General features: G+C 40.1%; 6 protein-coding genes and 2 pseudogenes across 14 annotated transcripts; 2 read left to right on the top strand and 6 right to left on the bottom strand.

Annotated features, from left to right (window-relative positions):
* Nucleotides 1-5,674: 5,674 nt before the first annotated feature.
* TMEM68 (transmembrane protein 68) lies at nucleotides 5,675-38,155 on the bottom strand. Of its 4 annotated transcripts, none has more exons than XM_080646878.1 (8): nucleotides 37,968-38,155; nucleotides 30,569-30,613; nucleotides 29,597-29,987; nucleotides 21,013-21,177; nucleotides 17,970-18,163; nucleotides 13,060-13,120; nucleotides 10,915-11,054; nucleotides 5,675-7,199 (listed from the first exon to the last, which is right to left on the bottom strand). In XM_080646878.1, exons 3-8 carry the CDS (start codon nucleotides 29,916-29,918, stop codon nucleotides 7,095-7,097), a joined length of 987 nt encoding a protein of 328 aa, XP_080503004.1. In that variant the 5' UTR covers nucleotides 29,919-29,987; nucleotides 30,569-30,613; nucleotides 37,968-38,155; the 3' UTR covers nucleotides 5,675-7,094. The 4 variants fall into 4 exon arrangements, with proteins under 4 accessions (XP_080503004.1, XP_080503005.1, XP_080503007.1 ...); XM_080646879.1 differs by having other exon boundaries at nucleotides 17,970-18,076; nucleotides 37,968-38,137; XM_080646880.1 differs by lacking the exon at nucleotides 10,915-11,054 and having other exon boundaries at nucleotides 7,026-7,199; nucleotides 37,968-38,137.
* On the top strand, nucleotides 38,117-72,050 carry TGS1 (trimethylguanosine synthase 1). Of its 3 annotated transcripts, XM_080646877.1 has the most exons (14): nucleotides 38,117-38,450; nucleotides 41,932-41,996; nucleotides 42,958-43,130; nucleotides 43,498-43,975; nucleotides 44,066-44,314; nucleotides 47,136-47,253; nucleotides 49,292-49,378; nucleotides 50,738-50,912; nucleotides 52,674-52,980; nucleotides 55,202-55,354; nucleotides 56,937-57,080; nucleotides 59,663-59,879; nucleotides 62,856-62,934; nucleotides 70,318-72,050. In XM_080646877.1, exons 1-14 carry the CDS (start codon nucleotides 38,347-38,349, stop codon nucleotides 70,438-70,440), a joined length of 2,472 nt encoding a protein of 823 aa, XP_080503003.1. In that variant the 5' UTR covers nucleotides 38,117-38,346; the 3' UTR covers nucleotides 70,441-72,050. The 3 variants fall into 3 exon arrangements, with proteins under 3 accessions (XP_080503003.1, XP_080503001.1, XP_080503002.1); XM_080646875.1 differs by having other exon boundaries at nucleotides 43,498-44,314; nucleotides 47,136-47,265; XM_080646876.1 differs by having other exon boundaries at nucleotides 43,498-44,314.
* Nucleotides 72,051-101,167: 29,117 nt separating this feature from the next.
* Nucleotides 101,168-203,754, top strand: LYN (LYN proto-oncogene, Src family tyrosine kinase). 2 transcript variants are annotated; one of them, XM_080646242.1, is made up of 13 exons: nucleotides 101,168-101,560; nucleotides 153,143-153,279; nucleotides 156,566-156,611; nucleotides 157,457-157,562; nucleotides 159,015-159,113; nucleotides 159,231-159,334; nucleotides 160,132-160,281; nucleotides 161,356-161,508; nucleotides 173,739-173,921; nucleotides 175,235-175,311; nucleotides 195,469-195,622; nucleotides 198,422-198,553; nucleotides 202,069-203,754. In XM_080646242.1, the coding sequence occupies exons 1-13, from the start codon at nucleotides 101,215-101,217 to the stop codon at nucleotides 202,269-202,271; spliced, it is 1,890 nt and encodes a 629-aa protein (XP_080502368.1). In that variant the 5' UTR covers nucleotides 101,168-101,214; the 3' UTR covers nucleotides 202,272-203,754. The 2 variants fall into 2 exon arrangements, with proteins under 2 accessions (XP_080502368.1, XP_080502369.1); XM_080646243.1 differs by having other exon boundaries at nucleotides 153,143-153,216.
* Nucleotides 203,755-219,911: 16,157 nt separating this feature from the next.
* RPS20 (ribosomal protein S20) lies at nucleotides 219,912-221,360 on the bottom strand. The gene is made up of 4 exons (XM_080646653.1): nucleotides 221,167-221,360; nucleotides 220,835-220,934; nucleotides 220,470-220,543; nucleotides 219,912-220,128 (listed from the first exon to the last, which is right to left on the bottom strand). Exons 1-4 carry the CDS (start codon nucleotides 221,167-221,169, stop codon nucleotides 219,946-219,948), a joined length of 360 nt encoding a protein of 119 aa, XP_080502779.1. The 5' UTR covers nucleotides 221,170-221,360; the 3' UTR covers nucleotides 219,912-219,945.
* Nucleotides 221,361-227,439: 6,079 nt separating this feature from the next.
* LOC308236658 (small ribosomal subunit protein uS2-like) lies at nucleotides 227,440-228,542 on the bottom strand (annotated as a pseudogene). The gene is made up of 2 exons: nucleotides 228,364-228,542; nucleotides 227,440-228,152 (listed from the first exon to the last, which is right to left on the bottom strand). The product of its transcript is annotated as a small ribosomal subunit protein uS2-like (transcript).
* Nucleotides 228,543-231,041: 2,499 nt separating this feature from the next.
* On the bottom strand, nucleotides 231,042-231,786 carry LOC308236516 (DNA-directed RNA polymerase II subunit RPB3-like; annotated as a pseudogene). Its single transcript has one exon. The product of its transcript is annotated as a DNA-directed RNA polymerase II subunit RPB3-like (transcript).
* A 6,748-nt stretch (nucleotides 231,787-238,534) lies between these two features.
* Nucleotides 238,535-239,617, bottom strand: MOS (MOS proto-oncogene, serine/threonine kinase; the record flags this gene model as incomplete). Its single annotated transcript, XM_080646543.1, has 1 exon — nucleotides 238,535-239,617. The coding sequence occupies one exon, from the start codon at nucleotides 239,615-239,617 to the stop codon at nucleotides 238,535-238,537; it is 1,083 nt and encodes a 360-aa protein (XP_080502669.1).
* A 40,950-nt stretch (nucleotides 239,618-280,567) lies between these two features.
* On the bottom strand, nucleotides 280,568-282,589 carry PLAG1 (PLAG1 zinc finger; the record flags this gene model as incomplete). The annotated part of the gene is made up of 2 exons (XM_080646677.1): nucleotides 280,568-281,825; nucleotides 282,348-282,589. The coding sequence occupies 2 exons, from the start codon at nucleotides 282,587-282,589 to the stop codon at nucleotides 280,568-280,570; spliced, it is 1,500 nt and encodes a 499-aa protein (XP_080502803.1).
* Nucleotides 282,590-288,358: the final 5,769 nt, after the last annotated feature.

Below are 288,358 nucleotides of genomic sequence, written 5' to 3' on the forward strand. Positions count from 1 at the left end.
TCTCACATTCAGGGCCATGAACCACCTGCCTTAATCACCAGACCCGGGTACTAGGCACTATGAATATCCCCTATGCCCCAGAGACCACCAAAGCTATTCAAACCTGCTTACCCTGCCTTATCTGTTCCTTCTCGAAGAAACCACAGTCAAACAAACAAACAAACAAAAACAACAACAAAAGAAAAACTCAAAAGACTCTTGCCCAAATTTCCTTACCCCCAACCCTTGACTGATCCTGGTGCTTCCCCTGGTGGCCCTGCCTGGTGTGGTGTCCTCTTCCCCTTGAGATCTGTGAGTCACAACCTATCTTTTCTATGGCAATTGTCTTCTGATCTCTTCTGGTTGGCCTCACCATACCTGAATAATAATAAAGCTACAAGCTAATAAAGTTAACCTAATTGACATACAAATAACACTTCATTCAAGGCTGAGTTAAAATTCTTTACAAGTGCTCATAGAATGTTTACTAGCCAATATTGACCATATTCTGGACCATAAAACAAATTTCAAATGATTGAAATTATTCAAGTATGTTCACTGACCATGGTGAAATTAAGCTTAGAAATCAACTAGAAAGAATAAAAAAGAGAAAACCCTTAAACGTTGGAAAATTAAGCAATATATTTTTAAGCTACCAAGCAATATATGTCTAAGTTATCCTAGTATTAAAGAAGAAAATAAAAAAAGACAAGAAAGCATATACAATTAAATATATTTTAATTTAATGATAAAAGAATGACATTAAAATATATGAGATGCTACTTAGAAAGTAGCACTTAGTAAGAAATTTATGACTTTTTATTGAGGTATAATTGACAGGTGACATTTTATTAGTTTCAGGTGTACAATATAATGATTTGATATTTGTATACAACTCAAAATGATTACCACAAAAAGTCTAGTTACTATTCATCACTATACATAATCACATTTTTTTCTTGTGATAAGAACTTTATTTTTTGTGAGGAGAACTTTTAAGATTTATTCTTAGCAACATTCATAAGCTAGAAAATAAAGGCCAAAAAATCAACAACTTAGGTATCCAGTTCAAGAAGTTATAAAAACAATAAGTAAAACCTTAGAAAGTAGAAAAAAGGAAATAACATTTGAGCAGAAAATGTTGGAAAAGAAGGTAAACATAAAAGAAGAAAATCAACAACAAAAAGAAGCCTGCAGGTGTTGGCAAACTACAGCTCTCTGGCCCAATCCAGCCAACACCTCTTTTAATGTGGGCCATGAACTAAAAATTATTTTCACATTTTTAAATATTTGCAGGGGAAAAAATCAAAAGGAAAATAATATTTTGTGACATGTAAAATTCAAATTGCAGTGTCCATAAATATAGTTTTACTTGAACATAGCAATGCTCATATATTTACATGTCGCTTATGGCTGCTTTCAGAATACAGTGGTAGAGTTGAGTAGCAGCAGCAGAGACTGTATAGCCTGCAAAGCCTAATATATTTTCTGAATATTTTCTATCTGGCTTTGTACAGAAAAAGTTTTCTGACCCCTGGCATATAACAATGCATGGACATGTAATAGGTACTTAAAATATACCTGCTGATTAAAAAGTTGTCAAATGAGTGAACAAGCAACCGATCAATTTGCAGACTTTGAAACCTCATTGTATTAGGGCAGTCTGTAGTCTACAACATCAAAAATATTTATAGTAAAAGGGCTACCTTTACACAAGAAGCTTGATAATCTGTTCTGTAATACCAAGGCAAAAAGAGAGAAACAAAGAAACAGAAAGATTAGGGAGACAAAGAGATTTAGAGACACAAAAAGAGAGTGAAAAAGTACTAACTATCAATAGCAAGTATGAAAAGGATGATAATCCTACAAATCCTGCAAGATATTATGAACAACTTCATGACAATAATTTGAAATTTTAGAGAAATGGAAAATTTTCTATAAAAACATAACATCAAAATTTTCCAAGAAGTAATAGAAAATCTCACCAAGAAGAGAAACCATATCTCTTACAGTAAATAAATTTATAAGTAAAAATCTTTCACAAAGAAAACTCTAAGACCAGATGGCCTAATTGGTAAGTTCTTCCATTTGCTTCAGAACTAGCAATAATATAGAAATTCTTGCAGAGTCTAAAAAAGCTCATTTTTATAAGTTTTATGAGCCAGTACTTATAAGCCCTTGATATGAACATCTGAATAAAACATTACAAGAAAGAAAAATAATTACAGAAAAATTTATATATACATTTTAATTACTTTTGGATAAATGACATATTTTACAATTAAAATTTAAAATACCTGAAAACAAAAACAGAAAAATAATTTCTTTTGTTGTTGTTGTTGTTGTTAATCCTCACTGGAGAACATCTTTCCATTGATTTTTAGAGAGAGTGGAAGGGAGGGGATAAAGAGAGAAACATCAGTGTGAGAGAGACACATTGATTGGTTGTCTGCTGCACATACCCCAACCAGGACCAGAGATCAAACCTGCAACCTAGATTCGTGCCCTTGACCAGAATGGAACCTGGGACCCTTCAGTCCGCCGATGTGAACCAAACTGGCTAGGGCAGGAAAATAATTTCTTAAAAATAAAATACATAAAATTTCAAATTAAAATAAACCATTAAATACCTAGCTCAAAGAATAAAAAACTAAACAAGTATCAAAAATATTGCAAGAGATGAGTAAAATGACACTACCAAAGAGAAAAACAGATGCATGTAAAGCAATCAGAACCAAAATGGCATCAAATATAAGAGAAAAAATAAGTTCTAGAAGATAATATAAGATGATTTAAAAATTCTGAGAATGATTTTCATTATAGAACTAGAGGCCTGGTGCATGAAATTCGTGCACGGTGGTGGTGGTGGGGGCGGGGAATCCCCTCAGCCCAGCTTGCACCCTCTCCAATCCGGACCCCTCAGGGGATCTCCAACTGCTGGTTTAGGCCCCATCCCCGGGATTGGGCCTAAACCAGCAGTCAGACATCCCTCTCACAATCCAGTACTGCTGGCTCCTAACTGCTCACCTGCTTGCCTGCCTGATCACCCCTAACTGCCTCTGCCTGCTGGCCTGATTGCCCCTAACTTCCCCCCCTGCCAGCCTGGCTGCCCCCAACTGCCCCCCTGCCAGCCTGGTCACTCCATGCAGCCTGCTGTTTGGTTGTTTGGTCGTCCCTCACTAACCCCCCCCTGCTGGCCTGGTCACCCCATGCAGCCTGCTGTTCTGTTGTTACTGTGAGGGCATCCTGACCAATTTGCATATTACTCTTTTATTAGTATAGATTCTATGCCCAGGTAATTTACTAAACAAGTATGACATTGCTCAAAAGCTTAAACATGTACCTCTCATGCAACCTTTCCCAGGAAACTACTAGAGGACCTGTCTCACCAAAAGTGGGCATAAGCCAAGAAAAAGGAAGAATGGGACCCCGGAAGCAGAGATCCAAAGGAGAAAAGTAAAAGGAATTCCTAAGAGACACAGCAGGGTTAGAGAAACTGTGCCAGACTGCAACAGATGTACAGAAGGCTCCAGCAGAGTTAACACAAGGATAAGAGTGGAGCAAATAAAAACTGGCTGATGTGCTCAATTATAAACGCTGTCCTGGCTGGTTTTACAGCTTTGCAGAAAATTTTGGTGAAGAATTATTAGGACCCAAATAAAAGTAACCAAATAAAAAATTACTAATTGGGCAGGGGAATGGAGAAGTCTGTTCAGGAAAGGAAATGTAATCATAGTACACTAAATGGATCAGCTGCAAGCATATTTGCATAGTTGTAATAATACTGAGTACTAATTTAACCCCAAATGGTGATGAATCAGTGGGAAGAATAGGGATAGAGAGGTATGGGGCATAGTGGATGTAAATGAACTAAATGGCTAGCTTTCTTATTAGGAAATCAGTAGATAAATCTGGAAGTAGTGGTATATAAGCATGTTATTTAGAGGTAAATGCCAGGAGCAGCTAGAACGGAAAGTTTGTCTGGAGTGGGTGGTGGGGCGGGGGGGAAGGGGAGGACAGAGGACTGCTACTTTTTATTATAAGCTTTATTCAGCACAGGTTCTACTTTGATTTTTATGAAAATTAGATTTAAAAAAGAATGAGAGTGTACTTGTACTTCCACAAATTAATAGATACCCAATTTCAAAGGCAAAGAGTATGGAGCTTATACTAGTATATATACTAGAGGCCCGAAGCATGAAATTCATGCAAGAGTAGGCCTTCCTTCCCCCGGCTGCCGGCACTGGCTTTCCTCTGTCACCCGGGACCTGGACTTCCCTCGCAGCCCCAGCTTCATCCAGGTCATCCGGAAGGATGTCTGGTCTAATTAGCATATTATGCTTTTATTATTATAGATATTGTTGAGAATTCTCTTCCTTTATTGAACAAGAAGCCAAAAACAGCTTTGTGTTGGAGAATTTTTTTGAGAGACAGAGTAACATGTAGCTTTTTGAAATGGTGAGATTAGGGTAAGTAAATAGTTGCTGTCAGGTAAATTAAATGAGATGACCAAACAGAAAAATATTTCACAAATACTGATTTATGATTTAAAACAGTACCACAAAGCCACCCATAACGCCAAATAACCCTAACACCACAAACCCAATGTGTAGAAGTCAACATGTGCAACATGGAAGAGATATGTAAATTCACATCTATTCTCTTGGTTACATTCACATAAACAGGCAACATCTCTGAACATGAAAAATAATATAAAGACAACAATGGACACTTGCCACGTCCATTCAACATAATGTCAGATCTACCCACGGATCAAGAATAGAAATTGATATACAGGACATTATTGAGACAACTGAAATTTAAATCCAGTCTTTGGATCAGGGGATACTATTATATGAAAGATAAATTTCCTGATTTTGGTCATTGTTCTATTAATGAATGGCCTATAGTTTAGGGGCACGTTGTCTGCAATTTACTAATAGATGATTCAGAAGAAAGATATTATAGAAATATATGTGGAGAGAGATAGGACAAGAGAAATGCAGAGAATAAAACAAATGTACGGTAACAATTGCTGAAACTGGGTGCAGAATATATGGGAGTACTATGCAACTTTTCTGTAAATCTGAAATTGTTTCAAAATGAAATAGTCTTAAAAAGAGTATGAAAGATTTCCCATAAAAATGTGCCACGTTCATGCTTCTGGAGAGTCATAGGTTCCATCAGATTCTAACTTGTAAACACTCCCTTCAAAAAGGGTCAAGAACACCCCTTTCCCATTATTATTTATATTTCTATATTTAGTCATATTCTCTCATCCTTCTAACTAGGGTTTAAATTCAAATAGCCATGAAAAAGATCTTATATTAGTCTGAGTACCAAAGAACAAAGTAAGGTTTTAAATAAGCAATAAAACTTAGTGTAAAAACAAAAACTTTTGCTGCGTTATCAATGAATGCTGTTCTTTCTTGTTAAAACCCAATAGTTACTCAAAAACAGTATCTCATTCATTTTGTAATAATTTATTCTGGAAATGTGTACCAATTTTAAACAAACACTGCTCACTGCTACAAGAAAAAAACTTCAAAGAATCATTGACTCTTTTCATTAAAAATGAAATTAAAATATATTTTTACATTAAAAGTAAGGTTTATTCATTCTGGCTGAGATACATCAATTTGACTGTGAGTGAGAAATAAATCAGTTTAAAATAAGAAAATGTCACATAAATTTTCATAAGAAAATGAACTGCAATTCAGCTTTATATTTATTTTTATGTTGCTTAATTTTATATATATTACACATATCATACATACATACTTGTTATACAAAAATACACAAAAATTCAAGTACATAGTTTAATATCTAAAAAAGGGAAAGGGAGATATTGCATTGGATTTCTGGTACTATTTTGTTTAAATACTTTTATAATTCAGATTTCAAGGAAACAACAAATCAAAAGCCACCAATTTTTCAGAAAGCTTTGTGTTCACATAAATTCATCATTCAAGTATATTTTTATTGAAACAATAAACTATTTGACTGGTTGCAAAGTCAAATGAATAAGTCATGATATTAAGCAAAAGCAGAGCTTTCTCTAACTCTGCTTTCATCAGCCTAGCATCCCTCTGACATATAAAATGCAGAGTATGACAGTGACTTTTAACCTGCAAGCGGCTTTAAGCTGGACACTATTAATGCCATATTATAGGGCTGACAATGTTACAGATTCTTATTAAAAGCAATTAGAAATTTTACTTTTACTTTTTTATTCAATTTGAAAAACAGTACATCTTTTTCACTGTGGTTGGCAACTTGACGTTATACCTGAAGGAATAATTTAAACATCCTATGACAAAACATATACATAAACTTCTGAAAGATCTTGGTCTTAAATTCAATTACAATTTCAATTCTAGTTACCAAGCAAATACAAAGAATTTTCTATTAACCATAGTATTAACATGTTTTTTAAAAAGTAAATTGTTTTTTGTGTTTTTTAATTAAATTTTTTTAATGTTGACACTATTGCAGATGTCCCCCATTTTGCCCCCCTTTGCCCACCTCCACTCATTCCCGCCTCCCCCTCCCTTTTCACCACACTATTGTCTGTGTCCATAGGGTATGCATGTATGTTCTTTAGCTAACACCTTCACCTTCTTCATCCAGTCATCCTCCCCGCTGGCATTGTTGAGGCACAAAAACATTATGTGACTTGCCCAAGGTCATGGAAGGAATGAAAGGCAGATAAAAGCATTCTTTTTCTAGCTTAAGTATCTGCACTAACCCTAGGTTATACCATCTTGCAAAATTAGCTCAGTACAACAGATACAGAAAGTAGATACATTATTTAGTAATGGTTGTTTAACCTAAATTGCTATTAAACCTAACTCTAATAATCTATATGTTTATCATACATTATTAGGAATTTATAAGACGAAACATGATCATTTTCTGAATTGTTAGGCATGTAATGAGTTATTGTTTAAATATGATATAACTGCATAAAACAAAATGTATAATACAATTTTAAACAAGTTCAACAAAAGATGCTTTTAACATGATTTTTACAAAAATACTAATTATGAAACCTACAAAATTTAAGACAGTACCACAGACACAAACATAATAATATAAATATATTAAATCGTCTTCTAGTGGCTGTTTTGACTTTTATGAAAACGTTCTAACAAAGCACTCATAATGTTTCCTGGTATTCTTTGGTGCTTATCAATCAAAGCTTGAACAGCATTCTTCGTCTATTAAGAAAACAAAAGAAAAGCCATTATTCTTTTAGTTCTCAAAACAGATCTTCTATTTTGTAAAGATTTTAATGTACTACTACTTTCAAGAAGTCCTCCCTAATTTAGCACCCATCTCTCTTCAGAATTAATGGTTTCCGTCTTAGTACACCCATAGTATATTTCTTATACTTATTTTATTATGCTTGAATTACAGTATTGTCCAAATGAATATTTTCTACACCAGAGATACATCTCAGCATTTCTCCAGCATTGAGCACAGCAATGCCTTGCACTCAAGAAACACTTTTTTAAATAACTAAGGAAAAAAATCAGAAAAAAAAATTTTCTAATAGCCAAATGAAGTTTCACTCGTTTCCACCCATTAATAAACTGTTGTACATTTTTCCTTTGTTATCATACACACCAAAAAATTATATCAGGCAATGAAAAATGAAAAAGTGAGGAAAACTTTGAATGAATGAGCTGATATACTTTGGTTCATTACCTAAATTTCTAGACAGTTTAACAGGAATTTAAATTAAGTCTTAACAATTAGGATATAAGAAGAAATCTAAAACTATTTGTTTCCCATTCATGACAAATTTCAACAATTTTCACTTTGAAATTAGTTGTGGCTATCTAAAAAAATGTTTTATGCACATGCATACATGCTTCCTTTTAGATGCTAACCTTCCAATGAGCCTTGTTTACACAAATCTGAAACTTCCTCTCTGATTAAATATAATACACCCTTATCCCAAAGACGTATTTTAAAAACATGCCTCTCTAAACCACAAATTTTCATAACTCAGTAAAATGAGAACTATTTCATATAATTATTATAAGGATGAAATGAAATTGAAACCATGTCTTCAAGTATTTGGCACAGTGACTAACACACAGCTTATGTTCTGTGAAGTATATTTTAAATTTTTATACACTTATTCAAAAAATATCAGGTGCTTTGGAAGCTATAACATCAATGAAACGAGTCTCGAGTCTCAAATCTCAAGGAGCTTATACATTAACAAGCATAATCAAATACAAAGTAATTAAAATCTTAAGACCATTTGTGATGTGTCATCTGAAATGTGAAAAAGTATTTGTTTGTTTGTTTTTAAATGTTCTTATTGATTTTAGAGAGAGAGGAAGGGAGAGGGAAACATCGTTTGGCTGCCTCCTGCATGCCCCCTACTGGGGATGGAGCATACAACCTGAGTGGGAACGGAACCAGCAACCTCTCAGTGCAAGGGATGACACCCAACCAACTGAGCCACACCGGCCAGGGCGAAGGAAAATATATGGAAGTTCAGACTTGTGAGCCCATTTGGTGGGCAACAACCAGAAAAAGTAATGAGGTACTGTTTGGTCTGAGTTTCCACAGACCAGTAAGATTTCAATAACAGTGAAGGAAAAAGCATGAGGAAAAGGACCACAGGAAAGCAGCTGTTGAAGGAAGGGCGAGTTAGTGGGTTTGGCTAGAGTTTTGCAAGAGGAAAAGGTTCTAGAGATCAGTTGCACAACAATGTAAGTATATTTAACCCTACTGAACCATACACTTAAATTCAAAATGGTTAAGTTGATAAATTTTATGTTATATATTTATCACAAATTTAAAAACTTTAAAAAAATCAAGCTATGTATACAATAGGCTGATATAAAAGTCATAACACATTCATCCCGTTTTCTAGATGATTCAATATGACATTTATTGCTTTTTATGTTATTTCATACCCTCTGAAAAGTATAATAGCAAACTGAGTGGTCTTATCTCATCTTCCTTGATCTTTTTGCAGGAATGGATGTTACTGATCTTTCCCATTTTTTTAAAAACCTCGCCTGCTGACTTCTCTCACACAAATTTACTTGTTCTACGTCTCTGCTATTTCTCTTTGAGCCAGCTTTGGTTGTTTTCCACGGCCTGTTCCTTAAATGTTACATCCTCTACAGTCTGTCCTCAGTCCTCTTCTTTCTCTCTCTAAACTGTTCTGTAAAGCTCATGGCTTCAGTAATTATCTCAATGCAAATAACTTCTAAATCTTCATCACCAATTCTGACTTGCCCAAACTTCAGTAAAACCTAAGTATATAAAAATATGCATAGATATCCTGCAAGTAACTACAGAATTAGCTTTCGGGCCTGATGCGTTCTATCTCTGTAAAATCCCTCAAATCTGTATCTTACTCTACCTTTCAAATAGGTAAGATCATTATCTAACTCATTCATTCATCAAACTTTTAGTGAGATCTAATTACATACCTAACACTGTACTAGGAACTAGAGACACAAAAATTCATAGCATAACCTCTGCTCTTTAAAAGAGCCCTTTAATTTTTATGCATCTAAGTCATCACAATTGCTAGTATCATCATAAACCACTGTAGAGGAAGAGATTACCTATCTGCTTGCTTTGGCCAAAAACAATTGAAGTGCAAGTGATATGAGCCACTTCCAAGCAGAGGCCTATTCCAAATTGATATGTGTTTAATAAACAAATCCCCTCGTCTGTATTTAAGGGCCTAAAAATGTAGCTCCTACTTGCTTTTCCAGTTTTATTGATCAAAATGTATCCACTAAGCTAGTCTATTCCACAGATGTTATTAAGTGTTATTCAAGGAAAAACAGGGACAGGGTTTTGGTAGAATGAGAGTTGAAAATGCTCTTTGAAACAAAGCTAAATAGACCACTTATTGCAAGCCTTCTTAGAATCTTTAATATGTTAATGTGCTTTGCAAAATTCCTAACGGGGAATTAGGCAGTCACTCCCCACCTTGCTGTTCTAACCACATGGGACTGCTGCACACTGTTGGTACATGCAGTCAGCTTGCTCCTACCACTGCTGCTTTGTTCATACTCTGCCTCCTGCCCCAAGTCTGCATGTCTAGGACATGCCCACTTTCAAGACCCACTTCAAATGCCCTCATTCTAGAAAGCGTTCCCATTTTTTCCCTCACAAAGCAATCCCTTTCCCCTTTGACCTTCATACTAGTATCACTGAAATTTAGCCTCCATATTGCTTCTAGTAATCTTTCTAAATGCAAACCTATTACATCACTCATCTTCCTTAAATAGCTCTCCTGCTTTCTGTGAACAAATCAAGGATAAGCCATCATAGTCCAGGACCTTCCTAAATTTCTAGCCTCATCTCCTAAAATATTCCTTCTAGCTATACCAGACCACCTTCAACTCCCCAAAGTTCGGGCTATTTTATGTTGTCATCCCTTTATACATTCCATTTCCTCTACCTCATTATTCCTTGTCCAGTTAATCCCTTCATGTCTTTCCAAATAGAATTCAAGCATCACCTCCCTTGAAGTGTTCCTGATCTCATTCAGATACCTTTCCTTTGTGCTTCCATAATACCTGAGCACAGTAGTTCTCAACCAGGGTTGACTTTATGCCCCAGGTGACATATGGCAATGTCTATAGACATTTTCTTAATTGTCACATTTTAGAATAGAAGCTCTTTGTAGTGAGGGACTGTCCTGGGAAGTGCAGGATGGTTATCACCATCCTCGACCTCTACTCACTAGATGCCAGTAGCACCACCACTTCCCAAGCCTGGTCCATTGTGACAATGAAAAATGTCTCCAGATTGGCAAATGCGCCCTGGGGAGGAAATCACCACTGATCTAGAGCATACTTGTAAAATAAATTTAAAAATAATTAATTAATTTTAATATAATAATTGAAAGTCAAAAAATCTATACAAGGACTAAGAAAGAATTACCTTTTCGGCTAATTCTTCTGCTGTTAACTTTGGATCATATGGAATGGGATCACCTAAGTAGGTACGAAACTTCACTGGAAAACCTCCATATATTGGAGCAAATGGATAGCGGAATTTTTCATAAAGCCACCTAAATAACCCTGTTTTAAACAAAATCATTTTAATTGGTTACAAATTCTGAACATGTAATTGTAAACTCTCAATTATGTAAGATTTAGAGGAAAATGGCAAATAATATCATCTCTTGGAAATTAAAATTTTTTTAAAGATGAGCTTTTCATCAGTTGTAACAAATGTGCAAGATGTTAATAGAAAAATCTGGAGGGTGATGAGGGGGTTTATGGGTACACTCTGTACTTTCTGTTCGATTTTCCTGTAAACTTAAAAATTCTCGAAAAAACAAGGTCTATTAATATTTTAAAATGAGCTTTTAAAAATATGAGGATTTTAAAGGCAAACCAAGTACTATTATTACAAAATAAAAGATAAAGACTGAACCCAAAACCAGGAGCTAAAAAGTCTAGAGACTCAAAAATATGTGATTTACATGAAAAAAGAAAAAATGTAAGCATAAAATAAATTCTCATAAACATGAGACTAAAATGCATCAATAAACAAGGTAAAGACTAAAACATTATTGTAAATTAGGAAAAATGTAACAAAGCAAAGAATTACTATTGGTAATGATCAATATAAAATTTAGCAAGATAAAAGTGGCAATAATGCAAAATAAACTGACAAAATTTAAGGCTAAGTTTAAAAAAAAATAAATCCAAGAAAGTCAAGCGACATGTAACACATAATGATGAGTTGTACTGGAATTTGAAAACACTGTTTATATATATAAAAAAACAGAACACACCATAAGACGCAAAGTAATACTAAGATCACTAGGCACTAATTTTTGAGATATTCAACTATTAAAGTAAAAAACGATAAAAAGTAATAAGAAAGAATTTTAAAACCACTTTGCATTTAAAGAAGTAAAATTAGGGAAACTTCTGGTATGCAACTTAAATTCTGAAGAAATGATCTGAGAGAAAATTAGAAGAAATAATTCCACAACAAAAATTAAACATCTCATCAACCTGCCTTTCCACTTTAAATTTGAGGGGGGAAAAAAAGACCTATAAAATGTAATGGAATACCAACAATACGTCAATGTTGGACATAAAAGAAACAACCGAAGTTTAAAGTTCTTCAGGAGGGGATTTGTATGTGGATATAAACACTAACAATATAGTGCTAGGGATTTAAAATAACAATCAACCAAATGCAATACATAAAGCATAGGGTATAAAAACAAACTGAAATTTTCAAAAGAAAAAGAAAACGAGACACTGCAGGAAAAAGCATATCTAATTATCACTCCTATAACTAGATTCAGAGCTTATTTTGCTACCAATAAGTTGAAGGTCGGCAAAAAGAAGTAAATGTATCATGGTTCAAAATACTTTAAAAACAAATTTAAAAAGTAAAAGAAAAGTAACAGCTGATGTGGCTTAGTGATTGAGTGTCGACCCATGAACCAAGAGGTCACTGGTTCAATCCCCGGTCAGGGAACATGCCTGGGTTGTGGGCTCGATCCCCAGAGGGGAAGGCAGCCAATAGATCTCTCACATCGATGCTTCTATCTCTCTATCCCTCTCCCTTTCTCTCTCTCTAAAAATCAATAAAAACATATTTTTTAAAAAGTAACAGAAATAAACCAAGGCAAATTATATCTTCTTTGGTTGTTCATCTTACTTCAATATTATTGTCATTCATTTTTAAAGCTGCAACTTCTTCAGGGGTGAGGTAAGAAGATAGTCTAAGTTATATGTAAATTTCTCCTAACCTTAAACAACATGTTTCAACAAAAGTAAGTAAGTGATTTTCTTGGTAATTTTAAAAAGTCAGTGACAAATAAGCTTTAGTATGTACATAAGACAAAAACCTAACATCTAAGAGCTGCCATTACTTAAAACATTATCATTTAGTCTTTAAGTAGAAAAACATCTAAATGGAAAAAAATCTAAATTTTGAAACTACAGAGTTCAAAGCCCAAATATTTAAAATATTATATTATAGAAGTAAAAAACAAAAATAAAATATTGTTATAAATATTACACTATCATTAGAAAAACCAAATGAACCAGAACTTACTTGTTCCTCCAAGTGATCTAAATCCTTCACGAATATTTTGTGTAAACATAGGAATAATGGGCTAAAGAGAAAATTTGGATTAAAAAGTAAATATATTAATCTATTCAATGTCTCCATTGAGTAACTAATGAAAACTTTTGAGGATCTGTTTAAGATTAAAATAAGGTTCTTTTAAAATAAAGGTATACTTTTATCACTAGTGTGATTTATCAGACTAAACTTGGTCATTTGTAGAAATATAAATTAGAAACACTACCCTCTAGTGGTAATATATAATATTTACTTTACCAACTTTCCTATTCATTCCACATAAATCCTTAATACTCAAAGATTATAATAATCATTAATTTAATTAAATAAAATAAATGTGGGAAATCAAACTGGTTCCAGGTGGCTACTGAATAGTATGTTCGCTGAGGAAAGTTACAAGACAGAGATTGTCTCTACCGGAAAATTTATATAAATTTAAATGACAGAAATTAGTAAAACACCATTTATTTTTGTGAGTGTATTAAATATAAAAATGTTCAACATCAATGAAAAGTATAACACCACAAAAAAGGAAAAGCATATATATGAAAGAATTCTTCACATCATTAATTTTAGAGAATTTCTTCTTACAAGTTCAAGGTTTTCATTTTTCTATGAATATCAATAATTAAGTATAATTTTTAAAATGAAGACCTTAACTAGATGTCATAAAACAATGGGTGAAGTAGCAAAGGAGCATATGAGAAGGGTACGCCACCATAGAGCTAAAGCAGATAAAAAATTGAACACCTGCCTTGCTGAGCAGGACCTGAGATATTTAAATAAGCTGACATTTAAAAAGCCATTCCTATTCAGCTTTGGGAAGTGGTAAAATATGGTGGACTGCAGGAAAGAGAGTAGGTATAGCTTTCTTCATAGAACTTACTACCTCACATTTAACTAACTGATCTTTTATTTACTATATCTCTCCCCTCTCCCAGAACTCCTAATAGCACACACATTGTTTTGTTCACTTCTGTATCCCTAGCACCTAGAACATAAATGTCAGATATAGGCAGCAGGAATATTAAAAACAGTTAGGAAAGAGAGAAGTCAGGTAAAGAAAAGCAGTCAGGTGAAGGCCTTAAAATTCAATGGAGTTAATTCACAAAGCAAGCACATAAGACAAAGTACATTGACGCTTTTGTAAAACATTCAGATTTCAATGTAGATGACCATCACTAGTGTAAAATAAAATGAAAGCTAAAATCTTAATGTTGTAAATAGTTATGACTTTAGAAATAAGAACTTAAAATGCCTAAGGAACAGAAAACTTTCAGCCCATATATTCACCACTGTGCCTTGTCTGCTGGATTCATGTCTACTGACTGACATGAACCCCAAAGTTTGTATTGAAGTATGCATTATTTAAACACACTTCAGGGGACACATCATCCTTTAAATACCTAACTCTCCAGAAGCTGAACATTTCCAGAACCTACTGAACAGAGAAAGACTGCCTGGAAGGCTCAGTATTCCAGGCTATATTTTGGGCATGTTGTTCCCAAATTTGCCTGCAAGCTAAAGCCTTTAAGCTACAAACATCGCTTTATTAGAACCTGATATTGTAGTACAATCATTCATTCCTTTCCTTGTGCACACTTTATATACAACGTAGTCGCAAAAGTAACCTACCATTACATTCTGTTTACATGTATACATGTGTCTCTGTATGTATGTGTATGCATACATGTGCAAGAGAAAGAAAATGTGTATTTTGTTAAAATTATTCTTGAAGAATCAGCTTCACATTGTCTTGGAGTCCTAACTTTGCCACTAAAAAAGTGGGAACCACTAAACAAGTTACTTACCATGTCAAAGTCTGTTTTTTTCGTGTTAAAAATGGGGCTAACTAGCATTTGTTCTAATAAAATTACTTTTATGTATTATTTCAACCTATTAAAAAATCTTTATTATCCTATCTCAAAGATTTTTTTAATAGGTTGAAATAATACATAAAAATAATTTTATTAGAACAAATGTTATTTTCTTTTATATCTGTTATTTGTTTTCCAACTAAAGTAAATGGGCTAATTTTCCCCAACTTATTTAGATACTAGAGGCCTGGTGCATGAAATTCATGCACTGGGGGGTGGGGAGGGTCCCTCAGCCGGGCCTGCACCCTCTCGCAGTCCAGGAGCCCTTGGAGGATGTCCCACTGCCACGGAGGGGGGAGAGGCTCCTGCCACCGCCACTGCCTTCACCAGCCATGAGCCCAGCTCAGGGCTTCTGGCTGAGCCGTGCTCCCCCTGTGGGAGTGCACTGACCACCAGGGGGCAGCTCCTGCATTGTCTTCCCCCTGGTGGTCAGTGGGTGTCACAGTGACCAGTTGTTCTGCTGTTCAGTCAGTTTGCATATTAGCCTTTTATTATATAGGATGAAGTTACCTAAAAATTCTTACCCGTCATAATTCTCAGGAATTCACAAAATAAGAGTGATTTATATTATATAAAAAAGCTGCAACTTTCAGATGAACCTTAAATATTTTCTAACAAATATTTTGTGAGCTTGCATTGATGATCTAGACTTTTTAACTTTAATTTCTGTTACTATGTCACAATTGAAATGTATTTAATCCTGCAACAACAGTCTTAAATCTTTGGTCACAGTTTATGATAATTCTGTGAGACTATGAAGAGGTTTTCCAGAAGGGATACTTGTGAATTTACAATGATATCACTAAAAGATTTTCCTCAGGTATGGGCAAGTGCCCTCTAATCTCAAGGTAAGAAGGCTCACTGTGAAATGCCATCAGTGATGGCAACAGCACCAGCTGCCTGCAGTCCTGAACTGTGTGCTCTGCTCTGCTTCTGCCCTGCTGTATGACCGGGTCCCTCCATCCCTTCATCTCTCTGTGCCTGAGTTTCCTCAGCTGCAACACTGGAGTAATCACATATGTCACCTACTTACTATAGAGGAGTACCACCATAAAGCCTTTGAAAGCACTATAAAAGGTTGGGGTGGTATACAAGATTAATCAAATTTACAATGCTCTTTTGTAAATCAGCAATGTTAAAGATTTTTGTTTATTTATAAACTTGTAAAAGGCTGTTTATTAAATTTTCTCAAATTTCATATAAAATCCTTAACTAAATTATCTAGACTATCTTAATTAATTTTTTAGAAACTCTTTCAAGGATTGGAATCTGAGTCCCTTTCTCTATATTATTTCTTTCTTTTGGGCCTTCTTCCATGCAATGTCCTTTAAAACTAAACTTAAGGATGAGAAATTAGAATCCCATGATCAATGTCATTTTTATCTTAAACCTTAGAAGAAATAATTCTTTTAAAATATAAACTTAAAAAGTAAACTATGTTTGATTAGATTTTAGCTTTTATTATTGCTTAAAAATACATTACATATCCTTAAATTTTGTACAAGTGTGCATATATCCTTTTGTATTCTATATTATTCAGGTAGTCTAAGGTTTTGTTTTCTACATCAGTACTTACGACTTTTTGGAAAATAAAATTGCTATAAATTAATTTTCTATATCACTAATACTATTAATATAAAATAAAATTCAAAAGGCTCCTTTTAGTGTTGATTAACAATGTTTTAAAAATAAATTTAACAAATACAAGTAGCCTACTAAATGCCTGTCAGTGTACTAGGAACTCAGAATATAAAAAGATGGCCTTGTCCTCAGAGAGTTTATAATCTACTGTAGGACAACAGTATTTAAATTTGTATGTTGTGTATTATTAAACACTTGGGCAAGTACATTAACTGTTATACTGGGACCACATTACTAAAGTACTATACAGCAATAACTTACTTCTAGAAGTTACATATACATACGTACAAGAGAGAATAGAGCTCAATGCATTTATTTATTACAATCCTAAAATTAAAAACTATCGAGAAAATTTCCACTCTTTTCAAATACTAGTCTTGGGTTAGAATGAATTATCCATTAGCTTTTTCTTTTTATTCAGTAGTCTGTATTTGCAAGATGAATAGGCAAGCTAAAGGTGTACGCTGGTCTCTTTATGTGGCAGAATGGGTATATTAAAAAACTAAAATGTGAAAGTACTGGCAGCTGTCTCTAGCTAATCGGTTGGCCTAGAAAAAGAACACACCTTGTCCAAGATACTATTACTTGTTTTTCTCACTGACAATCTAAAATTAAAACAAACAGAAAACAAAGAAGAAACCATTCCATGAATAATAAATGTTTCATAAGACAAAGTACAATATGGAGACCAAAAGGCTGAGAAATACTTTCTAAAGCAAAAGAAAAAAATAAAATAGTATTCACATTCTTCAGCCTATTAAGTAGAATAATTACAGCGAATCCCAGAACATCTAACTTTACTGACAAATTCATTTTTAAAGTCTTTTAAAAAGATCTAAATATCACCAACACCTATTTGTCATTTTTTATTCATACTACTAGATAGCTGATCACATTTCTTGATAAGAAATGATTAGTCATTTATTATTTGAGTCCTTTTGTAATATAAATTGATCACAGATAAAAGAATTGCAATGAAACCAACCAACAACCATCACTGACATATGCCAACTCAATCGTACAAAAGTATTAAAATACATAGAAGTGGACTGATTATTACTTATGAAAACAAGTATAACTAAAGAAATACAAAGAATTTTACAAATCTGATTAAAAGATGCTGGATTTTGAAATGTAAAATAAAATTTTGCTGAATATTTGCCAAATTTCCAGATTGAATTTTTCAGATGGTTTCCCATCTACAGGAACAGTTCTCTACTGTTACACTTTAAGAGTTATATACACTAACTTAAAGTACTGCAATGACAGTATCTAAATTCTTATATACTTTGGCTCACTATTTAAGCATTTATTATAAATACAACCTAGCTTTACTTTAATAATTAGCTTTATACAACTCACCACTTCTGCATCAATTGCAACCTGAGCGAAGCCTTTACGATTACCCCATATGATGTTGTAGGTTTCATCACTAATTAGGGCTTCTCGAACTCCACCTGGTGAAATAGCTAACAAGTGACCACTCCTCAGAATTTCAACACATTTTTCTCTTGGTCCATGTAGAGCACAAAATACATCAAGTAATAAACTAAACCCTGTAAGAAACATTAGCATGAATATATATCTTAAGTATTTCTTGTCCAATTCTTCAAGAGCAAATATCTTCACAACCTATAAAATGTGCTATCTATACTTAAATCAGTAAATTCTTTTTAACTTTTTAAAAATCAACAAGAACTCTCAAAGTTAACATAAGATTAATATTGCTGGTAAAATAATAGCTTCATCTTATACATCACCTACTATTGATGACCTCTTAGTGATCACCTACTACTCTGGCTACTTTACATATTCAAATTTTTAATTAAAACTCACAAAAACCTTGGAAAACAGTGATTCTTGTCCTTATTTTACAGAAGAGGAAAAGTTGGCTCAGAGTGTAAGTAACTTGCTCAAATTCACACACCAAGCAAATGGCAGGGCAGAGATTCCGGTCCAGGTATATCTAACCCAAGTTCCTTCCACTAGCATCTCAGGGCTAAAAACTATCTACAGCATTTATTAAAGCAATCAGAAATAATATCCTATCAGCAGTCACAAATCTAATCTTCCATTAAACCTATAAGAAAGACTCACTCAAGAGCATGTGAATCTGACTATGCTTAGCCCTACCAAAATTGGCAAGCCATAATAAAATCTACTGAAATTAAAAGTTAGATGATGCTAATCCCAAGAAAATTTTATGTCAATAATAATAGCAAAATCATTAAGAGTTTTTACTAAAGTGAGTGTTTGACTTAGGAACAGCTAATTGCAGGTCCTAATATTATACAATTTAAAAAATTACAACTATTTATAGATGAAAATATAATCCTGTTAAGTAATTAAATATTTTAAGCAAATCCTAAACTGAAACTTTAGAGGACTGATGATAGTATACATTATTCCTTGAAAATGGAAAATGAAATGAGTAGTAAAAACTATGCATACTAATCAACCTTCTCATAGGTTTAAGGATCTGATACAAGATTATAAATATTATTAAAATTGAAACAATTTTCATGCTACATTACATTAAAAGCCCACTGATTTAATTAGAAGCAATATCATAATAAATGAATGAACAAGGGAGGTTTCCTGAATGATAAGATTATAAAGGGGGAAAGTATTTTAAAAGCCAAATGCTAAATAAAAATATTCACTTTCTATTACAGATAAGAAGAAAAAAATGGAAGTACCCTAATGTTTCATAAGAGAAAACTAAGTAATTAAATATTTTAGTCATCCATTAAAACTATTCTTTACTTAAAAAATTATTCTTTTTTAAACTGTTTTTTATAAATGGTAAAATGTTAATGCTAACATTAAAATATTTTTTTAAAAGAACGAAGTTGTTTGCATAATACGTGAATATGTGAATTAAGAATGAAACAAAATAAATTGAAAGACTAACTGGTTATATTAGAGTAGCAAGATTACTAGTATAATGATGTTTTTTTCTCTAATTTTCAAATTTTACTATAAAGTGATATTATTTTCTAAATAAAAACCTTTGATAGTCTATTTAGTTTATACACAAAATACAAATGAAAATGACTGCCCTAGCTGGTTTGGATCAGTGGATAAAGCATCGGCCTGCAGATTGAACCATCCCAGGTTGGATTCCGGTCAAAGGCACATGCCCAAGGTTACAGGTTCAATCCCCTAGGGCCGTGGTCGGCAAACTGCGGCTCGCAAGCCACATGCGGCTCTTTGGCCCCTTGAGTGTGGCTCTTCCACAAAATACCATGGCCTGGGCGAGTCTATTTTGAAGAAGTGGCGTTAGAAGAAATTTAAGTTTAAAAAATTTGGCTCTCAAAAGAAATTTCAATCGTTGTGCTGTTGATATTTGGCTCTGTTGACTAATGAGTTTGCCGACCACTGCCCTAGGGGGCATGCAGAAGGCAGCCAATCAATGATTCTCTCTCATCATTGATGTTTCTATCTCTCTCTCCCTCTCCCTTCCTCTCTGAAATCAATAAAAATATATATTTAAAAAAATACAAATGTCTTTTTAGTGACATAAGGATACCCAAAACATTAACCATGTCTATGAAAGGCATTGAGTAGACTGTTATTTAATTCACTGTTTGGTGTTTGTCTGTCTGGTTGATAGATCACTTTTTTTTTTTTTAATTATTTCAGAGAATAAACTATAAACTTTTTGGCTTGTTTCTGGTGATTTAATAACAGACGAAAATAAGATTAAATCTCAATGAATTTTACAGAGATTTTTAAAAGAGAATTCTATTGTGTTTGAGAACATTTGGTTAATTAATTTTTTTAAAAGGTACAAAGCCTTTATGAACAGATTAAAAAGAATATGGTCCTCAATGCTAAGTTATAAGTCTACCAAATATAAAGTCAAGAAGTATGATAAAAAAACATAATAGCCCTGACTGGTTTGGCTCAGTGGATAGAGCGTCAGCCTGTGGACTGAAGGGTCCCTGGTTCGATTCTGGTCAAGGACATGTACCTTGGTTGTGGGCACATCCCCAGTAGGGGGTGTGTAAGAGGCAGCTGATCGATGTTTCTCTCTCATCGATGTTTCTAACTCTCTATCCCTCTCCCTTCCTCTCTGTAAAAAAATCAATAAAATATATTTTAAAAAAAACATAATAGACTCTCTGGACCAAATTATACATTATTTAGCAAAAGTTATAATTTAATTTTTAAAAGTAAAAATTCAGGATTTAACTTTGAAAAATTAGGACTAAACACCTGATAATAAAGAAAGAGATCAGATAAGCTTTTGGCCATAATGAGGATAGCTCCCAAATTGGAGTTCCAACTGTGTAAACTAAAAAGGCAGAAAGCTTTTCCAAATGATACCAGAGAGCTCAAAGATACAGACTATCCCATAATTTGACTGTGTTAATTAACATTATGAACAGTGAAAGTTTACCTGGAATTTTAAAGACAAAGTGGTCAGCTACTACTCGGCAAGTTCTGCCTTTTTGGATAAAAATTTTAGCCATGAAGTAATAAAAATCTATGGGAATAGCTCCATGATAAAAAATTATAAGTGCTGGTCCTTCTGGTATTTTTTCCATTCCATGAACTTCATAACCTGTTAGAAAGATAAAATGCAAATACTTAAAATATGCTTATTATTAAATATACATTAGGGAGAAAACAAAGCAAAAGAGTGATCAGAAATTTGAACTGGATGTTAAGAAAACATCTCTCCAATAATACAAGTAAAATTAGAGAACAAGGGTGTCAGCAAGGGAAGCAAATGACAGGATTTGTAAAAGGGTGGTGGACGTGAGGAAAGGAATGAGACTCTTCTAATTTAATCTCAGTTCAAGGTTGGCTTCCCAACAGTACCTTTTTCTTCTCCACCAGTTATAGAGATTAATCTGCCTACTGTCCTTCACACTGTTACCAAACACCAATACATTTTTTATGGCAATCCTGTACTGTTGGTGGATTGTGAGGAATATTAGAGTAAGCTCCACCTATGTTTCAGAGGAAAATACTCTGAGTATTTTATCATAGGAGTTGGGAACTGATACTCCAAGGAGCATGTGAAATGTGATCATGGCTCTAGGAATAAGATCTGCTTTTTCTTCCCATCTTACCAGTCAGGTCACAGGCTCAGCAGGTCCTAGCAAAAAGAAAAAAAGCCTACTGAACAAATGGGTCAATGAAGGCATCAAATAAAAAACAATACCTTGAGACAATCGAAAATGAAAATGCAACATATTTGCCCTGGCCCAGGAGGCTCAGTTGGTTGGAGCATCATCCCATACACTAAAGGGCGGTGGGTTTAATTTCCGGTCAGGGTACATACCGGTCAGGTTGTGGGTTTGATCTCTGATAGGGGCATGTATGGAAGGCAACCGATCAATGTTTCATTGTCACATCTGTATTTCTCTCTCTCCCTCTCCTTTATTCTCTTTCTTAAAAAAAAAAAAAATCAATAAAAGCATGTCCTCGGGAGAGGATTAAAAAAAGAGAAATGCAACATACTAAAACTGAATAAGAAGCAGCAAAAGCAGTTCTAAGAAGGGAGTTTATAGCAATAAATGCCTACCTCAAGAAACGAGAAAAATTTCAAATAAACAACTTAACTTTATGCCTCAAGGAACTGGGGGGGGGGGGGGGGGGCGGGGAAACAGATCAAAGAAACCCCAACGTTAGTAAATGTTAGAATAGATCAAAATGGAAATAAAAGAAATAAACACTAAAAAGATAATAGAAAAGATCAATGAAATCAAGATCTGTTTTCTTGAAAAAACAAACAAGATTAACACTGTTAACCAAATACCAATACATTTTCTTGACTAGACTCACCAAGAAAAAAAGGTTCAAATAAAATCAGATGAAAGAGGATTCTTCACAACTGATACCACAAAAATACAAAAAATGAATAATTACATGCCAACAAATTGGACAACCTAAGAGAAATGGATAAATTCTAAGGAACATAAAACCTTCTAAGAAAATGAAAGAGGATTCATCACAACTGATACCACAGAAATACAAACAATAAACAATTATATGCCAACAAATTGGACAACCTAGAAGAAATAGATAAATTCCAAGAAACATACAACTTTCTAAGACTATCATAGAGAAACAGAAAATCTGAATAGACTGGTTATTAGTAAGGAGATAGAATCTGTAATCAAAAACCTCCCAATAAACAACAGTCCAGGCCAAGATGGCTTCACTGATGAATATTACCAAACATTCAAAGAATTAATACCATTCTTCTCAAAGACTTCTAAAAAAAGAAGAGGAGGAAACACTTCAAAACTCATCTTACAAAGTGAACATTACCCTGACACCAAAATCAAGCAAGAATACCACAAGGAAAGAAAATTACAGGCCAATATCCATAAGGAACATAAGTCAAAAAATCCTCAACAAAATATTAGCATACCAAATTCAACAATAAATTGAAAGGGTCATACACCATGATCAAGTGGGATTTATTCCAAGATGTGAGGATGGTTCAACATTCACAACTCAATCAACATGTTTAAGCCACATTAACAATATGAACAGTAAAATCATATGATCATCTGTAGAGATGCTGAAAAAGCATTTGACAAAATTCAATATCCATTTATGACAAAAACTTTTAACAAAGTGGGTATGAAGGGAATGTGCCTCAAAATAATAAAGACCATATATGACAAGCACAGAGGAAACATATTCAACAGTGAAAAACTGAAAGTTTTTCCTCTAAGATCAGAAACTAAATAAGGATGCCCAATCTCACCACTTTCATTCAACACAGTACTGGAAGCCTTAGCCAGAGCAGTAAGTAGAAATAAAACGTATCCAAATTGTTAAGGAAGAAGTAAAACTGTCACTATTTGCAGATTACATGATGTTATATATAGAAAACCCTAAAAAAATCCACCAAAAAACAACACTGTTAGAACTAATAAATTCAGTAAAACTGCATACAAAATCAATATACAAATATCTCTTGCATTTCCATATATTAGTAATAAACTATTAGAAAAAGAAATTAAGAAAAAAATCCCATTTACAATTGTATCAAAAAGAATACCTAGGAATAAATGTAACCAAGAAAGTTAAAGACCTGCACACTGAAAACTATGACAATGAAAGAAACTGAAAAAGACACAAGTGGAAAAATATTCTAAATTCATGGATGGGAATATGTAATATTATTTACATGTCCACACTATCCAAAATAATCTAGAGATTCAATGCAATTTAATTGCATTTTTCACTTAAATAGGACAATCCTAAAATTTGTTTAAAACCACAAAAGACCCTGAATAGGCAAAACAATTTAAGAAAGAACAAAGCTGGAAGCATTATGCTCCCTGATTTCAAACTATCTGACAAAGCTGTAGTAATCAAAACAGTATGGTATTGATTGATATTTAAAAAAAAAAAAAAAAAACACAAAAAAAAACGATAAATCAATAGAAGAGACTAGAAAGCCCAGAAATAAGCCCACACTTATATGGTCAATTAATTTACGGCAAAGAATCCAAGAATATACAATGGGGAAAGGACAATCTCTTCAATAAATGGTGTTGGAAAAACTAGAGAGACATATGCAAAAGAATGAGACTGGACTACTAGCCTATACCACGTTCAAAATTAACTAAAAATCTATTAAATAGTTAAATGTGAGACCTAAAACCATAAAACTCCTAGAACAAACCATAAGCAGTAAGCTTCTTGACATCAATCTTGAAAATGTGGTGATCATTTCTCATATGTATAAATATCAAATCATGATGTTGTACACCTGAAAATAATGTTATATGTCAATTATACCTCAAAAAAGAAAAAAATTATAAAGTAATATATAACTTAAGATGTTTTTGTTATTATTTTTTCATGTCATAAAAGGAACACCATTTTTGGCTGATACTCCATCCAATTAAATAAAATTGTTTTGGAAGAGGAAGGAAGGAACGAAGGAACGAAGGAAGGAAGGGAGGAAAGAAAAAAGCAAGCATCCAGAGGCCAAGAGCATTATTAAGCTCAAAGAAAAAGGAAAGGTAAAAAGAAAATTTCCTTGACTATAGCAGAAAAGGGAAGGAAGTTCCTACAGCCATACACTGCCCCACACAGAACAGCTCTCCCAAGGATTGCTGCTCACATGTCAGAGACAAAAGAAGAATCCAGAATATGGAAATCTGAAACTTTTAGTCTGTTTCTTTCCCTTAAGGTTTTATCCGTTTGCTTTGCTAAGAAACAAGCATTCAAATAAAGATTTCAGTATAAATTTTAGTACAGGAAATTCATTTTATAGTAGTTTATAAGGTCTTCACCAAACAGATTAAATTAAGAGTGGTGACTGATTCTAGTATTGAAAGCATGAACTACTTGATAATAACTCAAGTGGACTCAAGACAATGATTAAGAATTTTTTAGCCGAAACCGGTTTGGCTCAGTGGATAGAGCGTCGGCCTGCGGACTGAAGGGTCCCGGGTTCGATTCCGGTCAAGGGCATGTACCTTGGTTGCGGGCACATCCCCAGTGGGAGGTGTGCAGGAGGCAGCTGATCGATGTTTCTCTCTCATCGATGTTTCTAACTCTCTCTCCCTCTCCCTTCCTCTCTGTAAAATATCAATAAAATATATTTAAAAAAAAAAAAAAGAATTTTTTAAAATTTTTTAATTATAGTTGACATTTAATATATTAGTTTCAGGTCAAGAGAACAAAAGTTTGTAAAAATTAAATTTAGTGATATTTCAAGATTTCATGTTTTTGTTTTTTTAACATTTCTTTCCAATTACCTAATACTAATTCAAGTTAATTCAATTTATTTTAAGCTTGACAGAACAATCACTAAGGTTATCTGAAGTTACCAAAAGGATCAACTGTTTCATCAGATACATTTTCTGAGAAATAAAGAATACTTCTTTGAGGGATTCTATACAAAATATTTTTGAGATTCTTCCTTGCTTTCAGAATATTTTTTTAAAATAATTAAGAAACAATTGAACTACTTACAAAGTTTCAGGTTCAATTCCTGTTTGGGCACATAACTATTTGATACCTAGTCAGGGTTCATCAGGAGGCAATCGATTGTCACACACTCTCTCTCTTTTGCGCTCTCTCTCTCTCTCTCTCTCCCCCACTCCCTCCCTCTTTTTCTCTATACCAAATCATCTGATTGAAAGCAGAAAAGTTTAGTTAATCAATTCAATTCTTGACAGAAACTATAGTTTACCATAGTGCCATTAACATAAAGTCCAAATATTATTTAACTGTGTCTCACTCTTAAAGCACAAATGGATCATACCACTCCTGGCTCAGAAAGCATTAGTGGATTATCACTTTAGTCCAACAAGTGATAATTGCCCATCAAGTGATACTATTCAGATTCTTTCATGAATAATATGGACCAATGATGGCTCCCTAACTATGCTTTTCCACCTTAGTGCTTCTGTTCATCTAACTAGAGCACTTCTGTTCAGCTAAATAGAGCACTTCTGGTCCAATGTTTCCCTGTGTAGCAGAAGTAGAAATCTTAGGGTACTTTAACTCCTCCTCTCTCAGACTCTACATTCACCTGGTCACCAACTTCAATGCAAAAACTCTCTTAAATATACCACACTTTCTTCCCAATGTTAGTTTCAATGTGTAGCCCCATAGTCTCCTGCCTATACTACACCAATCCTGAGGGAATCTGATGAGCAAGAGATGCTCAGAGAAAGCAATCACAAAGGTAATTATGGTCAATGTTCATCCAACCACTGTCCAGGGAGGAGGAGCCTCAATATGCAGATTTTGAGTAGTCTGGACTCCATTAAAAAGAGCATACTATTCTGGGGTGAATATGGCTCTGATGTGATGTTGTTAAATAAAATTTATTACCTCCCCTGCAGTGACCCAATGCTCACTAAGCACTCTCCTGATTTTTTGGTTTTCCATGTAGCTTAGCCCACAGAGAGAGCATCTGATGGCTATATTGGAGCTCAAGTAGTCTCATCTCCATAGCAGTATTTATTATGTAAAGGTGTTAACCTGCTACTGGCTGAGACATCAGCAGAATGAATTCAGATAAGAATAATCTCCTCCTGAGATAAATACCTTCTAAATTTGTCATAAAAAAAAACCCTACACACTTCTCAGCCAGGTGGCTCAGTTGGTTGAGCATTGTCCCACCCACCAAAAAGTTTCAGGTTCAATTCCTGTTTGGGCACATAACTATTTGATACCTAGTCAGGGTTCATCAGGAGGCAATCGATTGTCACACATTCTCTCTCTTTTGCGCTCTCTCTCTCTCTCTCTCCCCCACTCCCTCCCTCTTTTTCTCTAGAATCAATGAATCCTTGGGTGAAGATTAATAAAATAAATTATACACATTATGGTAAATTTTAGGTGACTATTATTTTATTTTTATTTTTGACACATTTTCTTACAATGAACATTTATATTAGTTAAAAATTCCTTTGAAGATTCTTTAAAAAGCATGATTAAAACTGACGATACCAATACAAAATCCAAATATGCACATAAATGCCTTTTATACAATATATGTCACTAAAGAACAGGATAAAGAAAATCATTTTAAAAGTATCATTTATCGCCCTCGTTGGTTTGGCCCAGTGGATAGAGTGTCAGCCTGTGGACTGAGGGGTCCCAGGTTTGATTCCAGTCAAGGGCACATGCCCGGGTTGCGGGCTCATCCCCAGTAAGGGGGAGTGCAGGAGGCAGCCAATCAATGATTCTCTCTCATCATTGATGTTTCTATCTCTCTCTCCCTTTTCCTTCCTCTCTGAAAGCAATAAAAAAAATTTTAAAGTATCATTTATCTAATAAAAATGTTATAATAAAACATTAAAACAGTAAGAACTATATATATACATTTTTTTTGGCATCCCTGGTAGGCTTGAAAGGTATATACATTTTAACCTCCTCTGAGTCATAAGTGCATATTTTAAAGTACTTCAATAATTAAATAAGATACCTCAAAATTAGATATTCTGCTACAAAATAAGTTCAGCACTTGAAGTTATCCAAATTAAACCATGTCTCCTAAAATATAAATAAATTTCAACTATTCCTTACAAAGTATGTTATCCTGAGCTACGGGGGGAGGAGGTACTAGGGGGGGTGCAGGGGCGTGTATATATGTGGGAGGGAGATAAATATTCCTAATGAGTATTGTAAATGACACCACTGAATTTTTGTATCACTGTTTTAAAGACAATGAACAATAGCAGTCTACCTAGATGCAGTCTCTGCAGGCACACACATGGAATGCTGAAGTATTGCCTTGCCTCATGTTAAACAACCATCAGAGAGTATGAGAGTTGTACTGACTAACAAGAGCATTAGTATAAATGAGTAAATGTTAGGAACTTAATTCATCAAAGACATATGGTTACTGTTTGCAAACCTGCTGAATACCACTACTTTTGACCCTGAATCCCCAATCTGGGACAAACTTACCATACAGCACAGATCACAAAAGCACACATCTTAGAGCCTGACATCTGAGGTTGCATTCTGGCTCTTCCTCCTAGCTTCCTAGGGTGCCTTGGGAAAATAACAACCTCTCTGCTTCCTCATGGCAAAACTATAAAATGGAGGTAACAGAACCTATCTATTATGTTATCCTCTATAATAAAAAGCTAATATGCAAATCGACCAAACTGCAGAACAACCGGTCGCTATGACATGCACTGACTACCAGGGGGCAGATGCTCAATGCAAGAGCTGCTCCCTGGTGGTCAGTGTGCTCCCACAGGGGGAGCGCCACTCAGCCAGAAGCCGGGCTCACGGCTCGCCTCCACGGCAGCGCTAAGTATGTCCAACTGCCAGCTTAGGCCCACCATCAGTTGGACATCCCCCGAGAGCTCCCGGACTGAGAGAGGCTGCAGGCCGGGCTGAGGGACCCCCCCACCTCATTCCCCCCAAGCCCAGTGCACGAATTTCGTGTATCAGGCCTCTAGTAAGGTATAAAAGAATTAATGCATGTTAAGCATTTTACAGTGTATGGAATATTTACGTGCTCAAAAAAAATTTTGTAAGAATGTATATAGTATTAAAATGACAACACATTAACATAATAAGCATGTCACTGGTGATCTTTGGTAAGAGCAGCTTTATACTTATATATATTCTTAAGTGTCTATTTTTTTTATTAAGTATAGTTGACATATATTAGCTTCAGGTGATCTGACATTTATATTCCTTAGAATGATCACCACCTCAGGTGTCTATTTGAAAATCTGTGCTTCCTCCATATCTTTCTGTGAAAACACTTTTGATGCTCAACAACATGATATACAGGGCACATCTTTGTTAGCAGCCTATTGAACCTTCTTTATTTTTGTATAGTCCAAAACAAAAGAGACCAACAAATAAGGTAAAAACTGATAGAGAAAAACACCAAGTTCTTGAAAACAGGCCATTAGAGGGCAATTTTCATGACAGCCAAATGAAGAACCACCAACCATTAAATGCACATCACATTTTCTGAAATAACAAAGAAAAAATTTCAGGTCTCCAGAAAAAAAAATGAATATCCTGGAGATAAACGCACTGCTATCTCATTTATTGAGAAAGATATAATGACCTCTGAAATGAATCATACCTAATAAGGTAAGTTATACAAATTATATTTAGTATTCATTTTTAAAATATCTCTACACTGGGAAAGTCAAACCTATTTTAAACAATAGGAATTAAATGGAACTAAATACTAAATAATTAAAGTATTTTCAAAACAGTTTTCTATAATATTTTAAATAGTCTCTTACTCTTTTAGATGTCTTAACTATAAATTTTTATACTTCAGCTTATAGTAATGGTCTAACTGCTATGTAGTTCTTGAATGGACACTAATGTATTTGGGAAAAATCATTTTAAAACGTATACATGAACAATGCATGCAAATAGATAAGAAATAGTAAATATCCCTTCCATTATATTTTTCAGTATCTTCTCAATCAATAAAATGGAATGATCTCATTTCCATGCCACAAACACGAACAGCAACACATAGAGATCAATGCAATCTTGCTTACCATGCCAAACTGCTGCATGTCCATCCCACAGAGTTGCTACTGTCTTCCTTGCGCCATCCCATAAATTATGAGAATAGGCTTCTTTTAATACGTTCTTCCTCTTATAAATGTGTAAGAAAATAATAGTAAGGTAGAGAAGAAAAATAGTAAAGTAAGGAAGTATTAAAAGTATTAGTGGTGTAAAAACCCATAAGAGATAGTTTGCAAAATTCAAATAGTCCTCCAATTGTTCCACGCCAAACCATTCTTCAAATATGTGAATCAGACAACTCAAATAGGGCATAGAGTCCTGTCCTGTACAGGTTTGATTTTTGTCTATCATTTTTCTTTAGGTGAATATGACAAATTCAGTTTCTTTCTTCATTATCATGACAAGTCTTTAATTTTGCCACTAGAAGGGAAAAATAATCCAATGTTATTATTTTCATAGCTAAAAAGTTAAATGTTTTAGTCTATATAAATACTATATAGTCATTTCTACCAAAAATGAGTTGATTGTTGCAGATTTAAATGTGAAAATGATAAGGTGTCATTTGTCCACTCAGAAAGTGTGTCAGGTTTAGCTTTTGAAATAACTCACAAGTTATAACTGAGAGAGGGAAATAAGGCTGATGAAGAATGAAACTTCAGATTGATCTTAATAATTTGACTTTTACCTTAAGTAGATCATACTGAATGTTTGTATCTTACACCAGGTTATGTTGAAATAATGCTATTCTTCACAAAAGGTAACATTAATATCTGATTCAATAAAAGTAACTCACATCTTTAGAAAATTATGACATGCATTTTTGGATATTATCTTTTATATGCAGGTTTATAGAAAAGCTGTCTTTTCCTTTGGCGTTATGTAATAATAAAATTTTATCAGTATCATTTTTATCTTCTAAAAATTATCTTAAATCTTAAATGACTGAAAATCTAGCCATACAATTATTTTATGTTACTCTCTAAATCTGTCAGTTAACTTACCAGAAATTAGATAAATATCTTGTCCCAAGCTTCTTTGTATGTATTCTGGAAAACAATATATAAATGGGAAAAAATATGATTTTTAAAAAGATAATCAATATTAGAGTTATAATTCCCATACAATAAGAGACACGCACAAACAAATATGAATACAAATAGATAAGAAATAGTAAATATCCCACACTAGTGTATCACAATTAAAAATTATACTCACTCAATTATGCTTTAGTGAGGACACCTCTATATACTGTCTACACGTTGTTTACTTCCCACCTGAGACTTTTTTTTTTTTTTAATTCAGAGCTCAGAGCTATGAAAAACTTTGCTTCTTCGGAAAAAAGAGTATGAAGTTTAGATTTGTAATTGACCATGCTTTTTTTTCAATAAATTTGCCAGATAATAAGCTGGTCAAACATGATGTTCAATGATACATTTATATTAGCCCTTATGATCATGTTCTCCCATTTTTTTCTGATTCTATTCTTAGAGGTATTTTGTCATTATTCCATACAACATCATCATAATGAAAATAATCTCAAATCCCTTGGGGATGAGGCAGGAAATAAATGAGATGGAGGAGGGAGACAGAGATACAAAAGCAATTAAACGCTGTCTTTATGCCAAGATTATCTTGCTAACTGTCTTATTAGCAGGGCATGCACTTTGACTTGTTCTTCATGAGATGTCTAATTTCTTTGTAAGCATTTATTTGTGAAAAATCTGGACCTATCATGGTAACAGAAGTAAACACAGCACACATTAAGACTGGGCTCATCCTGGCCAGGTAGCTCAGTTGATTCGAGAATCATCCCAATACACCAAGGTTGTGGGTTTGATACCCAGTCAGGGCACAGACAAGAAACAACTAGCCCTAGCAGGTTTGGCTTAGTGGATAGAGCATAGGCCTGCAAACGGAAGGGTGACAGATTCAATTCCGGTCAAGGGCAGGTACCTCAGTTGCAGGATCAGTGATCCTCAGCCCCATGGCATGTAAGGGAGGCAACCAATCAATATGTCTCTCTCACATGGATGTTTTTTTCTCTCTCCTTCCCTTCTACTCTCTCTAAAAATCAATGGAAAAAATCCTCAGGTGAGTTTTAACAAAACAAAACAAACAAAAAAAGAAAGAAAGAAAAGAAACAACTAATGAATGCATAAATAAGTGGAACAACCAATCGGTATGTTTCTCTCTCAAAATAAGTAAAACATTTTAAAAAATACAGTGGGCTTTGTTTACGTCAGATTCTAATTAATCCATCTAAAGAGTTAAATCACTATAATTACCAGTGTTTGATCATTTAGAATGTTAACATAGAAAAGCATTTTTTTTTAAATTAGAGTTTTCCCCATTAGGATGGCTATAATTTTTAAAAAATGGAAAAGAACAAGTGTTGGTGATGATGTGAAGAAATTAGAACTTTCACACATTGCTGGTGGGATGTAAATGTTGCAACCACTGTGGAAATTGGTTTGACAGCTCCTCAAAAAGCTGTTACCCCAGAGTTACCAAATGACCCAGCAATTCTAGTCCTAGGTATATATCCAAGAGGACTGAAAACATATTCACATAAAAATCTTTATATGAATGTTGACAGCAGCATCATTCATAACAGCTAAAAAGTGGAAATAAACCAAGTGTCATCCATCAATTGATGAACAGATAAAGAAAGTGTGCTATACCATATAAGAGAATACTATTCAGGTATGAAAAAGTAATGAATTACTGGCTCATGCTACAATATGCATGAACCTTGATAATATTATAATAAGTAAAAAATAGTCACACACTAAGGGCCACATTTTGTATGATTCCATTTATATAAAACTAGAGGCCCAGTGCACAAATTTATGCACGGAGGGGCGGGGGGGGGGAGGGGACATAGGAGGTTGGCAGCGGAGAGGGACGCAGGAGGTTGGCTGCTGGCCCTTGGCCTCCCAGAGAAAGGGACCACATCCAACGCCACCCACCCACCCCCGGTTCCCCGTCCCAGCCTAGGCCCGAAGGCCCCGGCGGGGTCGGGAGAGGAGGCGATGGTCGCCGGGCTGGGCACGGAAAGAACGGACGCCAGACTCCGATCCTGCCCTTGGTGCCCCGCCACCACGTGGTTCCCCACCTCCCCCTCCTCCTTCCCTCACTGCTGTGCCACCACCATGGTGGGCGGGTGGCCCCAGGGAAGGAAGAGAATGGGAGCAAGACAAACCCTTGTGTCGAGGGCTGACTTTCAATAGATCACAGCAAGGGAGCTGTTCTGCTGCATACGAAATCCCGACTCAGAATCAGGTCTCTATGAATGGTTTAGTACCAGGGGCCGATGGGGGCCAGCTGGCAGGGGGGCGGGGCCAGGGGAGGTTGGCTTTGGGAGCGCACTGACCACCAGGGGGCAGCTCCTGCATTGAGCATCTGTCCCCTGGTGGTCAATGTGCGTCATAGTAACTGGTGGATCGGTCATTGTGGTCGTTCAGTCGTAATGGTCGCTTAGGCTTTTATATAGATAGATACCTAGAACAGGCTAATCCACAGAGACAGAAAGATTAGTGTTTGGTTGCCAGGTGCTGGTGGAGGGAGCAATGAGAACTGACTGCTAATGGAAACAGAGGTATCTTCTGGAGATAGTGAAAATGTTCCAATAGTAGTGATGATTGTACAACCTTGTGAATTTACTAAAAAACCACTGAGGTGTATGCATTTTATAATGATGAATGTTACAGTGAATTATACCTCAATAGAAAAAGAACTTTTAGATATCCTATATAATAAAAGGCTAATATGCAAATTGTCCCTTTGGGAGTTCAACCACCCGCTATGATGTGCACTGACCATAGTGGGTGGCGCAGAATGAAGGAAGGCCCCGACCGGCAGCCGGCAGCCGGGGGAAGGAAGGCCCCGATCAACCCTGATCACCAGCCAGGCCTGGGGACCCTACCTGTGTACAAATTTTGTGCACTGTGCCTCTAGTTATTAATAAATTAAAATTTATGATAGCCTCTCAAATATGTTAGAAGCTTTTCTTATGCCTAAAAACCAATCATTTTGATGATCTGAAATACAATTAATACAACTGCTCCTAATAATCTAGTCTCATTTCTGATTTTTAATAGGATTGCAAAATCTTATAATTTTAAAGTCTCTCCCAACCCAAATTGGTAATCGAACTACACCTCTTATCCTCAACCACATTCTGATTTATCACACATACTAACGCACACAGAAAAAGAAAGAGGAACAGGGCATAGGCAGACATCCGGTGCGAGTTTACAGGGAAACCTGCATGAGATAAAGCAGTGCTTTAATAGTGCCCCAGGTCTGGGTGCAAGAACCTCCACAAAGGGTTGTCCTTGATTCCAATTTAAACCCTTCCAGAACAGAAAACTCAAAAGGTGTCCCATTCCTTCTTTAAAACCACCCATTGAAGTACTAAAAAGATCTTCCTTATACATTCCTCACTGTAACTTTTCCCTACTGGACCCAGTTCTGTACTGTAGAACCTCTTCCATTAGACAACCTCTTAAGTTTCAGGAAAGCTATCATGAGCTGTGAAATCCCCTTTTCTAGTCGGCATCCTTAATTCTTTCAGCCATATTTCAGATGTTGGTTTCATAGCCTTTCACCACTCAGGCTACTTCCTGATATTGAGAGGAGAGAGAAAAATATACAGCAGGGTAAGAATATGGAGATCTATAGTAGGCAAGACGGTACAATGGGGTAGAGGGACACTATGTTACATAGGTAGTCTGGGAAGGCCTCTATAAAAGTACATTTAAGCAGAGACCTCAGGAAGTAAGGAAACAACCCATGTGGGTATTAGAAAGAGAATTCCTGACTAAATGAACAGTAAGTACAAAGGATGTAGGCTTGGTGCGGTCTGCCGAGCAGCAAGGTAGGCTAAAGAAGCATGACAGGGAGAGCAGTCAGAAATGGGCAGAGAGAACTTGTAGAACTTTATCTAAGGGAGATGAAGAAGACATCCGAAGAGTGAGATTGCCTGATGGGTTTTAAATGACTGCTGAGTTAAGAATATACTATACAGGCAGAAATAGGAAGTTATTGCAATAACTGAGATGAGTGATGAAAGTGGCTTAGACAGTGTGGCAGAGTGAAGGTCATAAGAGATAATCCAGTTCTGGATATATTTTGAAGATAAAGCCAAGAGGATTTGCTGATGAATAGATATAGAATATGAGTGAGAAAGAGAAGTCTGGGAGGACAACACAGTTTTTGGGCAACATGGATTTGTGTCCTGGGAGGCACTGCCACTTACTGTGTGACATAGACAAGTTACTTCATATCCCTGCCTCAGTTTCTCCATTTATAAAATGGGGGTAATAACAGTACCTACCTAATAAGACTGTTATGAAGATTGTATATTAAAAAGCTGAGAAGAGTGCCTTCCAATAAGCACTAAATAAATATTGCTATCATCAGCTTACTTGTGAAAGATGGGAGTGCAGAAAGAACAGGTTTGGGGGTGGGATGAAGATCCGGAATTCAGTTTTGAACATGTTAAGATTCTTCTGGACATCCGAGCAATGACATTAAATAGGCAGCTGGATATACACAGAGTGCAGCAGGAAGATAGGGACTCCAGAACTATATCTAGGAATTGGCAACATATAGACAGTATTGAAAACCATGAAACTAAATATCCCTCTAGGGAGTAATTATAAAATAAAATTTCCATGACTGAGCCATGAGGCACTCAACATTTTAGAATTTGGCAAGACAAGGAGGAACCAGCATCCTCCTTCCAGGAGTGGCGTCCTGGATGTGAAAGTAAGAAAGTGTTTCAAGAAGAAAGGAGTACTCAGCTGTTTCAAATGATGCTAAGAAGTCCAAGAATAATTGATCAATGGATTTTACAATAAAGAGGCATTGGAAAGTCCTGATAAGAAATGTTTTGATACAGTGGGGATGAAAGTTAGCTGGAATAAGTTCAAGAAAAAATGGGAGGGAATAAATTGGGAAGATAGCAAATACGGTCAACTCTTCAGAGGAATACTGTTAGAAAGGTACAGAGAAACAAGTGGATATCTAGAGAGTAATGCGGATCAAGTCTGTTGTTTTAAGATGAAAGAAAATACAGCAGTTTTTAACACCAATGACAATGCATCAGTGAGAGAGTGAGAAGTGGATGATGCAGAAGAGAACTGTTGGGTCCAGTACTAGGCTAGGTCAGAGAGGATAGAATATAATGTACAAGAAAGGGGGTGGCCCAGAGAAGACCTACATAATTGGGTTATTACTTTATTTACTCAACAAATACTTATCAAAGCAGTGGTTGTGCTAGACACCATTGTAAACGCTAGGCTCAATAAGTAAACCAAATAGACGGTTATATGAGAAAACATACGTAAAGCACTTAGAACAATATGACTCACACATAGTTGGCACCACCTAAAAAATGCTAGCCAGCTATAGAAAGATCAGAACTGCCCTAGCCTGCTGGGCTCAGTGAATAGAGCATCAGCCTGCAGACTAAAGGGTCCCAGGTTCGATTCCGGCCAAGGTACATACCTGGGTTGCGGGCTCGATCCCCATAGGGGGCGGCAGGAGGCGGCTGATCAATGATTCTCTCTCATCATTGATGTTTCTATCTCTCCTTCTCCCTTCCTCTCTGAAATCAATTAATATATATATGTATATATATTAATATATATATATATATATATATATATATATATATACACACACACACAGAGAGAGAGAGAGAGAGAGAGAGAGAGAGAGAGAGAGAGAGAGGGATCAGAACTGTGTTCATCCACATCTTCACTTTCTTAATGTTTTTTAAAATGATTTTAGGGAAAGAGGGAGAGAGAAACATCAATCGGTTGCCTCCTGCACACCTGGTGGGAATCGAGCCACAACCTGGGCATGTGCCCTGACTGGAAATTGAACCAGCAACCTTTCGGTGCATGGGACGATGCTCAACCAACTGAGCCACATATCTTTAACAAAAATGTGGGCCCAGCCAGCGTGGCTCAGTGGTAGATGTGCAACATTTTGGGGATAAGGATATCTGTATCTATAATTTACCTCCTTGAGTCACTAAATAAACACATCTCTAATATCAAAGTAAGGCAGCAGTAAGGATATGGGAATAGACATTTAATTTAAAAATTAATCTTCTCTTTCCATTCACTAGTAAATGGGACCAAAACATCAGCGATGTTCTAAATGTCTGGATTTTACCTCAGTTTTTATATATTCTAAAGCAGCAATTTTCAAGCTTTTTCATCTCAGGGCAAACAAACTAATTACTAAAATTCTGGAGCACACCAAAAATTGTATTTTTTGCAGATCTGACCAAAAAATAGGTATACAGTCATTTTGATTCATTCACACAAGGCACTATTGTTGCGTTGGCTGTTAAGGAAAAGAGGTCAGTGCCCCTGACTACATAGTCAGGTATTGTATGTTTTAAAAATGCTTGCAGCACACCGGTTGAACATAGCTGTGCTGAAGAAATGCCAATGCCACCTAGGCATTAGTAGCACAGACCAAGTCCTAAGTGCTCCACCAGCCTTCAAGCCCCCACATGCTTCCCGGAGGAAGCTGCCTGGGCAGTCTCAACCAACACCCCACACCAGACACCAACTGCTTTTGACAAATCTGGCAACGGCGTTCCAGTTTTTTACATCCTGATTATGCGCACGTGCATTTTTCATGGTAATCAGCAGCTTGAGCGCAGAGACTTGGTTCACAGACTGCAAACCCGAGGGACCCAGACAGTGCCGGGCGCGTACAAAGTATGTACCCACTCAAACTATTAATACCACACGTGTGAGGTCTGATTTAGTCCTTTCATTTATTTTTTTCACTAGTCCAAGGAAGCAGGTACTATTCATCAGATGATCACAATGAGGACCCAAAAAATGTGAAGTCGCTCGCCCGGGTCACACACGTAGTAAAAGGGGCATAAACCAGGATGCCAAGCCCGACTTTGTCGAAGGCGAGCACTCTTAACCACTCACTGCCCACGCGGCCTCTCAACCACACTCTGATCACCACGAGCTTTTATGCACAATAAAGTCGATTCAGATCCCAGAATCAGAGAAGTCACTGGGCACGCCCAGAGGCCTCTAGTGAGGCTGGAGACGCCGCGCCCCATCACTACCACTGAGCACGCCGAGCTGGGTGGTTTTGAGCGCTGGGGGAGATGCGGAGCGGGGTGAATGAGTTTGTAGTGGCCCAGACAGGGCCTCCCCTCCCGGCCACTCCAGTGCCGGAGCCGAACGCCAGGCCGGCGGTAAGCAAACCCGCCCGCGCGCCCCATCCGCGGACTCGGGGCGCCCCGGGGAGACCAGATGCGCGGCCTCGCCTCTTTGCAGCTCCGCGAGACAGTCGGCACCCGGGCGCCCGGCCGGGAGGAGCCCGGGGAGACCAAGGCGGGGATCGACGCACCTCGGGGGGAAGAGGGGAGAGGCGGCTCGACCTCACTCTCGAACAGTAGCGCAGCTCTTCGGTGGCTCAGTGGCTGAAGGCAGCGAAGAAGTTTGAGCGGCCGATTTCCCGCGAGCAACCCTGTGAGGAAAAACCTAAAAAGTAGCTACAACCCCGGCAGCCTTGAGTGTGACCCCGCCCGTCGGCCCGCCCCTTCCGGTGGCCACCCGAGCCACTTCCGGCGGCGTCTTCCTACCTTGCTCCGCAGTCCCCAGCTTGGTCCCAACCCCTCACCCCATCGGCGTGCCGGGCGGCCTTCTTTCGGTCTCCAGGACCCTGCCGAGGCCCGGAAGGCGGTCCCGCCCCGTGTACCGCAGGGCTGTCTCCTCTGAGGAGTAAAATGTGCTGCGAGAAGTGGAGCCACGTGGCCGAAATGTTTCTCTTTATTGAAGACCTGGAGGAGGATTATAAGATCCTTTGCCTCTGTTCCCGGGCATTTGTAGAGTAAGTAAAAACTTTGCTCTCCCTTTGCACGATTATTTCCCAGAAATGTAGGTGATGCAGACTAGTTGTAATGGGTCCCTGGAACCACGGCCAGAAAGAGTATTTGACTCTTGGGCAAGATGATGTTTTAGAAAAAGGGGAGCCCTGCCTGGCGTGGCTCAGTGGTTGAACATCGACCTATGAACCAGGTGGTCTCGGTTCCATGCGGGTCAGGTCACATGCCCCGGTGTGGGCTCCATCGCCAGTAGGGGGCGTGCAGAAGGCAGCCCATTCATCATGATTCTCATTGATGTTTCTCTCTCTCTCTCCCTCTCCTTTCCAATCTCTGGAGTTAATAAAAACATGAAAAAAAAGAAAAAGTGGGGGGGGGGGGAATCCACAGACTTTACAGAGTAATGGCCTCTGCCATTAAGTGTATGAGTAAATCTGTGTAGGCTGTAATGAAAAAATGTGATAGTTGATATATGTCATTTTATATTTATAAACTGGGGGGACATTTTAAAATTGGGGGAAAGTGAAGTGTAAAATGAAATCCCGTTAGTGGATATGACATCACAAGGTAAAGGTTTAAAGATAAGTAATTTGTTTTGGATAACGTCTTTTTTAAAACCTTGAGATTTATTAAATCACCAATTCACATAAACATAACTTGTGAGGTAAAAGATTTAACTATAATTACATTCGTTTTTGAGCTCTCTTCTATTTTGGGAAAATATTTGTTTTGGGTAAAAATTGCTGTACCTGTAAGATAGCTAGTGGGGGGAGAGGGGGAAATGCCTAAAGAATTGGATTCTGGAGATGGTTTTCTTTATATTAGACTAGAGGCCCAGTGCACAAAACTTGTGCATGGGGAGGGCGGGCCCTCAGCCCAACCTGCACCCTCTGCAATCCGGGACATCCCTCTCACAATCCGGGACCACTGGCTCCTAATCTCTCACCCCAAACTGCCTTTGCGTTCGGCCTGATCGCCCCTACTGCCCCCGCTGCCGGCCGGGTCACCCCCAACTGCCCCCTCCTTGCCGGCCTGGTTGCTCCTAACTGCCCCCCCGCTAGCCTAGTCACCCCGTACTGCCCCCCTTGCTGGCCTGGTTGCCCCCAACTGCCCCCCCTGCCAGCCTGGTCGCCCCTCACGGCCTCCCTGCCGGCCTGTTCGCCCCATGCAGCCTGCTTGTTCAGTCATTTAGTCATCCCTCCCTAACCCCCCTGCCGGCCTGGTCATAGGCAGCCATCTTTGTGAGGGCATGACGGTCAATTTGCATATTACCTCTTTATTATATAGGATGTGTGAGTTCATATCTAAAACAGGTATATTTACCATAATCATCTCACAGGCCTACTGCTAGATTCAACTTGTGGAAGTGAATTTTATGTGAGATATTTTTTCTTTTTAATATATCTTACTGATTTTTTTTAACAGAGAGGAAGGGAGAGGTATAGAGAGTTAGAAACATCAATCAGCTGAGGTACATGCCCTTGACCGGAATCGAACCTGGGACCCTTCAGTCCGCAGGCTGACGCTCTATCCACTGAGCCAAGCCGGTTAGGACATGTGAGAGACTTTTAATATAGTTTAATGTAGCAGAGTTTTAGTTTAAAGTTATTCTTACTATTCATCATGTGTTTTTGTGAAGTAATCTGAAAATTAGTCCAAAAAGAAATGGAAAACTATGTTAAGTTTAATGTGAAAAGTATGGATGTTTTTGTATTTATGTATGCATATATTCATTCAATGAATACTTTTTGTGCTCCTTTGTATTAGGTACTAGTAGGCACTGGGGTACAAGACACAACCTTTCCTTACTCATTTTGACTTTACTTACTGGCAAAGGAGATCAATATTAAGAAAACTGTTACATAATCCTTTGGTTAGTTAAAGTTACAAGTGCTATGGGAGGGAAGTTCAGGATGCTATGATAGCAAAAACCTAACCTTAAGGTTTAAAGGATAAGTGGAAATAAACTGGGGGTATGTTTGAGTGGGCGGAAGCATTCCTGCAAGCAGAACTCTGTAAAATCCTGAGGGAGCACAAGAAAGCTCATGAAACTGAAACAAAGTGACTGGCACAGAAAGAAGATAGAGTTGGTGAGATAGGCAGTGTAAAAACATGGAGGACTTTGTGGAAGAATGGGTCAGATTTGCATTTTTGAAGATTACCCCGGGGTAATCAGCAGCACCTGGGGGATGGCTCAAAGGAGGGGACCCATATAATCATTTTTCAGGCTACAAATTCTGGTGACTTCGATAAAGATTGGTGGCAGTGGAAATGCAAAATGGAGAAAAACTGTTGAGATTAAGGGGTTGGAATGGATGTGAGGGAATGAAGGAAAGAAATAGGATGAGAAAGAGAATAGGTCGAGGGTAACTCCCTTGCTGAAATGATGGCATGGTAGAAAGTTGCTTGTGCTATAAATACCATGCTTTAATTATTTATTTTTTAAGTGATTAATTTTTAAATAATTTCAAACTTACAAAAACAGTTCAAAGAACTCCCATATTCCCTTCACCCAGATTCACTAACTCTCCATAACACACACACACACACACACACCATCATTAGTGTTTTTCTGGACCATTTGAGAACAAGCTGCAGATGTGACTATCACTACTAAATACTTCATTGTGTATTTCCCCAAAGCTAGTATATCCTACACAACTACTATAGTCATTGAGACTAAATTGTTTTATCTTGATTTATGTTTCAGTTTGCTAAAATATTTAAAATAAGTACTTCCTTTTATGTTAGTCTCCAAAACAATCTTTGCTCGGACCATGAATATCTTGTCTACTAGGCAATGAATATTTTGGCTTATTTGCAGATGGACTATGGCTTGCATGTGGATTTTATATATGTATCAGACAAATCTTTCCATATTTATGCTTCCCTTTTACAGCAAATTTAGAGAGCATTTCATTGTTTGTGCATCATAAGGATGATTAGGTTCTTCTCCCAATATCCAGAATACCACTTATTTTAATAATTAGTTATGCCCTGGCCAGTGAGCTACGTGGTTAGGGCACCGACCCACACTCCACAGTGTCTTGGGTTTGATTCCCAGTCAAGGGCACATACCTGGGTGGCATGTTCAGTCCCTGGCCCTGCGGGAGGCAACTAATCAATGTGTCTCTCTTACCTGGATATCTCTTTCTTTCTCATCCTCTTCTCACCCTCTCTCCCTCCCTTCCACTCTCTCTAAAAATCAATGGAAAAAATATCTCCAGGTGAGTATTAACAAAAATAATAATTAGGAGTTATAATTATAAATGCTTGCCACAATACTAAATGTTTTACAGATACTGTCAATCCTTATAACAACCCCATGAGATAGGCATTATTATTTCTATATTACAAATTAGGAAAATATATTAGCATATTATTTTTCTATCCTTAACCCTTTTATTAATTAATCTATGTTGCTTTGAATTTGTTTCTTCTCTAAACCTTTAATTTTTTTCAATACTAACTGTTCAATTTGCTTTACAGAGATCGAAAATTGTGCAATTTGGGATTAAAAGGCTACTATGTTAAAGGCAATGACAACAGTGCAGGTAATACAGTATAAACTATATAATACTTTTTTGCTAAAAATTAACCATAACACTGTATTCATTATAATTCGTTATAAATACTGTATTAATTTCTTAGCATAAAATATCATGTGACAAAAATATTCTGTAATCATAGACAGTCATTTTTTATTATAGCATGGTTCTAGAATCCCTATCAGAGCATAAATTTTCTTTTCTTATAGCAAACTCCTATATGGAGTTGAGGTAGCCTCTTTTGCCCCATGTAGCATTCCTTCCTGAGTTGTCACCATTAGATAAAAGCAACCTGAAATTTGAGGCTTTGAAAAGTAGAGAACATACAGTTTCTAAAGCAGAATTTTATTGTTTTAAAAGCTGAACTGAGGTATGTTAAAAATTTTCCGGATTTTATTTGAGCATACGTTCATTCAAATTGGGCAGCACCTAACCAAAGGTGGTTAGGAGCACTCCAAGGATGAACTAGAAGCGTAATTATAGAGGAGATGCAGAAACAAAACAATCCAGTTGTGATGGAAGTACCCGTGAGAGGCCATAACTCTCACCTCTCTTATTAGCTCCTAAAATAACTCCACAAATCATCCTTTTAACCCACTGATCTAGTGCAGTAATATTGCAGAGAAGGAATATCAGAATGTAATAATTTGCCTCATGGGTACTCTGCTGTGTTCCTTTTTATAGCCTCAGTGCTTTGCACAATGCCCAGCACAAAGGAGATGCTCAAGAAGTATAAGTTGAATGGGCAGCTAAATGGACACTGGTAGGCAGAGCCAGACTAGAAACTGTCTCTTTATTCTTAGTTGGCCATATTTTACTAGTCCATCAATTCCCCTTTCCCTCCTCCCCCCCTTAAAAATTATACACCTTTGGGCAAGGCATGTAATAACTCTCAGGTTTTCTTCATTAAAATGATAATAAAACCTGCATCTAAATTTTTTCTAAAGTTAACAAATGCTATCTACAGGAGACCAAGCTACAGAAGAGGAGGAAAGTTGTAATTTCCATGGCAATAAAGAATCATGTGATAGCAGAGGCACAGACCTAGATGAAAGTGAACTTGATTCAGAGACTGAACTCATGAGAAGTATGGGACTGCCACTTCAATTTGGTGGGATGTCTGCACATAAGAATTTTGAGGTAAGTATTCACTTACTTTTATTTATTAGTTTTCTCTGTAAAATCACGTGGGATTTTTTTTATCCAAAATCTAATACATTTATTAATTAGAGCACTCCATCTTTTTTTTAATGTACATATTTATAAATTAACCAAAACTGTAAGTTGTGATGTGTCCCACATGTGATTTTCTTCTCTTGGGAACTTGGGTAGTAAGATTCACTTGTTTGTGTAACTGAAAGCCCAGGGTAATGGTAGTGGGGGTGGGGTGGGGGAGCGCAGAGATTGAGGCTATTTTGTTTAATTTAATGTCAAAATAGATTTGGGTTCTACTTTCTCTTTTAGTTTATGAAGTGGATTTTGTATTCAAGTTATTTTTCTTATGCAGGTGTCTATGAATACTAGAAATAAAATTAAAATTAAAAAGAAAAAGAAAAAACATCAAAAGAAGTACTTAGATGAGATGATAAGAGAATCTTGGAGACAAGAATATGAAGAAGATGACATTTTGGCCTCAGATGATCCATCTTCAGTTGAACAGGATGAGAATACCAGAACACATAAACTTCAACCCAAAACAGACATTGAAACTGAAAGCCTTTCTATTGAAAATACATTATCTCCAAAGCTAGAAATTACAGAGAAATGGGAAAAGTACTGGAATGAATATGGTGGCGGACTACTATGGCAAAGCTGGCAAGAAAAACATTCAGATCAAACACTGTGTTCCGAACCTTGGAACGTTCCTGATACCAAGGAAGAATGGGAACAACATTATAGTCAACTTTATTGGTATTATTTGGAACAATTTAAGTATTGGGAAGCTCAGGGTTGGACTTTTGATGCCTCACAAAGCTGTGGTACAAGTATGTGTGGGTCTAAAACAGAAGTTGACAACGAGAAAGATGAAAATTGCATGAAAGCAGACTTACTTTCTTTTCCATCTTCATCAATAGGTTGTCAAAGCTCTAATTCAAGTGAAAAAGATCATAATGAACTACTTGATGGAATTAGTAATATATGTCTGAATTCAGGGAAACTAGAAGAGAGCCAGTTAGAGTCATCTCTAAGTTCTGATGGCCATCAGTGGCTAAGTGAAGTTAACAGCAGAAGAGAATGCCCTTCTTCAGGCCAAAGTGAACCATGTAATGGAGGAGCCAAGGAAAGCAACTTGTCAGGGAACAGCGCAAATCAACCAGCTCAGGGTAAGGCTGACCAATATTTATCCTATTAAATAACAGTTAATTAAATGAACCTATTAAGAAAAATAACACTAATCCTTTATGGTAGAGTTAAGTAGTGCAAACTACATTTTATAGTGTACTGAAATTATTCAGTCCATCTTATTTTTATATCACAAGTTGTTTATTACCCTTTTATATATAAATAAAAAAGAATATTTTCAGAGAGTTCTCAAAAGTATCATTCCTTTCTCTTATACCTAGGTGGCCAGTGAATTAAAACTTGGAAATCCCTTTCTAATTAAATTACAACTCTAATTTAGAGTGAGCTTGGAATGTCCAAGTTTCTCTAGAACAAATGAGTTTCTAAGGCATGTTAAAGAGTGGTTGAGAGCACATGTTTGACATTAGGCCAATCTGAATGAGAGTCATATCTGGAATTCAGTTGGGACAATGAAGTCTTGCTAGAAAGAATTTGAACAGGGCATGATGTTCATTTATAACTAGAAAGGTTGATTTCAGGACTCTCATAAAATACTCAGGATAAGGAACTTGGTTGATTCCTGCCTAAGTGATTATAAAAAAAAATTCATCATCATGCAGACTGGTGCTACTGTAAAGACTAAAGAAAGCCAATAAAAGGAGTGTGTTAAAAAAAGTTACAATAAGGTGGTTAAGAATGCTCTTGCTAGGGAGAAGGGTCCTACCAATTGATGGCACCAGAAAAATGGAAATTTTTATAACTTTTGGGTTATCTTGGCATCCTTGATATTTTGTACTAAAAAGTCTGGTTCATAGGAATTTACTTCTCATACTTATTCCTATACTAGAGGCCCAGTGAACGAAATTTGTGCGGGGGGGTGGGGGTGTCCCTCAGCCCAGCCTGCACCCTCTTCAATCTGGAATCCCTTTCAAAATCCAGGACTGCAGCTCCCAACCGCTCGCCTGCCTGCCTGCCTGATTGCCCCTAACTGCTTCTGCCTGCCAGCCTGATCACCCCCTAACCACTCCCTGCCAGCCTGATCAATGCCTAACTGCTCCCCTGCCGGCCCAATTGCCCCTAACTGCCCTCCCCTGCTGGCCTGGTTGTCCCTAACTGCCCTCCCCTGCAGGCCTGGTCACCCCCAACTGCCCTCCCTTGCCATCCTGGTCATATCTAACTGCCCTCCCCTGCAGACCTGGTCCCCCCCCCCAACTGCCCTCCCCTGCTGGCCCGGTCACCCCTAACTGACCTCCCCTGCCAGCCTGGTCCCCCCCAACTACTGTCCCCTGCTGGCCATCTTGTGGCAGCCATCTTTGACCACATGGGGGTGGCCATCTTGTGTGAGGGCATGAGGGTCAATTTGCATATTACCTCTTTATTATATAGGATATATAGGATAGGATGACCTGCTTTGTTCATCCCAGGTCACTGATATTCATCTAATTGAGAGTTACTAAAGAACCCTATCCATTTTTTTATTTCTTTTCTCTGTACTCTTGAAATGGAGCTTAACTTTAGTGCAATATTCTCATTCCTTTTGATTTTGCTGTTGTTATCCTTTTTATGTGATTATCTTATATTAATCTTGGATATTCTTCAAACCTCACAGATTCTACCTTCTCTTGCCTATTTCCTAAACTATGTGTATAAATTGACCATTTCTATTGCCTGTTCCCTATGTATATAATTGCCCATTTCTGTAATTAGCTCCAGTGTGACTGCCATCAGGATCAAATTAAGAATTCTAGATTTTAATTTGTTTTAGATACTTGCTTGAGATCAAAACATAAGGTAAACAGGGTGAGGCAAAATAGGCTTATAGTCAGTCATTCATATGGAAAATAATACAATGATTAATAAATAATAATAAAAGGGTAAACTGTGTTTTGTGTACTCACAATTATAAACCTACTTTTGCCCTACCCTGCATATTGCATTTTTTTATGTTTTCTGCTGTTTGTGGTTGGGTGTTCTCCTGAAATAGTCTGCCCCCACATAGTCAAAGCTTCCCACTGTCTACATTGCAGACACCTCTCCATCTCTATTCTCACCCACCTACTTTGTTCCAGTCTGAAAAAATAGAGAACAAAGACAGACATGTACCTCAGTTGGAGCCACAAAAAGTTATACTCTTTTTAAGTGGTGGTGTTTATCTTTGTTACGTCCATTATTACTTTAAGAGCTGTGTTAGAGACAATTAAATGTATTTACTTCTTAAGAAAGAGAACTTTTTAATCAATGTGATCATGACATCTTTCGAGTCATTTAGATTAAAATTTCATCAAAATGTGGTAGCTAATAGCTATGACAAAGGTAACTTTGTGGAATAATTTGTGTGGAGTTAGATAGCTATCAGGAAAAAGCAGTTTTTGTTCACTTTTTAAAGTCATATGTTACAATCTATTTTATTGATTTTTTACAGAGAGGAAAGGAGAGGGATAGAGAGTTAGAAACATCGATGAGAGAGAAACATCGATCAGCTGCCTCCTGCACACCCCCCACTGGGGACGTGCCCGCAACCAAGGTACATGCCCTTGACCGGAATCGAACCTGGGACCTTTCAGTCCGCAGGCCGACGCTCTATCCACTGAGCCAAACCGGTTTCGGCAGTTTTTGTTCACTTTTTAAGTAGCTGAATCATGGAAACTTTTAAACATTAATAGACATAGCTCCAATTTTTTTTTTATGTTCAGATCCTGCATATAGATACACAGACCAGGTAGATGTGGTGTGACACTTTGTCTTATGTACATGCACAGTTCATTGCAGGAAAGACACTGAAATATTTTGATTGCCTTTGTAAATGGCAGGAGAGTTGTCAAACCAAGGGGAGACATCCACAGTAATAATCTGCCTCTTTAGATTCACAGAAGTCTTCAGAAGCAAACACAATCCAAGAAAGACCACCTCCTAACAAGATTGATGGAGATGAGAGTGAAGAAGATCCACCTGAACGTAAGCCAAGCAAACTCAAGAGGAGGCAAGTTGCATGGTACCTTTCTTTCTGGAATGTGTTAGCATAAGCCACTCTTTCCACTAGTGAGTAGCTATCGAGTGCTTGTGACATTTCAGCACTGTGAGAAGAGACAAGACCCTGGGCTTTGGAGCATGGTCAAATCCCAACTCTGCCTCTTCAATTCTGCCACAATTTCTTATCTATAAAGTGGAACTGATGCCTCTTCTGTGAGATCATTGGGAAGCTGGAACTAGCATATAATATCCTATATAAGAAAAAGGTAGTATGCAAATTGACCGTCACGTCCTCACAAGATGGCTGCCTATGACCAGGCTGGCAGGGGAGTTCATGAGGGACGACCAAACGACTGAACAAGCAGGCTGCGTGGGGCGACCAGGCCGACGGGGGTTGGTGAGGGATGACCAAATGACTGAACAGCAAGCGGCAGGGGGCGACCAGGCCGACGGGGTTAGTGAGGGATGACCAAACAACTGAACAAGCAGGCTGTGTGGTGCAATCAGGCCGGCACGCAAAGATAGTGAGGGATGATCAGGTTGGCAGGGGCGGGCAGTTAGGGGCGACCAGGCAGGCAGGCAGGCAGATGAGTAATTAGGAGCCAGCGATCCAGGATTGTGAGAGGGATGTCCGACTGCCAGTTTAGGTCTGATCCCCGGGATCGGGCCTAAATCAGCAGTCGGACATCACCCAAGGGGTCCCAGATTGGAGAGGGTGTAGGCTGGGCTGAGGGCCCCCCCCCCCCCCCCACACACACACACACACACACACACACACACTGCACAAATTTCGTGCACCAGGCCTCTAGTACTAGTATATTAGTAGCTATCAAGGAATGGTAGCTATTAACTAGTAATATATAAGTAAGTACAGTCTATTTTTCTAAGGAAGTTCTAATGTCTTTTTCCCAAAAGTCTGGGAATAATTACAGGATTTTATTGCTAAAATGCTCCTCAGATACATCAAATCTAGTGCTCTCATTCTATATCGATAGGAATACTAAGACAAAACAAAGATAAATACTTTGCCCAGAGTTATGTAGAGGTAATGGCAGCTCCAAAACTAGAGCCCAGTCCATCTCCTTCGAAGACAGGACTATTTCTAGTGTACCACTGATACATGTAATTAAACAAGTAGAGAATAATGTCAGGTAAAATATGGTCAAATGCTAATGCTGTGAAATACAAGAAAAGGATGGACATTACAGAATTTGGATGTTAGCTGGGCACATTTCATTCCTATGACAGGATATGAAGTGCTCCACATAAGACTTCTGTGTTCCATATAGTTTCTAGAAAAACAGTAAGCACGCTTTAGAGGCTCAGCAACTAGTACATAAAAGCATATCTCTCTTTGTTCCTTCTGCGTGGTAGACATTGCATGTTAATTCCTCCATTAGTTCTTGATAGTTCCTGAAGGCAGACTGTATGTACTTATATTCCTGGAACCTAATAGGTCCTCCATAAACGTTCAGTGAGCATAATTTCATTTGTAAGAATAATCTCTCACCATTTCTGTTTACTCATTACTGTTGCTCAGGTAGTAGGGAGTATTAGAATTATCTCCCATAAATGGATGATCCTGAGTTACTTAATACCACTTGTATCACAACCTGATTCTTCTTAACAATATTTTTTTTCTTTTGTAATTTTTTGGTTGGGTTGATATTTTTCAAATGTTTCCTTGTTTGTTTTTCAGAAAAGCCTCTGGAGAAAACACTCCAGGAGATTAGTTTAAGGCTGCAGCTTTTAACTGGTATTTTTTCAAAGGAAGATGGAGAGATACCGTGTTCAGGAATAGAGATAATTACTTGACAGGGTTTAAGTTTTGAGTGCTTATTACTGTGTTCCAAATACTGCTTGGTACTTTTTCTCATTCGGAAAATACTGATTAAGATACTGTTTTTCCTGTTTTCCTGGGTTTTTGAATTATGGTCCATAGTTGTAAAGGGAAAGTTTGCATAGGTTGACTATATGTGCTTTTGATATTTGCCTGAACAGGTGGGCTCTGGAGATAATGGCTTATCACCTTTTGTTTATTTGTTTAGCCATGAGCTGGACATTGATGAAAACCCAGATTCAGACTTTGATGACAATGGTTTCCTTCTAGGATTCAACCATGGCTCCGGACAAAAGTAATTATACATAAATGCTGTTGTCCTTAAATCTTAACCCCTTTGGCTATCTTAAAGCTCTCTGATATTCAGATAGCTAATGAGTATGTAGCTTATGTCATTTGAGATGTTGCAGTTAAAACACTAGCCTTTCTTGTTTGTAAGAATTATAGTCATCACCATACCTTTGATGTAGTCACATGTATTAACTCAATTGCACTTCAAAGCAGTCCAGTGTTGTTATTCCAATTTATAAATAAAGCAACTGCAGCTTGCAGGTTTTGACTCAGTCACGATCACATCATTTCTTAGAATGAGTTCAAGCCCAGCTTTTGAGATTCTAAGCGTGGCTCTCTTCACCTAGTGTCTCACATAACTCTGTCTACATCTGAAGTTTGTAGCAAACATGCCATGAAAAGTTCCAATCTGCAGTAACCATTTTTCTTTTTTACTGTGAAAGTAGTAAAACTCAAAAACAGAAATAACAAGAGTGAAAATCTTTTCTTCAAATCATTCCCCAGAGATAATGTAATAGTTGGCATATATCCTTCCTAATTTTTCATGTATGTTTTTATGACTATGTACATATACACACATTACTCCCTTTTTATAAAACACAAAAAACCATCCTACACATAGTCTGCAGCTTGCTTTTTTTCCGTAAACAATGAGACATCAACAGTCTGCCTTATCAGTACATTTACCTAGTCCTTTCAGGAGGGCCTTGTGTTTAATTGACCATCCTGTATGTATAGCCAGGTTGCTTCCTAAGACCTACTTTATGTCTTTGAAGTACCCCCAGCTTGTTGCATGTACTAATAGTTCATTCCTTCTTATTGCTAAGTAGTATGCCATTATATAGATGTACCATAGTTTGTTGAACCATTATCTGTTGAAAGACATTTGGATTATGTGTGGTATTTTGTTATGACAAATAAAGCTGCTTTGAACTTTGGTGTACAGAAAGTATTAGTGTTCTCTGGGATTCAGTGCCCAAGCATTACATGTAAGGAAATTGAAGAGTTTATTGCCTTTGACATGGATACTGAACTGAGTAAAGCACAGTAAAGACCTACCATTTTGCTATTTCTTTATTACATTATAATAAATAGCAAAATGGTAGGTTCTGCTTTCTACTCTACTTATATCTGTTGATATTTCCAACTTTAGTGTTTCACATTTACTTGAGAATTAACATACATACAAAGCTAGACCTTAAACTGCATTTTAAACTTTATTTCATAATTTAGGAAAATGAAATTACAGTAATGGCTGCTAATAGAAAAATAGTGAAAGTTGTTAGTTTTATTTTATTTTCATTTAAAGAAACAAACTCATGAAACTTAAGATTTGAGTCAACTTCTTTTGATTTGGTCCCAGATATGGTGGAATTTCACATTTCAGTCATAGACGGGTCAGATATCTACAGAAGAATGTGAAGTATAAGTCCAAGTTCTTGGACATGAGAAGACAAATAAATTTGAAAAATAAACACATTTTCTTTACTGAAGACACAGAAAAAACATGTTTTAAGAAAAGCAAAACTTTGAGTAAGGTATGTATAGATTTTGTTTTTTATTTACAGATAGAATTTCATTTTGTGAGCTTGGCTCCTTAAAGTTTTTGTTTTCAAATGGTAACCCTGTTTGTACCAAATATAAGGGTACTTGAGATTCTTTTCTACTTGTTTTCTAAAGACATGTATTATGTGAAATAAATTTGGAAAAGATTAAGTTGGGGATAATATGAAAAGGGGATATTTTGAAAGCTACAAAGTAGTAGAGAGTCTGGGAAGATAAATAGATAAAATTGCCTTGTGTATGTAGTAACAGACGATGGAAATTGCTCATCTGTTTTAGGCTAAATAAGACCCCAGAAGTCCAGTGTCTGATACAACTTTTGTAGTAATCCTTAATTTTGAGGTCACCTAAAGGTGATCGATTAAACTTTGTGCTAACAAGTTCATCCTAATGACATGAGACTCAAGGCTAATTTGGTGATTCACATTGTTAACTAGAATAGTCACATCCCCTGTCTTGGACTTCGCTGTATTTGTCCAACTACCTGGAAAACAAGAGTAATTAAAATTGCTTTTGCTTGGTTTTAATGAGTGATTCTTACCCATTATAAAAAAAAAGAAACACTTTCTACTGAGCAGAACCTTGTATAAGCCGCATCTCCAGCAGTTCTTTTAAGTCAACAGAACAAAATCTCAGATCCCATATATTTGTTTTTCCCCTACTGTACATTACCCTTCTTAACTTCCGTATTCTTCCAAAACATACTACAGTTTTATAGCTGGTTTTATTTTTAATGTATTTCAGATTGTTTGGCTGCTGGTGATATTTTAGTATTTTAGTGACCCTAGTTATGTCTGGAACAGATTTCCAGTATCGGTTCAATTGATCCTATAGGAATTTTTTACTGTATTAGATGTGATAGCCCCCATATACAGTATTCATCTGTAGATGAAGAGCAGAAACATAACTGCTAAGTTTTACCCTCGGGGTGGGTGGGGAGGGGAGGGGAAGAGGCTGTTGTGTCCTTAGATATCTGATTGATGTATAGGCACAGTCCTCTCGAAGGAAGATTCTGGGTTGTTGTCCATGCCCATCTTCTGTCTACCACTCTTGTTCTAATTTCCTAACTTTTAGGAAGGTCATGAAGATCTGTTATGAAGAATGTTTTTGTTACAGAAGATAACAAGAAAGTATATATCATCTGATCTTAAGCCTTATTAACATTTCATAGAAGAAACTTAATTTATAGGAATCATTTTACTGACTCTACTGCTTCAGTAAAAGGCAGTTCGCATCCTTTCCAAGATAGCACTGCCTTTATTCTTATAGACACAAAATCTTGTTAGAGTTCATCTTTGTTGCTGAGTACCACTTAACATGGATAATAGCCTGGGTCTTGCAGAAAAACTAAAATTAGTGACTCAACAATGGGTAGGTACATTTGTAATGGTAACGTCACATAGTACAGTTATATTGTTAGAAGCCTTTATGGAAAGCTATTGTAAAAGTTCAACTTTATCCTCTTAATGTTAATGGATTATAGAAAGATCATAATCTTGTGTGTGATCTGATATTTTCTTCCTTTTAAAGAAGTCTTTAATAAGGTCATGGTATGTCCAGACAAGAAAGTGCAATTAGCTTGGAATTACTTGTTCACATTAGCTGTATGATACAGTGTACTTACCAGAGCTAATACTTGTGATGCAGCTTGTCAATCAGGTCACAAATGGTAAAGCAGGTAGAAATATTCTGTGTAATTGGAATTGGTTCATGCTCGTAACATCTTACAATTTCAGGTAGAAAAATTTCTAAAATGGGTTAACGAACCAATGGATGAGGAAGCATCACAGGAGTCAGTTTCTCATGATGATGTGCAAGACGCTTGCACAAGCAGTGATTCAGAGGAACAGAGAGAGTCTGTTACCAAAGAGGATAAGCCACTGGAGATGAGCAATCCAGAGCCTGCAGAGGGTCATGCCATATCTTCAGCTGGTGAACCTGAGACAGAAAAAAATGAAGGGGACAGCACCATAGCAGCTGTCACAGATAAGGAGGATTGTGTTGCTCAGGATATACCAGATTCTCTTCAGGTGGAAACTGAAGGTAAAAGTAAATATGCTTCAACTTGCTGGTGGGTTTAAATACATTTTTTAAATGTTTTTCCCTAGTTTTCACTTACGAGTTATCTATACCTAAGGATTCACTGCTATTTATTTTTAAGTTGAGAGAAGGCATGTTAAGTAAATGTGCTAATGGCTGTGGTTTGGCACCCAGAGTTCATGTCCCTCTTGACCAAACAGGCATGGTAAAATCAAAGGTAAAGCATATGGCAAAACTGTGTTTGAGTACGTCTATCTATGCCATTCAGATTGGTTTCTGCCAGTACACTCTGTCCCAGGGCCTATAGGTGGCCAGACCATTTTATCCCTATTGAAATTTAGTATTGCCCTGGTTTTTTTTTGTGTGTGTGTGTGTTTTTTTTTAATATATATATTTTATTGATATTTTACAGAGAGGAAGGGAGAGGTATAGAGAGCTAGAAACATCGATGAGAGAGAAACATCGATCAGCTGCCTCCTGCACACCTCCCACTGGGGATGTGCCCGCAACCAAGGTACATGCCCTTGACCGGAATCGAACCCGGGACCCTTCAGTCCGCAGGCCGACGCTCTATCCACTGAGCCAAACCGGTTTCGGCTCTTGTTTTTGTTTTGATCATTCTTTTTTATTTTGTTATTTTTGTAGCATTTGTGCATAGTGGTAATTTGTTTTTGGATGGTGCATTGACATAAAGCATTTACAGTAGTATTTGAAATAATACTCAGTTTTATAGATGAGTTATTTCAGGCTTGCCTAATGAAACAGTTATATTTATTGTGATGATTTCTTCCTTAGGAATGAATGAGATTTTCTTCTGTTGAATGGAGCTAGTGACCCCTGTTTTCATTTTCTTTAATTTTGTATTAAGGAAAATAGCTAATTTGAATCTTGTTGGGGGAGGGGGAGCTGGTAATGGACCTATGATAACTGTGTCACATACTTCCTTGACTTTCTAAACAGCATACTTAAGGTAGTTAAATTATTTTATTAAGCAACTTTTTTGTTGTACAAGTTTTTTAATGTACAACTGGTGTTCATGTAGCATGTGCAGATTTCTGAAATGCTTTCATGTGCCTTATTCTCAATCTGTAAAGTACCCAATGAAGTAGGTGGAATTAGCTCCATTCTGTAAATGTGGAAAGTAAAAATAAAGCCCAGAGAAATTAAGAAATTTGTTTGAGGTCACATAGCCATAATGAGGACTCAGTACCAAGTTGTCTGATTCCTAAATCCCATTTTCCCACGCTACCCTAATTCCCTATCACACTTGTCACGATGTTGGTAGTTTTCACCTGGGATGGTACCACCATCTCAGGGGCATTTGGAAGATGGTGGTTGTTAAATGACCTGGGGAGTTTTGGCATTTAGTACTTTGGATTACTTTATGTTGCACAATAAGTTTTGTTCACTCAAAATGTTAGTGTTCCCTCTCTTGAGAAGCTTGCTGCACTTGGCTATTGATGAGACCATTAGCTACTTGCAATGACCAGATGGCTATAGTAAGACATGGTCCTATCTTTGAGGACCATTCAGATGTGATAGAGCTTTATTTGTCAACATCATTTTGTGTCATTATATTTAGCTATGAAAACACTCCTAATCTCAGAACTGAAACCAAATAAGCAAACTAAAAAATTGTTTAAGAAAAAGCCAGTCTCTGAATGAGATATTTTTCTATTAAATGGAGCTAGTGACCCCTGTTTCAATTTCTCAGAGGCGCTATGACTTCTAGGTCATGGCCGGGTTCAAAGAATGGGTCTAGCTGAGAGTTGGAGTTAATTGGTCCTTGGGAAATTTTATTTTAAAGAAGGGAAGGGAAATGTTTGGATTTCTATGATTCACCAATGAAGCAGAGTCTTACCTAACAGAAGTAATAGCTTATATACCTGTAATAGTATAATATCTCCTAACAATCCTGTGAAGCAAATAGGTATAATACTACTCAGTCATTTATTCCTTTTGAGAAATTAAAAGTTGGCACTTTGAGAGCCTGCATTAGTTGTCCAAGCTTGGGAGCCAGTAAGTAGCAAACTAGAGGCTGTAATCTAACGTCAGTGCTCTTTCCACGTACCCTCCTGCTTCTCCCAGTGTGTGATTGCACACATGTTCTGGAGTTCAGTCTCACATTATGATTATTTGATATGGCTGCACTTTTAGATAAATTCACCTGTGATTTCCTTTTTTCATAGTATGCATCTCTGTTCTTTATATTCTTTTATTATAGCTGAAATTAAAAAGAAGAAGAAGAAGAAAAACAAGAACAGGAAGGTAATCAGTCTGCCTCCTGAAATAGCTGCTGTTCCTGAGCTGGCAAAATACTGGGCCCAGAGGTACCGGCTCTTCTCCCGTTTTGATGATGGAATTAAATTGGACAAAGGTAGAGTTACATATAATTTTGAAATAATCTTAAACTTATGGAAAAGTTGTAGGAGTAGCAGGAAATTTCTGTATCTCCTTTACCCAGACTCAGATGTTTCTTAACATTTTGCCACATTTGCTTTATCGTTTTGGTGTGTGTGTGAGTGTGTTTCTGATCCAGTTGCCCCTATTCCTTAATACTTGAGTGTGTATTTTCTAAGAACAAAGGATTTGTTTATGTAACAGTGGTAAATTTTAACATTGTTACAGTATTGTAATCTACAGTCCATACTCCAGTTTTATCCATTATTCTAATTAATGTCCTTTATAGCATTTTTTTTCCTTCCAACATAGAGTCGTGTATTGCAGTTAGTTTCATGTTTTTTTGGTTTTCTTTAATCTGGAATAGTTGCTCAGCCTTTTTTTATCTTTCAGGAACTTGATGGTTCCCAAAGAATAACAGCCAGTTAATGTCCACAGTGTCTCTTAATTTGGGTATATGTGTGTTTTTAAAACTTCGGACTCAGGTTTAATCTATATTTAGGAATTGATAGATTATTAAACAGAACATCTGATGAAGAAATATCTAGTGCAGAAACATGTAATGAATTGACACTGGAAACTTTGAATTCTTTTTCAAGTTTTCCTGCCCTTAACTTTGAACAGCTTACTTAACTCAATTCTGAAAATTGATGTTTATTTTCATATTAGAACTACTTAAATTAGGTGTTAATTAACTGTCAAAATCAGGAATTCTTGATCACTGGTGGAATTTCAGGGGTCTGTGAACCTCTTGTAATTATTTACAAAAAAATTACATATTTAAAAAAGTGCAGAGGAGTTTGTTAGGAGAAATATGACTAGATAAAAGCTTTTAATTCTGTAAAAGTAGTTAATATTTTTATTATTCCATCAATGAGGAGCCATTTAAAGTTTTGGTAAAGAAAAGAAACAGGAAATTTGGTGCATCATTTTGTTCAGAGAAATATCTTCCTTAAAAATGTGAATTTCTCCTATTGGGAAAGAAGGAGGGCATTATCCTCTTCCCTCTGGAGTGGTCACGGGACATGGGACCTCATTTCTGAAAATTATGAGGATTCTGCTATTCCTGCAGCTTTGCGGCCTTTTGCTGTCAGCTCCTTGCTTTTCCTGGCCCTTTAGAAATGTTTGAATTTTTCCAAAGTGTCCAGTACAAGTCTGGTTCATGGGTTCCCCATTAGGAATGAAGTCATTGGGAAACTGTGGAATTTGGGTAGTTGGCCAATTAGAATGGCTGACTTTACATTTTCCATAGCAGGTACTCAGTAGTTAATTCTTCAGACATAAAAATAGGAATTGCATTCAGTTATTGGTGATATATTGCAAAAGAATCAGGCCAGAATTAAAATAGTTGCTTTCTTTGGGAATGGGAATGCTGCTGTTCCTTTTTATAATAAGCTTTGTAGAACTTTTCTTTAAAACTAGGTTATTTATAGTGTTTTGAAAAGAGAGACAAGGTTGGGGTTTTTTAAGTATATATTATATAGTAATGATTGTTATGTTTATGCTTGGCTCAGCTTCTTGAAATTGAACATCTTAGCAGAAATACTCTTTCTTCGCAGAGGGCTGGTTCTCAGTTACACCTGAGAAGATTGCTGAACACATTGCTGGCCGGGTCAGTCAGTCCTTCGAGTGCGACATTGTAGTGGATGCATTTTGTGGAGTCGGAGGAAATACCATTCAGTTTGCCTTAACTGGAAAGAGAGGTAATTAGCCATCAATGGAAGAAAAGTAAATTATATTCAGTTTATTCAGTAAATGTTTCATTTTCCTTCAATTTATCTTTGCTGACATTTAATATATAAATAATTTAATGCCAAATATTTAAAATAATAATAGCTAGCATATATTAAGCATACACTTTGTATCACACAGGTGTAAGTGCTTAGTGTGTATTAATTTAGTCAACAATCTTGTGAAGTGTATCTTTTACTATCTGCCTTTTACAGATAAACAAATAGAGATGAAGTTTGTTAGAACCAAGATTATAACATTATATAAAAATATTTAAATGGGGAGACTATTCTTTAGAAGAAGAGTAGACAGGGAATCCCAACTTTGTCATTCACTACTGTTATGGACATCACTTAACCTTAATTTAAAGGTGACATGAACTTGAGATATCCTCTGTGATAACCTTTCACCTTTAACATTCTGTGACACTAAACATCTTTTAAATATTAGATCATCCTCAGGATAGCTTGACTTTGGAATCACAAAAAAGAAACTCTCCATTACTATATATCTGTCAGGAATTGTGTCGAGTAGGTAATATGTGTGCTGATTCTCAAAGAAGAGGGGCTTCGGGAAATTGAACAGTCTGCCCGCATTGACATAGCTGAGTCATGAAGCCAGGACTTTAAAGTGCAGAATAATGTGACATTTTAGGGGCCTAAGTCATATTCTGAATATGCTTTCCGGCTACCCCAATATCTTTATATTCTATAGATAGCTTCCATTTTAGTCAATTTCAGTTGAGTCTCATTAACATACATAACGTTTTTATTGTTAACTAGGAAAGCATATGATTCTGAAAAGGATAATATAAACGCTAGGAAGTGATGAAGTGAAACTCAGCATTGGTTTTTAAGACGAGTGCTGATGAACTGTGGCCCTTATGCAATCACTCCTATGCTCCAGAGCAGTGGTCGGCAAACCACGGCTCTGTTGACTAATGAGTTTGCCGACCACTGCTCCAGAGCATGACATTTGCTGACTTTACATAGTCTCCTAAGAGAAAGCTGTTCTCATATTTACTAGAATAGTTATTATTTTCTTGTTTTCCCTGAATTCACTGTTTACCCTTATTACCCCTATCTTCACTCAGGTAGTTGCTCTCTGAGCATATAGCCAACTGAACGCTTCATTTCCTAGTTAATGTACAAACACAACAGGAAAGCACTACCACCTCTTTCCAGGAACAAGTAAAGACAAATAACTGTTCATGTAGTCTACATTCTAAACTTAGAGAATTCTCAAAGTTTTGTGTTTTGCTGTTTCTTAAAGATTTCTTTTTCCCTTTCCAGTAGTTCCGTATCAGTGCTGCCCAAAAGAATTTTCTGTGACGATGGAAATGTTCTATGTCTGCACTGTCCCAGTGTGGTAGCCACTAGTCACAAGAAGCTATTGAGCATTTGAAATGTGGCATTGTGACTGAGGATCTAAATTCTTAATATTATTTAATTTTAATAATTTAAAGGTAATAGCCACATGTGGCTGGTGGCTACCTTTATTCGACAGTGCAGTTCTAATATAATACCATCCAACATTTGTCAGCATTTCAGTTATGTGAGCAAATTGAATGCTTGCATTCTGTTAGGCCTGAAAATAAAGTCTGCCTTCAAAGGAAGTCATAAAAACATGAATATTAATTAAATGTATTTGATGTTGTAAGTCATTTTTTCTGTTGAATTTTTGGTGTTGTCAGCATATCTCTCCATCTGTCTCTACTATCAGTGTAGCAGATTGAGCAGCTGAAAAGGACGTTTTTATCTTTTTCCTTATAAATATGAATGTTAGTTTATATGGAACAGGAAAAAATAGCATATAAATGCATGATTTTGCAAGATATAATTTGTGCTTGTATTCATTGTTCAAGTGCATTCTTTCTCAAAAGTGTTAATAAATTTTGAAACCACCATGTTCTGGAAAACAGCTGTTTCCTTCATGACCATGGTGTATGCATCAGGGTTCCACTTAGCCCTTCCAGGTACCAAATAGTGCCACTGGTGCATGCACATGTGCACTCACTGCAAAATGTAAGTGAGCTAAATTTAACTTACGTTTGCATTGCTAATTATGAAATTGAAGTAAATTAAGTGAAAGCCGATTTGATGAAAACATAAGGTTGTCTATTCCTTCTACCTAAAATGTCCCATTAAACATCATCAGCAGACTTTCTTACCTTTCTTAAGTTGACAAAAGAGGTTTGCCAACATTTGTTTTATTTTGCTTTTCTGTAGAAGCTATCAAATTTGGTGGTTGTCTCATTTTGAGGAGATTGGTCTTTTATGAAATCTTGGCATCTATAGGCTTTATACTATCAAGGACCTTTCCAAGTGTTTGATACTCAGCCTGTACCTCGCACAGAACACAGTGCTGACCACCTATTTGGCTCTCAGTAGATACTTGCTAGCAACTATCTAGTATATAAGGCCAAATCTCGCTTAGTCTATAAAAAAATACTCTTGTACATTAAATAAATACACTGATCAGAAGATGAAGTATTTTACTAATACTAACTGCTAATCAATATCATTTGACTCATCTTTCCTGATCCCATTTTTAGTGATTGCCATTGATATTGATCCTGTTAAGATTGATCTTGCTCGCAATAATGCAGAAGTGTATGGGATAGCAGACAAAGTCGAGTTTATCTGCGGAGACTTCCTGCTGCTGGCTCCTCAGTTAAAGGCCGACGTGGTGTTCCTCAGCCCCCCTTGGGGAGGGCCAGACTACGCGACTGCAGAGACCTTCGACATTAGGACAATGATGTCTCCTGATGGATATCCTTTGAAAGTCCTAAGAGTTTACTCAAACAGTGGTTGTGTAGAGGAAGGGGTGTGTGTGTGTTTGAGAGAGAAATTCGTGAAGAGGAGAGAAGCTAATAGCATTTAATAGATCCTAGTTTGTTTTACATAAAAGACAGGTGTGTAAAAGTTAACTGGTGATGGATCTCCAAAAGTTATAGCAAATGTGAAGTATATTCCTTTGGTTACTCTCCACTGTTACTGTTACAAAACAAGAACTAGAGAGCATTGATTGTTTGGAATTATTGTCTGGAAATAGGGAATTTCCTGGAGACCTGTCCTTAAAGTCTGGGTGACTATCCCTTAGCTATTCTTCCACTCACACTTTTGCTAATTCTCTGTGTGTCTTCACATTTTTCCTGTTACTCTTCCAAGATACTGAAGCAAGCTCTTATGTCATAAAGAATAGCATTTATATTATTTGTCCCTTTATCTCTGTTCCCCAGAGGAATCGTCCCTTTCACTCTAACAGGACACATGTTCCTAAATTGCTAATTAAAGTTTAGAATATGGACTACATGAACAGTTATTTGTCTTCACTTATTACTGGAAAGAGGTGGTATGGTGCTTTCCTGTTCTGTTTATACATTAGGGAAGGACAGGAAGAGAAAGAGTGTTGTGTATTTTCTGACTTTGTTGCCTACCACTAGGATAAATGAAAAATAGGTTTAAATTCTGCCCTGGCCAGGGGTGGCTCAATTGGTTAGAATGTTGTCCCCTCCACTAAAAAAATAATAAAAAAGGTTACAGGTTCGATTTCCAGTAAGGACACATTCGTAGGATGAAGCTTTGATCTCCCATCACAGTGTGTACAGGAGGCAACCCATGTTTCTCTTCCCCTGCCCCCTTTCTTTCTTTAAAAAAAAATCAGTAAAAAAAAAAAACATATCCTTGGGTGAGGGTTAAAAAATGGGCCTTAGCCCATGTGGCTCAGTTGGTTGAAGTGTCATCCCATACACCACCTAAACTGCTGCCTCGCACAACAATTTCAAAACTACAACTAAAAGACAAAATGGACATCATCCAGAACCACAGGAAGGCTGGCTGAGTGGAAATTCTGCAACTGGAAGGAAAGAGAAGAGCACACTGAGACTCAGAGGAACTGCAGAAGGCAGAGGTACCGAGGCGCATGTGCAGAGAGGGCTGGCAACTGAGTATGCGGCTGGCTTTCTCAAGCGGAAGGGAGACCAAAGCTCCTAACGGCTCTGAACTCCAGTTCCGGGCGAGACTCTGGGGACCTGTCTGTCAGTGGGCGAAACTCAAGGGCGGCTTTCTCTCAGAGGTGCTTGCAGCGATTACCACGGGACACTGAGACCCAGGGGCCTCTTAGGGCAGGGCTGATGGGAAGCCAAGGCTGTCTGCTCCGCCCTGAGACTCCGCCCCATCCAAGCAAGCACAGAGGCTTTTGCAAGTCTTGTCTCATAAGGGTGTCTCCAGCACAGAAGTTCTCCCAGCATAGACACAGCTGATCCTCACAGCCAATTGGCCTGGAGGTCAATTCCTCCCAGTGATACCAACATCAAGGCTTAACTACAACAAGACTGTGCACACAGCCCACAAAGGGGTCCACCAAGAGTGTCCACCGCAGGTAACTGGGGAGGCTGAGCCACTGGGCCCTATAGGACACCTAGCACACAAATCCTCTCTATCAACTCAGGGAAGAAGCCAAAATGCGGAGACAAAGAAACAGATCACAAATTAAAGAAATGGAGGAAAACAAATGACTGGATATAGAGTTCAAAAACCACGGTTATAAGGTTTTTCAAGAATTTTCTAGAAAAGGCCGATAAATTTAGTGAGATCCTCACGGATATGAAAAAGGTCCAACTAGAAATTAAGCATACACTGACTGAAATAAAAAATAATATACAGAGATTCAACAGCAGACTAGAGGATTGCAAGAACCAAGTCAAAGATTTGAAATACAAAGAAGCAAAAAACACCCAACCGGAAAAGCAAAAAGCAAAAAGAATCCAAAAATATGAAGATAGTGTAAGGATCCTCTGGGACAACTTCAAGCATACCAACATCAGAATTATGGGGGTGCCAGAAGAAGAGAGAGCTAGATACTGAAAACCTATTTGAAGAAATGACCGAAAACTTCCCCCACCTGGTGAAAGAAATAGACTTACAAGTCCAGGAAGCACACAGAACCCCAAACAAAAGGAATCCAAAGAGGACCACACCAAGACACATCATAATTAAAATGCCAAGAGCAAAAGACAAAGAGAGAATATTAAAAGCAGCAAGAGAAAAAGTTAATTATCTACAAGGGAGCACCCATACGATTGTCAGCTGATTTCTCAACAGAAACTATGCAGGCCAGACGGGAGTGGCAAGAAATATTCAAAGTGATGAATAGCAAGAACCTACAACCTAGATTACTCTACCCAGCAAAGCTATCATTCAGAATTGAAGGGCAGATAAAGAGCTTCACAGATAAGAAAAAGCTAAAGGAGTTCATCACTGCCAAACCAGTATTATATGAAATGCTGAAAGGTATTCTTTAAGAAGAGGAAGAAGAAGAAAAAGGTAAAGATAAAAATTATGAACAACAAATACATATCTATCAACAAGTGAATCTAAAAATCAAGTGAATAAAAATCTGATGAACAGAATAAACTGGTGAATATAATAGAATCAGGGGCATAGAAAGGGAGTGGACTAACAATTTTCGGGGGTATAGGGGGTAGGGGGTGCGGGAAGAGATTGGACAAAAATCGTACACCTATGGATGAGGACAGTGGGGGGGGGGCGGGGTTAAGGGCAGAGAGTGGGGTGGGAACCGGGTGGAGGGGAGCTATGGGGGGAAAAAGAGGAACAATTGTAATAATCTGAACAATAAAGATTTATTTTAAAAAAATAAAATACATTTGGGTTATAAGTGAAGAACTTAATCTCTTGTCAGAAATTAACTGCTGTTTTTGTCACTTTTCCTTAACTGTTGTCCACCTTTGAAATTTTCAGACTTTCTCAGAAGATCACTAATAACATTGTTTATTTTCTTCCAAGAAATGCTGATATTGACCAGGTAAGCCATTACTGGAAAACTTCTATGAGCCTTTGGCATAACTGTTACAAAAGAATGGGTAAAAAATAGATCCAGTGAATTGTTGTGATTGAGAATGTGTTTATAAGAAGTCCCTGACTTCTTTCCTATTACTAGAAAACTGGGAGTGTTTGCCAGGTAAATCCATACCTATTTCATTCTCTCCTTCTCCACTGTTCCTGGCATACATACACAGAAACAGCATGCTGGGCTTTTAATTATACATCCTGAAAGAATGACTAAATGTGTTGTGTTCATATTCGCACAACTAAATTAGTCACGATCTGTCTCTACTTACCCTACCTTGAGAACAGAAATTTCAGGTATTCCTAAAAATAGTCACCTAAATAGAAATATAGACAGATAAAATCTTAATTTAGCCAGGATCAATTCAACTATTGTTTTGGAGGATAGGACACTTGACTAACATTAAAATGTCTTTATTCAGTTCTTACCATAAGCATTTATTTTAATCGCGTGTTTTTTTCCCTAGTAGAATTGGATCTAGTATAACTGCCTCATAAAGATCTGATGATATCTTTATTTCATGCTTTTGTTGAATTTTTCATAAACACTTACTACATACTGCCTTGTGCTATACATCTGTTAAATCTTTTGTCTTTCATATTTTGAAAAAAAATTTTACTACAATGTTGCTAGGTGTGAGTTTGTTCTTTATCTCCTGATTGATACTCTGAGAACTGACCCTATCAGTCTGAGCTTTTTCATCTTATTCTAGAGAAATTATCTCTTTAGTTGTTCAACTATATTCTCCTTACCATCTTGTTTCCTTTTTCTGAGACATCAACTATATTTTCTAGTGTTCTGTCTCCTTTTTCTTTCTGAGAGATTACCTCAATCTGGTCTTCCAGCTAGCTAGTTCATTCTTCAGATATATACAGTCTAGCATCCATCTAATCATATTCTTTATACTTAATTATTTCTGCATCTTTGCTTTCATTTGCATTCTAATATTATTATTTAAAAGTTTAAATTCTTAACCTATTTTATCCTTTCTGCATACAGCTTAATAGAATTTATAATCCAGCTTGTTTTCCTTCCATGAAATACTTGTGACCCCCAGATATCTTCTGGGTATTGGCAATTCTCAAGTAATGCAAAAGGATAAAGGACAGGCCAGGATCCAGGGAGTGTCAAGCTGGCTGCACTTTAGAATCACCAGGGACACTTGTAGAAAAACTGACTATGCAATCCCCACCCCAGAAATTGATGTAATCGTTTTTAAAGCTCCCTTCGTCCATTGTCATGTATAGCTTGTGTCAGCCCAGTGATAACTTCAAGGGATGCAGGTGGGAAAGCTCAGGTTGCTGATCCAAGCACCACAGATTGCACTCACTTATCACAAAACACTCTCAAGACATAGCTTCCCACTGACACCCTTTCGGAGTGGCTGGACAAAAGCAGCATTTAAAGATTGTACTCTTTAATCTTAGAGTGTAATTCATCAGCTCTAGGGATTCAGAGAAAGAGGCATGAGAAGGCAGCTGCCAGGGTTAGTTCCCACCTGTTTCAGCTTCTCACAACAAAACGTCTTTATAGACTGCCCTAACTTTACTCCTGAACATGGACCAGAGTTCACAGTCTCTGCAAGAGAGGCAGCATACACTGTTTAGACAAGGCAAAGGTAATGGATAGGGAGGAGCCAAAGCAGGTCAAGTTTCTTGTTTGCCTTCTTCCTGTTTTACCGTCCCACAGGACCGACCTTCAGTCCTCTAGATACACATATTCACGCCATCCTGGGTCTCCATAACTATTTTTTGTTTGGTGCTTTCCCCCTATTGTCTCCAGAGATACCTTATAGGAGTCAACAGTCATGCTAGTTCAGCATCTTCCTAGATTGTGCGCAACTAGTAATAATAAATAATGCCTTCTCATAAGAAAGGTAGAGCTTAAATACTCTGGCTTTCTGGTGGATGGTGTCAGGAAAGGCCCTGGATGATATAGCATGTAAACTGGACTTTAAAGTTAAAGATTGTAGGAGTTGAGGAGAAGGTGGCAAGACTGTCAATGACATGGAAGTGAGAATATGTGGGTAATGTTTAGGTAATGGGCTAAAAAAAGAGAGTAAGAGTCAGACAGACTGGAGTTTAGTCTCAGCCTTGTACTCACTGGCTTTCGGTGATAGTTTTGAGGAATAAATGCAATCAGTGAGTAAAGCACTTATCATAGTACCTCTAACTCATAGATCCTCAGTGAAGTCTTGTGTCTGTTACTTAGAAGATACTATTATAAAACTGTGGAAAGAATGTAAATGTTACTAAGATTTTGAATAGGACCAACATGAAAAAATGGTATGTTTTCTATAAAGGAAAGAATAGATAGCTTTAATATTTCTGAAATGATAGAATTTAATTTATAAGCATACATCTCAGAACATAGATTTTTCTCTTCCTCCTATCAGCAACCAGATATACTTGCTTATACTGCACATATTCTCATGTCAATTTGCTATATTTTCCCATCTTTGGTTTATCTGTTAGTCTTTGAAACACTGATTCTTGGCTCTGTCTGCAAATTAGAATTACCTGAGTGTAGTTTTTTTTTTTTAGTAATAATGATAAAACGTACATAAAATTTACAATAAGTTGTTTTTAAACATACAGTTCCGTGTCATTGAATACATTCACATTGTTGTGCAACCATCACCATTATCTCAGGACTTTACCTCATCTTCCCAAACTGAAACTATGTCCTTTAAACACTAAATTCCCAATAGCCCCCACCAACCTGTCCCTAACAACCACCATTCTACTTTCTGTTTCTATAAAGTTTTGACTACTCTAGGTAACTCGTGTAAGTGGAATCATAAATATTTGTCCTTTTGTGTCTAGCTTATTTCGCTTAGCATAATCTCCTAAAGGTTCATTCTTATTACAGCCTGTACTAGAATTTCCTTCCTTTTTAAGGCTGAGTAATATTCCATTGTTTGTAGATACTACATTTTGCCCATTCATTCATCAATGGGCATTTTGGGTTGTTTCTATCTTTTTGCTGTTGCTAATAATGCTGTTGTGAACATGGGTATACAAATACCTATTCTAGTCTCTGCTTTCATTTCTTTTGGGCATATACTTAGGAGAGGAATTGCTAGATCGTAAGGTAATTCTGTATTAAGTTTTTTGAGGAATCAGCATACTGTTCTCCACAGCGCATTCCCACCAGCGATTCAAAAGGGACCCAACTTCTCCACATTCTTGCTAATGCTTGTTATTTTCTGGTGGTGATTGTTTGCTAATGGCCATCCTAATGCACATGAAATGTTATCTCGTTGTGGTTTTGACTTGCATTTCCCTAGTGACTAGTGATGTTGACCATCTTTCCATGTGCATGTATTCTGGATGTTAATCCCTTATCAGATATGCGTTTTGCCAGTATTTTCTCCTATTCCATAGGTTGCCTTTTTATTCTCTTGATAGTGTTCTTTGTCTCACAAAACTTTTTGATTTTGAGGAAGTTCTGTTTTATCTGTGTATTGCCTGTGCTTTTGATGTCTTATCCAAGAAATCCTTGTCAAATTCATTGTTGTTTTCTTCTAGGAGTTTTACAGTTTTAGCTAAGTAGCTTTTTAAAACTACTGATAACCTGATCTACTGGGAAAGATTCTCTCTAATTTATTTTCTGGGATGAGGCCCAAGCATACATTCTTTAAAACTCCCTGAGTGATTGTAATGTGCTCCCAGAGTTGAGATTCTCTGGGTTAAGAGAAGAGTAAATAAAAGTTAACAAGCCTGAGCTCTTACTCTGTGGATTAGAAGATGAAATTAGATCTTGCAGCCTGTCATCTGTTTATGAGCCAGTGTGGGTAAACATTAGGCCTCTCAAATACTATATGCCGTGCCAGTTACAAGAAAAAGCACTGCTCCTTGCTTCATGCACTTTTATAACAAATTTGATATTAAACCTAATAATATCTGCTACTCATATCTGAGACTCAGAACTGCATTCTAGATTCTCAGAGAAGGTTGAACCCATTGATTCCATAATTCTTATTTTTCTCATGTAAATATTATGCTCTATAACTAGTCTCATAAGAGGTTATGTGATTTTTATATTAAATATTAGATGGATTGATTTGGATACTTGAATGACAATAGGAAATTTACTGTTTCTTATAAAAGTTACAGTAAGTAAACTTTTTTCTAAATTAACACTAACCCAGAAGTTAACTTTTTCTCTTTAACTGGTATTTTTCATTTACTTCCAAAAGCCTGCCAGAATTATGGTTGGTAGTTCATTCACGTTTCCTACCTCTAGAGGGAGTAATGACACTAGGGTTTAATCACAAGGAACAACAACAGCCTGTAATTATTGGAATCCAGAGTCTAGGTCAGTGGGCGGCAAACTCATTAGTCAACAGAGCTGCAAACCGCGGATGCGGCTCGCGAGCCGCAGTTTGCCGACCACTGCACTAGACAATAATAAAAGTAAAAAAGGAAACTTGAGCGTTATATTATTTGGTACTGAATTAGGATCAAATTATAGTGGGAAGTTAATTTGTCTTTTTTTAAATGAAGAAATTTTATATGTATTTTTTAAATAAGAGAAGAAACATTACTACAAGATTGAGAGAGAGCAAAGATACAGAAAAGTAAACTTTTTGTTAAGGAACATTTAGAATTTTACAACAACCTAAATTTAAAAGTGGGCCAGGTATCAAAGCTTATGTGTCTGCTGTTTAAAATTCAGGCTGCATTTTCTCCATAGAAATGTCTATAAAGACCACTAATTTCCCATGTAGGGAGATTTGTACCCTGGATAGTATTTAGGGAGGTTACACTGAGTATGGATGCTATAAATATAATTTGTCAATCTTTCCATATAGGAGATGAGTCTAATTCTTTTCTGTATCTTGTAAAATATTTTTCTAGATTCCCCTATTACCTTTATCTCTTATTCCCTTTATCTGTTTGAGGGTTATTCCAGGACATCTATCTCCTGTTATCTAAACTTTCACTATCAAACTCAAGCACTGAATGATTTAGAAATCCTTTTGTAATCAGCTCTTTGAATGGAAGTTATATCTACCTAAAAACACTATAGAAATTTGGGAACTAATTAGATTCAATTCAGAGAACCCAATCTGGCTTTCCTTAATTAAATCACTGTTTAAAGGAATGGGAGAATAGTACACTTAGGCTATATCTTAACTCATAGAAAAATTATTGTGAAATATTCTTTAGATATACTAGTCAAAATGCCTTTTATTAGTTAAAGACAAATTTATTTTTGCCCTTGTGGAAAATCATTGACATAGAGATGATAAAACGGAAAATAAAATAATCATTCCTAGCCCTGGCTCGATTGGAGCATCGTCCTGCACCAAAAGTTTGCAGGTTCGATTCCCTATCAGGGCACATACCTAGGTTGCCGGTTTGATCCCAGTCTGTGAGCCCATACGGGACGCAATCAATCGATATTTCTCTCTCTCTCCCCCCCTTCTCTCCCCCCTTTTTTTTTCTCTCTCCCCCCCTTCCTCCCTCCCTCCCAAAAAACATTCTCAAGTGAGGATTAAAATAATTTTAAAAATGTTTTCCTAACAATTGTCATTCTGAGACTGGTTGACTATTTTTAATTTCTAGTTTTACTTTATTACATTTTTTATTAGCAAATAGTGGAATGTACTCATGCTTTTGATCATTATAAGAGGTACTGTGTTTGACTTCTATTGTTTTTTATTTCTGTTGATAAATAGCCATCTCTTGTTTCCCTTTACTGGCGGGGTTGATGTTGACATGGTTACTGCATTGATGGAACAACTTTTTTCTTTTAAGAATACCATAGAATGACCTGTTGTTTCTTCCCTATTTCTCTATCTGTGGCTTCTTTTCTACGAGGAAGTTGAAATGCTTTAAAATACACCCTCATTGGGAATGCACAATAAATTTTTCCTCTCGTATATTATGTGTAATACCACCTTTCAGCTTCCCAGCCAACTAGACCAACAGCAGATCTCTTTGAGAAATACATTACAGTTTTACCGATTCCAGAGTTCATTATGGAAAGCAGGTCTCCTGTTATTGTGGCATCTTTGTTGAAAACTCCGTGTTCTGTTCAGTGACTCCAGGGCTTCTCATGTATTCTTTCCCTTATTCCTCACTGCTCCCTGGATATAACTCATGTCTGGTGATGTAATGATGGGTTAGAACAGTGGTCGGCCAACTGCGGCTCGCGAGCCACATGCAGCTCACGAGCCGCGGTTTGCCGCTCTGTTGACTAATGAGTTTGCCGACCACTGGGTTAGAAGGTAATATATTTGCGAGTTAATAGACCCAGGTTGGGTGAAAAAATGGGCTAATACAAAATGTTATCTATATAGAAACTTAGATAAAGCTTTGCTAGTTTGAAGCTTCCTGTTGATGTTAACTCTGTAGAGGTGCAGAGGGAGTGGTGCTTTTAGCTTCCTAATAAAGGGGTTGGTTACTGTATTCTAGTGGGCCTCAAAAAGAGCAATCTGTTTTACCCCAATAAAAAGGAGGGGGAGTAAAATATCACACACACACACACACACACACACACACACACACACACGAGCAAAAGGTTAAAGAGGTGGTCCAGGTTGGAAGAAAAGCAAGAGACCAGTTAGAAAAGGAAAAGGTAGTAGCAGAGACTAGAACTTGTGGGAGTATATCTGTCTTGCTCTTTGATGGGTTATTCCTAGTACCATGTAGCAGGCTCTCAGTAAATATTGTTGAATGAATGAGAGGGTAAGATGCCAAAGATAAAGTGAACAGGACAAAAATGTTCAGGAAAGTGACTTACTCTTTAAATTTCTATCTTGCCGAAACCGGTTTGGCTCAGTGGATAGAGCGTCGGCCTGCGGACTGAAGGGTCCCGGGTTCGATTCCGGTCAAGGGCATGTGCCTTGGTTGCGGGCATATCCCCAGTGGGGGGTGTGCAGGAGGCAGCTGATCGATGTTTCTCTCTCATCGATGTTTCTAGCTTTCTGTCCCTCTCCCTTCCTCTCTGTAAAATATCAATAAAAATATATTTAAAAAAAAAAATTTCTATCTTAATAAACCTGATATTTGGGTAGGGTGTGTTTGTTTTCTCTTCCTCTGAGTTCTTTAGGTTCTGCCATTGGAGAGATTGGGTCAAATGCAGTAACATATCATGTGATCTTTCCCATAACGTCACAGTGTCTGAAGCAACAGGTATTTCTGCCAATAAATAGTGCATTAATACCTGGAAAGTAAGAGTGAACATTTGAGACGCCTCATTATTTGAAGGATTGGAATAAAAAGCCAAGTCATCTTACTATTTGATGAAACATATGAATGAAGGATTTATTTTGAAATCATGTTTGTGTATATGTGACTTTCTTCTGTTCCTTTTTTTTTTTTTTAGGTGGCATCCTTAGCTGGGCCTGGAGGGCAAGTGGAAATAGAACAAAACTTTCTTAATAATAAACTGAAGACAATCACTGCTTATTTTGGGAACCTGATTCGAAAACCAGTCTCTGAATCATAACTGTGAGATGGTACAAGGACAGAAAGATCATGTAGCAGTCAGACATTATTCAGAGACAATTGAAATTTCTTTCTCTATTCACTGATCTATTAAACCCATGGTCTTACATCACCATATAAAATGGAAAGTTACAGAAGATTAATGAATATTAATGAAGTACTTAGAGATCTTTAAATAATATTAACTGTGTGTTATACACTAGAGGCCCAATGCACAAAGATTCATGCAAGAATGGGCCTTCCTTCCCCTGGCTGCCAGCACCGCCTTCACTCTGGCCGAAGCCGCCTTTTCGCTCCAGCCTGGAGGGGCTGGGGCACTGCAGAACGCTTGGTGCCTGCACATGCAAATTAACCCTCCATCTTTGTTGGGTTGATTTGCATAGTCACTCCGGTTTGGCTGGTGGGTGTCACAAAGGTACAGTCAATTTGCATTTTACTCTTTTATTAATGTAGATTAGGATAGTAAGTGTCTGATAGGGAAAAGGTAGGCTTTCTCTTATACTTAATGTCAGTCAGCATGTGTGTGTGTATATATGTGTCTATGTTTTTTAAAAAGATTTTATATTTTTTGGTTTAATATCTTTGTGTGTGTGTGTGTAAACATCAATTGTGTTATGTTTAATAAAGAGGAGATACAAAGAAAACAATGAATGAGTTATAGAGTATCCACCCATTTAATAACCGTTGTTGAAATAAATAATGTTATACTTTTAGGGATAGAAACATAAACAGTACAGAATGGTACAAAATGAAAAGTAAAATTCTGCCACCCCCTTCCACTACCCTTCCTTCATCTATCTAAAGATAACAGTATTTTAAATTCCTTTGGAGGACAGAAAGGAATTGCAATAGACTCTGATACACTTTTTCCCCTCATTGATGCACTGCCCGCTTCCTTCCCCACCCCCCACCCCCCGCCACCTTTTTTTTTTTCTTACTGTATTTTTTACTAGTATATCCTGGAGAACTGTCATGTCAGTACATACATACGCTCTACCTTGTTCCTTTTGTTAGCCATCTTGTATTTCATCTCCTGAATAAACTAATTTACCCAGTTTCCTATGAATGGAAACTTGGGCTGTTTTGAGGTTTTTTGCAATTATCAACTGTTCTGGGCTGCGAGTAGATTGCATGTTTTCTTCTATTTCCCCACTCTGGACATCATCAAGCACTTTAATTTTTGCCACCATCTGTGTCAGAAAAATGGTATCTTACTGTTTGTGTTTCCATAATTATGAATGAGATTTTATAATATTTTCATACACTTGGTCTTTTTAAAATAGATTTCCCCTTTTAAACTGAATGCACCTATCTTTTATTAATTTTTTATTTTTTGTTTTTGCCATACATAAAGTTTTCAATTTTATTAGTCTTTTTTCTTTGCTGCGTTTGGGCTTATGCCCTTTAGAAAGATCTTATCCACTCCCAGAATATAAATACATTTATCGCAATCTTTTTTCCAGAACTTGGTTTTCATGTCTTTGCTCCACTTGGAATTTGCTTTTATTTTATAAAGTTGGTGTTTTTAAAATTTCTATTACAAAAAGAATGTGAAATATATTTTGTAATAAGCTTTATATTTTTTTCTATTAAAATGGCAAAGAAAGGAGGAAGAATATGTGTTCCTTTGTTATTCATCTAAAAATTGTGTTCATTCATTTTTACAAGTAGGTGAAGAGACAGGACTTTCTGGCTGTTGGGGATCTGAGATCTTTATCTTTTAATAATACAAGTGTGTTAAGCATTAAACAGAACATGGTTTGGGCTAGGATGGAGCTGGAGGAATTGGAATAAATTGGGGGAATTTCCAGTAAGTACTGGAAAAAAAATAACTATGAAGTCAAAAACATCTTTGTTGGAGAATAAAGAAGCAATACTAATTTTAGTCTCTTGAAATTTTACAAGGTAGGCCTGGTTACCTTGCAATACAGTAGCAATTGCACTGGTTATTAAAGATTAATTTTTAATTGCAACATCAAAATCTGTCAATGTTCTGTTTTTAGAATTTTTCATCAGGTAGCATTAGTGTATATATCATAAACATGTCACCATTTTTAAAATAATGTAGGCATTGGTCATGAACAGTTAGTTCTACCTGTGGCCTCTAGAACTCAAATGTGACCTTACTTAGCCACTTGTTTTTGCCAGTTAACCTTTTATGCAGACACTTTTTCTGCAATTCATTTTCCTATTTGTATGTTATTACTATTTAAATTAGTCTTCCTGAACATAGATGTAACTGATTTATAGATTACTAGTGCTCAAAATAAACTTTATTATGCAACCCTGCATTTAAATCAAATCTTACCAAGAAGCCAAATATGCAAAATGGATACAAAGTGAAGCCCCTAGAACTACTTAGGATAAAACAAGTGAAGAAGCTAGCAGTCCTTGTTCTAGTCCAACTCTTACCTTGTTAAACCTTTTAAAGCCATTTTTATAAAATAAACTAGAGGCCCACTGCACAAAATTCGTGCATGGGGGGGAAGGGTCCCTCAGCTCAGCCTGCACCCTCTCCAATCCGGGACCCTTCGTGGGATGTCCGACTGTCCATTTAGGCCCGATCCCAGGGATCGGTCCTAAACCAGCCGTTGGACATCCCTCTCACAATCCTGAACCACTGGCTCCTAACCTGCCTGCCAGCCTGATCACCCCTAACCGCCTCTGCCTGCCGGCCTGGTCGCCCCTAACTGCCCCCCTGCCAGCCTGGCCACCCCCAAGTGCCCACCCACCTCCCCCCGCCGCTGGCCTGGTCTCCCCTCACTGTCCCCCCCCCCCCCCCCCCACCGACCTGGTCGCCCCACGCAGCCTGTTCAGTTGTCCATCTGGTTGTTTTGGTCGTGAGGGCCCCTGGCTTTTTATATATATGGGTATATATTTTAACAATTTAAATCCAAAGTGAACAAACAAAAGAGTTTACAGATCAAAAAAACTGAAGTCCTAGAAAACTAAGTAATTTGTCCAAGTTTAAAGAGCAATTAAGTGTAGCTGAGATTAAAACCCAAGTACTCTGTCCAGAATTACTGTGCTCTTCTGCAAATGAGATTTAACAAACGGAATCTTCTGTGAGTTAGATCTACGAGGATAGAGGTGAGTCTACAAATAGAGTCTCCTTTGCTGTGCCTCAGTTTGTCCATCTGAAAGACATACTAATAACATGTACACACATAGGGTGATCATGAGAATTATGCGAATTAATGTTTGTAAAGTGCCCTGTGTATCTGGCATGTGGTAAAGTGTAGCTAGTATTGGTTGTTATTATTCTTAAGGAAAAATGAGAGATCAAAGAAGGTTTTCATGATTAAAAACAAACTGGATATAGAAAGAATGTGTCTCAACATGATAAGGGCCATATATGACAAGCCCACAGGTAACATCAAATTCAACAGTGAAAAGCTGAAATCTTTTCCTTTATGACCAGAAACAAGACAAGGATGCCCACTCTAACCATTTTTATTCAACATAGTACTGGAAGTCCTAGCCAGAACAATTAGGCAAGAGAATTAAAAGGCATTCAAATCAGAAAGGAAGAAGTGAAACTATATTTGCAGGTGTCATAATATATATAGAAAATCCTTAAAGGCTCCACAAAAAAGCTGTTAAAACTAATAAACATTCAGTGAAGTTGTAGGATGCAGTTTCAATACATAAAAATCAGTGGCCTTTCTATACAATAATAAACTATCAGAAAAATCAAGATGATAATCTTATTTACAATTCCATCAAAAAGAATAAAATACTTGGGACTAATTTATTTTTAATTTATCTTTATTGAAAATATTACATATGTCCCATTTTTTTCCTATTGACTCCCTCCACCCTGCCCCTGCCCATTCCTCAGGCCTTCACACTATTGTCTGTGCCCATAGGTCTAATTTTTTTTTAAATATGTTTTTATTAATTTTAGAAGGGAAGGGAAAGAGAGAAACAAAGATGAGTGATCTGCTGCCTCCTGCACACCCTCTGCTGGGGATCAGGCCTGCAACCTGGGCATGTGCCCTGACCAGGAATCCAACCTGCAACCTCTCAATGCTGGGATGATGCTCAACCAACTGAACCACACTGGCCAGGGCCCCGGGACTAAATTTAACCAAAGAGGTGAAAGACCTATACACTGGAAACTAGAAGACATTGATAAAATAAATTGAAGACACAAATACATGGAAAGATATTCCATGCTTAAGTGTCCATACTACACAAAGCAATATACAGATTCAATGCAAACCCTATCACAATTCCAATGGCATTCTTCAGAGAAATAAAGTAAGTAATTCTAAAATTTGTATGGAACCACAAAAGACCCTAAATAGGCAAAGCAATCTTGAGAAAAAAAATCAGTTAAAGTGTTACTAACTTTAAAGTACTACAAGGCTATAGTAATCAAAACTATACTATTGGTATAAAAACAGACACATAAAAAATGGAACAAAATAAGAGCTCAAAAATAAAACCCACAAATATGGTCAATTAATTTATGGCAAAGAACTCAACAATATATAATGGGAAAGGATTGTCTCTTCAATAAATGCTGATGGTAAAACTGAATAGCTGGACCATTATCTTACACCATATCAAAAAATAATCAACTCAAAATAGATTGAAGACCTAGATATAATACCTGAAATCATAAAATTCCTGGAAGAAAACAGGAGGCTCGCTCCTTAGCCTTATTCTTGACCTCATTTTTTTATTTTTTTATTTTACACCAAAAGCAAAAATAAACAAGCGTGACTACATCAAACTAAAAAGTTACTGTATGGCAAAGAAAACCATCAACAAAATGAAAAGGCAACCTACAGAATAGGAGAAAATATTTACAAATCACTTATATGATAAGAAGATAATATCCAAAGTCTATAAAGGACCTTCTTAAGAATTTTGTGAATTTTCTTCTTTTTGCAAATGGGTAAAGTTAGAGGCATGAATGTTAAGAGTTATTATGTCTTCTTGTGCCTAACCCTAAAACCTTCATCTTCTTGATCATATTGTTTTCATCATAAACAATTGTCCAGCCCTAACCGGTTTGGCTCAGTGGATAGAGCATCAGCCTGCAGACTGAAAGGTCCCAGGTTCGATTCCGGTCAAGGGCATGTACCTTGGTTGCAGGCACATCCCCAGTAGGAGGTGTGCAGGAGGCAGCTGATCCATGTTTCTCTCTCATCAATGTTTCTAAGTCTCTATCCCTCTCCCTTCCTCTCTGTAAAAAATCAATAAAATATATTTAAAAAAAAAAAAAAGAATTGTCTATATTGGGCTTGTGGTCATAAGACGGTAACATGATCCAATTTGGGCAAGTCATTCAGTATCTCTGACACTCTGGTCACTAATATGAAAATAATTTCTGGCTTCACAAAATAATTGGGAGGATAAATTAGTAGACAGTTAGTGCAGTGGTTGAAGGTCTTAGAATCATTCATACCTGTGTTTATAACCCAATGTCTCTCTGAACCTCCTGTAACTATAAAATGGGGCTGAGCAGATCTCAAAGGATTGTTGTAGGGTTTAAAGTACTTAGCACTGCTCCAGACACTGCACTGCCTCAAAACAGAAGAGCCATCATGCGATGTTGATGATAATGATGCTGTCGGTGTTGCAAAAGTCCTAAGAAAATACAGGTTCTTATTTCTGTTACTTCCTAAACAAGTCTTAAAAACAGGATTTAAAATCCACTTAAACAACTAGGATTCCATCAACGGTAATTATGGCCTCACTCCATGAAACACTCATGAGCGAGCTCCCCGACCTGGAAGTCTGCTGGTTTCCACTCAGAGTGGGAGAGTTCCCAGGCGCACTCACCATGCCGTGTCCTTAAGTATAAATGAGAGAAGATTCATCAGCACATGCTACTGCCTTTTCAGTTTCACTACCGGAAAAGCCTGCTTGGATGGAAAGATTTTATTAGCTATGCTTTCTGCCTTTGAGGCTGGTTAGCACTGTAAGCAGGTGTTTTTTTCATTCAAAACATGTGGGCCCTTGACGAAAGCCATCATGCAGTAAGTATCCAGTGCAACGGGGAGTGGTGGGGAACACAATGCTAGACTTGTCTGGCCATAGCCAGTCTCTAGAAATCATTAAAACAAGGAAGTTTCACTCCCTGTCTGATATACCTCATCTTACTTCTGTGAACCATTCGTCCTCCAGTTTCCTATACCTAACCAAAGGAGAGTGGTGAATATTCGAAATTTCTCAGTTCTGCTGGGTCAAGGGTCAGCAAACTGGCCCACGAGCCCAATCTGGCCCACCTCCTTTTGTGTATGACCTGTCAGATAAGAATGGTTTGTACATTTAAGAAGGAAAGTATTCTATTTTCTGACACATGAAAATGAAATAAAATTCACATTCCCATGTCTACAAATAAAGCTTTATTGGAACACAGCACTCCATTTACACATTGTTATGGCTGTTTTTGAGCTACAAGGGCAGAGTTTCACTATTAGTTGGGAAGTTCCCATTCCATTCAGTTTAACGGAATTAAATTTAAAAATAATATGGCAAATTCTGATTTTCCACTAGTGCTGTATGTCAAAAATTAATTTCGGAATTTAATCTGTAAATATTTAGGAATTAACCCAAACAAATGAGGGGAAACCATGACAAAAATATTGTACTTAATCTTTATTCTGTGAACTAAGTATTCACTCCTTATCCCATGACTGTGTTTGAAATATTTATTCAAAAAGAAACACAGTTGTTGTAGAATAGGCATTAAGCTGAAATTGATACTGTAGAAAATGAAATTATAGAGTCTTCAGCTAAATTATTCAAGATTTTAGCAGAAGGTATTGAAATAATTCCCTTAATTCTCTGTTTTACTTTTGTGGCAAGGCAGCCTAGATAATGCTGACTAGATAGAAGCCTACCTAGAATGTCAAAGGCTTTTCTTTACAAGACTCTGGATGCTTACCGAGCTCCAGGCTCCAGGGCTGCATTAGCCTTTCATTTTGCTGCTCCTTCCTTCTACCTGTGTCCCCTTCCAGCGGAACCAGTCACTGGTGTGTGTGTGTGTGTGTGTGTGTGTGTGTGTGTGTGTGTGTGTGTGTAAGAGCCACACCAGCTCAGTAGCTGAGTATCATCCTGATGACTTAGCACCAGAAGCAAGCCAGGAATGTTATTATAGGTCCAGAGAGCCAAAAACTTGGCTTGTACTACAAAACGTCAAGCTTTAAAAGTAAGAATTCAAATGCAAAGTTAACACTCATATTATAGATGTTCATTGTAGTGCTCTTTTGAGTACAGAGCTGTAAACAGCCTGGGTCTCCAAAACAGTGGGTTTTTAAATAGATTGTGGTACATACATGTAGAGAAATACTATTTAGAACTATGTAGGACTGTTGTAAAAATACTATGTAAAACCCAATAGAGACGTTCAGTACAGCCAGTGGGGCAATCTGGTAGAACTGGATGTATTGATATATTGACCCACTCAAGTTTCCAGTGTAAGAACCACCTCCTCTATAAAGAGGTTCTACACCACCAAGCTTCCTGTGATCTCTCCTGCCCACAGTTCTGCATTTATTATCCAATGCTGCTGTTACCATGGTCCCCTTATAATCAAAGTCTCCACAGCCTGCGGAGGCTCCCCATTCCAAAGTAATAAGGAAAGAAGAGAAGAGAAAGATTAAAATAATTAAAATGCAACAAACTTAATTACTGTTTTTCACAAGGAAAGTCATTTATTCAAATGATTATTGGAAAGTTTTCATTTTACTCAAATATTTTATACAAGACCCTGTAGACATGAAAATAAACCAGGAGTTGTTGAACTTATCTAACTAGAAGATAGCTAAATAGCACTCATTTGCAAGCAGCCTATCACCAAAAGAACCAGAGGTGGATTTGCATATTTGGGTCTGTCTGAGCCTTCTCGAAGAAGTCCCTTTGTGGCTCATCAAGGATTCTCCCCTGGCAGTACATGGACCCCTAGTCTACAGCATTTATTTGGCAAATGTTATGGTCTGAAATGTGTCCCCCAAAATTCATATGTTGAAGTATTAGTACCCAGGACCTGAGAATGTGGCTGTACTTGGGGAGAGGGTCTTTAAAGATGTAATTAAATTAAAATGAGGTCCTTAGGGTGGGCCTCAATCCAAAAGGACTAGTGTCCTTATAAGAAACTATTGGGCCCGAATGGCATGGCTTAGTGGTTGGGCATTGACCTATGAACCAGGAGGTCATAGTTTGATTCCCGGTCAGGGCACATGCCCAGATTGTGCCCTGAGGGGCATGCGGGAGGCAGCCATTCAATGATTCTCTCTCATCATTGATGTTTCTGTCTCTCTCTCCCTCTCCCTCTCTGAAATCAATTAAAATATTTTCTTCTTAAAAAAGAAACTATTACAACACAGATTCACACTGAGGCAAGAGCATGTGAAGACCCAGGGAAAGGAAGGCCACCTCCTAGACAAGGAGAGGAGACTCAGAAGAAAACTGCTGACACCTTATAACCTCCAGAACTGTGAGAAAATTAATTTCTGTTGTTTAAAAGTCCATCAGTCAGTGGTACTCTGTTATGTCAGCCCTTAGCAAACTAGTACAGTAATTAATCTTTCATTAGGGAGAGAGATCTCTTCCATTGCTCTTTTATAATTTGACATGAGTACCATTTAAAAACCTCTAATTTGTTTGTGTGTTTTTTCCCAACTAGATAGTAAGATTCTTGAGGGAATTTCAACCCCAACCTATTCAGCTCAGTGTCCTTGTAGAACTTTTTTATTGACCTACTTGAATAACAAAATGTGTGACTTGATTTTGTGAAAAAGAAGAAGTGAGAAAAGAGAGGGAAAACGTTGGTTTGGGTAGTGATTCTTTCAGTTCATAGTAAATCAACGAATGAACGAGTGCTTTAAGGCTTTACAAAGTGATTTTCTTGGACCTCCTCTCACTTACTCTTACAATAGTCCAGGAGAGCAGCGCCGCTATTGGTTACACTTGACAGATAAGGAAACTGAGCTCAGAGCCACCCCACAGCGTGGTGGAGGGGCCAGAGCAGGGGAGGAGTTCTCGGGCGTAGGCTGAGGGAACTGAGGAACCCCTCAACTGGGTGACCACACTCACCAAACTCACCCACACCCTCCCTGCAAACCAAAGGAGACGGATCTCCAAGACTTGCCTTTCTCAGCTGAGCCCTTTGTAAGATTCAGAACATTGGGCTAGCGAGGGTGAGGAGTGTGTGTGTGTGTGTGTGTGTGTGTGTGTGTGTGTGTGTGTGTTCGCGCGCGCGTGAGCGTGCGCGCACCGGTAAGGAAATCTAGCTCTGGTGCTGATACTGTGCACTTACTGCAAGTTCGCAAAGGTTTCTCGGGGCAGTTTTTTCTTGTTCCATTTGTGGTTTTCCGGCCACGGTCAGGGTGGCTGTGCACTTAGTCGCATTGCTGAACGCTCTCACTTCTCCATTCCCTGGGCTTCCTCCCCGGGTGACCAGCTGGGTGACAGCTGGCCGGGTCTCTGTAGCCCTGATGAAGCCCTGTAGCAGGGGGGAGTGTTGTTACACCACTTCTGCTCTATCTACATGGTCTGTCCAGCCTTTCTTTGAGGCTGCAAACCTTCTTTTCCCTCGTCACAAACCCAGTAAGCAGGTTGGTAATACTAGTAGCTGCTCAACACAAGGAGCAAGGAAGGATTTATATTCTGATGGAACAGATATTTTTCTCCAATAAATTAGTTAACTAATTGGGAAAATGGATTAAAATTAGATCACTGACGCTTCGTGGTTGAGCATTGACCTATGAACCAGGAGGTCAGAGTTTGATTCCAGGTCAGGGCACATGTCCAGGTTGCATGCTCCATCCCCAGTGAGGGGCATGCAGGAGGCAGCCGATCAATGTTTCCCTCTCATCATTGATCTTTCTATCTCTCCTTCACTCTCTCTTCCTCTCTGAAATCAATAAAAATATATTTTAAAAAATTAGACCTCTGTCACAGGTCCTGGAATAAGACCTCAGGAGCCCCCCAAGGCACTGGGAAGACCTAACGCCACACCCCTCCCTGCTCCTGGGTGACACAAAATTAAAGCAGCTCTGAATAATACAGGCAGTGCAAGAACCAAGAACGCTCTGACTTCGGTGAGGATAACTTTGATGCTTTTAAAGAGTATCAAGTTCATTATCCCTCTTCCAGTTTTGTTTGGTTTTGTTTTCTTCCTAATTTGGATGAAGCCATTTAATCATTAAATTACCTTTTAGATTTCAAGCTTCAGTCCCTAGGATCTAATATGCACCTTGCAAGTTTCTTAAAAACAAAAATCCAAATCTGTTTTTCAACCTCTAGCTGACAGCTTCCCTTCTCCTTCATAATTAGCGTGCTGCCTGTGTTTCCCTAAGCCAGTCACTTCTCGAAAACACATTGCACACCTATCTAGGTGTATCCGTAATGCAGCAACTCACTGGCCTGAACTTACCGGGCACATTTAACCCTATAACTTGTTGGGACCTTATTTTGACGAAGAGCTGGCTTCCCTCCAGGTAGAGTTGGCAGTTGTCTTTGTGTCCCTAGTGCCTAACCCAGTATCTCCAACAAAGGCGGCCTCATGAAAGGATGCTGAAATGAATGCATCCTCTGAGTGAGATGTCTGTGTGAATGGTGGCTAGTGGGGCTGGAGGGTTATTAAAAAAAAAAAAGATACCTTATCCTTTTCCACTCAGCATCTGTCTCTAAGGTCTGCCTGAGTAGATGCAGAATATTCTACAGATAGAGAAGAGGATGGTATTTTGTATAGTTCGAGTAAACTCTCTCTCTCTGTGAACGTATATCTGAAATGTGCAGAAATGTGCTTTAGGAAGGGATGCCTGCACAGTCTGCAGTGTTAATCTCAGGTCCTCAGTCTGAGCCCAGAGGAATCCAGGGCAGGGTTGGAGAGACAATGAGGGGGACGGTAGTGGCCCCAACTGCCACTCAGATGCTCTTCTCTCGAGAAGCCTCCGATGGCGCCGAGGGAGCAGGTGGAGGCCAGCGATGACAAAGATCATCTGAATGCCTTTTGTGTGGCCACCCCCAGCTCCCAGAGATCTCCCTGATGCCTGTTTTCAGTCTCAGACCCTGGAACAATTTCAAAGGGAAACCCCAGGAGGGTGTCGTGCTCTCCCTCCAAGCTCCCCATTGTGACTCACGGAACAAGGCTCCGTTGTGCCCTGTGAACGTGAACTCAGGACCGAGTTCCGCTGGGCCCAGATAGGGACAGCGCACATCTGATCTTTTCTGGCTTCTGGAACCATGCTCACAGCGCACACTCACGTCTGCGGGTCCCAGTTAATTTTCACCCCAGCAGCTGCGGGCTCTTTGCTGCATCGGAGATTCTCAGCCAGTCGCCAGGGCTCTAAATTGCTGGTTTTCTAAGCAGCACGGATCCCAGCGTCTGGTCTGCTCCCCAGGACACTTGAAATGACTGTCTACGCAGTTTAAGACGTTTTTGCAAATGCCTGGTCTGTCATGAAGTTTGGACAAAAAGGATTTTCTTTCTCAACATGATTACATTTTGTCATTGCTTTTTACATTAAATTACCTACGGTACTATTTTTGATTACTGGAGGAGTGTAGTTATTGCCTTTATTACGGGCAATGATAATCCTGAGTGTTTTAATCTCCAGGCCACCTGGGATCTACTCCTGCTGAATGGCTGGTGAAAGTCATGGTGGTTGCTCTGACCTGCAGGTCGGATTCTTCTATTGTGATTATTGATCTACGCTTTCCTTTTCTTTCCAAAAGTTCGAAATGCACTCTGCACCACGTGGAGGGCAGTCCAGGCATGTGGCTTCTGTAGGCTTTGAGTTACAAACAACACCTTGATGTTGTTGTGTCTTTATCTTCCATCTCGTCATTCATTTGATTCCTTCTAGCCTCATCTGTTTGCAGGCCCCACTTATCTGAGCCCTTAGAAGGTCACTGGTTCTGCTGCCCTCCTGGCCATGTCCACAGAAAATGCTGAAAGAGCTGTGATTGGACAGGACCCTCTGGGCAGGCTCCTTCTTGTGCCTCTGTCTGTGCTTTCCTCGTCACCCAGAGTCCACAGTGCCAGGCCACTGAAACAGAGGGTCCTTGGGACTTTAATTAAATTTAGCATTAAATCCTAGCCCTAGAAATCACCTCTCTCCCTCTCTCTTCCTCCCTCTCTTTCTCCACTCCTCACCCCCAATAAGCAGCAGCCCCACAGCGAGGCAGCAGAAAATAATAACTCGGCCAGGCAATAGTGACACTGTCTGAAACTCTGTCCGAACCTCTGGCAGGCTAAAGATAGCATCTTGGCCTAAGTTATGTTTCAGTTCTGGAGCCCCAAGGTACAACAACTCCTTGGCTACTCTACCATGAGAATGGACAGAGAGATGGTAGAACAGACCTCAGAGCTGGCCTCAGACCTGTAGAAATGATTCATCATCCTTATCAACCAGCTTCCAGCACAAACACAAACCCGCTAACCCACAGTGTCTTATGATTTTGCCCTGCATTATCTGTGACCTACATGATACCGGAGAGTTGGGTTTCCAGCATGAGCTCCCCATCTCTGATTGGCCACTTTAATATTAAACTATTTTTCTTTCTTGCAACTCCTGCTCATGTATTTCTTTGGTCCGGTGCCTGCAGGAGGTGGACTCAAGGAAAAACATTGGGGTTCCATGAACACCACTTCTCCTTGTATTATTCTAAGTACTCCCAGGAGGGATCCAAACAAATGAAATCCCTGGGATTCTACTTAGCTTAACACAGAAGCCTGGCGTTTATAAAACAAAGGGAAGGGCTACTCAAGAAGCAACTACTCAGAGGATGACTATCCACACAACAAGTTTCTGACAGAGCTAATGATACCCCTCTGCTCCCGGGTGTGCCTGGGTCCCAGGGATCATGGCCTCGGCCAGGCCTCCGCGGTCCCCGAGTCTTGGGCACAGAGACATGTTGGCTCGCTGTCTGTTTCAGTCACCAGAGGGCTAGAGCTTTCCCCAAAAAGTGTTGTAAAAAACAGTCCCTCTTATTAATAGTCTAGAGCAGACACACCCCAGAGACAAGGATTACAACACACAGCAAGTAACGATGTCCTTTTCCAAAGGCTTGAAGAAAAGGAAGCTTTTCAGATCCTTTCAAACTTTTATCCCCGGTGTGAAGTTTTGTTTTAAATGCTTGAAAGGCCAGAGTTGTCTTTGTAAACATAATCGGTGCCTCACTAGGTCAGACAAGTGGGATATCTGACCTCTGCCATCACTGTCCACGCCACTCAGGGCTTTGCCAGTCACCTCCGCTTGTCTTCCAGGTGCCCCTCAGGACAGGTTAGCTCACACTTCATGCGTCATATAAAACAAAAACGAGAGATGAGTAAGCCATACAATGCAGTAAGCTCATGCATGCTGAAACAAAAGAGCTTCATTTTAGATTTCTCTGATCATCAAAATTTGGGGTAATTTCTCCCTTTCTCTTTTTCTCCCTTTCTTTTATTCCTGTTTGCTAGTGTTCTTGCACCTGCATAGTACACCTATTGAATAACTCAGCTTTGGTGCCTCAAAGAGTCACGTTCAAAGAATCACATTCCTCAAAACGCTTTAACTTCCTGAATATATTATCTCATTACAGTTTTGTCTTCCATGAATGTAATTACAGTGAGAAAATAATCTCTTCATACGCCTCACCTCACATATGAGGAACTTATTTGTGAGTTTTCCAGTTTTCTCTGTGTAATTTCTAGTTTTATACCATTGTGGTCCGAAAAAATGCTTGACATGATTTTTTCAGTCCTCTTAAATTTATTATGTGTTTTGTGGCCTAACATATGATTTATCTTGGAAAATATTTAATGTGCACTTGAGAAGAATGTGTATTCTGTTGATTTGGATAGAACTTGCTGTAAATATCTAAGCTCATCTGGTCTAATCTGTCATTTATTTAAGGCCGATGTTTCACTGTTATTTTCTATCTGGGTTACCTATCCATTGATGCAAGTTGGGTATTGAAGTCCCCTACTACTATTGTATTGCTGTCTATTTCTCCCTTTAGGCCTGTTAATATTTGCTTTATATATTCAGGTTTTCCTGTGTTGGATGGATAAATATGTACAAATGTTATATCTTCTTATTGGATTAACCCTTTTATCATTATGCAATTCTTTGTCTCTTATTACAGTCTTTGTTTTAAAGTCTATTTTGTCTGATTTAAAACAAATTTGTCCTTGGGGAGAAACTTTGAAACTATGTAAATATCCTGTTTCTCATCTAACTTTCAATTTACAAATCAGCATAAACTTGTGGTTTCTATATTATTCAATAGGTTATGATCTGTTGTTGATAATTCATTTTAATTTGTTTCTCTTATTATTTATTTCATACTGAAATTGACCCAGATCTGGCAAGTGAGAGTCCCTTAAAAGTGGTTTCAGTGCCTTTTGCCAGATGCCATCATTTTTTTGAGTACTTTCTTGCTTTTTGTTCCAACAACATGTTCCAACCTCATCTTGTACTTTCCTTGTTCTAGCCTTGGAATTGAATATTTATCCAAGGAATCCTGTATTTTTTTTAAAGAGGAGAATGGTAGTTAGAAGTCAAGATCTAAGCACTGTGTGTATTCATTTTTATTGGGATAGTGCTTCTCCCCAGCCATCTTCATGAGCAGAATGAGGAAAGAGAAAGATTGTACTTGCACACTCTTACACAGTACATTTATATTTATTTTTCTTTTTTATATATTTTATTGATTTTTTTACAGAGATGAAGGGAGAGGGATAGAGAGTTAGAAACATCAATGAGAGAGAAACATCGATCAGCTACCTCCTGCACACCCCTCACTGGGGATATGCCTGCAACCAAGGTACATGCCCTTGACCAGAATTGAACCTGGGACCCGTTAGTCTACAGGTCAATGCTCTATCCACTGAGCCAAACCGGTTAGGGCTATATTTATTTTCTTTATATATCTCCCTCACGTGTGATTCTGTCATTGGAGATTGAGGTGATAGGGGAGGTGCTGCCATTCAGTTTGGGGTCATGCAGGTTTGGTTCTTTCCTGGTTTATGTTTGTCGGTTGCTTGGTTGGTGTATTAGTCTGCTGGAACTATCCTAAGTAAATGCCCCGGACGGGGTGACTTAAACCCCAGAAATTTATTTTCCCACAGCTGTGGAGGCTGGAAGTCTGAGATCTAGGAGTCAGCAGGGTTGGTTTCTCTCGAGACCTCTCTCCTTGAATTGTACATGGGCTTTCTTCTCCCACGTCATCACACGCTCTTCTCTTGGTCTATGTGTTAGGTCCTAACTTCCTTTTCTTATAAAGACACCAGTCATATCAGGACAGAGCCCAGCCATATGACCTCATTTTAACTTAAATACTTCTTTAAAAGTCCTGTCTCCAAATACAGTCACATTCTCAGCTACTCAAGGTTAGAGAGCTTCAACTTATGAATTGGGGTGGGGGGAGGTACAACTCAGCATGTAACAGTTGACTTACCAGAAAAAATGAGCATGCAATTTCCAAAGGTCTAGATGTCATAAATCAAGGCATGTCAAAACAAATAATAATAAAGATTCTTGAAAGAAAGAAGCCAGCTCATAATTCCCTCTCTTTAGTGGGGAATTTAGTGGGGAAATCCAGTCTACATTGTGCAATGGGTCAAGTCTGCCTTCAGTTCATGACCTCCTTCTATTCTAGGCCATTCCCATAAGTCTGTCGAAATTTATTCTCGACAATATTTGTAAAGCAATTATAGTAAACTTATCATTTTACTTTTCTTATTTAATGTTCTGAAAACATATTTCTAGAACTTATTAATTTATTAAAAATTCATTATTTAAGATTGACCCTCAAGGTAAGCAAAAACAATATTGAGAGGTTTCCAGTTCTCAAAATTTTTATTTTTTTTTCTTTCACCGTATTTTCATTTTTTAATGTCTCAACAAGACCATAAGAGAAAAAGATTTCTTCTTCATTTATTTCCATCTCACTTTTTTCATATTAGTATTTATTAGGCTGAAACTTAATAGCAACATCAAAAGCAACCAGAATGTTAAATTTAGATAAAAAGTAACTTTATCTTATAAAGAATTTTAAAGCTGATTTAATGATTAACCAAATACTTTGTTCCTTTCCTTCCTAGTCTCTCTTTTCTCATTCATGTAGCACAATGTTTGAAAAAGACCAGACCAGAGAATATTCCCTCCCACTTTGGTTTCGGTTTTCTAATAAAGCAGCTTTTGGCTTCTGGATGTTATTTACATAAAGTCACTGAAGAGGTTTATTGTCTCGAGAAGACACCATGCTCACTTGCATTTTATTTTATTATTTTTATTTTAGAAGTAAAGCTCTATTTGCCGATGACGATTAAAAAAAAGAAAAGTCTCGCCCTGACTGGTTTGGCTCAGTGGATAGAGCATCGGCTTGCGGACTGAAAGGTCCCAGGTTCGATTCTGGTCAAGGGCATGTACCTTGGTTGCGGGCACATCCCCAGTAGGGAGTGTGCAGGAGGCAGCTGATCGATGTTTCTCTCTCATCGATGTTTCTAACTCTCTATCCCTCTCCCTTCCTCTCTGTAAAATATCAATAAAATATATTTAAAAAAAAAATAAAATAAAATAAAAAAAATAGAAAAGAAAAGTCTCTTATGCCGAATAACACCAGGGTAATTTATGTTTGTCCTCAGGGAGCTTCCCAGTGTTTTGGTTGAACAAACTCCGGGCGTGGCCATGGACAGTGTAGGGACTCAGGCTTCCAGCTGGGCCGTGTGGGACAAGACTCTTGATCTCGCTGAGATTCTGTTTCCTCTGCCATGAAAATGAGGGTAATAGCACGCAGCAAATATTCAACAATAACTTAGTGTTGCATAATGTGAACATTTGAAAAGATGTGCACAAATACTTTAGCACATTGCCTGAAGGATGCAAAACCTTCTGCAACAATGCTAATTAGTCCAAGAGAAGAATCAAGAAAAAAGGCTGGAGGATAAGAGAAATGGCAAGTTTTATTATTCTTATTTATAGGTATATTAGGTCAAACTCATTAGTCAACAGAGCCAAATATCAACAGGTATTTCTTTTGAGAGCCAAATTCTTTAAACTTAAACTTCTTCTAACACCACTTCTTCAAAATAGACTTGCCCAGGCCGTGGTATTTTGTGGAAGAGCCATACACAAGGGGCCAAAGAGCCACATGTGGCTTGCAAGCCGCAGTTTGCTGACCACTGTATGAGGTGAAAGATTAAGTAATTGGTGTAAGAGCTTAAGTTAAAAATTAGAGGAACTTCAACCCATTTCCTTTGGACAAGCTATCCCATCTAATATATATAAAGAGGTAATATGCAAATTAGGCCAGGATGCCATAATGGTCATGACCAGATCAGGAGGAGGTACCTGGCGCGGGCCCAGATCCTGAGAGAACAACAGACAGGGTGGCCCACATTCAGCCTTGGAGCCAAAGAGAACAACCTGCTGGGGCCAGAGCAGAGACACAAACCCGCAGGGGGTGCGGGTTTGATTCTGATCAAGGGCATGTACCTAGGTTGCAGGCTCCTCCCTGGCTGGGGCCCAGGTCAGGGCTCATGCAGGAGGCAACCAATCGAAGTGTGCCTCTCACATTGATGTCTCTTTCTGTCTTTCCCTCTCTCTTCCATGCTCTCTAAAAATCAATGGAAAAATATCCTCAGGTGAGGATAAAAAAAGAAAGAAAGAAATGTCATATCCTATGAAAGAGACATCTTGAAAATGCCTAAAGAAAGTTGTCATTTTTTCATGGTGAAGGGACTGGAGTCTGTGTTGATGAAAACACCTTGGCGGCTGCGGCGGCTGGCAGTGGCAGCCGCAGCAGGGTGGGGGTGGCGCCACGGGGAGCGGGCCTACGCCATCAGTAGGACATCCCCTGAGGGCTCCCGGACTGTGAGAGGGGGCAGGCTGGGCTGAGGGACCCGCCCCCCCCCCAGTGCATGAATTTCATGCACCGGGCCTCTAGTATCTTTATAATTATATGGTAGATGACATAGATCATCACACTTTCCTTTATTTCATTTTGTGCACTGGACTGACATCCCAACTTTATGCCCAGCCCTTCACCCTAGAGATGCATTTATGATTCCTCCTGAATCTCAGAAAGTCAGTCATCCCTCTCGCCATCACAGTTAAGAAACAGTTTGGGGGGACATGCTCCCTGGGATGGCCAGCGTGTACCTTCCCGTGTGAATAAAAATGCACTGTATTTTCTCCCTGGGATTGTCCTCTTTCCCTCCACCAGCTCCCTGAATCTGTAATGTTGCGAGTTTTACTCCATGCAGACTGAGGCATTCGCACTGTGAGTCTGAATTAGACACAGTAGAAAGAGTTTGAAAAGTGGGAAACAGAACAGTTCCCTTTTCTCTCCCCAATTTATGCATTCCTTGCATTTCTCAGACATTTCTTCTTCCTCTTCTACCTCTTCTCCTTCTCCTTTCATATTATCTATAGAGAATTTCTGGCGAGCTCAATCCTTTATGTGTACTATCTCATTTAATCCTCAAATCAGTCCTACAGAGTCTTGTGCTTTCCATTTTAAAAACCAGAAACCAAGTTTAGTGAGTTAAGTAACTGTCAATCTTGAGCTCTGGCTGAGGGATAACTGAGCCCTTGTCACTGCCAGATGTGACCACTTAGACACTTATTAGTCTCCACACCTTACACTTCCCAACCCAACCACCCAATTCCAATTCCTCAGTCAAAGCCTAGCGCCAGGCAGGAACCCCCGAGCCCCTTCGTGCCATTGCCCCTCCTTGCCCTGCTAACAGTGATCAGCATCTCTCCACTGGTCATTAAATGAAGTCGCAATTGATTGACCTGAGTATTCAAGACCGCACAATGTCTCCAACCCTCCCTGTCTTCTTTATTTTCTAAGCTTCCTTAACTTCTCATGGCTGACCCACTTTTCAAAACTTTCCCCCCAACATTATAAACACACTCTCTCTGTGTCTGTTTCTGTTTCTCACACTCTCTCCACACACACACACCTCTCTACACACACCTCTGCACACATAGACACATGTCTGCAGGCACACAAACCTACCTACAAACATACATTTAACACACACATAAACACATCATTGCATAACCACACATGCATAAACACACAAAAACATCCTTACATACAACACACCCCTACTTACATATCCTTACCCACACACTCCCCGAGCATAAACACATTCTATATACACAAATGTCTTTACACATACTTAGACCCTGCACACATACATACACACTCACACACACACACACACACACACACACACATCTGCATACATATATAGGCCTATATATACACACACATACAAATTCCATTCCTATACACACATACCTGCACGTGCACACACACACCTTACACACACATGCACAACCAGGCCAGTATCTGAATATGAATGAAAAGTGAAAGAAAGTAGGGCTACATTTTATCATTTAACAATCCCAAAGATGGGACTGCGGGGAATGTTCTTTCTTTGTTAAATATGTATCTTTAAATAACGCGCTTTGGCAATAAACGTATACTGAGAAAAGAAATGTAACTGAGAAGTTTTGTGCAGAGGAAACACTTTAGGCAACTGAAATAAGACAGCACGAATAACTGCAATTTAAGAAAGAGGAGGAAGAAGACACCTTTGTGTCTTCGTTCTGTGTCTTTGCTTTGCTTCTTAAAGGCTTATGGCATTGAAAGCTTCATCGCAATGAGAAAGTTGCCATCCCTTTTTATGTGACGCTGCCATTCTTTTCTTTATTATTATTCGATCACCCATAATTTTTTGCAACATAACAGTTTTCCATGGCTCAAGGCTAAAGAGGTTTTTTAATTGAGCAAGTGTATCCTAGCTTTGCAACAACAATGACAAAACAGAGAGATTCAATCAAGAGATATCTTCCTCATACCTTTATTATCAACAACTTAAGAAGGGGGAACTATGGGTGTTTTGAGAAATCAGATATCAGGCTTGACTTGCTGCTGCTTATATGATCTGGCTTCCCATCATCTACATGGCTACGCTAAATTTCTTTCACTTCAAAAAGAATTATAAGAGGATACCATTATACCAGGAACAAATACAGCCTGTTATCCTCAAATCTATGTGTTTAATATTTATGAGGAGTTAAGTACCATGCACAATAAAACCATTTCCGATGTGTCAAGTGTTATAGTGAGTCATGGGTCTGTCTTACCCGATAAATGTAACAGGACATCCTGTAGTTGCTGTGCAGTTTTTCCAATGCTTCTAATTTTTCCTTTCTTCTTTTCCTTCTTCTTTTTGGTTCTGCAGGAGGTGCAAAGGCAATTGAATTTTAACCAAATACTAAAACATGCTATAATTATAGTTGCATTCATGTATAAAAAGATACTACTGGAGAAGTGCTGTATGTAATAACATCCCTGCAGAATAGATTTCTATTTTAGAGCACACATCCCCTTTCTATTGATTTTTATTCATTTGTACTCTCCTCTCCCCTCATTCTCACTTTTGCTGGTGCTTGGTTTTGGCTATTATTTTTTGCTTTTACTGGAAAATAAGGAACCTCTCTGAGAGGATAAAGAACATGCAATTTTACTTTGGTGACATGCTATTTCATACTGAGTTTCCATATCTACTTTGAAATGATTTTATATTTCTTCCTAATAGAATGGTGAAAGAATCATCAAATCAAGCAGACAGTAGCATACTGGGCCACCAGTAAAAGAGTTGAGAATTCACAAAATTATAACAAAATTCAGTGGATATGTATAAAAAGGATGAACAATTAAATTAATAAGTTATTATTGAGGTTTTACTTAAAGAATATAATTCATGGTTTCTTTAGCTAATAACAATGACAATGACCCTTCATAAACATTAACAAATTAAGTTGTATTTGGTCTTCACAAATGTCCTCAAATTTCTTAAGCATTGTATTTCTCACCAGGAAGTTATAATCCAACTCAAGTTAAAATGGAACTCAGGTTATCATCCAAAGGATAAACATATTGTTAGTTGAACGAGATTTTTGTAGATATTAATATATTTACACAAAGGTTATGGTAATTATTCTTTCTCACCACTTACTATCTTGGTGATATTGGGCAAGTTCCTTCAGCCTCTGTGAGCTTACTGTCTTCATCTGCAACTTGCAGGCTAACAATACCAACAGCAAATCATTGTTGAGAGAAGTAAATAAAACAGCCTACAGCAAGCGACCCGCTTAGCACATAATTAAAACGAAGCAAATGTGGGAGGGGAAGTGGAATGCCCACAAGTTCTGGAGTCAAAAAACCCGTGTTTCGTCCTGGAGCCAACAATTTACTATTTTAATATCAGACAAGGACTTTCTCTTCTCTGCCCCTTAATTTTCTTACAGCAAGATGAACCAAAAGTAAGTGTGTGAAACCCCCAGTACACTCCCCCGCTCTTGCTTCGTTTTAATTATCTTTAGCTGTGACATTAAAGTGAAAAATAGTAGCAAAACTTGACCGAGTTTATTGGAGAGAGAAAATAGTGTTATTACCATATATAGATTACTTCATCTTTATGTGAAGAATCTATAAGAAATCTTATAGAAGTCTATAAGAAGAATGGCAGTTCTCCCCAGGATAGATCATAGGTAGCACATACTGAAAATGGGTGATGGCTAAAAGAAAGCTTTGTGTGGCAAATGTGGTACAATCATGTGTACAAAGGGTCAATAATAGTCATAGCTTTCATTTCCTTTTTATCATCAACCCCATAGCTAGTTTATAAACCAACTCAACATCATTCATGTTTCTTCATCAGTGCAATGCAAGGCGTACAAGATGTATAAATTCGTGGAAAAGCTGGAAACAGAGTCTAGGTTTCAGAAAGCCCACCACATGTTTGAATTTCCCTACTTCTTGTCAGCGCTCTGCCAATTACTGTCTTGGACTTAAAACCTGGGCCTGGGCAATTCCAGCCTAAATCCTGCATCTTGTTCCAACAGAGCCTTCTTATTCCTGTTTCCAGATTTATTTACACACATGTCATAACACAGGCCATTGTACACATATATACAATTATTGCCTCTTAACTTCATTTAAGAAATTGTCCTAAAATCTGATTTTTTTCTCAATTTGTCTATAGCCTAAGGTATGTGATTACTATAGCTTCATTAGTTCTTAATTATTTCCTGAGCCCATTTCTTCAGGGCACCTTTCTCTTAGGGTTAAACCAGTAACTGCCAAAGGAATACGTAAAAATTGGCAAATGATCTCTCTGGATTATTTGCACTCTGCCAGGAAGGTGCCTCATTCAGCCATGTACACTAGCAGTGTTCTAAGCTTTTAGGTCCAGATCACAAAACATTCACACGTAAAGGAACTTCAGAAGGTTTAATGTTGGGTTCTAGAGACTGTAAGGTTTTCTTTCTCCCCACTTAACAGATGCATCCAGTTGGACGGGTTTATAAATGTTCAGAATAGTTGGTAAAGGGTTAAGCTCCTTAATACCAGCAATCTTCTTATTAATCCTTTTGTATGCAGATGCCCCTCAAATGATTGTCCTTATTGAAATGGAAAGCTGCTTCTGATCGGCCTAAACAAAAATGTTGCTTTATACTTCTCAGTTAATTGTTCCAGGTCACAATGAATTATTTTCCTAGATAAAATGCCCTAAACTGTGAATGAAAGTCCTCAGAGTGAGTCCTACTGTCAGAAGCATAGAATCTGAAACCTGGAAGTTACTATAGATACCATGCAGGTCAACCTCTAAGTTTAAAAATGAGGAAGTCAGGTTTCATAGCTAAGAAATGGTGAAGCTAGGGCTGAAACGGAGATCTTATCATTCCTATATAATGTTCTTTCTATCAAAGAAAGGTTATTCTTATTGCCCCCCAAAAAAGGTTTTTCAGAGAGTTTAGGCTTTATTCATACATAAAAGCATAACGTTATTTTGTTTATAAAATCATTTTTTTTTACAAATATGTTTTTTATTGATTTTTAGAAAGAGAGGAAGGGAGAGGAAGAGAGAAATAGAAACATGGATGAGAGAGAAACATTGATCGGCTGCCTCCTGCACACCCCCCCGACCAGGGATCAAGCCTGCAACCTGGGTATGTGCCTTGACTGGGAATCACACCGGCAGCCTCCTGGTACATAGGTCGATCCTCAACCACTGAGCCACACTGGCCAGGCTAAAATCAACTTTTAATGCACTGAAGAACTTATTTATCTAACAAACACTTATTGAGCATTTTCACGCCTGGCACTGTGCTAGGCACAGGAATATAAAGGTAACACTGTCCTCAACTTAAAGACGCTCAAGGCCCCTCCTCCCCGGACCTGCCAGTGGCACACTGACTTGGGATGTGGGCATATATCATCTACAGTTGAGCTAGAGGATGGACAGCTGAAGTGACTCATCATCAAACAATGGCCCAGAGACCAAACCAACGGGATGCACCCTGGTTCTGCCTCAGAAGATCTGGGTTGAATCCCAACGCTCCCCACTCACTTGTCAATGTGACTTTGAGCAAGGCTCTTAATTTCTCTGTCACACTTTTCTCCTTTGTAGAATGAGAGCCAGGTCAGTGTGGTTTTCAGGGCTAAGTGACATCGTATGTGTAATGTCCTTTGAACAATACCTAGCACTCAATAAATGTTAGTTACCTTCTCCACTGCTGAAAAGCTAGGGTGGCAATCACATCTACCCTTCCTACCTCTTGTAAGGGCAGACTTCTTGTGAGATTGAATGAAATCATGCATTCTAAAATATTTTTTAAATATTGTAATTATATTTCTTTTACCACTATAATATCATAGCTACCATCTTACTCCATATTTCTTTCCATCTGTGTGGCCCCAACCACCCTACAAAAAAACACGAAGGCCAGAGAAAGTAAGAGGTAGGATAGCTAGTTACCGTGTAACAGTATATAAATTGTTGCTAGGGCTGCTGTAATCAAGTACCACAAACTGGAGGCCTAAACAACAGAAATCTGTCTCAGTTCCTAAGACCAGAAGTGCAAGAGCCAAGTGTGGGCAGGGCTGGTTCCTTCTGAGGCTGTGAGGAAACATCCGTGCCTGCCTCTCTCCTAGCTCCTGGTGGTTTCCTGGCAATATTTGGCATTCCTTGGATTGCAGATGCAGCACTCTGATCTCTGCCTGTATCTTCATATAGCATTCTCCCTGTGTGCAAGCAAATCTATTTTTGTTCAAATTTGCCTTTTTTTTTAAAAAAATAAGGATGGGGTCATATTAAATTGGGGGTCACTCTGAATGACCTCCCAAATGGATCATCTGGAAAGATCCTGTTTCCAAGAAGGGTCTCAGATACTAGAGATGAGCACTTCTGTGTATTTTGGGAGAACACAATTCAACCCATAACAATGACTAATAGTAGATTTTCCCCATGAACCAAAGCAAAATGTTGCCTCACAGTCATAGTAGCATCTGGCTATGTCTTCACCCCCCACCCCAACTGTTACCATTCTAACTCTTCGTTTGTCAGACTTACTCGGCTCACTCAGTATTTCTGCTTATATGCACTGTGCTTAGTGCTTAGAATAACAACAACAAAAGCAAAATGACAGAAACAGACTTGGATCCTCCTTTCTGGAGTTCACTATCCAGCGTAGGCGCTCTATGTAGATGAATAACAATATCAGAATACAGGTACAAAGTGACGATCATTAAGAACTAGAGGTAACTTTCCATAGGATTCCAAGGAGCAAGAGATGCAATGTATCCAAAGAAGGCTATTTGGATGAGGTGGCATTTGAGGGATGGGTAAGAATTGGCCACATGAAGACAGAAGGAAAGGGGGACCGGTGAAAACAAAGACATAAAGTTATCTGTAGGTGTGTCTGAGGATACATAAAAATACCCTCCATGTTCTGTGTACTCAAAGTATTAATCGGGCTTCTGTTCCTTCTTCCACTTCTTTCCCCACCTCATGCCATCACTACTTTATGCAGAGATTAGGAAAACTGGGTCACTTTCAGCCTTTACAGAACTTGTGTGAGCTAGATGTGACTCACTTTATAGATAAGCCAACAGGGTCAGATTGAGTGTAGTTTACCCAGGAATCCAGAAGAGCCTCTTCTGATATCCTTGGGTCATGTAAATGAGCAATTCAGGTTCAACATCATATTAAGTCAGTCAAAACTCTCCTGCTGGGTAGTAAGGTAAATACATACATATAGTCTTAAATTCTAACTTTACTAACATGAGTGTTTCCTCTTGTAATTGTGAATCCTACCCCCGGTCAGATCTGAGGAATCCCTAAGTAAGAACCAAATACTACATTTCATAAGACAGTTGTATTGTTAGGATAGCAGTATTCTTAGAGCTTAACAATAACTTACCTAAATAAACAGGACTTCTGAGGAAGAGACGCACATAAACTATTTAGATCCACAGAAAGACCCACCCAGAGTCCAGAAAACCACACACCCACCCTGGAATGACCTCTGTGTTTAGAGGATGGTGGAGATTTTACTGAGTGACCTGACGAATACTCTGCACTTTCTGGACTTTTTTGGAGGTGGAAATAAGAATGGCAAATGACTACAATGAAGCCATTGAGGTCTACCCTAACACTTTGCCTGGGCATAAGTTATCACCAGCTTGCTGTTTTGACATGCTCTGTGAAGACAAGCCATAGGGTTCATATTAAATCACAGCAACGCCTCTTCACACATCATCCATAGATTCCTACTTCTCATCTTATAGCAACAGTGGCCATGCATGTGCAAGAAATGTTATCAGGCTGGCCCCAAAGACATCTGGAAGAATTCAGTTGATGCTTCCTACCAGGGCAAAGCATAGAAGTCGCCTTTGAGACTAAATTCATTCAAAGGCAGTACAGACAGAAATACCATCCAAGATGGTCATCAAACTAAATACATATATACATGCATGCATACATACATACATAACAATGATACAACATTGGTCAATGCTGATAAACTTAGCAGTGTTATTTACAATAGTCAAGATCTGGAAACAGCCCAAGTGCCCATCAGTAGAGGAGTGGATAAAAAAAAGCTGTGGTAGCCCTAACTGGTTTGGCTCAGTGGATAGAGCATCGGCCTGTGGACTGAAGGGTCCCAGGTTTGATTCCAGTCAAGGGCATGTACCTTGGTTGCGGGCACATCCCCAGTATGTGCAGGAGGCAGCTGATGGATGTTTCTCTCTCATCGATGTTTCTAACTCTCTATCCCTCTCCCTTCCTCTCTGTAAAAAATCAATTAAAAAAAAGATGAATACTTGTTATGTGTCATTGTGCTAATGCAGTTTTTTTAAAAAAAGCTGTGGTACATTTACATAATGGAATACTGCACAACTCCAAAAAAGGAGCTCTTATCTTTTGCAACAGCATGGATGGACCTGGAGATTATTATGCTAAGCAAAATAAGCCAGTCAGAGACAGACAAATACCATATGATCTCACTTACATGTGGAATCTAATGAACAAAATAAACTGTCGATCAAAATAGAACCAGAGGCATGGAAGCATGCAACAGACCGACAGAGGTTAGAGGGGAGGGGTTTGGGAGCAACTGGATGAAAAGAAGGGGAAGGGACCAGCCAAAGAACATATATGCATAACTCATGGACACAGACAACAGTGTGGTGATGGCCAGAGGGGGCAGGGGATGGGTGGAGGTGGGTCAAGGGGAGGTGGGTCAAGGGGGGACATCTGTAATAGTGTCAACAATTTTTAAAAAAGAATGTTACCAGAATATGAAATCATTGTGAATTTTACATGAACATCCTCATCTGGCTCTGTCTTCACCCCCCAGCTGTTACCAAAGTGCTTTTTTGGAAGTGGATTCAGCACGCCTCCTGCTTCCGGCCCTCAGGAGATACTCAGTGAACAGAAACATGGGCTGACTCAGAGAGAGGTGATGGCATTAACCAGACCTCAAAGGGCCCCTGACAGTTCATCGTGAAAGGTTATGACAGACAATCCTGTCAGCACAGACTGACGTAAAGCTCTGGGAAAGAGGCGGGGTTTGTTTACATGCTGTGTAGTACGCAGTGTAGACAGCCAATATGCATCACTTTCATGTGCACGATTTTATTTTATTTTATTTTAATTCCTTTTTTAAATATATTTTATTGATTTGTTACAGAGAGGAAGGAAGAGGGACAGAGAGTCAGAAACATTGATGAGAGAGAAACATCGATCAGCTGCCTCCTGCACACGTCCCACTGGGGATGTGCCCGCAACCAAGGCACATGCCCCCGACCGGAATCGAACCTGGGACCCCTCAGTCCGCAGGCCGACGCTCTATCTACTGAGCCAAACCGGTTAGAGCCATGTGCACGATTTTAAGTGTTTTGCTGTCACATCTATCACAGTGGTCGCAGCTCCGGGAGCCTCAGACGCCCGCTAGCACCATGCAGGAGCAGAGGGCTCCACTAACGTGAGTGGCGGTGTTTTCTCTTTGGTAGCTGGTCCCAAGTGCCTCTCTCAGCATGCTCATCACCTGGGTGCGTGAGTTAGGACACACACACTTTAGTCCCTTCCTGTGCTATGCGGAGCCTCTGAGATTGGGTTTAACTCAAAGCCCCCAAACCAATTTGACCATGAATACCTTTCCATGCACTGGGAATAAAACCCACAACTTAGGTATGTACCCTGACTGGGAATTGAACCCATAACCTTTTGGTGTACAGAATGACACTCCAACCAGCTGAGCCACCCAGCCAGGGCTGCATGCAACTCTCTTAACCATGGAGGTCCTGGATGGTCCTGGGTGATGTTGCTGTTGTTAAGACAGCTGGTTTCCAGGCGGGGGGATGGCAGAGCCCACTGTGAGAGTAGCAGTGGACTGCCAGCATGTGCAGTAGAGAAGAGAACGCATGGAGTGGGGACAGCCCTGTCTCTGAGAAGGGAAAGAACCTCTACTGAGGTCAGCCTCCAGGCCCTGAGCTGGAGGAAGCAGGTGAGCCGGGCTGGAGGCCTGCACCCACGGCTCTGAAACTGGGACCCAGTCCCCTGGGCCAGCCCTCCTCCCAGACCCTCATGTTCCCCTGGTACCTAACTGCCCCAGGTGGCCTTTGCTTTCTGGAAGGGGAGGAGAAGGGGAGCTTCAAAGAGGATGGAATAGAAAACATAACGAGAGAACCTGGAAACACTGCAGCTGAAATTCACTGGCCACACTCCTGTGTGTGTGCCCGGCTCAGCCCGTTTGAGCAGACACCTACCAGTTTTTGAGAGTGGGGTTGACGGCCTCTGCTCAGCCCTGGAGGTGATTGGTGGAGCTGAATCTTCCAGAAGGAATTAAGGTATACAGGCGCCTTTGAAGATCAATGCCTGCAGGAGGCACTTCTGGACTCCGGAGCAGCAGGCTAAGTTTGCCCCAGGGCCAGGGTGTGGGGTGTGCAGATTTCTTCCTGCAGCCCTTTGCTACCCAGCACCTGCCTCCTGAGTGCACTGACTTACATCCCAAAGGCCATCTCCCTTCATGACGTCAGGCACCCCATGACCACTTGCTCCTCATCCAAACTGCCACTCTTAATGCACTTCACTTTAGTAACTCTCCTGCCCGAAATGCCTAGCTTGAGTCTAAGTGTGAGGAAATACCACATAAGCTGCAATTGAGGGAATTCTACAAAATAACTGGTGTGTACTTTTTAAAAAAATAAAATGTCAGTGTTTTGAAGCACAAAAAAGACTGAGGACCTGTCCTAAATGAAGGGGAGACTAAGGAGCTAATGCTGGAAGGCGGAGCATCGCCTTCCTTGACCTCAGCTGGGAATGTGAGCGTGGAGAAACTCAAATTTTCATCGCTGTGCTCATGTTCATGAATGGCTGCGAAAGTGATGTTAAGTATTGATTGTGGGGTTACAAATACATCTTAGTAAGTGAATACTGATGCCATTTCCACTCCTTGCTCCTTCTGTCCTCTTCGGTCACATCCCTCACCTTCTGCAAAGCCTGCTTACCCTGCGAAGGGGCCTTTGTTGATTTGCAACATGCCTCTAATCATTCCATTCTGTGCTCAATTCTCAATAGGAGACAACTGTTGGAGACAACTCAGTCCATCAACCAATGAGCCAATCCATCAATGAAGTATTTTAAAGCACCTAACAGATTTTTTTCCCAAATATTTTTATTGATTTCAGAGATGAAGTGAGAGAGGGAGAGAGAGATAGAAACATCAATGATGAGAGAGAATCATTGATCGGCTGCCTCCTGTACACCCCCCAACTGGGGATCAAGCTCACAACCCAGGTGCCCAGACCTGGAATGGAACCATGACCTCCTGGCTCATAGGTCAATGCTCAACCACTGAGCCACGCTGGCCGGGCCACCTAACAGAATTTGTGAGAGGTACAATGGGAAAGAGCAACGCCTTCCAAACAGGGGTTTACCACCTACTTACTTGAGAGAAAAGTTAACATGCGAAACAAAGGCAGGCAATACTAGAAAGTACCCAAGTCTAGTTTACAATGGATGTTGCCTACATTAAGCGCTCTAGGTGAGTAATGATAAACTAGGATGCTGGGGAGTGAGGAGTCCGAAGCGGTGGAGCTGGGGTCAAGCCAGTTCTGCCTGATGATACTTTGCTCTTTATTTCAAGAGACATTTTACCAAAAAATAAAACACAGGATATTCCAGATGGGTTACATTTTGTGTCCCATTCTTTATTGCCACACACCTTTAGCCAGGAGCCATTGGTAATAGTAGATAATAGTAGATGATTTAGGGCCAATATCTTTGAGAGGTCATTATGAAGAAAAATCCAGGAAATGGGCCCTCAGGCAGGGAATGACTCCATAGGATCGTGACAGATTTCACTCACAGGTTTGCAAACCTTTCCACTCTCTTACCAGTAACAAATGACTGATGTGTGGATTGTTACAAGGTGGCTGGGCTGTGGCTGTAGCCTTCTTAGGTGGGGCCAGCCTCTTAAGGGCATTCCTAATAAAAGGTCTGAAGTGCTTAGCCCTGAGTCTGGTACCCAATGGGCCCCAAGTAAGTGCTGGCTATTATGAACACACAGACCAAGTTTTCCCCAGGGCGCTGTTCACTGTATGTCCTTGTAAGTTCTACAGTGTAGTGCAATGCTGGGACCCCAGAGAGCAGAATCTTGCTGACAAGTGGACATCCATGGAGACTGAGACTAACCTTACATCTTGGATTTGTAAGTGGCATTTACGGACTTGGAGCATGAGCCTGGAGATGCAGTCATTCTTTGGCACAACCGGCACGTGCCAAAACACAATGTTTACATGTGGGATACAAAGACAGTAGAAATGGAAGAATAACAGTGACCATTACTGTGTGCCAGGCACACTGCGAGTCCTTTACAGAAGGCACTTCATCCTCCTGGTGACCCTGCGCGGTAGGCATCCTTACCTCCATTTTCCCGGGGGTGCGGGGGGAAGCCGAAGTTTTGAGGAAACAATTGCCAGGCCATTTACCTCCACAGCCCCTTGCGCCCCCCGCCCCCGCACCCCATCAATACACTGAACATCCCCTTAAGTGTACACTCTTAAGGAGCTTACTCTATACTGATTAAGAATTCAATGAGCTTAGCTTCAACTTGGCGCATCTTACCGTCTCTACAGAACTCTAAGGGATCAGAGTGCGCCCCTTCTGCTTCCAGGGGCACCCCACTTCCTAACACCTTGGAGAGTAGGTTGGAAGACAAGGAAAGGAAACTCAAGAGGTTCGCGGACGCCAAGACTCCAGAGGGTCTCCCTGGAAAATCCTTCTGTCTCTTCAAGGAGAACGCTGGGCCCGAGGCGGCTTCACTTCCCCAAGCTGCACCCGGGGACACCAGGTTTCTTTGCTTGCAAAGCTCTGCGCGACGGCCACACCAAAGATCCAAGCCTTGGGTAGAGGCCAAACGGTCACTTCCCCGCCCCCCGGTGCAGTATGCAAATCCGAGCACCAGGAAGTAGCTGGGACCTCCCGGCCGAGCCCAGCGACAGTCAGTTCCTCTCTCGCCGCGCCAGGCCGCCCGCCGCTCGCTCCTGGCCGTGGCGCCTCCGGGCCCGACGCGCTGCAGCCTCCAGCCCGCACGGCGGGCAGGGCGGCCGCGCCACGCCGGGCCCGAGCCCGCAGCCCCTCGCCGTGCAGGACGTCCTCGCTTCCCGGCCCGCAGCCCCTCTCTCCGCGGGCCCCGCTGGGCCGCCCCGTCGCGTCCCCCGCTCTGAACTCAAGTCACCGTGGAGCGCCGCGGCCACCGCCCCCGCCGATCCGCAACTTCCACCGCGAGCTGGTGAGTCCCAGGCGTGAGAAGGGACGTTACGGTGGACAGAGCGGGGGCCGCGGCTGTGCCACTGGAGGGAGTCCGGGGCTTGGGGTCGGCCCTGGACGTGGGGTCGGTCGGCTCGGACCGCGGGAGCCAGGGGCGCGCGTCGCTCCCTGGCCGCCCTGGCTCCAGGTCCCGCGGTGTGGGCACCAGATGACTTCAGTCTGTGGGTGACCGGACCCGGGGGGAAGGGGGTGGTGAGGAGGCGGGGGCGGGCGGCTCCGCAGGTGTCTCTGCCGCAGGGCCACGCAGAGGTGTGGTGGGAGGGGCGGGGGCGGGCTCACCGCAGGGCCCTCTGGCGGGTACCCGAGGGGAGGGCCGGATGCAGTCCAGCTCCGGCTGATCCCGGAGCGCAGCGGGGAAGCCCCTCTCCACGCGGAGACGGGGCGCGCGCGCGCGGTCGGGATCCTGGCGGGGACCCTGGCGGGGACTCCTCTGGTTGCACAATCTGGGCTCCCCTCTGGGTCCTGGGTCCCCAGAGGCAAGGGGTGGGGCTCGGCCCAGGGCGCTCTCCCAGGCCCGCTGGCAGCTCCTGGGGAGCGCCGGCCGGAGCGTGACGTCGAGGGGCTGCGGCGGAGGCAGCTGGGCACCCTCCCGCTGAGCGAGGCGCCTCTCGGCCTGCAGAGCGACAGTGCGGTGCCTCCGCCTCCAAGAGGAAACGAAAGTTATTTTTAGAATTCAGGGGTTGCCTTTGCTTCGCCTTGGGGGGAGGGTGAGCGTCAGTTCCCACTTCCCTGCGTGCGTTATCTTGACCGACTGTGTCAAGATAATTGTGCGTTTGCAATGTGCCTTCTAATAGCCCGCCTGGCCAGCGATCCTGTGATCATGTCTCCAAATGTGCGTGCGTGTGTGTGCGTGTGTGTGTGTGTGTGTGTATATATTTTTTACCATCCAACTTTTTTACCATCTCAGCAACCCGAGTTGAATGCAGGCCTTGCAAGTTCCTGGGTGTGAACTTGGGCCTATGAGTGAAATTCCCTGTTTGGGTGTCCTTGTCTTTAGGAGAACATATGTACCTCCTGAGCCGTTTATTGCACATAAAGCCCCAAACACGTCCTAGGCATTTCATGAGTGACGCTATTATTTATTGCAATTTATTCTGACCATAAAAAACGAGGCTCCCTGGTTCTTTGCAATTTGATGATTTTTAAATCTGTCTGTTTCAGCCACATGGCCTTATTGGTAAGTCTGCTTAATTTACCAGAGGTTTGCTGTCCCAAAAGCAGGACCAGGAGTCTGGTTCACCCTAAGAGTTAGCCAATAGGGTGTGTGACTGACTTTTGATATGTAGGCTGCCCCCAGCCGGCTGTAGGGATCTGGAGGGCAGGGGTGTCCTCTCTGTACTGGGAACACCTCCAGCAGTGTGGAGTGGAGTAGGCACTGACCTTCAGGCATTTACTAAGCACTCAGAGCCCTTCCCGAGTAAGGTAAGTTCTGCTGGAAAAGGGTGGGATTCAGATAGTGCCCGGATTTTTTTTTTTTTTAATTTCTTTATTGATTTCAGAGAGGAAGGGAGAGGGATAGAGAGATAGAAACATCAATGATGAGAGAGAATCATTGATCAGCTGCCTCCTGCACGCCCCCTACTGGGGATGGAGCCCACACCCGGGCATGTGCCCTTGGCCGGAATCGAACCTGGGACCCTTCAGTCTGCAGGCCTACACTCTATCCACTAAGCCAAACCGGCTATGGCTATAGTGCCGGATTTAATTTGGTGGTAAGGATGTCTCGAGGCTTGAAGAAATATAATTTGATCACATGAGGCTTTTGGTGACTGGGCCTCTATGGAGGCCGAGTAGGGTCATCCTCTTTCTGAGTGAAGGGTGGAGGGCCCTGTGTAAGGGAAAACAGCAGCCAGGAAACCTGAGTTTGGGTCTCGGAGCTGTGGTTTTGGATATGTTACTTGGGACATTAATTCAGCCAGTATTTCCTTTATTACAGTAATCAGAGTTTGAGTATGACTTGGCCCCATGTGTCTAGTCTAATATTAGCAACTACAAGAAAGCTCCATTGACAACAGCTTTATCTGTCTTGTACGGAAACACTAGCCCTGGAGCCTGTCACATAGTTGAGATTGCAGATATAGAAGAAGGAATGGAAGGCAGTCTGCTGGTCCTGCACAAGGCAGAAGGAACAGGGCTGGGGTTCCCAAGGCCTTTGAAGCCTACTGGCCCTCTGTCCTGGTTTCTAACATGAGGATTTGAGGGACTTTTTGGATTGCTAAGTTATCCCAGTGCTAGTGCTCTAAGTGGAAAGCTCCACGCAGGACTGGGGATTCTGCTGTATTACCTGGAGAGGGGGCTTGATCTGCAGTAAAGACATAGACTGCAAAAGTTGTTTGCCCAATCCAAAAAGACCAGACCCACTTTATCTTAGAGTCATCGGTGCTGGAAAGGTATGTGGAGAATTTGTGATATTGCTTGCCCCCTCTCATTCCATGGCATTCTTTTAGCAGCAAAGTAGTTCAATGATTTTCAATGGTTTGCAAATCAATGATTTTCAAAGCCTTTTACAAAATTCCATGATATTTGTATTCAGAAATCAATCACCAAAACATCTGAGTTGCCAGTTGGTTCAAATGCATATATGGAGTTGTCGTTTAATAATTTTAAACTGTATTATCCATAAACCCATACTAATTTTAAGTCTTTATAAATAAGAATACAGTGTGTACACATGCAGAGCATGGAACATTGTTACAGCTCTCTCACTCTGCTGATATCAATGATCCTCAGACATGGATAGTATTACTATTGAAAGATCACCACAATCATTATGGGAGCATTGATCGATGACATGTTAGTCCTCCCTTGGGCACTTCTTGGGCAATGATGGTGCCAAATCTTTTGCTTACCCAGGCTTCTGAAGCCTTCCTGAGCTCTGAATTCATTTGACTCTCCCAGCCCCCCAGGGTTGGCAGGGACAGATATAGAAAAAGAAGTTTGGTGACATGTTCAAGGTCACAGATCTGGTTAAGTGGCACTGTTGGACAGGGTAGGTATATTTTCTAGCTCCAACTTTAGGGCTTCTCCCCCTTTTTTACCTTTGGACCTGTAGTAGGTACTCATTTACTTAAAAGCAAAGAATTATTTTATCATTTAATACACATTTTTATTTATTTATTTTCTAAAATTCTTTTTTTAACAGATGCACCATTTTTTTCTTTATATATATATATATATATATATATATATATATATATATATATATGTATATTTCAGAGAGGAAGGGAGAGAGAGAAACATCAATGATGAGAGAGAATCATTGATTGGCTGCCTCCTACATGCCCCCCCCCCCCGCCCGGGATCAAGCCTGCAACCCGGGCATGTGCCCTGACCAGAATCTAACCACTACCACCCGGTTCATAGGTTGACACTTAACCACTGAGCCACACCAGCCTAATATACATTTTTAAAACAGCATCACAGGTAATTTTCTGCCATCACTTGGTAATTATCTTAACTAACCCCTCAGGACAAATGAGCAGGTGCACCAACTAGGGTTCTTAAGCTGGAATGGAAAGCTGAGCTTCTGTGCTTTCCCCACGGCTTTCTGCCTGGAGAGGGAAGATCTCTGATTCCGGCCAAGGTGGCAGGGCAGTTCCGCTGGCTACCATCCGGTGCTTATCGGTTAATGCAGAAGTGCCCACATAATACTTTGCAAAGGAATTCCCTCCAGTTTGTTCTCAATGAGCCTCCTTACGTGGTTGTTATACAGGGGTGGGCAAAAGTAGGTTTACAGTTGTTCGTATGGAAAATAATACAACAATTAATAAATAATAATACAAGAATAAACTGTTTCACATACTTACAACTGTAAACCTACTTTTGTCCACCCCTGTATCAGTGAGAGCATCATCTAGGGTGAAGCTATAAAGGAGACAGGGCCTATAGGATACACAGTAAAACATGCACCCCATTTGTTGAGCACCTTCTATGAGCAAAGTGCTGTCCCAAGCCCAAGCTCCAATAGATAGATAGACATTGCCTCCATCTTTTAAGATTGCAATGAAGACTAGGACATAGAAGAGGAAGTTGTGTTTTTTTTTGTTTTTGGGTTGTTTTTTTTTTAGTCAGAAATATCGAAAGTTTTCTTACAGCTGCCTAGCTTCCTGATGCTTAAATTCTAAAATGTTGAGTTCACTCTACCATCATTTCTAAAATTTCCTTTGAGTAAGTTCCCATCTGGGGGAGAAGCCCAAGTGTAGAAAATAATGTGGAAATCTGCCAATGGAGGAATTCGAGGTTTGGGAACAGGCCAGTTGAAAGACTGGGACCTTCTTTTAGACATCTTTGGCTTAAGTTAGCTGGAAGAGCTCTCTTGCAATTTAGAATTGCAAGTTGACGTAATTACTTGGGATGATGTGTTAAAAGGCTCGTCCATGCTGCCCTGCAGGGGCCTCTAATGGCCTTTGTCTTTCATCCTTGTACTTCACTTTCCCCGAAGTACTGAATAAGCTGTCAACTTTCCTTCTTTGCCACAAAGCTACTTCTCGAAAGTTGAATTGACATGGTAGGAGTGGACCATATAAGGGAAGAGATTTTCGGTTAGTCTCATTGTAGCTCTGTTCATTTTTTAGAATGCTAAGATATAGAAATTCCATAAAGTTACACAAATAGGGTGCATTTTCAGAATCCATTTGAGAGGGTGTTTCTTAATGCTCTAGGCTCTGCCCTTGTTGAGCTGTAGGACCCTGGGAAGAAGGCTTCATTCCTGTAGCTCCGGGGGTCTTTAAGGTTCATACTTTAAAGTCAGATATTGCTGGGCTGCCGACACTCCCACCTTTCTGTGAACATCTAGAATCACTCTCACTACTCTTTATTGACCATAATCCATGCCAGTCGGAAGCTCTTTGCCGATTGGAAGCTTTTCCCCAAGTCTCCTTCCTCTCTCTATTGGTACACCAGGTGGCTGGGAGCTATCATGGCTGCTTTGGGCCCACTTTTCTGTGCTGGTGAGAGAGCACAGTGAGATTGGAGAGACAGGTCTGGATTCGTTCTGCCCCCAACTAGAGCAATGACATCTTCTTGGTGTTGGGCCTTTGGGTGCCTCCACTCTTCCTGTAAACGTTAGCCCCCCCAGAGGGGAGGGGAATGGAGAAGCTTGTTTTAGAGCCACGTGGGGAGAGGGAGGACCACTTCTGCTTTCCATTGGGAAGCCGTGTCACGGAGAGCAGAACTACAGCGAGAGGCCTGAGAGAGGCCCCAGGGAGGAGGCGGCGAGGAAGTGATACTTCCTCCTGCTTCGAAGGCACCAGGCCTGTCATTTGCCTGCAGCCCCACCTTTCTTACCACCAGCACTGCTTTTTCCGTAGGCTTCTTTCTGCCACCTTCTGCTCTGTTCATTCTGTTTGCCCTTGAGAAAGGGGCAGGCAGGGAGGGGGAGAGAGAAAAAGAATGAATCTAGTCATCAGTGTAGAGCCTTCTCTGGCAAAGCCCATGGTGGCCATGTTTGAGTTTTCGCCAACAGAAGAATGTACATTTTGAAATTCCCCATCATGGAAACCATTGTGAAACTCTTAAGTAGATGTTTTGAAATCCTTTAGTGTGTAGGCAACCTAGTAATTTCATAATCCTAACTACAATGTAGGTGGGGGGCTGTCTTTAATATTACTTAAGCTATAAGCCTGTGGTTAAATTGTTGGGACTGAGCAGTGGCTTTCAAACTCTTTGACCACAAGCCAAATTCCAAAACATATTTGACCTTGTGCTCAAATGCACATTTTTCTGTATGGGAAAAAAAAAAAAAAGCTTAGTGGAAGAGCCCCTCCTCCAGGTTATTGGGAAATGTGATCAGAACAGTCCTTTTGAGACCAGCTTGTGAGATCTGTCAGAATTTAAAGCGTACAGAGGCAGGCCCAGCGATTCCACAAGCTCCAGTTCACGAGGAAGTTTATTAAACAAATACAAATTAAGACAATCTCTACAAAGGAATACCTTGTAGGTATCTTAAAATCGTATTAAATTACACTTACTAATATGAGAGATATTTTTTGAAAGCTGAACCTGAACTGTTAAATAATATATAATACCATTTCCGAAATGAAATATTTATATGTAGGACACAATCTGTAAGCTATGCGTATCACTAATTTTTATACAAAAATTTTAATAGTGAATATTTCTGAGGGATGGGCGAGTGCTGATTTTTTTTCTTAGGTACCTGTTATTTTTTTAATAAAAACGAATGTTACTTACATGACTTTAAAACAGCAGTATAATGAACAAGATGTGGAGCCATCGTGACTGCAGAAGAAATGTAGGCACCATCAGTAAATTTTGGAGTAAAAGTGGCTATTGTGACATCTGTGTGGGTAGAGTTGTAAGCAGACCGCCTCTGGAGGATGTAATGTGCTATGTGTATTGAAAATAGAGGTATTTTCTTTCTTCTTAATCTTTTTAAAAAGTTAGTTTTAGAGAGAGGAAGAGAGAGAGAGAAACATCGATTTGTTCCACTCATTTATGCATTAATTGTTTGCATGCCCTGACTGGGGATGGAACCTGCATACCAGGAGGACACTAACCAATGGAGCTAACTGGCCAGGATTTGTAGGGATATTTTCTTAAAAAACAGTCCACTTCTGGTATTTAGTTGGAGCAGGGATCATTCAGAGGCCAGAGAACTCGGTCTGGCAATGTGGTCAGAAGGCATGGCGGACCCTTGTTCAAGGCATGGAGGATCCTTGTCCAGAACTAAATTTTGGATTTTATCAAATAAACAAAGGGGAATCATTGGAGCCTTTTAGTGGGAAGACTATTTTTCACAGTCAGCTTCTTGCCTAGACTTTTTCATCATCAGGTATTTATGACGGTGATAAATCATGAAGAGACAGACAGTGAGCATGACTTACTGCTTTGAATAGGTGGATGATTAACTGAGGAACCCACAGGGACTTCCACAGAGATTAACACGAGGAACTTGATAAGTGTCCTAAGTGGTATTGATCTTGCCCAAACATTTATCTGTATCTTTTTGATGATGGCAACACTACTGAAGAAGTAAGCAATTTGGAGTTGAGGGCTAAGTTTCTTGGGGTTAGTATTTTCCTCTTTATTTTGAAGGAGATTATGTTGTAAAGCAGCAGCTTACTGTAGTGTTGGAATTCTGCCTTTGCTATATAAAAATAATTTATTAAAAGCAGCACCATTATTAAGAGTGGCAATATTTGGTCAAAATAACATAATTTTCAATTATGCAGGTAATTACTTTGTGTGATCAGATTTAGCATATTTAATATCTACTGTATTTGATGTCTATTATTACTATTTAATAATATTAATAAATCAATTGTTAACATTATTAATAAAATTAATACATGAATAACCAGTGCTGATTATTAATTTTAAATTTGAGAGGCGATAGTATAATATAGTGGAAAGAAAATGGGCTTCCAAGTTAGACAGGTCTGAGTTCCTGCCTAGGCTCCAGTGCTTGTGACTTTAGTTACTTATTCTCACCATTTATCTATAAAAAGCCAGCTACAGGAATGCTGTAATGACCAGAATGACTGGTCGCTATGATGCCCGCTCCGGCCAGCGAACTGGCCCAATTGGGTGTGGGGCCGGCTGTGGGGAAGGGCTGTGGGAGGTTGGCCGGCCAGCCCCACAGGGCTATGATGCCCTCTCCAGCCAGGGGGAGGGGCTGGCCAGCCAACCACCCACAGCCCCTCCCCCTGGCCACTGGCCCCTGATCAGCCCCCACCACCCTGATCAGCCCAAGGCCCCTCACCCCAGCCAGCTCCATCCCCGATTGGGCCCCCCCACCCTGATCAGGGGTAAGGCCTGCAGCTACTGCCCGCAGCCCTTCCCCCCCGGCCAGCCCGGCCCTGATTTGGCCCCGATTGGGGCAGGCCGGCCAGCCAACTTCCCGCTGTCTCCTCTTTCTGACAGGTCCAGCCCCCAACTGCCCCAATTGGGGCCAGGCTGGCTGGACCCCGCCCATGCATGAATTCATGCACTGGGCCTCTAGTTTATTTATAAAATGACTAGAGGCCTGATGCATGCAATTCATGCAAGGGTCTCGGCCCTCGCAGCCTGGCCCACTGATCGTTACAGAAGGTCATTCTGCCATCTGGTCTAATTAGCATATTATATTTATTATGTAGCATATTATCTTTATTATATAGGAATGATAATAATACCCACTCCTCAGGTTTTTGTGGTGGTGATTAACAAAGCTAATATATAACCTCTTAATATTTTTTCTGGAACATTGTAGACATGCAACAAAAGGATTCTGTTTTTACTACTAGACTGTGGGCTTCCCTCTTAGAGGGGAGAAATTCTGTTCATGCCTTCCATCAACAAACATACAGTTGACCCTTGAACAACACGGGTTTGAATGGCATGGGTCTACTTATTTGTGGATTAATAGTATTTTTGATCTGCAGTTAGGAATCCGGGGATAGGGAAGGCCAACTGTATGCATTATTCTGTGTCATGTTATATAAGGGACTTGAGCATCCTCCAGGGGTCCTGGAACCAATCCCTCACAGATATTAATAGGGGTGATTGTAGTTAAATTTTGGGGGAGTCAAAACTTACATGCAGATTTTCAACTGCATAGAGGTCAGCACCCCCACCCCCAGCATTGTTCAAGGGTCGACTGGAGTAAGTAAAATGTTTATAAAATGAAGTAGTCAGGGAAAAGTTCAGAGTCTGGTGGGGGAGTCAATCATAAACCATCCTACTTACCACAGCGTTTGTTTACTAGAGGCTCAGGTGTTTGGTCAGTTGAACTTCTGATCTGCCTACAAGGTACCGGAAATTGCCAGAGGTTACAGGGGTCAACAGGATGGTCTCTGCATCCAAAGATGCTGGAAATAGTGGGGGTATGGAGACATAAACATGGTCTTCAGAGTGTGATCGATGCTGTCCTACAGTACAAAGTGCTCTGCCAGCAGAAGGAAGGGCTGGTGGCCATAGTGAGGACAAGATGCTGGAGCAGAGTCTGGTAGGGGGAGAAGGAATTCTCCCGCTGGAGGCCTTAAGGGAAAGTGCAAAGGTTGTGAAAGAGCCTGGGGATTCCAGAAAGGTGAGGATTCCCCTGGCCTGGGTGACAGGGATGGACTTCGTCCTTAAATAATGAGAGGCTTCGTAATATGGAGAGTGACAGACAAATATAGAAATGGATGCCATCCCTAGCTTCAAATTAATGTTGTCTTATGGTAATCAGTATAATCAAATACACACTGTAAGAGTTGGTTTTTGTCTTTCTGGACCACATTGACTCTTTGAATTGTTTAAAGTGTAATGGATGTCAAATATATATTAAAAAGAAATTTTACCAAATTTAATTCCATAACTGCCTGCTTTTTGGTTTTCAGTTATTTTTAAAGTTTTAAATAAATTAAGATAACCACTATCTGAGGATTTAATTGTAATTTTCCTTAAATTCCTCTCCAAGTCAATAATTTTCAAGAGTATAGTAGACAAATATTTCTGAATGCTTTGGTGAATGTCTCTCAAATGTTGCATTGTTGCTCCAGTTGTAACTTTTTTTTTAATATATATTTTATTGATTTTTTTACAGAGAGCAAGGGAGAGGAATAGAGAGTTAGAAATATCGATGAGAGAGAAACATCGATCAGCTGCCTCCTGCACACCACCTACTGGGGATGTGCCCGCACCCAAGGTACAAGCCCTTGACCGGAATCGAACCTGGGACCCTTGAGTCCGCAGGCCGATGCTCTATCCACTGAGCCAAACCAGTTAGGTCCAGTTGTAACTTTTCAACTAAGGTAGTGCTATTCAATCCAATTGAACAAATGACTTGCCTCCTCTGGTGTCAGGTGTCAACTGCTAGGCTTTTGACATCACCTGTCTACCTGGTACCCAACATTAGCATCATCGAATCTTATAGAAGGAAGAGATTTTGGTGGTGTATTTTACACATAGTCCTTAGCAGGTAGTCACTTTCCCTTGAACATTGGATCCCAAATGTTAGTGTCTACCCCAGGTGATTCTAATGCAGGTGATGGAAGTCACAGTATGAGAAGCACTGTGACAGGGATATTCCTGTTGCCCAAAGTGGCTCATTTCAATTTTTGGATACCTATGGGTATTAGAAAGCTTTTTCTCTCATGCTACACTATTTTATTTCCGTAGTTTCTGCCTGTTGGTTCTAGTTCTGCCCACTGGCCCTCTTTTCATATATCTGAAGCCAGCTACTGTTGGACTGACTAGCCATTCACTGTGGCTGTTAAGTGTGGGATGTACAGGAATATTGTTGACCGCTTCCCACCCAACAACTATTACTCCACTTCTCGTCTTAACAGAACCAGTTTATTTTGGGATTCATTGTCTCCCCTGAAGTTTCAGCAGAAGTCTTCCCCATCTCCATCTATAAGTGGCCCTGACTGAGCAAAAGCTCCTGTTCTTTGGTTTGGACAGTAATCAGTAAAGCAAAGTACTGTTCCAAAGGTGGTCCTAAGATATGAGCAGCAAAGGAGTGGGGGAGGGAGGAGAGAAGGAAAGTTAGGGGTAGATGAAGGTTAAAGAAACAAACAAACAAAAAAACCTTATGTAAGAGTCAAGAATTTAGAAGGAAATACAAGTTATCTTGATTATTAATTTGTAATGCAGAGGGTATGAGGCTGTCTACTCTGTGTTTCTTCTAGTCACACAGTTGGCGTGGCATTAATGCTGATAATTGGGCTTCTGTAACCGTAATTTATTTTTAAATGTGTATTGTGTGTGAGGCTTTGTAGTGAGTGCTTGGGAAGAAACATAAACATTGTTAAGTATGGGGTTCCTTCCCTACAAGAGTTTATTGTACTCTAATCTCTCTGGGCTGTTCACAGCCCAGAAGGCTGACAAATTAATTTGTTGTGGTTGTGGGCGGGACAATACCTTCTTGCTCAGGAGATCCCTGGGCACCTGAATCAGTGCATAGAAACCATTTCCGGTAGGGAGGGAGGCAGTGTGTGGGGTGGTTAGAGCACAGGAAATGAAGTTAATCACATTTGAATCAAATTCCATGTCTGTCCCAACATAGCAATAGGGCAAGGTGCCTCAGGGCCCTATATTTAAACCTCAAATGTTGCGTGTGAGGATTACACGGTGCAATGTGCAATGGATTCAGAGCTAGCCACACGTGAGGCAGATGGCTAGTGGTAGTCATTGTTATTGTTATTATCAAAAGAAAGTTGCATAGGGTAGCTACTGTCAAACAAAACCAAACAGCCACCCAAACAAAAGCAGAAAATAAGTGTTGGTGAGGATGTGGAGAAACTGGAACCCTTGTGCACTGCTAGTGAGAAAGTAAAATGGTACAACTGTTATGGAAAATGGTATGGCAGTTCCTCAAAAAAGCAAACTTAAACATGGCCCTGGCCGAGGTGGCTCAGTTGATTGGCATCATCCCACCCACCAAGAGGTCACCAGTTCTTGGTTGGGGCACATGCCCGGGTTTCGGGCTCAATCTTCAGTAGGGTCGTGCAGAGGTAGCTGATTGATGCTTCTCTCTCCCTTTCTTTTTCTGTCTCTAAAATCAATAAAAACATATTTTAAGAAACTAACGTAGAATTACCATATGATCCAGCAATTCCATTCCTGGATATATACCCCTAAGAATTGAAAGCAGAGTCTCAAAGAGACATTTATATACTGATGTTCATAGCAGCGTTATTCACATTAGCAAAGGGGTAGAAGCAATTCAAGTTTCTATCAATGGATAAATGGATAAACAAAATATGGTGTATCCATACAATGGAATAGTATTCAGCCTTAACAAGGAAGGAGATTTTGACCCATGCTAAAACATGGATGAACCTGGAGAACGGTATGCTAAGAGAAATAAGCGAGCCACAAAAGGACAAACACTGTCTGAATCTCCTTATATGAGGTACTCAGAGTAGTCAAATTCATAGAGACAGAAAGCACAATGGTGGTTGTCAGGGACTGGAGGAGGGGAAAATGGAATTACTGTTTAATGGGTTTACACTTTTAGTTTTGCTACAGAAAAAGAGTTCTGGAGGTGGGTGGTGGTGATGGTTGCACAAGAATATGAGTGCCCTAGTGCCACTGAATTGCACACTTGATGGTTTAGATCTAAATTGATATGCTTTTTTAAATCACAATTTAAGAATGATTTTTTAAAAGTTGCTCAATAAGCAGAAATGTGTACAAGTAGGTGAGAGTGGTCTAGAAGATATTTTATTAAGTTTGATAAATTCCCCTTATTCTGACCTGGGGATTAGCCCATCAAGCTGACTGGTGTTCACTTTTTTGAGGCATAGGGTCTTTATTTAACTGTATCATTTACTACAGGGCCACGTGGATTGATGGCTGACAAGATATTGAAATGACTGTGGTGTGTGTGAGAGACAGTCTGATCACTGAGAATTTTAAAGGTAGAGATTTGTGGATTAGAGAACAAGGAGGAGCTTTCTAACCATCATTGTTGGCTCGAGTATGAAGGGGTCCTTCTCTGTCATTGGAAGTTTGTAAGCACTGTCTAAGTGAATCTCTTACAGGACATTTTAGAAAAAGTTGAATTCATTGGCCCTAAAAGATGCTTTCTGATTTGACAATTCTGTTATTTCTAGCCATGTATACTCACTGATTCTAAATTATAGAATAGGAAAGAATATTTTTGGTGGGGTTAAAGGGGAGTTTTTAAAGAGTTTCCCCAATACTGGTGTTTTTTCCCTTTAATATGAGTATAACATACAAATGGCTAATGACAGAAAGCAGACTAGTCTAACTCAAAGCAAACCATCATGTAACACCCCCAGATCATAAAGCAGAATGGTGCTCACACCCACTGCCCCCCTGGGCACCCCCAAACACTCTCTCTCCTCAAAGGCTCCTACCATCCTGCTCCTAGTTTTAGTTTAGTTTCCAGTGTTGGCGTTGTAATAATAAAGTGTAAGAGATTGAAAAGCAGCACAAAGCCATTTGGTTTGGCAGATAAACAGGTTTTCAGGCTGTGGGTTTGGCTGGCCCAGGCATCTCTGTGTGTTGAATTACTGCAATGCAGGCAGAGACTAGGTCCTTGTCCTGTTTTATACGCTGGTATTCAGGTGCTCAAATTCTCACAGGTGAGCTTGATCAGAGCCTTACTCAAATAGCTTTCATTCAACCATTAGTTAATAAAATTAGATGGCAGTAGCCATCTATAGCTTGTTTTTTTACCCATCTCTGCATAGCTAAGTGTATTTATAAATGCAAATTTGTAAATGTGGGTGTGATAAGGGTGGTTTCCAGTGGCCCACATGTAATCAAACATCCTGCCTGCTGCAGCACACAGAGCCAGTCTGTGCACAGACACGGAAAGTACTGACTGGCTTTGTGCATTCAGTCATGATTTTCCTCAGTCAGGGAGGACTCCCTTTTCTGATGTGAAGGAACACAGCATCTTTATTACTGACTGTTTGTTCTGCCTCATGTAGTTTTGACATTTATTTTTGTTGGGGGTGAGAGAGAGCCATGGTTTGACCTGTGGAATTTATTAATCCATGAAGTAATGCTTCATTTATTCATCATTCAGAAAACATTTCTTGGATCCTCACTGGTCATGAATATGCATGAGTAGGGCTTGCAGTCACATTCATTAGCTCTCAATAGCAGAATTGTTCCGTATATACTCAGGAAGTTAAAATATTTGAAAAACTAAAATGAGGAGTAGACATTTCTATTTCATAGGCAGGATGAACACACACAGGCAGCAGAGTACCGAGGTGTTTCTTTCTGTGAAAAGGTCTCAGTTGTGATCAGATCAAGGTCAGGAATAACTAGGAGGCAGTGACTGCCCACCGCCCCCGTTGAATTTTCCTGAAGCCACAGTTTCTGATGCTTGGCATCTCTGCATTTTCACTGCTGGATGCTACAGATTTGAACAAGGAGCGAATCCTGGGAATGGAGGGAGGAACGGATTAGACCAAGGACCAGAGCAGAGTAATTTTCCCATGAAGATGTGCATGCCTCAGTTGAGAATACCAAAAGAAAAGATGGGAAACAGCTTAGCTGGATTCCTTACTTACCCTGCTGAAGAGCGTAGGGTGTGCGTTAGAAACGTAGGGGAGCTGGTAAGAAGCACGTGGCTCCGGATGAACACTGGGTGTCTGCGAGCAGTGTAATGCAGTCACTAATGAAGAGTCAGGCTTTAAGCCATGCTCTGTCATGTACTAGTCTTGGGGGCGGGCGGCATTAGATGAAGTTCCTTAAGCTCACCTGGCCACATTTTCCTAATCCATAAGACAGTAATAATAACGTGCCTGTCTCACATCTCACCCAGTTGTTGCAAGGATTAAGTGAGGTAATATCCCTGAGAGATATTGGAGAAATCTAACTCAAGACACACTTTGGACTATGTTTTGGGTTCAACTTTAGTACCTTTTGCCTTTTCTTGAGATGGAGGGTCCCTGCCCCCTTCCACATTCATGGTACCCCTGGACTGTTTTGATTGGATTCATTTATACCTCACCCCAAGTCCTGGGTAACACTGAGTCTTGGTGTACATATCAGATGCAGATTCATTCTTTATAAAATGTTGCAGAAGGCAAGGGAATATATTTTCTTTTTAAAAAAATATATTTTATTGATTTTTTACAGAGAGGAAGGGGGAGGGATAGAGAGTCAGAAACATCGATGAGAGAGAAACATTGATCAGCTGCCTCCTGCATACCTCCCACTGTGCCCGCAACCAAGGTACATGCCCTTGACCGGAATCGAACCTGGGACCTTTCAGTCTGCAGGCCGACGCTCTATCCACTGAGCCAAACCGGTCAGGGTGGGAATATATTTTCTTTTATTAGTAGGCAATCCTTAAGCATGAGAGGTGAAGCAATTAAGAAAAAAACTAGTTTTATAGATCAAGAAACAGTGAATAAAAACCTTGCCTAATTTGGTAGAGCTGTGTCCCCAGGCTCCCTGGCTTCCAGGTAAATATCCCCCTCTCCCCCCATCCTCCACCCTCAGGGAAATAATTGCAGTCTGATTTACTGGATGGAGAGCCGTGCACAGACTGGAGAGCTCACTTTCTGCAGGCTCCACGTCCACGTGTATCCTCTGATTGACCTCATAGCAATCCTGGCCAATTTTCTCCTGACAAGGAGATGAGGAGCAAACATTAGTACATTAGAGTTTTGATTCATGTGACTCTTATCATGCCACATAAGTGACAATTCAGGTTATCGATTCGGGAAAGTAACGTTTTCGCTATTATATCTTAGATAGTACTCTCCCCCCTCTTCAATACAATAATAAATGACACTGTGCTTAAGGTCTTACTAAGTTAAAAACACCCTGAGATCAGGAACTAGCTTTTCAGATGCTGAACACACCTCTAACTTCACCTGTGGCACTTACAAGGGCCTTGACTGCACCCCGAGTTCTAACAACAGTCCAACTGGTGGTCCCCACTGTCTCTCTCTCGTATTGGCTTCCTCTACCTTGGTTTCTCCCCTAGTTTAATGGAAAACCTACTGCTTAATATGTACCCCAAACTATTCCAAAATCCTTTTAGTATATGGATGTAGCACTCTAGACCATCAGAATAACTTTTTAAGATTAGTAAACAATTGTTTCTTATGAAAAAAGTAACAAAAATTTAAATAAAAGTAGATTTGATTTTAAGAAATAACTTCTTTGTTTATCAACTTAAAATTTTGGCTATATATTTCTATAATTTTAAATAGATATGTAGATGTATTTAACCACCATCATAATAAGGATGTAGAACAATTCTATTTCCCCCTCCAAAAAACAAAACAAAAACTCCCTACCTTCTGACAACCACAGATCTGTTTTCTGTCCCTTTAATTTTGCCTTCTCCAGAATGTAATATAAATAAAATCATACTGTATGTGATCTTTTTTACAATATGGTTTTATTGAGATATGATTCACATTACCATAATTCACTCATTTCAGGTATATAATTGAGTGAATACATTCACAAAGTTGTGCAGCACTACAGTCAATTTGAGAACATTTTCATCACTCCAAAAAGAAATGCTGTACCCATTAGCAGTCACTCCCCATATCTCCCAACCCCCACATCCTCCTTGCCCTAGGCAGCCACTAATCTACTGTCTGTCTATAGATTCCAGGCAACTGTTTTTGACCATATTTTGTGCATGGCTTTTGATGTTTCCCAGACTGAACAGTTTCCAGTTTTACTAATTTAACTTTGCAGGTGAGGTGTAGTTTATAATGCAATTTCTATAAAGCTTAATATTGTTGGAAGTGGGGACTTTATTGTGTCTTTTATCAAGGAGGATACTCAAAATCATTATTTTCTTTTAGATCTTATACTTAAAAACAAAACAAAACGATGGAGCCTTGGAATATTACCTACACTGATATATCCTATGCTGTTAGCATTTCACTTTATGCTGTTCTTAACCCACCCACCCCCACCCTTCTCTGCTTAATTTGGTATATGTAATAATTCATGTTGTTTGCACAAAGAGTGACAAATAAGCCTGGTAGTTTGAGGAGAAGACAATAAAGTTGCAAAGAATAAGGAAAAAAACACACACACCAAATTAAAGGTCCTCTCCATGAGAATCCTCCAAAATGGTAAAGGGCAGAGTTAGTCATACTGGAATGGAAGTTATTTGGGAGGGAATCCTAGAAAGCTGAGTTAAATTTTGAGGATAAACTGTGGGCATTTTGTTCTGCTGCATTCTGCTGCCCAGCTCCTTGCTGTCTGGGGTGATGGTGGTGCTCTTGATTCCCGGGGTTACCTTGAGGAATGTTCTCTTTGAGCCCCAGCTCCCCCACCTAGGGAATGGACAGGTTCATAGCTTCTCATAGGCTTTCCCAAGCATCAGGTGAAATACGATCATTTGAGTCAGTACTTCTTAGTAAATCTGTTCTTTGTGAGAGGCAATGTCATGTAGGGATGATGGACAGAGGGACCCAATCATGTGACCTGGCTCCACATTTGGAGGTATGAATTCCCACTGTTGGGGATATAATCTTAGGCAAGTCGCTTAACTTCTCCTAGTCTCCCTGCGGCCATCTGTTACGTAACAATGAATAAAAGAAAGTCTTTTGAAGTTTAGCTGTGATTATTTATGTGGATGTACTTGAAACATAATAGAGGCTTAACAAATATTTAGTATTTGCTTTTCTCTTTGCTAAAGTAATCATTTAGGGGCCATCGTGGTCTTTAGGGAACTTATTCTGTGCAACTATATGGAATTTTCTGAAAAGATTATGGTAGTCTGAACTTCAGTGCTCACTTGGACTTTATCCAGCACTATGTTTTGAAATTCTTATTGAAGCTTAGAAGCACAGTGTGCTACTAGAAGGCAAAAATGTTTGGTGAACGATGGACAAAGGAGGAACCCACACCAGGAGGACTTAAGTTTTCCATGTGTGGTCTCCGTAGGGAGCTAAAGGAACTTTCTGGCCCTTAGGGCCTAAAATCCAGACAGTCTTACTGAAGGCTAGCTAATGATGAGCCACGGGATCCAATATGAAATAGTTTTCTTTAGACTAAAGACTGATGTACGAGGACCAAGGAGAAAAGGGAGCAGGGAGTAATTAGTTTTGGCACAGAAGGGAGAGCTACTTTCTTTCTTAATTGGAGGAATTTTATAATGATGCCACCACAGTTATTATGTGTTTCACTTTTATATCAGGCAGTAATTTACTTTTCACAGAAAATATAATCAAAATAGCAATCATTTATTGAATGTGTGACCTTTGTTAGGTGACCAATTCCTTGAGATATAATTCACATACCAGATAATTCTCTCATTTCAGGTATATAATTCAGTGGTTTTTAGTACATTCACAGAGTTGTGCAGCCATCAAAGTAAATTTGAGAACATTTTCATCACTCCAAAAAGAAATGCTGTGAATGTACTAAAAACCACAAGGGTGTGTTATTGACATTCTTGTTATTAATAAAGGAAACCAGGGCTCAGATAGTAAATAAATTTGCTCCTTTAGCTACTAAGTAAATGGAATCTAAGGCAGCTTGACTCCCAAGCTGATGTGTTTTATTTAACTTCAAAAGGTCATTTTAAAAAAATCATGATTATAATACGTGCAGGGTAAAGTTCTTGACTTTAGTTTATCAAGTTGATGTTATACATTAACTTAAATGTAAACACAGGACAATATGATTGCTCCTGAGAGACTATTAATAAATATGGTGCAGCACACATTTATTAAGCTTACATGTGTATCATTCATTATTCTAAAGACTTGATAAGTTTTTGCTCATTTAATGCTCACAAGAACCTTATGAAATTGGTACAGTTATCATCTTTGTTTTGCACATAAATAAAGGTTAATTGACTTGCCCAATGACAGGCCGCTCGCTCTCTCCTCCCTCCCTCCCTCCTTCTGTCCCTCCCTTCCTTTCTCTGTAAAATCAGTGAACTTATCCTCTGCTGAGGATTAAGGGGTAAAAAACAAACAAACAAAAAGGACAAATAGTAACCTTTTGATATCTCTTTACCTTATCATACTGCTACAAGATCTTGGACTTTGAAAAGTTAAGATTATAAGTAACACGTGAGCAATGGCAAAGAGTAGGACAGCAGGCAAAGAATGTACAGATCAGGTGACTTGCGCAGCTATCTTCAGCTCATTCCCCTTCGCTTTTCCTCGGCATTTGCAGCAATGCGTGTAGATGCCTGAGGTAAACCAACTGAATCCCCAGGAAGCAGTGTGAAAAGGCCATTGCCTTTTGCTCAGTACTTGGGCACTCCATGACTGGATGTCTCCATAGGCTCTTTCCATTTCTGAATGATAGCTTTCTAAAAAGAAGTGAAAAGAAAAACAGATAAGATTTCAACTTTTCCTTTAAAACGGAAAATGTATTAGGATGGCCTCTACTTCCTTTCATTCCTGGCGTGTCAGGTGACTCTAAACAAAACCCCAGTTTTCTCTGGCCTTGACCAAGTCGATGTAAGTGGAGGTGTTTCGACATTGACTTGAACATGAAAGGAGCTGTTTAATGCTAGTGTCAGCCCTTGCTCTCATTCTGGGGCTCATGCAGGGTCCTTTTTGTACACCTTGTGGCCTAACTGGATCCACTTCCAGTGATCATCCTGGACTAATGGTTCCCAAATATGGCAGCTTAAGGCTTGGCTTCAGGCAGAGGTGCTAGGTCACTGTTGCTTTCAGTGGGGCTGGGGGTGGAGCTAGCGAGTCTTGTATCAAAAGTCTTTGTCTTTTCAGAAGGAACATGGAGGGATGCACTTAAATAAATCCCGTTGATGAACAGTTTGGGCCTTTTGCCAGACCTGTAAGAACCTTTGGGCCACAGAACCACTGCCCATCCTAGACTGACCATTGGAGATCTTTCCAAGGCTGAGCTGGATGCAGCAAGGAGAGAAGTCCCAGCTGAATAGCTTGTGCTAAGTCATTACCTATTCAAGGGCCATACAAAATTATCAACTTAAAAAATAGGCTGCTATATTTGGTCAAACATTTAATTAACTTACCCCTAATGCCTTGGCAGGGCCAGACCAAATGATTTCTCCGGCTATACTGCCCAAGGGCCTGAGGTTCCCTATCCCTGACCTAGTTGCATTTCCTGGCTCAACCAAAGGTAAACAGGTGAGAAGAACCTAGGCCAGATGGGGCATTCGGACTGTGATTTAGGTTAATGTGCTACCCCAGGGAGTGACAGATTCATTGCTGCATAGACACAGGAAGGAATCTGGCAGTTAGAGAGCCAACTGAGTCAGAGATGATGTATCATCATTAAAAAAAAAAAAAAATCTCTCTATGGCAGGTCCTCCAGTAACATCCTTTCATCATAACATTGATTTAATAATAATAATATAAAAACATTGACTCTGGGCCAGGGCCATTGTCTGTGTGGCGCATGCGCATTCTCCCCATGTCTGCATGGGTTTTATCCAGGTACCCCAGTTTCCTCCCACACCCCAAAGATGTGCACATGAGGTGAATCTGGGTGACTACATTGTCCCCATGAGTGAGTGTGGGTGTGAGTGGCCCTGTGATGAAAGGCATCCTGCCTTGATCCCTGGGATTGGTCGCAGGTACTGGGACCCTGAATTGGAATCATTTTATTATTATTACTTGTTTTTATTCATCTTTCTTAAATGTATAGCTCAAGTTTATATTAGTGTCTAACATTAGAAGTGTTTGGGGTCTTTATTTAGAAGTTTGTGGTGTTTTTGTAACCAGAAATAGGCTGTAGGAACTTAACTCTTGACTGTATCAATTAGCCTAGGGTAAAATTAGTTTCATTATATGTCATCTTGCCTAAAGTTGCAGTTTCCAAGACCTATCAACGATGTTAAGTGAGGACTTACCGATTTATATGACTAGGATGGTGTCTTCACAGTAGAGCAGATAGAAGAGAGAAGCCCTTTTTTGGGGTATTTATTTCAAGTCGTCAAGAACAAAGTGAGCTAGTGGGGAATAATTAAAATTATTTAGGCTTCTGTATGCAAGAGGCAGAGTAAAGTTGGAAACGATAAACTAAACCTCAGCTCAAGAGAAGAATAATGAACTGAATTACTTCTAATGTGTTGACTACCCATGTTTCATGGAATGAACAGGTTGGAAATTTTCTTCTGTTCCAAGTTTTACCTTTAAGATCAGGGGATAAATGGTCTAGGAAGCTGTTTTTCACTGTACTTTTTATTTCTGTGTTGATAGAAATTCCAGTCTGGATACATTGGAATTCGTTGAGTCCCTCCCATTTGAAAGTGATTTGTTTTCTTCTTATGATTAGTCTGCCTATTGTTTGTTTATCTAGAATTTAGTGTTTTGCCCTTCATGAAGATCTTGAGGTTTTCAACCTGAAGTAGCATTGTTTTATCAATCATAAAATATTTGTTCTCTGAAAGGTGGCTATAAACAATAAGGTGGAGTGTTTCTTGAAATAAAGGAAAAATGATAGTGTTATAATTGATAAACCTGAAGTAAGTATGAGTGAATAATGTTTTTCATAAAATATACCCCAAAGCTAATAATTTGTAAATATTACTGTTTTCTTTATGTCTATAGTGTAACCAAATTCAGGACTAGATAATTTCTAATTTTGTCTATCAGATTTTAGAACAAATGATTTAGAAAAAATAACATTTACAGAAGCAAAAATATGATATGAAAGTTGACTTTACTGCATACTAGCAGATGCATTTATAATCATGGGCTCTATTTATCAATCAGAGCTTTTATTTAATTCTCCTGAGCATTTTTTTCTGTTTGAATTTAGGTATAGGGTTAAGCTGGCAGTGGATAATTACACACACACACACACACACACACACACACACACACACACACCCTTGAATCAGAGCATGGAATTATAGGATAATTACTGTGGCAGTTAACCAGCAGGGAGCCTGAAGCATTTCCATTGCTATGATTTAAATTTTGATATGGAGTTCAGTATTTGATAAGGTTCCCAACACTATTGGATTTTGACTTTTTTTTCCAAAAGTGGGTGAGGTTGTAGTGTAGGGATTTTCTAGTGGTTCTCAACCCTGGCTGCTCAATAGAACCAATGGGGAGCATTTAAACCACCCATGCCCAAGTTGCATCCCATCCAATTAAATGGGAATGGGGGTGTGGGGGGGGGAGTCCAGGTTATCAGTACTTTTTAGAGCTTTCCCTGAGATTCTGCCTGTGTACCAAGGTTGAGAACCATTTCACTAGATCCAGCCAATGCAGAATCTTTGGGCTATTATAAGAAACCTTCAGAATTAGGATGGTCCTGTTCAGATCAATGAATTAGTCTGATATGCACCCAGAATAGCTGCCTAGCTAGAAAGGTGACCTCAAGGTACCACCCCCTTGAGGAAAGACAGCCACATGGGTACCAGTTAGGAGGGTGGATAGTTACCTGGGGCTAGAGTGCTTGCTCTACTCAACCTCGCCCATGCATTTGAGAAACGTCTGGAATGGGACAGGGACACACCACCTGATGAGACACCCTTACTCACCAAAACAGCATTGTCGTAGCTGTGTTCTAAGCCAGTGGAGGTACACAGAGCTTCTCGGGCTCTGGGGATCTCACAGCCAGGCCTGGAGCGTCTCACATGTGCAAGGGGTCTGGACAAGGCTCCGGCAGCTCCTCGGGTTGCCCAATTCATCGTGACTTCTGCAAAGTAACTGGAAAGGAAAGGAGTATGCAGCAGGAAACCAGGAAGTGACATAGTTCCATCATAACTCATCATTCAGTATTGTTTTCTTCTTTTTACGTACAGCAGGTTGACTGATATGCTCAGAAATGGGCCATCTCTTTCATTAGAGGGCTGGGATGGTGAGGTCTTTCCTGCAAACTCTAGGCAAATGAAATTGAGCTGCTCTTTCGCCATCTGTTAGAATTCCTTATCAGGATTGGTTGTGAAAGAGTATGTGAGGGTGCTTTTTTTTTTTTTTTTTTTTAAAAAAAAGGAAATAAATGAATTGAACTCCCATTCCAACTCCAGCTGACTCAGGGATGGGAGCCCTCCTGCCTGTGGGAGAATGAGCAGTCCTGAGGAAACCAGTAACCCTTTCCTAGGGGTATTTTCCTCTTCCTGAATCATTCATGGTGGTTCAGTGAGCTATTACTCTCCATTTGGAAAGAAAAAAAAAAAAAAAGCCCTGGTCAGTTGATCAGTGGTTAAGAATGTTGGTCCAGCCCTAACCGGTTTGGCTCAGTGGATAGAGCATCGGCCTGCGGACTCAAGGGTCCCAGGTTCGATTCCGGTCAAGGGCATGTACCTTGGTTGCGGGCACATCTCCAGTGGGAGGTGTGCAAGAGGCAGCTGATCGATGTTTCTCTCTCATCGATGTTTCTAACTCTCTATCCCTCTCCCTTCCTCTCTGTAAAAAAATCAATAAAATATATTAAAAAAAAAAAAAAAAAAAAAAGAATGTTGGTCCAAGGACTAAAGGGTCTCAGGTTCAATGTCCAGGGCACATACCTCAGTTGCAGGTTCAATCTCCTGGCCCTGTTCAGGGGTGTGTGGGAGGCAGCTAATCAATGCGTCTCTCTCACATCTATGTTTTTCTCACTCCCCACTTCTCTCTCTCTCTCTCTCTCTCTCTCTCTCTCTCTCTCTCTCTCCCCCTCCCTCACTCCCCCCCTTCCCTTCCACTCTGTCTGAAAAGCAATGGAAAAAATATCCTTGGGTCAGGATTTTAATTAATTAATTAACTAATTAATTAATTAATAATAAGGCTGACATGCTGGTCAGGATGCGGGGAGACAGCCACTGCAGGAAACCCTTTAGCAGTTCCTTAAAAAATTCAGCTTACATCTACCTCACCTCTTAGCAGCTCCACCCCTAGGTATTTACACACACACAAAAAGAGAAGAAAACATGTCCACAAAAAGATGTGTACAATGATGTATATAACGGTTTTTTTCATAGTAAACTTTTTAAAAATCCCTGGAAATGTCTCCAATATTTGTTATCAGATGAGTAGTTTAATACATTTGGGTGATATAGTAATCAAATGAGATACTACCTGGACTTAAAAGGACACTGATACGTGCACAACTGGTTGAATTCCAACACATTACAGTAAGTGACATAAGTCAGATGGTGACAATACATACTGTATGATTTCATTTGTAGGAAGTTCAGGAACAGTGATTGCAGGGAGGGGTGGCTTAGAAAGGGACCCAGAGGACTGCTGAGGTGATGGAATGTTCTTTCTGTATGTTGTTTTGGAAGGAGGAGATAGACATAGATCAAAACTGTAGACAGAGATCAAAACTGATCTCAGAACATTTAAGAGCTGTGTATTTCACTGTATATACATTTTTAAATTGTGGTTAATCAAATTTTATTTTTCTTGTTTTTTCTAAATTGTGGTAAAATATACAGAGTGGTCAGATTATTATGATCTCTGAACGCATAATAATTTGGCCACTCAGTGTATATCCTATATAATAAAAGGCTAATATGCAAATTGTCCCCTCTACCAGGAGTTCGACCAGCAGGCAGGCCGGCCAACCGCCCATGTTGCCTCCCCCTGGCCAGGCTGGCCGGACCCCACCCATGCACGAATTCATGCATGGGCCTCTAATATATATATACTGAGTGGCCAGATTATTATGCGTTCAGAGATCATAATAATCTGGCCACTCAGTGTATATAACATGACATTTACCATCTTGACCATTTTTAAGTGTACTGTGGCATTAAGTACATCCACATTGTTGTGCAACCATCACTACCATCCATCTCCAGAACACTGCATATAAATTTTACCGCAAGTAGAAAAGCAAACTAGGCTCTGGCTGGGTAGCTCATTTGGTTACAGTGTCGTCCCAATACACCGAGGTTGTGGGTTCGCTCTCCGGTCAGGGCACAGACAAGAAGCAACCAATGACTGCATAAATCATAAATAAGTGGAACAACAAATTGATGTTTCTCTCTCTCCCCCCTTCCTCTCTCTCTCTCTCTCAAATCAATAAATAAAAGTTTTAAAAAAAGAAAACTAAAAATAATGTCACATGGTGAGGTCCAATGAATCTGTGACTGAGGCATTAACCTTGTGTGTACGTGAATTCAGCCAACCCTGACACTCAGGCTGTCTGCTTTTCTCCAGGGCCCTGAAGCTTGTCTAACATGCCTCTATTGTGGCACCGGTCACGTCTCATCAGCATGAGCACTGATCTGCCTGTTTCTCCCACTCTTCCCTGTCCTCCTGAGGGCAGAGACTGCCTTGCTCATCCTTGTTTTCCGGGCATCCATGTAAGGCTTTCATGAAAATGTGCTGAACACCAAGTGGTCCCCGTGTCAGAACTTGGCTTGGCACATTTCCAAGTTTTTCCTAAAGAAAATATGTGCCCATATCTTTCAGAACTGTATCTGTAAAATGGGAAAAGAAACTATGGGAGAATTTAGAACCCCGAAATGGGGAGCTTTTAGTAGGACTTCCTAGAACCATCTGCTTCTATCTAACATGCATGCGGTGTCTCTTTTCTTCTTTCCTGCTGGAGTGAGCGTATGGATTCCCACCACCCGCCCTGTGACTTAGGCACTTGCCTTCCTCCTGTGCCTGTGGCTTCCTGTCCTGCCTTCTAAGGGTCTATCTAAAGAACACCAAAGGGCCTGGATGACCACTGCAAATATTTCACTCTCCAAGCAGCTCAGAGAAGTTGAAACCAAAACTTCACACTTTTCTTCTTCAGAAACCCCACAATTCCAAGGAGTAAGGATGATGGGGAAATAGCGGGAGGGGTTATCATATGTTGCTGTTTACAGACATGGCCTACTGCTTTTTAGCTGGTTCACAGATGTTCTAAGAGCAGCCCCTTGTCCCTCTCCTGAGCCTGAAAGCCAAAAATAGAGTTATAAGTGATAACAACTTCCATTTCCTGATAAACAGTTTGTACCATTTTTAATTGCACATTCCAGTTTAGACAGTTTTCAGTCTAATTTTATGCATTTTCTTCACAATAGGGCTACCAGCTTCCATCAAAAAGACTGTTTTGCTTACTTTTAAAAAGTCCCTGCTTTCAGCCAAAACCGGTTTGGCTCAGTGGATAGAGCGTCGGCCTGCGGACTGAAGGGTCCCAGGTTCGATTCCGGTCAAGGGCACGTAACTTGGTTGCGGGCACATCCCCAGTAGGAGGTGTGCAAGAGGCAGCTGATCGATGTGTCTCTCTCATCGATGTTTCTAACTCTCTATCCCTCTTCCTTCCTCTCTGTAAAAAATCAATAAAATATATTTAAAAAAAAAAAAAAGTCCCTGCTTTCAGCCTCCCTTGTGATTTTCATCTTGTTCAGTTGAATTCAGCTGATGGCATCTCTGTTTTTCATGCCATTTATATCAACCCCTTGGTCTTCTGGCTTTCTAATAAGCATTTAAAATCACAAGTTTAAAATACAATGAAACACTCAAGTAACTGCATCAACCAAAACCGCTGCTGATGACTCTGAGCTGGGGGGAGAAGGTGGGCCGCAACACTGTGCCACAGATGGAAATGTGAATTCGCTGCTTGATGGGAAAAATTCTGAATTGGGTACAGGCAAGGTTGTTTAAGGATGTCAACATATTCTTGTCAAAGTCAGACATGCCAAAGTGACGAAGACACCTTAGAATTTAAGGAAATCTCGTTTTACAGATGGGAAACTCTTCACTCATTCATGAGCAAATAGACATTGAGGGACTGGTAAATGCCAGGTGTGGTTCTAGGTGCTTCTGGAGACAGTGAACAGGAGCCAAGTCTTTGCTCTAATGGTGCATGCATTGCCAGTGGGACAAAAATACAGTGTAGTAATGAATACCTTCAGGTTGGATGAAGGGCCCTGGGGAAAATAAGACTAAGTCATGGGATAGAGGGCGTGTGGCTGATGGGGGATGCTCCTTTACTAAGCTGGTGGGGCAGTGTCTTAGCTGTGATCTTCATGATGTGGAAGACAAGGACAGGGGGAGGATTCTAGGCATAGGGGACAGCAAGGGCAAAGGTCCTGAGGTGGTGATGAGTTTGGGTGTCTGCAGAGAAGAAGGCTCCCGTGCTGCAGCCAGAGGGTGGGCAGGGTTGGAGAGGCAAGCAGAAGGCCGTCTTCAACCTTCTCCACTCAAGGCCCTAAAGACCGTGGTAAAGAACTTACATTTTATTCTAAATTCTGAAGAAAGCTGTGAGAGGGTTTTAACCAATAAATGAAGATTCAGTTGTGTGGGAGAGCGTGGGGGCAGATAGGGTTGCCAGAATCAGCAAATAAAAATATAGGATGTGCCCTGGCCAATGTGGTTCTGTGGTTAGAGTGTTGCCTGGCACACCAAAGGGTCAGAGTCTCAATTCCTGGTCTAAGGCATATACCTGGATTGCAGGTTCAATTCCCAGCTACAAATGTGCACAACCCACATATGAATTCTAATTCGGGGTCTGCCTCGTGCAGGGCCCAATAACCTGTATTTTTAACAAATACCCGGTCATTCTTGTGAACTAGCAAACCTGGAAAACACTTGAATGAAAGGATTAAAGGTGTGACGGAAAGGATTGAAGGTGTAATTGTTGAATTCTAACTATATTGAAGGTATGAGCGAAGGTGCCTTTTGAGGTGCTGGAGAAGAAATTGCACATAAATTATTTTATTAGTTAAAAAATCCAGCATAATTTGTCGAGTGTCTTCGAAGGGGCTTGGCAGTGTCCTGGGCACTGACGACACTGAGTGGACAAGATGCAAACAGTGCTGGGCCTGAGATAGGTAGGGATGTGGAAGGTGGGGTGTGCAGTTGTTGAGGACAATTTTTCACGCAGGACATGGTATTTGAAGTGGGTTATCTGAAACCGGAAGGAGGCTGTTTATTTGGGGGTTGGGGGGAAGGTATTCCAGGAAGTAAGCAAGGGCAAAGGCATGGAGGAGGGATGAAGGTCTGAGGGTGTTGGGTTTCCGTGTGGCTGGTCTGTAGGATGGGTTGGAATGAGGTGAGCGGCTTATAAAACCAGGGAGGGAGGCTATTGTGAAGGGAGTTACTTGCCAACTTGATCGTGTGAGGAACGAGGAAATGAGTGCAGAGAGAATTATAGTTGTTTTTGGAAAGATAACTGGGGTAGCTCGTGCAGGTTGGAGAGTGGGAGGTGAGAGAGTTGTGTGTGTGCATGAGAGAGGGTGGGGGTAATGTTCAGAGAGAGAGAGAATGGTAATGGGTAATGTTCCAGGTCAGAGAGATTTCAGTACAGCTCAGGTGAGGTAGTAGAAGGGTCCTGAAGAAAGTCCTTGGGAGGGACAGGTGGACTGTGATTATTCAGGCACAAATCCTGAGGAGAATGGGGGGGTGGACACTGAATGTATCCTCAGGAGGGCAACCTGCTGCTCCCTAAAAGTATATTATGTATTTATCATAAAACTAGAGGCCCGATGCACGAAATTCGTGCAAAGGGCTCAGCCCTCGCAGCCCCGGCTTTGTCCAGAAGGCCGTTCGGCTGTCTGGTCTAATTAGCATATTACGCTTTTATTATTATAGATATGCTGAGACAGCCCCATACTCTAGAATGCAAATGTTCCCTTACCATGAGAGTGAGGAAGAAAAGGAGGGACTGTTTCTCTTTGCTAGTGTGAGCCGTGGGCAGTTCCTTTGGCGCTCGGTTGTGATTAAGTGGTGAATTACGTGGATCAGCTGCCATGACCAGGGTCCTGGTGAGACCACAGCGGTTCTGGCCATGTGAGTGCACTCCGTGGCCAGCCCCAGCTCTGAGACCTTTCTCGGAGGCCTCCAGTCCCAATATTTTGGTGGAAATCCAGACAACAGAGTCACCACGGTGGTTGTGTGTGTGTTTTTTGTGCCTCCTCCCACCACCAGCCTCACTCTCCCAGACGTGAGAAAATATCATACAGAACAAAATTCAGCAGATTTGCCTACTTGGTAAAACAAGAAAGATCAAGGAAGTTGCTGTCCTTTTTAACTCCCTGTCCCTGCTCATTCTGATTGTCACAGTGGAGCCAAGTTTCAAATGCAGAAAAGGTGTATGATGCCAACGGATTGGTTTCAAGTGGGATTCAGGGCCGGCTAAACTAGAATTGGCCTGAGGTTTCACCTGCTTTGAATTAGGATAATGTAATAGTGTCCAATTAGACTGGAACAGTACAAATGGGTCTGTTAATTAGTTTAAAAAGTTCCATTTTATAATACTTATCATATTAACCATGCATTGATGACGGAGGCCGCACTCTGTCTGAAAGCCTTATCTATTGTTATCTGTTCTTCCCTTTGAAATGTGTCTTCTGATTGCAATTGCCATCACGCGATATTGCAGCTGCCTGGTCTCCCTGGCAGTCTAGAAGTAGGTGCTGCTTGCTTTCGTAGCATGCACTGTTCTTTGCCTGATCTTTTGTGAACTTTACATACTGCAATTGCAGATATCCTCAAGCCTCTGACGTGCAAGTTTAAGTATGTTAACAATAGTTCATTTAAATATATTTTATTAAATTCAGATCCTTTGAAAATGGATACATCTGTGAAAACAGAACCAAACACTGAAGTATTTGAGGTTCTACTCTAGACTAAGATTCTGAAGGCTGGGATTCTGTTTTTTCACTTCGCCATGTCTGTGTTGCTGGACCGCAGGCATCACTGTCTGGTCCGTAAAATAAGGAGGTTGGACAGGTTCATCAGGGGTTTCTAAAACTTTTGCAGGCATAGGAATCCCTGGAGAGTTTTCTGAAACCCAGAATTGCTGACTCCACTGCAGAAAGTGTGATTCTGCAGGTTTGGGTGGGGCCTGAGAATTTGCATCTTTAGCCTGTTCCCAGGAGATGTTGAGGTTGCTGGCCTAGATGACCTCTTACGTATTCTCCGGCTCAAACATTTTGATTGTGTTCTTCTGTAAAGCATTAAGAGGGGACATGTAACATTTCCCACACCAATGTTTGTATCTGCCCAGTGCCGCCCCCAACTTTCACAGGCATATTCTGTAATGACTCCTTGCTCCTGCAATCTCCTTTTAGTCTCACCCCTGTGGTCCTGTTTCTCTGTTCCAACAGCTCACCCCACCCAATAAAAAATCCTCTATCTGTCGGCCTGTGAAGGCCAGGTCACTCCCCACTCACAGTGTGGAGCCAGTCCGGAGTAGGTGACGGTGGACCGTGGTCCTCACTTTCACTGTGCAGGCTGAAGTAGGGACTCTTGTCTCCCCCAATACTCCCGAACTGCAAATGGTGCTGACCCAAGAGCATGCAGCCCAACTCTGGCTCCATTGTTTACAGCCTCTGTCACCCTGGAGAAGTTGCTTTACCGCTCTAAGCCTCAACTTTCTCATCTGTTAAATGGGGATGATATAGTAACTAAAGGACTATTGTAAGGATTGAATGAAACAGTCCATCTACAGTGCTTGACACAGTGCCAGGTACATAGAAAGTGTTAAGTAGATGTTAGTTTTTATCAGCTATTATCAGGGCAACGTTTGAATTGGAAAGCAAGTTCAACACGGATTAGAGATGATGATGCTTCTTACTCGAGTCTATTAAAACTTACTTTGATAATAATTAAATTCTCCCTACTTCAAAAGAATGTGAAGTAGTACTGCCAAAAGGAAAAAAAAAGAAACAGACAAACAAACCCAGAACGGAGATTGTGATTTCTAAAATAACAGAATAGATATTCAATAAGTATATACTTACTGTACAAGCTCTGACATGCATATTTTTATATTACCTCTGAAATCACAGTTAATGCTATCATAACTGATTTATTTCAAAGGGTAGTCATTCTTTTTCTTTTTTTTAGCAGTCCACAAAATAATGGTATAAAAATCGATGTATCTCAGATTCAGGAAAATATAGAACTTTGAGTAAGTCAATCTGGTAATTATACTTTATGGTAAATTATTTCTTGTGATAGTCCTATTTTTTAACCAAGACTTCAGAAAGAAATTTATTGAGTTGATCACTGGCTAAAGAAGTAGTGGTTTTAAAGAAACATTTATTTTATTTTTTTGAGAAAGAGAACATTGGAGAGAAATATTAGGTGTGTTCAACATTAATGTGCTTTTAATGTCAGTAAATTGGAATTGATGAGGTTGTTTCCCATTGTACACAGATAAACAGTCTTATTTTCTCATTTAAAAATAGTGCTTCTAAGGCTAAGCCTTCTACTTCTGGACTTTGTTAGCATCCTTGGGTGACAGAAAGATTTAGGCCTGATTTCTAAACATGATACCACTCTGGAAGGGCGTGTGCGAAATGTAGACCACAGAGCGATGGAGACATATTTATATCCTCAGGCAGCCGGTTGTGGACTGTTACACTGGAACAATTGTTCTAGATGGGTATCCTGTCTTTGATGGTGATTCCTGAACCAGATGTAAAGGAAGATATAAATCCCTCATCATGTCCTGAATGTCACAGTCTCCCCACCCCTGAGAGAAGAACACAGCCTGACCTCCAGCTGGCTCCGTCCTAGAAATGTGGGACTGCGAACACTGCCCTTCAGACTGTGCAGAATAAATACTGCCTTAAGTTGTGTGTGAGTGTGTGTCTCTCTCTGTGTGTGTGTGTGTGTTTGTGTGTGAGTGTGTATGTTGCATCAGGTGGAAAAATTAAAAATCAGGTTTCTGTTCATTTGGAGTATGACTGAAGTCAGGGAGAGTTATGATTTTGAAACTACTCTTTAAAAGTTCTTATATATTGATACACTGATAATATTTTATCAAACTTGAAGTTGAGGGAATGAGGAAGGAGAATCTGATGCTAACAAGCTGGTGGTATGAACTCAAAAAAGGAGGAAAGAAAGAGTTCCCTAACTATGGGCACACTAGATAATTCTCCTCCGTTAACACAAAGACCTAGTGTATGGACACCTCCAGTGTCACTCTTACATGTTCAATAAGCGAAAAAGATCGCAGAGTCACAGACGTGTAGAATTTGAGCTGGAAGACATGGATATTTTGCTTGGCTCATTTGTTTTCCAAGTGATGAGAAGACGTAGGCCCAGAAAAAGCTAAGGAATGTGTTTGGGATACTCAGTGGTGGAAACGGTAATAGATTCCTCCGGATTACCTGATTTGTCAAATATGACTACATAAATAAGACTAATCTAAACCAAATAACTTGTATTAGTTGACGTTTCCTTGGTTTCCATGGAAACCTCCTCTGACTAGCTGAAGCAAAAATGGGGAATTATTGAAAGGAAGCTAAGGGATTGCACAAAATTGCCCAGAATGACATGAGCTGAGCAAACAAAACTGCAGTGGGAAGGAACCAGGGTGGTCTGGGGCCGCAGCGGCTCGAAGATCTGCCGCTGATGCTGCCTCGGCTCAGCCCACTCGCCAGCCTGTCTCTGACTCCAATGCGAGTGCGCATCGCTGTTTTCTTCACCTCCCTCTCCTGTCACCCCGCTGTTCCTTCACTGCTTTTACCACCACCTAAACGTCTTCTAGGTACTTGTTTCGATGTGGATTTTAAAACACTGATGCCCAGGCCTAATCCCCAGAAATTCTGACTCAACTGGTTTGTAATAGAACCAGGGTACATGTATTTTTCTTAAAGGTTGTTCTGATGTGCAGCCAAGGTTAAGGATCATGGCTTTATAGATTGTTAGAGCAAATACAGAATGTAGGCCTACAGCCCGTGCAGCTGAACATGTGTTTAAGATAATTAAGAATGAAAGATCTAGGAAGGATTGTTAAGGAATAATAAGGCATTTGTAGGGCACCACACATAAGTGATATGGACAAGAGCCCTCCCAGACTGAGCGCTCGCTCGGTCTGTGCCGTGAGTGTATTGCTTCAGTTCATCCTTACAGTGGGGTAGGCAGCAATTTCCTCATTTTCCAAGTGAATCCACTGAGGGATGAAATGACTTCCCAAAGTCAAGGAGTAGCTTGGGACTCAAGCCGAGCCCAGGACCACAGTTCTTTGACAAACATCACCACTGGGCCGAGTGCGCTGAGATTCTGAGCGACACTCACGGAGGTTCCCTCTGGGGTTAAGCAGGGGCTGTGGCAAGGCTTCTCCCCCTGCCTGGAGGTTGAGACCAGGGGAGGTGGCTTTAATGGTAACAGATGATATTAGTAAGACATTCCTGACTGAAACTGTTGAGTGCTGGGGGATGATACCGTGGGAGAACACCCTCTTAGCAGAAATGCGAGGCAAGAAAGAGGATCTCAGTTACTGCAAGGAAAGCAGAATTCGCTGGCGTTCTCGGCTAGTTAACGGAAATGTGAAGAATGTGTGTGAGATTCTGAACTAAAAGAGAGTAGGACTAAAGAGGGAAATGAAATGTTGATTTTTGTCATTTTAGGAAACAGATATAATTCGGTGTTTGCACTTTTAGAGTTTCGGTGAGAGGAATGGGAAGCATAACTTTGAATGATCTGTTAATACGGTACTTTTTATACAAATAATGGAATAGAGTAAGCTCCACCGAGGAGACCAGGAAACCTCTCCTCTGTCAGGGTGATTTGGAAACGAATTGCTTTTTAAAAACATTTTTTATCATTATTGTTGAAAGTATTACAGATGTCCCCCCTTTTTTCCCATTGATCCCCTCCTCCCTGCACCCACCCCTCCCAGGCTTTCCTTGCACTATTGTCAATGTCTAGGAAACAAATTGCTTTTAACACGAGGGATGGACGCAGGCCTCTGCAGAGTCTTGAAGAAAGAATCTGTAATCCTTTTGGGCTTAACCCCATTAGGCAAATTTAGCTTCCTGGTTTCAGAAAGAGAAAACACACCCACAGAAAGAAAAACCCAGGTCTGTGGGAACAAGGGACTTCCTCCTCCTGGGGCTGCTTGAAAACCCTCATCTGCCAGCCCTGAGTCCCTTTCCTGCCAGCGTGAGACTGGCTGGGGAGGCGGCCAAGAGGCCAAGGGGGAATGGGGAGAGGGAATGTGCCAGTTTGGACAAGTAACTGAATACACACTGGCTGAGGTGTGAGGCTTGGGACATGGCTCCGAAGGCAAAGCAGCTGGTTAGAGGCAGCTTTGTAATTCTGTGTACCCCGGAAAAGGAAGGACCTGTGTTGTGTCCCCACTCTTGGCTCCTGTCTCCTTTGTCCTTCAATCTAAAATGCCTTGGGGCCAAAAAGTAGAAACCCCCCCCCCCTTTCTTTTTAATTCTCACTTGAGAATATGTTTTTATTGATTCGAGAGAGAGAGAGAGAGAGAGAGAGAGAGAGAGAGAGAGAAACATCAATGTGAAAGAGAAATATCAATTGGCTGCCTCCCATACGTGCCCCAACCGGGGATCGAACCCTCAACCTAGGTACGTGCCCTGACTGGGAACCAAACCTGCAACCTTTTTGGTGTACGGGTTGACACTCCCAACGGACTGAGCCACATGGCCAGGGCCAAAAAAACCAGAATTCTTAAATTTTTACTCAGTGAGACAATCAGAGAAAAAAGTCCAAGCCAATTGAAAAAGAAATACCTGCAAATGGTACAGAACTGGTTTTTCTGCCAAATATGGAGGATTTAGCAGACTAATTGAGCCCAGTGTGAGTAGGGGAATGGTTTGAAATCTGGGCCACTTACCTCTCAGTAAAACAAAGGGAGGGCTGGAATTGAGGTGCAGATGGGGGAGTTCATCAGAAAGTACCTGGGGTGCTTTGCTTGTTAGTAGAATCCATACCCATAAAGCCTTCTTAGCAATCCTTATTTAACAGTTTTGTTTGTGTAAAAGGTCATATGAGCCTTTTTTCGCTTATGTATGATAATATCACTGTAATCTGGCTCTCCTTGTTTTGGGGGACAGGGAGGGAAAACAGGAAGTAACATTGTTCACTTGTTGTGAGAGAAGCATTGAACACATGCTATTTCATTTAATCCCCACGGTAACCCTTGAAGGAGGAGTATTATCTACATTCGTCAGATGAGTAAAATGAAGTTTAAGTAACTTGCTGATGTTTCTATGGCTAATAATAAATAGAGGAACCAGATTGCGCTCAGATTTCCTCATCCTGAAGCCCTTTGCTACTTCATGTCAGGAAAATTATTTTTTTTTAAAGTAGAGATTTTTAGCCCAAATTCTTGAAATGATCACAGATTCTCAATTAATGGGGACATGTTGGTTGTTGTCATGGTCTAGATATGTCTAAAACAATTTTGGGAACTAACATTTACTGATCATCTATTATAAACCAAACAGATTGTGGCTAATGAAAAAACAATGGGTCCTACTTATAGAATGGCTTCTGGTTGCAAAGTAGAGTCAGTGGGATTTCTAAGTTCAACTTTAATTCAACAAATGGTGTTTAATTGCTGACTTGGTAGCAGGGTGGTGGTTTTGTGTATGTTTCAGTGTGGGAGCAGGGTGGTCTACAAGGTGGTGGACTAGAAAAGTGCCTACCCTTTAGGAGTTTACAGTCTAGTGGAGGAGAGAGCCTTACACACATTAACAGATAGACAATTCAAGAGTTGCGTAATGACATAAAGCCGTGCTGAGAGCGATGTTCTGCAGGCGTCCTCAAACTACGGCCCGCGGGCCACATGCGGCCCGCCGAGGACATTTATCGGGCCCGCTGGGTGCCGCTGCCTGTCCTGCTTAGCAGCCGACTCGTCCCAGGCCCGCAGTGCGCATAGGAATTTGTTCATAGTTTTTTTTTAAAAACTATAGTCCGGCCCTCCAACGGTCTGAGGGACAGTGAGCCGGCCCCCTGTTTAAAAAGTTTGAGGACCCCTGTGAAGCTTGTAGCTACGCTCCATATTGATTGTAAAGAGAAGCCAGAGGGAGAGAAGGCTGTAGGCGGTGGGGGACCAGGCAAGATTGGGTGTGAGTTAGGCTAGGGAGGACAGGTAGATTTGCCTTAATGTGTAGGAGCCAAGACGCAAAGGCAGGATGCTGCTGCCCTGTCAATAAATACAAGTATCTGTCCATGATAGGAACTGTCCTTTTGGAGTAACGTGAGATGGTGAGGTAGACTAGGACCAGACTCTGAGAAGCTGTGGCTGGCAAGTTGAATATTTGAGAATTTTGTCTCATTGGCAATGTAGTGATATTGGTAGCAGTGTTAGAGGTGATGGTATAATAGTAATAATAGTGCCTAACATTTATTGAGCATTTATTCTACTGGATACTCTATCCAACAGATGAATGCTTGTAGAACATCTATAAGTGCCAAATACTGTTCTCTGTGCTGGCACTACAACAGTGTACAGAACTGACAAAAACCTCTGCTTTCACAGGGTTCACAATCACATGAGGACAGGTGATGAAATAGCTCTTGTAATGAGTTGCAATCTAAATTCTCGTAACAATGCTATGGAGAAATGTACATAGAGAAGTGATCAGGAGGGAATGAATGAGAGTCATCATGGTGTTAGAGCTTGGTTGTTTGTATATGTATTAACTCATTTAATTAGCTAAATAATAGAAGGCAGTCTTTGAAGGTTTTTGAATGTAAAGCGACATGAGGAAAATATAATTCACAAAGTTGAGCAAAGAGTAGGGGAAAGACTGATGCCCTAGGGACAAGCTAGGAGGCAACTGCAACAACCTAGAATAGTTACATGTAAAGTGCATCTTTCAGTAATTAGTATCATGTAGGGTTTGGTAGAGAAAGACATACTTAAGGGGGAAAACATCAGAATACACTGTTTATCTGGTCCAGGCCTCTTCTTAAGCCTAGAAACCAAGAATTGTGAAACTGATGGTGTGATGGAGAGTTGATTCTAATGAATGAAACGCGATGTAGATGTCACAAAGATGACAGAGGGCCCTAACCAGTTTGGCTCAGGGGATAGAGCATCGGCCTGTGGACTGAAAGGTCCCAGGTTCGATTCTGGTCAAGGGCATGTACCTTGGTTGCGGGCACATCCCCAGTAGGAGGTGTGCAGGAGGCAGCTGATCGATGTTGCTCTCTCATCGATGTTTCTAACTCTCTATCCCTCTCCCTTCCTCTCTGTAAAAAAATCAATAAAATATATATTTTTAAAAAGATGACAGAGGTTTTGAGCCTTGGTTGACTAGGATGGTGAGAAAAATGAGAGAAAACTGTAAATTCAACAGGTTATCTGTCATGCTGTTTGAGTGACTTGAAATTTTCTAAAATTTTAAATCACTTAAGGAGCATTTTCTACAGTATTGATACTTACGGTGTTTAATTGCTAACTTGGTAACTGTATTGATACTTATTCAGAACCAGCAGTTTCTCCTTCTGGCAGTGTAGGTAAAATGAAATGTAAAGACAGTGGGTTCCCCGTGCCAGGCGTCCTCATCTCTCCTGCCCAGAGTATACTGGCTAGTGACCTCACCTCTGCTGACTTTCTGCGTTGCTGCTCAAGCTAACAGCACACACCTTCTCTGTCCTAACCTGCTCTCTGTCACTGCTCACTTTTTAAAATTACGGGCTCCTGGGCTCCCAAACATTCTTGATTCTCAGCATCCTGAGTAACTCAGTAACTTTTCCAATGGCAATCCTAGAGCAGAGGAACCACCAAAGAGTTCCATTCATTAGGTAGTTAGGTTCAAACAACTTCATACGTATTTGTTATAACAACTTAGTACCATTTGAAAAGATAATACACATGCATTGAAAGCAAATATATATATATATATATATATATATATATATATATATATATATATATATATTTGTGTGTTATTCTTAAATGACCACTGCTAATGTGATGCACTAATGCGATGTGTATACCTGTGCCACGCAACTTCTCAACTCTTGGATTCATATTTGAATACCAGCATCCTCACTTTCTATTCCATATTTATCTTCACCTGATACATACTTGGTTTTTATCACAGCAACTATAGAAAACCTGGCTTTGTACAGGTCTGAGGTTGTTGATAGGAATACAACAAGATGTAATATTAAAACATTGAGAGACTAGTTATCATGATGTCTGATAGATGTCATGGTGTTTCCCTTGAAATTTGGAAATGTCCCCAGGCACCTCTGTGAATTTGCTGGGGTGCCTTGGCACGCAGTTTGGGAAGCACGGTACAGGTCTGTTCTCTACCATCTCTTTATCTTCTCAATCTTATGACACTTCTCTGCCATCCCTATTTTAAGGAAGTAACTTTGGACCCAGCCTTGGCTTCCCGCTTCCTCTTTTTCACTTTCACACTCCTGGGTTAAGTTTAAAGTGACCCTCTCCAACCCACTTCTCCTATCTAACACTAACTTGCTTTAAGTTACTGCTGTGTCTTCAACCCCAGTCCAGAGAATGGTTTCCAGTTCTCATTCTAGCTTGTGTCTTTGTGTTTAAAGTCTTGACCCTGTGACCTCTGGTCTTCCAGGTTAGAATCGCTGCCTGGCTTTTAACCATCATACTTCTTACCACAAGCTCATGTAGGTGCCAGGCTGGGGAAGAAGGGCTTTCTATGCTTTGATCTTCCTTGGATACATTTAAGCTCCACTATCACCCCATGGGGATGAGTGCTATTACCCCGTTCATGTCTGAGGAAGCTGCAGCTGCTGTAACAGCAAGGATCACAGCAGGACAGAACCATCTAGAAGTTGCTATCTCCCAGTGAATGGGAAATGGAAGAGGCCACTCTGGGTGGGGGTGACTGGTATAAGTGGCTCATTGTGTTTGGTTTTTAATTTTACAACTATATTTTTGTAAAAGTAAAACATTGTGGCTTGTTGTCGATATTTTGGCAATGGAAACGAGAAAAATAAAATCTGACTCACTATAGAAGCATAGAAGTGTTTTATTTAAATTTTGATTTAATTTGATCTTAATATTCCTTTCCAAACTTTTTCTACAAATGTAATCATAATGTATATGAAGCTTTTTATCTTGCCTTGTAAAAATTGCATTATAAACACTTTTTATTTGGTTACATAGTTCTTTTAGCCACCCTGAAAATATTAATTCTTACCACTTTCAAGGTGATACCTGCACATAATTTAAAAACCAAAACAACTAAAAAGCGTCAACGTAAAGCAGCAGGCTCCTGCCCTACCTTCCTAGCTGCCCAACCCAGTTTTACTTACTAGATCCAGCCACTTTCGTAACCTCAGTGTCAACAGTTCTACAGTGGTCTTTGAATAGTACCATGAAGCTTATGTATCTGCTGCCATATTATTTTTTACTTAATTAACTTATGGAACTATTGATTGACAGTGATGGTTCTGCCGGATTACTAAGTGATGATAAAATCCTGTTCATATGTAGATATCTGTGTATAAACTCAGGGCCATTTTTAAAAACCTAATCTAATTGTACTTTGCATTTATTGTAAATGGCTATACATATAGTGTTAGGAATAATGACTTTATTATTAAACATCAATAGATTGCTTCTGCTCTTACCAGTTATTTTCCTAAGCTAAAATGGTGTAAGTTTGGGAATTAAGTTAAGAAGATTTAACGAAATCCCAGTGTGTTTTACATCATAAGTATTAAGGCAGAGCAGGCAACAGCCTGCCTTTGGTAACTGTAAAGAATACTCAGTGTTAAGGAGGAACACTTTGTATGGATGTGTGCAACTTTTCTCAGCAGAAATAATATTTTAAGTCAATAGCCTTTTCAAAATTGAGGATCTGTTTTATAAAAGGCAAAACATTTGTCCAATCTGAAGAGAAACCAGAGTATATCTGTTTTCTGAAATACTGGCTCAAAAGTATGTGGACCAGTGCCTATTCTGTCACAATGTACTTTTTAAAGGATGAATAGACTTTATTTTGTAGAGCAGTGTTAGATTTACAGAAAAATCGAGTGGAAAGTACAGAGAGTTTCCCATATGGCATTCACCAACCCACCCCAGTTTCCCCTAATTAATAACATCTTGCATTATTAGTGCGGTACATCTGTTACAATTGATGAGCCAATATTCATACGTTATTATTAACTAAAGTTCACAGTTTTCGGTAGGGTTCACTCTTTGTGTTGTACATTCTGTGGGTTTTGACCAATGATTAGTGACATGTATCCACTGTGACAGTATAATACAGAATAGCTCACTGCCCTAAAAATCCCCTGTGCTCCAGCTCATCATCCCTGCCTCCCTCCCTCCTCTTGAACTCCTGGCAACCACTGATCTTTTTGCTGTCTCCATAATTTTGCTTTTTCTGGGATGTTACATAGTTGGAATAATACAGTATGTAGCCTTCTCAAATGGGCCTCTTTTACTTGCCAATATACATTTATGTTTTCTCCGTGTCCTTTTGTAGTTTGATACTCATTTCTTTTCGGTGCTAAATAATATTCCATTGTTTGGATGTACCACAGTTTGTTTATCCATTACCTACTAAAAGGCATCTTGGTTGCTTCCAAGTTTTTGCAATTGTGAATAAAGCTGCTAGAAATATGCATATACAGGCTCTTGTATGAACTTAAATTTTCAATTCACTTGGGTAAATATCAAGGAGTACAATTCCTGAATCATATGTGAATAGTGTGTTTACTTTTGATCTTCTAGGAATTTTGTAGTTTTTTATTTTACATTTAGTTCTGTTATCCATTTTGAGTTAATTTAGGTGAAAAATGTGAGATCTGGGTCTAGATTAATTTTTGATGTCCAGTCTTCCAAAGTGGCTCTACCATTTTACATTCCTCCAGCAATGAATGAGAGTTCCTGTTGCTACACCTTCTCACCAGCATTTGGTATTGTCAGTGTCTTGGGTTTTTGACATTCTAATAGGTATATGCAAGTATATCTTGTTGTTTGAATTTGCAGTTCCCTGCTGACATATAATGTGGAGCATCTTTTCATATGCTTATGTACCATTCTGTACATCTTCTGGTGAGGTGTCCAGATCTTTTGCTCACATTAAATTAGGTTATTTGTTATTGATTTTTAAGTGTTCTTTGCATATTTTGGATGCCAGTCCTTTATTTGTGTTTTGCAAAAATTTTCTCCCAGTTTGTGGCTTGCCTTTTCATTTTCTTAACTGTCTTTCACAAAGCAAAAGTTTTTAATTTTAATGAAATCTAAGTTACCAATTTTTTTTTCATGGATCATTCTTTTGGTGCCATATCTAAAAAGTCATCTACATTTTCTCCTATGTTATCTCCTGAAAGTTTTATAATTTTGCATTTTACATGTAGATCAGTTATCCATTTTGAGTTGATTTTCCTTTAAAAAAAAAGTAATCTCTAGGTCTAATTAATTTTTGTGGCTGTCCAGTATTTTCAGCACCATTTGTTGAAAAGACTGCCCTTTCTCCATTTAATTGACTATGCTTTCTTGTTAAAAATCAATTGACTACATTGCTGGGGGTCTATATCTGAGCTATCTGTTCACCATATATTTCTAAATGAGGAGCTTTTGTTGTTATCTTCAGTGAAAATAAAGTCTTTTAGTAACTAATTTTGGCTTGACTTCTTTGAGCCTGAGTTTCCTAATAAGGGGGAATAGGTAGAAGAGATCATTCTTACTATTTCTTCTAGCTTTATTTCATGAGACTAATTTATATTTAAATACTACTATACAGTCAAGGCCATGATATTTTTACAAAAAGTTTCTGGGTCTATTCCAACAGATACCAGATTTGTGTGTGGACTGGCAGAGTGGCATACATCTGTTGAACAAGATTTCTACATATACCCCTTCTGTTGTATAATGGATTATTAAACCTGTCTTTCACTGATGACTAACAAAGCAGTTCTTTGGACCCAATCTGTAAGAGAAAATATCAATGCTTAAAGTCATTACCAGTAATTAAAACATCCGATGCCCTGCCCTGCCACTTTCATCAGGGGACCTGTCACAATATCTGGAAACATTTTTGGTTGTCACACTTGGAGATAATGTTATTGCATCTAGTGGGTAGAGGCCAAGGATGCTGCTAACTACCCCACAATGCCTAGGACAGCCCCACACACCAACTTTTCGGCTCAAAGTATCAGTAGTGTTAAGATTGAGGACCACTGTTGTAGAGAAGCAGATACACTTATATCCACGGGCATATTTTCCTCTTTGCTTAGCCTCTAGATAACCTGGACTTCTGTAGACTTGTAGTCCACCTCCAACAATTGTGCAGAAACTGATGGTATGATATAACAGTGGGCTTCTTTTGGCTGTCTTGGGCTTAGTTTCACTTTTTCCTGGTTTCATACTAGTTTCTCTGTTGTTCTGGGAATTTATGAAAAGCTGACAACTCAGAAAGTGGGATATCAATCCATAATTATATACATTTTTCAATATAGGTGGCTGTGATCATTGATCATAAAAATAGGAGGCTAGAAAAATGTTGGGGTTTAATACACTTCTTGGTTGGTTGTACATAAGTTATTAGAATCCACTATTAATGTCCTCTCTGGTCCTTTAAACAACACATTGCCCTGTGACGCATAAGTTTCCATGAGCTCATCTTGTTTTCATAGTGTTCCCTTTTATTGTTAAGAGAAACAAAACCAAAAAAACCCCACTGTTTCAGCAATCCCCCATTTTCTTCCTCTGTGTGAATTGCTCAACTAAGAGTTATGCAAATGGGTTCAGCCATGTGGGAGAGGCTCCTTACTGCACCCTGAGCCAGGGGAATAGCACCCATATCTTTGCTGTATTTGCTATCAGTTACGCACTTGTCATAAGTTCAGGGCCCCAGCCTTCTCTCTTGCTACTCGGACCCTTTCTCACTTCATTCCAGCCATTCCCAGCTCCTTTTCTGCCCTTCCCCTCATTCCAGTCATGGGCCCTTTGCACAGCCTGTTTCTTCTACCTCGAACTGCCTCCCCTTAGACCTTCTAACTCTGCTAGGACTCCAAGAGAAGGGGGCTGGTAGGTATCAAGTAGACCTGCCTCTCATGGCTTCAGAGGTTGCCACCTCCTGAGACACCAGGCAGAGCCCTTGCCGTCCCTCCAGAGCACACTACACCTCTTGAGCACCCAGCATTTTTCCTTACGTCTGGGAAAAATCTCCATGATTTGTCAACTTCCATTTCATTTCCTTTTAAATTCTTAGCAAGGACTATGGCTCCACCTGCATCTTCTCCAAGTTCTTCACTCCCACAGAGTATCAGAGTTTGAAGGACCTTAAATCGTGCATTCAGATTCTCTTATTTTGTTTTAAAATTTTCAAACATGATTTGAATTTTTGCACAAGTTTATGTATATACATACACAAATACATGTGTTTATATACTACATGTTATATATGTGTATAATAAAAATATGTTGTATGTAATTTATACATATATACAAAATGGAAAATGTCTTTTAAAATTTTAGAGTAAGAATAACTAAACATATTACCTGATTCCTTCAACTTTGATGTATAAATAAATAGTAGGAAAATTTAAAAATTTGGAAAGGCAAAACTAGAAATACCTGTAATGCCATCACCTATAGATGAACATTGTATTTTAGGATATTTCTTCCTAGAATTTTTTCTATACATTTATATATTTTTCCCTCACAAAAAAGCTACCATATGTACCATTTTTAAACTTTTATTTCACTTAAATATATTCTAAATATCTTTTATGTCAATAAAAATATAGAACTATTTTAATGACTATATAGTGTTCTTTTGTGTTGAGGTATCATGTTATAGATCAATTTTTCTTTCTTTTACAGTGAAATGTTATATTTTTCCTTTTTATTGAATTTATTGGGGTGACACTGGTTAACAAAATTATACAGGTTCAGGTGCACAATTTCATAACACATCATCTGTACAATGTATTGTATGTTCATCACCCCAAGACAAGTCTCCTTCCATCACCAGTTATCCCCCTATACACTTCTCCACTTTTCTCTACCCCTCTGCCCCCAGCAATCACCACACTGTTGTCTCTGTCCATGAGTTTTTTTCCTCTCTCTCTTTTTTTATCAATTCCTCCACCCCACACCCTACCAGCAACCCCCATTCCCACCTTACAGCTTTCAGCCTGCTCTCTCTGAGTGCCTCTATTTTCCTTATTAGTTCATTTTCTTCATTAGATTTCACATATGAGTGAAATCATATGGTATTTGTCTTCTCTGGCTTATTTTACTTAGATCAGTTTTCTAAAAGCCAGTTTCCTGAAGGCCAATTTGATAAATTTATCAAAATTTCCAATTTACCAGAAGACTTATTTCTTTAATATTATTTCTATTTTTAAAAAACTATGCATTATTTTAAATATGTATTTTCATTGATTTCAGAGAGGAAGGGAGAGAGAGACAGAAACATAAATGATGAGAGAGAATGATTGATCAGATTTTAAACTAATTTCTAAAAATTCTTCAACCCTGGCCCTGGCAGGTGTAGCTCAGTTGGTTGGGCATTGTCCCGTGTACCAAAAGGTTGCCGGACAGGTGACATATCCAGGTTTTGGGCTCAATATCCAGTATAGAACATTCAGGAGACAGGCAGTTGATGTTTCACTCTCACATTGATGTTTCTCTCTCTCCCTTAGGGAGGGCTTAATGCTAGAGGCTGGTCAACTAAGAAAGCTAGGGTCTGGAGCCAAGACCGACTTGGGTTACCAGTTTACCAACTGTATCAACAATGGCTTTCTGAGGGCTTTATAGAGGAAAAATATCAAGAATGTTTGAAAATGATTACCATAGTAAGTGAGGAGAAAAATCATAGTTGCCTAAATAGAATGTGGTTATACACCCTTTTCAATTCTTTTTCAAAGGAATTTAGGAAAATTGACAAAAGAAAATACAACTACATAAGCTCAGGATTGATGGAGTTATTTGTGGAGTTGAGTTTGGGCACTCTCTTCTCTTCCACCCTTCTGAGGAGACCAGTGAGGCTTTTCTGACCCTCCCCCCCCCACCCCCACCCCTTCTGTGATAGGAAGTTTGGGGAAAACATTGCAGCTCTCTCATAGACTTTGCTTCTCTAAACATGTCTTTAAAGTTTCATTCTTGAAAGTAAGAAGGAACACAATCAAGGGGTTTCTGTTTGGGGGGGCAAGGTAAATCTCTGGAGCTAACAGCTGGTCCTGGAATGCAAGTATGAAAACTGGAAGACATTATTTTAGGGATGAATTCCTAGGAATGATCCTTGAACCAAACTCAACCTACTTTGGAAGCTCAGATCACTTGTTTGGGATTATTACCATCTACCTGTCTGTCCTTGGGGCTTCCTTACTCTTTCTCTTGTCTTTCTAAGCTCCCTAATTCAAAAAACTTTTTTGGGAATGAAGCTTCCTCCACAGAGAGGCTGCAAGGCCTTGGGCAGCTTTGAAGATGGTAGACCAAGTTCACTAAGACCTTCCATGACCTGCACAGGTTTATCTCTGGGCTTTGCTTTCCTCACCTGTGCCAAGCACGAAGTGGACAATTGCCTGCTCCTCCCTTTTCTCCCCTCACCCCCTTTGTCTCCTTCCCACATAGACTTTTCTGGTTACTTCAGAGTGACCACTTGTATTGCAAGATCAGGCCAGAGAAGGCCAGTAACAGGAGGAAGACTTCAGGAAACCCTCCTCCCCTCCCCCCAATGAATTGCCTTTGGATGAAAAATTCACTTGTTACTGGGAAAACTCAATGCAAATTAAAGTATTCAGTTTGGGAAGTTGTGGTGAAGTGTTTTGTTTTTTTTTAAGTTTTTGTTTCTTTTTGGTGGTCGCTGGAATAAAGACAGAAGATGCCTAAGTCATAATAAAAACAAAACATGGCCCTGGCCAGGTGGCTCAGTTGGTTGGGTGTCGTCCCATACACCAAAAGGTTGGCACATACCTAGGTTTTTGTTTAACTATTACCATTATTAACCCAAAGTTTCCACATGTAATGTCCCTTTATGTACTGTTAGAAAACATGAAGGCATTGCCAACTGCATCACCCACAGCACTTTATGTGGAGTCCATAAGAAACCTTACAATTCGCCCTAATCAGCTTGGCTCAGTGGAGTGTCGGCCTGCAGACTGAAGAGTTACGGGTTCAATTCCGGTCAAGGGCACATGCCCGGGTTGCGGGCCCAATACCCCGTAGGGGGTGTGCAGGAGGCAGCCAATCAATGGTTCTCTCTCATCATTTTTTTTTAATTTAATAAATTTTTAGTGTACAGATTATTACAAGTGTTCCTCTTTTTTCCCTCCATAGCTCCTCTCCAGCCGGTTCCCACCCCACTCTCTGCCCTTACCTCCCCGCCACTGTCCTCATCCATAGGTGTACGATTTTTGTCCAGTCTCTTCCAGCACCCCCCACTCTCCTTCCCCCCCGAGAATTGTCAGTCCACTCCCTTTCTATGCCCCTGATTCTATTATATTCACCAGTTTATTCTGTTCATCAGATTTTTTATTCACTTGATTTTTAGATTCACTTGTTGATAGATATGTATTTGTTGTTCATAATTTTTATCTTTACCTTTTTCTTCTTCTTCCTCTTCTTAAAGAATACCTTTCAGCATTTCATATAATACTGGTTTGGCAGTGATGAACTTCTTTAGCTTTTTCTTATCTGTGAAGCTCTTTATCTGACCTTCAATTCTGAGTGATAGCTTTGCTGGGTAGAGTAATCTAGGTTGTAGGTTCTTGCAATTCATCACTTTGAATATTTCTTGCCACTCCCGTCTGGCCTGCATAGTTTCTGTTGAGAAATCAGCTGACAGTTGTATGGGTGCTCCCTTGTAGGTAATTAACTGTTTTTCTCTTGCTGCTTTTAATATTCTCTCTTTGTCTTTTGCTCTTGGCATTTTAATTATTATGTGTCTTGGTGTGGTCCTCTTTGGATTCCTTTTGTTTGGGGTTCTGTGCGCTTCCTGGACTTCTAAGTCTATTTCTTTCACCAGGTGGGGGAAGTTTTTGGTCATTATTTCTTAAAATAGGTTTTCAGTATCTTGCTCTCTCTCTTCTTCTGGCACCCCCATAATTCGGATGATGGTATGCTTGAGGTTGTCCCAGAGGCTCCTTATACTATCTTCAAATTTTTGGATTCTTTTTTCTTTTTGCTTTTCCGGTTTAGTGTTTTTTGCTTCTTTGTATTTCAAATCTTTGACTTGATTCTTGCTGTCCTCTAGTCTGCTGTTAGGTCTCTGTATAATATTTTTTATTTCAGTCAGTGTATGTTTAATTTCTAGTTGGTCCTTTTTCATATCCTCGAGGGTCTCGCTAAATTTATTGGCCTTTTCTAGGAAATTCTTGAAAAGCCTTATAACCGTGGTTTTGAACTCTATATCCAGTCGTTTGCTTTCCTCCATTTCCTTCATTTGTGACCTGTTTCTTTGCCTCCGCATTTTCGTTGCTTCCCTGAGTTGGTAGAGTAGCTTTGTGTGCTAGGTGTCCTATAGGGCCCAGTGGCTCAGCCTCCCCAGTTACCTGAGGTAGACACTCTTGGTGCACCCCTTTGTGGACTGTGTGCACAGCCTTGTTGTAGTTAAGTCTTGATTGTTGTTGGTATCACTGGGAGGAACTGACCTCCAGGCCAATTGGCTGTGAGGATCAGCTGTGTCTATGCTAGGAGAACTTCTGTGCTGGAGACACCCTTGTGAGACAAGACTTGCAAAATTGCAAAAGCCTCTGTGCTCAGCTTGGATGGGGCAGAGTCTCAGGTTGCTGCAGACAGCCTTGGCTTCCCGTCAGCCCTGCCTTATGAGGCCTCTGGGTCTTAGTGTCCCTCGGTAATTGCTGCAAGCACCTCTGAGAGAAAGCCGCCCTCGAGTTTCACCCGCTGCCAGACAGTCCAGTTTCCCCCAGAATGAGTCTGGGTCCCCAGGGTCTCCCCCGGAACTGGAGTTCAGAGCTGTCAGGAGCTTTTGTCTCCCTCCCGCTTGAGAAAGCCAGCTGCGCACTCAGTTGCCAGTCCTTGCCGTGCGCGCGCGTCTCAGTACCTCTGCCTCCCGCAGCTCCCCTCAGTGTGCTTTTCTCTTTCCCTCTAGTTGTAGAATTTCCACTCAGCCAGCCTTCCTGTGGTTCTGGATGATGTCCATTTTGTCTTTTAGTTGTAGTTTTGAAATTGTTGTGCGAGGCAGCAGTTTAGGTGTTTACCTATGCCGCCATCTTGGTTTCTCCTCTCATCATTGATGTTTCTATCTCTCTTGCCCTTTCCCTTCCTCTCTGAAATCAATAAAAATACATTTTTTTAAAAAAGGAACCTTACAATTCTTCTGCAGGACCTCACTTTCCCGTCTGCGCGGCCCCCCCCTCACCCCAATGAGGCACCCGTGACTCACGCTGCCCTCTGGCCCTTCCTGCTAGGAACTTGCCACAGCCTATCCGGTACCCACTTTGCTACCACATTTGCACTCTCCTCTCTTCCTTGGCTTGAGTTTTCTGTTTTCATTTTATTAAATTTATCATTTCCTATTTTTGCAAAAGCATTTCAAATCCTTTTAAGAAATAAGCAGGCTATAACTATAATCTCTTTATTTACTGTCATTAATAAGTTGATAAATCACCATCTTCTAAAGAGTCATCATATAAAAAGAAAAAAAAAGAGAGAGAGAACAGGCCTTAGGCTTTGACTTTTAGCTAAAGCCGTGTGTGAGTCCCAACACCACCCTCACTAGTGCGCCGCTGTGACTTTGGGCCAGTCTTTCTGTCTCTTTATACCTCAGTTTACTCCTCTGTACAGTGGGGTTAATGATTCTTGGTTCATATGACTTCTTTGAGGATTAATTAAATGAGATGCTCAGAAAATTATAAATGTTTAATTAAAAAGCACTAAGGAGTGAATCATTGTAAAGTGTAGCTCATATCACTTGCAAACATGAAACCCGTTTCTCAGTTTCTTTGGGGGCTGCGTTGTGTCTTGCACTTTTCTGGCACCTTCCCCACAGCATCAGGAGCTGCCCCACCTGGAGGCGGTCAGCAGAGGCTCTCAGCCTGAGCAACAGCAACACAGCCTGTGGAGCGGTGTTGTAGGTGTTTCATCTACAAGACATGCATCTGGTTCTCAGGTGTCCCTGGTGATGGGGGAGGGAAGACATGAACTAAGGATAAGGAAATGATAGTCCATGGACTATCACCACCCCTCTCCCATCCACTGCTTTTTATTTTCATTCTTCATCTTCCTTTCCAGGGCCACGGCCCTGGGGATCCTCGTCATCTCTTTGTCTGGACACCCTACCCCCACCCCTCCCAGAGGCCTTTGTCCTGGAGTCCCCACTCCAACCCTTCCACCTCCTTCTTCCCACAGAGTCCTCTCCCTGAAGTACAGATGTCCTCATGTCCTTTCCCAAGTTAAGAACTTTTCCACGGCTATAACTAAAGTCCACACTGCTTGACGTGACATAAAAGTAAAACCCCGCACAACACTTTTCTGACCTCTTCTCCTGCCTTCACACACACACACACACACACACACACACACACACACACACAAACACGCTACAGGGGTGTCTAACACTTTGAAAAAGTTTTTTTGCATAGAGTTGTTTATAATATCCCCTTATTTCACCCCCTCCACCTTTTTATTTTCAAAACTTCTAATCTACAGAAAACAATGAAAGAATATCCTCTCTTGAATTCACTTAAATTCACGAATTTTTTATTATTTCGCCACATTTGTCCCCTCTTTTTCCTCCATGCCCCCTCTGCTTTTTTTTCTCATTTTGACTGAAGTGTTGAAAGTTGCAGAACCCCTGAGCCTTCATGACCACACACCTGGCATGCATCGCCTGAGATGTGGACACTCTCAGCATACCCACAATGCCATTACCACACCTATAAAACACACAGTCCCCTAATATCATGTGTAAACTTTTTCAAATTTCCCCAATTATCCCACATGTGTAGCCCCCTTCCCCCAGATTCATTCCAGGTTCACACATTTTGTCTCTTAATATGGAATAGCTCCACCCCATCCCTTCGCCTGTATGTTTTGAAGTATCCAGACTAGTAGTCTTTAGCACACGTTGAGGATTTTTCATTTTGTTCCTCTAACCTCTGTATTTCCTATAAACTAGAAGTTAATTCTAGAGGTCTGTGTCTCTCTGTCTCTTTTAAAATAACAACTGGCTGGGAAGGGTCCTTTCCCTTTCCCTTACCCACCTTTAGCAAGAGGGGCCCAGGGGGCATGTAGGAAGCTTAAGTGCAGCACCCAGAGGGGCTCGATCCATCTTCCAATGTTCTCAGAGCCCTGCTCTGAGCTGGCCCTGTTCTAGGGGCTGGGAACTGACCAGAAATAAGCTACTATGTAATGGGATGTAGGTTGTAATAAGAAAGATAACAGTGTAATTTATGAGGCGTGGGCAGAGGGGTGATCTTTTCAATCAGGTGGTTAGTGAAGATCTGACTGTCATCTTTATAGAGAACTCGAAACAGGAGAGAACTCCAGGAGAGAACTTGAGAGGGAGAGGACAAGGGAATGGGGGAGGGCGAGGGAGATGAGGCGCCTGTGGGGGAAGCTGAGGGGCAGCCCAGGCTTGGTGAGGTTCCTGTGTCCGCTTGCCCCACCTACCCGCCAGGACTCCCCTTCCCCTCTTCCCTGAGCTCACTGTGTGCCTAGAGGCCTGCGCTGGGAGGCCTCTTCCATAATGCACAATATTCCCTCATTTATACAGCACCGTTTTACAGCTGATTTTAAACACTGCTTTTTTTTGGGGGGGGGGGCGGGGGGAGGTGGGACTAGTGAAAAAAGAACTCGCCTGTTTTTACCCATCAACTCTAAAACTCGTCTTGCTTATTTCCAAATCAACTTTAAAACGCATGTTCATTTCAGAAACTTTAGCATATGAAAAATATGTGCTGTTTTGAGTTAAAGAAGTACTTGCTTCCCCTTTATTTTGGGAACTACAGCTCAGTAGTTTCAGAAAGAGGCGTGGCTGTTCTGTGAGGCTCCACCTCAGCGGATGAAACGATAAACAAGCCCAAGGGCCACCTGGACGCCTGCAGGACAAAAAGCACCCATGAGCTGCGGCCACAGTGCAAGTGGGTGACAGTTTAGAGAGGGGCTCTCGAGATTGCTTAGAACAGTTCCTCCCCCGAGAGGTATTCCCTATTTGTACCACTCCGCCTTCCCCAAACTCTAACTCATCTCTCCCTCCTCTGACATTCTTGGCAGTGATCCCGAAATGGCCGGGCTTCAGAATGACACAGGTCACATGGGAGAGCCCGGCCCCCACTGAGCCCCCGGAGAACTTCCTGGAGTGTCCAGGGAATCTGCTCTGTGGGGTCCAGCAGATGCTGGTGAACATAGGATGTTCAAATGAAGCTCATAACAGATTTGACCAGAAGGCTATACTGTTAAGGCAAGATTCATATCTGATTTCAATTTTTAAAAACATCTTTAAGTCCCCAGAGTACTCAATGGGGTGCTCTACATATCCTAGTAGCAGTTGAATAAACGAATAAAAGACTCTAGCATTTAGAAGCAGGGTTATGTCACTCTGCACTGGTCAAGCACAAACCCCTCTGGCCACAGGTCTTCCTCCGGAGTCTTATGCATGGTCATGGCTTGCTGATGCCCTCCTTAGTGACTGTAGCTCTGCCATCTCTCCTGGTTTCCACAGTCACACATCTTACTGGGAAACCTACTGGGTTTGATCATTTGGATGTTCCTACAAAGCATCTTTTCTCCTATGCCTGTATCTCCTCTTTGTTTCCCGTCTTGGTGAAGGCCGCCACCATTTTCCCGAGCCACATTCATTTGGGGCCAGATTCTATGCATTCTAGTTCTTCATCATGTTTGCCTTCGAAGCCTCGAGCCCCTCACTCACCTTGCATGTTGTGTCATTCACCCTGGGGGTGGAGGGGTGGGGAGGCAAACAAACTCCTCAACATTGCACCTGAGGTGTGCCTCCCTCTCCTCTGCAGCCCAACTCCTGGCCTTCCCGACCGCCCCCGTGGTGTGGGGGGTTCACATTATAGAAATAGTGCCCTGACCCCTCAGAATGACCTGGCTCCTAAAGGACTGAGATTGAACTAGGTCCCCGTGAGGGGGCCGTGTTATCTTAGGGTCAGTACTTTGCATGTGAAGTTCCTTCTTCCTGGAATCCCTTTGCTGACTTTGCCACCTGGCTGACATCACTTCCATTTTGACTCACAGAGCATTTCCTGCAGGATGCTCCCCCTGACCACCGCCTTTTCCTCTTGCATGAGTTAGATGTCCTTCCCTAGATCTGGTGCATCCTCTATTATTGACTCACCACTGTACTGTAAATTCAATTCACACATGTTTGCCACAGAATCTGAGCGTTTTTAGAGCAGAAACTATGTCTTGCTGACATGACATTGATGCACTATAAATAGTTGTTGAACAAATGAACATACAAGCAAACTGGTTGGTGAACAATCTCCACATCTGAGTTGGTTAAACTCTCTATGGTAAGGAAGAAATGTGTATTGTTTTAATTCTTCATTAATGGAGAGATTTTGGTGGCTTGATGCCAGTTCTAGGATGGTAAAATAATGTCATTGCTTTTATATTCCCACAGGAAATATGGGATGTATAAAATCAAAAAGGAAAGACCATCTGAATGACGATGGAGTAGATTTGAAGACGCAACCAGTACGTAATACTGACCGAACTATTTATGTGAGAGATCCAACGTCCAATAAACAGCAAAGGCCAGTAAGTAGATAGTCTCAGGAGAGAATTCCCACAGCAGGATCAAAGCATGACTGCGTAATTTAAAGACCAAATCTGTAACATGCGCGTGCAAAAAAAATCACATCAGTAACTTAGGCCTCAATTCTTGATATGCTTTGTAACTTAATCCTGTAAGAGCCTGTAAACATTTGAGAGAAAAGCGGTCACTTTATTGTACAATAAAGCAGCCCTTGGTCACCTTCTCTGTAGAGAAAATCATCATTCATATCACTGGTGTGAATACCCATTTTTTATATATACACATGTCTATCTGAGCTTGTGTGACTTAGGACAGGTAGTGAGATTAGTGCAATGTTCTGGAAGCAGAAGGATATGCTGCATTCAAGTCAGAAGCTAATACAGGTGCTAATATCTCCTTTACCCCATCTTTTCATTCTTCAACTAATTGATAATAGTACAGATACTGAAGCTGCTATGGCTTACTATAATTAAAAGATTTAAAAACACATACACACACAGCTAATTCTGCCCACTAACCTTGGATGATCTGTACCAGAAAGTTTATATGAGTGGCTTGCTGTTTGATGAATTTGGGAATGCTTGGCAAAGGAAGAACTAATGTCACATTTTATGGAAAAGAAGAACAAAGCTTCGGATAATTACAACCTTAAATGCACTTTATCTCAGATGTTATATCCTTGCCATCACTTCTCTCTTTTTTTATTATCTAATCCTCACAGAGGATTAGATAATAAAAATCAATATGTTTTTATTGATTTTTAGAGAGAGAGAGAAACATTGATGTAAGAAACATCCATCAGTTGCCTCCCATACGTGCCCCAACCTGGGATTGGACCCGCAACCTAGGTATGTGCCCTGACCAGGAATCAAACCCACAACTTTTTGGTGTAGGGGAAGACACTCCAACCAACTGAGCCACCTGGCCAGGGCCATTCTCTCTCTTTATGTATGCTAATATACATAACAAATCTCATGGAATTCCTCAGCATTTAACCTGGAAGCAGCTTATTCCACGTTAACCCAAATACCTTGTTCTTATAGTTTCTCTTGTCTGAGAAATGCCCTGGCATTCTAGAAGTGTATTATTGTTATCAAGACCTTCAGTCAGCCCTCTTCCTCTCTGTTCCCCATTATCCTACAGGTATGACGTATGTCAAAGTCGCCTGTCATGGTTGAAATTGATAAGTCACTATTGATCTTCTTACAAAGAAGTGAAGACAGAGAGGGAATGTATTTCTGGATAGATATAGTAATATGTCATTTTACATGGAAACTCAAAATGTATAAGATTATTAACAGCTTCAATGATTTGGTTATAAATAACATATATCCTACAGATAGGTTTACAGTTGTGAGTACCCAAAACACATACTCTTGTGTTATTATTTATTCTTGTATTTTATCTTTTTTTCCATATGAACAACTGTAAACCTCCTTTTGCCCACCCCTGTATTTAAAAACATTGCATTAATAGGTGTAGGTACAGAACTATATATTATATAAATATGATTAGTAGAAAATAAAATGATATAAGGAATTAAAGTCACAAATAGTCATTATTATAGGCTTTGAAGATCTCATAAAAAGGGTCTGGCTTTTTCCTGTTATCACATATACCAGATTTTTACATACTTTAAAACCTAAGTTTGTGGTGTGTTTGGGTTTTTTTCATTAACGATGAACGAAGAATTTTTTTTTATTCAGCAAAACAAAGGAAAATAGTACAAACTTACCATTTTTCATATTATTAAAAGTAAAGGAGGTTAAATCTTAAGTTGGGAAGCAGAAGTAGTAAACATGTTTGACATCTTTCAATTCCCGTATTTTAGTTTGTGCCTTCTGTGGTCGCAGATGTCCTGTTTTATGAGTCGGTTAGTTTGGCCTAACTCCATGGCCACAGATAAGTCAGCTCTGGCAGATGTGCCCAGAATGCTCTCCCTGGATTGATTACAGAGGAGCACTGAGGAGAGGGTGAGGCAACTCAACAACACTCTAAGGAAAAGACATTTTAAAGAAAATGAGGGATAGAAGATGAGTTGCATATATGTGTTCTGGTCTTATAAAAAGTGTATTAAAACATTTGCAAATTAAGGACACTTTGATATTTGAAAATCAGCTTGCTGCTTTCAAAAGATTTAATTGGTTTCTCATCTTTTAATTATTGCTTCTAAGTCGTTTAAAATTGATCATACATCCTAATTATGCAAATTTAAATGATTAAAAAAATCAGTATGAAACTTCTTGAAATAAGTGTTAAAGGATAATATGGACCCATGATTTTCTGATACCAGAAAATGTAGTAATTCTCCACCATCACCACCATAGCCCAGATTTTATGGGCTAACTTTCATCAGAAATTTAAATTTAAATTTAAATTTGTTTTTGTCCCATTTCATTAAATCACTCTAGTCAGAAAGAAAAGTCACATGGTTTGCGGGTATAGGTCTCTGACAGTTCCTTCCTGAAAAGGGCCTAAGAGGTCTTATACGTCCTCCTCATGGTCACGGAGAGAAAAGGAATTTGATTTAAAGGTAATCGAAGTGACCTTTTGTGCCACCACACTCTTCCTGATAGCTGGTCTCCAACTAAACTAACAGGGGATGCCATCTGTCCCTATGATGGAATCAGGGTCAGCCACAGAAAGCCTGGGTCAACCAGGACTTGTTCTCAGCAGCTCGTAACAGAGCCCTCACCCCAGTGTTTTTAAAACAAGCCTGGGAAACGTGGAGATCAGCAGTCCTGGGCTTGGATGGCTGTTCCCCAGGCCACTTCCATCTTTGCTCTGCTGTCCCTGGTGCCTGGTGCCTGGTTTCCGGCTGCTGAGACTCCAGCCTTCACCCCGAGAGCAAGGCTAAAGGGAATCAGGCCCCAAGGCCCACACAACCATTTTGTTTACAGATACACTGCCTCCCTCCATCTGCGCGGGATGCTAGAGAATTTGGAAGCATCGTCACTGAGCTGGGCAAATTGCCTCCCAAATAATATTAGGGTTCTGTTACCAAATAACAGAGAGAAGGATGATCGGCTAAGCCTCCAGCAGCCCCTGCCCAGAGCCCTGCTCATTTCCTGCCACCACAGGCAAACCCCTGTTTTTAGAAGGAAGAGCTGTGCAGAGCGGGACAGAGCTCTGTAGACATTTTTTTCCTGTACTCTTCTCTCCAGCTTCATAAATTAGCAACTCTAAACCTCATTTGCTACTGTTAGAAAAACAATACAACATACAGCATGAATGTGAATGAGAAAAGCTAAACATAAACATTCTTTTCTAACCAATATTCTCTCCTAGGTTCCAGAATCTCAGCTTTTGCCAGGACAGAGGTTTCAGACTAAAGGTACGTTTTCATAGCAACATGGTGGTTTCTTTTCTTTACTGTTAGAGACTCTTTGAAACCGTTTTCCTGGCTATTACTTATTTTTTTTATTGTGAGAAAATACACATAACATAAAACCGATCATCTTAACCATTGTTAAGTGTACAGGACAGTAGCGTTACATGCATTCACATTGCTGTGCAACCATCTCGCCCATCCATTTCCAGAGCTTTTTCATCTTTTCAAACTGAAACCCTACCCATTAAACACGAAATCCATTGCTCTTCCTCCCAGCTCCTGGCTCCCACCATTCTACCTTCTGTCTCTGTGCGTTTGATACTCTAGGAATCTCATATAAGTGGAATCAGAGTTTCGGTCCTTTTGTGACTGGCTTGTTTCACTTAGCATAATGTCCTGCAGGCTCACTCCTGCTGTGGCTGGTGTCAGGATTTCCTCCCTTTTATAAGGCTGAATAGTATGCTGTTGTATGTGTAGATCGCGGTTTGTTTATCCATTCATTGGTCACTGGACAGTGGATTGTTTCCTCCTTTTAGCTATTAGGAATAATGCTGCTATGAACAGCATTATGGTGTATCATTTCTTAACTATAGAGTTGGAGTGAATCAGAGGGGTAGGTCTGCGTGATCTGAGATAACGAGCATTGCACGCAGTGCGTACAGCAGTGCGTACAGCTATTTACTGCAGACCGTGTAGGCCCTCAGCCCTACCAGGAAGGAAGCACATGCCCCTGTCCAGCTCCCCCTCTCATCAGCACATCCTGTCATCCTTTGTGCCTGATGAGGATTTCTCCAAACGTTTTCTGCTGATGGGTTTTTAAAGGTCTTCATTGTGTTCTTTCTTGTTAGATCCAGAGGAGCAAGGAGACATCGTGGTAGCCTTGTACCCCTATGATGGCATCCACCCAGACGACTTGTCTTTCAGGAAAGGAGAGAAGATGAAAGTCTTGGAGGAGTAAGTATATGCAGGCACACTGCACCTGCCGCCCCTCGACCCAGGCCCCTCATTCTACTTCCAGCAGCACAGCAAGAGCCAGACCCGCTCCGTGGGCTGAGGCCTCCCAGCCTCCTTGCTGCGGTAGGGCTGGGAGTGGAAGGCGTGGGGCCGAAGGAATGGTCCTCTGGAGTTCGCCTGTGAGCACTCGCCAGAAGTTTCCCTTTGAAGACAGACACTGATTTCTTTCTTATCCATCTCTGCCACCTTAAGAAGTGTGGGCATGTGTAGAATGTGTGTTATTATAATGACATTTTTATTTAGTTATAGTACTCACATTCAGACTGGGTTTATGGGTCCAACTGGGTTTGATTTTAAGGACACTATGCTAAAGCAGTGGTCAACTCAATAAAGCCCTTATCAGCATGTGACACTTCTGTGAAGACACTTGGACATCATGATTTGCTTAACCCCATCCATGCTGACTCACAGACCTGTGACCCTAGTCAGACCACAGGGGTAGGAGGAGTTCAGAACAGTACTCAGAATAAGGAACTCCCAGTATCTCAGTTCTAACTTGCTTTTCCTTCTAATCTGCATACATTGTCACCCTGGCCTACCAACCAGGGTTAGAGGAGAGAAACCCTTTGTTAACTATAAGGTGTTAAGTGGTTGAGAGCTATTATCCCTTACTGATTGAGCATGAACTTGAGCCTAATCCTGGCCCTGCCATTTACTGCTGTGTGATCTTCACAGGTCACTTCAACTCTATACCTCAGTTTCTTCCTTTGTAAAATGGGCCTCACGGGGCCTCTGTCATGGCTGATGTGGGAATTACATGTATGTGTGTTTATATGGATAAATACAGTGTAAGCATATAGATTAGTGTCCATTGTAGTCCTCCGTGTCTTGCTGATGAGGATCCATCCGCCTGTGGGAATTTGAAGGCTCATAGGGACCCATCCAATTTTCCCTCCTTCATTGCCCCATCCTCCTCCCCAGCTCCATGCTGAGGGCAAGAGCAAGTGATGAGGTCTGCCTGCTTGAAATTATTTTATGGTTTTCCATGGCATCTATCTATGGAAACTAGATGTTTGGACAAAGGAGTCTCTAACATAGGAACTATGGTTCATTATCCCCTAGGCTCCCATTTCTATTAGGAGCCTAAAGCATTTCTTGGATATCCATTGGGAAATTACACGCATTTTGCTTCTCCAGGATGGAACCATTTTCACCAACTCTTGTTTGTGCATTGCTGAGCACAGTGACCCACACCTTGGTTGTGAGGCTGTTTTCCTTTGCTTCCATCTCTACACATATTTTTATTTCAGCAAGAGGAGTGAATTTTCCCACTGGATTCCCAGGTTCCAGGAATCTTCCCACCCTCCCCCACCCACCAAATCACCTGGAGACCCTTGCTATTGTAGTTCTTGAGTAATTGGACACACCTTCTGATGTGTGTTTCTATTCCAGGCACGGAGAATGGTGGAAAGCTAAATCCCTTTCCACAAAGAGAGAAGGCTTCATCCCCAGCAACTACGTAGCCAAAGTCAACACCTTGGAAACGGAAGAGTGAGTCTTTGCCTGTTGTCATCTTTGAGGGTTTTGTTTGCCACGTTGGATTTCTCGTTCATTCTTTTTTCTTTACTTCCCTGGAGCATAACATGAACTGTGACAATGTCTTCTCAGGTGGTTTTTCAAGGATATAACCAGGAAAGATGCCGAAAGACAGCTTTTGGCACCAGGGAACAGCCCCGGGGCCTTTCTCATCAGAGAAAGTGAAACATTAAAGGGTAAGAAAGGGCATAAGGCTCCTTATAAACACCACTTAGGAACTCAATATTTATATCCCGGCAGTGAAATTTTATAGTTTTCAAACATAACAAATTCAAACTATTTATTTTGCTACTAGGTTGCTAAAGTAGCATAGGAAACTGGCATAACTATGGCCATTTCTCTCCACGCTTTATGTTTGCTGGGTCTCTTACATTATTATTTAGAGTAACTCCTGAAATTTTAAGAGAAAGGAAATCAAAACAACTTTTCAATTCAGCAAAATAATTTTAAAAACCATCATGAAGAAGGAAAATGGCATAGTTGGTAAACTTCAGAGCAAACAAAATTCTAGCTTTATTTATCAAGTCGTCTTTTTTTTTTTTTTTTTTTTAAGAGGTCTACATTCATTCTGGCTGTTTGCTAGGGATCACTGTCTAATTTAAAGATTTTTTAATTATTGATTTTTAGAGAGAGAGGAAGGGAGATGGAGAGAGGAAAAGAAACATTGTTGTGAGAGCAGCAAAACACTGATCGGCTGCCTCCTGCATGTCCCCTAGCGGGGAATGAGCCCGAAATCCGGGCATGTGCCCTGACCAGGAATTGAACTGGCAACCTTTTGGTGCACAAGATGATGCTCAGCCAACGGAGCCTCACAGGCTAGGGCTCAAGTAGATTTTTTATAGGACTTTTCAAATTATGTACTATACATACTTAATTTATATTTTGTGGCAAAAGGGGTACTACAGTATTGTGTAATGTATATCTCATTTATAAAATATGCATATAATCTTTACTTGTACTTTTCCCCTCCCAGGAAGCTACTCTTTGTCTGTCAGAGATTATGACCCTCTGCACGGTGATGTCATTAAGCACTACAAAATTAGGAGTCTGGACAATGGGGGTTATTACATCTCTCCCAGAATCACTTTCCCCTGTATCAGTGACATGATTAAGCATTACCAAAGTAAGTAAAAACTGGAGGTCAGACAAGATAAATATGTTTATCAGGGTAACGACGTGGGGTCAAACATTTGTTCATATTCAGCGTTTTTATGCATTACCTTTTTCTTGATAAAATTTCGGATCATGTTCTGAATTTATCTATAATTAAATATACAATCAAAGTCAGATTTGATCCTTGGGAATAACTATTCCAGTCCCTCCCACTAATCCCTGGTATTTGACAATTAGTATTTCAGAATTATGAAAAGAAAACGAATACTGTTTTTCCATAGTGCATATTTTTACAACACGTCTTTAACTATCTGGAAGAGGAATGCAACTTGCAGATGTGTGTGTGTGTGTGTGTGTGTGTGTGTGTGTGTGTGTGTGTAAAGGAGCACATACTCTTGGTCAAAGAACACAGAAATAGCAGCAACACCAAAAGGTTTAGCAGTGGCAAGTCATCGGTCCTTTGTCACCAGTGCCACTCTCCAGCCCTGTTAAGCTGAACCCCTGACCAGCCTTTGGGTTCATCCCCTGTGTGATTGCCGTTGGCCATAGTGGGCAGCTGTTGTGACTGCTTATGTCTACAACCCGCTTGAAGGGTTAGGTCCCAAAAGACGGAGAGAGCGCGGTACCCCAGATTTTGTGGAACCTCCCCTCCCTCTCTGTTGTCCCACTCGCTTATTCATCTGGCATGTGTGCGGAGTGCTTGCTGTGCTCTGGCCTTGATCTGGGCCCGGGGGTCCCCTGGTGACAGACCCAAGCCCATGCCCTTTTGCCATGACGAGCTTACCTGGGCTCAGCAATTTAAAATCACATTGTATTAAGTATGGCAACCCATTAGCCTTTGTTTATCTGTTTGTTATTTTTTTATTGTTTTAATCAAGTAAGAGTATAATGAACAAAATCAACTAGGTTTAGATTGTTTTTCATTTAAGAATATCAAAGTGGAGATTCTAAAAAAGATGCCCCTATAAGCATTTTATGGCAAGCTGGAAATTCTAAGAATAATCTTCGAAACTTCCCCATAGGTGCTGGCAAAATACAAAATATAATCGGTTTAAAAAAATTTTTTTTTTCTCTTTCAAATTAGAGCAGTCAGATGGCTTGTGCAGAAGACTGGAGAAGGCTTGTATTAGCCCCAAACCACAAAAGCCCTGGGATAAAGACGCCTGGGAGATCCCGCGGGAGTCCATTAAGTTGGTGAAGAAGCTCGGGGCCGGGCAGTTCGGGGAAGTCTGGATGGGTGAGTGTGTGGTTCTGCAGCCAGCAGTCACTCTGGAGGTGACGACAGGAGCAATAAGGGCTCCAGCCAGTTTCCATCGTTTTTCTCAGCCAAACACTAACTTGTGTCAGAAGCATCGCTTCTTTGGTTTTTCTCTGCCCACCTGGCACCAAGAATTGGCCTGCAAAATTATTCCTCCTCCATGTGACTTAGTAATTCTCTTTCAGACTGCATGTTTATAAGGAACAGGGCAGTGGGTGTTCATCCCGATTATTCTGTCTGCTCGTTCATGATTCATCGCCGGAGTCTCTGGACACACGCACATTTTAACTACAGGACATTTGCTTCTGGGGGAGGTACAGTTGGTTTAGGACCATCCTTGCTAGTGGGCTTCAGGAGGCCCCACAATTATTTTGATGAGAGAGAATCATTGATCGGCTGCCTCCTGCACACCCCGCACTGGGGATCAAGCCCACAACGCAGGCATGTGCCCTGACGGAGAATCGAACCGTGACCTCCTGGTTCATAGGTCGATGCTCAACCCCTGATCCATGCAGGCTGGGCAAGGAAGCCCCACGTTTATTGCCATCTCTCACCAAGATGCTCAAAGTGCCATCATTAATGAATCATTCCTTACAGTTAAGGACAGCCTTCTTATGCTGGCTTTTTCCCGGGGATTCCTTTGCCCATTTGCCTTTTCTAAAGTTTTTATAGTGAATGTGAGGTTCTTTTGTGATAAGAATACCCTCTCTCTCCACCCACTTCCCTGTTTTAAAGCATCGTGTTTTCCTGGTTCTAGCTGAAAAGGCAGTTACTTCTGGAAAGGATAAGTCATACAGGTCTTATCCCATCACTCCTTCTGTCCCAGCTTTGTGTGTGTGAAAGCAAACACGATTTCTAAAGAGCGGGCAGCTTCTGAAAACTGTCCAAGCCCCGGTCGAGCAGGAACCAGACTCGCCCAGCCTGGTTTCATTTCACTTCCTCATCCAGGGGTCTGGGAGGCAGAGGTTGTTCCTCTCAAGTCTTGGTCCCTGCCATCCCAGCTTTGTCCACTTTCTCCTGTTGGCACTGCTTTAATCGAGACTCTTTTAAATATGGCAGAGCCTGACCCGGCATATAATGAATTCTTGCTGCACTGTAGGTGTTTGTGAACATACGGTATTCAGGTGATCAGAATCACGCACCGCGCCTGCATTTGGCTGGCACATTTCAGAGCCAGTGCATGCCAGGCACTCTGTCTCCCTTCCAATCAGCAGATTCGTGGACGAGAGCACTCTCTCTAGGTGTGGTCTCTTCTCATTCACACTCCGCTGCTGAAGTCATAAGAGTACCCTCCTCCTTTCTCTATCTGCTCTGCTCTTTTTTTTTGGGGGGGGGGGGGTGCACCGCAGGTTTTATATTTATTATTGTTGTGGACCCCACACACTTTTGCACGACACTCCAAGCTGAGTGATCTACTGCCAACTGGCACCAATTCTCCACCTCTGAGTGTGCAGGGGGAGCTTGCTCTGTTCTTTGTCATTGAGATAAAATTCAAGTAACATAAAATCAATCATTTTAAAGTGAACAATTCAGTGATGTTTACTACATTCACATTGTTGTGCAAACCACCACCTCGATCCAGTTCCAAAATGTTTTCATCACCCAAAGCAAAGACTGTATCCATGCTCCACTTCCCCCTCCCCCCTCAACCTCAACCCCCGCCACTGGCAACCACCATTTCACTTTCTGTCTCTGTGAATTTGACTATGCTGAGTACCTCATATAAGTAGAATTGTATTGTATTTATCCCTTGGTGACTGGCTTATTTCACTTACTATTAAGGTTCATCCTCAAGGTTCATCCTTGTTGTACCATGCCTCAGAATTTCATTGTGACTTAAGGCTGAATAATATTCCATTGTATGCATTTATCACAGTTTGTTTATCTATTTATCTGTTGATGGGCATTTGGGTTGTTTCCACCTTTTGGCTCTTATGAAGAATGATGTTATGAACATTCATGTACAAATTATTGTGTGGGCAAATATTTTCATTTCTCTTAGGTATAAGGAATGAAATTTCTGGGTCATATGGTAATTCTACATTTAATTCTTTGAAGAACCATCGAGCTGTTATCTGCTCTTTTTTTTTTTTTTAATGCCGCCTTATCTTTTTCCTCTAATATATTTCTTAATGTATTGTTTTTCAAATCCACAACATTAATATTACAGAAAACCGGAGAAGAACCAAGCAACTCTTAGAGAGATGGAGTTACATTTATTATTATTATTACACACGGGCCCAGAGGAAAATGTCTCTCAAATTCTGAGCCCCAACATAGAGGAACTTGCCCTATTTATATGTTTTTATCTTCTTTGTCTCCCAAATATGGGGTGTTTCCGGCCCCCTTTGCAAGTTCTTAAAGAGCCCTATATGCTGGGGCTTTGAGACCACAACCAAAGGCTTGGCCTGGTGCCAGCACTGATAACTTCGTCTGGGGAAGGTTTAATGGCCTCTCTGAAATGGGAGTAGTCTTATTTTCCTTATTATTTTTTTTTTTTTTAAATATATTTTATTGATTTTTTACAGAGAGGAAGGGAGAGGGATAGAGAGTTAGAAACATCGATGAGAGAGACATCGATCAGCTGCCTCCTGCACACCTCCCACTGGGGATGTGCCCGCAACCAAGGTACGTGCCCTTGACCGGAATCGAACCTGGGACCTTTCAGTCCGCAGGCCGACGCTCTATCCACTGAGCCAAACCGGTTTCGGCTTATTTTCCTTATTATTTAAGCAAGCAACCATTTACAGAAGCCAAATAGCACGGTTAAAATTTCAAACAGCAGTTTTTATATAAGATGAATGCTTCATTAGGACAGGAATAGTATAATAAACATTGTATACCCTTCACCTAGATTTACTGGTTAATATTTTTATATATTTGCTTTATCTTTTTCTACATATACACAAACATATTTTATTGTTGCTGTTTGAATCACTTGAGAGTAAGTTGCAGACATGCAGATGCTTTTCCCTAAATACTTAAGCACGTGTCTCCTAAGAGCAGGGCCATTATCTTAAATAATATGGTGATCACATTCAGGAAACTTAACATTGATGCATTCTATTACCTAATGCCGAGTCTGTATTCGAATTTTTCTAATTGTTCCAGGAATGTTCTTGTCACTAAGATCATGTGTTTGCATTTAGTTGACATGTCTTTAGTCTCCTTTAATCTGGAACATTCAGTCCCTTAGCCCATCTTCATATTTTACGACGTTTTGTAGAACATGGGTCACTTGTTTTTGGAATGTCCTTCATTTGGATTTCTCTGATGTTTCTTGAGACTTGGCTCAGGTTATGCCTTTGTGCCTGAGTAGTGCTAAGTGATGCTGTGTCCTCAGTGCATCTGGCAGGAGGCACAGCATGTTCATTGGTCCCATTATTGCTGATTTCGTTTTCATTTGAAGGAGGTCCACCAGATCTCTCCATTGTAAATGATACTTTCAGATTCCCTTTTGTAATTAATTCATGATCTGTGGGGAGATTAGGATTGTGTAAGAACTTCCCCCAAATGGTTTCAGCATTACCTGCTCATTTGAATCCTCTTCCCTCTGGGAAGCCATACCTTCTCTAAAAAGCCGCACTTGCCCCTGTCCTCCTTCCACACTCCCCAGGCCATGTCTCCTCCAGCCCCACTGGCTCCCTTCAGTAACCAGGGACTCGCTTTCTCTTCCTGGCCTCCCCTTTTCAGCCTTATCTCTTTATTGGCAGGAAAATACATGTTCATGATTACACTGAATTGTCCTCTGGGGTCTCTGAGTCCATCTGAGTGTGCCAGGATTTGGAGTGGGGAGATGACTAGGTGGAGGGTGGAGAAGATGGGAGGAGAGCCAAGGGTGCCCCAGCTATACGATGTCCATGGGCCCATTTCTAGGGACACTTCCATCGATTATCTCCTGTACTCATCACAATTACACTGAAAGGTAAGAATGATTATGGTCATTAGATAAATGAGGACACTGAGAACCAGAGAAGCAACTTGCCCGAAGGCATTCAAGGCAGTGAAGGAGCCAGCCTGTGCTGCTCTGGTGTCCCGGAGAGCTGGACTCACTTGCTAAGCGATCTGCAAGTTCATTTGACCTCCCAAGCTTCAGTTTCCTCATTGGTAAAACGAGCAAACAATGCTCACCTCTTGTTGAAAGGAAGAATGAGGTTATGTAGTTGAAGGGTTTTCTATAGTGTCTGGCTCTGAGCACTCTACTTTTATGATTATTTTCATGTTACCATGTTTGACTATAGCCGTTGGAAGCTGTAATTCAATAGCTTTTCTCCAATTTTAATTATGAATTCAAACTATAAAGAATCCAGTTAGACCTTCCCATAGAGAGCTGTCAGCAAAAGAGTTGCATATCCGTCATGAAGGGAAAAGTAGGGGGAACTTAGCTGGGGTGTTCTCGTCTGCTCCGCAGCAGCAGCCTTGGGTATGAAGTGATGGATTGGAGTTTTGTTCCAGCCTCCTCGTGTTCAGCTGTGAAGCGCTGGTAAAGGAGTTGAATTGTGTGCTATCTACACCCAAGAGATAAGAGAGAGGATCTGCTGATTATCACTTCGAGAGGAAGAGATTATGATAGTTCTGTATTTTGTTAACATTTTCTTGAAGGCTACTAACAAGTAGAATGGTAACCTCTTTACCAGCTGCATGATGGTGGTGCTCCCTGGTGCCATTTGCCAGCCAACTCGTCCAGTCTAGATGAGCTGGCGTTAAGTCAGGAGCAAGGTCGCAGTGTGGGGCACATGCCTGAATAGACCTGGTCACCGCACAGTTCTGCTGCGAGAGCTCAAGCCTGCCCTGAGATGGTCACCGTGAGCTCCAGCACATTGGTCCTTTCTGGGACTGAGAAAACCTCTTTGAATTCTAGTTGTACAAAATCCTCCTGCCCCTTCCCCACCTTTTTCTGTTCATGGGCTTCCCCCGGGCCACGTGCTAAATATTCACCGTGACTGGATAGGACTTTTATTCAGCATGTACCTAGATGGTGCCTGGGAGACCACTGAGGTTTAGAAGAGAGGAAGGTGGGGCATTGGAAAAATGTAATTGTTTTCTTCAGAGTGGTGCTTTTCATTTAAATTGCTTGAAAGAGAGTAAAAATCTTGTTAAAAGTTATTTTTTGAATAGATTTGTTAATGTTTTCACATAACATAATTCAGTGTACAGTTCAGTTCTATCGTGGACAAGCACATTGTATAACCAATTTCCAGAACTCTTCATCTTGCGAAAATGAGACTCCATACTCTTTAAAAAAACAACTCCCTTTTCCTCCTCTCCCAGCCTCTGTAGACTGCTGTTCTACTGTCTGTCTCTATAAATGTGACTACTCTTGGTACCTCAAATAAATTGACTCATAAAGTGTTTGTCTTTTGTGTATGTGTGTGACTGGCTTCTTTTATTTAGCATAATGTCTTCCAGTTTCATCCATGTTGTAGCATCTGTCAGAATTTCCCTTTTTGGGAGGCTGAGTAATATTTCATTGTATGTATACACGGATTTTGTTTATCCATTCATCCTTCAATGGATACGTGGGTTACTTCTACCTTTTGGCAGTTGGGAATAATATGTGAGTGCACAATTATCTTTATTATCTTACATATGGGATTGCTAGATCATTTGGCAATTCTGTGTTTAAAATTTTTGAAGAATTGCCATACTGTGCCCCACAGTGGCTGGACCGCTTTACATTCCCACCAACAGTGCACAAGTGTTTCAGTTCTCTGCATCCTTACCAACACTTGTAGTTTTCTGGCGTTTTGTTTTTGTTTCTGTTTTATAGTAGCCATCCTAATGGGCCTGAAGGAGCGTCTCTTGTGTTTTGATTTGCATTTACTAATGATTAGTGATGCTGAACATCTTTTCATGTATTTATTGGCCATTTCTTCTTTGGAGAAATGTTTATTCAAGCCCTTTGCCCATTTTTAATTGGGTTATTGGTTTGATTTGCTAATGATATTTTAAAAGAGAGAGGAAGCAGAGGCTCATCCTAAAAGGGGTTATAAAAAAAACCTAGCTTGTAGGAATGGTGCAAGGGTGGAATGAGATGATACCATAAGCACTAGTCCAGTCAACAGCATTCAAAGAACCCTTGTTATTGTTACATATTTAATTTTATTATAAAGAGTGTATGGCGACCATAGAACAAAGGTATGAAATAGAGGGGAGAAATTACCTAGGATTTTCCCACTCAATACAAGTTGTTTCTTGATTTTTTAAATCAAGCTTTTTCATTTTGAGATAGTTATAGATCTATTTGCGGTTATAAAAAATAACAGGGAAAATAAACCATGTATCCACACAAACACTTTTACACAAATGTTCATAGTAAGTAGCATTATTCAGTAATAACTGAGGAGTGTAAATAATCCAAATATCTATCAGTTGATGAACTGATAAACAAAATGTAGCATAGCCTTACAATAGAATATTATTTGGCAATAAAATATTGACATACGCTCCCGCGTGGATGAACCTTGAAAATACTATGTTAAATGGGAGAAGCTAGACACAAAGGACCACATACTTTATGATTCCATTTTTTTAAATGTCCGGGGTAGGCAAATCTGTAGAGACAAAGCAGATGAGTGGTTGCCTCAGGTCGGGGGAGGGGAGGATGGGGGAGTGACTGTTAATGGGTATGGGTTTCTTTTGGGGGTGATGAAAAATCTTCTAATAATTGATTGTGGTGTTGGTTCCACAATTCTTAATATACAAAAACCAATGAATTATATACTTTAAATGGGTAAATGGTATATGGATTGTATTTCAAAAAAAGCTATCATATATAAAAGAAATAATACAAAGAGATCCCATGTAACCTTCACCCAGTTTCTCCCAGGAGTAACATCTTTCAAAACTATAGTACAAAATCACTGCCAGGATATTGACATTGATAGTTGTTTGCTTTTTAATCCTGCTTTTTTTTCTTTTAGTCTTGTACTAAAGAAAGAAAAGAAAAGAGGGAGGGAGGGAGGGAGGGAGGGAGGGAGGGAGGGAGGGAGGGAGGGAGGGAGGGAGGAAGGAAAAGGAAGAGAAAGAAAGAAGACAAAAGGAAAAATGGAAAATTTTGAACTGGGATCTTTTGTTAGGAATCTCCTCCTTTAGCTACTGAAAGAACGTCACTATGTTGGATGCATTTAGCAGAGAAATACTGGGAATACAACCAAAAGAATGGTAATTGGTGATACTCTGTTATAAAACAGAGGTTAAACGATGCCCCCTCTCCATGTGTGTTTGTGAGTCTCACTCTGTCCAAGGGCTGGTATAATAGCAAGGTCTGTGTAATTTAGAGCTGCCAGAATTTACTTTGTATTTCTCAGGGGATAGCAGGCTAGGTCTTTTCACTGACAGAAAAAGAACAGATTAAATTTTATATCACTGTTAACCAAGTAAGTTGATCCTTTTGTGAAGCACGACGAATGGTTCGTAAAACACCAGTTACATTTTATGGTCTGAATATTTTTGGACTGAAATACAGTGAACAAATACTAGGAAGTGACCTGTTTGGGGGGAGGGGGGTGGGGGAGGGAAGAGGGGTTGGGGACAGAAGAAGGAGGAGGTTCTGCCTCAAGCTGTTTCCTCTTGTTGGTGTGATCCTCTTGACATCTGGCCTGGTGACGTTTTCCTCTGTGGATTGTTGGATTCTGAGGGAATTGACTGATCAGTGAAGCTAAGGGTGATGTTTCCTGTTACCACTTGGTCTATGAAAAATGACTTTGGGGGAACGCAAACTTATTTTGACTTGAACTTTGTTTGATAAACCTTCATTTGAGCCAACTGCATTGAAATTAATCACCAGCCAACTTCCAAAATCAACTACATGCATCTTTTTTTTAGAGCCACCCTCCTTAGGTGCTGTTGAGCACGTTAGTCACACTTGCACAGTGTGAACTCTCTCAGATTGTCACACCAGTGTTCCTGAACGGTGGCCAAGTGCCACTCCACAAGAAAATCTTTACTGCCTTCAAAGACTTTTTAAAATCATTTTTCATGTGTAATGTCAACCCCAGTCTCCATGACTAGGTGAACTGAACCTGCACATTCCTGAGAATGTCTTGGTAAAGTACCATTTGACCCTTAGTGGTGAATAATCATCGGGATGAAAATCTGCCCCATTGTTTGCATGTCACAACTCTGACATGACATTAAGTGGGAGCGGCTGCCGTTCTTGGGCTGTTGGACACAGCTATTTTCTTCACTGTTCATGTCGAACTCCTTATCAGCATTTGAAATATCTTCAGCAGCTGCAGTATTTCCCGAAAACTTTCCCCTCTCCCCTTGGAAAGCATTTTTTTCTTCCTTCTCCCCCCATAATTTCATATTATGTAAAAGTCTCAATGAGTCCCATGGCTTCTGTGGTGACTAGAGGAGAATAATTCTTTCTTTCACTTTTATTGCTGGGTAATATAACAAGCAGACAGAAAAGTGCAGACAACACAAATACTCAGTATCACCAAGAATTCCAAAATGAAAACCTGTGTGGTGACCACTGAGGTCACACAGCGGAAACTTGCCAGCACCCAGAAGTCCTCCCTCATCCCTTTCCAGTCACCACCACACCTGGCCCCAGAGGCAGCAGCTCTTCGGACCTTTGGGAGAACGTCCTGGCTTTTCTTTAGAGTTCTGCTACTTTTGTACGTGGGGGTATGCATCCCCAAACAGTGGAATTTAGCTCTGCCTGTTTTTGAATTTTATGTGTATAAATGAATTACACCAGTGTAGTCTTTTATTATGTCTTGCCTCTTTGATTCAACATTCAGTTTGTGAGTTTCATTCATGTTTTTGGGGGTAGTTCCAGTACATTCATCCTCATTCCCATATAGTATTGTGTTGAATTTATATTCAAGATGCACAACGGTGTATCCATTGATCTCACTGTGTATTGATGGAATGGAGTTGTTCTCAGGTTTTGGCTACTGTGAACAATGCTGCTGTGACCGTTTTTGTGACCAGGAGTGGATTTGCTGGATCATAGGAGTCCGAATCTTCAAGTCTGTTAAATACTGCCAACTTCATTTCCCAAGCACTTGTCCCAGTTTAGACTTTCACCAGCAAAGTACACGAGCCCCAGGTTTGCACAGCCCTGTGTGGTGGTGTGGGGGATGAGTTTGCTCAAGATCATTGCACTTAAAAAGAGGCTGTCCTGGCAACACTCTTCATGGGCCCCTGGGGGCTGTTGTTAAAGACAGACGTTTTACAACTGAATTTCAGGGATGCTCAAAAAAAGTACAGACAAGGGCCTAGGGGAGCTGCCCCAGTTTCCCTGCTAAGGGATATGTGCTCACCAGAACTCAAGATTTTTGTCAAGTTGGGTGGTGGTTTCTCTCTACGGCTCTATTTGCATTTCTGTGATTACTGATAAGATCTTCCTTTCACGGGTTTATTAGTCATTTGGATTTTTTTCTTTTAGAAATGCTCAGCTAAGCCTTCGCCTATTTTTTCCATCTTCCTTTCTGACCTGTGGGAAGACTAGCCCTTTGTCCGTTACATGTGTCAAAGAGAGTGTATTTTCTTGCTATGCTTTGCCAGAGATACATTCATGTAACTGAGGACCTATTTATAACTTTTAAACAAATTTATAATGGAATCTTCTTGAGCCATATATAATATTAAAGGACTTTTGTTGGTGGAATTTACTTTAAATGTGATCTTAAGAGACCTAGGAAAAGTCACACTGTCATTGGAAAGGGGAATGGCCCAGAGTGTGTCTGCCTCGGACCCACTAGTAGCGTATGGGTCATTGACTTGGTGCAGGAAAGATTTCCCAACGTGAGTCTAGGTCAGTCGGCAAACCGCGGCTCACGAGCCGCGGTTTGCCGCTCTGTTGACTAATGAGTTTGCCAACCACTGGACTAGACTAAATGTTACCGTGTAGTTGGAAGCTGTGAGGATTAGGCAATTGTGGCATATTGTGTGCAAAGAGGTAAAGGGTAGTATAGGACAGTGGTCGGCAAACTCATTAATCAACAGAGCCAAATATCAACAGTACAGTGATTGAAATTTCTTTTGAGAGCCAAATTTTTTTAAACTTAAACTTCTTCTAACGCCACTTCTTCAAAATAGACTCGCCCAGGCCGTGTATTTTGTGGAAGAGCCACACTCAAGGGGCCAAAGAGCCACATGTGGCTCGCGAGCCGCAGTTTGCCAACCACGGGTCTAGGTGATTAGAATGTTTATAAAAGTTGGGAGCGGTGAAACAAGGCAGAGCTTAGGATAGAAGAAGCAACAGGAGAGGGCCTAGGTGGGGCTTTGGTTCTCTAAAAATGTTATAGTTAAGAAATGAGCCTGGGCAGGGCTCACTGAGAAATCAGAGAAAGGGGGGCCTTGGAGGCAGATTCAGGGGGTTAGCCTGGGACTACTGCCCATTGCTCTGCTGGTTGCAAGTCTTCTGGGAGACCCTTAGAGTTTAGGAGATGCTTGCCTGCTGGAGAAGAAGAGGGAGAAGGGAAATGCGTGGGCATATTCCTGGGAGGGAGAGCTCACTCTGGGTCCTTCATTTTTGAGGATTTGTTTTAAAGGCTGGGAGTTTAGGGGAGGTCTTAGCGGAGCTCTCAATAGAATATTCATCAGCTTTTCCAGGTGCACCCTTTCAGGGTCTGGTCTCCACGGATTGGTTAGTGTCAGGGCAGGGGGTCATTAGTCATTGCAGTTGGTCCTGATGTCACCCACCTGGTTTTGCTGCTTTTCTGAAATACAACTGAGGCCTAGATGTTATCTCTAAAGACGTGACCTTCTCTATTTGACTGTAAATTGCTAGGCCAGTTTGTTCAGCTATTTGTCTCAGTTTCCCCATTCCATTTGCCAAGGAATTTTCCGAGCTTCTTACAATTCGAAAATCCATTTATATTTTCATGATTCTATTATTCTGTGTAGGTTGTGGCTTTTGAAAATGACATAAGACAATATTTTGTCATCTTCCTATTACAGCCTTTTCCATATGTTCTTATTTTATTTTATATAATGCATTCTTCATTTTTCTGTAGGGCATTACAAGCTACTAAGTACAAATCAAAGTGGAATATAAAAGGAAGTTTTAACAGAGAAATCTGTGTTAAAGACCAGAAGAAAAATTATTAATTAGGGTTGACAGCTGTAAAGTAATACTTTCTCTTACCCATTTGAAGATGTGGAAATAGAAACATAATTTATTTTGTAAAAAAGAAAAAAATAATAATGAACATGGCCCTAGCTGGTTTGGCTCAATGGATAGAGCATTGGCCCTTGGACTGAAGGGTCTCAGGTTCAATTCTGGTAGAGGACATGTACCTTGGTCGCAGGCTCAAACCACAGGGCACGTTCAGGAGTCAGCCAATCGATGTGTCTCTCTCCTATTGATGTTTATCTCCCTGTCTCTCCCTCTCCCTTCCACTCTCTCAAAAATCAATGGAAAAAATATCCTTGGGTGAGGATTAATAACAACAACAACAAAAAGTACATGAAAAAGTGTTCTGTGGTCAAGAAAGTGTGGGGAATGCTGAGGTTAGCCAAGTCAGACAGATTTCTTCACTGGAGAGTGCTGCATCTCCTGGGTGGGGATAGGGGTGTGGCAGACAGTGGTTCCCAGACATTCAGCCCAGAGCCCTTTGTTCATGGAGAGTCACCCAAGTCCAGTTCTCTTTGAAAACTTTGAGGAAAGCTTATTTGACTCTAGTATATTGTACTTTAAAATTAGTATATATAAATAAAATTTTTAACTGCAAAGCTTGTTTTCTGATTATAAAAATAAGACATATTCACCATAGAATACTTGTTAAATAAAGGTAGGGTGAACAAAATTAAAATCACCCATAAGTGCACCATTGGAGATAGCCAGTATTTGGTATATTTTGGTATATTTTCTTCTAGACCGTTGTCTGTGTGAGGGCGAGTGTGTGTGTGTGTGTGTGTGTGTGTGTGTGTGTGTGTGTGTGTTTAAATCTTGGATAAAGAACATTTTATTAATTAGAGGGAAATCTTAGTCCCCATGATGGAGTATGTATAGAAGTGTTTCTTTTTTTAACTATTGCTTTATAAAAACCTTTTGACTGTGGAATAACTTCAGGTAATTTTGTAAAGATGGTACAGACTAATTCCCATGTACCCTTCACTCAGCTGCCCCTAATGCTAACACTATAGAGTTTTACGTAAGTTTTTTCTATCTGTAACTAAACTTTCTTTTGATTCTGCATGAAGGCTTTGGGTTTTCAGTTTGGTAAAGCATGCCCCTTCTTCCTTCCTAGGTTACTATCACAATAGCACCAAAGTGGCTGTGAAAACGCTGAAGCCAGGCACGATGTCTGTGCAAGCTTTCCTGGAAGAAGCAAACCTCATGAAGACCCTCCAGCACGACAAGCTGGTGAGGCTGTACGCCGTGGTCACCAAGGAGGAGCCCATCTACATCATCACGGAATACATGGCCAAGGGTGAGGCGCCCAAAGCCCAGTGCTGTTAAACCACCTGACCCTCACTGGCCGGGAATGCAGTCTTCCTGTGTTCCCTGCATTCGCCTCCATATTTATGTTAGCCCCAAGAACAGTACCCAATACCTAGTGGGCTCCCAATGAATATTTATCAGACAGATAAATACATATTTTAAGTAAGAGTATTTGTATTTTTATATGTTTAAAATATGAGTTCTCAAACTCCTAAAAATAGTTTGTTTTCCTCTGTAGCATTATGTAAATGTTCAGGGTGTCACTTTAAAATGTGAACATTTAAAACTTGTCAAGATTGAACTCCCATGTAATCATGGACTCACTGGAGGAGAGGCTTAAGAGGTTGTTTTCCCCTGTGGCTCTCACTGTCAGATAAAAGGGTTTGAATCACCGCTCTTCTTCCTGCAACTCAGTATAGATATAATAAACTGCCAAACGATTCTTTAAAATTCAGAAGAAATGAAGGAAGAAAAGTGTCCACCATGACCCTTTCTTACCTGGAGCACATGTACATTTCAAATCAGGTCAAAGGTCACAGGTTAGAGGGGACTGGGTTCAACCAACCTCACAAAAGCAAAAATCCAGAATTAACCATCATCTCATGAAAAATGATTATAATGTGCTATCAGAGATGAATAAGTTAGAAAGATGCATATTATATTTTCTTAATACATAGTAAAACTTCAGAATATTAGTCGCTCAGAGTCCTTCCAAAAAAAGGACATTCTTTTAAAAACAACAACAAAAGACCTTGCCCCTATGGCTTAGGTTGCTATAGCCCAGAAACCAGTCTCAGGATTATAAACTTTGTAGGAGTTCAGTAAATACGATTTGAGGTCATCAGTTTATAGTCTTATTAATCACAAATGTAAATATGTGTTTCTCCAGATAATAATGCCTAACCTTTATTGAGCACTGACTATGTAACACTGTTCTCAGTGCCTTCCCTGGGTGATTTCACTCAATCTTTTCAGCAATCTCAGGGCTAAGCAGCCTGGTTTCGTGTTGTGGATGAGGTAGCAGAACATTTACTGAGCACTCATGACCTGCCAGCACCATGGCACATGCTTTAATCCATCCTCGTAAGGACTCTGATATAGCCACTAGGACACGCCCACTTCACAGGGACCTAGACAGATAAGTAGCTTGCCCAAGGCTGCCCTCAGGTTGGCACTTTAAGTTCTAGGGGGAAAAGCATTTTGTGGGGTTCCCCCCTGTAGCAGTGATCACTTGAATTATATTTGTGTGGGGTTTCTTCTGTGTTTTAACTACACTAACTTTCTTTCTTCCTCTATCAACAGGCAGTCTGCTGGATTTCCTGAAGAGTGATGAAGGGGGCAAAGTGCAGCTTCCAAAGCTAATTGACTTTTCTGCTCAGGTGAAGTATGAAGCAGCCAGTATGTGTGTGAATTTGCAGAGACCTCGCCTGTGTCAGATTCACGATGAAACTGTTTCAGGAGAAGGCATTTCCGTTGAGTGTTTCCCAGCAGTGGTTATGTGTACACTTCCTTAGAGACAGTACTGGGTGTTTTACACAGAGTGTGTGTGTATGTGTCATTTTGACTTTGGAAGTCATCTTCTTTAACACAAATCAGTCTCTTTATACTTATATTTATTTCTGCACAAATGATAGAAACAATGCAGCTGAACTGACCACTTTGGGCTGCATTTTGGGGAAGCAATTCCATGCAGTGTACGTGCAGCACCTTCTAAGCGATGCACAAGTGGTATCTAAGTTACTAATGTGATGTACTGTCACCTTTAAGTCCTAAGTGTTCTTGAAAACAGAGGGACAGTATTCCTTTCCTGTTCACTTCTTCTTGTTGGGTGTGCCTTTAGGATTCTGAGAAATATTTATTTATAATATTTCCAGAACTAGCCTAGAAGTTGCGAGTTTGTTTATGTTGAAATCACATGTTCCTGAAGTGTACTTGAGAGCAGAGGGAGGTTACCCAGAAACCCAGCAATGTCCCCGGTATACCAAGGAAGTGCACATTTGAATGATGCCAGCTACTGACTTTTAATGGTTGCATTGTGTTCGTTCGTCATGTTCAGTAATTTGCTTGTTTCTCAATACTGGCCACAGCTGGTTCATGTAGGGAAGGCCATGTACCATATCACTCAAAGTACCACAGAGATTTCTAGAAGTTGTACGAAAGGGCAGTCTCTATGGTCTTCATTTCGTACTCCCATTTCTTCCTCCAGACCTTTTTTTAGTTGGGAAATAGACAGGGCCTTCTTGTGAGATGAAATCAAAGGAATGAATGAGTACATTTAAGTAAGACAGGAACAACTCCTACTCTGCAATAGAGTGTGTGGCAGAGCTGGAGTCCACATCTGAAGACTGGAGTTTGTGTCCTGTCTCTGCCACTCAATAGCCATGCCATTTTCAGGAAGTGCTTTCTCTCTTTGGGTTAGTTTATTCATCTATCAAATGGGAATGTGAATGCTCACTTTAAGGAGATATTGTCGAGGGTCAAATCAAATGAGCTGGATAGACCCAGAGACATATAAGCATGAAACAGACTGTTGAACCTCAGAGGGAAGGCAGGGGAAGATGGGTGAGAAGAGATCAACCAATGAACTTGTATGCATATATGAATAACCCATGGACTCAGACAATGGGGTGGTGAGGGGTTGGGGAGATGGGAGAGGGGTGGAAGAGTTTAATGGGAGAAAAAGGAGGACCTATGTAATACTTTCAATCATAAAATTTTTTTTAAAAATCAAACAAGCTGGCATGGACACAGCACTTAAGATCCTGTTGGTGGAAGCTGAGGACACCTCGGGGTTGACAGTCCCCACCTTGGGAGTGACAGTAAAGGTGTCTGATGAAGTCATTCTGCTCAGCCTTCATCTCACTGACCAGAACTTGAGAAGTTTAGTGGGTTCTTTATCTGAGTAGGAGATTCAAATATCATCTGGAACTTCAATTTCTAAAATGAAAAGAAGCAAAATTGCTGTGGTAGAACTGGAGGAAGGGGTCCAGCAGCCTTGACTTCTTAATCCTCTCTAAGGATTTAAGTCCCTTAAAACTCTCTAAGCTGGCCCTCAGAGGTTTATGGGACTCCAAGGGTCTCAGGACCACCGTTTGAAAACCATTGCTCTGCAGTAACAGGAGAAAGGACTTGGATGGGTGCAGCTCTAGATCCTGTGTAGATAGGGAGCCAGGAAATGGAGAAAGCAGAAGTCTGATAAACCTGTGTCACACTTGACCCAGCTAAACGAGGCCCTCTATCCGGGGTGGTGACTTGGGCTTCCCCTATGGGATGACAGAGTTGGGGAGTATAGTAAAGGTTTATCACACTTGCTCCTCAGAAAGGGAAAGGGGCTGAGAAAGGATGTAGAAACCTAGGACATGTGACCTGAGGACCTGAGTGGTTATAGCCCTTCCCGTGTGCCCTGGATCAAGGGTCTATCTGTGCCTACAGTTCTGTAGGGTAGAAATCATGCAAATTGGGGTGTGTACTATACCCGGAGAAGGACTTTAGTTTGTCACATTGGTATTTTGTTTGATTTTGGGTAGCTTTTCTCAAAACACATCTTGATATAGTCAAAGTTTTAGGTCAAGGCCTCTGTATCTGTTCTTTAACTTTATAAATTACTAGTGTTATTACAAAGGGTACCTTTTTCTAACTTAGAAAATATTTGCAGGGGGAGGTTGTTTTCTAAGCCTTTGTAGCTTGCAAAGTAAATTATCACAAAGATTGACATTGACCGTGACTTTCAAATTGCAGGTTTCGGGGGAGGCGGGGGCAAGGAGCAATCAAGGCCACTACCACTGACCTCCATGTAAGCCAGTGTATGGAGTCCAGCTCATGCTGGATGAACTCTTGTTTATCTGCCTCCGGGTTTCCTAGCAGTGATGACTGGGTAGAACTGGTGAAACATCTAGTTTAAGTGCATGGAGTGTTAGGTGTCATTAGGAGAGTCTGCAGTCAGCAGCACCCACGAAGTCTCTAAGCAGGTGTGTTCAGCATGAAATGCATTTCCTTTACAAGCAAATACCACCTCCTTTTGAGTTCATCTTTGTTCCTGGTACAAACCTCATCCAGTCTTTTCTTAAGGTGGAGCTCATAGGACCACCTGTTCCTCACCCTTAATTATCATCTGTTTTATTAGCTTGTTGCTTTTCTTATTGGAATATAGATAACATGAGGAGGGGGCCTGGACCTCAGTCTGAAAGCACATACCTTACACATCCCATTTCTGTTAACCACACCCAGTGACTGGTCCCACTGTGATACATATGGGCAATTCCCTTTATGCCTGGTACAACCCAACACCCCTCCTCTTTCTCCATGTACCTTTCTGAAAGGATCTCTCTATACAAAGAAAGTCATCTCTGAGTTGTTTCTCCTTTTCTTGTCCATCATCTGGCGCTAGTTAACTTTGTCACTTTTCGATAGTGAATAACATGCAAATAATAAATATTAATAAAGCTCACCCGAGGTGATAAGAAGACACCTGGTGCCTAGATACCGGAAAATACAGCCTTTCCTATACCTTTTCTCCACTGTACTGTTTAGAGTGGAAATAGGGTAAAGCAGAAGTATTCTATAAGTCCATTTGGTATTTGAGGCCTAAACAATTAGTAGGCTCTATAATATGTTTATACTTTTCTTCCATTAGCATTGTCAGTCTCATCAAAGAATTGAGAAATTGAGTGTTCGCAAAGGATATAGTTCAATTCAGCAGTTTTTCACAATGGGAGATACAGAGTAGAAACAAACCAGTTTACTTAATCCCAGCACCAGGGCCAGAAGAATAAGGGAGCAAGGGTAAGGGTAAGGAGCAGCGTTGGGACTTTTCCCACAGTCTCCCATCTGGCCTCTTCCTCCCTGTACCCATGCCCTACTTCCCCATGCTCTACTTTCCCCTTACCATCCCCCGTATGGCAATCGAGACAGGAAGTGGGGTCAGTGCACATGGTCGCCTTTCAGTTCATGTGAGAACTGACTTCATCACTTCCTATCTCAGGCTATGTTCTGAAAGGCTCTACTGAGCCCAGCTATAATCCAGACTCTCCAACTCATCAGCCCACTCACCTTCCTCTCAATTGAATGGAGATCAGGAAATTCCAACTACAGCAGCTTTGCCCATTGCTTCTCATTCTTGTATTAAATGAAGCCAGGTTGAGCTTTTTGTGCTGAAATAGGAAAGTTACCCCTTTGCAAAGGAACTCTGATACTTTCAGAGCAGAGAGTCTTTGCATAATTCCCTTCCAGTTTTTGCCTCATCTAAGAGAAGAAATGAACTTGGAAAGAGAAGGGGTTGAAATCTGTGGGAATTTCCTTCAGCAGAAGCTGAAATGAAATCGTAGACTTATAAAACTGAGAGAAAAGAGGAATGGGAAATTTACAGTTGCAATATGGAGGTCAGATAAGACATCTTGTAGTTCAGGCCAAGTGAATCAAAGCATTTCTTGCTCTTTGGTGACAACTTCCCTTAAGTGCAAAAAATTACCAAAAATGAAATGGACAATTACATATGAGTAAAACTGCAGTAAAAACTGAAACACCAAAGTTGCTGTTACAATCATGGAAACAGGTAACATTTCTTTAACTCCTTCTAGTTGATAAAACACTTCTACTTCCAACATCTAATTTGAGCCCACAACCTTGAAAGCATTTATATTGTTATTAATACATATTACAATGGAGGAGGTGAGCTTGGACTTGTCCAAAGTTATGGAACTGATAGGAGGGATTGCTGGACTTGATCCTGGGTCTTTTGATTTTAGGTAACTGGTTCTCTCCTCTGTACCCCACAGTCATTCCCTGATCAGAGTTGTTCCTACGATCATTTTGCATCTGACACTATGTGCTTTCCCCCTTTATGTATTTTGCTTATCAGAATTAATGGTATCTTCAGCTTTTTTCCCCAGAAAAGTCTCCATTGCCAAGACATATCACATAGTGATTGTGCTCAAGGTACATTTTGTCCCCTAGTGTTACATTTAAAGCCACATTTAAGTTGGAAATTGGTAAAAGGAGGAAGGTAGGGAAACCTCAGTCTATCTCTATGTGATTCTCAGCCTTTTGGAGTAGGAAGGCCTTTGACTTGGACATCAGCGTGTTTTGAGTACTCCCTCATTATACTAGTAGTATCTACTAACTGAGAAAACAATATATAGATTAGGAATTCCTTGTGCTAACTCTAGGTTGGGACCCACCAGTCTGTTGGTGGTAAACCAGGTCTGAAATGTCTGGGGGGGAGAGGTGTTCTGAGGATGTTTCTAGAGTACTTTCCAATACCATCCGATGTGGGTCTCCTTATCTTGTTTATTTGTAAAGAACCCAAAAAATAAGTGACATGCTCATTTGCAGCTCAAGGCTATCCTCTACTGTGCTCCTCTGCAATAATAAGGCAACAACTTTATTTAAAAAACCCATATTAATATTAACCCTTGATTGACAGTGTCATCACGTTTAATTTACTTAAACTGGGGGAAGAATCACATTGAGATGTTGAATCAGATTCAGTGGCACGTGGAAGCCTCAGGGGACAGACTTGGCTAGCTTTTCACCTAGGAGAGCCAGGCCAGATCCCCTCCCACTTCTTGTTTAATCTCACCCCTTAAAATGGGAATCCTCAGACCTGAATCTATATTGAGGCCCCACGTACCCAATTCTTTCAAGCGCAAGAACCTCCTCAAGGGGAGATGGACAGCACTTAAGAGAGAGTTAATTCCATCAAATCATCTGAGCCAGACACCGCTCTGGCGGAAGGGGCCACACAGCCATCAGGATGTGATGACCCCAGTGGGCATCATTTAAGAGCCCTTGTTTGAGAGCCATTCTCAATATGAAATATAGACATGGTGGTTTTCTCTTTCTATAGGATGAGAACTATCACTTCACTTGTATGGAGCTATGGGTGATGTTAGTGGTGGAGGAAGCATTGAGCTGAGAGTCGGGAAACTTGCTTCTGCCTGGGAAAGGCGTGTCCTCATCTGTGAAATGAGAGGCACAGATTGGGTCTCCCATAGTTCCCTTGTATGACTAGAAAACGTTCCTCTCACTTAGAATATCTATGTGGATCATCACCCACAAGTTGTAGTTAATGATCTTGAGTGTATTCAGAAGGCATTGAAATGAGATTTTTGACATTCCTCTAGGTAAAGGAATATAAAATGTATCACATGAGTGTAGTATCCAGATATCAGGCATGTAAGCGTTCTATTTATATATTTCAAAGAATGAGTTTAGTCTGAGGCTTCTAACTTTGGTCATGAAAATGGACAAAATGGACAAATGAAACGACAGTTACTGTCAGAATTGCAAGACTGGATCATATGCAGTTTCCTTGTGAAAAGGTGAAGGAATAGGAAACTGCCATTTAAAAACAGTATAAAATAGGATCTCTCTCTCTCTCTCTCTCTCTCTCTCTCTCTCTCTCTCTCTCTCTCTCTCTCTCTCTCTCTCGTAGTGGTGGGGAATGTTTAGCATAAGCAGAGGAACCATGACTGGTTGTTTAAAATAGCAAATAAGGCAGAAGTTATTCTTGTCCCGATCTTGACTGGAAAACTTTCTGGCACCAATGACAAGCTTTCAGTGAATGGAAAGGGGGATGGTGCACCTTGGTCTGTGTGCCAGTGCTGCCTCTTACCTGGATATGATTTTGGGTAGGGATGGCAATTTCTTGTCAGCACTAGTGTACGTCCCAAAACAGTTTCCTCTTGAGGTACTCATCATGGAAGCCTTAAAGGCTATAATTAAGCTGAAGTCCTTCAGGATCGGGGAGAGTTCTTTACCGGCGCCCACAATTTAAAAGTGGAAAGGAAAGCACTTTGAAGGAGCAGCAGAGTGTTAACTTCCGATCAATCTTTAGCACTTGGCTTGCTTTCCCTGGGCTCCCCTCACCCTCTTGACATACCTGCCTCTTTTTTGCCCACAAATATGAACTGAGCACAGCCAGGCATGTGCCCAGAGTGGGATGAGCGAGATACGGGTCTGCCTCAAGGAGCATGTGGCTTAGTGTGAGAGACCGATAAGTAACAGGCAAGGGCTGCCTGGGATGGGTATTGCAGGCCGTTTTCAGAGCGTGTGGAGCAAGATGGAACCTAGGGCGGGGGGGGTGGTAGCAGCAAGAGAGTTGGCTTCCTGGAGGAGGTGACCTTAAGAGCCAGGTTAGTCCTGCAAACCTGGAAATGAGTTGGATGAGTCTTGAAGGAACAGGGTGCCTAGGACACAGAAAAGGGGTACAAGGGGCGTGTAAATGGGGATGTGTAGGAAGAATGGGAAGGGAGATACAGAGAGGTAGGCATGGACATCAGGAAACTGGAACTATTGTTAGCTTAAGTTGTGTAGAAGGAGCAGTCACTGTCTTGTATAATGGGAAAAATGCATTTGCAAAAAACACAAAATGGGTAGACTGAGCATATAGTCTCACAAGAGTTATAGTTTTACTCTCTTAGCTTTATTTCACCTTGGCGCAGTCAGTGGGTGCAGTTTGTATTGACTGTGATATGCATTAGTGCCTCCCCAGCCCACTCACACACACCCAGGTGCTCGTTGTAGAAGCTGGTGGGTTTTGACTATTGACGAACCTCAGGGCACTCTGCTTTTCTGCCCCTATGATTTCGTTTTGTTGCTGTTTGTGTGTGGTTTTATCCCCCCCCCCACCCCCGCCCCGTTGTTCTGTTGTTAAAACCTGAGACTGGGAAGGGTGGGATGGAAAGGGAATGGGAGGGTCTGTGTTCCAGTCTAGAGCTCATCTTTATAGGATGCACCTGAAACAGATAGGACTCATTCTAAAATTGTTCCATTCAGAGCTAGATTTCTCGGTACCCAGTCCAGTCCTGTCGCCCCACCCCCACCACCTATCCCAAAGCCCAAGAGAACCTTGGTGTATAAGACCCAGATCTGTTAGGGTTCACAAGGAGTCTGGAGAGAATTAAATCTCTCACGCAGGTGGATTCCCAGTGCTGCCCATGCAGCAGGTGTGTGGCCCGAGCCGTGAATGGTGGTGGGAGTTTGTTCCTTATTCCTAAGAATAATGGGGAGCAATTGAACATCTAAGCAGGAATGTGATATGATGAGGTCCGTGCTGTGAAGATTGCCCTGGCCACAGTGTACAAACGTGACAACAAGGGAGACGGTGAGAGTCCAGGGGTCCCGGGGAGAGAGAAGAGGTCAGGGAAAGTTAGCGCTCCCCATTGCACATGTGCAGAAACAGAAAGTGAAGAAAGACGCCTGCTAGGTATTTGGATCGAGTAAAGGAATGATTGACATCAGGAGCATCAGGTTTATTGCAGAGGGGGGAGGTGTTAGCTGATGAAATCAATTTTATTGTGCTGGGTTGGAGGTGTCGTGGACACCCAGATGGAGCTGTCCTAGGTGGTGAGGTGTTATAATACAGGGACCTGGGCTGGAAAGAGGAATGTGAAATGAAGAGAATTCTGGGAGGCTGGCTCTGTGGACAGTCACTGCAGTGGGGGTTTGATGAGGTACCAGAGAATGTGTGAAGGAGGCAGAGGACAGCCCAGGACAGGACCCTGGGGAGTGGGCAGAGAGAGACAAGGACAAAGGCCGGACTGGGGACACCGGAGCATGGTCCTGGGAGATAGCACCTGAAGGAAGAGGTGGGGCCTGTTCAGACGCAGAAACTGCCATTGGGTTTCGCTCAAGGAGGGCCTTGGAGAACTTGGCTGGCTCATTCTTAGTGTTACAGTGGTTTAGGTAGAAGCCAAACTCGGCCTCGTTTCCCTTCCCTGTTCTGAACTCCTCCGCACTCCCAGTTCCTTGAATCCTTTTCTGTGTCTCCACAGCTGCCGTCTAGGCCTGGTGGCTCCTCCCCATCCGCCTCCTTCGGTCTCCTGCTCCCTGTCCTTTCGGTCCTTCCCAGCCACACTCTGGAAACAACTTATTTCTATTATTACTTTCATGGAACCGGTTTCTTGTTTTCGCCCCCTGCCCCACAGCTTATAAGCAAACTGTTGCTTTCCTTCTTCCAAAATAGATCTCCTGCCTCCCACCCATCATCTCTCACAGTTGCGGTTGCCTCTTACTGGTGTTGCCAAATTGAGCAAGTAGAAATTCAGGGCACCCGGCTATATTTGAATTTTGGATATACTACAAATAAGTTTTTAGAAGAAGTGTTTCCTTGTATTTTACCTGGCAACCCTACTCTTATCTCTCTCCCTCCTATTTGGTTTTCACTGTCCAGGCTCCCGGGGGTTGAAAGAGTCAATTGGATACATTTATTTTTGCATTTTTTTAAATTATGGTCATATATACATGGCATAAAATTTACCATTTTAATCATTTTTCAGTGTACAGTTCAGCGGCATTGAGCATTCTTGTATTCTCTTTTCAACCTCATCAGGCTCTTACCAGGTTGATACTATTATTATCTCCAGTTTGCAGAGTGAAAAACTTGAAATTCTGGAAGAAACTTGCCCCCATGTTATATAAACCCATGTCAACTCATTCTGAAGTCTCTGATCTATAGTCACAACTATCTTTTGAAGTGTCACTGATAATCTCTCTAGTTCCTGCTAATCCTAATTATGTATTCACATCATGGCCAGTTTATTTGAGGTTGGATTGGGGAGCAGTTTACCAGGGAAGAAGTGATATGGGAGGAACTTTGACCATTCCTTGATGATCTGGTCCTGCTCCTGTGTGTATCCCCAATTCCATCCAGCAAGCCACCACCAGCTGCCAAACCCTTGCTTTGGTCACAAGCCACACAGGTGTGGGAGACGAGCGCCGGCCAGTCTCCCTGCAGCAAGCAGCCTTTGCCGGGTTCTGCTCCCGCTCTCCTACAGCTGGGAGCTTCCAGGGTAGTTATGTTTTTTAACTGTGGTAATATACATAACGTAAAATTTACCATTTCAACCACTTTTAAGGGCATGCTCAGTAGCATTAAGAATATTCACATTTTTATGCAATCATCAGCACCATCCACCTCCAGAACTCTTCCTCTTGCAAACTGAAATTCTTTACCCATGAAACAACTCCCCATTCTCCCTCCCGCCACGCCTTTGCAACCAGCGTTCTACTTTCTGTCTCTATGAATTTAACTGCGCTACGTATCGCATAAGGGTGGAATTATACAGTATTTGTCCTTTTGTGACTTGCTTACTTCATTCGGTATAATGTCCTCAAGTTTTATGCATGTTGTAGCATGTGCCAAAATTTCATTTCATATGCCCTAGCTGGTTTGGCTCAATAGATAGAGCGATGGCCCGTGGATTGAAGGGCTCCGGGTTCAATTCCGGTCAAGGGCATATACCTTGGTTGCAGGCTCAATCCTCGGGCAGTTGAGGCACTGACACAACGCAGCCACTTGATATGTCTCATCAATGTTTCTTTGTCTCTGTCTCTCTCCCTCCCTTTGACTCTCTCTAAAAATCAATAGGAAAACATCCTCAGGTGAGGATTAACAGAACAAAACAAAAAGATTTTTTTTTTAATTTCATTTCTTTTTATGGCCAAATAGTATTTCGTAGTATGTATACAGCACATTTTGTTTATCTAATCACCCATGGATGGACACTTGGGTTGTTTCCACCTTTGGCTGTTGTGAATAATGCTTCTGTGAACAGGTGTGTACAAAAATCTGTTAGATATCATATAAGTGTCTGCTTTCAGTTCTTTTGGGTAAATACCGAGAAGTGGAATTGATGGACCATATGATAAACCTATGCTTAATTTTTTTAGGAACACCCACTTTGTTTTCCATACTGGTTGCACCATTTTACATTCCCACCAACAGTGCACAAGGGTTTTCTATTTCTCCACATTCTCACCAACACTTGTTATTTTCTGTTTTGTTTGTTTTTATAATAGCCATTACAATGGGTGTGTAGTGGTCCAGTAAGTTTTTACAAGAGAAAGTCTGTAGAAATTAGTTGACAAATTTTTCTTCCTTTTCTGCTAAAGAAGGTGAATCTATTTCATGAAACTTACTGTTTGAAATATGATTATTCAGTGAAGCTGTCTCTATGGAAATCGTGTCCCCCTGAGGCACTGTGGGGTCCTTACACGCTGTTGGCTTGATTAAGTTTTGACCAGACACAGAAACCTGGCTTGATTAAGTTTTGACCAGACACAGAAACCTCACCAGTCCTAAGTTCGTATGTGCCAAACTCTGCCCTCAACTTTGAGCTATGAAGTAATGACAGACTGCAGACTTTAACTTGGCCACATTTTAAATTATCTACTTTTCTTATTTCTCTTTCCCTTCCTTTTTCCTGCCATCAACTTGTGAGCACTCTACTGTTTGTTCCTCTTTATAAGAGAAAAAGCCAGTATGGATGAATTGTTAAAGGCATAAATGGTAGGAAAAATTTTAACTTCTCCAAAACTCAATTTCCTCACCTTTATTATTAATATTGGCTACCTCATAGGCTTGCTTTAAGGATTATAAATGCCCAGCAAGGTGCCTGGGCAAAGTAATCAGCCAGTGCATGGTAACTATCATCATCACCATCATCATCATCAAAGTAATAGACTTTATCGTTTTGTTTAGAAAAGAGGAATAAATGGCATAATAACCCAAGAAAGGTAAAACAAAATTTCTTAGAGATTTGGACCCCCAGACACCACAAGGAATGAGTTCTCTCTTCCATCCCTTCCTCCATCCAAATTATGGATTAAAGACTGTAGGGATGCCCTAACCAGTGTAACTCAGTTGGTTGAGCATCGTCCATGCACCAAAAGGTTGCAGGTTCCATTCCGGGTGAAGGCATATGCCTGGGTTGCAGGCCGATCCCCGGGAGGGGGCGCGCAGGAGGCAGTTGATAGATGTGATTCTCTCGTATCAATGTTTCTCTCTCTTCCTCTCCCTTCCATTCCGGATGAAGGCATATGCCTGGGTTGCAGGCCAATCCCCGGGAGGGGGCGTGCAGGAGGCAGTTGATAGATGTGATTCTCTCGTATCAATGTTTCTCTCTCTTCTTCTCCCTTATTCTCTCTCTAAAAATCAATAAGAAGAAATTTTAAGAGTGTAAGGATGAAGTATGAATATCAATGAATATTAATAGATAGGATAGTGCTTCTATAAAAACTCTCAAGTGCTATAGAACAAATGCTGTTGTATTTGGAGTACAAATTTTCTTTATATTTTAATTTTCTGTTGTCATTAAATGGCCTAAGTCAGTTTGCGATTGGGCTCAGGGGCTCCCTGTTATTAAGAAGCCTTCAGAGAGACTCTAGGTTTCACCCAATTGCTATTCATTCATTCCGTTCCCATTTATTAATATCACTATCATTATATCATAGCCTTCCTAGGGCTTTTAAAAGTAATTAATTATTTGAATTCTACATTTCCCAAGTTTAGGAAGGAAATACAATCTGGAAAATGAAATAAACAATGCCTAATAGGACAGGTAAAGCAACAAGAAAACCAGATTTTTATTCTTTCCTGCCTGTTGGCAGGTTTCTTGTTTAATTCACTCGTGGCTTGCCTAGGTGACAAATCTTTCCCAACAGCCAGTTCTAAGGCAGGTTGAGTTTTCAGTTCCAGTTTCTCACTTAAGCTGGAGTTTCCTGGGGTCGATGTTAGCTTTGCTTGAGGGCTCCCATTGAGTCCCCTCAGTTAGGTTCCTTTCATTCTTTCAGTCCCTCCGTCATCTGACTCAAGTGTGGCTTTCTTCTCATTAAAATAAGAAGTAACTCACTAGGCAAGGTTGCCAGTTTCTCAGAAGAGCGATACTCATTGGGATGAGCACAGAACACTAAAGCAAGACTTGCAGAGCAAGGCCATCCGCAGACATTCTGTTATTTGTCCAAAGCATCCCTCGAGGTCTCCAGTGGAACCAGCCCTCTGTGTGCTGAGCGAACCTTTCAAAGTGCATGTACCTAGGAAGGGAGGCTACAGTAGCTCAGGGCTTCTGGTTGAGCTTCCGAGAAGAACGGGAAAGGATGATTGACCTCTGTGTCATCACCAGCAACAAAAGTCACTTACAAGAGGTATTATTTATGAGCTCTGTCTTGGTATGGAAAACATGATGAAGACTTTTTTCTCCACAGTTGTATTCCATATAAAATAAGTCTATCATATATATATGTATATCTCCAAAGGCTGTCGTTGTTAGGTATTTCCTGCTCCACGCATAACCGTACTGCGAACCCCCAGTTGGTCACTGGCACCTCACTTCTCAATAAACATATGTGAGCGAAGCTGTGTTCCTTGGGAGGGAGGGACCTCTCTTGCCTTCCTCCCAGCAGTGCAGGCAGGGCTGAGACTGCTCATGCCACTTACTAATTTTGGGGATAGGAACACAGACTTTCCATTTAAACTTAAATGACTTCAGTTCAACTTAAATGCTTCTGAAAACTTTGGTCTGACTTAACGTTTTTGACCTTGTACCCTGGAAAAATACTTATTTGCAAAGTAAATGGGACTCTGTACTTTGTCTTCTGTCCACACCCTGTCCCCATAATAAGCATGGTGTGTGTGTGTGTGTGTGTGTGTGTGTGTGTGTGTGTGTGTGTGGCAGAAAATGGTGAGCAGGGGGAGCAGATGCAGTAATGCTTTACAAAATGTTGGGATTCTGAAAACTTTCCATCGGCTTATATGTATTTCTCTGTGTGTGTGTGTGTGTGTGTGTGTGTGTGTGTGTGTAAAATCATGCATACCTTGAAAAATAGATACACACTGGTGACACTCCCATATAGGGTGTGTCTGCAATGGTCTTCTGGGTTTCTGATGAGGGACTGAAATCCATCCCTGATCAGCTTGCCCACCAGCCACGACAGCTGGGTCACCTCCACCTGGAGGAAGTGGTGCCTTCTCCTAATTTGCTGTGAGCGCTGGGGGGTACATCTGTTGGGAGGGTTGACACTTCCTATTTCACAGCAGCAGTGGCAGAGGCAGGCCTGCTTGTTGGGGTCAGACGTTCGGTAATACCTTACTTCTCTCTTGGGTCGCACGTGTGTTTTTAGCCCCGACCCTTCTCGGACTTGCAGAGGCTGATGGCAGACACCTGGTGGCTGGCTCCTTCTCTTCACGTAGCGCTCTGAAAGGCCTCTGCGGGAGACTTGCATGGCACGAGACTGGGAGTCTGCTTACTTACCCCTGATAAGATCAGGTTGCCCTTTAACTCAGGAAACATCATTTTTTAAAAATATGTTTTTATTTATTTTTAGAGAGAGAGGAAGGGAGAGGGAGAGAGAGAAAGAAACATAGATGAGAGAGGATTGGCTGCTTGCTGCACGCCCCCTACTGGGGATCCAGCCCACAACCCAGGCATGTGCCCTGACTGGGAATCAAACCAGCAACCTCTTGGTTCCTGGGTCGAAGCTCAACCACTGAGCCACACCGGTGGGGGCAGGAAACATCATTTTTAATATCTTCTCTGTGCCTGGAACTTTCACCTGGTACTACATACCTTGAATTTCACCAGAACCCTTGTGGGTTACTGGCTCAGGCTGGGATCCCAGCAGCTCAGTCTCTTACCTAGCGGTTCCTCTCTGTCTAGACACACACACACACACACACACACACACACCATCGAAGGAAGAAAATGTCGTCATCATATATTTCCACTGAAGGTACAAAAAGGGGAACTGAGAAATGTATGTTCGCCGGGCTGTTTGAGCTGAAGAACACGAGAAATGCAAGCACATCTAAACCTAAATCAGCTCACTTTACACCAGGAGTGCAAAACTGGCTCACATCATCTCCTTATAGGATTATTCTCATTTTAGGTAATGTGGGTGCTTTTGACTTCAAATTCCCAGTAGCTTCACACACAGACACTGGAACCCAGAGTTAGACATTAGCACATGAAGATGAGACATTTTTAGTTACTTCTTTAGCGTCGGCAAGTGGTTTAGAAAGAGAGCCAAGGTTTTCACGTGTCTGGACATCACCAGGTTCCCCACCCCTGGAGTGAGGCCCAGGGAATGGCATCATGATGCTGGCATGGCCCAAGATGAAGAAAACCCCCTCAGATGATTTAACACCTAAAGGTTACATCAGTTTCCCAAACCATTGGCCCAGCCCCAGGGCCATGATATAGAGGGAAAGACGCCAGGGTCCTCTGCTGCCTCTGAGCTGTGAGGCCAAAGGAGCCACTCTCACTAAGTTATAGGAAAGACAGAGACTCAAGGGACCCAGTCCTGAGCCATTGATGGACTTGGACTTCGGCCACGGTGTTCCTAGCCCCTCTGTCACCTGGCCCTGTACCTTGTCCAGTGCCCACATGTCCCTCTGTCTCCTGGCTGAGCGCATCTTGCTCCTTCTCTGAAGCTGAGTTACACTGGGACTTCTCATCCCAAGCATTCTGCGGACAACAGCCCCTGGGAGGTGGTCTATGGCAGTGGTTGGCAAACCGCGGCTCGCGAGCCACATGCGGCTCTTTGGCCCCTTGAGTGTTCTAACGCCACTTCTTCAAAATAGACTCGCCCAGGCCGAAAACTGACTTCTGCGCATGGGCCACGAAGTTTCAATCGCACTGTACGTGCGCGCCCGCATGTGGTATTTTGTGGAAGAGCCACACTCAAGGGGCCAAAGAGCCACATACGGCTCGCGAGCCGCAGTTCGCCGACCACTGGTCTATGGGCAACGTGTTGAGATCAAGATTTTGTTTCAACCTCTCTAGAACTTTAAATCCTAAATAGCTTAAGTTTTTAAGTGTAGTTTTTAAGTGATCTACTGTAGTGCTTCTCAAACTCTAAAGTGCAAATATTCGGGAGACCTTGTTAAAAGTCAGATTCCGACAGAATAAATCAGGGTCAGAATCCAAAATGCCGTCCTTCTGACAAGCTCCTGGATGATGTCAAGGCCGCTCCTGGTCTGAGGGCCACACTGAGTGTTGCAAGAGCCTAGAGCGGGTCTCCACTTGGGCTGCCTGTGAGAATCATCTGGGGAGGCCCCTCTCCTGTAGATTCATGTTTAATTGCTTTAGCAGGGGTGAGGAACATCCGGCCCCTGGGCCGCATAAAGCCCAAGCAATCATTTGGTCTGGCCATGCCAAGGCATTAGGGGTGAGTTAATTAAATGTTTGACCAAATATAGCAGGCTAATTTTTTAAAATATATTTTTATTGATTTCAGAGAGGAAGGGAGAGGGAGAGAGAGATAGAAACATCAATGATGAGAGAGAATCATTGATTGGCTGCCTCCTGCACGCCCCCTACTGAGGATCAAGCCAGCAACCCAGGCATGCGCCCTTGGCTGGAATTGAACCTGGGACCCTTCAGTCCCCAGGCCAATGCTCTATCCACTGAGCCAAACCAGCCAAGGCAGCAGGCTAATTTTTAAGTTGGTCAGTTTGTACTGCCCGCGAATGATGTTATAAATATCCAAAAGGTCCTTGGCAGGATAAAGATTCTCCACTCGTGGAGTGAGACCTGGGTAAAGGGATTGTTTAAATGCTCCTCTGGTACACAGACAACAGTATGGTGATCACCAGAGGGAAGGGGGGTGGGAGGAAGTAGAAGAAGGTAAAGGGGGGATAAATGGTGATGGAAGGAGACTTACTTGGGATGGTGAGCACACAATACAATATACAGGTGATGTATTACAGAATTTTACACCTGAAACGTATATAATTTTATTAACCAATGTCACCAATACATTCTATTTTTTTAAAAAAAAAAGTTCCCCAAATATACAGCCAGAGTTAAGAAATATTGGCATAAGGATTAAAACTTATTTTTACCACTAAATGCACAAAAGGGAAATCAAAATCACTTTCAAACTATTGAACTAACCTGTTATGTGATTCTGGGAAAGGAATTTCCTTTTAGCCCCATCAAAGTTCCAAAGGGAATGACAGTTATTGCTCTTTAACAACTTATAGAGCTACTTGGATGAAAGAATATCATCCTGCTTAATTTTAGCTTGTTTATTCTCATTCTGACAGTGTTAACCTTATCCAAGCCAAGCATATATCATCATCCATCTTATTTTCCTTTTTTTGAGGCAGAACTGGCCTTAAATCTTCTTCATTTGATTTAGCATCGTATAGACCAAGCATTCAAAATGGGGTAAGATTGTCCCCAAGAGAATGAAAATTGGTTCCTGGGGGATGAGGAAATCTTAGATAAGTACAACAGTTTGTGGCTCTCCAAAGCTCAAACCTACCTGATAAAATCTTATTTCTTTGTTTTTAATCCTCCTATTAAGAATAAATTAAATTTAATTAAAATTTAAACTTTTCTCCTTAGGGATTGATTTTTTAAAAAGGTTGAAAAACACTGTTCTAGAGAAACAACCTAAACTACACTTGCATGTACTTCTTGAGATGGATATCTGGCATCTACCTGGGGAAAGTTTGTGATTCCTTTTCTGAGGGATGAAATTTTGGGCTTAACAACAATGAATTCTGGGAGAAAATTCCAAAAGGATTTTGCTCTCTTCTCAGTAAAAAGGTATTCTCTTGATTAAAAAATGAGAGTTCCTGCCCAGCCGGCGTGGCTCAGTGGTTGAGCATCGACCTATGAGGAGGTCACGGTTCTATTCCTATTCAGGGCACGTGCCAGGATTGCGGGCTCGATCCCCAGTGTGGGGCGTGTAGGAGGCAGCTGATCGATGTTTCTCTTTCATCATTGATGTTTCTATCTCTCTCCCTCTCCCTTCCTCTCTGAAATCAATAAAAATCTAAGAGAGAGAGAGAGAGAGAGAGAGAGAGAGAGAGAGAGAGAGAGAAAGAGAGGGAGAGAGAGTTAGTTAGTTAGTTCCCGGAGCATCTAGTTATCTAGCCAATAATGAGCTCCTTGCTGATGTGACATTCTGGAACGTGGTGGTGAGAGTGTGGATATTGAGGTCAGACACACCTGCTATTACTCTGGCTCTCTCCCTCACTCTGTGGCTTTCAGCAGGTTCTTGTATCTTAGCCTCGTTTGCATCTATACAATGGAAATAAAACTTAACCTAGTAAATTTGTTATCCAGATAAAACATGAATGGGGTGTAAAGGATTTAATACAGTGGCTGGTGCATAGTAAGTGCTCAGTTAGTAGTGGAGACATAGTGGTTATTAATGCCTGTCTATCTGTCTCCCTACCTATTATCATCTGCCTACCTGTCGTCGTCGTCGTCATCATCATCATCATCATCATTATCATGTAAATTATCTGTGGGCACAAAACAATATCCCGAATCTCAGATCCTTTCCTCTCCAGACGGGAGGGACTCCATATAACTACTTCATGACTCAGCCTTTCTGAGATATGGAACAGTAGGAAGTGGGAAGCAAGCCTTAGAGACAGCTGAGTCTTGGTGCGATACCTTTCTGGGACAGCTCTATCTGCAGTGCTGACAATTATTAGATGAAGTGGCTTGGGGGAGGAAGAAGGTATTCCATGAAAGAAAAGTTGGTCTTGGATTTCATTGGAAATGAAAATGAAATCAGACCACTCTTGGAAATCAGAGTGGTCTCTGATTTCTTCCTGCTCTTACAATGTAGAACTAGATATACTTTAGCCAAAGTAAATACAACCAAAGAAAAGAAAGAAAGAAAAAGATTAAGATTAAAAAAATTAATAAACTGAGAAAGAACAATACCTACATATCAGGGAAAGAGTAATCCTATATAATAAAAGCCTAATATGCCAAGTGTCTGGTTGTCCATTAAACCAATCAAAGCCTAATATGCTAATGATATGCTAAGGCTGCTCAACCACTCGCTATGACGTGCACTGACCACCAGTGGGAGATGCTCCAACCAGTAGGTTAGCTTGCTGCTGGGGTCCTGATGTTCGGGACTGAGTGAGACAGGCCAGACACACCCTGGAGCCCTCCCACGGTTTCTCCCCGGCTGGCCAACCTCCCATGTCCCTCCCCAGCCCTGATCGTGCACCGGTGGGGTCCCTCAGCCTGGCCTGCGCCCTCTTGCAATCTGGGACACCTCAGGGGATGTCAGAGAGCCAGTTTCAGCCTGATCCCGCAGGCCAGGCCGAGGAACCCCACTGGTGCACAAATTCATGCACCAGGCCTCTAGTTTTTATATAAGAAGAGAACTGTAGTCTTTTATGGCCTCACTTTAAAAGTAAGTCATATCTGAAAGCTGTAATTTTGTTCCCATGTCTGTTATTTATTCAATTGGTGAATGCTAGTGTTTTGAATCCTGGTCTTGGTGAATACTGCTATTATTGTTTGGAATATGAGCTCCTTAAAGGACTCTGATGTGGAAAAGAAAGCCAGAATAAACTGGGCCTGTTGCAAGTCTGCTGTTGTTTCAGAGAATCATTTTTATAAACGCATTCAGGTTTGTGTAAATGCAGAACTGGGGTAGGTGTAATTAAAACCTTACTCGCAAGTTCCCAAAACAAGTTTTCTTTTTTCATCTTCACTCGAGGATATATTTTTATTGATTTTAGAGAGAGAGAGAGAGAGGAACATTGATCGCTTGCCTCCCATATGCGTCCTGACAGGATGTTCTAACCAACCGAGCCACCCAGCCAGGGCCAGAACACTTTTCTTAACAAGCTGATAGTTCAAATCCATCGCCAAGAACAAGCGAGATGTGGGTCCTTGGTACCATGTCTTAGGGGCTCTTTCGGGGCCACTAGCACATATCTGTGTGCGTCAGTCAGCATCCTTAGAGGAGTGTCCAGCACAGGTTCCTGATTGCTACCGTCAACTGCAATTTCAGGCCCCAATTGGGATTGTAGCCAACTTTGGCTCATTTGGGTTCCTGGCCCAGCTTGTATACAATATTGGAATGTTACATAAGTGTCCAAGGACAGGAATGTGGGTTCCCTACACCTGTGCTAAGGGGTTTACATTACTGCCATGATCATAGGTGAGGATCAGGGAGCACTGGGACCACATCTATGGAATGAGAAGGAGTTGTGCCAAGCTTCTTAAAGGAGGTGACCTCTCAGCTGAGCCCTGCAGAGTGAATTGGCCAGGTGAAAGGGCAGGTGGGAATGCGCCAACAGAGGACCTCTCAGTGAATGGGATGATGCTCAACCAACTGAGCCACACCCGCCAGGGCCATCCTGTTCTTGATACCCCAATAACTTATTTGCGTTAGCATGTCACTTTCTCCAGCTCTGTTTTCTCATTTGAAAAACTGAGATAATGACATCTATCTACCTGCAAGAATTTAGTAGGGTATTAAAAAGATTCTTCACACATTAGAAAACATTAAGACATTGTAGCTATTATTTTTTTTAAATATATTTTATTGATATTTTTACAGAGAGGAAGGGATAGGGATAGAGAGCTAGAAACATCGATGAGACAGAAACATCGATCAGCTGCCTCCTGCACACTCCCCACTGGGGATGTGCCCGCAATCAAGGTACATGCCCTTGACCGGAATCGAACCCGGGACCCTTCAGTCCGCAGGCCGACGCTCTATCCACTGAGCCAAACCGGTTTCGGCCATTGTAGCTATTATTTAAAGGATCATGTTGAGAACTAATTACCATCACTGGAGATTTGGGGGCAGTTATTTTAGAAAGGACTCAAAATGGTGATTGTAATTTATCCACTGGTTTTAAAACTTCAATGATCAGAATAATGTATAAGAAAGGATTTCAGGAACTCATCCATTTTTTGGTTTTCCTTGATGGCCTTCTACAAAAGTCTATCCTACATTGAAAGTGAATGTCTTCTTGTGTTCAGATTGCAGAGGGAATGGCATACATCGAGAGGAAGAACTACATTCACCGAGACCTGCGAGCAGCTAACGTCCTGGTCTCTGAGTCACTCATGTGCAAAATTGCCGACTTTGGCCTTGCTCGAATAATTGAAGATAACGAGTACACAGCAAGGGAAGGTATGCTAATGATCTCTGAGTGTACTGTTATTATTTAGTTTTATTTTTCTCTGTTTTTAACAAAGCAGTTACAATAGTCACCACTAATAAAACGAACTCATTTGATAGAATATTCTAAATTTATATATATAAAAGCCAAGAGACCAGAATGCCAGAACCACCGGTTGCTTTGATGTGCACTGTGGCCCCCCACCCCCAACCCCGATGGGGGCAGGGCCGGCCAGCCAACCTCCCATGGCCCCTCCCCACCCCCGGCCAGCCCCACCCTCGATTGTCCCCAATCGGGATGGCTGGCTGGACCCCACCTGTGCACAAATTTGTGCACCGGGCCTCTAATGTATCATAATTGCTGTTTGTGATTCTAATACTTGTTTTAAAAAATTACTCTCTTTATTAACTCCACATTATACTTTTATAACATTTACAAATGCTAGCTATCCTTTGTATTTCAAGTAAGGAAAGCAAAACTAAAAGAGATTTGGTCAGGTCAAGATTCTTTCTTTATGGTCTATGTTAAAGCTTTTCACCCATATAATGAAGTACACGTTCTTCACTGTATAGAGAAAATGTTTACAACAGTAATTTTATATTCTATGTTCTGGCCTCTTAATTGCAAATTAAAATATGGAAATTATTACACACATAGAAGTAAATATAATGCTACAAAAATACACTCCCTTACTTTCCCACATTTCATACTATAAACATGATTCAAAAATGCACAGAAAGGCGTACATCTCCCACTTCCTGGCACATCACTCTATGGAGGGCCACGTCTGGAGTCTCACTGGCTTTTCCTGTTCAAGACTTGTCCATGTCGCTGATGATCTGAGGATTCGGAAGGTCTCTCTCACGAACACTGAGTGAATATATTTGCAGTGCTTTCTCTCGTCCGAAAAAGCCAAGCACTTTCTTGACATTCCTAAGAGTTATTAAACAATGATTATTTTCCTTTTAGCTACATGTGTGTTATTTCTGGAAAGCATCCGCAGGACTTACAGAGTTGACAGACAGATGGAAAACATCGCTTTGATTTGTGTGGCATCTCTTGCCTCCGTCATGTTTAAGATGGTTTTCCTCCTGCCTCAATCCTCTTTTCTCTCAGGTGGTTTATTACTCACCTGGACCTTAATTATCCTCAACGAAAAGGCGGGTGAAGGAGAACAGTTTGAGGAAACGCAGTTTAAAAAGTAGTAGCGAAAATGTAGTGAGTATTTGCAGCCGTGGCAGGCACTATTCTAAGTACTTTTCGTACATTATCTCATTGATCTTTACAATAATCCTATGTGATGATGATGATGATGAGATCATGGCGATGGTGATTTCCGCCTTATAGATAAGGAAACCGAGAGGTCCAGCAGCTTCTGAGGTCCCACAGTAAGTGGTAGAGCCAGGTTTCAAACCCAGGAGATCTAGCTTCAAAATACATGAGCTAGAATTTACTCCACTGGTTTTGTTGAATTTCACAGGCCTAGACTCTCACAAAAATAACTGTTCTCATGAGTGAGACAGGTGACTTGGCGCGGAGAGCTCGGGTTCTAGAATCAAACAGTAACACAGTTTACCTTCCATTGGTATTCACCTGTGCCAAGCACACAGATCAACTGCGGGGGTTCAGCTGTTTCCTCATTTTACAGATGGAGGTGCCAGGACGGCACAAAGGCAGTAGTGATTTGCAGGGGTCACAGCACACTGGGATCAGCAGAATCTGATTCAAATCCCAGCCACGGCCACCCCACCCCACGCCCCACACCTGGACTGCTGCCCCAAGGGTGGGGGGCGGGGGTGGGGTTTAAGGCTGGAATGTGCTACAGTGAGTGCACCACACACAGGAGCTGCTCTGTGAGGCTTTCTTCTGTCCTTTTTATCCTTATTCTGATTTCCAATTTTGGGCTGACACCACAAAAAAATGATAAAGCAAAGACATCGGAAGGCAAACATGCTTTAAATTTTTAAGTTGTTGGTGGAAACCCCTAGCCTGAGCTCCTACCTTCCTCAAGGTGACCTGGAGGCCCTCGGGCCAGGATTGCCTCTCAGGTGACCTGGTGGCTAGGTGTCCCTTAGCCTCACCAGCCTCTGATGAGAAGCCTAGCATCACCACTGTCTCATTCTAATTCCACTATTATCATCCTACCCGATTTCTAAAAGCCTAATAATGTTTGGTTCCATCAAAGGAAAACATGAGACATTAAAGACTGGAGTAGCATCTGAAGTTCCTTTGGGTACAGGCTTAAGAGCTTTATCCACAGGAACATGTACATCAAGATGTATTTACATTCCATATGAACATAGTTTGGGTTAATTATTAGAGTAAATGTAAACGCTAAAGATATATTCAGTGTGGGGCAAAAGTAGGTTTACAGTACAATAACTAATAAATAATAGTGCAAGAATAAAGTCTGTGTTTCACATACTCACAACTGTAAACCTACTTTTGCCCCACCTTGTATATACTTTAGAGGCTGGCGTTGAGGGGCAAACGGACAAGCTAAGAAGACATGCCTTTACCTTCTGTGTCGCATGCGTGTATGGTTAAGGTGGGCTGGTTAGGATATCTCTGGGAGGAGACACAAGAAACTCTGCTTCTTCACAGGGAAATGCCCAAATGGGAAACGGAAGAGGGAGACCGACATTTTAAGTAGAACATTTTGTATCATCTGTATTTTGTACTGTGTGTTACCTATTCAAAAAAAAAAAATGTAATTTTCTCAAAAGTAGGAAATTATGAGGGTCACATGGCCGTGACCTTTTTGTGTCAGCTCAGAGGCCCAAGTAAGACACCTGTGTCTTCTCTCTTAGGTGCTAAATTCCCCATCAAGTGGACCGCTCCAGAAGCAATCAACTTTGGATGTTTCACTATCAAGTCTGATGTGTGGTCCTTTGGAATTCTCCTGTATGAAATCGTCACCTATGGGAAAATTCCTTATCCAGGTATCCTTCATTTACCTTTTTCCATTCAAGTGGTGCATATGACAAAAAGGCCTAAGGCAGACCTGGCCAGTGTGGCTCGGTTGAACGTCAACCTATGAACCAGGGGGTCACAGAGCACCTGCCAGGCGGTCTCTAGGTATAGTCCTGTCTGCGGCCACCCCCCTCACCTTGCATGTGTGATAACTATGTGGAGCCTCCTGGGTGCAATTGATGGGATGACACGTCTTGCTGTCCCTTTCTGGTAGGCACTGTAGTTTCACGTTCCTCCTCTTGGCTCAGACCACTTCTGCCTCTGGCTGGCAGGTGTCTCCTGGTTCATCAAAGATAGACTTTAAGTTTCTGTTTCTTGTTCTTTTGAGGGGGGATAAATTAGAGAGGAGAAAAGGAGATGAGGCCAATGGTACCTACTTCACTATCTTAAAAACAAAACTGTAATAATATTTATATGTGAATTTCCAAAGAAACTAGAGGGGATTTTGTGGTTGGGGTTTTGTTTTGCTTTGCTCTTATTAAGAGAAAGGAGGTTCGAAAAATGACAAAGTTTTCTGAAGCATCTTGTCTTTTCTGGCTGTTTCTTACCAGATATATGCAGCATCTCGGTGCCCTATGTGAATCAGAGCCAGGAAACACATCCTGTGCAAATAGTGCTCACCCGGGTCGCAGCCGTGCTCAGGAAAAACTCATTTGCCCTTTGGAAGCATTATTGGGTGGGAGACTGTGGTCCCGTGGTAGCTGGTACTTCTTCCCTCTCGCACACAGAGAGGGCCCCTTAGTCTTTAAAGATGTCAGGGTTGCTGGAGCTGCTGGGCTCCCATCTCCTGTCGCTAACCCCCTATTCCTTTCTAATCTCTGCTCTGCTGCATTTTTCTCCTTCCTGTGCTTCTTCATCAACCTTTAGTCTTTCTAATTCCGACCTACTCCAGATGTCCCTTCCTGCTCCCACCCACTTCCCTACCCTGGGGTTATCTTCCCCACTGGGCTGTGTGCCATTTGAGGACAAATCTCTGTCATCATCTTCTTTTTATGTCTCAGAGCTTAGTGCTAGCTCATGACCCATAGTAAGTACTCAGTAAATGCTTGTTTGGAGAATGAAAGATGGAATATGAAAGTGCTTGCCTTTTAAGATCACCAGCCAACGGGTGTTTGCTGTCTTTGACCCAAGAACAGGCTAGTTACCAAGTATCAGCTTGACTCTTAGGGTCTGGTTGAGGTCTCCTTCCCACTCTTTTTTTCTTCCATAAGACTCGTCATTCAATTACTTTAGTTTGTTTATTGGTTTACTTGTACATAAAAAGATAGACTCCAGATTTTCTTCTTTCTATTTCTCTTATCAAGTCAAATCACCAAGCAGGATGGAGCATGCCTGGCTTTTTTCTGCATCATTGAGAGAGTTCTTCAGCATTAGGAGAACACATGAGAACAAGGAAGAACAGTCTGCCGTGGGGTTAGGGGGCCCCACTTCTGTGAACACATTCTGACCTTTTATGCCATTGGGGGTTCTCCGGGAAGGAAGTGAAAGATATTCCTAACCAAGTTTACAGGTCCAGCTGCTGTCTCTGTCATCCTGCATATTAGTCCTCCCACCAGGATCCCTGACTGACACCCAATCACGTAGAAGTAAACATGGAGATTCCCCTGAAAGTTATTCAAGTGAGCTTGGCTAGTTTCAAGAGCCAACACAATGCCAAAGCCACAACGTTTATGGAGACAAGAACCCCAAGTAAAGACAGTGAGGCAGGTTGGCCCCTTGGCTTCAAACAATGAGAATGTTCCGGTTAGAACATTCCAGTTACACAAATATTTGAAGATGGCATTTCAGAAATTGACATGAGAAAAAATAATTCACCATCTAAACAACCAAATGGGTGGTGACCCATAATTTGGAAAACACTGCTTAGAGACTAAATTCAAAAGAAGGTTGTGTTCCACATCTAATAAAAGACATTTCTCCTAATTTTCTAGCTGTCTTTTAGAGTCTTTCCAGTGACCATAGTGGTAGAAGCTATGGCTGTGGGAAGGAGATAGCTGTGGAAGGGAAATTGGTTGTGATGAATGGAGTTCCGCATATACCAGGCAGTGTGCATATTCTGCATGAAAATATTCTGCATGGATACGGCTCCTCTCTAGAGGAGTTCAGAGCTCTGCAGAATAAGGTACATATAAAGTAAGCAAAACATACAGAAGTGGGTACATGATGTAGCTAAACCACTCCATGAGCTCGGTCCTCTGTCCCAATTTTAATAATGGAAGAAAATGTTATAAAAATGATTTTTTTTTCTTAAAACTATTTTCAGTAACAAAGATCACAAGTTCAGCTTCTGAATTGTCGTGAGACATTTAACCATATTAAAAGCCATCCTCCAGCCCTAACTGGTTTGGCTCAGTGGATAGAGCGTTGGCCTGCGGACTGAAAGGTCCCAGGTTCTATTCCAGTCAAGGGCATGTACCTTGGTTGCAGACACATCCCCAGTAGGAGGTGTGCAGGAGGCAGCTGATCCATGTTTCTCTCTCATCGTTATTTCTAAGTCTCTATCCCTCTCCCTTCCTCTCTGTAAAAAACCAATAAAATATATATTTTTTTTAAAAAGATGAGGATTCTTAAAAAAAACACAAAAAACCATCCTCCATTCTCAATCCTCTCAGAGCTCAGTAAATTAACACCTAGTTTACTTATGGGGTGTGAGAATACACACATTCCAGATAATTTGGACATAATCGGTTGGCTTAGCTGACTTAAGGATCCTGACTTTTTTAAGTAAACTTACAATGCAAAGCTGATTTTTAGAAATATTGGTATGAGGTAATGTATGTGCAAATGATTTTTATGATGTATTACAAATAGAATCTGAAAAAATACAAAAAGAAATTAAGATTGAGGAATAGGGCATGAGTAGTTCATTTCAAAAGGTCAGGCAAGTCCAATATCCTTTGGTCGTGAAAGAGAACTTGCTTGTCTTCTACTTACCACATTTGCCTGCTTTTCCCTTTGGCAAAATTAAAGCTGCCTGGATCGTCTTTGTACTAAAATTGATATTCTTTAGATGCTGACGGAAATTTTCTCAACCTTCATTTCAGTTTCTTAGGGCATCCACACCAATGCCACAGTCTGAGACCAAGGTGTGGGCAGGTTTGGTTTCTCCTGCAGCTTCTCCTTGGTCAGAGATGGCCACCTTCACACTGGCCTCACACGGCCTCTCCTCTGTGCACACGCATCCCCAGCATCTCTCTGTGCCCTGCTCTCTACTTGTAAGGACACCAGTTACCATTGGGTTGGGCCCACTCTAAAGGCCTCGTTTGCATTTGGTGACCTCTTTAAAGGCCTTATTTCTAAATACAGTCACCTTCCAAAGTATTATGGGCTAGGATCTCAACATACACATTTGCGGGATCATGATTCGTCCCCTAACAGCCTCTAGAGGTAGCTTCAGTAATGGATGTGGGATGTTGGTAGCAAGACCACTGCAGTGCTTACTCCTCAGTCAGGTTTCTAAATGGTCTGGCATTTGTTTGTTTAGGGAGAACGAATGCGGACGTGATGACCGCGCTGTCACAGGGCTACAGGATGCCCCGCATGGAGAACTGCCCAGACGAGCTCTATGAGATCATGAAAATGTGCTGGAAAGAAAAGGCAGAAGAGAGGCCCACGTTTGATTACTTGCAGAGCGTCCTGGATGACTTCTACACTGCCACGGAAGGCCAGTATCAGCAGCAGCCTTAGAACACAGGAAGCCCTGGAGCCCCTGGCTGGCAGCTGCCTGGGCACGCTGGTTTTCATGTGCTGAGGTCACCAGCCATCCCTGCTTCCTGGAGTGAGGCTACATGACTCAGGAAGACACATTCGCTACATGGAAAAGTATCCTCTTCTCACAAGCTGATGCCCACGGCTCTGCCCCTTGGCCTGCTCCCAGAGGCCATCCTGCTTTGCTGGACCAACGTCTGAATACAGCCCTCTGAGAAGAAAACACCGGCTCTACCCCAGAGGCACCCACTTTGGCCTCTTGTTTACAATTGGATGTGTGACTCAAAGGTTCAGAGGCCATTTCAATCAATCCCACCCAGCAGCAGAACTAAACTCACCTATCAAAGTAAAATAACCCGATGCCTATCATGGCATGTGTTTGTATGTTCTCTATGCTTCGGCTTCTGTGTTTAAACATTACTAATCCAACCTGTTAGATTTTCCCGTGAAGCCTTTCCTAGATTTCAGTGATCATCCCTCCCCCTAAATCTGAGACTGTTCAACATTTCCGTCTGGGGAGACTGCCCAGATTCCCAGATAGGAAGCAGCCACGCTTTTCTGGTCTCTTTCCTGTAGAAGTGTCATTTGTGAGTCACGCAAAGCTGCTGAGTTAAGGGACGTGGGCCTCACCGACTGCCGGGCCTTGCCCAGACCTACCAGGACTACCTTAACAAGGACTATTTTTAAATGGTCCAGCTTTTCAATTCCACAACTTCCTATATACAGACTTTCATTGACAATGTAGTTTGGAAGAACAATGCAATTCTAATCTCTGCAGAACTGTATAGGGCCTTATAAAACATAAGAATTTCCTTTATCGCTTCAAATGATTTGAACATTATTTTAATGATCAAATATTAATGTTAGTCATACTCAAAGTAAAAACTCCATGTTTGGGGGCTATGTTATAATTCAGCAATTTTCTAAATGGTGTAAGATGTGTGTGAGTCTATTTATACAGAATATGAAGGAGATGAACGACTGAGGAGGCGCTGATGAGTCACTGTAGCAAGGGATACAGGAGGTTTTGTTTACTAAATTTTTCTTACTACTGTAAGCTTTGAATGGAAAATGCTGTGTCACATGTTTCACTTATGCTGTCCTGTATATATCTAATATTTCTATTTTTGATTTTATTTTAATACACCTGGTCCAATAACATCTCAAGCTTTTTACTTGTGTCTAAGATCTTCAACTATTGTCCATGTAAAAATGAGTACCAGCTGGGAGGAAAATGAGAGGTGATTCCATATGGTTACATGGTTTAAAAGACTTGTGCAAGTTCTGCCTCCATCCCTGGAGCAGTTTCAGAACGGAGAACTGGAATGGATGCCTGAACATCCCGTAATGGGGCCAAATAGGGTTTGTTTTCAACTAGGCTTAGCAGTCACCATGAAAATCTCACCTTGCATGTGTTGGCTAGACCTTGGGTACCTAGGGGAAGGGATACAATATTCTGCTTTACCCTAACTTTTATCTTCTTTTCCTGTCTGATTTTTTTAAAATGTCCTTTCTAAAATATTCTTCAAGTCTTGATTCACAAGTGCCACATTCACAAAGATAGATTATCATCATGGAATCTCTGCACAGCTAATCACTTGATTGACAGTGGTGCACCCATCTGTTCCCATTTTCTTTCACAGTCACACGTATGACCCAACATATTATGTGGAGAGAAGGTGTAAAGAATTCCTAAAACAAAAAGAAGTCTCTAGAATGACTAAATGTATCTTCACCTGGTTTTCCGTCTCTCAATTCTGCTTCCTTTGGACATTTTTACATTCAGCTTTTCCTCTCAGTCAAGTGAGTGGTCCCTTCCTCATGTGTCTGCAGCAGTTCGGGCCACATCACTGACTTCCATCGCGTGCTCCAGCCACACAGTGCTCAGCGGTCAGCACGCACAGCCTCCTCCGTTGGCAGTGGGATTCCACCCTCCCCGTGGCTGACAGGCAACACAAGGGGCTGCTCAGGTTTTTGTAGAATCTTAGGGTACCCGGTGGTGTGCAGCATGGTTTTCATCATCACATCTCAGGCCACGAAGCGCCTGAAAGATAGAATCCCGCTCCCCAAGATCCTGACTCCGCTCGCACAGGAGGGCTGCCTGGCACAACACTAGAAAAGTGTCCCCAGTGAATGTGATGTTTTCTCAGGCTTGAGAGCCACTCCTCTAAGCTTTGACACCTTTTGCAAAGTTATCATCTCAAAAGAATACCAGCCTTCTCTTTCCTCAGATGGTTTCATTTCCCAAGGGAGGAATAGAGGAGAAAGAGGGAGAAGATGTTTTGCCTTTTTCCTTTCTTATGAGCACAAGGCTCACTGAACTTAAAATAAAACTTAGAAGCTTCCCACTGGTGTCTTTAGTAGAAAGGGGGCCCTAACCGGTTTGGCTCAGTGGATAGAGCACCGACCTGCGGACTGAAGGGTCCCAGGTTCTATTCCGGTCAAGGGCATGTACCTTGGTTGCGGGTATATCCCCAGGAGGGGGTGTGCAGGAGGCAGCTGATCAATGTTTCTAACTCTCTATCCCTCTCCCTTCCTCTCTGTAAAAAACCAATAAAATATTTTTTAAAAAAAGAAAGAAAGAAGGGGACACTGACTAGGTGCCAACGCAGCCCTCCAAGCATGCCTCCCTGGATTCTGCCCGAATCTACTAGAGAAGCACACTGCCCAGGCCTTCTTTTAGGGGAGATTCTACACCTCGGGAGCCTTGACCCCTGTCCCAAAGTGCACAGGTCAATAGAAGGAGGATAGGTCAAGGGCTCTGAGATATAAGTATCAACTCATTTCCAATTTTGCCTGTGGTAATGGCTTTCTTTTGATCTCTCCCTTTTGATCTCTCCCTTTGCTCAAAACAACTACATCCGGGCAGTAGCTTCCAAAAGGTACTCATTGCTGAGAAACACCAGCATCTTGATACGTTTAACTGACTTAAAACAGAAGCTCACCCTGTGGCTCATCTAGCCCTTATGATTTGACTGCCACGTTCCACAACCAATCCATTGCTTGCGTTCTCAGCCACAAGCACCTCTCAGATGAGACCTCACCACCAGCCAGCCTTCCCCTCAGGAACATCTTCTGCTTCTGCCTCGTGGAATGGAGGCGTCAGTTCTGTGTCCCCTACATTTTGACCTAGAAGTTTTTAGATTAAGTGGAGATGAGCCTTGCCTTCTTCCCGATGTGTTTGGGCACTTTATAAAATTACCTCTCACTCAGATCACAATCCCTGAAGGTCTGGCAGGTACTAGCACTAGTCCACAGCTGAACAATCAGGTGCATTTATTTAAGGCCACAGAAGGAATAGATTTGTTTCATATTATTTCCTTGTAAAATGAAGCAAATGAAGTACTTTTCTAATGGTATCTCCCTGGCTTTGGTGGGTATTCTAGGTGGGCAAAGGAATTACTTATAAAATGCTCCACTGGAGTCCACATAGATGTGAGGGGAAATTTCTCGTAATTTTATTTTTACCAAAAAAAAGTCATACATGCATTCATCTTAAATTGTTTTAAAAAACAATTTATACAGAATATACTGTTGAATAAAATGCTTTGATAACATTTATGCTCCATTTTCTAACATGAAGATATATTAAAATGGTAAAATTTTATCCCAGAAAGTTCTAATCTGATAGATGTATAGGAAGAAAGCCTTCCAATTTGATTTTTGTGTTCTTATGAGTCTAAATGCTTCTGAAAGGAGCGAGTGCCAAAAATGTCACAGGATTCTCAAGATGGCCACCATGTAATGTTGGATACATCTGTTACATGTGAAAGTATTGGGGCAGTCTTGGTGGCCTTCATCTCCAGGTCCTTGGAAAGCTATTAGAAATCATCTGAATTGGCCAATGTGTAATATCAACACAGAACTTCTAGAATCAAAGGTGGCTTTATTTCCAGCACCAATGGTAGATGGATATTTCAGAACAAGAAAACAATCTGAAAATTTTTTACACTGATGCTGGGCTTGGACACCTTAATCGATAATCTGTTACCCTTAAGGTCAGATGTGTTTTTGATTTCAGGTTTGTTTTTTGTGTTGTGGTTTTTTAACTTAAAAGGTTAATACAATGATTATTAACTGAATGTTTGGTAGTGAACACTGGAGGGGGCAAAAAACTTTAGTAAAATAAAATCTTCCTGCAGAAATAGGCCTGAACTCATATTAAGTGGGATGAATATAGCCTATACATTGCTTTAGGTCAGATTTTGCCTTCAAATGAGCTCTAAGATGGGTTTCAGAGTTTTTTGGACTTTTGGAATTGTGGATAAGGGGACAGACTTGTACCCAGGGAGCTGGAAGGATGTGCAAGACCTTTTAATATCAGTGGTGTATCTGATTCAAATGGAGGACATTGGGAGTGTGGTTACCCAAAACCCATTATATGCAGGCATGTTCTAAGATGCAAAACAGTTATGTGTCTCTTTGAAACAACGCAGTCATTAATATAATCTCTGATCACATGCACCTCAGGGAGGGCTGATACTTAGCCGTTCAAGTTGGGGAAAATAGCGGGTGGTTTTAGTTGTCCACAAGAGCTGCCAGGGTGCTGTGGTTGCTAGGATAGTTAAGGGATGCAGAAGTAAGCTACATTCAGAGCTCAAAAAAGGCCACACACACAAAAAGATGCTCTTTCACATGAAAGCCAGACCACATGGAGCATTACATTCTATTCTGAATGCTTGATGGCAGAGCCTCAAACCTTAACTACCCTGGAAAGTCGCTTTGATGTAAGCGATGGGGTGTTCGTGAAAGAGTGGGGAGCATATCAAACGAGGAAGTCTCTGGGCAGTTCGTGGGAGCCACAGCACAGATGTTTTGATGAGAGAGATAAGTGAAATCATTTAAAAACATTTGTTCTGTCAAAGAATTACATTTCTAGTCTTTCTTTGTAAGAGTTTTTCCAAAGTAGATTATCACTCCTAATCTCCTTTTTGTTAATGTACTTAACCCTAAGTAAGGGTTCCGTGGGCTAATAGTAGTCATTCAGTACAGTGCTTCATTGAACAGTTCCCTGAACACAGGAACCGTGGGTGTGCGAGGGACATGGGTGTTTAGTCTCAAGTTGCCCGCTTTCCGGGGACAAGTACAATGACGATACAGGTAGAGCAAGGGAAGTATCATAGGGAACGGCAGGTACAGAATGTGAAGATCATTCTGAGAGATCACAGCTGATGACAAGAACAGGCTTCATTCATAAGTGACATTAGGGTTTAACTCTGAAGGGGGACAGGGCCCAGCAGCGTGGCTCAGTGGTGGAGCACCGACCTATGAACCAGGTCACAGTTTAATTCCCGGGCTGGGCATATGCCCAGGTTGCAGGTTCGAACCCTAGTGTGGGGCGTGCAGGAGGCAGCCGATCAATGATTCTCTCTCATCATTGATACTTCTATCTCTCTCTTCCTCTCCCTTTCTCTCTGAAATCAGTGAAAGTATATTTTAAAAACTAAAGTAAAAGGAGACTGCAGGGAGACGGTTCAGAGAAAGGAGACCACACAGTAGGAGTCTGGGCAGAGAAGTGTGGAGGCATGGAAGGACAGGGCCCCCCAGGCTGTTAGCAGGAGGCTGTGCTTGTACCAGCATCGCCTGGGAGGCTTCTTGAAACAGATCATTGCTCCCCGCCCCAGAGTGTCTGGTTCTGGGGTGAAGGTCTGGGGAGGGACCAGGCCATGGGGGCTGGCCTTCCTGGCTCTGATCGTCCTTTGGGACCCACTGGACACACAGGGGCTCAGCAGCAGGGGAAGCCAATGACCCCGGAGGCAGCACCTCCAGGAGATAATGTGAATCCGGGGAGAAGTGCGGACTTGACTAGGCCACTCTGGTGTTAAGCACAAGGAGACATTAGAGAAGCTCCTTAGGAAGCCCAGTCGGTGGCGGCAGAGAGACGGGTGGGGGGAGAAGCAGCAGAGGGATGGGTGGGCGGGAGGAGCAGCAGAGGGATGGGTGGGAGGGAGGAGCAGCAGAGGGATGGGTGGGAGGGAGGAGCAGCAGAGGGATGGGTGGGAGGGAGGAGCAGCAGAGGGATGGGTGGGAGGGAGGAGCAGCAGAGGGAAGGGTGGGCAGGAGGAGCAGCAGAGGGAAGGGTGGGCGGGAGGAGCAGCAGAGGGAAGGGTGGGCAGGAGGAGCAGCAGAGGGAAGGGTGGGCAGGAGGAGCAGCAGAGGGAAGGGTGGGCGGGAGGAGCAGCAGAGGGAAGGGTGGGCAGGAGGAGCAGCAGAGGGATGGGTGGGCGGGAGGAGCAGCAGAGGGAAGGGTGGGCAGGAGGAGCAGCCGCAGGCCTAGCGGAGGAGAGAGGGGCTCCCAGGCCCACGGGGACACTGCAGCCGCAGATATGATCCCCGGAGGGCCTTGGAGAAAAAAAATTACTTTAAAACTTTTCTTTAATGACAGAAAGAGATCTCTTCTTATTATTTTAATATACTGCCATCAAATATAGGAGTCCAGGTTTTGGTCCTTTTAGGCATCTGTGTTAACTTTTTAATGAACATTTTGGGTAGAATGGTAATGTACTTAAGCAGAGATCTTAGGAAGAAAACTGAATTCTCACTGTTCTGCTCACAAGAGTTCTTGCAGGGTAAGTTCAGTGCTGCCCCGAATATGGATTCTTCTCCCCCTGTCCTTCCTGGAACTAAATGGAATTGAACCGGCCACATAATTTCCCCAACCTCAGCATAGCAGTGAGATGGGGTGCTGAGAAGGGTAGCAGCGAGGCTCTCAATTAGAAATCATGTCTGTGAGAAGCCTTATTTCTCATTAATTAGTTCATTTTGTTTAGATTCTCAACCAGGGACACCTCGCTTATTTGCATAGTCTGGACAACATCTTTCCTTTCTTTCTTTGGGTTAGCCTCATACAATTTGCCCGGTTTTGTAAAATCTCATTATTCATCAAAACCTTTAAAAATATTGATGCTATTGTTGGGCCTTGTCAACTTCTAGAAATCTCAAATATCTGAAATAATGTAAAAATGCTTGAATAACTGGTAGGCTCGAATGTACTCATTTCACCACTATTTACAATTCAAAAATATTGAAACTTTTTAAATAGCTGAGTTATTCATTCAGTCACTCTGTAGTAAAGACCTGATATGGGTCCAGAATTATGCAATACATTGAAGATATTTATGGACCAATTTTAGCCAATTAGAAAGGAAAGATGAACTGAACTGCATAGAACATGTTAAGTGACATATATGTAATAAAGTGAGATAATATCCACGATACATTCTTAAATAGAAATAATCAGAATATAAAATTATTTACAATGATTAGACCTATTTTTTTTAAAGTCAAAGAAAAAAGAAAACACTTGAAGAGAGCACACTCAAATCTTAACGAAAATTGAACTGGGATAGTTTTCATCTATCTTTCAATTTCTGTTATTACGTATTACTTTAATAATGGAAGAGAAGAGAATAATGGAACTAAATTCTCTTTGTAGACTGAACAAAATCAATTAAAATAAACAAGTTGGGTTTTTAAAAATAAAACACACCACATTGATGGGGCTATGAAAGTAACACAAGAGCCAACTGAAAGTTTTCCCAAAAGCCAAAACTGGGACAATTTGAGTAACAAAATAAGTAAATTAGTATTGGATTATAAACCAGAGTATGAAAAAAAATATTCATGAATGCACACTGGTATAAATAGTTTAATAAATAAATACATACATAGAGGAGAAGAGAAAATTTTCCCATGCGGAGTAAGTCCAAATAATTTATGAACTTTGCCTTCAAAGAGATGAAGCATAACACCCCACTCAAAGTGCACACTGCGCACATGGACTTTCTCCCAAAGCGTATGCAGTCAGGCAAGAGGGAGAAGATAAACTTACTGTGGAGAATCTTGACAAGCACCACCTCAGCCAGGTGATCAAAGCCACGTCAACAGTGATTTGTCCTATTGATAGTGTGTACCCTTGATATAACACGATGAAATGGCATTTTACCTCTGGTCTTTCTTCCCCAAACCCACAGCCCCTGTCTACTCATTAGAAAAACATCAGATATATTTCAACGGAGGGGCATCTTCCAATATACCCAACCAGTAACCTTCCAAGCCATCAAGTTCATCAAAATCAAAGACAGTCTGAGATTCTGTCACAACAAGAGCAACAACCTAAGGAGACATAATGGCTAAATGCAAAGTGGTGATCTGGATGCGACCTTGGAACAGAAAAGGGACATCTGGTTAAAACTAAGGAAATCTGAATAAAGTGTGGACTTGACTTAATAATAACATGTCAATATCAGTTCATCCGTTGTGACCAATGCACCATACTAATGTAGGATGTTAATAATAGGGCAAAATGGATGCAAGGCCAATGAGAACTTGCTGTACTGTCCTTGAACTTTTTATGTAAATCTAAAACTTTTCTAAAAACAAATTTTATTAGCATCAACAAAAAAAGATAAACAAGTTTGTTCTTGGTACCAGGAAGTCATAGTCACTATCCTGGCATTTACCTTTATCCGACATCTCAGTTACATTATTTAAGAAGTCCATCTTCTTTTCCATTGTAGATCCTTATTTATAAAGTTAAAACTTCATTAAGAACAAGAAGTGAACAGAACGTTTTTATCTGACTTCTGAAAAACACAAAGTAACAAACCAACCCATACAATAAGCCTTAGACGGTGTAGTCAATTCCAGTCAAATACCTCAGGGGACAGCGCCATCTAGTGTTCTATCACGAAATGAACCAATGGTGGTTTCAGTAACTTCTCTTTTACCCTCTATCCTTTCTAGATGCGATCTTGGAACAGAAAAAGGACATTTGGTTAAAACTTAAATTCTACTTCAAAACTGGAAAAAAAAAGAAAGAGCAACATATCCCCCACCACCAAGAAAGTACTCATAATCTTAAATGACTTGAGCAATCAAGTGGAAATAACTTGGTTTCATTTACAACGTTCGCCTAGAATCTTTGTTTATAAAATGCCTACTTTATGTTCAAAACTTCAGTCCAAAACTAATATGCATGAAAGATATTTCATCAGAAACACAAACTTACAAAAAAGTATAGTAATATAGTCACTTTTTAAAATTTACAAAATAAACCTTATAAAACAGCAGATCTCAATTCTAAGTGTAGGTTTCAGAAACTGCAAAGCTATACATTAATATTGTGTTATTTAACTTTAACCCAACACTTTACATATAGTTCCCTTGCTTAATAAGTTTATGCTTATTTTAATATCACCATGTTATTCATAAATAAACAGTGAAAGAGGAAAGCACGAGCTCAATTAAGGTCTAAAATTACTCAAGTGAAAAACAATGAAATGATTAGTTAACATATATTGTTTTTGAACCAACATGACTTTTAAAAATATGTCATAAAAGAAACACAGCTGAAATAACTGGCACCTTCCAATTGCAAATAACCAAAGTAGCAGTTTGCCTACAGTATAAAGGGCCAGAAGTTACTTTCCCCAAATTTCCTCTGTAATTGGCATATAGAATAAGTGGGACAAAGAAAAACACTCCAGCTCTGTCCGGTTCAGTTGGTTGGAGCATCGTCTCATACAACAAACTGTGTGGGTTCCATCCCTGGTCAGGGCCCATAAAGAAGGCAACCAATTCATGTCTCTCTCTCTCTCTCTCTCTCTCTCTCTCTCTCTCTCTCTCTCTCTCTCTCTCTCTCTCTCTCTCTCCCTCCCTCTCTTTCCCTTACCCAAGTCAATAAAAAACATCTTTGGGTGAGGATTTAAAAAACAATACTCCAGTTAGTATAGTAGTCCCCACTTAGCTGTGGTTTTGCTTTCCTTGGTTTTAGTTATCCACAGTCAACTGCAGTCTAAAAATACTATATGAAAAAGTCCAGAAATAAGAAATTCATAAGTTTTAAATTGCACACAGTTCTGAGTGGCATGATAAAATCTCACGTTATCTCGCTCTGTCCATCCTTGGAAGTGAAGCATCCCTTTGTCCAGCATCTCCATGCTACATATGCTCCCTGCTTGCCTGATAGTCACTCAGCTATCAAATACCAAGTCACCCTTATTTTACTTACTCATGGCCCCACACTGCAAGAGTAGTGATGCTGGCAAGTTGGCTTTGCCAAAGAGAAGCCGCAAAGTGCTTCCTTTACGTAAAAAGGTGAACGTTCTCAACTTAAGAAAGAAAACCATATGCTGAGGTTGCTAAGCTCTACAATAAGAATGGACTTTCTATCTGTGAAATTGTGAAGGAAAAAGAAACCTGCGCTACTTCTGCTGTCACATCGCAAACTGCACAAGTTATGTCGGTGGAGTGTGACAGGTGCTTAGTTACGATGGAAAGGGCATTATGTTTGTGGGTGGAAGATATGAACAGAAAACCTGTTCTGATTAATGACATGTTGGGCCAGAAAGCACTGAGCCTATACAAAGACTTCAGCAAGGTGTCCCCTAAGATGAATGATAACAATCTATTTTCTGCAAGTGAGGGGTGATTACACAAATTCAGGACGAGGTTTGGACTGAAAAATAGAAAAACTGCTGGAGAGAGAGAGAGAGAACATTCACATAACTGTTTTATGTATATTGTTATAATTGTTCTATTTTATTATTAGTTACTGTTAATTTATTACTGTGCCTAATTTATAAATTAAACTTTATCTTAGGTACGCATATATAGGAAAAAACATAGTATGTTACTATCCACAGTTTCAGGCACCTACTGGGGGGTCTTAGAATGTGTCCCCCATACTGTAATTTGAATAGTCCTTTTGCCCTCTCTGATCACAAAGACATATTAAGATAGACCATTGAAGCAATTATTTCCACCACACCTTGGATTAAGAGGTGCAGCCTTGTATTAAGAAGTCATCTGTTGATTGGTGTGGGGGGGGGGGGGGGACTATAATACTTTCAACAATAAAAATAAATTTAAAAAAAAGAAGTCATCTGTCAAATAAGATGGGTTTTTGTTTTTCCAGATTTCACTAAGATTCAGTTGGTAGAGAACTTAAAGGCTCTGATCATTTACCCAGGCTATAATTTATCTTAGTTTTCTTTTCTTTTTTCACACAAAAACCTCTCTTAGGTTTGGGACTTAAAAGTTTTCCTGAACTCAAGCAACTTACTGTCCAACTTAAATGATGATATCTGTGGTATAGTATGTCTGCTGACAATTTGCCCCATTTTATTAGTTGATGTGGATTTTTTTAAGATTTTAAAATTGATTTTTAGAGAAAGAGAATGCTTAGAGGGAGGGAGGGAGGGAGGGAGGGAGGGAGGGAGGGAGGGAGAAAAACATCAATATGAGAGAGAAATATCGATCGATCGGCTGCCTCCTGCACCCCCCGCCATTGGGGACAAGTACAATGGGGAGGAACTGCTGCCTTTCCCTCCAACCCCCACAAAAACAGAAAAACCAAAACAAAGGCGGGAACTTTAAGAGAAGAAGGTGCGGATCTTAGGAGTGCTGGGAAGAATGGCCTTTTGCTGTGCTAAAATGAGGAATGGAGGGTCCTGGGGTGAGGAAGATAAAATTCATCTCCTAGGCAGCAGAGGAGTGCCAGCCGAGAGCCAGGAGAGGTGCCCATCAGGATATGTGTGGGAGCAGCCCCGTGGGCATGCTGGGCAGGCGGCTCACCTGCATGCTGGTGGGCATGCTGACCTGTGGGCTCTGTGGGACTCTCCCTCGCTGTCCATGGAGAGCAAAAGTAACAGTTGCTACTGGATTTCATTAGTGAAACCTCATCTATAGACTGAGGATGCTGCCCTGCACCCCACAGGGCTATTTCAGAAGTAAGTGAACTACTGTGTGTGAACATGTTTGCACAGTGTCTGACGTAGAACAGCCACCCAAAAAAGATTTTTATTTTTCATATCTCAGAAAATGACATTGAGGATACTTACAAGTAAGAAATGTTGGGGATCCAATAGGCATATTCCAGGTATTCGGTGGGGCTCCCGCTAAGTGAAATGTGATTTCGCCCTCTCCCACCACGCAACCAAGAGCCCTCGGGCTGTGACACTGGGGACACTTTCTCCTCTCCTGAACCTTGGGCCCAGGCCAGCTCCCTGAACTCTCCTGTCTTCTTCGTGGAGGCTCCCAAGGATGCTTTCCTCTCAGTGACAGCCCCCACTGGGCTTTTTTTTCCCTCCAAAACAGGATTCTCTTCAGCTCCCACTTTCTTATAAGGCCCTTTCTACTTAAAGGATTTCTTATCATCGAGAACAGACATGAAATAAGAAGGCACAAAGTCCTGGTCCTCCAGTGTCCAAATCCGGAGCCAACAAATAGAAAGCCCGTGGGCTTTCGCTCTCTCTCTGCATTCTCCAGAGAGGGAGGTTTCCACAGAGACCCCTCCTCCTCACCCCCAATATCAAAGGGAGGGTGGATTTAGTTGAATTTTCTTTGAGAGATGTCCACGGTTATAAGTTGATTTTAAAATAAGTGAAAATTATAGACAATAAGCACATTTCCTTGTTTAGTAATTGAAGTAGGATTTCCATTTTAATTCAACTCCTCACCATTTGGTGTTTGTTGTAACTTCAGGAATTGTTCACTGATTTTGCAAAATTTTATACATTACTGTGATTATAAAAATATACCTTAGGGTTGAGTAGATTTAAAACAATATAATGACTTTCAGTGCCATTGGTGAGTTAAGGTCACAGAGTTGTTGTTTTTTCCATATATACTTTTCTTATTATTTCAGAGAGGGAGAGATAGAAACATCAATGATGAGAATCATTGATTGGCTACCTCCTGCATGCCCCACACTGGGGATCAAGCCAGCAACCTGGGCATGTGCTCTGACCAGGAATTGAACCCGTGACCTCCTATTTCACAGGTTGATGCTCAACCGCTGAGCCACACCGGCCAGGCAAGGTAACAGTTTTATAATTGAATGAGGTCTGGGGTATACATCACTGCAGGTGTGAATACATTTCCACCAACTACACAGGCAGATTAATGACCAAGGGGCTATTTTAGTAAATTTTCAAGAAAAAAAAAATTGCCCTCAGGAATGTCTTCAAAGTTGCAGTTAAATTGTGCAATGATTAAAATTTGCTGTAATAAATTTCATACCAATCCTGAGTTCCTGGGATTAATAACAAACATACAAAGATTTATTGTGCCGTGAGTTCTAGGACCTCCTGCAGAACTAAGAGACATCCTCAGAGACATGGACAGGGTGGGTGGAGAGGTCCTGAGGGCTGGTCTTAATGCCACCACTCCCTCTAAGGGGCCAGGCAGTGCCAGGGTAGGGCACCATGTTCTCTAGTTCCAGATAAAAGGCAAAGAGAAGGAATATCATAGCTCCTGTGTTCAGAAGGGCATGAGGAAATGAAATGGGGGAGTTGGGGTGGGGGTGGTATAATTCCTCTTGGTTCTGTAGAAGGCCCAGGTAGGAGAGAAGAGAGCTGAACATGATCCCATGTTTAACTATTACAACATACAGCTCTCACCCTTCACAACACCCATGGAGCTTCAAGGGAAGAAAGAGAAAATAAGCCCCATTTGGTGGGGCTCCTTCTCCTCCCTCAATGTCTAGGACATCTTGACCACAGATCTCCACGAAAGCCTGAAGATGCAGGAGGAAAGGCATAGAGGAAGCTGGTTCAGTCTGTACCCTTGATTCGCCAACCTGTTTTAACTGCTTACTTAAAAAGCAGCTAATTATTGAGGAGCTGGCATGGGAATGAAAAGAAAAGGGGCTTCTGAAAAATAGTAAAAGAGGAAGAAGAGAATGGAAAATGCTAAGTTTATCAGGCATCTTGTTTCTATATCTGATACACTACTATGTGTTGGCTAAATCAATTCAGTAGCATCCACCATTGAATGATAGAATTTTTAGATCCAGTTTGGGGCAGGTTGAGCTTTTTCTGTGTAATTATAGAAAAAAAGGTGTCCACATTAGCCCAACCAGTGACTCCCAGATCACAAGAGAGAGTCACGGTAAGCCAACTAAGTCAAGACAAGAGGTATCTGGGAAAGTTAAAGGCATTCGTACGTATATGAGGGGAAGGAGTAAGAAGGCAAGACATTTGTTAATGCTAATTTTTGCTAAGTTTTAAGGGGAAGAATAATTAATTGCAAAGATTAATGTCATTTACTACGGCTCACTATGTAGAATGTTTATCCTCTTTGATGTCACCTGAATAGAAAAATGATGGCATGGCTGTTTGTGGAGAGGCCCACATGATACAGACAGACCTTCTGTAAAGGATTGGGGAACCTCCGAGTTCTGACATAAAAACTTTCCTGTATATTTACCTTCCACAGGAAGAGAACATTTCTTCTTTGGCACCTTTTTTTTTTTTGTCATTTTATTTTCTCCCTTTGGCACCTTCTTAACCTGGTTCAGATCCCTGACTGGTATCAAATAGCTTTTCATACAAGTAATGTATCACAGAAAAGAGAGCACCAAACTCTACTTTGTTTCTATATCTGAACCATTGCTCATGTAAATGGTGAAGCTATTTCAATTGTGAACGTAAATGCATTCCCCATCCAGCCCCCAATAAGTTTAGTACCCACCTGGCACCACAGTTATTACAGTGTTATTAACTATATCCCCTATGCTGTACTTACACCCCCAAGACTGTTTTATGACTACCACTTTGTACTTCTTAATCCCCTCACTTTTTCACAAAGCCCCCTCCCTTCTGGCAACCATCAATCTTTGTATCTATGAGTCTTAAACAGTTATCTTTAGATCAATTAAAAAGAATTAATTTACCTTCAATTATTCCTTTCCCTTCTTCCATTCTTTATATAAATCTGTGTCTGACCTATATAATTTCCTTCTGCCTGAAACTTTCTTCTAATATTCCAGGAAAGGTCTATTGGCAATGAATCCCCTCAGGTTTTGTTAGTCTGAAAAAGTCTGTATTTCTCCTTCATTTTTAAAGGATAATTTCTTTAAACACTGAAGATTTTACTCCATTCTCTTCTTGCTTGTATGGCTTCCGTGGAGAAGGTTGCTGTAATTCTTATCCTTGTTCCTCTATAGGCAAGTTACACACACCACACACACACACCCTCCTTCCCACGTGCCCGAATTCTTTCAGTTTTCTCGTCTTTGCTTTTCTACAGTTTGAATAGGATATGCCTAACTATAGATTTTTAGGTATTTAACTGGCATGATGTCCTCTTAAAATTCTTGGTGTCTGTCAATAATTTTGGAAAATTACCAGACTTTAAATATTTCTTCTCCATTCTTTCTTTCTGGCATTCCAACTATGCATGTTACAACTTTTATGATTATCCCATAGTTCTTAGATGTTTGGCTCTGTTTTTTCCACTTTAAATTTTAGTTTGAGAAATTTCAACTGACCTATCAGCAAGCTCAGACTTTCCTCTGCTTAGTCTAGTCCATCAGACATTGTTAATGTGCTGTTGACTTTGATTCCTTTTTAGTTTCCATTATCCATGTTCATAAATGTTACCTTTTTCCATGAGCCTTTCCCATATGCATGTTATTCCTAATTACCTTTCCCATAATTTCATTTATCAGTGTCATCTATGTTCTAATGGCTGCTTTATTTTTGCCAGTGTTCTTGCCTTCTGGCATACCTTGAAGTGTTTAGACCTTGAAATTGGGATATCTTACCAGGTAATAAAACTGAGGCGAATAGGTCATTTATGTAAGGGTTTGTTACTCTGGCTAGGAGCTGGACTGTGCTTAGTTTGCTGCAACTATAAGCATTAATAGGCTTCAAATTTCTCTAGTGGATTTTTTTCCTTCACTCTTGATTTTGGGACTTCTCTTGAACTACTGTGTCTTGCAGCTCTCAGCTCTAATCCATTATTGCTAATAGTTACTACATTTTATGAAGTGTTAGGTCATGGGCGAGAGGGAATTTTCTAAACAAGTGTATTAGTTGTCCCATCTCAGGGGTGTGGGTCAGCATTTCTAACTCTTCTCCCCCAGTATAGTTTTTACTCCTAGCCCCTCTCATAGCTTCGGCATCCTCCAAATTTTCCTTCAAAATCCCTGCCCCTGTTGACTATAAATGTTAGTCTTCCTTGAGACAGAAAGGCTGAAGTAGGATAAATTAGGGCTGGGTTCTCTTCCTCAGATGGGATGTTTCAGAACCAGGCTGTGTTTCCCTATGGCTGTTTCCCCAGACAATTCAGTCAGGGAGCTTTTTGGAACCCTTCTGGGAACCTACCTGGTGAGGTCACCTGGGGGAAAATCTGTGAAATGGTCCCTATACCATGATTGTAGCCCTGGTTTTCACTTTTTTTTATTTTATTAATTTCTTTATTGATTAAGGTATCACATCCTGGTTTTCACTTTCATGCTAGTCTGCAAGCAACCTCCAATAATCAAAATTGTTTCAGTACTCCAAAAAAATTGACAGCAGCTTCTGCTCTAGGTTATCTTATGGTTGTGATCAATTCTCTAGATTTGGGGATGGTGGCTTGCCCTGTGACCTCAGTTCTCTTGATTGGAACAAGAAGTTTTGACATCAGCAATATGAATCACCATTGGCTCTTAATAATGCTTCATCTAGGAAACTGTTACAATCCTAACTGGCTAGCAGTTAGAACTTAAAGCAGAAAGGAATCCAACAGTGGGCTATTATTTAGCATCTAAGCTAGGGCATTTTTTTTAAAGAGAGGAGAAACATATGAAACGTCCATCAGTCTCCCCTCCTCCAACCTGGGTATGTGCCTGACCAGGAATCCAACCCACCTTTTGGTGTACAGGACAATGCTCCAACTAAATGAGCCACATTGGCCAGAACTAACTTAGGGCAGTGGTCGGCAAACTGCGGCTCACAAGCCACATGCGGCTCTTTGGCCCCTTGAGTGTGGCTCTTTCACAAAATACCACGGCCTGGGCGAGTCTATTTTGAAGAAGCGGCGTTAGAAGTTTAAAAAATTTGGCTCTCAAAAGAAATTTCAATCATTGTACTGTTGATATTTGGCTCTGTTGACTAATGAGGTTGCCGACCACTGACCTAGGGCATTTTTGAGAGTAAAAGGGAGACTTCATTATTTACATGGAGGAAACAGACATAAACCAGAACTCTCCCACGCAAATTGGGGTGTACGGGCAGCTACTAATAACCAGTCATATCATAAAAGGCAATAAAGCCTAGGACAGTGGTCGGCAAACTGTGGCTCGAGAGGGGCTTAATCACAAGGAACAACAACAACCTCTAATTATTGGAATCAAGAGTCTAGGCCAGCGGTCAACAAACTCATTAGTCAACCTAGCGGCAAACCGCGGCTCGCAAGCCGCAGTTTGCTGACCACTGGCCTAGGAGATTAGAGTAGCTCCTTTTACTCTTCATACTTATTTTATTATCTCTATAGTTTTGTGCATCTCCATAGATTTTCAGCACTATATACTTTTAAAAGTAAAAAATGAGTTATTATTCACTAGAACTCCTTACCCCAAAAAAGTTTTGTTATAAGTCTCTATAGTAATATTAAAATAAAAATCCTACTTTTACAAAGCTGTTTATACCAGTATTCTCAGATCTCTAGCCAGAATTAAAACGAGGAAGTCCTCTTGTAAATAGGGATAACATCATTCCCACTGTTTTATAGTTATAAGGAAGTTCACATCACATTCATTGTGCACTTTAGCATCATGCCAGAAACCTTTTATACTACAAATCTATATCCCTAAGATCTGCCAGTATCATGAATAAAAGTCACAAAACGTAACTGATAGCCAATTTATTAAAAAAAGCCTGATTTAAGCATCTGCAATGGTGACTTCAACCTCCACTCCCGGCTCAATGCTGATGGAAGTAATCTGCTTGACAATCTCGGAAGGGCTGTGCAAGTCGATGAGCCGCTTGTGGATCCTCATCTGAAACCGATCCCAGGTCTTAGAGCCCTCCCCACAGGGAGTCTTCCTCGTAGTGATTCTCAGAGTCTGCACGGAAAGAAAGGAAACCACGCGTTTATGGCTTCATGCTCCTGTCCGGGACATCTGGAAAGCTATGCTCAAGTACTCCGTCTTAAAGTTTCCCAGGGCACCACCCCTCTTCACACAAACCGGTTTCAGATGCTTCCCATTTACGACAGCGAGTCCCTTTCCCCCCCGCCCCCAGGCAAGCAGCAAAGAGGCTCCACTGCGGCCTCTTAAAAATGAGATGCTCAATGGGAACCCCCCTCTACCGGCAAACGGAACTTTTGGCAGCCAAGCCCATATCCCAAGTCAAACTTCGGACTTCCACAACCACGATCGTAAGCAAGCCCTACGGTTTACTTCACCTTGGTCGGCATCCGGACTGGCCCTTTCACTTTGAGATTCTTTTCCTTTGCGCCTCTGATCAAGTCAGCACACACTACAGAGACATAAGCACACCCTTCAGTTCATTCAGAACCACCAGAGTCGCCCTAAGAAACGTTAACTGCTGCTGGCTCAGAATAGCGTATAGACTATCACCGTCATTCAACAAGCAATTATCTCCTCATCGCCAACTATGAAGGACAAGGCACAGTAGAAATGAAATACCATCTTTTGTCTTCTCAAAAGTAAGCGACTTGTGTCACCTTCCTTCTGAGTCCATCTTGCACAGAACAAATTAAACCTCCTGGCCCTTTCGGCCCCAAGGTCTCCCCCCGAACCTACTGACCCTTCTCCAGGGACTTGACATTGCGGCTGGTTAGCGTGATTCTAATTCGGTGAATCGCCACCTCTGGTTCCACGGGTGTCTTCCCGGTATCTTTAAAAGCCTATTGAACAAGTGAGAAAAACACCAGAAAAACTTTTTAAAGTCTGCCACTTCTGGGGACGAGCGTTGTCACAAGCTTCCCGGGTTCCTCCGCCATGCCAGGAGCCCCCGGACTAGTGAGTCTCGTTTACTCACCGCCTCCCCCCAGCCCGGCATCCGTCCCCAGAAGAGAGCGAGGCGCGGGCCCGAGTCCCGCGACCGCCACCACCGCGCGGCGCCGCCCTCCGCCTCACCATGGCTGCGGCGCGGCTTCCTGACCGACTTGTTCCTCGGCGAGAGCGAACAGCGGTGAGTCAGGAGCGGGCAGGACGGAGCTGCTGTGCAGCAACCACGTCTTCCTCAAAGAGAAAGGCGTGCAACCCGCTCAGCGCTTATATAGCTGCGCTCGCGTCTGCTTCCGGGTCCCACACTTCTCTCCGCACTGCCCCGGAAGAGGAATAGCCCCATTGACACTGGAGGCTCTAGAGGCGGCTGCGCGAGCCGGGGCTGGAGCGCCGCGGGGGTTGGCGGGAAAAGCGCACACTCGGGCGCCCCCTGTCGGCCTGGCGGAGTCAGAGCCCCTGAAGATGGCTCCCCCCTCCCCCCCCCCCCCTTTCCCCCCTCGGCAGCCAGCGCCAGCACAGTACCAGGACAGGGAGAATGCGACCTGGCCTAAAACCTGAGAAACTTCTTTCTGGAGAACTTACCTCCGGCGAAGCGACTCCTGTGGTTTTTACAGTGCAAAATTTGCTTCCCACGCAAACAGAGTCAGTCGTTCTCTGAGTAAGTGGGTAAGTTTTCTGAGTTTAACTCACATGGGGATTAGGAAAAATGCTTCCGATAACCTGGGCATGCTATTTTTCAAAATTAATAGGTAGTTATTTTTCATAGCCTGAAATATCCTTTGGCCTCCCAGACCTCTATAAGCATCTACATCTGTTTCTAGAAACCACTGTATCTTGGGTTCTCCCTTTCCAGGAAAATGAGGGATTTTCCTGGAGCAGGTTGTATATCTGGAGGCCCAGTCTGGAGACTCAGACTATCCACCTGATTCTAAGACATGTTATCTCCTCTCTCTTCCCATGAAGTAATGTTGGACAGGATCCTTCAAGATTGCCCTAATACTGAGCATCTATCTATATATATATATATAAAAGCCCAGCGATGGGACCACCAGAACGACCTGTGGCTATGACACGCACTGCGGCAGCCAACCCGCCTGACCTGGGCCCGGATTGGGGATGGGGCCGGCCCACCGCCCGTGGCTCCTCCCTGCCAGCCAGGCGGCCCCCTGGGCTCCCATCCGGGCGGGCAGGCCAGACCCCACCTATGCACAAATCAGACCCCACCTATGCACGAATTCGTGCACCGGGCCCATAGTCTATTCATAATCAAGTGTGGGACGAAGTACAGTGGAAAAAACAGGAGTAGTCAACTGACCTAGGCAGCCAGGCGTGTAGTGGGTACACATATACAGTAAGCCCTCGGTTTTGCGGATCTCGATTTAACAGACTAATGGACAAAATTTCCTATCCCTATGTCATATGTGAAAATTAACACCCTGTTAATTTTAAAATGCTTTTAACCAAGATTTGCTTATAATTAAATTAACAGGTTATTTTTTTGTTATTAATTCACTGTTATTTCTAACACATTTTAGCAACAAAGCCATGTGTTGGAAAAACCATTGTAGTAATTTCACCGACATAAATATTACCTTTCTACATCTATAGTCTACATACTTATATCCAAGAGTAGCAGCTTATTAACAATGTTCAGCGAACAATTGGCACGTGATGACTCGGTACTGGTTCTCTTGTGGACTTTCTGCAGCAGTTTTAACGTGGGCCTGTTCGATGTGCCCACTTGCTGCACTAAGCCACATGCCAGTTTGTGCATTTGTTTACTCGTGGTGACTGGTGGATTCACGCATTTACTACACCTGTGCAGTATAAATTTAGAACTACAGTAATACATATAGAAAACCTTTCTGTGAAATTAAGCTTTTCATACATAATTCTAATTACACAAATGTGCCTACGTAAGTAAAAACAGGTAAACTAACTAATTTGTCCATTTTTAACATACCCATTCGGAAAACCTACTTTATTACATAATGGACTTTTGGGTTTTACGGACACCTCCTTGCCCGAATTAGTCCGTTATATCGAGGTTTTACTGTACCTAAATATGAAGGGCTGTTTAAATAGAATGAAATACAGGGCAGAAGGAAGAGTAAATAATCTCATTATTTTACCTGTGAACCTCTGAGTGCAGAAAAGTTATTTGCTCAGACAAGGAATTGGTGAATGTCAGAGCTCTGACCCCTCCAATTAGGACTCTTTCTTGAACCTTTCTCTTCTGTTCCTTGGAAGGAAATTGTATTTGAAATGCTTATAAAATAATAGTATTGATTTACTTATTTGGTGATAACTGGCTTTCTTTGGCTTACAAAGAATATATATACTAGATTTTGCTGCCATTTAACAATCCATTTACATGTGAAAATTGGATATTGTCCAGTGGAGTTATTCTAAAATGTCATCCATTGGCTGTAAATATTAGTAGAATTTCCAGCAGAAAAACAAAAACCTGCATTCTTGCTGTATTGGCTGTAACCAAAATGAGACTTCATAATTTAGGGATTTAACTTAGCAGTAAGTTAAGTTATCAGCGAACAAAAGTTCAATTGCCTAAGCTCCCCAGGATGTGATCACCCACCATGGCATTAGTACTGAAGGTGAAGGCGCATTTTCACAGCTTACAGCAGCATTCACGTTTTACCAGTGCTCGAAGGACAACCAGAAATTCCATGATGGAGAAGTACATTGGTGATTCGTTCCAATAACAAATATCTACATCTATTCTTAGGCTTGCATTCCCCTTTAAGCACTTGAGGAAATGGTGAACAAATTAACTTCCCTGACCGTAGAAAAAGAATTTCAGTATAGACAAAGGCAAAATGTGGCCAGGAATGCATGGGAAAAATTGTTGATGTGACTGGAACTAAGGAAACAGCTGGTTAAGATAATATGAGACAAATGTAATGAAAACCTCACTATTTTTAAGTTGATAAGTAGTTTCAAATATTTTGTTGTATTTTTCCTCTTGAAAGTTAGCAGCTGCTATAGTCCCCAAATCTTAACTTAATATGTAATATTTTAATATTAGATGTAAGATATTCATTAAGGAAAAAGTAGAATTTAAAAGGATGCACAAAAGAAGAAAATGCCACCAGTCAGAGATAAACCACTGTTTATACCTTCAAGTGTGTATATATCTCTTTATAGTCTATACAGGATTTGGTAAGTTGCTTTATTCACAGAATATTTTGTTACAATAAATATACTTCTGCAACATCTCCTTTAATAACTGAACTATATGAATGGTTCATCATAACTTATTGAACTAGTCCCCTATATTTAGACATTTAGGCTGTTTTTTTTTTTCACTCTTGTGAACATGAGATACATGCTTCTCGACCAAGGTTCCTCAGTCTCAGCACAATTGACATTTTGAGCTAGATAATTCTTTGTTGTGGGGGCTATCCACTGCATTGTAGAATGTTTGATGACATTTCTGGCCTTCACCCACCAGATGCCTGTAGCAACCTTTCCCTTCCAGTTGTGACAATAACAAGTCTCCAACATTCACTCCCCAATCGCCCCCCACCATGAACCGCTGCTGTAGATGAATCTTTTACTAGTAGCTCACTTTAAATGTCTTGGATCAATTGCTACATATACTTATGCTTTGATAGCTTAATCAAAGAATAAGCATATTTTAAATACTTTGGAATTGGGTAAATTGCCCTCAGGGAAGGTTATACCAAATAGATACTTCTAGCAGTATGATGGAGATTTTGTTTCTTTGTAAAATTTAAAAATATTCTTAAGACCATTACAAACGTTGTTTTAAATATCTCTAGCCATAACCTTCCATTACCAGTTTTCGTAGTTCTTTACAGTTATTTGCAAAGACTTTTACTGCAGTTATTTGTGTCTTTCTACGTTGGGCCATCTACTGGTCTGTTGCTGCAATGACAGTGTCATCATACTACTTCCAAAAGGAAATTTACAGCAGTGAAAAAGTAATTCAGGGTACACGTGTGTATTTATGAATAACGTTATGACAGCAAAATGTCAAATGAATGTGGATGACTCTGTTTAAACACTGTTTGCTGAAATTTTGGTCTAAATAAATTTATGTTAAAACGTTGAAGTCTGAAATTTAAGAAAAACCAGAGAGTTTTACCAAAGAATGCTATTTGCCTTCTTTTGTGAGATGATTGGAACCTATGGCTTTAACCGCACGCTAAATCTGCTGGGTTGCTTTCATGTGGTGGACCGCCTCAACTATGGCCCCAGTGATCCCCACCACCTGCTATGCACACCACCTGGAATGCTCTCCATTTGAGTGTAGGAACCTGTGACTTGCTTCTAAACACTAGAATTTGGCAAAAGTGCCAGGATGGCACTTCCCTGAATAGGTTACAGAAGATTCTGACTTCTGTCTTGCTAACAGACTCTCGCCCTAACTAGCTTTGATGAAGCGAGCAACCACATTAAGAATCGCTGTATGGAGCGGCTCATATGGCAAGGAAATGAGGGCAGCCCGTGACTGACAACCAGCAAGGAACTGAGGCTCTTGGTTCAACAGCCCCAAAAGAATTGAAATTCTTCCTGGCTGGTGTTGCTCAGTGGTTGAGCATCAATCTATGAACCAGGGCACATACCTAGGTTACAGGTTCCTAGGTATCCCTGGTGCGGGAAGCAACCCATCAATATCTCTCTCACATTGATGTTTTTCTCTCTCCCTCCCGCTCTAAAATCAGTAAAAATAAACAAACTCTTTGTTTAAAATTGCCTCATTTTGTCATGGATTATTTTGCTTGTTAAATGTTGTGCCCTGGCTGGTTTGGTTCAGTGGATGGAGCATCAGCCTGTGGGACTGAAGGGTCCCAGGTTCCATTCCACTCAGGGGCATGTGCTCAGGTTGCAGGCTTGGTCCCCAGTAGGGGGAATGCAGGAGGCAGCTGATTGATGATTCCCTCTTATCATTGAAGTTTCTATCTCTCTCTCCCTCTCCCTTCCTATCTGAAATCAATAAAAATATTTATTTTTAAAAGTTGTGCTTAAAATTCACCGATTTTTAAAAAAGTTGCATTACAATACTGTTTTTTCTTGATTACTGAGGTTTTTTGCGCCATAGGAAATGTTACACCGAGGTGAATACCTTCAAGGCCTCAGCCTACTCCTGGCTCTGATGGGCACATGTTAGAAGCAGCAGCTGTGGTGCAGCACAGGGGACACTGGAAAGGAGTTGGGAGGACATTGGCAAGTCCAAACTCGACCACTTACTAGGCATGCCATCTCTCAAGAGTCATGTCATCCACATGAGCCTTACTCATTTGTAAAAGGAGGGTGTTGAACTAGATGATCTTCCAACTATGAAAATCTATTGTGTGGAACCAAACAGATTCAAGGATAGCTCTTCGTCATTAACATATTGCCAGATGTGCAAGATGCCTTCTGCCTTCTCTATCCCTCCTTCCTGCTCCCAACACCAGGGGAGCCAGATTTAGAATCTGGGAGGGGGGTGGCTTACAATAGCAGAGGAAGGGCTCTTCTCCCCATTTCAAGTCCTTTGCTCTATGGTGACTGTCCATGTGATTTGGCCAGGTATGTACAGTCTCGGTACTTTCACTCAAAAGTGACCCAATTTAGATTATAAATTTTATGATCTTACTCCAGCACAAGTCTAACCCATGGTAGTGGAAAGCTTTGCATTGGATCCGCTTAGAGCTTTAAACAGTATTGGACATAGATTTAATAACCTGAAATTACCAGATAGTCATAGACCTTTTCCTAGATTTTTATTAAGGGATGGGAAAAGGTGATTTGACACAATGCAGTTGAAATCAGTTACTGGAGGGAAAATAAAAACTTTTCGATGTCTGTACTCTCCTGGATTGGGACTCATCAAGAAATTGATTGCTAAAAAAGACCTTCCATATTCTGAGATTATTTCTTAAAAGTTATCCCTAGTTTCTTTGAGTAATTTTATGATTTCATTATGGAATGGATTTAGAATTATATCAAACGCTTTTTCATTAACTCAGCAGGTGTTTATATGATTTTTCTTTTTTGATCTATTTTGATCTAATAGTTGAGCCTTTTTTTAAGGAATATTTCTTTTTAAAAATATATTTTTTATTGATTTCAGAGAGGAAGGGAGAGAGAGATAGAAACATCAACGATGAGAGAGAATCATTGATCATCTGCCTCTGGCATGCCCCACACCGGGGATTGAGTCTACAACTCAGTCATGTGACCAGGAATCAAACCATGACCTCCTGGTTCATAGGTTGACACTTAACCAGTGAGCCATGCTGGCCCGGCAAGGCACCCTATTTCATAAGCAGTTCTTCAAGTACTCATGAGGTAACGTTTTCCTATTTTTCTTAATTGTTTCCTATATGCATTTTCTTTCTTTCCTTTTCTTAGGAACTTTCTTTTCCGTCAACCTTATTTCCATTCTGTTAAGATTTTGTGGAAGAACGGCTTTAGATCACTCAGTGATTGTTCCTGCCCCTCAGTGGCCTGAGCACTGGGGGCTGCAGACCAGTCTTCAGTAGGAAACTGCTGAATAGGCACAAACATGCACGCCTTCAGACCCGTCTGCGACCTCAGTTGAGCAGCAGTGAACTTGGGCGCTGGAGTCGTCCATTGACCCTGAGATTCCTCCTTGGTCACAGCCTTTTCAGCAGTGCCTGCTCTTCCTTTTCAATCTCTTCAGGATCTCTCTAGAAGTAGTGATCAGGCATGACTTCCCATGGGTGTTCATGGGAGAGGGTGCCATGTATGTTCAGTACTTCCCAGGCCAGCATCTACCACATCAGACCAACTGAGTGAACCTCCTTGTTGTTGTAAGGGATGGCAATGCCCACATAACACAGAGGAGAGTCTGTTACACAAAGCAATGCTAGGCAGGTTAACATAAGACGCCTCTGTGAGACGCTGGTGGTCATAACCACCAGAAGTCTCGGCTCCAGGAAGGCTGCCTGGATCTGGTTGGTGAAGGGTCCAGGAGTGAAGCAGCAGCAACAGGAGGGCTCCAGGGGCAGCAGCAAACTTCAGCACAGCTCCCTGGCCAGTGTTCCTGGATGATATGACTGACATCAGCGCGGTTTTCAGTGGCAACAATGGCACGAGCTGCCAGCAGAAGCTTCTCCCAGGTCCTCTTCAGATTTTTTAAAAAATATATTTTTATTGATTTCAGAGAGGAAGGGAGAGGGAGAGAGAGATAGAAACATCAACGATGAGAGAGTATCATTGATCGGCTGCCTCCTGCACGCCCCCTACTAGGGATCGAGCCCACAACCCAAGCATGTGCCCTTGACTGGAATCGAACCTGGGACCTTCCAGTCCTCAGTCCAATGCTCTATCCACTGAGCCAAACCAGCTAGGGCCCTCTTCAGATTTATGATGTAGATGCCATCACTGTTCCTTTTGTAGATGTACTGTTGCATCTGGAAGTCAAGGTTGGTGCCACCTAAGTGGGTTCCTGCTGCAAGGAATTTGAGGACATCCTCCGCCTTCATTTGCAGAACATCAAGGGATCTGGACATTGTGAGAGTTTCCCGTTACGTTACGTGGGAACCGAGATGGGCCACTCTCTGGGTAGCGAGGAACTGGTATATGCATTTTCTCTACCAGGAATTGACTTTTCAAGATTTTTACCCATTTCTTGCCTTGGCTGGGTGGCTTGGTTAGAGCATTGCCCTATACACCAAAAGGTTGCAGGTTCGATTCCCAGGCAGGGCACATACCTGGGTTACAGGTTTGATCCCTGGTCTGGTACATATGGGAGGCAACCAATTGATATTTCTCTCTCACATCAATGTTTATCTCTCTCTCTCTCTCTTTCTCTCTCTCTCTTTCTCTCTTTCAAATTAATAAAACAACAACAATATATCCTCAGGTAAGGATTAAGATAAAAAAGAATTTTCTCCATTTCTCTATTAAGGCATGATGATTTTTTATTTGTGTGTGTTCTTTATAGAAAAAAATTAACCTATTGTCAGTTACATTTTGAACAAAGTTTTTGCAGCCAATTATCTGTATTTATTTATATTTTTATATCCAGAAGTTATACTTTTTATGTAATGAAATATGGCAACCTCCTTTACAGGTTTTTTCCCCACTGCTTTTATAAAAGCTTAGGAACTCTTTCCTCCTTCTAGTTTGTATTAACTACTCAAATCCATTTCTTCCAGTTTTACAGACGCTCTTTAACCCATCTGGAAATGATTTGGGTATGTGGTATGTAAGTTATTTATTTTAAAAAACATATAGTTTTAGTAGAACTGTTGGTGGTAGGCTAAAAGTTCCTTGAAAACAGGAAGCATGACATAGTCACTCTGTTTTCCTTGACTTTCCCAGACAGAAGAATCACTGAACACAGCCTCTCTTTCCTCAGGGGATAGCACCCATGCCGCAGTCAGGAAAAGTGGGTTCCCTCCCCCTTCCCTCTGTTTGGAGACACTAACTGCCTGTCCCCTTGCTAGTATCATGGCATCTCCCCACGGGCTTCTGCCCCTGTTGTCCGTTAAGGACATCTTACACATTTGCAGAGTCAGGGAAAAGGCTACCCAAGATGTGAGCCCCCTTGTGCCTCTTTTATTTCAATTGTTCTGATTTCAGTTGTTCATATAACCCTCCAACCTCCCCACTGGTAATTTTTCCTGGAAGGCACCTCGAAAGATCTCCTCCTTCAGTCCCTAGCGTGGCCTAGGCTACTTTCTCTTTGCCCTTACATTCTCTTCAGGATAAATTTCTTTTCCATTGGAACAGCTCCTCCTCAGTGAAGGAGAAGCCATTATTTCCTGGTTGCCTTTTTATCTTTTTGATTAGGAGAGGTGGAGGGATTGTGGGTGATGGCCAACTATTGGCGATCCTTAGTGATCCTTTCCATGAAGTCTGAGACTTGGTTTAAATAAGATCCTGAACAGGCCCACTACCCTCAGTGGTGCCAGAAGTTGTGAGTTCCTACTACAGGTCCACCTCAGGGACTCTTATTAAAGAATTAAAAAACAAAACACCCAATACTTTGTTTTTAATTTTTTTAAATTTACCTTTATTGTTTAAAGTATTACAGATGTCCCCCTTTTTACCCCCATTGATGCCCTCTACCCCGCTCCTGCCCCCTTCCCAAGCCTTCACTCCACTATTGTCTGTGTCCATGGGTTAGGCATATATGCATGTAAGTTCTTTAATTTCTCCCCCCTCACCCCCTTCCCTCTGAGATTCATCATCTGTTGCATGCTTCCATGTCTCTGGATCTATTTTTATTCATCAGTTTATTTTGTTCATTAGATTCCACATATAAGTGAGGTTGTGATATTTGTCTTTCTCTGACTGGCTTATTTCACTTAGCATAATACTCTTGAGGTCCCTCCATGTTGTCTCAAAGGGTAATAGATGCTTCTTTTTTTACAGCTGCATAGCATTCCATTGTGTAGAGAATGAAATACAGGGTTTATTTGTGGAGGGGAGGGGCAGCCAGGGTCTAACACTGTTCTCAAATTAGGCACACTTGGGAATTTGAGTGAAGTATCAGTAGGCTGGCCCTGGGCAGGGACTGGGTTTGTAGGCAGCCTGAATGAGGGTTCTTGCGCTCAATCCTAACACCAGAAACCTAAGGTACAACTGTAAAAAGTTCAACTTTTGGATAGAATGTAAAGAGCTGAAATAACCAAAAGAGGAGGATCCAGTGGTTTTTAACAGGGAAGCAGTACGACCGCTACAGGCAGATCAGGAAACGGGGGGAGGGGGGTCTGGGTTCTGCAGAGACTATTGCCAATTGGCAGGCAGGGCCAGGGATGCTGAATGTCCAGTAAGAGACTGTCCTGCCTCAAATACCAGTGGCACCTCTGGTAATCTATCTGTGACCAAGCAAGATGGGCACTTTCCCACTCTGCTACCCCTCTAGTTGGTACTGATGTCTTGCCAAGAAGTGTAAGTAACAGCTGTCCAGACCCCAGAAGCTAGAAGAGTCTGAGGAGAGACCTGAAACACAGCTGCTGGCTTCAATCCCTTTTCGCTGAAGCAGGTGAGCTGCCGCTAGTTTATGTGAGGATGTCACTCTTGATATCATAGCTTAACTGGGTCTGTAAATCTCTCAGCTTCTTCCATCCAGAGGGGGCCAAGAGGACGATGGTTTCAGAGCGCAGGACTCCACCTGGTAGTAAAACCTCTCTGGCTTGTCATTGGGGTGTAGGGAGCCTGTGACTCATCCTCATCCAGCTCTGAGTGCTCCCTCTTTGGCCATTCCTCTGGCTTGGAGTACACTGTGTGCCCCTGCAGTCGGGTTCCACTGAGCATGCTCCTTGCCAAAGCATAGGCACAAAGTCTCCAAGTCTTGCTCCTGGCCCTTTCACAGCTTGACAATGAGGATGTGCCCTACGCCACAGTCATTGAGGTTATTATCTCGGTTCTGGGAGGTCACTGGAATGGCCCTGGGGCTGTTGGAGATGAAGTTTCAAGAGGTGACATGAGGAGTGTGATCTTCATTGCACCACATGTGGAGAATGAACTTCGTGGAGCATTCAGGGCAGAACTCTTCACGCATGCAGTCCCAGGAGTACTGCAGCCTGTCCATAGTGTCCACACTAGTGAGGGGGATTGATCCAAGCCTGTGAATGATGAACTTGTCATGAAGGAACTTGTCATCTAGGCTACTATGGGCACTTCAGTGATGAAGACCTTCTGAATAGAATTGGCCACCTCTAGGTCCTCATTCTTAATGATGAACTTGACACTCTCCTCAGTGAGCTCTGTGAACCCCATGGTGGGCTGGTTGGCATATGGCATCGCACCCAAAAACCCATGTCTCTTTAAAATTGAACTTTTATGGGCTAAGGAGGAAACTATAAAATAGGAAGAGTGGGGAGAATACAAATAAAGTAAATCTAAAAGTAGCCCTCAAATCTAAAGCCAATACTGGATAGTGGACCTGTTTTCAAAAAATAGAAAAATAGCCCTAGCCGGTTTGGCTAAGTGGATAGAGCTTCACCCTGCAGACTGAAGGGTCCTGGGTTCAATTCCAGTGAAGGGCACATGCCTGGTTGTGGGCTCGATCCCCAGTAGGGGGCATGCAGGAAACAGCTGATCAATGAGTCTCATTGGTATTTTTTTTTAAATATATTTTATTGATTTTTTATAGAGAGAAAGGGAGAGGAATAGAGAGCTAGAAACATCGATCAGCTGCCTCCTGCACACCTCCACCGGGGATGTGCCCGCAACCAAGGCACATGCCCTTGACCGGAATCGAACCTGGGACCTGGGACCTTTCAGTCCGCAGGTCGATGCTCTATCCACTGAGCTAAACCGGTTAGGGCTCATTGGTATTTCTATCTCTCTCTCCCGCTCTCTTCCTCTCTGAAATCAATAAAAATATATTTAAAAAAAATAAACCATTGAATGTCTCTCCATCATTTTTCTCTCCTAACACCCTACTGGAGATACTGATGAGTAACAGAATGGCCAAAACATGGACAGCAAAAAAGACAGAAGAAAAGATCCTTAATTGTATACTCCACCCTGAATTCAATGGACTCTCACAGAAACAGAGTTGTCCTAGTGATGGATTATTCTAGCTGAAATTACAATAGCAGGACATTCTGAAATAATTATGGAAAGATACACTCCATAATTACACTCCAGTAGACAATGAGAGTTGTATGATTTCCCCATAATAGACCAGCATGACCCTCATCACAAAATTCATCAGGAGGGAAAACAGGTTGTTTTTCTGACTTTAAAAAAAGAGCTTATTCTTCAGATTGTGGCAGAATCTAAATTTCTTAAGGACTTAAAGATTACTTAATATTTGACAAATATTTGGTCAGACTAACTGTACAATGTGTTCTAATATGATTCACCACCATTCCTTAAAGGGGGAAAATCTACTTCCAGTTCTGAAGTCAGGGAATTCTGTAACTTGATTCCTCTGTAAGGGGACTTGCTTCTGGCATTTGCTGCTATTATTCTGTCAAATTTTGTTCTCCTTTCCCTTTAAATTTTTTCTGGCTGCACTCTATTATTCCACAGACCTTTAGGTTTTCCCTCTTTGTAATTTGATGCCCTATTCAGCAGTGTTCAGGAAGCTGTCTTGCTTTAGTTTAGTCCTTCTCGGCTGCTTCTGCTTTCCTTAGCTGAATGGGTAGCTTGTTTCCTCTTTTACGCTTTTTCTCTTTTGAGGGAGCCTGTACTGTTTTATTACTCTATTTTAAAGAAAGCATGGATTTCACATAGGGAGTTGGCTCACATGTATCAAAGTAATAAAAAAGAATATTTACTTTAATCACTTTGATATTATTTCTTAAAATTCATTTCATAGAAAAACCACACTAAAATATATCCTGAGACCCACCACACACTCATTTTCATCTTTTTGTTTTTTATTTTTTTTTTAATTTTTATAATTTATATGTGAGCAGCAGTTAAAGGGTCAAATAGTTGCACTAGAATTACTGCCCCCCAAAAGCTTCAAGGATGCCACACCAACTCTTGGGGTCTTGCAATCACTTTCAACTCCCTTTTGCTATTAATTTTGGTAACTAAATCTGTACCTCTTAATAACATACTTATGTGGACACTTCTTGATTTTTTTTTTTTTTAGTTTTAGTTTTAGGCATTATCTATGGACTTTTCTCTTTGGAAGATTAGGATTTAGTTTTATTTCACTTCTATCCTCCGTACCTATAGTCACAATTCCTCTCCATTCATCCTTCCATTATTGTTATGTTATTCTTTTGGTTAGATCAACATACAGTGTTGCTTTATTATAGCTATTATACAAGGCTATTTGAACTGAACCATTTGTTATACAATATTTGCTTTCCTTGTGTTGCCCAACTTTTTGTGTCCCCTAAAGTTAATAAAATTTGTTTCATTCTCTTTGTTGTTGTTTTTTTCCTGTAGTCATCATTGTTTATCCCATACTCTCCTCACACTATGGAGTATTATTTCAATCCATTAAAACACAGGTATTCATTAGTTTTATCTTCTTTGAATCATCAGACCTGCACAATTGACAGCTTGTTATCTTCAACCACCATGGTCCTTGGAGATTCCCTTTGCCTCGCTCTTTCCCGGATACTGTTTTCTTCTTTTCTGCTTTATACACTTGCTTTAGTAGGATACCCCCTCAAGTAGTTTTCTGAGAAAGGGTGCATAGTAGTGAATTTTTGAGACCTTGCCTGTCTCAAAAGGTCTTTAGCCAACATGTACATTCAATTAATAATTTGGCTGAGTATAGAATTCTAAGTTGGAAATGATTTTCCCTCAGAATTTTGGAAATAGTAATCTCTATTGTCTTCTAGGATCCTTATCTTTTATATGTGATCTTGTTTTTTTTTTTTTTAATTTTTGGAAGCTTTTAGGGTTTTTTTTTATTGCCCCTAATGTTCTAAAAAATTTTTGGTAATGTGCCTTATTTGTTTTTATTTGTTGTCTGGGCAATCAATACTACATCTTTTCAATATGGAAACTTTGTTTCCTAAATTGTTTGTTGATAATTTTCTCCTATTTCCATATCTTCTATCTCTGGAACTTCTATTTGAATATTAGACTTTCCATACGGATCCTCCAATTGTCTTGCTTTCATTCAATCTCTTTAACTTTTCCTCTACTTATCTTTACCCATTTTTCTAATGAATTTTTAATGTATATAATTATAGTTTTAACTTCCAAAAACTCTTTTTACTATTTTCTAGGTGTTTTTTTTTTAAGAACCCCCCTTCTTTTTCCATGTAGCCAATATCTCCTTTTATATCTCTATAAGGATAGTTAAGATTTTTTTATCTTCCTCTTTTCATATTAAAGGTTTTCTTTGGAAATAAAATGGGCTGTATGCTGCTATTTAATAGTAGGGCTATAAAAAGCTAATTGGTAACTCTGAACATGTGGATGGACCTTTAAGAATGAAAGCCTCACAGTAGGTTAATTCTGGTGGTTTTACTGCATAAAGGGTATTAGCTTGGTTGCCAGATTCTGCAAACTTAAAACAGGCAATACTAAAACTTTTGGGCATTCTGTGGAAAAACTCAGGTTATATCTCAGGTTCCCCTACTGCTGACTTAAATGTTCTAGGGCATACTGAACTTCCCAGCTTCCTAAATTTTGTTCCTATAATTTTCCCTTTCTCTTTGTCCTTGTGAATTAATGCTTTAAAAAAATTCATCTGTCACATGGGAATTAGGGAGAACAGATACATGAGTGTGTTTTGAACTTTATTATTCACTGGAAGTTCCAATATTTTCCAAGACTGTCAGGAAATTTTAAATTTGGGAAATGTATTTAATATATTAATAATGAAATCAGTATTCACAAAATCTTAAATTTAGTACTGCATGACCTCTTCAAATAGAAAGTAATATCAACTCTTAAGTCTATGTCCATGCTTTTGCTTTCTCCCACTTAATCTAGCTTACATGATGCTCAGGGCATATTGGATGATGAAATATATGCTTGCTGAATATGTGAATACATGGATAAGAATTATTTTATTATCAGATTTATGTGAAGGAAAGAAGTACACACTATAGTTATTTCCTCTTTTAAAACATAGGGCACTGCATTGTGTTTCTCAGATACTTTTTCTGTTTCTCTTTGAAAACCATCCTTAATTACATTATGCTTTCAATAGCAATTTTATTGATTGATTTTTATAAACTAGATAAAATATTGTTTAAACCTTTGAAATAATGAAGCTAAGAGTAAGGTATCCCCTGCCACTATAATGGAATGGTTAAGGACATGGGCTCTGGCCCTATCACTTATTTGTGTGACTCTGGGCAAGTTATTATTAATATCTCTATTAATAATAGTAAATATGCTAGAGGAGTTATGAGGATTTAACTTGACATCTGTGCAAAATACTTTACAGTTCCTGGTACATAACACTCAATAAACTTTAGCTATGATGATGATAATTTTTCTGAACAGTGAAGATAGTAATTAATATGTACTTAATTGCAATTGTTTTTAATCTATAAGTTAATTTAGGAAGTCTGTACATCTTAATGGTGTCTTTTTATTTGTTTGAGACTTCTTATATATGTTTTTTTTGTTGTTAATCCTCATCCGAGGATATTTTTCCATTGATTTTTCTAGGCAGAGTGGAAGAGAGAGGGAAAGACCGAGAGAAACATTGATGTGAGAGAAACACATGGATTGGTTGCCTCTTGCATGAGCCCTGACCAGGGCCTGGGCCGGGGAGGAGCCTGCAACCAAGGAACATGCCCTTGACTGGATTCGAACCCGGGACCCTTTGGTCTGCAGGCTGACGTTCTATTCACTGAGCCAAACCAGCTAGGGCTTATATACTTTTTAAGAGTACTTTTAAAGTTTTCCCAATAAAAAATTTTTCACACTTTTAATTAAACTTATACCTACTTTTCTTTTAAAAGTTTTATTTTTTATGTCTACTTCTATATATTTCTCTTTATATCTCTATCTATCTACCTCTTAAAAACTGAGTTCACACTGATACCTATTTCATTTCAACACTCTAGGATTAATTATAGACTTCCTTCTTTTTGTACTTATAGCCCCCTTCTACAACATTTATGCAACTTAGCTCTCATTATCCTCAATATGCTTATTTGTTCAACCCTCCTGTATACAACTAATATTCCTCCCACACTGGTCAAGTATCCCATCTTCTGGGTCTACAACCACGTGGCTGTGACTGTGTCAGAGAGAATATACTCTCCTTTTCATAGCTATTGTAAAAGGAATCCTCTTCTTTTATAAATTTCAACTGTTTTTTGTTTACATATTTGAAATCTATGGGTTTCATGTTAGTTTTATATCCTGCTATCTTATACAATCTTCTCATTGTTTGAATTATTTTTAATTAATTCTTTATACAGCCTGAAAATAGAATCTGCAAACAAAATTAGTTTTCTCTCTTTAGAATTTTTAAAACTCAAATTTCCTTTTCTTTTCTATTTTCATTGATTAATAAAATGTTAAATAGTAGTGGTAGTATGCACATTCATTCTTATATTATTCCTGACTTAGTGGGCATGCCTCCAGTCATTCTCTATTATGATGGTGGCTGTTGGGCTGAAATGTGTGTTTGTGTGTGTTTTATACTTTTTAAACTTTTTATTTTGAAATAATTTTAGAAATATAGAAAATTCGCAAAGATAGTATGGAGAATTCTTATATACACTTCACCTAACTTTCCCTAATGTTAACTAACCATGATGCAGTTATAAAAGCAAAGAGATTAACATTGGTCATGTGTGCATTTTTAAAAGTCCTGTTAAGGAAGTATGCATTGATTCTTCTCTTTTAGTCTCTTTTTAAAAATTGGGAATGAGTGTTCAATTTTGTCAAATGTCTTCTCAGTACATATCCTTATTTTTTCTTTTCACCAATTAATATGATGAATTAATAGATTTTCTAATATTGACCCATCCTTGCATATTGGAATAACTCACATGATTAGAAAATTAATTTTTAAAAATTATCTGTTGAATTCTGTTTGCTAATATCTTATTTAGAAACTTTAAGATTGGTCTGTAGTTTATTTTTTAAAGCAACTTTATCAGGGTTCAGTATAAAGGTTATTCTTAAAAATAATTTGCAAGTTTTCCTTCTAATATAAGTAGCATCAATATTTCCTAGTCTCTAACATTTGATATAAGTTAGTGGGAATTTGGGCTTAATGTCATATAGGGTGAGGAGGGGGAGTGACGAACAACCTCTTTTATTTCTTCTATAGAAATTGGTCTATTATAGATTTGCTATCTTCACTGGGGCAAGTTTTGGTAAATTACATTTTTCTAGAACACTATATATTCTTCTAGGTGTTCAAATTTATTTCTATACAGACATGCAAAGTTTTCTCTTAAAATTAAAAAAATTTCTTGTTATATCATTATTCTCCCTTTATTAATTCTTTGTTTATGTGCTTTTATATAAGTCAACTTGTGGTTTATATGTTTTGTTGATTTTTAGGCAACAAACTATTTACATATTCATTTGTTTATTTACTTGGTCTAGCTTTTTAAACTCTCAATAATCAATAAAAACATTTTTTTAAGAAATAAAAAAATAAACTTACCTCAATTTGTGAATTTTATGTATGAAAGTTATCACAAACAAGAAATTTTGTTGGAGGGAACAGGAAGACAATATTTTTCAAAAAAGGTTTTTACTTATTTGGTATGGGAGCAAGTAAACTATTAATAGTTTAAATTTAGGTGGTGGGTATGAAGAATTTATGGAAAATTTTTAGCATTTTACAATTCAGTTCTGTTTTGGACAAATTGTTTTTATCAATAACAAATTTGAATAAATGCAATACTATGGAACTTTTAAAGCAAGTCCACTAGCTGAAAAAGCAAAGCATAGACCTCTATAAAGGAATAAGGTTAGTTACTAACAGCACTAGGGCCACTACCAGATTTGTAGCTCTTAGAAAAAGCATTTGAGACTAAAGGAGATTTTAGTAACTTTATTTTCTAAATATATGTCCTACAAATATGATTTTTTTTCCTACATCTTCACTTCTTTAAAAATAAATAGAAACAAAGACAAAGGCTTATCTTGAAACAGGTTTAGAGTCAGCGAGTTCAGCTCTCAGGGAGTTGAGGTCAGCCAGGAGCAGTTCTGCACTTGGCCTCTGCACAGCACTGGCCCTCCAGCAGCCCTGGATCATCTTCTCCAGTCTCTTCCCAGGGACAGAGTCCGAGAAGACAGCTGCCGAGAGAGGCGGCCGCAGGTTGTAAGCCACTACCGCGTAGAGCACGTGCTGACGCTCCCCCAAGTAAGGCACCTCCTTGGTAGTCATTTGCCAGAGAGTGATGGCGAAAGAATAGATGTCAGCTTTGGGCGTTAGGATCTCTCCTTTGAGGAGCTCTGGGGCCCGGTGGGTGTAGGTGCCGCCCAGGTGGTAAGAAGGAGTCTGGAAGCACGGGAGATCTTCCAGCCTCTCAGAACAACCAAAGTCCCCAATTTTGCAGACATCCTGTTCACTGATCAAAACGTTAGCGGGCTTCAGGTCCAAGTGCACAATGCTTTGAGAGTGGAGGAAGAGCAGTCCATTCACAATATCCAGGGCATACTTCAGGCACTTAGACAAATTTAACTCCTCTCCTGCACAACAGCGAGACTCCACTTCCTCCTGCTCCACCTCTTCCTCAGGGGAGCTGGTAGCACCGTATATGACTTGGTGTAAAGTGACGTTGCCACCAAACTCCATGATTATGGTGCCTAAACTATTAAAGCCCACAGGCGTGCGCGTACTGGCAGCCACAACCCCCACGATGTTCTCATGGCGAAGCCTTGCGATGTTGAGCTCAGCCCAGAAACTGCGCTGGGATGCCAGTCGGTTCTTGGTGCACCTGTTCACTTGCTTGATGGCCACGAGCACACCGTGGTAAGTCGCCTTGTACACGGAGCCGAAGCCCCCAGCTCCCAACCTCTGCAGGAAGCACACCTGCTCCCAGTCAATGGTGCACCAGGCCAGCCGGCGAGGCAGCCGTGGGGCCCTGGGAGGAGTGGTCCCCAGGAAGAGCTTCCCTGCCCTCCCTGGGAGCTCCGAGGGGCTGCTGCAGGGCCTGGAGTCCCCAGAGGGAGAAAACTCGCCCGGGAGGTAACTGCGCCGCGGGAGGGGCGAGGGCATGGCCTCTTCCACGTGGATCCAGAGCGGCTCAGGTAAGTGAAAACCCCTATCAGTTTGGGAGCATGACTGACTGACTGCCTACTCCTTTGCTCCGCCTCAGGGTTTTTCTCCTCTTCCTTCATTTTTCCATTGAGCCGCATCTGTGCGGTTACTCAGCAAGGGTGTCTATCAGATGGGGAAAACAATCTGAATGAAGCACAACAATATCTTTCAGGTGAAAGCATTGCCCTTCGACACTTACAGTGAATTCTTATAACAACTAGCGCTCAGATAAACAGCACTCCTCTTTTACACTATTTCTGAATTGTATTAAAATGGGCTCCCCCCCCCACCCAAGTCTCATCCACTGAACATTATCAGTAATGCAGTAATGAGACTGAAAAGGCCACAGTACAATTTCACACTTTGCAGGACATAATGATTGTCACTGTTACTCTCCAGCTGCATTAAGTCACTTCCAGCAGTTATTGGCAGGAAGGATTGAAATATGAACAGCTGACATTTGTTTATCTGATTACAGGGATAACTAGGTGCAACCTATATATGTGGATAAAAAAACGTAACCTTAAAGTAATGGATCCAAATAGAATCACTGATACAGGCCAAAACATGCACCTCCTAGTTCATCACGGGAAAGGAAATTTTCTCTGACACTCCATTCAGCTTACAGAGCAAATTAGCAAGACTCCTTAGCAACATATCGACTTCCTAACAATCCTGTTCCATGGCAGTTCAGCCCACCCAGTAAGCACGCTTGCAAGGGAGATTCTAGACTCCACAGCAAATGAGTTGCAGAAGTCTTGAAACAGCTGTTGGGAGAGGAAAAAAGAACAAAAATGATTCAGAGCCATGATCAGAGCTTCAAAAAATAACAAATATGAGAGAATCCTGGGAGAGAAAAATATCTGAAGAAATAAAATTGACACAGAATTACTAGTGCCTGTATATAATGTGGGAAACCAGGATGTTGAAATTAAATTCAGGGTCTTGCTGTCCCACCATAAATTTTTCCTTTCTAATTGTTACAAAACAAAACAAAAGGAAAAAAACTAATTTTTATTCCATATATTTGGAAAAAAGATCAGCAACATTATCCTGTTCATTCAAAAAACACAGGTTAATGTTAGAATCTATATTTTAAAAAAATTCAAATGGTAAATTTTATTTTGAATTATTGTACTTAGAGCATATAGGTGATATGTAACCAGATTTTTATGATAACAGGTCTATGCTTCTGAAATACATTGGTTCTAAAAAGATATATTAATACACAAGCCCTTTTGAAGTCTGTGGAGCCCTAGGAAGGGATTCCTATTCTATATCATCTGTCTGCCTTAGTATGTGATAGTGTGTGTAATATTTAACCTGTTTAAGCCTTACTCTTTTCATTTAAGAAATTAGGATAGTCATTATTAAAGTAAACTTTGCTCCTATTTGGAATAAAAGTTGGGGAGCCCTGACCAGATTAATAATAGCACAAATCTAAAACATGCAAACTATTTTAGTAGAAATGGCAGTTAAATGAAGTTGTATCAAACCTGAAATATAGAAGGATGACAGTAAATAGAGTAAAATAAGAAAGCAATAAAATTATATTCTGTCATAAGTACATATTACAAAATTTATTCAATAGTCATCACATTGTTGGGATTATAATTTAGGGCTCTGAACCTGTTCTGTGGTATTAGGAGTGTTGTGAATATTAGCTGAATAAGGGCAAAAGAGTACCTTAACCTCCTTGGTATTACACATAAGGCAAAATGATGTGATTGTTATCATACAAGTTATTTTTAAGATATTAGCATAAATAACTCATTTTTCAAAGTTTGATTTTATTATTTACATAAAATATAAGGTATTAATGAAAATGTGGTACTCTGTAGATACACACACACACCCCACATCATCTGTCTGGCTTATTTCACTTAGCATAATAGTCTCTAGGCCCATCCATGATGTAGCAAAAGGTAAGATTTCCTTCTTTATTATAACTGAGTAGTATTCCATTGTGTAAATGTACCACAGCTTTTTTACCCATTCATTTACTGATGGGCACTTGGGCTGCTTCCAAATCTCGGCTCTTGTAAATAATGATGCAAGGAACATAGTGGTGCATGTGTTCTTCCAAATTAGTGTCTTGGGTTTCTTTGGATATATTCCCAGAAATGGAATTGCTGGGTCACTCAATTAAAAAGGAAAAAGAAAGAAACTAAGATAGCACACAAACAAAAAAAAAAATCATCATCTGCCAATCTGCACAGGAGTATTTAATTGAGTATACATTTTAAAACAGTCTCTGGGGCAAGATGGCCTGAGTTTCTTACTGTCCCTCAGTTTTCTCACCTGCTAAAATAAATGAAGAAAATATGCCTACATCAGGATTGTTGTCAGGATGAACAGAATTCCAAATACTGAGATCAGAGCTAAATAATACCTAAATGCTAATTATTAGTGAAACTCATAAAAAACAACAACACACAATGTATATGGGTTTAAACCAAGAAGAAACAGAGTTTTTAGAAAGTATTGGTTTAAAGTGTACTCTACAGGGCTGAGGCAACACACTTTATTATAAGCTAAACCAATTTTAAGTTTGAGTATTTTCTTCGTGCACTTAATTTTTGAGGTTAAAAGATATAAGAGCATGTTGCCTTATTGTTACATGCTAAAAATGCGGAGGGTTAACACTAATCTGATCAATTGTAATAACCTTGTCACCCCCAAAGGATGGCAAAAAATAAAAGTTTTTGATAACAGGGTAGGCAGTCTAGCCTCGAACTGCAAATGAAACAAAGGAGAGAAAGGGACTGTGTGCACCTGCCGAGGAGCAAAGGGCTCTCTGGTTCTTAGAGTGAAGGCTTCACGCTTTCCTTCTGCTCTTTCATTGGCAGCATGACTGCTGAGAGATACCTCAGTATCACGCAAACAATGGCATTTACCACAAGATGTGACAACAGATATCAGAATTAATAGCTCATGGAAAGTGATTCCATGCTCACCATGAATTCAGAGATCCAGGAGCACTGACTGTGGGAGGGAATCTCCCGTGGCGCGGAGGGCTGGCGGACTACGCAAAGGGCGTTAGCGCTGCTTCCACGCCCTGCGCCCGGGATCCAGGGCAGCGCTAGCGGCCAGAGCGCGGCCAGGGTGCGGCCAGGGTTTAGGGGGAGCTTTCCCTGCCCCAGTCCCCAAATTACTGGAGTTGAGTGGCTTCTGGTCAGGCAGCCGGACCGACGATGTCGCCGCCTCCCCTGCACGATGCACGGCTCCCCAGGCCTCTGGCCCTGGAGTCGGGATGCATCTATCTCTTCGCGAACCATAGCGCCATGACTGGCCTTGGGGTATCTGTTTAGGGGGAGCCTAGAAGCACGTGAAGGAGGCTGTCACCCTCTAGGTCGATGTGCTGCCTAAGGCCAATTGTGCGCCAAACTGCTGTTTTCTTGCCCTTTTACGTACACAGAATTTTATTCTCCTTTCATTTCAATTCAGAATCATCACGTAAGCTTTTGGAAGATATTGTAAAATGCCTTTAAAGTCAGTGTCGTTACAACAATGCACAGAACCCCGCTTCCAAGGGCCATCTCGGCTGCTACCCCGCGTGAGCGCATGCGCACTGAGTGGCCACTGCGCCACCCTGGGGCAGTTTCCCAGTGGTCTCGGGTTTCAACCCAATTTGAGAAAGTGAAAATGTGAGGGAATGCGCGAATTGGAGTCTTTGAAGTGTTTTATCACTATTTACAAGCATAAACTGAGGTCGAAAATCCACATTCGCTTTTTTTTTTAATTAAAAAACTAAGATATAAACGAATACATGTATTTTACTAAGATACAAAGATCGCAGAGTCCAACTTGAAAAACATTTTTTTTTTTACTTAAGTAGAGTGTTACTGGTGATACTAATCTGAAATTTGAATTTTATATTTAGCAATATATAATATACTCGTTTCCATGTCAGTACAGTTACTTTTGTTTTTGTAACATAATATGGTCAGGGGCAGATCCAAGTTTCGTGGGGCCTAAAGTTTTACAAATTTGGAGACCCTCTTTAGGAAAAAGATAGAAAAATTAGGTATAGAGGTTTGGGGCCCTTCCTTGGCCTCAGCTCATCTTCCATGCTCACCATGAATCGATCTGGTTGGCGTGGTGATTTAACTGGTTTTCCTTTAGATGTTTCAGGATATCATAGTCTCAGGGTCCATAAAAGGGAAAATAAAATGTGGGGTTGTCTCCAGTGTATCTATTGCAGACGACCATTCACTGTAATGGTCCATTACTAATGGAGGAAAGCTGGAAATGCCTTCCTAACATGTCAACATGGTGGTGCCCACGCTATGTTAATGTAGCCTGGGGAGGCAAAGTTATTTTATTGGCTGTGACAGGAAAAATATAAGGTGTGTGTGTGTGTGTGTGTGTGTGTGTGTGTGAGAGAGAGAGAGAGAGAGAGAGAGAGAGAGAGAGAGAGAGAGAGAGAGACTAGATGAAAGATTTCATATATGATTCCTACCTGAGATTAGAGGACGCTGAACTCAGCAGAGTTGGGTACTGGAGTCCAAATATGGTGACTCGGGACAGCAAAGGGCCAGTGAGGAAAGGAAGACACGAAGCTTACAAATGTCTAGTGACTCGTTCTGCAGCCTCCTTGGCTGAATTCAGGTTCCTGGTTGCAACAAATTTTGCCGACCATACCAAATTCTAACAGAAATAAAGATCATGGTCTCAAACTTCAAGACTGTCATGTACTTGTAATCTGTATACAGAAATAAGAGATAGGGAAGCATACACACACACCAGTGGCTTAACTCCCTGGTCTTCTCAGGATCTTCTAGTTTTGCTTGCTCTTTTAATCATTTTTTTTTTTTTTTTTTTTTTTTTTTTTTTTTTTTTTGTGGAACCACTATACAGAATTTAATGTAGCAGCTCCAGCAACTCGTTACTTGGGTAACCCAGAACATTTCTGAAAATCATTTATGTATTTGTGCAAAGGTCTTCTGGGAAACAGCGAAGTGTGTGGAAAGGGGTACCTGTATCAGATGTAGCTGCAGGTGCTTCTGGAAGGGATGAATAGAATCTTCATCTGAGAATCCCTGAATCCTTAACTTAGGATACCGTGAACACTTACATGTTCTGTATAATTTTTATATCCATGGGCCAAATAATTGGAGGCTGATTTGGGGGTTTATATATCCCAATTATCATTGACACATTTTAAAAACCAAAAAAGGAGAGTTTGGTCTCTTCCACAATTGACTGCAATCCCATATGACCCATCTCTCACCCACATACCATGCCCAATCATGTGACCAGATGTTACTAATAACTTGAGTCCACATTGGTCCCACATTCAGCCCAATCCAAGGAGGAGAGGTGGCTATAGAATAATCTGTCCCAGATGACCCCATAGAAGACAGCAGACACTCTGTAACTTGTGTCATTTTTCTACCCGAAGGAATAGTGTTAACACATTAACAAGAGTGTTGATTCAGGTGAAGTAGAATCACGACTCCAACTTTGAACAGCAGAAGCAGGGTCAGGGAAACATACCAGAAGATATGAAATTACAATAAGTCTCCATTTTGGATGGCTTTGGGTTTTAGGTTGTATTGTCCCTTGTTCAATGAAGACATATCCTCTGGTGAGGATTTTTTAAAAATCTACAAGACAGATAAATCTCAAGCTACACTGATTATGGAAAAGAGAGAGTAGACACAAATCATTGGTATTGGGAGTGAACAAGAGTGTATCACTAGACCTTAAAAGGATATTAAGAAAATATTGTAAACAATTTTATGCTAATATATTTGACAACTTAAGTAAAATGGACACATTCTTTTAGAATAAAATTACCAAAACTAACTCACAAAGGAATAGAAAACTTGAATAACTCCATATTTATTAAACAATTTTTATTTGTAATTAAATATATTTCCATAAAGAAAACTCTAGGATCAAATGGATCTTTTGCTGCTCATATGAAACATTTAAGGGAAAAAACGATACAAATCTTTCAGCCTTTCAGAAAATAGAGGAGGAAACATCTTCCCAACTCCTTTTACGAGGACAGACGTATCCTGAGGCCAAGACCAGACAAAGACATTGTAAAGGAGGCAGAGAAGGCTGGAGAGCAACATCTCTCATGAACAGAAACACAAAATGTCTCCACAAAATATTAGCAAATTAAATCCAACCGTGTATAAAAAAGAGACTGCATCATAATCAAGTAGGGTTTATCCCAGGAATCGAAGGTTAAGTTTATTTTAAAAGGTCAACCAATGTAAGTCACCATGTTACAAGAATAAGAGACAAAATATAATACTTTTCACAAATGCAAAAAAGCATGTGTTAATATTTATTTTTTCCATAAATTTTATTTTATTTTTTTTATAGTTTAAAGTATTACATATAGTAGAACATATATCTCCTTACCGCCCCCCCCCGAATTGACCTTCCCCCAAGCCTCCTCTACCTCCTGTCACATGCCCTCATCCCCCCCCCCCCAGTGTCTTGTGTCCACTTGTGCTTATATGCATGCATACAAGTCCTTTGGTTGATCTCTTCCCACCCCCCGCCCCCCGCCTTCAAACACTGCCCTGCTTTCCTACTGTAATTTGACAGTCTGTTTGGTGCTTTACTGCCTCTGTATTTATCTTTTCGTTTATCAGGTTTTAATATTCTTTATTTCCCACAAATGAGTGAGATCATGTGGTATTTTTTCTTTCATTGCTTGGCTTATTTCACTTAACATAATGCTCTCCAGGTCCATCCATGCTGCTGCAAATGGTAAATGGTTCTTTTTTATAGCAGTGTAGTATTCCGTTGTGTAGATGTACCATAGTTTTCTAATCCACTCATCTGCTGATGGGCATTTGGGCTGTTTCCAAATCTTAGCTATGGTGAATTGTGCTGCTATGAACATAGGGGTGCATATATTCTTTCTGATTGGTGTTTCTAGTTTCTTGGGATATATTCCTAGAAGTGGGATTACTGGGTCAAATGGGAGTTCCATTTTTAGTTTTTTGAGGAAACTCCATACTGTTCTCCACAGTGGCTGCACCAGTCTGCATTCCCACCAGCAGTGCACGAGGGTTCCTTTTTCTCCGCATCCTCACCAGCACTTGTCATTTGTTGATTTGTTGATGATTGCCATTCTGACAGGTGTGAGATGCTACCGCATTGTCATTTTGATTTCCATCTCTCAGATAATTAATGACTTTGAGCATGTTTTCATGTGTCTCTTGGCCTTCCTTCTGTCTTCTTTCAAAAAGATTCTATTTAGGTCTGTTGCCCATTTTTTTGTGGATCATTTATCTTCCTTTTATTAAGTTGTATAAGTTCCCTGTAGATGTTGGAGATTAAACCTTTATCAGCGATAACATTTGCAAATATGTTCTCCCATACAGTGGGCTTTCTTGTTGTTTTGTTGATGGTTTCTTTTGCTGTACAAAAGCTTTTTACTTTGATGTAGTCCCATTTGTTTATTTTCTCTTTAGTTTCCATTGCCCTAGGAGCAGTATCGGTGAAGAAATTGCTTCAGCATATGTCTGAGATTTCTCTGCCTGTGGATTCCTCTAGTATTTTTATGGTTTCCTGTCTTATGTTTAAGTCCTGTATCCATTTTGAATTTATTTTTGTGTATGGTGTAGGTTGGTGGTGTAGTTTCATTCTTTTGCATGTATCTGTCCAATTTTCCCAACACCATTTATTGAAGAGACTGTCTTGACTCCATTGTATGTTCATGCCTCCTTTGTCAAATATTAATTGAGCACAGTGGTTTGGGTTGATATCTGGATTCTCTATTTTTTTCCATTGGTATATATGTCTGTTCTTGTGCCAGTACCAGGCTGTTTTGAGAACAGTGGCTTTGTAGTACAGCTTGAAATCTGGTATTGAGATCCCACCTACTTTGTTCTTCCTTCTCAGGATTGCTGTGGCTATTCGGGGTCTTTTTTTTTTATTCCAGATGAATTTTTGGAGAGTTCTTTCTAGATCTGTGAAATATGCCATTGGTATTTTAATGGGGAGTGCACTGAATCTATAGATTGCTTTGGGTAGTATGGACATTTTAATGATGTTGATTCTACCAATCCATGAACATGGTATGTTCTTCCATCTGTTTACGTCTTCCTCTATCTCTTTTTTCAGTGTCCTGTAGTTTTCTGCGTATAGGTCTTTTACCTCCTTGGTTAAGTTTATTCCTAGGTATCTTAATTTTTTTGGTGTGATGGTAAATGAGATTGCTTTTTTAGTCTCTCTTTCTGTAAGTTCACTATTGGTGTATAGAAATGCCATAGATTTCTTGGTGTTAATTTTGTATCCTGCTACATTGCCAAATTCATTTATTAAGTCTATTAGTTTTTTGATGGAGTCTTTTGGGTTTTTTATGTACAATATCATGTCATCTGCAAATAAGGACAGCCTTACTTCTTCTTTTCCAGTTTGGATGCCTTTTATTTCTTCTTCTTGTCTAATTGCAATGGCTAATACTTCCAGTACTATGTCGAACAGGAGTGGTGAGAGTGGGCATCCCTGTCTTGTTCCTGATCTTAGGGGAAATGGTTTTAGTTTTTGCCCATTGAGTATGATGTTAGCTGTGGGTTTATCATATATGGCTTTTATTATGTTGAGGTATGATCCTTCTATTCCCACCTTGTTGAGAGGTTTTTATCAAGAAAGGGTGTTGGATTTTGTCAAATGCTTTTTCTGCATCAATTGATATGACCATGTGATTTTTATCTCTCAATTTGTTTATGTGATGTATCACATTTATTGATTTGCGGATATTGTACCATCCTTGCATTCCTGGGATAAATCCTACTTGGTCATGGTGTATGATCTTTCTGATGTACTGCTGGATCTGATTTGCTAGAATTTTGTTGAGGATTTTGGCATCTACATTCATGAGGGATATTGGCCTGTAATTCTCCTTCAGTGTGTTGTCTTTATCTGGTTTTGGTATTAGGGTGATGCTGGCTTCATAGAAGGAGCTTGAAAGTGTTCCTTCCTCTTGAATTTTTTGGAATAGTCTGAGGAGGATAGGTTTTAGTTCTTCCTTGAATATTTGGTACAACTCCCCTGTGAAGCCGTCTGGCCCCAGGCTTTTGTTTGCTGGAAGCTTTTTGATGACTGCTTCAATTTCTTCCATAGTTATTGGACTATTTAGATGTTTAGATTCTTCCTGATTGAGTTTTGGAAGGTTATATTTTTCTAGGAATATGTCCATTTCCTCCAGGATGTCCAGTTTGTTGGAATAGAGTTGTTCATAGTATTTTTTAACAATCCTTTGTATTTCTGTGGGGTCTGTTGTTATTTCACCTCTTTCATTTCTGATTTTGTTTATTTGGGTCCTCTCTCTTTGTTCCTTGGTGAGCCTGGCTAGAGGTTCATCAATCTTGTTTATCCTTTCAAAGAACCAGCTCTTGGTTTTGTTGATCTTTTGTATTGTTTTCTTGGTCTCTATATCGTTTATCTCCGTTCTGATCTTTATTATTTCCTTCCTTCTACTTACACTGGGCTTTTTTTGTTGCTCTCTTTCTAACTCTTTGAGTTGTAAGGTTAGGTAATTTATTACCATTGTTTCTTATTTTTTGCAGTAGGCTTGTAGAGTTATGAACTTCCCTCTCAAGACTGCTTTCACTGTGTCCCATAGATTTTGAATTGTTGTGTTTTCATTGTTGTTCGTTGCCATGATGTTTTTTATTTCTTCTTTGATCTCTCTGATAACCCAGTCATTGTTTAATAGCATGCTGTTTAGTCTCCATGTGTTTGATTTTTTTGATTGTTTTTTATTGTAGTTGATTTCCAGTTTTATGCCACTGTGATCTGAGAAGATGCTTGATATGATTTCTATCTTCTTGAATTTGAAGAGACTTTGCTTATGACCCAACATATGGTCTATCTTTGAAAATGACCCATGTGCATGTGAAAAGAATGTATATTCTGTGGTTTTGGGGTGAAATGTTCTGAAGATGTCAATTAATTCCTTCTGGTCTAGTGAGTCATTTAGGATTGATGTTTCTTTGCTGATTTTTTGTTTAGAGGATTTGTCCAATGGTGATAATAGGGTATTAAAGTCTCCTACTATGATTGTATTGCTGTCAATCTCTCCTTTGATATCCTCCAGGAGTTTTTTTTTGTGTATTTGGGTGCTCCTGTATTGGGTGCGTATATGTTTACCAGAGTTATTTCTTCTTGTTGGATTGCTCCCTTTAGTATTATGAAGTGGCCTTCCTTATCTCTTGTTATGTCCTTCACTTTGAGATCTAATTTGTCAGATATAAGTATTGCTACCCTAGCTTTTTTTCATTTCTATTCGCCTGAAAAACCTTTTTCCATCCCTTCACCCTCAGTCTGTGTGTGTCTTTTTTTCTGAGGTGGATTTCTTGTAGACAGAAGATATATGGGTCGTGTTTTCTTATCCAATCCGTTACCCTATGTCTTTTGATTGGGGCATTTAATCCATGTACATTTAAAGTTATTATTGATAGGTACTTATTTGTCGCCATTTTTATTCTTTACCCCTGTGTTCCTTCTTCACTTCCTATTTCTTTTTTTTTTTACAGCAGACCCTTTAGCATTTCTTGCATTGATGGTTTGGTGGTAATAAATTCCCTTAGTTCTTTTTTGTCTGTGAAGCTCCTGATTTCACCTCCAATTTTGATTGATAGCCTTGCTGGGTACAGTATTCTTGGATTCAGACCCTTCCTTTGCATGACTTTGATATTTAATTCCATTCCCTTCTGGCCTGATGAGTTTCTGTTGAGAAATCAGTCGCTAGTCTGATGGGGGTTCCTTTGTAGGTAACTTTCTGTCTCTCTCTGGCCACTTTTAAGATTCTTACTTTGTCGTTGGTGTTTGCCAGTTTAATTATAATGTGCCTTGGCATTGGTCTTTTGGGGTTCATTTTGCTTGGGACTCTGTGAGCTTCTTGGATTTGTGTGGGTTTTTTCTTCTCTATATCAGGGAAGTTTTCTGTCATTATTTCTTCAAACAGGTTTTCTATTCCTTGCTCAGTTTCCTTTCCTTCTGGCATCCCTATTATGCAGATGTTGTTTTGTTTCGTGTTGTCCCAAAGTTCCCTTAGGCTCTCCTCCTGCTTTTTAACTTTTTTTTCTAGAAGCTGCTCTACTTGGGTATTTTTTCCTACCTTGTCTTTTAGCTCACTGATGTGGTCCTCTGCTTCTTCTAGTCTACTCTTGATGCTTTCTATTGAGTTCTTTACAGCAGCGATGTCATTTTTCATTTTTTCTTGGTACTTCTTTATTTCCTCTTGGTTCTTACAGATATTGTCGAATTTGTCTTCCATTCTTTTCATCCACCTTATGACCATTCCTCTGAATTCTTTCTCTGACAGGTTGCTTGCCTCCATTTTGTTTACTTCCTTTTCTGGTGATGCCTGCTTTTCTTTCATATGAGGGCTGTTTCTTTGTCTCCCCATGGTCTCTCTTCTCTGGCTGTCTGGTTATGTAGTTCTCTCTCTCCTGCATTGATTTAAAGGCACAAAATACAATACAACCAGGTACAATGCACAAGGGACTGAACAGAAATATATTCACGATATTAATAACCCCAAATAAAGGTGACCACCAGAGAAAGGCAAATTAGAGGAAAGGAGAGAAAAAAGAAGAGAAAAAAGAAAAAAGAAAAAAAAAAGAGTGCAAAAATGAAATTGGGAAAAGGAAACAAAAAGTAAGAGAGAAAAGAAAGAGAATAAGAAAGAAGAGGGGACCCTAACCAGTTTGGCTCAGTGGATAGAGCGTCAGCCTGTGGACTCAAGGGTCCCAGGTTCGATTCTGGTCAAGGGCATGTACCTTGGTTGCAGGCACATCCCCAGTGGGGGGTGTGTAGGAGGCAGCTGATCAATGTTTCTGTCTCATCGATGTTTCTAGCTCTCTATCCCTCTCCCTTCCTCTCTGTAAAAAATCAATAAAATATATTTAAAAAAAAAAAGAAAGAAGAGGGAAACAAACTATATATATGGGGAGAAAACTCCAATAGAACAGCTACTAATCCCAACAAATGCCAGCAACAAGTACCTGGAGATGAATACAAACTACAAACAACAACTAATATCAAGCGAGGTGAGGGAAAACAGAAGCAAAAAACAAACAAAAACAAAACAAACAAACAAAAAGAATAAGCAAAACAATCTTACAAACAAGCATAAAAATTGATATAATCAACAATCAAGCAAAGAACAACAAAAGGACAGAGAGAAAAAAAATTTTGGATAGTGAAGACAGAGTAGAGAGAGGTGTGTATGGACTTGGAGCAGGGGATTGGAAATTAGATCTATAAGTAGGGTGAAATTTTAACAGGGGGTAAAAAGAAGGAATAGGGAAAATCTAAAGCAGGAAAAGGGTAAGAGAAACAGGACAACAAAAGGGGAAAAGTTAGGAAGAGAGTGATGGCATAAAGGTAAAGTTGAGATACAGTAAAATGATGCTAAAGGAAAGATGAAGATAGAATGTAGAACACTAATCCCAAAGTAAAATAAAGAGAAAATAAAATGACACTTAAAAAAAAAAAAGGTAAAATAGTAGTAGTAATAATACTGATTGAAAATAAAAATGTAATAATTAAAAAGGTAAAATCAAGTGAGGAAAAAAGAAAAAAATAGTTTCTTAAGTAAAAGATGAAAAAAATAAAAAAATAAAAATAAAAATGTGCAGTAGTGAAGGTCATTTACTTCCTCTACTGTTCTGTTTGGCACACCTGTTTCCTAGTCAGGACAGTATTGCTGTTCCCTGCATTCCACTGCTCCTCAGTGTTGTGAGCCAGTCCTGATTTTTAAGCAGGCAGTGTGCCTTAATTTCTTGTATTCCTTTATTTGTGTTTACACAAGAGTCAATTTGTGATTCAACCTGTGGGTGGCAGTGTTTCTGGATTGACCTCCGGTCTTAGGTCCTCTGTAGCCAGTGCTTAGATCTTGCTTTCCCTGTGGCACTCATTACAGATTGTGGGAGTGGGTTGCCCCAGAGCTGATTCTCTGATGGTTATTCCCCACTCTGATCCCCAGGTTCCAGAAAAACAACTTCCCCTCCAGTCTCTTAGGGTGTCCCCAATTGGGTGATCCTATGTATTGGGCTTAGTAATCAGAAGCAAGGATTTAAAGAGGAAAAAAAAAAAAAAAAAAAAGAGCCAGTGTAAGTGTGCGAACTCCAGGGCTGCGCACAAGTCTGTGCAGTCTTTTTTCCCCCTTGGGTCTAAGCAGCCGGCACACTTTTAAAATTTTTAGGCTGTCCTTTTGCTTCAGATCAAAATGGGTTGCTTTTTAGAGTTCCCTTCTGTTAGCAGCTCTGAGGCCCCCCTTCCACATTCACGGATCATGCCAGCCCCAACAGCCACGGATTTTTCTAGGCGCAGATTTCCCCCGGTCCTCCAGCTCCAGAGACCTCACCTTATCCCAGGTGAAATCTGACCTTTCCGTGGTGGAGTGTAGAGCTCCTCTGAATCCACATGTTTGTGCCAATTGGGGACCGGTGTTCTGGGGTTCACAGCTGTTCGGTGGGTGCTGTAGTTGTAGATTTTCAGGCTTCCGATAACATCCACTTTTCCCTTCAAGATGGCGCAGTGTCTGCGTCCGAGCTGGTCGCTCCGGGTGGGAACCCAGCAGCAGTGGGGGCTGCCCAGTCAGGGGAGCCCCGTCCAGCAGTCCCCCATCGTCTCCTGGAGTATAGCTGTCCCTCAACTCACCAACAAACACTCCCTGTACGACCACACACTCTCCCTTTGTTTTCTCACTCACACACTATCTTGCAGTCTGCCTTCCTGTCGGCAGCCATCTTCCCGGCCAGCTACTGCATGTGTTAATATTCAAACCCACTTATGACAATAAGCCTCAGCAAACTAATAATAAAAGAGAACTCCCTTACCTGATAAAAGACATCTACAAAACACTTATAGTTAATAACATATTTAATAGTAAAAGACTAAATTCTTTTTTAAAAATCCTCACCCAAGGACATGCGTTTATTGATTTGAGAGAGAGGAAGGGAGAGGGAGAAAGAGAGAAAGATCTATGCTAGATCTTTTTCATTTCTATATATGCTTTTAATAATCAGATGATCAATTCCTAAAAACTGCTGGGAAGTTGATTAGTATTGTATTGAATATATATAAAAAATTAAAAAGTATTGACATTTTAGGAATTAGTCTTTCCAATCAATGAACATGGTACATCTCTCCATTTATTTAGGCCTTCAGAAGGTAGAGTGTTCTTGTCCCCAATGAGAGCCAATTGCACGGAGTTCTCAGAACTCTGCTGAGTAGGACTCCACCTTTACTTGTCTATTTGGAGCAGGGGACACCTTAGAAGGCTGAAGCCACTAGGAACAGGTAGGGAAATGACCCAGGTGCCCAAGAGCCAAGTTTTCTCCTGGATCTGACACAGTTAAGCTTTGGCAGGTTGATTAGGCCGGTGTCCATACACGGCGGCTGCTGGGGCTCTTGATTGAGGTGGCTGGGAAAACAGAGGAAGTTTGAAACTCAATGGTTATAGAGGGTGTTCTTACGAGACCAGTGTTCATTTTATAAGAAGCATCTCAACACCTCTCACAGAGATTGGAAGTGCTGGGTCTCAGTGGTTTAACCGCTAGATTATGTGATTAGATTGGAATTTCCCAATGGGATTATATGGATCAGGAAAAAATAATGCCACAATTGCTCTTCCACCTGGGGAGACATTTGAGCAGTGCTGGCACCAACTGGAACAATTTTCAACATTTTAATAGAGGTAGTTCAATAATGTGGCCAGCAGGCAGGTGCCAGATATCTGGCAATCCAGTATCTTCCTGTTCTGGAAGCAAATGCCTATGGGAAATTAGAGACTGAGCAGAAGCCCAAATCCAAGAGCTTCGATTTGAGAAAAAAACCTCTGGTTCTGAGGAGTAGGAGACTGTAAATGAAAATTTTAAGCTAGGAGAACTGCCTTCTCCCTCATGAATAGAGCCTATGTTTTCTCCATGTTGCTCAACAATGGTTTTAACTGAATTTCTATAGACTTATTGAGAGGTCTAGAAAAGCATATTATATCTAGGATGCATGAAATCTTATTAAAGAGTGAGCCTGTAGTGATGAGGAAGAATTCAAGATAATGATGAATAAAGATGAATGTGCATAGACTCTTGCACTTAGAGTAAAAGCCTTTAGATTACTCTATTGTACCTATTTGTTAGTCCTCGGTACTTAATTGGTGGCTATTAACATATACATAGGGCTGAGGAGGGGCAAAGCTAGAGCTGCCTTCATGTGTCATCTGTGGTTTTAAATTTTGAATGAACATCTCAAGATATTTCTGGGGCAACTGCCAAATTGCAGCAGTTAATGGAAAAGTAATTGGGGCTATTCATTATCTACAATTGTTGGTTTGGCACAAGAAGCAAAAAGCCTGAGGAGCTTGATCCCTGGGGGTGGGTGGAGCAGGTATACAGTTATCCCTAGATAAACACAGATTCTATCAAACATCTATATGATGCATGGAGTGTTAGTGATACTCCACTGACGGCCCTGAAAAAATGCCACTATACCAACTGGTCCTTCATTCTATTAATTACAGGAAATTTATGATTCAATGGCAATTATAAGAGGACTAAAAAGAATTATTCCCCAATTTTTAAACCACTTGGAAGTTCACTCGGATTCATCACATGAAGGCTGTGACACTTAGGCACAGTAGCACACACTGTTGGGGGCCACCTCTGCTCAGGACAGTGGCCTCATAGAAGTTTTGAGGTACAGAAGGAGAGGACCATGCAGGACACTCAGGGCACTGTTTGTTGAGTGCAAATCTCAAATTTAGCCTCCCTGACTCTATAAATCCTTATTATCCACATGGTGTTTCAGGATGATGCCCTAACCAACTGGGCTACCTGGCCAGGGCCTTACCCATGTCTTATATTTTCTATACTCTGATGCTTTGGCAGCGAGGGCCTTGCTGACTCTGGAGGGTCTGCCCTTCCCAGGGCAGCCAGTTCCTAGAGAGAGTAAATAACTCCTTCCTGAGCAAATACAAACCAATGGATCCATAGCCCATCTTCCCAATCTTCACACTCTGAGCCACTATCCTAGGGCCAAGGACCAGACAACTACTGACAGCTTCTATGCCCAGAGCCTACTGAAATGATTCCAACCAAGGAGTCTCAGCCTGTTTACCCTGCCTCACTTGTTCCTCCCTGTGGAAACCACAGGCTCCTGCTCAGGGTTGTTCCCTCACCCTCTGCCTCCTTACCGAGTCCTTCCCCTGTGTGGCCCCCACAATGGTGTGGCATTCCCCCACCTCTTGGGGACTGAGAGTAACAAACTTTCTTTTCAGTGGCAGTGTCAGTTTCGGATCTGTTGGCCTTACCATACCTCAAATTTCCTATTAATACCCTATATTTTAAACAATGGTGATAGTGAGTATAGACAACTCTTTCAGGGCATTTTGCTGTAAAGAGGATTAGAAGAATGGAAAAACTAGAGGGGAATATGGGATCAACACATTACAGTATATTTGCATACTGATGGTCATGATCTTACAAAAGGAGGGAAGTAATAATTTGGGGCGGGGGCGAGGGAAGGAATCCAGTGCAGAAATGAAGTAGCTGACCTCAAACCGGTGTGTGGATAGTTCACTTATTTTAATAGGAAGGAAGGCAGAGTGCAGATGTGGGTAGACACTTAGAGTTGGTAGTCAAAAGAAGTGGAAATTCTCTTCTGTTTGCTTTTATTTTCTTGGTAAAAGAAGAAGCAAGACAATCAGCTGGGACTGGGGAGAAGGGTGTAGGAGATGTGAGGAGACAGGAGATGTGACTTTCTTGATTAGGATGAAGTAGTCATATTGCTAGGCAACACCAAGGGCCCATTTGAGGTTCAGGGTCAGAGTTAGCCTGACTGTGTGGTTTTCACAAGGAAGAAATATGGAATAAACAGAGTTTTAAGTAGACTTGTTATTTTAGAACTGTTTTAAATATACAGAAAAATTGTAAGATAGTACTGAGAGTTCCCATATAACCCACACCCAGTTTCCCCTATTACTAATAGCTTTTATGAGCATAGCACATTTGTCACAGTTAATGGCCAATACTGGTACATTATTAACAATAGTCCTTACTTTATTCAAATGTCCTTAGTTTTTATGAGATCTTTTTTCTGTCCCAGGATCCCATTCAAGATACAATTAGTCATCCTACTTCCTTAGGCTCCGCTTGCCTTTCACAGTTTCTCAGATTTTTCTTGTTTTGAAGGCCTTGACAATTTTGAGGAGTATCAGTCAAGTATTTTGTGGACTTTCCCTCATTTGGGATTTGTCTGACATTTTTCTCATGATCAGACTGAGGTTATGGGTTTTTGGAAGGAGGACCACAGAGGTAAAGTTCCATTTTCATCACACCCTATCAAGGGTGCACAATATCAACGTGACTTATTCCTATTGACATTGACCGTGATCACCTGGATGAAGCAGTGTTTGTCAGGATTTTCTGCTGTAAAGTATTTTAGCCTCCTCCCCGCTTTCCACACTGTACCCTTTGGAGAGAAGTCACCATGTGTAGTCCATACTTAATAGGGAGGCAGTTATATGGCTTCTTAAATTAAAAATTTGGATTCTTCCGCACGAAGATGTATCTATTCTCCCTCACTCAATCATTTACATCAGTATGCAGTCATAAATATTTACTTTATACTTTGGATTATAATCCAGTACTACTTTACCTTGTTGCTCAAATTATTACAGCTTTGGCCATTGGGAACTTTTCAATTGGCTACTGTGTTCCTTTGCCATACCTCTGCCACATGTGGTTTTTATTGCTATTTTTGTGCACTTCTTTATTTTCTGATACTAAAAGATGTTCTAGGCTCATTTTATTTCCTGCTCCAGTCCTAGAATCAGCCATTTATCCAGTGCTATTCATTTTTAAAAATTTATTTTGTTATATTTTTAACTTTAAAATTAAAATATTCAAAAAATAAATGTACAGCTTAGTGAATTCTTATAAGGAACATACCCTTTCAGTGTTGTGCTGAAGCTGATTCACAGTCTCCTAAGAGTTGTTTGTTCAATCTCTTCCCAACTTCACATCCAATGACATCATGTTGGTAGCTTGAAATTGGCCATGGTGGTAGTATTTACATGATGGAAACAGGAAATGCTAAGAGTCAGGGCTTTCTTTTCCCCCTAGAGAGCCAGCTGTTAAATACCAGCAAGCTACTGCTTGTAACCATCATCCAAGTCAAGAAATAAAAGCACAAGCTAATAAATAAAATGTTGCCAGCCACCTCAGTAACCTCTCCATGTATCCCAACACAGTCCTCTCTTACTAAAAGTAACCCCTATCCTTACTTTTATAGTAGTCACTTCCTTGTGTCTTATTAATGGTTTTTATCACCTAAAGGCCTGATGCACAAAAATTCATGCAAGAGTGGGCCTTCCTTCCCCCGGCTGCCAGCACCGGCTTCCCTCCAAGACCCAGGACCAGTGCTGGCTTCCCTCGGGGTACCTGCAGGCACCCGGGACCCAGACTGGCTTCCCTGCGGCCCCGGCTTTATCAGGAAGGACATCCGGAATGACATCCAGTCTAATTTGCATATTACCCTTTTATTATTATTATTATTTTAATATATTTTATTGATTTTTTTACAGAGAGGAAGGGACAGAGATAGAGAGTAACATCGATGAGAGAGAAACATGGATCAGCTGCCTCCTGCACACCTCCTATTGGGGATGTGCCCACAACCAAGGTACGTGCCCTTGACCGGAATCGAACCCGGGACCCTTCAGTCCACAGGCTGACGCTCTATCCACTGAGCCAAACCGGTTTCGGCACCCTTTTATTATTATAGATGTGTACATCCCTAGACACTATGGTTATTATCAGATATGATTTTTACCCTGATGTGTATTTTTTAAGGTCTTTTATCTATGGACTCCCTCTCTATTACCCCCCTCTTTTTTTTTTTTTAAAAACAATTTATCTGTTGAAACATGTGGGCCATTTTATCTGTAGATTTCCCCAATCTGTATTTTACTGATTGCATACTCATGGCATAGCTCAACATGTTTCTTTGTACTTCATTATTTACTGTATCGAATTGACATTGCTAGAATATTCTACTTAACAACAGCAGCATACACATTCTTTTCAAGTGTCCATGGAATATAGGGTGTCCCAAAAATTGTATACAAACTATTTGGATAATTATAAAGGCAGTGTTTATTAAAATACATTTCATTTTCAAAATTGAGCTATCAGTTATTAAAGTATGTAAACATTTTGGGGGACACCCTGTATATCAATAAGAAAACAACCAAAAACCAGAAATCAACAAATGTAAAAAATTGAAGCCAAAAATAGTGTGTTCTCTGATCACAATAGAATGAAGTTAGAAAAGAATAACAGAAAGATAACAAGAAAATCTTCAAACATTTTGCAACCAAATAACACACTTCAAAATAATCCTGTCAAAGAGGAAATCTCAAAGGAAGTTTAAAAACCCCCAACATTGGACTGATATACATATAGCATATCAGAATTTATGGGACACAGCTAAAGCAGTGCTCAAAAAGGAAATTTGTAACACTAAATGCTCACATTAGGAAAGAAGAAAAATCCCTAATCAATAGTCTATTCTCCCACCTCAAGAACTTAGAAAAAGAAGAGCAAAAGAAACCCACATGAAGCTTAAGGAAAAGAGTTATAGAACTCAGAAAACAATGAAATTATAACAGAAAAGCAGTAGGGAAAAATCAATGCAACAAAATCTAGCTCTTTGAAAAGATTGACAAAATTGACAAACCTCTGGCAAGACTGACATATAAAAGAGAAGACGAATTACCAATATCAAGATTGAAACAGATAATATAACTAACTACAAACCCTGCAAACATAAAAAGATAATAAGAGATCCTACAAACAACTCTCTTTTATAGTTTGGCAAATTAGATGAAATAGACCATTTCCTCAAAAAGCACAAACTACCCTAATTCACCCAAAATAAAAGGCATAATTTGAATTATTCTATAATTATTAAGGAAATTAAGTTCTTATTTTCAGAACTCTCCCCCAAAATATCTTGAGGCTCAGATGGCTTTAATGGAGAAGTCTTCCTAAGGTTTTAAAAAAAATTAGCACCAATTCTACATAACCTGTTCCAAAACACAGAAGAGGAGGGAACACTTTCAATTTCATTTTATGAGGCAAGTATTACTTTGATACCAAAACCAAAGACAGTACAAGAAATGCAATCAACAGACCAATATTCCTCATGAACATTGATGCCAAAATCATTAACAAAATGTTAACAAATAGAATTCAACAACATATAAAACATTGTATAAGTGATGTTTATTCAAAGAATGCAAAGTTAGTCAGTAGTCAGTATTTGAAAATTAAAAATGCAATCCACCATATTAGCAGGCTGAATCAGAAGTCACATCAGCATATCAATTGATTCAGGAAAAAAACTTTTGAAAAATTCAACACTCATCTATGACAAAACTCTTTATGAACTAAAAATAAAGGGGAACTTTCTTAATTTAATAAAGGGTATTTATAAAAACCTACACTTAACAGTATTCTCAATGGTGAAAGGCTGAATGTATTTCCCCTGAGATTGGGAACAAGGCAAGGATGTCTGCTCTCACCACTTTTATTCAACATAGTACTGGAAGTTTTAGCCAGTGTAATAATGCAAGAGAAGAAAAAGGAAAGTCATAGAGATTAGAAAGAAAGAAATAATATTGTTCCTATTTGCTGATGACATGCTTATATCTGAGAAAATTCCCCCAAATTTACAATAAAATAAAATAAGCCCTGAACTAATAAGTGAGTTCATTAAGGTCACAGGATGAAAGATAAATATACAAAAATCAATTGTATTTCTATGTACTAGCAATGAACACATGTACACTTAAACTAAAAATACAATCCCATTCACTATCACTCAGAAGGAGAGAGAGAGAGAGAGAGAGAGAGAGAGAGAGAGAGAGAGAGAGAATCTAAAACATTTACAGTATGTTAAAAACTACAAAACATTGATTAAAGAAATGAAAGAAGACCTAAGTAAATGGAGAGACATACTAGGTTCATTGATTGGAAGATAACATTGTAGAGATGTCAATTGTCTCCAAATGGATATTGAGGTTTGATGCAATTCCTATCAAATTCTCAGCAAGATCTTTATTTTAGGAATGAAGAGTGTTCTAGCACTAGCCGGCTTAGCTCAGCAGGGTTAGAGCATCAACCCTTGGACTGAAGGGTCAGGGGTTTGATTTAGGTCAAGAGTACGTCCCTGAGATGCAGGCTCAATCCCTGGCCCTGGTCAGGGTGCATGTGGGAGGCAACCAATCGATGTGTCTCTCTCACACCAATGTTTTTCTCTCTCTCTGTCTCTCCCTCTCCCTTCCACTCTCTCTATAAATCAATGGGGAAAAAATCCTCGGGCGAAGATGAACACACACACACACATACATACATACACACATACATACATACATATGTAAATAAATAAATAAATAAATAAATAAATAAATAAATAAATAAATAAATAGTGTTCTAAAGTTTATATAGAACTGCAAAGAAACCAGAAGAGCTAAAATAATTTTGATAAAGAATAATGAAATGAGAGGAATTAGTCTACTCCATTTTAAGACTGATGATATAACTATAGTAATTAAGACTATGAAGTATTGGAGGAGGGATAAGCACATAGATCAGTGGAAGAGAGTAGAGAATACAGAAATAGATCCACACAGGTATACCAAACTGATTTTTGACAAAGATTTAAAATCAATTCAAAAGAGGAAAGATAACCTTTTCAATAAATGATTGCTGGAGCAATTGGACATCTACGGGCAAAAAATGCAAACCAAACAACCACAATACCCTTTTCCTAAGTCTCACAGTTTATAAAAAATTTATCTCAAAATGCATCAAAGACTTAAATTACAACATAAAGCTATAAGACATTTAGGAAAAGACACGAGAAATCTTCAAGATCTAAGGTTACACCAAAAATTCTTTGACTGAAAACCAAAAGCATGATCCGTAAAGGTAAAAATTGGTAAATTAGATTTCATGAAAATTTAAAACTTTTGCTTTGCAAAGGACCCTGTTGAGAGGATGAAAATACAAGCCACAAACTGGAAAAACCTTTGCAAACCACACATTCAACAAAGGACTAGTACAGTGGTTGGCAAACTGCGGCTCGCGAGTTTGCCGACCACTGGACTAGTATCTGGAATATATCAAGAATTCTCAAAACCCGGCAGTTAAAAAACCAAACAATCCAATTAAAAAATGGGCAAAACAGAAGAGATATTTCTCCTAAGAGGATATGCAGATTACAAATAATCACATACAAAAATCTGCCATTAGAGAAATTCACTATCATTAGGAATATTCACTATCTTCCACACCCTGTATTTTTTTTTTCTTTTTGTTAATCCTCACCTAAGAATATATTTTCCATTGATTTTTAGAGAGCGTGGAACAGAGGGAGGGGGAGAGAGAAACGTCCTTGTGTTGCCTCCCACAAGGCCCTGACTGGGAGCAGGGATCGAACCTGTAACCCAGGTGGGTACCCTTGACTGGGAATAGAACCCGCGACCCTTTGGTGCTCAAGCCAATGCTGTAACCACTAAGCCACATGGGCCAGGGCTCTATTTTTAATCCTCACCCAAGGATTTGTTTTTATGGCTTTTAGAGAAAGAGGAAGGCAGGGGTGGGGGGAGAGAAACAGTGCTAGGTTGCCTTCTGTACGTGCCCTGACCCGGGATCAGACCTGCGATGTAGGTATGTTCCATGACCAGAAATCGAACCCATAACCTTTTGGTGTTCGGGATGATGCTCCAAGCAACAAAGCCATGCTGCCAGGGCTCCCACACCCCATTTTGCTTTTCTCCACAGCATTTATCAGCACGGTATGCATCATGTATTTATTCACGCATTTATTTATTGTCTGTCTCCCTCCAGTAAAATGCAGTCTCCATGTGGGTGGGGACTATCTTTTGTTCCTACTTTTTCACTCTGGCCTTAATTTTGCCTGGCAGGTGGTGAGCACTCAGTCCATGTTTACAAAATGAATGAATACACACTCTGGCAAGTTTAGGTGGAATTCAGCTATGACTTTTATCCATGGGGTGCTGGTCTTTCATCAAATAATAGAATTTTAATCACTTTCCCTTTCTTCTCTATGGTATTTGACTTAGTCCAATTTTCTACTCTTTCTTGAGTCTTGGTAATTAATATTTTGTTAGGGAACCATCCATTTTCTCTAAATTTACAAAGTAACTGCAATAGAGTTAGACATAGTAGTCTCTCATAATTCTTTTACTCTTTTTTAAAAAAATATATTTTATTGATTTTTTACAGAGAGGAAGAGAGAGGGATAGAGTTAGAAACATCGATGAGAGAGAGACATCTATCAGCTGCCTCCTGCACGCCTCCCACTGGGGATGTGCTTGCAACCCAGGTACATGCCCTTGACCGGAATCGAACCTGGAACCCTTCAGTCCGCAGGCCGACACTCTATCCACTGAGCCAAACCGGTTAGGGCAATTCTTTTACTCTTTTATCTCTTTTTTATTTAGTTCACCAAGGGTTTTTTATTTAGTTCACCAAGGGTTCACCAAGGGTTTTTCTACCTTACTGATTTTTTGTTGTTGTAGCAAAGTATTCATTTCACATTTATTTTTCTAATTCTTACCTCACTGAATCCACCCTTCACTTGTCTTATCTATTTACTTTCTTCAGATTTATTTTATTGTCCTTTTCTTTCTAATATCTTATGTTGATGTACTAATTAGGATGAAGGCTAAATTGCCATGGCAAGGGTGTCCCAAAACCTCCTTATTATTTTTCTTTCATAGGAGTCCTGGTGGGTAGGTAGTCTGTTCCATACAGTCATTCAGGGACATAAGTAAGCAGAAAACTGCCATTCTCTAGGGTGGGGTGCGCACACTGTAACATGAGGGACAATCCAGTCTGTTGCCTGCTTTTGTAAAAAATGTTTTATTGCAACATAACCACACCGATTTATTTACATCTGCCTATGGCTGCGTTTGAGCTCCAATGGCAGAATTGAGCAGATATGACAGAGAGCAGATGGCCCACAAAGCCTAAGTTATTTTCTCTCTGGCCTTTTCCAGAAAAAGTTGTTGACACTGTGCTAAGGCAGTGTCCTGTGTGCATCATCACAATGGGGTCACCACTAAGGCAGTGTCCTGTGTGCATCATCACAATGGGGTCACCACTAGGCCCTTCTTCCAGCTGCAGAGGGAGGGAAAGAAAATGGGGACACTGCATGCCATGAACACCAGGAACGAGAAAGCAATGCATGTCACCATTATTATTTAACATTTTTCTTGGAGATTTTAGTAAATGTAAGAACATGAAATGACTGGCATGGACATTAGATAATACATAAAGGTATCTATTTTTTTGCTGATGATATGAATGTACACTTTGGCAAGCCCAGAGAAGAGAGGAAAAAACCAACCAATTAGAATAATTGTGCAACTTCGGTTAGTAGTTAGGAAATAAATGTTAAAATAAATCAACTGCTTTCTTATGTTCTAGATGTGAATCGTGAAGATACCTTTTAAATTACATAGGAAAAATTTTAACAAGGTAGATTGAGGGCCAATATTAATAATCTTTAATATTAAAAGACATTAAGCAAAATCTTAAGAAATGGAAAGGTCTTCTATGTTGTTGGGGGCAATGATTTATTTATATTATGTTACTTCTCTCAAAATTAACATCTAAATATAATGCAATTTCCAATGGGAATAGAATTAGAAAAAACAGGGTTCTTTTTCACAATTGAATAAAATATAGGGTGTCCTCAAACAATGTATACACATTGAAAATTATAAAGGCGATGTTTATCAAAAATACATTTCATTTTAAAATGTAATAGAATCTACAGAAATGTATACATTTTTTTGGAACACCCTGTATTCTTTCTTTTTTAAAGTATATTTTTTTATTGATTTCAGAGACAATGGGAAAGGGAGAGAGAGATAGAAACCTCAATGATGAGAGAGAATTATTGATCGGGCTGTCTTTTGCAGGCCCTACACTGGGGATGTAGCCCGCAACCTGGACATGTGCCCTGACTGGGATTTGAACCATGACCTCCTGGTTCATAGGTCGATGCTCAACCACTGAGCCATGTCTGCCAGGCACCCTGTATTCTTAAAGTTATGTTGAACAAAATGTCTAGGACAATAGTGAAGAAAACAATGAAAAGGGACATTGGAGAGGAGATTTGCCATACTCATCAGAACCAACCCTAAAGTCACCTTGAGCATATCAATAAAGTCTCCAGCTAACAGAAGAATCTAATATATGATAAGTGTGGAAGTTCATTGAAGAGAGTCTATAGTGTGATGCCAGCACAACCATCTACTTTTCTCGAAGAAATTAAAATTATATCAGTATCTTATACCTGATATAAAAAAATTAACTGAAGTTTAAATATAAAAATATAAAACAATAAAAACCTTATGAGAAAAATTTGGGAAGAGTGACAAAGTTAGTCTTTAACTCAGTAATTCTAATCCTGAGGTTCTATCCCATATAATAAAGCCTGGAAATCTAGGGCCAGAGAAAAATTTTATTCATTATGACTATATAAAAATTCACAACTTAAAAAATGGTTATCTATGATGCCTTTTGATACTAAAGGCATGAAAAAAACACACAATATTGCTGGGAAAAGCTTATAATGAAGATGACAAATGATTAATTTCTCTATTATACAAAGAAAACGTACAGATTCACTAGAAACAAGCATCTAGTGAAAATGAGCAAAGGGTATATAAACAGGCAAGTCATGCAAGAGAAATGCAATTGGCCACCAAATAAATGAAAAGGTGTTCAAGTTCTAGTAAGTCCGGGAAATAGCAAATAAAGTCACAATTGAAATATCTCTTTATTCCCACCAGAAACACAAAACTGAAAAGAAATGTAATGCTTATTACTAACTGGTTTAAGGAGGTGGGGGCGGGGGGTAGTGTTTTTACATATTAGGAATGTGTAGTGTTATAGAAATTGAACACTAAAACATTCTTGTAAAGCAATCTGATGACATCTTTTAAATTTAAAATTTAAAATACTCTTCAACCTAGGGATTCCACTTTTGTCCTATAGATCAATTAATTCCACTTTTGTCCTATAGATCAATTAATTTGTCCTATAGATCAATTAATAAGGATCTATGATCATGGACGCTTCCTAAAGCATTGTTCACAGTGGTCAAGATCAAGAAACAAAGATTGCCCATCACTAGCATTTTTATTAAATGTTTAAGGAAATACATTTAAATATGTTTGTAGTCAGTGATTAATGTTAATGTATTAGATACAATAGGTTTAATGAGACATGTGATATTTGTTTGAAAACGTTTGCTCAATACATGTTATAAATTATATATTTAGCTGAGAATTTGTACCAATAATAATATGTATCCACCTAATGCCCCCCAAATCTCTTGGATAGATATTTCAAGATCCCAATAATGAAGAAAGTGACAATATGATAGTAACTTCTATCTGGAAAGTAAACTCATATAAATAGCAACTTAGAGAATATATAAAAATGGTCATCTTCACCAACAATTAGAAAAAAAGTAGAGAGAGAAACCAAGATGGCGGCATAGGTTAAACACCTAAACTACTGCCTCATACAACAATTTCAAAACTACAACTAAAAGATAAAATGGACATCATCCAGAACCACAGGAAGGCTGGCTGAGTGGAAATTCTAGAACTAGAAGTAAAGAGAAAAGCACACTGAGACTCAGAGGAGCTGCAGGAGGCAGAGGTACTGAGACGCGCGTGCAGAGAGGACTGGCAACTGAGTGCGTGGCTGGCTTTCTCAAGCGGGAGGGAGACAAAAGCTCTGGACTGCACTGAACTCCAGTTCCAGGAGAGACTCTGGGGACCCAGACTCATTCCGGGAGAAACTGGACTGTCTGGCAGCGGGCGGAACTTGAGGGCGGCTTTCTCTCAGAGGTGCTTGCAGCGATTACCATAGGACACTGAGACACAGGTGTCTATTAGGGCAGGGCTGACAAACCAATGCTGTCTGCTCCGCCCTAAGACTCCGCCCCATCCAAGCTGAGCATGGAGGCTTTTGCAAGTCTTATCTCATAAGGGTGTCTCCAGCACAGAAGTTCTCCCAGCATAGACACAGCTGATCCTCACAGCCAATTGGCCTGGAGGTCAATTCCTCCCAGTGATACCAACAAAAATCAAGGCTTAACTACAACAAGACTGTGCACACAGCCCACAAAGGGGTCCACCAAGAGTGTCCACCTCAGGTAACTGGGGAGGCTGAGCCACTGGGCCCTATAGGACACCTAGCACACAAAGCCACTCTATCAACTCAGGGAAGCAACCAAAATGCGGAGACAAAGAAACAGATCACAAATGAAAGAAATGGAGGAAAGCAAACGACTGGATATAGAGTTCAAAACCACGGTTATAAGGTTTTTCAAGAATTTTCTAGCAAAGGCCGATAAATTCAGCGAGACCCTCAAGGATATGAAAAAAGATCAACTAGAAATTAATCATACACTGACTGAAATAAAAAATATTATACAGAGACCTAACAGCAGGCTAGAGGACCGCAAGAATCAAGCCAAAGATTTAAAATACAAAGAAGCAAAAAACACTCAACCAGAAAAGCAAAAAGAAAAAGAATCCAAAAATATGAAGATAGTGTAAGGAGCCTCTGGGACAACCTCAAGCGTACCATCATCTGAATTATGGGGGTGCCAGAAGAAGAGAGAGAGCAAGATACTGAAAACCTATTTGAAGAAATAATGACCAAAAACTTCCCCCACCTGGTGAAAGAAATAGATTTACAAGTCCAGGAAGCGCACAGAACCCCAAACAAAAGGAATCCAAAGAGGACCACACCAAGACACATCATAATTAAAATGCCAAGAGCAAAAGACAAAGAGAGAATATTAAAAGCAGCAAGAGAAAAACAGTTAATTACCTACAAGGGAGCACCCATACGATTGTCAGCTGATTTCTTAACAGAAACTATGCAGGCCAGATGGGACTGGCAAGAAATATTCAAAGTGATGAATAGCAAGAACCTACAACCAAGATTACTCTACCCAGCAAAGCTATCATTCAGAATTGAAGGGCAGATAAAGAGCTTCACAGATAAGAAAAAGCTAAAGGAGTTAATCACCACCAAACCAGTATTATATGAAATGCTGAAAGGTATTCTTTAAGAAGAGGAAGAAGAAGAAAAAGGTAAAGATAAAAATTATGAACAACAAAATGACATCAAATACATACCTACCAACAAGTGAATCTAAAAATCAAGTGAATAAAAAATCTGAAGAACAGAATGGACTGGTGAATATAATAGAATTAGGGACATAGAAAGGGAGTGGACTGACAATTTTTTGGGGGAAAGGGGTGTGGGGGGTGTGGGAAGAGACTGGACAAAAATCATACTCCTATGGATGAGGACAGTGGTGGGGTGGGGGTAAGGGCGGGGGCGGGGTGGGCACACTGGGTGGAGGGGAGCTATGGGGGAAAAAAGAGGAACAATTGTAATAATCTGAACAATAAAGATTTATTAAATTAAAAAAAAGGAAAAAAGTAAACACTTAAATTGGTATTTTTGGAGGGCAATCTGGCATTATTGATCAGAATTTGAGAATTTGTAGAATTCAAGATTCTGCCATGTCCTTTGAATTATCTTACTATTTTTTTGGGGGGGGGCATTATTGTTTTTTGTGTGAGTCAATATATTATCAATTTTTATGCCTCATTAAAGTTTCAAATACTAGGTGTACTAGTTAATAATAGCGGACGTTGTAATAAAAGAAAACATGATAATTTCAAGAGAAACATCAAAAGTACTTTATTCAAAGTAAAGTCCATCGCTAGCTACACATTTCCCCATTTTTCAGATAATTTGTGGATACTATCTCAATAGAATTTTTCTTGTTTTGAGGCAAACCATACAGAGACCCAATTTTCCACTTCTTTGTATATTTCGAAGTGCTGCTCAAAAAGTGTGTGTGCCATTGATCGGAACAAGTGGTAATCTGAAGGAGCAAAGTCTGGTGAATACAGCGGGTGGGTTAATACTTCCCAGGCAAGATCTTTTAACATGTCTTTAACTGGTTTTGAAGTGTGTGATGGTGTGTCATCATGCAGCAAAATTATTTTGCCGTGTCTTCTGGCACATTCTGGTCGTTTCACGATCAAAGTGTGGTTCAAATGGATTATTTGTTGTTGGTAGTGATCAGTATTAATGGTTTCACCTAGTTTTAGAAGCTCCTAATGCACCACACCTTCCTGATCCCACCAAATGCAGAGCAATGTCTTCTTTCTGAAGTGATTTGGCCTTGCAGTCAATGTTGATGGTTGACCTAGATCAACCCATAATTTTATGCATTTGGGATTCTCAAAATAAATCCACTTTTCATCGTCAGTCTCAATTCGATGCAAAAAAGACTTTCTTTCGTGCCATTGAAGCAACATTTTACTGATGACTTTTCGGTTTTCCATTTGTCTTTCCTTCAGTTGATGTGGCACCCATTTTCCTTCCTTTAAAATCTTTCCCATTGTTTGTAAATGATTGGAAATTGTTTGCTGAGAAATGTTTAATCTTTCTGCAAGTTGTTTTTGAGTTTGACACGCAACTTCATCCAATAATGCTTGTAATTGTTGGTCTTCAAACTTTTTCAGTTGACCTGGACGTTCTTTGTCTTTCACATCAAAATCATCGTTTTTAAAGCATTTAAACCAGTGTTCACAAGTATCTTGAGATGGAGCATGTTCACCATAAGCTTCCCGAAGTATTCAGCAGCACTTTTCTTCAAAATAAAGTAATGAATTATAACTTCCCGCAAATGCTTTTTTTTTTTTTTTGGCATGAAATTCAACATTTTTAAGTGTGAAAATATCTATGATGTTAACACCTTCAGCAAATTTGACATAAAGTTCTGAAGCTTGTTGTCAAAACAACAAAATAGCATACATATCAAATCGCATATGTATCAACATATGTGTAACTCCATCTATTGAAAAAAATCCGCATTATTAACCGGTACACCTAGTATACCTATTAAAAATCACAGGTTCCTCATTTCTGTAGGTGCTAAGTGCTTTACCACAGCTTCCTTTCCTACGGTGCCTCCGCTGCTGCCCTGCACTCATGCTGTCTCAACGTTGCTCCTGACATTCACACTCTGCTTGACCATATTTGGCCCTGTTACTGGTATCTCTCCAAGTTATACTTGCACCAAAAAATCCAGGAGTCTGCAAGCCAGAATCCTATCAAGATCTTTTGCTTGCAGTTGGGTGGACACAGAGAGGGAGGGGTATGGAGGAATGGGGTAGCTCCCCTCCCAGCTCACCCCACAGTTTTTATCATGAGTGTAATCTCTAAAAACCACAGCATCTCCATTTCACCCATTCAGACTGGGACCTCATGATCTGAAGATGTCCGAGGTGGGGAATGAGTGGCGACTGGGGTGACGTTTGGTCAGCACAGCTGTCCACCTTTTGAGACCCAATCCCATATACTAGAAGCAAACAAGTAGGTGTAGTTTCCTTAGCACCAGGGTCCTGGGTATACTTTGGATCATTCTGACCAGGAGCAGAGAACCTGCTTACTTTCACTCCGTGGAGCTTACTCCAACAGAAGGTAACCTCTATGAGAATAGGAACTTGTCTTTCAATACAGTATGCACAGCACTTGGAATACTGCCTGATGTATAGTAGGTGTCCAATCAATGTCTGTAGAATCAAGGAAAAAAAATGAATGAATCCTGTTTGTCAGGGAATCATACTTGGGCAGGGAGTGCTGAGCCAGACTTGCAACAAATCCAGTCCCCCAAATCAGACTTGCTGTACTTGATTCTAAACCTGCGATTTAATCTTGATACATCAAGGTAGCCATTATTGCCTCTCTTCTTCTTCCTAAAAGCAATATTTGGAGGTCTCTCCAGGTTTCTTTAAAAAGTTGAGCTCCTCTAGTATTGTTTTTTGCTCTAAATTGTTCCCAAACCAAACTAGATTTTATAAATCTCACTCCACATCACCCTGTTATATGGCTTCATGTCAGTCTCCAGTTATTTTGCTCCTTTTTTCATGTATGATTATGTGTGATCAGAACTTGATATGTAAGTCCAAGCCACTTTTATGATTACAAAATACCCATTGAGGACATCTGCATTATATTAGGATTTATCTGTTTCAAATACTTAGTCACTAGCAAATGATCAAAACTAGATTTAACCACGAATTATTAGCATTATTGTTCACCACTCCCTTATTTCTTCTGCTTTCTTAAGATGTTCATGTAAATTCCATGTTTGCTTCTCTATTTTTTTTAATTAAAAAAAACCAACTTATTTTCTGAATTCTTACATGTCAGAACTCCTATTTTGCTTGAACATCTGTTTGACAACTTGGTTGGAATATGACTCCGCTGACTTCTCTCTTTCAGTGTTTCAGGTAAGTTTGGTGTCAGATCTGATTCTCTTTCAGATTGTAGGCATCTGGGACCTATGTGTTGTTCTGGTTTTCATTTATCCTCATATTTCCTGTAAATTTTCTTAACCAAGACTGTAGCTTAATTAAAACTTCCTTGTATTTCCAAGGTATTGTTCCTGTTTTTTTTCGTGTGAAAGTGTTCATTATATTTTCACTGACTTGATGGAAAGGATCTTTTTTGGGTAAACCTGTCTGGCAAGTACTGAACCTCTTTTGAGCTCAGGGAAAACAGCTCAAGTTATTTTGGGAGTGTTGTTTTCCCAACTCTCAACCCCCTACTTTCTTCTCTTCTTCTGCATGCCTGGATATTGGATCTCCTAAAACTGTAGTGGTCAAGTCTGGAGTCAAATCACCTGGTATAAATCCCATCACTTCTAGCAAGTCACTATCTCAGAGCCTTAGTTTCTTTATATGTACAATGAGGACAGTAATAGCACTGACAAGGGAGGCAGACAAAGAATTTTTGTTATCTTCCCAGAATTTGAAATGTTAAGGGAAAGCATGAGACTTTTAAGTTATGAGACTTGTAGCCTTGCATGTTTTATTATGCCCTTCCCTTCAAATAGGGCTGATCCCAGTGGGAAAACTTCGGACACCTGAAAAAGCTCAAGCCCTGGGCCCTGATCCTAGATGAACTAGCATGGCCTTGCACAGCAGCCCTAATTCCCTGGACTCATCTATAAAAGTGAAGTGGCAACTTCAAAGGTCTGTTTTAGTTGTACAGTTTGGCTTTGATTTTTTTTTTGAAGGACAAATTGATTTTCAGTCTGTGTAGAATAAGCAAACAAAAAGGTCTCCTTCGGTGGCTTTTTATTCACTGGCCTAATTGCTAAGGAGAAAAGGAAAATAAAATTTAAATATGATTTAGGGAGATTTCAAAATGATAACTTGTTATGAGAATTGATCATAGTATATGATGAATACAACCATAAGAACCCTAACTAGTGATGCATGTATCCAAACAGTCACCAAACTTGCCGACGTTTTAGAGCTAAAGACTCCATGGTTAGAGTTCTTGAAGTACAGTTACAAGAATTAGAATTCTCAAAGGTTCTCTAGTTTTGGGCCATTGTAGTGAAAGCACTTTGTTCTATAGAACAAAGAAAACCTGAGTGTTAAAAGTATTATTTACAAACTTTTTAGAGTCAAATTTTGAAAGAGTATTTATTTTTACAAATATGTCTAAAATATTAAGATGGTTGAGAAAGATAAGAGATCATTGGCCTTCAGCCAACAAATAGGTTTTGATTATCTGCCATGTGCAGGGAACTATGTGGACAAATACTTAGAAGAGTTTAATATATATATAATATCAATATATGTATAGTATCTTATATCCCTGAAATGTATAAATATATAATATACAGTATAATATATAGCTATACCTATATAATGTATAATATATACCCGTATCCCTGAAATATGTTACCATATGATGTATATTGGTAAACATATAATAATATCTATATATTAAAAGCCTAAGCGACCGAAGGACCGAGCTGACCAAGAGGGGGCAGATGCTCAATTCAGGAGCTGCCCCCTGGTGGTCAGTGAGCTACCACAGCCAATTTCCTGCTGGCCAACCTCCCATGGTCCCTCCCCCCAGCCAGCTGGCCCCAATGGGCCCCAATTGGGACTGGACAAGAGGGCCCTGATCGTTGACCAGGCTGAGGGACCCCACTCATGCACGAATTCATGCACCCGGCCTCTAGTGTAATTATATAATATTCAGATCCCTGGAAAGATCTAATCAGCTGTAATAAATGTTCATAGGCAAAATAAGTTACCTTTCACTGGGTGAGTCCAGAGAAGGGAGAGCTATCATTAAAAAAGGACTGGAGGAGGGGTCAGATTTTGGTATGTGGAATTCACGGGCAGGAACAGCAAGTTTCAGGAATGGAGAGCAGGATAACTGAAGACAAAAGGATGGATAAGCACAAGGCACAGTGAGTAACTTCATATGAAAATGCCAGAGGAAGAGGAAATGGATAGACCAAGTTAAGAACGGAAGAGAATTTTAGGGTTCTTCAAATCACTGACTAGTACTAACTTGAAATGCTGAGTAAAGGTACACTTTAGGAATAAATATAAAAGAATTTATGACCAAAAAATTCCACAGTAAGTACTAACACTTTACTACTTACAAAAGATAATTTAACTTAGAAGTCTGGAAATGAGCTGAACTCTTCTGCTTGAAGTCTTGAAACAAAATGGCCTTCAAGACACTTAGAACTGAGTTTATACGAATCAGCATTTATTCTGGGGTGGGAAAAGCTGACATACCTTAAAATCTTGATTGGGTCATGGCTTAGGCTATTAACCTACTTACACAATGAACATTCCTAGGGCATGAAAATCTGGTTACAGGAGCCTTCTTAGAAATGTCAGCAGGTGTGTGAATACTGGTAACAGATTGGTTAGGTATTTCTAGAAACAGAGCTGTTTACCAGTATTATTCCAATGGGACTACCAACTGCACTGACCACACTTTGAAAGGGACCCCAAGAGTGAAGTTTTTAAATTACAAATAAACCAAAAGTTAAACTTTTCCAAAAATCCTAGTATAAAACAGAAAATTTCGTAGCTTATGTGAGGAACCATTATACTTCTGACCCTCACCCCCTCAAACCCCAGGGCCTTCATCGAGGTATAATTATAAATGGACTCTATGCCTATTTTCAAAAAAGATTCAATTTACAAATGTTTCCACTTGTGCATTTATAAGTAGCACTGGTTTATATTTCAAGTATGCCTCTATTGTGTAAAGCAAGATTATGCTGTTTACATTTTTTTTAGAAGAAAATTTGTTCATTAGAAGAAAACCAATTCCATCTGCAATAATGGCAGCCAGAACAAAATAGAAGAGATTCTGAACCCAGCAGGTTTGGCTCAGTGGCTGAGTGTCAATCTATGAACCAGGTCACGGTTTGATTCCCAGTTGAGGCACATGGCTGGGTTGAGGGCTCGATGTAATTACTTTTCCATAAGGGAGATAATACCTTAGGAGTTAATCCCATGCTTTTTCAGAGTATTCTAAGCATGAAAAGCAAAAGCAGCCCTGGTTGGTGTGGCTCGGTTGGGTTGCAGGGCCCTCCCATACACCAAAAATTCACGGGTTGGACTCCTGCTCAGGGACATAGCTACGCTGCGGGTTCAGTCCCCTATTGCGATATGTAAGAGAGGCACCCAATCGATACTTCTCTCTCCCTTCCTCTCTCTAAAATCAATAAACATATCCTCAGGTGAGGAGTTAAAAACAAAAAAAAAAGACAAAAGCATTTTCCTTCTCTGAACAGTCCTTGACATCTTTCATATGCATTAATTTAAATAAAAATGTATTTGATGTTAATGCTAATAACAAAGAAATACTTTTATATTTGCTGGACTTAAGCATGTGAAAAGAGGAACTGCCAGTATTAAAATTACTGTTCATTTTCTTTACCTCTCTGGAAGTTGGAGAGGCTTAGAACAGAAAAGCCAAACGTAAAGGAGTTATTTTCCCTATCATGCTGAAAGTGGCTATGAGATACATAAAAATTTTTTTCCCTACAATTGGTTCCTGGATAATTACTGAATTTTCAGAATTAATATCTTTTGAAGTTGCATTATTGTTGAGCTTAGGAGTTTTAGATGATATGTGTTTATTGTTTTGGTGTAGATGAATTGTCAAGGGAGGGTTTTCAGCAAAATTTTAGACAAAGAGCTCAGGGGAACTTCTAAAAGGATTTTAAGTATTGACAGTAAGTGTTAAAAGAATGCTTAATGCCAATTTTATCTCACAAAAACAAAAAAAATGTTATCAATTTATACTTTCTGATAGCCTTTTAAGAATTCTTTTTGAATTCTCACCTGGATTAAAGTTTTGATGCATCATGTTTTGACTTTTTTATTTACAATTTCTATCCTTCCTTTAAATGTACAAAAGTTTTTAGAAAAACAAAAGTAAAAAAGAAACCCTAGAACTTTACATTTTATTTCAATAACAAACCGTGTCTTAGAGCCAGCTATTAGAAACTTGTATTTATCAAATGAGAAAATATTTAAACTTCAAAGTGAAGGAAAAAAAGTTAAAGCAAATAGAAATTTGTCATCTATTAAAATTTCAGGAAGTTCTACATTATCTAAAGCAATTCTATAATTTTATTCATATATTTTGTGGAGTTCACATATCTTTTTCTTACAGCAAACATAACACTGTAGGCCACAAGGAGCTGCAGTACTATTGTTTAATTAGTAGCAAATTAATATTTTATATCTGAGTAACTGGACAATAAATAGCCTGCTTCTTTGGATATGGATGTTTAAAATGTAGTATTACTGCAGCTTCATAATGTGACTGCTATTTTACAGAGCTTATACACACACAAAAAATACGATCTTTGTCTATATTTTATACAAATACAACAGTAGTTTGTGAATACATTTTAAGTACATGATATACATGATAAGCCACTTGATTTCCCAATATCACAGAATAGCCATTTTAAATGCAATAAAAATATACAAAATTCAGCCTGGAATGCAGATTTTTTTCTTTTCTATTTTGACTCAAAACTTTATCATTAGAACATTTAAAAAATATTAGTTCAAACACTTTTTCATCAGCTAAAAATACAATTTCAGCAGTCCAGCTTACGTTCAGGCACGATGCAATCCATTTCCTAATGGATTCCCAGTTTTTGTTAAATTCAAAGGGCCATTAGTAACACACAGCATGTTCTTCACTCTATACCATATTATAAAGCCCACTTTTCTTTAGGAGTTACAGTCATCTTGTGGACAAAAGCTGGGTTTGTTCTGGTAACATTTGCATGTCCAAGATTTCCTTTTGCAAGTGCACATGAATACATTGTGGTGGGTGGTGTAAAAGTTTGTTAATGACAAATTAAGTCACAGTATAAAAATATATTGTACACCTTTACACCTAATGAAGTCCTTTTTTTCCTATGGATAAAAAAAAAATACGACTGAATGAGACAAGAGACGTTTGTAGCACCATGGAGAGTTGTATCCCAAGTTACATTAGCAGCATGATCCAACATAATTGAAGGAGTGTTTCTGAGAAGATAAACATTCATTCTGGTTCATCTGTACCACTGAAGCTTATATAATGAAGTGTGTTATACATTAGCAATAGTTCTGTTATTTCTAAGCTAGGTAGCTTATCAAAAGACACTGCCTTCCATCCTCATTGAAGGGTTGATAATGTAGGAGGGAATAAGGGTGATCTCTGAGTGCCTTTTTGTTGGTAGTATTAAGTTGCTTTATATGATCAGAAAGTAGCTCTTATGGGTTTCTAGCACAAAACTACACAAGACAACTTATGTGATCTATGTAATCATAACAAACAACCTGTGTTGTCGACATGACTACCGACACAGTGAGAAAAATAAGACTAAGTCAACTTAGCCACTCATTTGTCAGAGATAACAGTCTGCCATTACTAATGAAGAATACTCAACATTTAAATGATCTCCTCCAATGTCACATGGATCTCAGTAGGCTAGAAGCAACTTGGGTGAACTGGTATTTTTACATTTACATACTGGGAAGACAGTGTGTTTTGAGACACGTAAACCTTGTAAAAAAATAAACCATTGTAAAACCTTATGAAAAGACACACACTGATTCTGTGCAATATAGCAAATTGATAAGAAAACACTGTAAAAATGTACCTGTTTAAAATATCGTCTAACATTTTTGAACACAAAGCATTATATATCAAAGGTCTACATATATATCATCTAATGGCACTTGAAACAAATCATAATAAGTCTTAAAATAAAAAGGCATAACCTATAAGAAAGTTTCTGTAAAGGTTTAGATTGTTTGAAAGTGCTATATCTTGTAATATGTGTAGTATAGAGGTTGACCAAGCTCTATTTTTATTAAAAAAATATTGGCCTATATATGTGTATTGCTCACTAGATGAATGATCCTGAAAATATGTACTCTTTAACATTCATTATTAGCTTAAAAAAGCAATCAGCTCTGGCTCATGTTTCAGTCAGTATATGGTTTTTAAAAACCGCTACTGTCCAAATTAACACAAATGACTAAGAATAATAAAGCACAAGCAACAAATAGGCAACAATACGTAGTATGGAAGAAATATTAAATGAAATTGAAAAGCTGCACAAAGAGTGGTGCATGATCAGCCAGGACAACTGAAGTTTTGAAAAACTGAACTTGGTGATGGGATTTAAAAATGCAAATTTTAACAGTGACCAATAAGTATAAAGATGACATTTGCATATATCAATGGATAGTAATTGCTTACTGTGCCATGATCTTTCCACAGTCATGCTTCCGTGTCTGGTAATTTTCTCACACACGTGGAAGTTCAAACTGAATGAGGTTCAATATCTTGTCTGAGGTCCACATTCTAAACTGAAACATTTTTACTTAATGATAATCACTTTTTAATTTTTATTTAACCAAGCAAAGGCACTACTAGAAATTTCAAGGATGATGATTCTGGCCACTGGAGAATAAAAACAGCATTGGCAATAATTATTTTTAATTATATCCAGTTGACATAAAAACAGATGTCAACTTTTTTTCTAGGAAAAAAAGAGAGCCAATTCTGTGTTGCATACTTGTTAGACCATTGTGCAATGAAAATAAATGAGTCTGCCTCATCTTTAATAGAAATTCTCTCCAAAATGGTTTAGTGACCACTACAGTCAATTAAAAACAAAAACAAAAACAACAAATTAGCTGAATTCCCTCTTAGTTGGAAGTGTTATTTAAGTCTGTGGGCAGCAACAGGCAAAGAGGTGTATGTATGAAAATTAAGACTCTATACTTTCAATACTGGTGCCCTGAAAGATGTGCCTCCATGTATCTGAAACCGATACAGGGCGAGAATTAGGCATATATATATATATATGGCGCCATTCCCATTTCTAAAATGCTTTATTTAATAAATCCTGGTACTCCCTTTTTTATTTTTTATTAGCAGTGAAATACAGCCTACTAAGGCCAATGTCTCAGTTCATCAATTTGATTTCCTCTTTAGCAAATTTTAAAGTAGTGTTTCCACACTTGTATTTGTGATTTCTATTTAAAAATAGGTTTTCTATTTATTTGTGCTCTGTCACCAAATTTCTTTTTCCATTTTTAAAAATGGTCATTAAAGCAATATTGAACACTAATCATTCAACTAATGATTTCGGTAAGCAATCTGTTTCATAGAAACTAAAGGAAGCAGTAATAAAGCAGAGCTAAAAGCCTACTTTCAGAGCAAATATTCTCCTAATCAAAAGCTTAGGAGCAGTTTGAAAAAACTTTTAAATGTATTTCCTTATTAACATATATAATCTTAATGCCTTTGGAACACTTTTATAAAATGTAATTTTTAATAATAAAATTTAAATACATAAGTATAAAACTACAGCTCCTAGGACTAAAAAAAATAGGAGCATGATAAAATATCAGGAGCCAAAGTTCCTTAAGAGAGCAACTTTGATTCTATGAAGTGCGATAAATGTGTGTGTGTGTGTGTGTAGATATAATATATATAGTGAAACCCCCATTTACATTATTACAATTTACATTCCTCCACAAATTATACTCCCAAATATTTTAAATAATGCATTATATTCAGTAATCTGCACTCATTTTTAGAAATTCTTGGTAAACATTGCAATCTGCAGTGATAATTGGCCCTATAAAAAGAAAAAGAAGCTTCCATATAGGGCTGAGTGCTCAAAAATTGTTTTCTTTCTTTTTCTTTTTTAGAGAGATATATACTCTTCTCTAACCTCCCATCCCTCCCTCCCCTCCTGCCCCAATGGACAGGCTCCCAAATAAGGTGTTAACAAGTGCTTAATAGATATGTTTTTAGGTTGATGTTCCTACTGACATTTAGAAAAATATAATAATTTGACCTTTCAGAAGATTATGGTCGTTGTCTAACATGAGGAAAGCCCATAATGATTTTATTCAGTGAACAGAATATTTTTTATTATTTTCACATTAACTAAGATAGTGCTTGTTTTACTTTTTCTCCCTCTAAAAATTCAACTTATTTACATTCCCCACATTTCCCAGAGATGTGTAAATGTGGGTTTTACTGTATATATTTTTAGTTGCTTAAAACTTTGTGATCATTCTTCAAATAGTTTTCTAATGCATTTCACTTTAAATTCTCTATCTGAAAATAGCAAGGAAAGATGAATTAACACTGAATAAGAAAGATACCCTAGGGCAGTGGTCGGTAAACTGCGGCTCTGTTGACTAGAGTTTGCCGACCATTGCCATAGGGCAAAACTGTTGTTTTTGCTTTTGGCTCTTAAGGGAAAGAAAATGTAATCACATTTAGCTACAAGTGATATAAGCAATAGGCTTTTACTTTACTCCTAAACAGTCTAGTTTCCAAATCTGGCAACAGGGGGCATGACCCCTAGACAAGTCCCTAAGTTGAACTGTATGCTTTACATCTATCTTCCTGCTTAGGATGTTTATCACACCATCTAAGCTGGGACAGTCCACTCTGGGGTAAATACACCTAATACCTGTGTTCCACAATGGTTCTGGATTCTGGACTAACTGTGGACTAACAATGAAAATAAAATTGCTGGCTGCATTTGACCCACCCTTTGGCCTTGAAAGGTGGAAAATATCAAAGAGAGCTGTCTATATACTGACTTTGAAGACTCCGATGCCATATACATTAATATTATTAAATGGAAAGAGAGCAAGTTAAGCAGTTTAAAACATGGCAAAATATCCTGTGTACTAATTTAAGGCCAACTATTAAGTAACATGGAATGCTGTGTCACCTTAATAGGAATCTCTTTTTGCTATAAATACTGGTGCTTTGTGTTTAGGTTTTCTTTATATTTGCACAATAAAGACAGCAAATATTTGAGCCAGACAATAGCAAGTCTTCAAAATATACTGACCTGAAATTATTGTATATCTAAGAAATACTAGTTAGTTATCTCCCCGAACTGGATTCTTAATTCATTTTAAACATTTGATTTATGAATCCATTTAGAAGCTAGTAAAGATTTAAACAACTCTTGGGTTATTCATATACATTTTAGAAAATTTACATTTTCTTGCAAAATTTTTTAATAAGCCAAATGTCAAAAGGCAGAGCCATTAGTAATGGACAAAAACAAAAATTCTAAGATGAAAAAGTAATTTGAATGTGGGATTTGTAAGACTTTACTACTAATAATGGCTTTTCTATATGAAAAATAACCTTAAAATATGACAATTGGCAGTGAATTAGGATGAAATACCCAGGTAAACATAACTGGACACCAATGGTTCCAAAGCTAGTTTCTATTTTATACTGGCTTAATAAAAATTGGTACTATACAAAAGCAGAAACTTTTATACTGTCTAAAAGCAGGCACTAAAATAAAAACGGTCATCTAAGGCAGGGCTACACATACATTTCTGTAATAAATCCATGTCTTGGAGTCCTACTGAAAAGCCTGATGGAAACGCGGTAGGGTGGTGCTTGTGCTTAAACTACTGGTGAAAGCTGCTGACAGTGAGTGCAGAGATCCAAGACCTATAGTGTTTGCAGGATCCTGAAGATCCTGTGTCTGTGAGGGGAGCTGAGACATAGAAGAATGTGCTTCTTCTTGGGAATAGCTCATTCCAAGGCTCCCCACTGATATCGGATTATAGGGAGGGCCATTTAATGGTATGAAATTAAACAACTGAGAAAAATCCAATGCTGGTGTGTTTAGGGGGTCACTGATGGAAATAGAGCTTTTTGACAGGGAGAGGTCCCCTGCACCATCATCAAGGGACCCAATCTGAGAATCTAACCCTAGTTTAGATGACGATGCTTGAGAATCGTGGGATGAAGAGGGTACGCCACCTTGTAGCTCCATCAGATAACTCTCAATTTCCCCCTTTAATGGCTGTTCTTTTTCAGGAATAGAAATTGCATATGAGGTAGAACTGAACGGGTATTTGAAGGAAAGGTGGTGAGAAGGATGAACAGCATCCATATCTATTGGGCATGTCATTCCCAAAGGTAAAGTTGTGATCATTTGGTGGGCAGATCCCGAGCTCTGCATGGACTGAAATGGAGTGTTATAGAGGTTTAACTGCAAAGTGTTTGTGAATGGCTTTGATAACAGTTCACTGGAAGGTAAGGACATCACCGGAAGGAGCTCATCTTTTATAGGCACAGAAACATTACAGGTAAATGGATCTAGAAAATCCACTGGTTCTGTTTTGACCTTCAGAAGTTCTTGATTGTGACTCTTCTTCATATGTCGAGTCAGGTGATCCTTTCGGCCAAATCTCTGTGCACAATACTGACAGAGGAAGTCCTTTCTTCCAGTGTGCACCACCATATGTCTCCGGACATCTTTCCGGGTGTAGAACCGGCGGTCACAATGCTCGCACTGGTGCTTTTTTTCTTTAATCCCGCCAGACGACTTGCCTGCATGAGATTTAAGGTGCTCCAGCAGCACTCCTGTGCTTTCAAAAGTCTGCAAACAAACCTTGCAAGTGAGGTCACCACTTGTTGCAGCATGCAAGGCCAAGTGACGTTTGAATCCAAGCTTGGTGTTGTAGTTCTTCCCACACTCTTCACACTTAAATGTCTCTTTGTTAGGGTCATGTGTATGTAGGTGATTCTTCAGGTGATCTTTGCGGTGAAACATTTTCTCACAATAATTACACTTGTGGGTTTTCTCAGGAGAATGAGTAGCCATGTGCCTTTAAACACAGACATATTCTGTAAGTATCATGACAAAAATGGTACGTATTCACTTTTCAAATGGAAGCTAAACTGCTATGCTAAAACAGAATTTCTCTAATAAAGGACACTTTCAAACCTAACATGTACTACAAGGATAGTTAATATACCTAAATATTGCAAAACTTGAGTCATTTAAGTTGCCACTTTAGTTTTTCACTGGCTGGTTTTTAGCTATTATTACAAAAGCAAATGAATAAGGCTGAATATACTCACGTAAACGTCCAGACCTTTTCTTGAAATTTCATTGTACAAACGGAAATTCTATTCTCATTAAGCATTTCACTTTTAAAAAATCCAAAGACACTAACACATAAAAATATGTGATTTAGAATACTAAAACTAGCCAACGTCTAATCTACTTAACATTTCCTCTCTGCAAATCAGCTAAAAAATGTGTATACAAATATATACGTTTACACTGGCTTCACATGGCCAACATCATAGCAAATATAATCTGAAAGACAAATAGAGTTTAATACCTTTGTAATTTGTACTTAGAAACAAAGGCCTTGGTGCAGTCTTGTTGTATGCACTTGTAGGGCCTCTCTCCTGTGTGAGAGTAGGAGTGAACCTTTAATTTCTCAACACTGTTAAAGGCCTTGTCACACAGTTGGCAAGGAAAGTTTTTTCTTGGTTTGGTTTCACCACGCTTACGTTTCCCTGAAGGGACTTTCTGGGTATCTCTTACTTCTGACAAATCACCAGGAATGACAGTGGCCATCGCAGCCTAAACCAGGCCTTCTTGTTGGACACTTGGGAACTGCCCAACTCCACTAAATGATTTAGCTTTAGGTGGCTTCTCAAGTTTCATGTGGTCGTAAAAGAAAGCAAAAAGGGACTGGAAAAAAAAATAAGAAACAACTAGTTTGTAACTAAATTTAATTAAAAATTTTTTATTTGCTATGTGATGCTTTTGAATTAAAAAAGAAACCATAAAATGGATTCAGCTGGTCTAATGTAATATCTGTGGGTTTCTTTATATTTGTCAAAATACATATTAATGCATTGCTCAGAATGAACAGTTCATACATCTTTTGAAATTCCACCTGACAAACGTTGTACTTAGGGAAAGCAGTCACGATTTCAGAAGCTCTGAGGAAGCATCAAAACATGACACTAATCTACAAGGCACTTCAGTCTTTTCCCAATGAGATCCCTCCACTGGTGGTGTTTATGGCTTTCCTTGTTTTTAGTGTCTTGTTTGTGACTTTTATGCCATCACAGAATAAACAGAACTGTGAATTATGAAAAAAAAAACCAACAAAAAAAACATGACACTAAAAGTAGCTTTATTAAGCTTCAAATTTTACAAGGTACTAGAGAACATAAATCTGACTGAGAACATAAAAATGTTTCCACAAATATTTTAATGTCAAAATTATTTTAATTTTTACAAGTTGGCTCTAGTCACATTCTTTATTACAGGAAAATAAAATATAAATAAGCAACTGAAAACTCTTTTAGGCACCTTGTGAACCATTTAGTCCATGGAAGATGTACATAATGCACAGACACCAGAGGCCTGAAAGAGTTGAATGCATCACCCAAAGTGAAAATTTACTCTTTATACCAGTGTCATCACACGCAGAGGAATTTCTGAGTCAAGAGTAGAAATGGCTTATCTTCATAACAAGTGTGCATTCTTGACATGGAAAAGCCTTTTTTTTTTGCATTTAACTGGTGTCTGTGTCCACTGGTTATGCTTATATGCATGCATACAAGTCCTTTGGTTGATCTCCCTTTATCCCCATTTCCCCAAGGAAAAACCTTTTGATGTTATATTAGATGAGGACCATGGCTCCTTGTCATTTGGAGGGAAGAAGGATTCAGTTGAAGTGATTTTCCTCACTGTTTTTCATTTTTCACATCATAGAAAATGATTCTATTCATTGGGCAGACTGAACCAGAGTCATCAGGCTTCCCCAAGAGCAGAGGGGTCAGTCTTTGACATACCTGTAACCTGTGTGCAGCATACTAGTGGGACTTTTGGCTTAGAGCACAATACCTGTGCAAGGATACATCATTGTGGAGGTGTTTCAGGTTGTAAAAACATGTGTCAGAGTTCCAATTCATTATCGGTGCTTTGAGAAAGAATGAAACGAACATATTTTATGACAAAGAGTATGTCTACTTAAGCAAAAATTTTAAAACTGACTGAAACCTTTGGAAATTTGTGGACAAGAGAGAGTAAATATTTTCAACTGTATTTCTCAGAGTAAGAAACCAACCCCCAAAGATTCAATTGGAATAAAAGAATTCAATGATTCCTCAAAGTTCATAAATGCTAGTCTAACAATATACTTTTAAGAGACACAGAAATGATGAGGTGAAGACTGTGGGTGGGGGGTGAGGGGAAGTGGGAATGGAGTGGAACGGGGTCAATGGGGGAAAAATAGGACATCTGAAATATTTTCGATAATAAAGAAATTTAAAAAGAGACAGGAATGATAGTAACTATAACCTCTTTAAAAAGGATCTAATTTTTAAACTGAAAACTGAATGTGGCTAAATGACTGCTGTCAATTACTAATCGGATTTTTTTTATCCCATTACATATTCAGAAAAAAAAAATCAATTTCTTCACATCACTTGTCTTTGGCATGAGACTGACACTTGTCTTCACAAGCTAGAGATATGATACTGACCTTCACAGATTCCAGTAATATTTTTGCAGGGGCTCTAAATTTAAATTGCTTATTTGTAAAATTGAGTGTATATTACAATAGACCCTATTGTATTTTAATGTAGAGGTGTCACTAAACAGGCAAAATAGAGTAATTACTTGTGATTAAAATGTAAAGCATGTGGGTAAGTTCATCAGTATTTGGTACATGCATCCTTTCTTCATCGGTAGGTAGACACAGGCAAGGCCTTTCTTTATGCTGTTCAGATTGTCTAAGTCTCCACTGCAGTTTAAAAGTGACATGAACACAATAATGCAACTGATGTTACTAATGCTAATGCAGTATGTGCCCTCTGATTTAAGATCGGGTTTGGAATCTCAAGGGCTTGTTCTTTTTCTATATATTCTTATTCAGGAGACACCTTCTCTGCCTCTCTCAGAAATATTTAAAGAGTTATTCTTCTGTAACCAGTAATGACACTGTAAATTGGTATAAAGTACTCTCCCAGGCAGGAAAAAAGAGCAGTTTTGACTATTTGATTTCCTATCATGATGCTTTTATGCACTTATTTAGAACATCGTAGGAAACAAGCTAATACATTTTTCAACTGTAAAATCAACACAGAATGCAAATAATCTAAATCCCTGTTATATATCTAATATCTGAAAATATTTCAAAGACTGGTCATATCTGTCAGTGTGTTATGAGATCCAAACATAATGGGCAGAGAATTCCAGTTGAGAAAAATGATAACTTCAAAGTTATTGGAAAAATTATACAAAGTACGCCATTAAACCATATACAAGCATTTGATTATATTAAAATCAGCAATACTCAACATGGAGTAACAAATGAATTATTATCTTTGGATGTACATACTGAGCAATGAAGAACTGCAGATTTCAAATATTACACTTTTCTAAGACCAGCTGAAATTTTTTCATGGCTAATAACATCTTTTTATCTCAATATATTACAAAACTCAAAAAAGTTATTGATGCATTTAAAATTTCAGAATAAATACAAGGCTGTGAGCTCAACATCAAATAAAAGTCTACATTCATAATATGCATATCAAGCAATTACTTTAAAGGTACATGCACAGAACTGTAGGGATTTTTGTTCAATGCATACCTGATGCCAGATGGAAAAAAGCCTCAGACCTTGATCTTAGCCAGTCCCACTGACTCTTCGTGGAAGAGAGCGGAATCCAGTCCTTCCCATTTTGGCCAATCTATGAAACAAAAAATAAGAATGGACTACACTCTAAGTGGAACCAGCATATAAATGATGGAAAATAAAGAATAGAAGAATTGCAATTTCATGGCACATGCTTACATTCCATACTCTGCTGACAAGTCATGCATTAATTTTTACCAGTTGCAAATTTATTAGTTCTAAGCACATTTACAGACCAAATAAATGCAGAAACAAAAAATAGTATTACCTATATAAGTAGCATTTTGCGATGCTGAATGACTCCCCATTTCTTTCCCAAATTTAACTTTTTAAATCTAACTTGCCTACTGAGAGAAATGGATATTAGAGCTACTATTTGTAATCAAAATTTCATTAAGCTTAATATGGAAGAGACAAACTCAGTTCTCTCTTGGAGAGAGTGCATGTGGAACATCATCAAAGAACAGCAGTCCCCTGATGAGAGCACCTCACATGCCCACAGTGCACATGCTTGTGCAATTGGGCTTGTTACCTGCAATCCCTGACAATTTCTCTCTCCCAAATGCTGCAAAGATTGCTGAAATGTAGCAATAACTCTGTGCTCTTTAGATTTCAAAAGCATGCAAGGGAAGTTAAATATAGGTTTGCTGGAGGAGAACGGAGTATCAGGAAGAAAGCATCATTTGGTTTGAAGAGTTCATTGTTAAAGATCTTGAAATATCTTTAAAATGCCTATTAGTAGCATGATCTTCAGGACACTAAGACCATGTATAGAATAAAACCTGTTAAATGATTTTTTTATTGTACAAGTAAATGTGAAAAGAATAATGGTCAAAGGCAGAAAAAACGACAATGATCTATTATAGAGAGTACAGAGCACAGAGAGCTAAAGTAAATTGGGTATCTTGGAGATGAACGTTTAGAATCATGATTACAAGAACTTGAGAGGGATAATATAAATCAACTAGGTACAATAAGAATTCACCAAATGACAGAATAAATGAAAATAATTTTACCTAATGTTCTAAACACAAATCTAATTAATTTTCCCTGACATCAAATTTTCATGTATTTTAAGAATTTCATGATGTGTAAATAAAATATTTAAGAGAGGACATTCAAGCATCATTACAAAAATTCTAAGGGTATATTTGAAAGCAGCATTATTCTCATGGTTTAAAAGTCAAGAAAAATAAAAATTTAGACTAATAAAAGGTATTTAAAAAGTTAAAGCAAAAGCTCCATTCTTTTGTAAAGCACAGGACATGCATAAATGGAAGAGCTGAATTCTGCACATCAAAACGGCAAAATAATAAAATTAACTTTGTAAATACTTACTTGCCCAGGGCACATACTGAGTTTTTGGCAGGGTAATTAAGAATATGAGTCTGTTTTATGTATTATGATATTTTAATAATATAAATACCTTACAAGTGTACAGCGTTTCCATCTCTATTACTGCCCTGGAATTCAATGGATCTGAGAAGCGGACACATTTATCATCACTGCCATTTTAAGGTGAGAGGCCCAGAGAAGCTGAACATCTTGACAGCATATATGTGGTTAAGCATATGTGGTCAAGAAGGGGCTTATGCACTAAAACTCCTATTTCACTCTTATTCTACTACATTCTAAAAGAGCAGGTTGGCAAACCAATTTGAAAGTAGACAAATCCTATCATTACACTTAAAAAAACAAAAATAGGGGGTAGTGCCTCTTTTCTCAGAGCTGCCAATATAATCCCCAAAGAGAAATAAATTTAAGATTTAAAAGGCTTCTTTTAATAAAGACAGTTTGCAAAATAAATTTTAAATAATTTAAGTAACAGTTAAAATAATAACTAGTATAATTGTTTAATGGGTAGGAAAAGATCTAAAACCAAAGATGACTAGTAAACAACAAATTATATATTCTTTTTTTCCCAAGCAATATAAATTTTATTGCTATCTCAAATACATTCATAAAAATTTTATTTACGTTTATTATTCATTGGCATTTATATAAGTCTTTTTGAGTTAAAGTATTTCAATATAGTTTAAAATTATGCGTCTTGATGTGAAATATTACATGTCTAAATTTACCCCCGTTACATATTTTACAGTCTGAAGTGAAATAATTTATTTTATCACAAAACATAATTCCAATATCACAGTGATTTCTCTAAATTCGACCTAATTATTTTGAGTTCTTAAGAGTGGCCAAATAATTTCAAAGGATTGCTAATTATTTCCCCAAACAAAAGAAACCAAAAGCTGGTTAGGGTTCATTATTACTTGGCCTGGTATAATAAACATAAAAAAATACAATTTGCACTTATGCAATCCTACAACTAAAATGTCAACTAAAATTATTTGTGTATTCTCTTGTATAGGATTAAAAAACATTTAAAAAGGCAAATAGTGACTAATATTCTAAAAAATGTGCAACAAAATTCATACTTCTGTTTTGTCTTTTTTACATATCAAGCATTGGTTACTATGCTTCTCAAATTATTAAAGTTCATTTTAGCCTTGATCTGAAGAATTGTGAAAAAAGGTAGAATCTGTACATATAACCATTTCAAATCGCCCTAAGATGAAATAGTACTTCAGAATATCCTTTTAGCTTTTACCGATACCAGGACAGACATTTTTTCTTAGGGCAACTTTGTATACGTAACAATAATAATTAAAGGGGATATTGTGTGC

The sequence above is a fragment of the Plecotus auritus genome (genome assembly GCF_963455305.1).
Source record: "Plecotus auritus genome assembly, chromosome: 11".
NCBI lineage: Eukaryota > Metazoa > Chordata > Mammalia > Chiroptera > Vespertilionidae > Plecotus > Plecotus auritus.

Bases quoted from the DNA above. Each gene is read 5' to 3' on its own strand.
- RPS20 (XM_080646653.1), bottom strand. The intron at 220,544-220,834 runs GTCAGTAGGTTC...ATGTCTCTGTAG, and splicing joins TGTCAAGTCCCTGGAGAAGG to TGTGTGCTGACTTGATCAGA. The intron at 220,129-220,469 runs GTGAAGTAAACC...CTTTCCGTGCAG, and splicing joins CAGTCCGGATGCCGACCAAG to ACTCTGAGAATCACTACGAG.
- LYN (XM_080646242.1), top strand. From the start codon at position 101,215: ATGCAAATCCGAGCACCAGGAAGTAGCTGGGACCTCCCGGCCGAGCCC. The intron at 157,563-159,014 runs GTAAGTATATGC...TTTCTATTCCAG, and splicing joins AAGATGAAAGTCTTGGAGGA to GCACGGAGAATGGTGGAAAG. The intron at 198,554-202,068 runs GTATCCTTCATT...TTGTTTGTTTAG, and splicing joins TGGGAAAATTCCTTATCCAG to GGAGAACGAATGCGGACGTG.
- TMEM68 (XM_080646878.1), bottom strand. From the start codon at position 29,918: ATGATAGACAAAAATCAAACCTGTACAGGACAGGACTCTATGCCCTAT. The intron at 18,164-21,012 runs GTAAACTTTCAC...TGTTTCTTACAG, and splicing joins CTTTGTCTTTAAAATTCCAG to GGTTTAGTTTATTACTTGAT. The intron at 7,200-10,914 runs GTAATTCTTTCT...TTTTCTTAATAG, and splicing joins CAGAAGAATTAGCCGAAAAG to ACGAAGAATGCTGTTCAAGC.
- TGS1 (XM_080646875.1), top strand. From the start codon at position 38,347: ATGTGCTGCGAGAAGTGGAGCCACGTGGCCGAAATGTTTCTCTTTATT. The intron at 43,131-43,497 runs GTAAGTATTCAC...TTTCTTATGCAG, and splicing joins CTGCACATAAGAATTTTGAG to GTGTCTATGAATACTAGAAA. The intron at 49,379-50,737 runs GTAATTATACAT...ATTTGGTCCCAG, and splicing joins AACCATGGCTCCGGACAAAA to ATATGGTGGAATTTCACATT.